General features: G+C 44.3%; 2 protein-coding genes and 1 pseudogene across 2 annotated transcripts; 2 read left to right on the top strand and 1 right to left on the bottom strand.

Annotated features, from left to right (window-relative positions):
- The first annotated feature begins 98623 nt into the window (after positions 1 to 98623).
- Positions 98624 to 148464, top strand: LOC141127726 (uncharacterized). The gene is made up of 13 exons (XM_073614474.1): positions 98624 to 98737; positions 113995 to 114138; positions 117890 to 118033; positions 118718 to 118861; positions 119523 to 119666; positions 124891 to 125034; positions 133561 to 133704; positions 136314 to 136457; positions 139164 to 139307; positions 143372 to 143515; positions 143928 to 144071; positions 147286 to 147429; positions 148274 to 148464. The coding sequence occupies exons 1-13, from the start codon at positions 98647 to 98649 to the stop codon at positions 148462 to 148464; spliced, it is 1866 nt and encodes a 621-aa protein (XP_073470575.1). The 5' UTR covers positions 98624 to 98646.
- Positions 148465 to 148636: 172 nt separating this feature from the next.
- Positions 148637 to 270751, top strand: LOC141127725 (uncharacterized). The gene is made up of 29 exons (XM_073614473.1): positions 148637 to 148658; positions 151181 to 151324; positions 154535 to 154678; positions 155523 to 155666; positions 157899 to 158042; positions 158463 to 158606; positions 174697 to 174840; positions 175809 to 175952; positions 178603 to 178746; positions 179121 to 179264; positions 181374 to 181517; positions 184033 to 184176; positions 192635 to 192778; positions 194194 to 194337; positions 209916 to 209920; positions 233906 to 234044; positions 236066 to 236209; positions 238008 to 238151; positions 240283 to 240426; positions 243483 to 243626; positions 248137 to 248280; positions 251361 to 251504; positions 257785 to 257931; positions 259147 to 259290; positions 259454 to 259600; positions 261619 to 261762; positions 263096 to 263242; positions 267403 to 267546; positions 270589 to 270751. Exons 1-29 carry the CDS (start codon positions 148637 to 148639, stop codon positions 270609 to 270611), a joined length of 3798 nt encoding a protein of 1265 aa, XP_073470574.1. The 3' UTR covers positions 270612 to 270751.
- On the bottom strand, positions 240445 to 241106 carry LOC141129871 (small ribosomal subunit protein eS8-like; annotated as a pseudogene).
- Positions 270752 to 288358: the final 17607 nt, after the last annotated feature.

Raw genomic sequence — 288358 nt, 5'->3', positions numbered from 1 at the left:
ATAAATAATAATAATAAAACGTTTTTATTATTATTATTTTTTATTATTATTAATTTGTTACATTCTATTTGTTTACATGCGGCATTCGTTATTTTGGATAATTTGTTACTTTGGATAAATTCATATTCATTACATTCACTAACACCCAAATTTGAAAAGAAATGACCTATAATTTAATAGTTAGTAATAGTTATTATTAGTTAGTACTTCAGATTTTCAGACAAAGACATGATGACGAAACGCACTAGAGTGTGACCACGTGGAACTTCTAGACTGACAACAGCTTGTGTCTCGTCCCGGGCATCACCGGGGACAGGGTATCCAGGAAGCGTACACAGGCTGATTGTGCAGCATTTTCAAAATTGGATCAATGCGAATTTTGGCTGTTTATCTTGTAAGCACATTTTTGTCTTGAGGAAGTTGGAAATAACATTTTATACAGGATTACGCTATGTACCTCGTCCCTTTCCTTTTATGTGATAAGTGGTTTGATGAGGATCCTTTCCTTTGAATGATAATTGATTTTTCAAGGATATTGGAGATACAAGGCTTTTACCATTTGTTTTTGTGATGAAGGAAAATTTCCTCATAGTTCTTCATAAGTGGCAAATACTTTTATGTGCAGCCTGTAAACAATATTAATGGTTATTTCAAAAATAATATTTTCAATTATTCTTCATAGATGAGGCTCAGTGCTCGGTGAGTCCAGCTAACAGAAAAGAGTGCGGATATCCAGGAATTAGCTCTGAAGAATGCCGTTCCAGAGGATGCTGCTTTGACCCATCCATTCCCGGGGTCAAATGGTGCTTCTTCTCCAATGACTACAGTAATAGGTTTTCCTAAGCCATAATTTCCATACATTTTTTTTATAATACACTCACAGGTGTGCGCAGGGGGCTTGCCAGGTGTTCCTGGGCCCTACGTGCAGTGCCAATTCCCCCAACTACCTGGGCTTCCCCCATGTTGGCCCCCCTGCCCCGCAGTGCTGCTGGCTTCCCTCCTCTCCCCCCAGCTGCTGGGGGGGATGCTTCAGGATGGAGAGTGGGGAAAGGGGCTAGTAAATATGTCATTGACTGGCCCCTTCCTTTTCTAAATGAACACACTCACTTACTGTGCTCATTAATAACTGTAGCATAGTAAACTGTGTTTACTATGCTTCCGTTTGGGAATGAACAGGAAGCTGCTCAGCACAGAGTACTCCTCATTTATTCACTGTCCCGTGCAGCTGCAGAGAAAGGCATGCGTGTTTGAGCTGTGGGGGTGCACACCCTAATGCAATAGGCTACGCACACCTATGTATAAACTATTTTTATAGCACCGACTGTTTCCGCGGCCCTTTACAATAGCAAACAGTGTAAGTACTTGAATTTGAATTGGTATTAGTCTCTTACAATCCCCTATGTAGCAGAGCTTAGACTGGGGGAGAAAGAAGCAACCCAAAGTGACAGTCATATATGCTACAGTGCTCATGTGCTAACAAGGAACATGCTGATGGTAGTAGTGTGCAGAGCAACAGAGAGATAGTTTCATTAGTCTGTTGCTTCTCCTTCTACTGTCCAGTCACAACGGGGCTGGACTGGACTGAAAGCGGACTTACTCTTTAAGAAATGTGTGGTTAGAAAAATGAGTTCCTCATAATCACTGAAAACATTTATGTGCAGCCGGTAATCATTATTAATTGCTATTTCAAAAATATTTTCAATTATTCTTCATAGATGAGGCTCAGTGCTCGGTGAGTCCAGCTAACAGAAAAGAGTGTGGATATGCAGGAATTAGTCCAGAACAATGCCATTCCAGAGGATGCTGCTTTGACCCATCCATTCCCAGAAGCAGATGGTGCTTCTTCCCCAACGACTACGGTAAGGGGTTTTTCTATTCTTATTGTCTAAAAGGGAGGGGCAAGTGGTACAAAAATACAATAACTGTGAAGGGATCAGTTAATGGAGAAACTATAATTCATCTTTGAGGCAGGATAGGATTGCCTGAAGAGGTGAGTTTTCAGAGATCACCTAAAGGTGGAGAAGGAGATAGCCGGAGAGATTGGGTTAAGGAGTTCCAGAGAAATGGAGAGAACTTGCAGAAATCCTGAGCACAGGAGTTGGTGATGAAGGAGCTAGAGAGCAGCGGTGAAAGGCCCCCTGGTCATGCCTGCACATTTCAACCCCTCCTCTATGAGGCTCCTCTACTTCCATCTCCAAGCAAGAAGATAGTCCTAAAGAAGGGCCTGTAATGTGAAGGTATGGTCAGGAGAACACTGAGCAGGTCAGACCAGCTGTAGCCCCCTGAATCTCGGCCTCATAGGTAGGGTTGCCATCTGTCCAGGATTCACCCGGACAGTCCGGGTTTTGATCATGTGTCCGGGCTTCAGTCTGCCTGAAACCCAGACATATTATTGAGACTAGGCTGTGGCTCCCCAAGTAACCGAGATAGTCACACCTAAATCTGTTGCCGTCTGGGAACTGTGGGTGGCTGTCTGGGGGCAGGTTGAGGATCACTGGAGGGCGGTGCGATGTCAGCAAGAGCAGTTTGGCCACTGTTCGCCACCAAACGCTATACGTGATGCATTACTACTTTCCTTGGGGCACTCAAAGGTGTCCCAGGTCTTTTATAATCCTATAGTGTTTACTACGGAAACAAAACAATTGCCCTACGCCGCTAAAGGGTTTGGCTTGAAGAAAAGGTGGCAACCCTACCCATAGGAGCCACTCAGAAGTATTATGAAAGCTGCATCATACGTTTCAGTAAATTCAGGGTGTCACATACACTTTCAGCCCTAATGTCACAATGCACTTACAGCATCATATGCTTCCTGAAGGATCATGTCTTCCTCTTTTCTTCTTCAGCCAGTGACATGGTCTGTTCCTGCCTGTTCTGACACATGACTTCATAGCATTTTGGAAAAGTAATGTAGCGAGGTCCCGAGCCCCCAGAGGCCTAAGGGTGACCTCCTTGGACAGGGACAGCTGACATCCTTCTGTGTAGAGTGGGTTACAAGGCATGGTGGGTGTAATGCAAGGTAGATTGATGGGCGCCAGACACTTCTTGAATGCAAAGAGACTAATGGTCTCCTGAACAGAACTGTGGGAGAGAGGGTTGGGGCCAGGATACCCTTAAGTAGATACAATGTTAATTGTCAGACCCCGAGACTTCTATAGGCAGACAACCATGCAGGGAAAGGCATCCAGCGAGACACCACGTCTGCATAAGTAGGACCGCTGTCTCCTATGGCAACAATCTTGTAACAGTTTCTAACAAAGGTTGCAACAAACTCCTTCACTTCTTCTATAATCTCTTACTGTAGAACCTCACTCACCCAAGCTCCCAGTCTTTCACTAGACTAACAGATCCACTCGCCACTGGATCCCCTGAGCTCTTCCAATCTTCTCACTCAGTATCTTCCTCAAGAGTCACCCCCGCTTCACTGCTGGGTCCCTAGCTTGGCACTCACAGATACTCCTCAAGCGTCACCCCGCTGGCCTGCTTGGTCCCTGACTTGGCACACAGTAATGCTCTGCAAGCGTCACCTCCACTGGCTGGGTCCCTGGCTTGGCACTTGCTGAAGTTTCCCGATTCTTCACCATCCCCGGCTGGTGAGAATACTGCTCCGGTACTTGCTTCAGCTACTCATGGTGATCCCTGGTAACAAGGTGGATGGTCCCTTAGTGGTGACAGCTTCCCCTCTACCTCCGACCACGACAGGTTCTCCGGCCGGCAGAACTGTTACTTCTGGCTGGACTGCAAGCCCACAGTCCCAACCCTGCGCTGCTCTCTTGCTTCTGGATAGACCCTCAGACAGCCTAGCATCCAGAAGTCCCTGGGATAGGCCTCAGGTCTCTGGCCTAGCAGCCTGGGGCAGCACAACACACGTCCACCCAGACAACAGTCCAGGTGGCAAAGAACCCCGATCACCTGACTCCATCCAAATAAATAGTCTCTCCCAGCAGGCCAAGGGACTCAAGAAAATCCCTGCCTATTGGCTGAGACACCCCATTAATTCCTAATCTGTCTTTTCTAATGTCACCAGATACCCGGCCACCTAGCGACAGAAGAGAAAGTGCAGCAATTCCAGAATTAGAACGAAGTCAATTGACCCCCTCGCAATTGGCCAAGGCAACTATCACTTGGCAGATAAATTTAATAGCAACCCTGCCTAAACATCAGGGTGCTACAGTAACATTAGTTCATGTTCCACCATTAGCTTCACAGGGAAGCTACTGTATTTCACCAAGCAGGAAGGGCCTTACAATTTGTGACTCCAAGCTGAGTCCATAGACAGGCCTAGTACCACAGCAGGCTCTAATATGGAGACCCAGCCACTAAGTGGGGAACATGAAGTAACAACTGTTCCCTCACTACCAAGGTCTCTGACACCTGCCACTGTCACTGCTCCTACTGTTAGCTGGCTGATCCTTCTTCTGTTCCTCCACTGCACTAAGTTACTCATTGGAGTTGATTTACTAAAGGCAAATAGAATGTGCACTTTGCAAAATGCAATTGCCCCAGAGCTTAGTAAATGAGGTAAGGCTTCACTTTGCAAAGAATACCCTATCACAGTGTTGGCGAACCTTGGCACCCCAGATGTTTTGGAACTACATTTCCATGATGCTCATGCACTCTGCAGTGTAGGTGAGCATCATGGGAAATGCAGTTCCAAAACATCTTCAGTGCCAAGTTTGGCCATCACTGCCCTATCACATGAAAGGAAAAAAAAACAGCATTATTGCTTGCACGTGATTGAATGATGGAAGTCAGCAGAGCTTCTGCTCATTTACTAAGCGCTGGAGCAACTGCACTTGCAGAGTACAACTGCACTTTGTAAGTGCACAGTCTATTTGCCCTTATTATAACCCCATAGCCTCAATGATTACCAGGTTACACTTTTTGCCAGACTTCTCAGTCTTTACAAGCTGGAAGGTTAACTGCGAACTTACTTTTGTTCTTAACCAGGGGGTTAAATACAACATCACTCCCAATTCCCAAGTCTTTGTGATACACCATCACTACCATCACTATATTTAATGATTCTCTCATCCCAGGAAACAAAGTAAACAACTTTAGTAATCATAAGTATCACATCACTGGCAAAGAGATTGAATTTGTGTTAATTGGTGCCAATCTTGAAACCTCAGATGAGAGTATTGGTTCTAATCTGCTCCGCAGGAGGCTCCATTAGTGGAATAAATATTAATGGAGACAGGGACATCCTTGTCTGGTTCTGTTGGTGATACTAAAGAGCTTGCATAACATTTCAGAAGCATTAATTTGTGCTGAAACAGACATATATAGGACCATAGGCATGCGCAAGGTGTGTGTCAAGTGTGCCTGGCCACACCCTAATAACTACATGCAGTGCTGATTCCCCCTACTGCCCGGGTGTCCCCTGTGTTGGCCCCCCTCCCTGCAGTGCTGCTGGCTTCCCTCCTCCCCCTCCCCCCCAGCTGCAGCGGGAGATGTTTCATGATGGAGAGTGGGAGAAGGGGCTAGTAAATATGTCATTTACCAGCGCCTTCCTTTTCTAAATGAACACACTCACTGTGCTCAATCATTACTGAAGCATAGTAAACTGTGTTTACTATGCTTCAGTTTGTAAATGAACAGGTAGCCACTAAGCACAGAGCACTTCCCATTCATTCACTGTCCAGTGCAGCTGAGGCTGCAGAGAAAGGCATGTGTTTTTGAGCTTTGCGGTGCACATCCTAATGCTGCGCACACCTATGTATAGGATGGAGATTGCTCTTGGAATTCATCCCTGGAATCCAGATCTGCAGAGCACTGCTTGAAGATAGGACCAATGTATTCTGTCAAATGCCTTCTCTGCATCTGAAGAGAGAAGCAGAGAAGGCAATCAAATGGTTTCTGCATGGTGGATTATGTTAATGAGCCATCTAGTGGCATCTAGTGGCATCCGACTTTTGCTTACCTTTTTTTAAAGCCAGGTTGGTCTTGGTGTATCAAGGTTGGTAGTATATCAACCAATCTGTTAGCTAGTAGTTTGGAGTAAATTTTCAAATCAATGTTTAGGATATTGGGCGTAAATTGTGTGGGGCTGTGGGTTCTTTCCTGGCTTCAATAAGGTTATGATAAGAGCTTTTAGCTACTCTTGAGGTCTTGAAGAAGAGGAGGCAGCGTCATTATATAGATGGCATAGGTGATTTGCAAGTATGGATTTAAATTGTTTATAGTATTCTCCTGTAAGACCATCCGGGCCTGGGGATTTGCCATTGGGAACGGCATCAATGTTATTACAGATTTCTTGTGAGGTGAAAGGAGTGTTTATGTTTATAAGTTGGATGGAGAGGAATTTTATGTGGTTTAAGGCTCAATGGGGGTAATTTACTAAAGGCAAATCCACTTTACACCACAAGTGCACTGCAAGAGTAAAGGGCTGAATACAAATGCACGCCACAATTTTCAGATATTTCTTTGTAAAAAAATAAAAAAAAAACATTTATAATTTTCCTTCCACTTCACATAAAATCCCAATAAAATACATTTACATTTTTGGCTGTAACATGACAAATTGTGGAAAATGTCAAGGGGTATGAACACTTTTTTTTTTCAAGGCACTGTACCTTTTATGTGCAATGCCGTGGCTTTGCTGGTTTTATTATTGGTTGCATAGGGGGTAGCTTGAATTGAACTTTGAATTTTCTCAAATGAAAAAGTAGGGCTCTAAGTTCCTGATGTAGGGCCAGGATTTTGGATTTAAGAAATGGGTTTGGAAAGAGTTTGTTTTGCTGTTCGGTTTCTCTTATAGATGACAAACGGAAGTCAAGATGCCACATCCTCTTTTTCTTTGCTTTTGAACCCAGTTGTATAAAGACATCTCTAATGAAGGCCCCTTGAACCGCCTTTAGGGCAAGGGAGACTTGACTGCTGGAAGCATGGCATCACTGTGGGTGTGAAACTAAAAGGGAAGTTAAATAGCTCCCTTAGGATTGGCTACAAAGACCTTAGGTGACTGGGTGGAGCCTGAACTCAAGGAAAAGGCTATGCTGAGGCACATTCAACTGCTCTGAGGACATTCAGCTGTCACAAGAGTTGCCCACCCTCCCGCTCGTTGTGATGTTTTGTCACAGCTTTATTGGCAGTTTTGACCTTGCCAGTAATTGATGTTGCTTTATGGGTTATGCCCTCAAATTAAATTCTGGGGTCAGTTTAATGCCTGTCTGGCACTGATGGTAAGGACAGGCCTCTTATGCCCTGTACTCGCGATCGGATTTTCCGACAACAAATGTTGGATATGAGCTTGTTGGCGGAAAGTGTATGCGCCATCGAACATTTGTTGCTGGACTTTCCGCCAACAAATGTTTGTTGTCGGACTTTCCGATCGTGTGTACACAAGTCCGTCGGACAAAAGTCCACGCAAGCTCGGAATCAAGTACGAGCCAGAGATATAACTAGCGTTCCCAATGGAGACATCACGTACGTTCGTAATTGTTGGCCAACATTTGTGTGACCGTGTGTATGCAAGACAAGTTGGAGCCAACAACCTTCGAACAAAAATCCACGGTTTTGTTGTCGGAAAGTCTGATTGTGTGTACGGGGCATTAGACTATATGAGTTGATGTTTATGGGTGCCCACGGTATACTATAACTGCCATGTTGTTTAGTCAATTCTGGGGTCAGTCTAGTGCCTGTCTGGCGCTGATGGGAAGGACAGGCCTCTTAGACTATGTGAGTTTACATTTATAGGTGCTCATGGTATACTGAGACTGGTATTGTTTGGTACATTTGGAAAGTTGCACTTTTGAAAGGTTCAATAAAGCTGTGCCCTATTTCCAACTTAATCAGCTTCCATGTCTTTTTTGGGGGGGCAAGGTATTGGTTTATTAGTTGGTCATAAATGAGCCTATGCTTCTCAGCAGTCAAGATTTTTTTTTTTTGAGTGTTCCACACTGTGTATGGGTCAGAGGCAGATCCCACATTGTGTCAAAAAAAATCCCCAAAGTGTGTTGCCAGTGCTTCAGCATAAGGTAGCGATTGCAGAAGTAGGGTATTGGCTCTTTAGAGGTATGTAGTATGAGTGAGAGGGGAAATCTGAGATTGTTATACTGATGGGCGCATGGTCTGACCAGGAAATAGTATGGATAGTTGAAGCACTGACTTTCTGGAGGAACCAGAAGTAAGAAATAGTCTATGAGAGAATATGAGCTGTGAGTTCACGTCACAGGCGTGCTGACATCTCCAGACAACATAGAGGTCGTGGTTGTGGAGAAAGGATCTCATGGAAGACTTGTGTCATTTAGTAGGGGATGTGGAATACAGCTGGTAGTCAGGCACAATATTAAAAGATGACCTTTTCAAAGCTTTTTTATTCTCCTTAAGATCTTGTTTAGGAATTTAGTCTGATAAGTATTGGAACTATAGATATTTGTTAAAGTATATTGAACGTTGTTTAGAGTGCATGCCAGAATGATATAGCAACCTTCTGGGTTCAATACACTATCATGAAGATGAAAAGTTTTTCATCGCCATTAGAACACACCTCTGTTTGGTTGGATCACTGGCTTTAAAAATATGGGGGGAAATGCTTGTGGGAGCAAGGTGGAGAGGTAACGTGTTGAAAATGGGTCTCCTGGACACATTAGATGTGAATGTTTGGCCGAATGTTTCAGGCCTTTTGTATTCAGAGAGAGTACTTTAATTTCCATAGCTGTAAAGTGTAGGTGCAAAGGTAAAGAAGAGCGTGAGGCACTTACGGTTAGCCAGGAAGGGAATATTGTCATCTGGAGGCTTAAAGGGACTGGTCACGCAGACAGGCATAACTTTTAGATGGATGGATATAGACAGGGAAAACAAGTGGCAAAAGAGTAGAAAACAAATAAAACGAAAACAGAGAGATAACATGTTAACAGTATATTCAACTGTTAGGAAATGTAGAGTTGCATGAGATTAACAATTGCAGCAGTTAGGTGCGATGTACAGTAAGGCTGCAAGGGATATCATAGGGGCAGTGAGTTTACTGAAATGGAGATTATTGGGCATGGGGCCAGAGCAGAATGTTGTTATATCTTAATTAAAGCTGTCAGAAACCATGAATCAGACCGGACAGAAGTACAGTTAAATCACACTTGTTTAATAAAAAAAGTAAATAGAACAAACGTAGTTAAAACATAGCCAAAGTTCGGTAACTGGAACGGATAGTCAGACAAGCCAGAAATTCAGGAATCCAGGAATCAGCGTAGAGGAACAGCAAGCAGGATCTGGAGCCAGAAGGAATGTCAGCCAAGCAAGTCTTTAACAGGAGCGCAGGAGAAAGATGTTGACCAAGGCGAAGGCAGAGATCTTCTGGGCTGGACGGCTTAAGTAAGCAAGACTGACAAGCAGGATATCATCAACAGGTGAGTTAGTGGCCAGTTCAGAGAAAGAAGGGCTGAGCCCAACCTTGACAAAAGTGTTTGTTACCCTAAAAAAAAAAAAAAAAAGGGTCCTGTTCCTTTAAAGTATGAATAACAGCACAGTGCTTGTGCTGTGTAATTTGGCCCCTTGCATCATATAAAAATACCAGGCTTATCCTGCCTGGTTATACCCACCCCCCTGTAAACTGACCATGTTTATCACGGCTGCTGAGCCCTGACACCATGGTCAGTTTTATGTGCCTCCGTTAATCCGCAGCTCTCCTTTGTCCTCCTCTCCCCTCCCTCCCTCCCTGCCTGTCAGCTGCGTAAGTGCCGCCCCTCCCCTCTTGCAGAAATAACTTGGTAATTTTCAGGCACTCACCTGTCTTCATTAATGCTAAGTGCCCTGTGTATGTGTTTTATTAAAAAAATGCCGTTCTATACTATATTACTATATTTCAGAGCGCAGCTTGACGCTCACGTGACCGCCCACCGCTCTCCTCCTCTCTTCCCCTCCAACCAACTAACATCAGTAGGAGATTTTCAACCCCGCCCACTGTAGCTGTCAGATTGAGAGAGGGAATGGCAGGCGGTCACGTGAGCACCGAGCTGCGCTAGAATATGAGGTATAGAACAGCATTTTTTTTTATAAAACACATACACAAGGCAGCATTAAGGAAAACAGGTGAGTGCCTGAAAATTACCAAGTGGGGCTACAATCACTTTAAGTTGGTAGTTTGAGGGAGGTCACCGTAGTTTTGACTTGCTTCATTTTTTACTTTTTTTGTTTGTTTTTTTTTGGAGACTTGCCATGGTGATGTCACTTTTCCTGGATCATGACAAGAGCTTGGCTCCTTTAGGGGTTCAAGAATTATGTCACAAGAATGCAGTAGTTTCAAACTGTAGGTGATAGATCAGGAAGCAAGGCAGAGAGCAATCCTTGTGCATATCTATGGAGATCAGTGAACTGTACAGTTTCTGGTACACCACACATTTTTACATTGTTTAGGTTAGATCGATCTGCTAGGTTCATTATCTTTGCTTTAAGCCATAAGCAATGCTCAATGCTATTCTCAAGTGCATCCACTAGATCATCGTAGTGGTGGCAAATTCCTCTAGACCCGTGCAATTTGTTTTGTTAGAAATTTAAATTCGGACAAAATGTTTGTTATTTGGAGATTCGGAAGTATCCAAATTTTTGAATACCAATAGTAACGAAAATGAATTTGAGTTTGAAAATGAATTTGAATTTGAATATGAATTTGAATTTCGAAAATGATTTTGAATTCAAAATGGAAACATATTGCAATAAATACAGTATGGGATAAAAGTGAAATAAGATGATCCTATTTAGGCTGCTTTATGGAATACAAAAGAATAGAAAATAAAAAACTTAAATTGAACAGAATAATAAATAGAATAGAATAGAAAATAAAAAAATAGAATAGAATAGAAAATAAAAAAATAGAACAGAATAGAAAATACAAGAAAATAATAGAATATAGTTACATAGTAGGTGAGGTTGAAAAAAGACACAAGTCCATCAAGTCCAACCTATGTGTGTGATTATGTGTCAATATTACATTACATATCCCTGTATGTTGCGGTCATTCAGGTGATTATCTAATAGTTTCTTGAACTATCAGTGCTCCCCGCTGAGACTATCGCCTGTGGAAGGGAATTCCACATCCTTGCCGCTCTTACAGTAAAGAACCCTCTACGTAGTTTAAGGTTAAACCTCTTTTCTTCTAATTGTAATGAGTGGCCACGAGTCTTATTAAACTCTCTTCTGCGAAAAAGTTTTATCCCTATTGTGGGGTCACCAGTACAGTATTTGTAAATTGAAATCATATCCCCTCTCAAGCGTCTCTTCTCCAGAGATAATAAGTTCAGCGCTCGCAACCTTTCCTCATAACTAAGATCCTCCAGACCCTTTATCAGCTTTGTTGCCCTTCTTTATACTCGCTCCATTTCCAGTACATCCCTCCTGAGGACTGGTGCCCAGAACTGGACAGCATACTCCAGGTGCGGCCGGACCAGAGTCTTGTAGAGCGGGAGAATTATCGTTTTATCTCTGCAGTTGATCCCCCTTTTAATGCATGCCAATATTCTGTTTGCTTTATTAGCAGCAGCTTGGCATTGCATGCCATTGCTGAGCCTATCATCTACTAGGACCCCCAGGTCCTTTTCCATCCTAGATTCCCCCAGAGGTTCTCCCCCCAGTGTATAGATTGCATTCATATTTTTGCCACCCAAATGCATTATTTTACATTTTTCTACATTGAACCTCATTTGCCATGTAGTTGCCCACCCCATTAATTTGTTCAGGTCTTTTTGCAAGATTTCCACATCCTGCGGAGAAGTTATTGCCCTGCTTAGCTTAGTATCATCTGCAAATACAGAGATTGAACTGTTTATCCCATCCTCCAGATCGTTTATGAGCAAATTAAATAGGATTGGTCCCAGCACAGAACCCTGGGGAACCCCACTACCCACCCCTGACCATTCTGAGTACTCCCCATTTATCACCACCCTCTGAACAGGCCCTTGTAGCCAGTTTTCAATATATCAGAATAGAAACGAATAGAATAGAAAAAAATTAAATAGATTATTATTGAATAGAGTATAATAAAATAGAATGACTAAAGCAGTCTTCCGAAATTCAAATTTTGAATATAATACAATGAAATAGACAGAATAAAGCTCTCTTCTGAAATTCTAATTTTAAAATTTGAATAGAATGGAATAAAATAGAAAGAATATAGCTGTCTTCTAAAATTAAAATACAATACAATAGGAAGAATATAGCCGTCTTCTGAAATTCGAATTTCAAATAGAATAGAATAAAATTGAAAAGATATAGGTGTCTTCCGAAATTTGAATTTCAAATTTTGAATGAAATAGAACAGAAAGAATTAAGCTGTCTTCTGAAATTCAAATTTCAAAATTTGAATTATGAATAGAATATAATAGAAAGAATATAGCCATCTTCTGAAATTAGAATTTTGAATAGAATATAATAAAATAGAAAGAATATACCGTAGCTGCCTTCTCAAATCTGAAAATAATGAATATATGAAAATAATCTAAATATAGAAAACGAATTCCGAAAACGAATCATTCTAACATAACAGATATGTCTAAACGAAATTATTAACTTAACTAATTAATCTGAAATTAAACGAAACACATTTTTCTATTGTGCACATCTCTAAATTCCTCTATGTAATTTTCAATATGATGCACCCTTTCTCCTATAAGTTGCACTGTACTTCTATAGTAAACTAATAAATGAGAGAAGCTAAACTGTTTCAAAACAGTGCCTGTATCTTTAATATTGTACCAATCTTCTATGTTCAACTGCTGTGCACACCTCAAATATGGCTACCACCAATGTGTTCACTCTAACAACTCACCAGAGGGACACTACCATCAGCCTTTTAATTTCTCATCCATAGATCTGATCCACTCCAGCCTCCAAAGAATCTCTCCCTGTTCGCATCAATACCTCAGTTCTTATTCAATGCTCCTGTGGAGATCCTTGGAGCATGAGGAAGCAGTAAAAAACTTTCATTGTGTAAAACCCTCTAATTTATTGTTAAAAGCATAAAATATTTCACTTACATTTCAATATGTCAAAACCGACCTTAAAAAGCACATAGACTTGTATATCACTTTAAGCCGAGTCGGCTCCAGCCGCAATACTCTGGCTGCAAGCTCAAACATGGGGGTGCCTGATGATGTCACGTCCAATAAGCCCCACCCAAGGTGTTTTGTCTGATTAATGTCTTCAAGGGACAGAGGGATGGATTGGTACATAAGTAAATGAACTGATATTTATTTCATATAAGGATTTATGCACATGATTTTTAATCAGTTGATGAAATAAAATTTTTTTTAGTTAGGTTTTTTTTTGTTAGGTATTTGATATGTTTATAGCTTATTATATACAGTATGTGGTAGTGCTGTCATATATTGTTTTTCTTTTCATATTCTCAAGTATATTTTTATACACTTTATTGATAGCAGCTGCACATTAACAGAGTGAGATAAGTAGTTCATATGGTGCAGATTTAATTATTTTATGGTTTTCTACCAAGTAAGCATCCTCCTACATGTGCTCTTGTGGATTTTACTGTATCTGAGTGAGAGTGGGATTGTTTAGGTCATGGCAAAGGGACCAAAAGAACACACTATATTGCCAAAAGTATTGGGATGCCTGCCTTTACACACATATGAACTCTAATGGCATCCCAGTCTTAGCCCGTAGAGTTTAATATTGAGTTGGTCCACCCTTTGCAGCTATAACAGCTTCAACTCTTCTGGGAAGGCTGTCTACAAGGTTTAGGAGTGTGTCTATGGGAATGTTTGACCATTCTTCCAGAAGCGCATTTGTGAGGTCAGGCACTGATGTTGGATGCAGTTTCTGTTCTAATTCACCCCAAAGGTGTTCTATTGGGTTGAGGTAAGGACTCTTTGCAGACCAGTTAAGTTCCTCCACCCTAAACTAGCTCATCCATGTCTTTATGGACCTTGCTTTGTGCACTGGTCCAAATCATTTGGTGGAGGGGGGATTATGGTGTGGGTTTTTTTTTCAGGGGTTGGGCTTGGTCCCTTAGTTCCAGTGAAGGGAATTCTTAAGATGTCAGCATACCAAGACATTTTGGACAATTTCATGCCCCCCAACTTTGTGGGAACAGTTTGAGGATGACCCCTTTCTGTTCCAACATGACTGGAACTAAAGGGCCCAAAACCTTTTCAGGCAGCTTGTAAATATTATTAAGCGCTATTTGAAAAATAATATTTTCAATTATTCTTCATAGATAAGGCTCAGTGCTTGGTGACTCCAGCTAACAGAATAGAGTGTGGATATCCAGGAATTAGTTCAGAAGAATGCCGTTCCAGAGGATGCTGCTTTGACCCATCCATTCCCGGGGTCAAATGGTGCTTCCGCACCAATGACTACAGTAAGGGTTATTCCTATGCTATCATTTCCTTTAATATTACTATTATACACAATTGATATAGTGCCAACAGTTTCCTCAGCTCTTTACAATTAAAAAAAAAAAAAAAAATGTAAGTGTCTAAATTCAACTTGGTATTAGCCTCTTATAATCCCATATGTAGCAGAGCTCAGACTGGAAGAGAAAGAAGCAACCCAAAGAGCCAGTTGTAACACTCCATCCATGGGAGTTGCTGGTTAAGACAGGTCCTCTTTTCTTTGCCTCGACCTCTTTAAAGACTTTAGACCCTCTGACGCAACTAGGTTGAGTGTACAGAGCATGCACTATCAGAAAATCACTGAAAGTAATACTTATTACCTAGTAGTAGTAGTATATCAAACAGAACAGACACTAAACCAGTTAGTAAAGGCAAACTTAATATATTGTCATCTGATACGGTTGGTAATGAAGTAAGCAGATATATGGACTAACAATGATAATAACACAATTTAACATACAGGGTGATTAGTGATAAGGACTAGGCATATGATGACACTTGGGGGGAGATTTACTAAAACTGGAAAGTACAAAATCTGGTGCAGCTATGCACTGAAACCAATCAGCCTCCAGATTGTATTGCCAAAGCTTAATTGAACAAGCTGAAATTAGAAGCTGATTGGCTACCATGGACAACTGCACCAGATTCTCCAGTGTTAAGCCCCATACACACGATCCGAATATCGGACGAATGATCGTCCGTTTTTGTTTGCATGCTAATCTCACATCGAATCTGATGAGTTTACTAAAGTCCCGAAAATTCCCGTACGACAGAATAAAAATTCGGAAGCGATGTCATGTGTTGCAATGCATTTGTATTGCATTTTCGAACGATAGCTGTACCGATTAAACGAAAATCATACGATCTGGCATCGTACGGAAAAAATTTCCGTGCATGTCCGATAGAATAATATCGGATGAACTGTCCTGATCGGCTCTCGAAAGCTCTGTACTAACGATCCGATTATCGTACGATCGTTTCGAATGCGGCATTTTACGTACGATTTTCGGATCGTGTGTACGGGGCATTAGTCAATCTCCCCCTGTGTGTCCAGATAAGCATAAACAGTAGCAAGGTCATCTAACGTGCAGCAGTGAGCAGTAATAAAGCTTCATTTACTGAACACTATACTACCAAAGATCATTAATGGTAACTATGCTAGGCCTAGAATGTCTAGATGTGCTCTGTCCATAGAAATGAAGGAAAGGGCAGAAGGGAATAAAGGGGACCTGCATGATGGTTTCATGGGAGGGGCAGTTCCTTCTGCTGTTCTTCTGTCAGCTACCATTGGGGCCCTTTAAGAAGCATTGGTGCACCTAACTACAATTTTACTAAGCCAGTATGCAGTATAGGTCTGGTACACATGCAGTAAAAGTGCGGTATAGGTGTGGTACAGGTGAGGCAAAGGTGAAATTTACACAAAGAATATGTAAACCTAACATTTCATATTCCTGATATGTGATAACGAGACAGAGAGGGAATCCAGCGCACTAAGAGAAAGCAGTCCCTGAGGTGACAAGCTACAGGAACATAGAAACAGTCAATGGGGGTGTAAAGTCCAGTTAGCTCAAATACTGGCAGCCGTTGCTGAGGAGCTAGAAGGAACTCTGCAAAGGAGGAGGAGAGAGAACAGTTAAGCAACTCACAGAAAAGAATAAGATTATGCTAATCAAACAATAGTAATAGTCCCCGCTGCAGCTGGCCGGTTGGCCGACACTCCTACTGGTGTCAGGCCTGATGAAGGAGCATGCATGCTCCGAACGCGAAACCATGCCCACTGCCAGCAATGCTGTAACGCCGACCTGATCTCCGCCAGACGAAGATTCCAGGGCTGTCATCCCAGGAGTGCTGAGGCTCCACAGTATTACTGAGGGCCCATCCGGTTTCCCACTGAGTAGGAGTGTCAGCCACCCAGCCACACAGGGATTATTACTATTGATGAGCATGATCTACTTCTTTTCTGTGAGTTGCTTACCTTTGTTCGCTATTAAAATACCTACCTGCTATACTATGGGCTTGTATAAAAAGTATCCTTTTTTCTTTGTATTGCTTTCTTTGTGTGAAATCCCTGGTGTTCTTGCCAGTCCCTCTGCTTTCCTAACATAACACATGTTCCTAACAGAACATAAAACTGACCACAAAGAACATCATGGTCAGTTTTATGTTCTCCAATTATCATATTTCTGCTGACATGCCCTCTCTGCACGGCCATTCAATGGGAAGACCAACACACTGCTGTTCCTCCTCCCTGAGTGTATGTGATCACTTATAAAAGGGGGGGGGGATTTATAATGTTTTTTAATACGTATACAGTATCTCAAAAAAGTGAGAACACCCCTCACATTTTTGTAAGTATTTTATTCTATATTTTCATGTGACAACACTGAAGAAATGACACTTTGCTACAATGTAAAGTAGTGAGTGTACAGCTTGTATAATGGTGTAAATTTGTTGTCCCCTCAAAATATCTCAATACACAGCCATTAATGTCTAAACCGCTGGCAACAAAAGTGAATTCACCTCTAATCTGGATGGGTTGTTTTACAAGTTCAGGGTTCACATATACTTAGTCCCTGCTATAAGTGTGAATAAAGAGAGCCCTTTTGCAAGTTCCTGTGGTGTGGCTGTGAACTCTCACTGTATGTTCCACAGGGTGCCTCTAGAGATTCCAGAGATTCAGCAGTGGGAAGTAGAGGGTATGAGGATGTTCTGTAGATGCGGTCACTACAATATGTGCTGTGCTGCTTTAGCTGTCTCTGCTGGTTCAGCCTCTAAGCAGTCTGGGCAGCATGCTACGGATTTGCTCTCCTTGGTTCCCTCGGCACCAAGAGGAGGCAGCCTTTAAAACCTATTCCACCACTCCTCCCCACCTCAGGGTGTTCTGGGAACTGTAGTTTAAAGGGTCCATGATTCTCATTCTATGACTGGTGCCCTGGACTTCATTTCCCATGATCCTCCGTGTTCTGCATAGGAGTCCATAGGCTTTCCTTATTTTAGTTCTCCCACTGCTGACTGGTGGGTTTGTGCAACAACATTTTCCATGTTTCTATAGTGCAGCACCTAGCTACACAGTCATATATGCTAAAGTGATCATGATGCTAACGTGCTGATAGGAGGATTGTGTAGAGTGACAGAGAGATAATCTCATCGGTCTGCTGCTTCTCCTTTTACTGTGCAGTCACTACGTGGTCCTGGAGGGGAGTTGTATGAATTGCAGAAATGAAAAATCAGGTTCTAGATATACTTGTGCATGTGGAAACACAAACCCTTTGTCAAGTAAAACAGCTCACATATAAGCATTTCATCTATATGTTTAACTGCGTGCTTGGACTTTTTCTTTTGGCTCACCCCTGACCTAAACAATCCTGCCCTACTTACCATGATCCAATAGCTTTGGCTTCCATTGTTTGCATTCAGTGATGAAATGCTCCTTTCCTTGGTCACGCTTACACAATTCAGCCTCACCTCTATGGCACTTGTCTACCTCTCCAAGAGAAGAGACAATTGCATAGAAGTCCAAGAGAACCCTGATCCCATCCCAGCTCTATCGATCCCCCGATCCCATCCCAGATGGTCCCGGTGAATCAGGGAGGGTTGGGAGGTATGGAGAAGTCTGTAAATATTCTAAATTGTTTTTCAAAAATATTTTTTTCAATTATTCTCATAGATAAGGCTCAGTGCTCGGTGAGTCCGGCAGGCAGAACAGACTGCGGATATCCAGGAATTAGTTCTGAAGAATGCCAATCCAGAGGATGCTGCTTTGACCCATCTATTCCCGGGGTCAAATGGTGCTTCTTCTCCAATGACTACAGTAAGGGTTTTTTCTCTGCTTACAATCTAAAAGGGAGGGGCAAGTGATACAAAGAGATAATGACTGTGGGGCGGATCAGTTGATGGAGAAAATAAAATTCAGATCTGAAGTAGGATACGCTTCCTAAAGAAGTGAGTTTTCAGAGATCACCTAAAGATGGAGTAGGAGATAGCCAAAGCGATTGGGGTAGGGAGTTCCAGAGGGATGGAGAGGCTTTGAAGAAATCCTGAACATAAGAGTAAGAGATAAGGGAGCTAGAGAGCAGAGGTGAAAGGCTTCCTGGTGGCGCCTGCACATTACAGCTCCACCGCTATGGATTAATCTAATTACGTCTTCCAGCAAAGCGATAGTCCCAGAGACCAGTGGTTCTCAACCCTGTCCTCAAGTACTCCCAACAGGCCATGTTTGGGGAATTTCTCTTAGATAAAATAGCTGTCCAAAATACCAAACCATTGACTCTAATTTAAAGCACATGTGCAAGATAAATGAAAACCTGCAAACATGGCCTGTTGGGGGTACTTGAGGACAGGGTTTAGAACACTGCCATAGACGACCAAGGGCATGTAATGTGCAGGCATGGCCAAGAGAGGGAGTCTTTCACTGCTGAATGTAAACAAACTCTGGAGTCTGCGTGTGAGCAGGTCAGGTCAGCTGTGGCTACATGAACCTCACCCCCTAGTGGCCACTCAAAAGTATTACAATAGCTGCTTCATACATTTCAGTAAATTCAGGTTGTCAAATACACTTTAAGGCCCAATGCCACAATGTACTTACTGCATCATGCCCTTGCCAAAGGACCATGTTTTCCTCTTCACTACTTCAGCCCATGACTTGGTCTGCTCCTACGTGTCCTGACACATGACTTCATAGCATTTTGAGAAAGGAACACTTTGTATATGCTTAACTCCACCAGCTTGACTCACATCTTTACAATTCACCACTTTATCATGTTCCACCATTAGCTGCACAGGGAAGGCACTGTATTTCATTTAGGAAGGCCATGCACTTTGTAACTCCAGTCCCTAGGCAGGCCTTGTACTGCAATGGACTCCAATATAGGGTTGCCACCTGTCCGGGATTCACCCGGACAGTACGGGTTTTGAAACATGTGTCCGGGTCTCTGGCCGCCTGAGACCCGGGCACATTATTCAGACCCGCCGGTGGCTCTGTGCGGCGTGCCTTGCCTACACAGGTGGACCTCTAATTAACTTCCCAGACGAATCATAGTAATGGAATGCCGCAGTTGTGCGGGGTATCTTTGTTCCCGCATGTCCCCGTGAGCTCCACTTTTCATGACAGACCCGACATCTCTCCCCGCTGTCCCCAGCTGCAGGACACAGACACTGTGCAGAGAGAGTGCTGTGGAGTGAACCCGCCCCTCCTCCTCCTGCTGCTGTGTTGTTTTCCTGTGTACACAGAGGAGGAGGAGGGGAGGAGAAGGCTCTCCATGCTGCCGACAACGCTGCCAGACTGAGATCATTTATCAACAAATCCACAGTGAGTCTTCCAGAGGATGGGGGGCATGAACAAGAGGGTGAGGGGGGAACTAGCCTACAGTTCACTTTGAGTAATGGGGGGGGGATATCCTCTAGGGGGCACTTTAACCTCCCTGGCGGTATGATTATTTCGGATTTTAGGTGCTGAAAGCGGTACAATTATTTTGCATGGAAATTTGGCGTTTTATATTGTAGGTCTGTAAATCTTAACAATAACACACTTAAATCTGTCCAAACCAGAGTCTAGTAGATATCCCGGGTATGATAAGGTTTGAAACACAAAAACATAAATTATAATATAATAAATAAAAATAAATAATTAAAAAAAATAGTAATAAAATAAATTTCCCCACAATTCACTATCGCTCAATTCTGCAAGTGTTCTAATTTACTATCGCTGTTTTCTAGTTGGTCTAAAGCCACTTTTGACGTAAAGGGACACTTTTTGGTTGCTATGGACAATCTCCAGTTTCCAGGTAGAAAGAACAGTGTATATCATGTAAAACTGCATGCAGGGCATGGGCCAGAGCACTGGGGACAAAAGGGATGTGAAATCATTTCATACAGTACTGTAATCTGTAAGATTACAGTACTGTATGTGTTATGATTTTGACAGTTTTTTGAATTTGCCGCCAGGCTCCGCCCCCGTGCGTCGCGCCGCTCGCAGGGAACGGAGCCTGGCACGGAGAGGCTTCGGAGGAGGACGGAGCCCTCGGACACTGCGGGGGACATCGCAGGATCCCGGGGACAAGGTAAGTAACGCTGCCCCAGGATCCTGCAATGCGATCCCGAGTGTGGCTCGGGGTTACCGTTAATGGTACTGAATTTTAACCCCGAGCCACACTCGGGAAAACCGCCAGGGAGGCTACTACCTGTGCTACAAGGGGGCTTGGATATGAAATCCAGACCCCTTAGCACATATCATCTCCCCCCAATATTAAAGAGATGTCTACCTTGGCACCCCACAAGAGATGTGAAAAATTGCTCCAGGTGCCCATACTAGAGCCCCCCTTCCAAGCAAGTTAGTGGAGCAAAGTGTGGATTCCAGGTAACAGGACAGGTTCACACTATGAAAACACAGGAACGCGCTGTGCGTTCTGTACGATTCATATGTGACCCGGTTGCAATTTCAGCCCAACTATGTCTGCAGTCTCTGATCATCTCCTGTACTATGTCTGCAGTCTCTGACCATCTTCTGTACTATGTCTGCAGCCTCTGATCATCTCCTGTACTATGTCTGCAGTCTCTGATCATCTCCTGTACTATGTCTGCAGTCTCTGACAATCTCCTGTACTATGTCTGCAGTCTCTGACCATCTCCTGTATCATGTATGCAGTCTCTGACCATCTCCTGTATTATGTCTGCAGTCTCTGATCATCTCCTGTACTTTGTCTGCAGTCTCTGACCATCTCCTGTACTATGTCTGCAGTCTCTGACCATCTCCTGTGCTATGTCTGCAGTCTCTGACCATCTCCTGTATCATGTCTGCAGTCTCTGACCATCTCCTGTATCATGTCTGCAGTCTCTGATCATCTCCTGTATCATGTCTGCAGTCTCTGATCATCTCCTGTACTTTGTCTGCAGTCTCTGACCATCTCCTGTACTATGTCTGCACTCTCTAACCATCTCCTGTGCTATGTCTGCAGTCTCTGACCATCTCCTGTATCATGTCTGCAGTCTCTGACCATCTCCTGTATCATGTATGCAGTTTCTTACCATCTCCTGTACTATATCTGCAGTTTCTTACCATCTCCTGTACTATGTCTGCAGTCTCTGACCATCTCCTGTATCATGTATGCAGTCTCTGACCATCTCCTGTATTATGTCTGCAGTCTCTGATCATCTCCTGTATCATGTCTGCAGTCTCTGATCATCTCCTGTACTATGTCTGCAGTCTCTGACCATCTCCTGTACTATGTCGGCAGTCTCTGACCATCTCCTGTATTATGTCTGCAGTCTCTGACCATCTCCTGTATCATGTATGCAGTCTCTGACCATCTCCTGTATTATGTCTGCAGTCTCTGATCATCTCCTGTATCATGTCTGCAGTCTCTGATCATCTCCTGTACTTTGTCTGCAGTCTCTGATCATCTCCTGTACTTTGTCTGCAGTCTTTGACCATCTCCTGTATCGTCTGCAGTCTCTAACTATCTCCTGTACTATCTCTGCAGTCTCTGACCATCTCCTGTACTATGTCGGCAGTCTCTGACCATCTCCTGTACTATGTCTGCAGTCTCTGACCATCTTTTGTACCATATCTGCAGTCTCTGATCATCTCCTGTATTATGTCTGCAGTCTCTGACCTTCTCCTTTATCATGTATGCAGTCTCTGACCATCTCCTGTATCATGTATGTAGTCTCTGACTATCTCCTGTATCATGTCTGCAGTCTCTGACCATCTCCTGTATCATGTCTGCAGTCTCTGACCATCTCCTGTACTATGTCTGCAGTCTCTGACCATCTCCTGTATCATGTCTGCAGTCTCTGACCATCCCCTGTATCATGTCTGCAGTTTCTTTCTCCTGTACTATATCTGCAGTTTCTTACCATCTCCTGTACTATGTCTGCAGTCTCTGACCATCTCCTGAATCATGTCTGCAGTCTCTGACCATCTCCTGTACTATGTCTGCAGTCTCTGACCATCTCCTGTACTATGTCTGCAGTCTCTGACCATCTCCTGTATCATGTATGCAGTCTCTGACCATCTCTTGTACTATGTATACACCCACTGTTCACTGCTGCGCGTGCCACATTACTACTCCCCTAGGGCACACAGAGTTGTCCCGGGTATTTTACCATCTTATAATGTATGCTACAAAAAAAATGCCAAGCCCCGCTGAAGTGTTCGGGTTTGGCTCGAAGAAAAGGTGGCAACCCTACTCCAATATGGAGACCCAGCCACTTAGTGGGGAACATAAAGTATCACCTGTCCCCTCACTACCAATGTCTCAGGCATCTGCCACCATCCCTGCTCCCATTATTAGCTGGCTGCTATTTCTCATGTCCCTCCAGTGCATTAAGTTACTAATAACCTCAAGTATTAACCAGGTTAAACTTGTCTGACATCTCAGTCTTTACAACCAGAGGGTTAAAAGTTAACTCCCTTTTATTCTTAACCTGGAGGGTTTAATATAACTTTACTCCCAGTTCCCAGTTTTTTGTGATACACCATAACTACACATCACTATATTTCATGGTTCTCCCTTTGCAGTAAATGACACAGACAACTTCTTCTTTACCAAAACTCCCTTAACTGGGTATGAATAAAGTACACGTGGGCTAGCACATCAGTGCATCTATTTCACATGAATGGCTGCATAAAACATAATATACCATGTAAGCAATGGTGCTGCTGATTTGTGGTGCTGTTCATACTAAAAAAGTTAGGAAGTTAGGAAACATAAAGTCCATTGCTGTGGCAGCCCTAGGTAAGGGGTCCCGTTGAAGGGGCATGCGGTTAGCGAAACAGATTACATAGTACACCGTCCTCCCTGCACAGCTCCCACACCTGTCATCCCTGGACTAGGTTGGTTCTCTTGTATACAATGCCTTGAAAAATATTCATGCCCCTTGACATTTTCCACATGTTGTCATGTTACAACCAAAAACGTAAATGTATTTTATTGGGATTTTATGTGATAGACCAACACAAAGTGGCACATAATTGTGAAGTGGAAGGAAAATGATAAATGGTTTTCAATATTATTTACAAATAAATAGCTGAAAAGTGTTGCGTGCATTTGTGCTCAGCCCCTTTACTCTGATACCCCTAACTAAAATCTAGTGGAACCAATTGCCTTCAGAAGTCACCTAAATTGAGTCCACCTGTGTGTAATTCAGTGGCGTCACTAGGGTTGGTGTCACCTGGTGCGGTAAAACATGGTGTCACCCCCCTCATGTCTAGGCTGCCCAGCACCCTGCATGTAGCGCACGGTCATGGGACGCACCCTAAACTGGCCCCTGTAAATTATAGTGTAGGGTGATATAGTGGCAGGTTAGGGTAGTATAGGGTGGTATAGTGGCAGGTTGGGGTGGTATAGGGCAGGTTGTGGTGGTCTATTGGAAGGTATGGGTGATATATTGGCAGATTGGGGTGGTAAAGGGCAGGTTGGAGTGGTAAAAGGCAAGTTGGGGTGGCACAGGGCAGGTTGGAGTGGTAAAAGGCAAGTTGGGGTGGTACAGGGCAGGTTGGGATGGCACAGGGCAGGTTGGAGTGGCATAGGGCAGGTTGGGGTGGCTCAGGGCAGGTTGGAGTGGCACAGGACAAGTTGGGGTGGTACAGGGCAGGTTAGGGTGGCACTGGGCAGGTTGGGGTGGTATAGGGCAGGTTGGGGTGGTACAAGGCAGGTTGGGGTGGTATAGGGCAGGTTGGGGTGGCACAGGGCAGGTTGAAGTGGTATAGGGCAGGTTGGGGTGGCACAGGGCAGGTTGGGGTGGTACAGGGCAGGTTGGGGTGGTATAGGGCAGATGGGGTGGCACAGGGCAGGTTGAAGTGGTATAGGGCAGGTTGGGGTGGCACAGGGCAGGTTGAAATGGCACAGGACAAGTTGGGGTGGTACAGGGCAGGTTAGGGTGGCACAGGGCAGGTTGGAGTGGTATAGGGCAGGTTGTGGTGGTATATTGGAAGGTTAGAGTGGTATATTGGCAGATTGGGGTGGTACAGGGCAGGTTGCGGTGGTACAGGGCAGGTTGGAGTGGTAAAAGGCAAGTTGGGGTGGTACAGGGCAGGTTGGAGTGGTATAGGGCAGGTTGGGGTGGCACAGGGCAGGTTGGGGTGGTACAGAGCAGGTTGAAGTGGTATAGGGCAGGTTGGAGTGGCATAGGGCAGGTTGGGGATCCTCAGGGCAGGTTGGAGTGGCACAGGACAAGTTGGGGTGGTACAGGGCAGGTTAGGGTGGCACAGGGCAGGTTAGGGTGGCACAGGGCAGGTTGGGGTGGTATAGGGCAGGTTGGGGTGGTACAAGGCAGGTTGGGGTGGTATAGGGGAGGTTGGAGTGGCACAGGACAAGTTGGGGTGGTACAGGGCAGGTTGGAGTGGTATAGGGCAGGTTGAAGTGGCACAGGGCAGGTTGGGGTGGTACAGGGCAGGTTGAAGTGGTATAGGGCAGGTTGGGGTGGCACAGGGCAGGTTGGGGTGGTACAGAACAGGTTGAAGTGGTATAGGGCAGGTTGGGGTGGTACAGAGCAGGTTGAAGTGGTATAGGGCAGATGGGGTGGCACAGGGCAGGTTGAAGTGGTATAGGGCAGGTTGGGGTGGCACAGGGCAGGTTGAAATGGCACAGGACAAGTTGGGGTAGTACAGGGCAGGTTAGGGTGGCACATGGCAGGTTGGAGTGCTATAGGGCAGGTTGGGGTGGCACAGGGCAGGTTGGGGTGGCACAGGGCATGTTGGGGTGGTATAGGGCAGGTGTGGGTAACACAGGTCAGGTTGGGGTGGTATAGAGCAGGTTTGGATGACTGGCGCAGGGCAGGTTGGGGTAGTATAGAGCAGGTTGGGGTGTCACAGGGCAGGTTAGGACTCTATGCAGTGAGAGTGTGCTGTACAGTAACTTACAGCATGCCTCATTCCTGCAGATGAACTTCGGGATCAGCCAGTGTGAAGAGGTCTGTGGGAGGAGTGGAGGGAGTGGAGAAGGCGGCGCGGCCACACCCCCAGCTCCGCCCACTATCTCCTTCAGCTGCGGGATCAGCCAGTGTGAAGGAGTCTGTGGGAGGAGTGGAGGAGGCGGCGCGGCCACACCCCCAGCTCCGCCCACCAACTTCGGCTGCCTCGGAGATATTGGAGATCTCCGAGTGACAGCTTAACCTGAAGGGGGAGTGTTATAGGCAGCTTCCCCGCACTGCTGGATGCCCTGCTCGCACCGCTCCGAGGCAATCTGTAGTAGTGTTTAGCGGCGGCCCCGGTGTCACCCCTCTGGTGGGTGTCACCCGGTGCGGGCCGCACCCCCATAGCAACGCCTCTGGTGTAATTTAATCTCAGTATAAAAAAATGGAAAGAGTATGGCACAACTGCAAACCTACCAAGACATGGCCGTCCACCTAAACTGACAGGCCGGGCAAGGAGAGCATTCATCAGAGAAGCAGCCAAGAGGCCCATGGTAACTCTGGAGGAGCTGCAGAGATCCACAGCTCAGGTGGGAGAATCTGTCCACAGGACAACTATTAGTCGTGCTCTCCACAAATCTGACCTTTATGGAAGAGTGGCAAGAAGAAAGACATTGTTGAAAGAAAGCCATAAGAAGTCCTGTTTGCAGTTTGTGAGAAGCCATGCGGAGGACACAGCAAACATGTGGAAGAAGGTGCTCTGGTCAGATGAGACCAAAATTGAACTTTTTGGCCTAAAAGCAAAACGCTATGTGTGACGAAAAACTAAAACTGCACATCACTCTGAACACACCACCCCCACCCTGAAACATGGTAGTGGCAGTATCATGCTGTGGGGAAGCTGGTCAGAATTGATGGGAAGATGGATGGAGCCAAATACAGGGCAATCCTAGAAGAAAACCTGTTAGAGTCTGCAAAAGACTTGAGACTGGGGCGGAGGTTCACCTTCTAGTAGGACAATGGCCCTAAACATACAGCCAGAGCTACAATGGAATGGTTTAAATCAAAGAATATTCATGTGTTAGAATGGCCCAGTCAAAGTCCAGACCTAAATCCAATTGAGAATCTGTGGCAAGGCTTGAAAATTGCTGTTCACAGACACTCTCCATCTAACCTGACAGAGCTTGGAGCTATTTTACAAAGAAGAATGGGAAAAAATGTCACTCTCTAGATTAGGGGTCCTCAAACTTTTTAAACAGGGGGCCAGTTTATGGTCCCTCAGCATAGGCGTGCGCACAGGGTGTGCTGGGTGTGCACAGGAACACCCTAATCACCCTGTGCAGCACAGATTCCCCCTACTGCCCTGGCTCCCCACTCCTTCCCTGTGCAGCACTTCTGGCTTCCCTCCTTTCCTCTCCTGCCAGCTGTTGCTGCGGAGATGTTTTAGGATGAGTGAGGGAAGGGGCCGGTAAATATGTATTTATCAGCCCCTTCCCTTTCTGAATGAAGATGGTGAGTGATGTGAGTAGTAGTGAGTAGTGTGTGTTTGAGCTTTGGGGTGCACACCCTAATGCAATTGGCTGCGCACACCTATGTCCCTCAGACTGTAGACTATAGTTTAAAAAAAATATGAACTAATTCCTAAATTCCTATGCACACATCTTTTTTTTGTAGTGCAAAAGAATAAAAGAATGAATAATAAATAATAATATATATAGGGGATGGACAGGGGGACAGAGGGATGGACAGGGGGACAGTGGGATGGACAGAGGGGTGGACAGGGGGACAGAGGGGTGGACAGGGGGACAGAGGGATGGACAGGGGGACAGAGGAATGGACAGGGGGACAGAGGGGTGGACAGGGGGACAGAGGGATGGACAGGGGGACAGAGGGATGGACAGGGGGACAGAGGAATGGACAGGGGGACAGAGGGGGGGACAGGGGGACAGAGGGGTGGACAGGGGGTGGACAGGGGGACAGTGGGGTGGGCAGAGGGACAGAGGGGGGGACAGGGGGACAGAGGGATGGACAGGGGGACAGTGGGATGGACAGGGGGACAGTGGGGTGGACAGGGGGACAGTGGGGTAGACAGGGGGACAGAGGGATGGACAGGGGGACAGTGGGGTGGACAGGGGGACAGTGGGGTGGACAGGGGGACAGAGGGATGGACAGGGGGACAGAGGGGGGGGGACAGTGGGACAGTGGGGTGGACAGGGGGACAGTGGGGTGGACAGGGGGACAGAGGGGGGGACAGTGTGGTGGACAGGGGGACAGTGGGGTGGACAGGGGGACAGTGGGGTGGACAGGGGGACAGTGGGATGGACAGTGGGGTGGACAGGGGGACAGAGGGGTGGACAGGGGGACAGTGGGGTGGACAGGGGGACAGTGGGGTGGACAGGGGGACAGTGGGGTGGACAGGGGGACAGTGGGGTGGACAGGGGGACAGAGGGGTGGACAGGGGGACAGTGGGGTGGACAGAGGGGGGGACAGGGGGACAGTGGGGTGGACAGAAGGACAGAGGGGTGGACAGGAGGACAGAGGGGTGGACAGGGGGACAGAGTGGTGGACAGGGGGACAGAGGGGTGGACAGGGGGACAGAGGGGTGGACAGGGGGACAGTGGGGTGGACAGGGGGACAGTGGGACAGTGGGGTGGACAGGGGGACAGAGGGGTGGACAGGGGGACAGAGGGGTGGACAGGGGGACAGTGGGGTGGACAGGGGGACAGAGGGGGGGACAGGGGGACAGAGGGGGGGGACAGTGGGACAGAGGGGGGGACAGTGGGGTGGACAGAGGGACAGAGGGGTGGACAGGGGGACAGTGGGGTGGACAGGGGGACAGTGGGATGGACAGGGGGACAGAGGGGTGGACAGGGGGACAGTGGGGGGGACAGAGGGGTGGACAGGGGGACAGTGGGGTGGACAGAGGGGGGGACAGTGGGGTGGACAGGAGGACAGAGGGGTGGACAGGAGGACAGAGGGGTGGACAGGGGGACAGAGGGGTGGACAGGGGGACAGAGGGGTGGACAGAGGGGTGGACAGGGGGACAGAGGGGTGGACAGGGGGACAGAGGGGTGGACAGGGGGACAGAGGGGAGGACAGGGGGACAGTGGGGTGGACAGGGGGACAGGGGGACAGAGGGGTGGACAGGGGGACAGAGGGGTGGACAGGGGGACAGTGGGGTGGACAGGGGGACAGAGGGGTGGACAGAGGGGGGACAGGGGGACAGTGGGGTGGACAGGGGGACAGAGGGGTGGACAGAGGGGGGGACAGGGGGACAGAGGGGTGGACAGGGGGACCGAGGAGTGGACAGAGGGGGGACAGAGGGGGGACAGGGGGACAGTGGGGTGGACAGGGGGACAGTGGGGTGGACAGGGGGACAGAGGGGTGGACAGGGGGACAGTGGGGTGGACAGGGGGACAGAGGGGTGGACAGAGGGGTGGACAGGGGGACAGAGGGGGGGACAGGGGGACAGAGGGGGGGACAGGGGGACAGTGGGGTGGACAGTGGGACAGTGGGGTGGACAGGGGACAGAGGGGTGTACAGGGGGACAGAGGGGTGGACAGGGGGACAGAGGGGTGGACAGAGGGGGGACAGGGGGACAGAGGGGGGACAGGGGGACAGTGGGGTGGACAGGGGGACAGTGGGGTGGACAGGGGGACAGAGGGGTGGACAGGGGGACAGTGGGGTGGACAGAGGGGGGACAGGGGGACAGGGGGGGCAGTGGGGTGGACAGGGGGACAGAGGGGTGGACAGGGGGACAGTGGGGTGGACAGAGGGGGGACAGGGGGACAGTGGGGTGGATAGGAGGACAGAGGGGTGGACAGGAGGACACAGGGGTGGACAGGGGGACAGAGGGGTGGACAGAGGGGTGGACAGGGGGACAGAGGGGTGGACGGGGGGACAGGGGGACAGAGGGGGGGACAGGGGGACAGTGGGGTGGACAGGGGGACAGTGGGACAGAGGGGTGGACAGGGGGACAGTGGGGTGGACAGGGGGACAGTGGGGTGGACAGGGGGACAGAGGGGTGGACAGGGGACAGAGGGGGGGACAGGGGGACAGAGGGGGGGGACAGTGGGGTGGACAGGGGGACAGTGGGGTGGACAGGGGGACAGAGGGGTGGACAGAGGGGGGACAGGGGGACAGAGGGGTGGACAGAGGGGGGGACAGGGGGACAGAGGGGTGGACAGAGGGGGGGGACAGGGGGACAGAGGGGTGGACAGGGGGGGACAGAGGGGGGACAGGGGGACAGTGGGGTGGACAGGGGGACAGAGGGGTGGACAGGGGGACAGTGGGGTGGACAGGGGGACAGAGGGGTGGACAGAGGGGTGGACAGGGGGACAGAGGGGTGGACAGGGGGACAGAGGGGGGGACAGGGGGACAGTGGGGTGGACAGGGGGACAGTGGGACAGTGGGGTGGACAGGGGGACAGAGGGGTGGACAGGGGGACAGAGGGGTGGACAGGGGGACAGAGGGGTGGACAGAGGGGGGACAGGGGGACAGAGGGGGGACAGGGGGACAGAGGGGTGGACAGGGGGACAGAGGGGTGGACAGGGGGACAGTGGGGTGGACAGGGGGACAGTGGGGTGGACAGGGGGACAGAGGGGGGGACAGGGGGACAGAGGGGGGGACAGTGGGGTGGACAGGGGGACAGAGGGGTGGACAGAGGGGGGACAGGAGGACAGTGGGGTGGACAGGGGGACAGAGGGGTGGACAGAGGGGGGACAGGGGGACAGAGGGGTGGACAGGGGGACAGAGGGGTGGACAGAGGGGGGGACAGGGGGACAGAGGGGTGGACGGGGGGGACAGAGGGGGGACAGGGGGACAGAGGGGTGGACAGGGGGACAGTGGGGTGGACAGGGGGACAGAGGGATGGACAGAGGGGTGGACAGGGGGACAGAGGGGTGGACAGTGGGACAGAGGGGGGGACAGGGGGACAGTGGGGTGGACAGGGGGACAGTGGGACAGTGGGGTGGACAGGGGGACAGGGGGACAGAGGGGTGGACAGGGGGACAGAGGGGTGGACAGTGGGGGGACAGGGGGACAGTGGGGTGGACAGGGGGACAGAGGGGTGGACAGTGGGGGGACAGGGGGACAGTGGGGTGGACAAGGGGACAGTGGGGGGGACAGGGGGACAGTGGGGTGGACAGGGGGACAGTGGGACAGTGGGGTAGACAGGGGGACAGAGGGGTGGACAGGGGGACAGAGGGATGGACAGAGGGGGGACAGGGGACAGAGGGGGGACAGGGGGACAGTGGGGGGACAGGGGGACAGTGGGGTGGACAGGGGGACAGAGGGGTGGACAGGGGGACAGAGGGGTGGACAGAGGGGGGGACAGGGGGACAGAGGGCTGGACAGGGGGACAGAGGGGTGGACAGAGGGGGGGACAGGGGGACAGAGGGGTGGACAGGGGGGGACAGAGGGGGGACAGGGGGACAGAGGGGTGGACAGGGGGACAGAGGGGTGGACAGGGGGACAGTGGGGTGGACAGGGGGACAGAGGGGTGGACAGGGGGACAGAGGGGTGGACAGGGGGACAGTGGGGTGGACAGGGGGACAGAGGGGTGGACAGAGGGGTGGACAGGGGGACAGAGGGGTGGACAGGGGGACAGAGGGGGGACAGTGGGGTGGACAGGGGGACAGTGGGAGGGTGGGGTGGACAGGGGGACAGTGGGAGGGTGGGGTGGATAGGGGGACAGGGGGACAGAGGGGTGGACAGGGGGACAGAGGGGTGGACAGAGGGGGCACAGGGGGACAGAGGGGGGACAGGGGGACAGTAAGGTGGACAGGGGGACAGAGGGGTGGACAGGGGGACAGTGGGGTGGACAGGGGGACAGAGGGGTGGACAGGGGGACAGTGGGGTGGACAGGGGGACAGAGGGGTGGACAGGGGGACAGTGGGGTGGACAGGGGGACAATGGGGTGGACAGGGGGACAGTGGGGTGGACAGGGGGACAGAGGGGTGGACAGGGGGACAGTGGGGTCCTCACTTGTTCGTAGGCTGTTGCTTGAAGCCTCCGCTCTGTCACTCTTCGCGCCTCCTGTCTCCGTGCGGGACTGTGCTGGGAACTACACTTCCCAGCATGCAGCGCGGCACACGGAGCCCTCCATTACTGGTGTGGGGGAGGCGGCTTGAGCGGAGCGGATATGCTCCCTGCCGAAGCCGAGCCGACCTGGCCCCGGCCCGAGCCTGGATTGTCGGGAATCCGGCCCTGGGTGGATTGGGCCGGATAAATGTCCTCGGCGGGCCGCATGTGGCCCGCGGGCCGTAGTTTAAGGACCCCTGCTCTAGATGTACAAAGCTGATAGAGACATCCCCAAAAAGAATTGCAGCTGTAATTGCAGCGAAAGGAGGTTCTACAAAGTATTGACTCAGGGGGGCTGAATACAAATGTACCCCACACTTTTCATATATTTATTTGTAAAAAAAAATTAAAACCATTTATCATTTTCCTTTCACTTCATAATTATGTGTCACTTTGTGTTGGTCTATCACATAAAATCCTAATAAAATACATTTATGTTTTTGGCTGTAACATGATAAATGTGGAATTTTTTAAGGGGTATGACTATTTTTTTAAGGCACTGTATATGCCCTACTAAACTGGAAGTGACACACATACAGGAGACACCATGTCACAAAACATATTAAGCCCTTACATGCACCAACCAGGTTTACAAAGATGCAGCTTAGCAGGAAAAACATTCTACCAAGCAGGCAGTCTTGTACAGTCTATTTAGAAAAAAGTGCCTCACAACATACATGCAGTGAACCTTAAATCAAACAATGAATACATGTTAAAAATATCCCAAAAGCATTTTACATATAGTAGTAATATACCATTAATATGCATATACACTTATTTCCACTACATGAAAAAACAAAAAATGCAATGTGCTATTGATGGGGGTTACACCACACCTGTAATGCTGCAATGTGTAACACTCAATCTCTAGACTCAAAATAATTATTATTTTAACTAGCATGTGCAAAATTCCAAACAACAAGGACAAAAATATATTGTTTATATTCACTGTGCAAGCAAGAGGGTTCCACCACCACTGCAATATTGTATATTTAACACACAGTCCATAAATTCAAAACAGTTATTTTGGTACTAATGCAGTTATTCCACGTCTATTCTTCGTGTCTCCAAATCAACCAATGTGGTCACTCCTCAGTGAATACCACCACAAATTACTCTCTGTGCTCACCTTATTGTTTTGAGGTGATATAGGTCAGCACGCACTGGTGCAGATTTGTTCAGCAGTTCAAGTGCGATTTTGACCCCTTTCACACTGGCTTTGCATGCTCTACAGCGCTAAAAATAGCGCCTGCAAAGAGCCGCTCCTGCCTCTTCAGTGTGAAAGCACCGAGAGCTTTCACACTGGAGCGGTGCGCTGGCAGGACGGTAAAAAAAGTCCTGCTAGCAGCATCTTAGGAGCGGTGAAGGAGCGGTGTGTATACCGCTCCTCCACCGCTGCTGCTCATTGAAATTAATGGGCACTAAGGCTATACCGCCGGCAAAGCGCTGCTGCAGCAGCGCTTTGCGGGTGGTTTTAACCCTTTTTCGTCCGCTAGCGGGGGTTAAAAGCGCCCCGCTAGCGGCCGAATACCTCTGCAAATACGACGGTAAAGCGCCACTAAAAATGGCGGTGCTTTAAGACCAACGCTGCCTCTGCCCCAGTGTGAAAGGGGCCTTAGGTGCAAATTTTTACTTAACCACTTGCCTACTGGGCACTTTTACACCCTTCCTAACCAGGCCAATTATTATCTTTCAGCACTGTCACATTTTGAATGACAATTGTACGGTTATGCAACACTGTACCCATATGAAATTTTTATCATTTTTTTCACAAAATGGAGCTTTCTTATGTGGTATTTTATCACCAGTGGGTTTTTTATTTTTTGCTAAACAAATGAAAAAGTGATTGAAAATTTCGAAAACAGGTGATATTTCTCCTTCACTGTTGTGCGCTGATGAGGCTGCACTGATGAACATGGATGGGTACTGATAGGTGTCACCGATGGGCCCTGATAGACAGTACTGATGGGCACTGGTAGCGGCCACTGATGGGCACTGATGGGCTCTGATAGGTGGCACTGAAGAGCACTGATAGGCAGCACTGATGGACACTGATAGGCAGCACTGATAGGTGACACTGATGGGCACTGATAGGCAGCATTGATGGACACTGATAGGCAGCACTGATAGGTGACACTGTTGGGCACTGATTGGCAGCACTAATGGGCACTGATTGGCAGCACTGGTGGGCACTGTTGGGGCCTACAGATGGGCAGTGATGGGCTCTGATAGGTGGCACTGATAGGTGAAACCAATGGGCACTGATAGGCGGCAGTAATGGGCACTGATAGGTGGCACTGATGGGCACTGATAGGCGGCACTGATGGGCACTGATAGGCAGCATTTATTGTCACTGATAGGCAGCACTGATAGGTGACACTAAATGGCACTGATTGACAGCACTGGTGGGCACTGCTGGGATTGCACTTATAATCAGGACACTGATAATCAGTGCCCTGTTGATCAGTGCTGATGACCTTTTATCACAAGCCGGTTATCGTCTTTCTTTTTCTCTCCTCATGCTAATCATGGAAGTGCTTACATCCGTGATCAGCTGTCATTGGACACAGCTGATCACATGGTAAAGGGCTGGTGTGATTGGCCCTTTACCCCAATCTGTGATTAGCTGAGTCCAAAGGCAGTCCGATCACAGGTGGACGTCCATGTACGCCCGTCCATTTACGCAAATTAAGCACGTGCTGCAACTATCTTTTGGCTATAGCGCGAACGATAAGGGATTAAATTGGCACCTGAACAGGACCTAAAATCGCACAGGACTCTTTTCAAAATAGACCGCAGCCTCCCCGGACATGTGTGAATCACATGTTATGCAAATTAGATGCGGTTCAAAACACATACAATTTGCATATATGTGAACTGAGCCTTACGCCTTACTAAAACCACTCCAGATATGTTTATCGCTTAAAAATAACCATAAATATGTATTAAAACTTATTAAAATACACTCACAATGTTGGTGTACTAATCCTCAGCAGTGCACTACCTTAAACATGAATTTTATATAGGTACATGTCCCCCTTAAGGGTAAGACCACAGCATCACCAGTCAGTGTGTATTCAAGCAGTTCCTTCCTGGTTCCGTGATGATGTCATTAAGCTCCGCCCTGACACATTTTCGGCACTATTAAAGGTTGTGCAGAGTTTTTTATTTTTGTATTTATATTCATTACCCTCCTACCTGTGCTCTTATGTATCTCATCTGAGTGAGGGTGGGATCGTTTAGGTCAGAGCAAAGGGGCAAAAAGAATAAGCGTACTTTGTCTAAAAGTCACACATTTGAAGAAAATTTCCTCATAGTTCTTCCTGATCTCCAAAAACGTCTATTGCAAACATTAACTGCTGTTTCAAAAATAATGTTTTGCATTTTTTCTTCAGATAGGGCTCAGTGCTCGGTGAGTCCGGCTGACAGAAAAGAGTGCGGATATCCAGGAATTAGTTCCAAAGAATGCCATTCCAGAGGATGTTGCTTTGACTCATCTATTACCGGCGTCAAATGGTGCTTCCACAAAAAGACCTACAGTAAGTGTTTTTTTCTAGGCAATCTTTCCTATTAACCTTATTGTAATACAGTATTTTCATAGTGCGAACAGTTTCCGCAGTTCTTACAGTAATTAGCAGTGTAAGTATCTAAATTTGACTTGGTATTAGGCTCTTACAATTCTCTATGTAGCAGAACTCAAAGAAGCAACCTAAAGAGCCAGTCATATATGCTAAAGTGATCATGTGCTAAGAAGGTACATGCTGGAGCGGAGCGGAGCGGATATGCCCGCCTGAAGCTCCGTTACCTGGAGGGAGAGAAACCATAATAACGGTGGGTATACACTACTAACCCGCAAGTATATCTTCTCTGCCTGTACCCACAGCATTCTGTCACATTAGGGCTTCATCCCCGTCAAATATTGATCTCCTATGAAGCCGAAAACCGGCAAATCAGCGCCGCCTCACACAGGAATTAAAATGGCGCTGAAGCCGCCCTCCTCAGGAACGTCACACTTGGCTGACAAAGTTCTAAAGGCAAATACACATTCTCAGGTCCTCTCAGGAAAAACAGATTTGTACCTTGAGAATTTTAAGGATACCTCACAAGATGAAATGTCTTCACTTGTCACATTAAAACAAATCGAAAATCAAAAATCATTAAAGCGTGCCTCTGACCATATTACGACTAGTCTCACTAAAGAGATTAAGGAAGCAGGTCAACGCATGTCTGAACTTGAATTTAGTGCCGGTTCACACAGGGGCGGCACGACTTGCAGGTCGCCTCAGCGAGGCGACCTGCAAACGACTTCCGAGGCGACTTGCAAAACGACTTCTGTATAGAAGTCTATGCAAGTCGCCCCCAAAGTAGTACAGGAACCTTTTTCTAAGTCGGAGCGACTTGCGTCGCTCCTATTAGAACGGTTCCGTAGCACAGAACGGGAGGCGACTTGTCAGGCGACTAGGTCGCCTGACAAGTCGCCCCTGTGTGAACCGGCCCTTAGAGTAGATGATATGGAAAACTATACCCTGAATTACTCGACAGAAATTGAAAACCTTAAAGAAGAAAATATAATATTGCAGACCAGATGAAAAGATTTTTTAAATCGTGCTAGGCGCTCCAATTTGCGCATTAGAGGGATTCCTGAATCTGTAACTGACTTACAAGCCACAATGATAGCACTTTTTCAGGAACTGCAACCATCTATCCCAGTGGAATGTCTGGAGATGGACAGGGTTCATAGAACTCTAACGCCAAAAAAACCTGACGGTCCACGCCGTGATATCATTGCTAAATTCCATTTCTACCATACAAAAGAACAACTACTGGCTGCAGCAAGAAACAATCTCTAATTTTTCAAGGGCATAATTTCCAACTATTTGCAGACTTGTCCGAACTAACTATCAACGAAAGACGGCTTTGAAACCACTACTTCAAATATTGCAATGTAATCTTATAACATACCAGTGGGGTTTTTCCTTCTCGGTACGTTTTACCTATCAAGGCTCCAAATATACATGTCGTACTGCAACTGATCTACAATCTACTCTTCAAGACTTACATTTGCTGAACTCAACTCAAGACCCAGGCGACACACGCCAAAGATCAGGATCGTGTTCCTCAGGCAAATCATCTACCCCATCAAGAAGCAACGAACAGCATAGCTCGCACAAAAGAAGTCATTTTCGATCCCCTGACCCAGTTCCGGATGATTCTATGGACTGAAGGTTGTTTTCCAATAAGGTTTCTTTACCCAGTGACTAGTCAAGTCTACTGGTTCCTTTTGTTTATTTCACAAGTGGCCTTGACGTGATCCTAACCTTACTAATGAACATTTGGCTATGTTGATAGGACTTTTGGCTCATATTTATATGACTCACTTTACCGACTTCATTAATGCTAAAGCTGTCATAAGGTTCAGTTTTTTCGTTATTCTTTTTTGAATATTCTTGCCTTCATAAGATATACTGACTATCTTAGTAATCTCAACACGTTGTGTAATGGACACCAATATGTTCCAGACTCACATGGTTGGCTGTATATGAATACTGGAGCCCCTTCCAGTACTCATATATAGCAGTTTTCTGACCTTTAATTCATACTTGGGCATTTTATGTTCTGGTTTCATAATTTATTTTGACACAGTTTTAACAGTTGGCTTTCCATATCCTCCAGGGATGTTCCCTGTGCTCCCTTCTTGCTACCCTCGGTTGCTCATTGAATCAGTGGGCAATTGACAGTAGCTAATGTACCCTTGGAGGGAGATTTTTTCTCCCCTCAACGGATCTGTTATGAGCCTATACATGTTATATTTAATATACATGACATTTAAAATCTACATTTTCTTTTGGGTCTTCTTCCTTTCTTATCTTTCTCTATCTCCCCCCTTCCAGGTGCAAATCTTTTCATATGCAGTTTTTGACTATGTGACACCTTACTTTATAACCTATTAATACCATGGCTCCTTTAAACATATTATCTCTGAATGTTCAGGGATTTAACATCCCGCAAAAATGCACTAAAGCCTTCTGTTCCTTTGCTTCAAGAAAAGCGCACATTTTGTGCCACTTCACAACATAATCTACCCCTAAAGTCTTCAGTAAGATATACTCTCAAGTATATACAGCCTCTACTTCGACTAAACAATGTGGTGTTCTTATTGCTTTTTGCACCCCATTCACATTAATGAAGGAGATTAAAGATCCTGAAGGCCGTTATCTAATTCTTACAGGTCATTTATTAGATACTGCTGTCAAAGTTGTATGATACTATGCCCCTAACAAACAAACTACTTCTTTCTTCTCACATCTGTTCCAAATGGTAGAATCACATAAAATAGGCACATTATTTTCAAACATTTTGGGCCTTGAAGTTAATGTTCAGAAATCAACGGCATTGAACATTTCATTGACTAAGAATAACGTAGCCTTCTGTATTTGGGTATCCAACTCACTGCCAATGCATCAGATTTATTTGCTGCTAATTATTCAGCCTTGTTGAAACTAACCACAAATTTCTTGTGAAAATGGTCAGCCATACCAATCTCTTGGTTCGGGAAAATTAATATAATAAAAATGACTATAATCCCTAAATTTTTTATATCTAGTTAGAGTCCTCCCTATACATGTTCCAGCTTACTTTCTAAGAATTTTACAGCAAAATGTAATACAATATACTTGGGACAAGATCAATCCAAGATTGCTAGAAAATCTTTGTACCTCCCTAAGGTACTGGAGGGCTTGGGATTTCCTAATTTTTCATTATATTATAGGGCTGCTCAATTGGCACAATTATCAAAATATGACTCTACTTTAGAGATTCCTCTATGGGTATTAATTGAAGCAATGGATTTTCACCCCCTTTCCAAAAATAATATCTTCTGGTTAAGACCAGTTGAATGTAAGACTTTAAAAAACCCAATCACTAAACACTCTCTATCTATCTGGGACAGACATAAAATCTCACATGGTCTACAGTCTACATGTAACCCGTTCCTTTCCTTTCACAAAAATCTGGCCTTTTATCGGGCATGGATATTCCCCCAGAACTTTTCGGGCCTGGTATAAGGCTGGTATTTGATGCCTATATAACATTACTTCAGCAACATCAATCTGTCCTTTCCGGAATTATGTGAATCCTTTGGTCTCCCCCAATCTGAAATATTTTGTTACCTCCAAATTAAAAAATGTTATACCCACTTTTTAAACAATAATGGTACCATAAACAATCTCTCTAAATTTGAAAAAATATGTTTGGAAAAACTGCACGCTAAAGGTCTCATTTCAACAATTTACTGTCAATTGCTCAATAAATCAGATACAAATATGCCATCATACAGTATGTTGCTAAGTGGTAAAAAGACCTTGATCGCTCTATTGATATTACAGAATGGTCTACTCTAATAACAAATCTTCTTCACCAAACATAATGGCTGTTGAAACATCATACAAGGTACTTACAGGATGGTACTTGGTTCCTGCTAGAATCACAAAATTTGCACCTGACCACCCAGGCCTCTGTTTTCGTTTTCGTGGCACATATATACATATATGGTGGAATTGTCCAATTGTACACAAATTCTGGGAAAACATTTTTTTACTTGCTTTACTTACTACATTAGATCCAACAACGGCCCTTTTAAATTTAGGGTCAGACTTTCTAACGCATAAACAATTCAAGCTATTTCTTCAACTATCGACAGCTGCAAAGCAGACCACAGTTAAGGCATGGAAATTGCCTGTATTGAACATAGCAGAGACCAAGAATAGAATGAATCATTCATTGATACATGCAAAGATGGGTGCTTTGGATACAGATAATTTAAAGAAGTTTGAAACTTTATGGAGACCATGGATTACACATTGCCTACCTAATAACTTTGACTGTCAAGTACTCTTGTCATGGTAACAGATGGTTCATCATGTGGTTACAACACTACCTTCTATAAATGACTTTGCCTCCGGAAACATGGTACCCCCTTACCCTTATACCCTTACTTCTTCTTCTTTTCTTTTCTCTTTTTTTTTTCTTAAATTCTTTTACATATGATATTCTTTATTAACAGATGATTCTGATTATATACAGATATCTCTAATATCATTAATATGATAGATAGATATATTTAATTCTAGGGTTTGCAGATATGACACTTTAAATATAATAGATTTATTAACATTACAATTGATTTCAGTAAATGTATATATAACATTTTAATATATTATTAATAAAGCAAATGAGAGCTTATAATTATTATTATACATATTATAATTGTTATTTTATGTTGATCTTTCAAATAATAAAAATCTTTGAGCAAGAAGAAGGAACATGCTGATAGGAGGAGTGTGCAGCATGACAGAGAGATAATCTCAATAGTCTACTGCTTCTCCTTTTTACTGTCCAGTCATTGGGGGAGGTTATTAAACTGCATCAGAGAAAAATCAGGTCCTCTGTCTTGCTAGACACATCTGTGTATGTGACAGAGATTTAAAAATATTGGGGTTGGATGTACAGAAATACAAACCCTTTGTCAAGTAAAACAGCTCACATGAATATATTTAATGTATATGTATAACTGTTTGCCTGGGCTTCAGCCTTCAAAAAGCCTCATGCCCCGTACACACGGTTGGACATTGATCGGACATTCCGACAACAAAATCCTAGGATTTTTTCCAACGGATGTTGGCTCAAACTTGTCTTGCATACACACGGTCACACAAAGTTGTCAGAAAATCCGATCATTCTGAACGCGGTGACTTAAAACATGTACGTCGGGACTATAAACAGGGCAGTAGCCAATAGCTTTCATCTCTTTATTTATTCTGAGCATGCGTGGCACTTTGTAGGTCGGATTTGTGTACACACGATCGGAATTTACGACAACGGATTTTGTTGTTGGAAAATTTTATATCCTGCTCTCAAACTTTGTGTGTCGGAAAATCCGATGAAAAATGTGTGATGGAGCCCACACACGGTCGGAATTTCCGACAACGAGGTCCTATCACACATTTTCCGTCGGAAAATCCGACCGTATGTACGGGGCATTAAAGTGTTTGTTAATCCAAAAAAAAAATTCAGATTCTGGTCACTTAAAGCAGATTACGTAGCACAGTGCTTGTGTAAAAAAACTCCCTGAACCTGCCACTTCCTGTATGCCCCTCTCTATACTGACCACGATAACTAAGGCTGCTCAGCCCTGACCACCGTGGTCAGAGTGTGTCTGTCCGTCAAACGTAGCTGATCCTCTCTGCTCTCCTCTCTTCCCCTCACCCCCTCCTTCCTGCCTGTCTGCTCCCTCTCTGTGTCTCCGTCTCTGCGTCGCCCCCCCCCCCCCCCCGCCGCTACTATTAAAAAAAAAAACCTGGTCACTGCCAGCCCCTCTATTAGAGGCTGGTATACAGTGGAGACGGAGAGTACTCAGACCACCTTAAATTTTTCACTCTTCGTTATATTGCAGCCATTTGCTAAAATCATTTAAGTTAATTTTTTTCCTCATTAATGTACACACAGCACCCCATATTGACAGAAAAACAGAGTAGATTTATTAAAAAAGAAAAACTGAAATATCACATGGTCCTAAGTATTCAGACTCTTTTCTCAGTATTTAGTAGAAGAACCCTTTTGATCTAATACAGCCATGAGTCTTTTTGGAAAAGATGCAACAAGTTTTTCACACCTGGATTTGGGGATCCTCTGCCATTCCTCTTTGCAGATTCTCTCCAGTTCTGTCAGGTTGGATGGTAAACATTGGTGGACAGCCATTTTTAGCTCTGCCAGAGATGCTCAATTGGGTTTAAGTCAGGGCTCTGACTGGGCCATTCAAGAACAGTCACGGAGTTGTTGTGAAGCCACTCCTTCGTTATTTTAGCTGTGTGCTTAGGGTCATTGTCTTGTTGGAAGGTAAACCTTTGGCCCAGTCTGAGGTCCTGAGCACTCTGGAGAAGGTTTTTGTCCAGGATATCCCTGTACTTGGCCACATTCCTCTTTCCCTCGATTACAACCAGTCGTCCTGTCCCTGCAGCTGAAAAACACCCCCACAGCATGATCCTGCCAGCACCATGCTTCACTGTTGGGACTGTATTGGACAGGTGATGAGCAGTGCCTGGTTTTCTCCACACATACCGCTTAGAATTAAGGCCCAAAAGTTCTACCTTGGTCTCATCAGACCAGAGAATCTTATTTCTCACCATCTTGGAGTCCTTATCCATGCGGGCTTTCATGTGTCTTGCACTGAGGAGAGGCTTCCGTTGGGCCACTCTGCCATAAAGCCCTGACTGGTGGAGGGCTGCAGTCATGGTTGGCTTTCTACAACTTTCTACCATCTCCCGACTGCATCTCTGGAGCTCAGCCACAATGATCTTTGGGTTCTTCTTTACCTCTCTCACCACGTCTCCTCTTCCCCGATAGCTCAGTTTGGCCGAACAGCCAGCTCTAGGAAGGGTTCTGGTCGTCCCAAACATCTTCCATTTAAGGATTATGGAGGCCACTATGCTCTTAGGAACCCTAAGTGCAGCAGAAAATTTTTCGTAACCTTGGCCAGATGTGTGCCTTGCCACAATTCTGTCTCTGAGCTCTTCAGGCAGTTCCTTTGACCTCATGATTCTCATTTGCTCTGACATGCACTGTGAGCTGTAAGGTCTTATATAGACAGGTGTGTGGCTTTCCTAATCAAGTCCAATCAGTACAATCAAACACAGCTGGACTCAAATGAAGGTGTAGAACCATCTCAAGGGTGATCAGAAGAAATGGACAGCACCTGAGTTAATATATGAGTGTCACAGCAAAGGGTCTGAATACTTAGGACCATGTGATATTTCAGTTTTTCTTTTTTAATAAATCTGCAAAAATGTCAACAATTCTGTGTTTTTCTGTCAATATGGGGTGCTGTGTGTACATTAATGAAAAAAAATGAACTTAAATGATTTTAGCAAATGGCTGCCTGCAATATAACAAAGAGTGAAAAATTTAAGGGGGTCTGAATACTTTCCGTCCCCACTGTACCACACTATGTAAGTCCTTTGTAAAAACGAGCATTATAAATTCCTATTTAGAGCTGTCTTCAGGCCGGTCATATGACTCGTGGCCGCTTTAAAGCTCCGATACATTGCTTCTGAGGGAGGTCACGTGATCTCCCTGGCTGATGTCAGAGGGAAATCTCGGCCCCTCCCACAGAAGCAATGTATCGGAGCTGTACATTCAGGTGAGTCATGTGACCGGCCTGAAGACAGCTCTAAATAGGTATTTATAACGCTCGTTTTTACAAAGGACTTACGTAGTGTGGTATACCAGCCTCTAATAGAGGGGCTGGCAGTGAATGAGATTTTGGACTTAACAAACACTTTAAGTACAACTATTCTTTTGGCTCTCCCCTGACCTAAACAATCCTACCCTACTAACTGTCATCCAACAGCTGAGACCTTTCATTGTTTGATTACATTCAATAATGAAAGGATTCCTTTCTTGGTGGCGCCTCCACAGTTCAGCCCCCTCTCTATGGTGCTTACCTACCTCCATCTCTCAGCCAGGAGTTGGTCAAATAGAAGTGCAAGGGCCTGTAATGTGCAGGCACAGCCAGGAGAGAGAGCCTTTCACCACTGAATGTAAACAAACTCTAGGGGCCACACTCACTGGATCTCATCTGAGTGAGGGTGGGATTGTTTAGGTGTGGGCATAGGAGCGAGTAGTGCACTCTGTCTGAAAGTGCAATTGCTCTTTAAATCATTTGGTTCGAAAAATGAGTTCCCCATAAGCGCCAAAAAAACATTTATGCACAGCCTGTAAACATTATCTTTTGCTATTTTAATTTATTTTTCAATTATTCATTTTAGATAAGGTTCAGTGCTCGGTGAGTCCGGCTGACAGAACAGACTGCGGATATCCAGGAATTAGTTCTGAAGAATGTCATTCCAGAGGATGCTGCTTTGACCCATCTATTCCCGGGGTCAAATGGTGCTTCTTCCCCAATGACTACAGTAAGGGTTTTTTCTCTGCTTACAATCTAAAAGGGAAGGGCAAGTGATACAAAGAGATAATAACTGTGAGGGGATGAGTTGATAGAGAAAGAAAAAATTCAGCTCTGATGCAAGATAGTCTTCCCTAAGAGGTGGGTTTTAAGAGACCACCTAAGGGTTCCAAAGGAAGAGAGAGGCTAAAGACATCCTGAGCCTCAGAGTAGGTGATGAGAGAGTTAGAAAGCAGTGGTGAAAGGCTCCCTGGTCGAGCCTGCAGATTACAGCTACACCTCTGGGGAGTCGGGACTTATCTATTTTATCTCCCATCAAAGAGATTTCCCATAGCCGTTTAAGGGCCTGTAATGTGCTGTCGTAGCCAGGAGAGGGTACCTTTCAATATTGAATGTAGACAAACTCTGGAATCTAGAGGCTCTCCCTAGGGGCCACTCGGGACTATTACGATAGGTGCTTCATACACTTCAATAAATTCAGGGTATCACATACACTTTTAAGCCTAATGCCACAATCCACTTACACCCTTCCCATAGAATTGTATAATCTTTAGTAGAGGTGGATAAGCTGTTCAGGACGAGCATTGGTTCGGCCTTGAAAAACGCCCATTCAGGTGTTCGCCGAGCACCCAAATTTGCGGGGCACTTGGCGGGATGTTCGCCCACCGAGCCCCCCACAATGCACTTCGTGCTGCACAGTGCATTCTGGGGCCTTGATTGGCTGAAGTAATGCACCTGACCGCTGGTCAAGGGCAAGGCTTTGCCCAATCAGGGCACAGAGCACTGTCAGAGCCCTGATTGGACAAAGTCATGTTGACTTTGCCCAATTATGGCTCACTGCTCATCGTCCCACCACACACTATAAAAATTTGACTCCCACAGGAACCTTTTGCTGTGTGTTGTTGGAGATAGATTTATCAGGGATAGTGTTAGTTGTAGTATGAGTATAGTGTAGTGTTAATGTAGTATCAGTGTTATGTGTTAGTGCAGTGTCAGTGTAGTGTGAGTATAGTGTAATGTTAGTGTGGTGTTATTGTAGTGTGTCAGTGTAGTGTCAGCGTAGTGTGAGTATAGTGTACTGTGTCAGTGTAGTGTAATGTCAGTATAGTGTAGTGTCAGTGTAGTGTGAGTATAGTGTACTGTGTCAGTGTAGTGTAATGTCAGTATAGTGTAGTGTCAGTGTAGTGTTAGTGTAGTGTGCCAGTGTAGTGTTAGTGGAGTGTTTAACATGTAGCAAGGTTTCTGGCCTTGTCCAGTCTAATGAGAACTTTCCCGGCCAAAGATAGCTGACATCCCTCTGTATGTGTTGGGTTGTGAGGCACAATGGGTACAAGGTGGACAAAGTTATTGGGCGCCAGACACTTCTTGGATGTCAAAGAGGTTTAATTTCTCTTAACAGTCCTTTTTATATTTTTGGGGGAAAGAGGGGTAGGGCCAGGACACCCTTAAGTGGTTGTAGATTTAATTGGCAGACTCCGAGACGTCAGTAGGAGGACAGTCGTGCAGGGAAAGGCCCCAGCAAGGTACCACATCTACACATGCAGGAATGCTGTCTCCTATGGCAACAGTCTTTAACAATTCCTAGCTCAAACAAAACATTTCCTTCAGCTTCACTACAACTGCATCTTATAGTTCTTGAACACTGAGCTCCCGGTCTCTCACTAGACCATCTGATTCACTGACTCTGAATGAGCTCCTCCAATCTTTGCGGTTGTTTCTCCCACAAGCGTCACCCACGCTTCCCTGCTGGGTCCCTAGCTTGGCACTCCAGATACTTCTCTAGCTTCATCCCTGCTGACCGGCTCGGTCCCTGGTTTAACTCACAAGGCTGCTCTGCCAGCGTCACCTCCGCTGTTTGGGTCCCTGACTTGATCACCGCCTGATGTTTCCCGATTCTCCACCCTGCCCGTTTGGTGAAAATGCTGCTCCAGTACTTGCTTCAGTTACTCACTGTGGTCCCTGGTAACAGGGTGGTTGGTCCCTTTGTGGCGACAGCTTCCCTTCTACCTCCAACCACTGACAGGTTCTCCAACTGGCAGAACCGTCACTTCTGGTTGGACTGCAAGTTGCAATCCCAACCCTGCGCTGCTCTCTTACTTTTGGATAGGCCCTCACACAGCCTAGCAGCCAGATGCCCCCGGGATAGGCCCAATCTCTGGCCTAGCAGCCCAGGGCACACGACACACGTCCACCCAGACAGCCGTCCAGGTGGCACAGAATATAGATCACCTGACTCCACCCAAAAATATAGGCTCTCCCAGCAGGCCAAGGGATTCAAGAAAACCCCTGCCTATTGGCTGAGATACCCCATATATGAGTTGTCCTTCTCATATCTAATACCACCTAGTGGTAGAAGAGAAAAATACATACAACCAGGCCAAGCTTAGGGATAAATCAATGAATCTCTAACAATTGACCAGGGCAGCTACTCCTGACAAGTAAATTTGTGAGGAGCACCCTTGACTAAACCCCAGGGTGCTACAAACAGCATAACATTTAGTGCTGTATGCAGTGCTTTTTTTGTCGATGCCTCCTCTTTTTTTTTAATCCCCTGACCTCCTTTTTTTTTTAATTGTCAGTTGCTGTTTGTCTTACTGCGACACTGGTGTTCTCCCCTTTTTTATTAATATATATTGATTTTTTTTTTATAGTTTTTCAATTTGTGTCAGCGGCAGTCCTCAGTTTATAGTGCACCAAACACCACATTTCATTCAATAAAGTGCATCCAATTACATATTTTCTATTATCTATTAAATTTGTGTAATACACCCCCCCCCCCATCATGTCTGGGAGGCCAAGAAAAAAGTACTGTGAGGGGGCCAGCAGACAAAGGTGGACATGGTCAGTCCTCAGGCAGGGCACGCTTGTCTCTTTTTATTGATGTTGGTCATACTATCCAGCCACAGCATGCAGAGGCATCCAAGCTAATACTAATGTGAAGTCCACCGCAGCCTATTCTCCCTCCTTGTCTACAGCTTTTCTTGCCATAGTCGCACCATCATTCACGGAGGAGTCAGCTGAATTATTTGAACACTTCCGTCACTTGCTTCTTGGGAATGCACAGCCATTACTTAATTCTGATGTTGGTTCTGAGGATGAGGAAGGGAGTAACATGAGCCTACAAAGAGGGGGGGACACTGATAAACAACAAATTGGCAGTCTTGTTCCCCTATGAACTTGGGCCTGAGTGTACTATAATTTGCTTTCTTCACATAAGGTTTGCTAACTGTGGTGCAAAACTTTATTATTTCCATCCAAAGTCTGCCAAAGAGCAGTGTTAATTTGATGAAAACATTTTTGTCAAAATTTTCGTCAGCAGCCTTTTTACAGTGACGAAAACTAAACGGAAAGTACACAACATTTTCGTCCATTTATGAAAACTATGATGAAAATCAATTCCACTTTCATTAACGAACGAAAACTAAACGAAAATTTGAGGCAGGGACATTTACCCTCTTGAAATTCTGGCTTCCATTGAGCTCCGCTTGCTTCCGCTCCCAGCAAGCAAGCGACTCGAGTCCGTAGCACGCTTTGCTTAGAAGCAGTTGGCAGTTAGCAGGATTGTATACTCCCTCGCCTCTCCGTATATACCCAATTGGTTGATTGGCCTTGTCATTCTCTGCTGCAGAAAAGTGCTTGACATTTTATCTCGGGGCCACTTGTGCATCACAGGTCTCCTAATGAGATTCCCACTCTCAACTCACAACGACGACCGTGCAGAGCAGAGAGCACTGTGAGTGTGTACGTTACAATTACAGGCCTCCCCTCAGACCACCGGCATCCAGAGTACTGTGTGTGCATTACAGGCCTCCTCTGACCACCGGCATCCAGAGCACTGTAAATTACAGGCCTCCCCTCAGACCTGAGACCACCATCCAGCACTGTGCAGCATTACAGGCCTCTGAGAGTCTGACCACTGTCCCAGAACACTGTTCATTACAGGCCTCTCAGACCACCGTCCAGAGAACTGTGCAGCATTACAGGCCTCCTCAGACCACTGTCCAGAGCACTGTGCAGCATTACAGGCCTCCTCAGACCACTGTCCAGAGCACTGTGCAGCATTACAGGCCTCCTCAGACCACTGTCCAGAGCACTGTGCAGCATTACAGGCCTCCTCAGAGCACTGTCCAGAGCACTGTGCAGCATTACAGGCCTCCTCAGACCATCCAGAGCAGCTAAATCTGTATCTCTGAGTTTGTTCATACCTTAATACCATAAATAATAATGATATTAGATTTTTTTTACTCCAGGAATATATAATGAGATTGGAAATTGTAGAGAAATGTTTAAATAATGCATTACAATTTAACCACTTCAGCCTGGGAAGATTTGGCTGCTGTATGACTGGGCCATTTTTTACGATTCGGCACTGCGCCACTTTAACTGACAATTGCGCGGTCGTGCGACACTGCACCCAAACAAAATTGACGTCCTTTTTTCCCACAAATAGAGCTTTCTTTTGGTGGTTTATGATCGCCTCTGCGGTTTTAATTTTTGCGCTGTAAACAAAAAAAGAGCGACAATTTTGAAAAAAACACAATATTTTGTACTTTTTGCTATAATAAATATCCCAATTTTTTTCTTTAAAAAGCTATTTTTTTCTCAGTTTAGACCGATATGTATTCTTCTACATATTTTTGTTAAAAAAAAAAAACGCAATAGGTGTTTGATTGGTTTGTGCAAAAGTTATAGTGTCTACAAAATAGGTGATAGATTTATAGCATTATTATTATTATTTTTTTACTAGTAATGGCGGCGATCTGCGATTTTTATCAGGACTGGGACATTATGGCAGACACATCGGACACTTTTGACACATTTTTGCGACCATTGGCATTTATACAGCGATCAGTGCTATAAAAATGCACTGATTACTGTAAAAATGTCACTGGCAGGGAAGGGGTTAACATTAGGGGGCAATCAAGGGGTTAACTGTGTTCCCTGTGTGTGTTTCTAACTGAAGAGGGAGGGGACTGACCTAGAGGAAATGACAGATCGTGGTTCCTAGTTGTCACGATCTGTCACGGCTGTCGTCACAGAACAGAACAGGGATTTGTGTTATTTACAAACACACTTCCGCGTTCTGCCTCTCGTGCCCGCGATCGCTCCTGGCCGGCGGTCATCATGCGCTTGCTATCCCTTGCTATAGCTACGACGGCTCACGGGATCGTGCCGACCTGCCGCAGTAAAATGACGGCGGCTGGTAGGCAAGCGGTTAACTATACCCATTAGATTTTATTCTACTAAAATGAGTTGTAGTTGACTATACGACTAAAACTAAAACAATTGCAGATGGCTAAAATTGGACTAAAACTAAAATGGCATTTTAGTCAAAAGACTATGACTAAAAATAAATTGAAATTTGCTGCCAAAATTAACACTGCTAAAGAGACAACAGAATGTATCCAAAAAATCTCTAAACTTGTTCCGAGTGCACTAAATTGTGGCCTCATCATACAGGCTGTATTTTTTTTCTTTATATTTGTCAGTTTTGCTGCAGTAAGTTCTATACACGATACAGATGGGCCACTTTACAGGCAGACTAAGGGGATCTCCCAGGCACTATATTTAAAGGAATTTTTCGTTTTTATTGTTTCACTTTAGGCATCATTAAAATCACTGCTCTTTCAAAAACAATATTTTTTGCATTGATACATGTCCCCCCAGGCATGGCTGGCCCAAGACATTGTGCTGTCTGGGTCCAAGAATGAAATGCTCCCCCCAACCAAAAAAAAGCTAAGCTCTGAAGAAGGGGGTACGCCCCCGAAACGCATCAGGGTTCACCCTTTGCTGTGTCTGCACCTTACTACTTAGTGTATCTGTATGGCTCATTGAGAGCTGTCACTCTGAGAGTATCCACTTAAAGGCTAGGTTCACACTGCTGCAGTGCGAATTTAGCGCGATTTTGATCCGATTGCGTTGCAAATTTGCATTGCGAATTCTTTGTGTGTTCTTGCGATTCTACTGCAAATTTTGCAATCTATGGAGCTGAATTCGCATTGCACACGGATCAAACTCGGACAGGACCCTTTTTTTACGCAGGTTAAATTCGCAACGCATTGATGTGAACAGCACTCATGGAAAACAATGTTATTAAAATGACTTGCGAATTTGAGCGATCGCAGCGGCTCAAATTCGCAATAAAATTTGCAGCAGTGTGAACCTAGCCTTAAAGTTAATTAAATGTCTCTGGTAATACACTAGGTGTGCGCGCCTTCCTTTTGTCTTGTTTCTCTAGTTTTTAACAGACAGGCTAGTGTAGTATACAGACGGGCTAGGGTAAATATAGAGAGAGGAGGGTGTAGTATACAGACAGGCTAGGGTATATACAGACATGCTAGTGTAGTATGCAGACTAACTATTTTAGTATGCAGATAGGCTAGGGTATATACAGACAGGCTAGGGTACATAAAGACAGGCTAGTGTAGTATGAAGACAAGCTAGTGTAGTATGCATACAGGATAGGGTATATACAGACAGGCTAGGGTGTATACAGAGAGGCTAGTGTATATACAAAGTGGCTAGGGTGTATACAAGAGGCTATTGTATATACACAGAGGCTAGGGTGTATACAGAGAGGCTAGTGTATATACAGAGAGGCTGGTGTATATACAGAGAGGCTAGGGTGTATACAGAGAAGCTAGGGTATATACCGAGAGGCTAGGGTGTATACAGGGAGGCTAGTGTATATAGAAAGAGGCTAGTGTATATATACAGAGAGGCTAGGGTGTATACAGAGAGGCTAGGGTGTATACAGAGAGGCTAGGGTATATACAGAGAGGCTAGGGTGTATATAGAAAGGCTAGGGAGTATATACAGAGAGGCTAGGGTGTATACAGAGAGGCTAGTGTATATACAGAAAGGCTAGGGTGTATACAGAGAGACTAGGGTATATACAGAGAGGCTAGGGTGTATACAGAGAGGCTAGTATATATACAGAGAGGCTAGGGTGTATACAGGGAGGCTAGGGTATATACAAACAGGTAAGGTATATACAGAGAGGCTAGGGTGTATACACAGAGGCTAGTGTATATACAGAGAGGCTATGGAGTATACAGAGAGGCTAGGGTGTATACAGAGAGGCTAAGGTATATACAGAGAGTCTAGGGTGCATACAGAGAGGCTAGTGTATGTACAGAGAGGCTAGGGTGTATAGAGAGAGGCTATGGTATATACAGAGAGGTTAATGTATATACAGAGAGGCTAGGGTGTATACAGAGAGGCTAGTGCATATACAGAGAGGCTAGTGCATATACAGAGAGACTAGTGTATATACAGAGAGGGCTAGGGTGTATACAGCGAGGCTAGGGTGTATACAGAGAGGCTAGGGTCTATACAGAGAGGCTAGTGTATATACAGAGAGGCTAGTGTATATACAGAGAGGCTAGGGTGTATACAGAGAGGCTAGTGCATATACAGAGAGGCTAGTGTATATATAGAGAGGGCTAGGGTGTATACAGAGAGGTTAGGGTGTATACAGAGAGGGCTAGGGTGTATACAGCGAGGCTAGGGTGTATACAGAAAGGCTAGGGTCTATACAGAGAGGCTAGTGTATATACAGAGAGGCTAGTGTATATACAGAGAGGCTAGGGTGTATACAGAGAGGCTAGTGCATATACAGAGAGGCTAGTGTATATATAGAGAGGGCTAGGGTGTATACAGAGAGGTTAGGGTGTATACAGGGAGGCTAGGGTGTATACAGAGAGGCTAGGGTCTATACAGAAAGGCTAGTGTATATACAGAGGGCCTATGGTATATACAGAGAGGCTAGTGTATATACAGAGAGGCTAGGGTGTATACAGGGAGGCTAGGGTATATACAAACAGGTAACGTATATACAGAGAGGCTAGGAAGTATACAGAGAGGCTAGTGTATATACAGAGAGGCAATGGAGTATACAGAGACGCTAGGGTGTATACAGAGAGGCTAAGATATATACAGAAAAGCTAGGGTGCATACAGAGAGGCTAGTATATGTACATAGAGGCTAGGGTGTATAGAGAGAGGCTATGGTATATACAGAGAGGCTAGTGTATATACAGAGAGGCTAGGGTGTATACAGAGAGGCTAGTGCATATACAGGGAGGCTAGTGTATATACAGAGAGGGCTAGGGTGTATACAGAGAGGCTAGGGTGTATACAGAGAGGCTAGGGTCTATACAGGGAGGCTCGTGTATATACAGAGAGGCTATGGTATATACAGAGAGGCTAGTGTATATACAGATAGGCTAGGGTATATACAGAGAGGCTAGTGCGTATACAGAGAGGCTAGTGCATATACAGAGAGGCTAGTGCATATACAGAGAGGCTAGGGTATACACAGAGAGGCTAGTGTATATACAGAGAGGCTAGGGTATATACAGAGAAGCTAGTGCGTATACAGAGAGTCTAGTGTGTATACAGAGAGGCTAGTGTGTATACAGAGAGGTTAGTGCATATACAGAGAGGCTAGGGTGTATACAGAGAGGCTAGTGTATATACAGAGAGGGCTAGGATGTATACAGAGCGGCTAGGGTATATACGGAGAGGCGAGGGAGTATACAGAGAGGCTAGGGTATATACAGAGAGGCTAGGGTGTATACATGGAGGATAATGTGTATACAGAGAGGCTAGTGTATATACAGAGAGGCTAGGGTGTACACAGAGAGGCTAGTGTATATACAGAGAGGTTAGGGAGTATACAGAGGGGCTAGGGTGTATACAGAGAGGCTAGTGTATATACAGAGAGGCTAGGGTGTCTACAGAGAGGCTATTGTTTATACAGAGAGGCTAGGGTATATACAGATAGGCTTGGGTGTATACAGAGATGCTAGTGTATATACAGAGAGGCAAAGGTATATACAGAGAGGTTAGGGAGTATATAGAGAGGCGAAAGTGTATACAGAGAGGGTAGAGTATATACAGAGAGACTAGGGTCTATACATGGAGGCTAGGGTGTATAGAGAGAGGCTAGTGTATATACAGAGAGGCTAGTGCATATACAGAGAGGCTAGTGCATATACAGAGAGGCTAGGGTGTATATAGAGAGGCTAGGGTGTATACAGGGAGGCTAGGGTGTATACAGAGAGGCTAGTGTGTATACAGGGAGGCTAGGGTGTATACAGAGAGGCTAGGGCATATACAAAGAGGTTAGGCAGTATACAGAGAGGCTAGGGTATATACAGAGAGGCTAGGGTGTATACACAGAGAGGCTAGGGTATATACACAGAGAGGCTAGTGTACATACAGAGAGGCTAGAGAGTATACAGAGAGGTTAGAGAGTATACAGAGAGGCTAGGGTGTATACAAGATGCTAGGGAGTGTACAGAGAGGCTAGGGTGTATACGGAAAGGCTAGGGGTATACAGAGAGGCTACTAGGGCAGCCCTCAAATTTTCCTCTCGCCTACTCGCATTTTACGAGTGGAAAAAGGAGGACTGGCGAGGAGCTGTCCTGCCTGGGAGCGGGGGCGAGCACCGCCGGTGAGCTTGGTTGATCGGGAGCCATTCTCCCAGTGAGCGGGATAGGACGCCAGCTTACATTACAATTGCCTCCGCTCTGCTCGCTGTCATACACAGCCCCACCTCCTCCTAACCCCGTGCCTGTGATCGACAGAATGGGGGTCCAATGCTGGGATGCATTCTGTCTATCACAGGCGTGGGGTCAGGAGGAGGCAGGGTTGTGTGTGACAGCGAGCAGAGCGGGGGCAATTGTAATGTAAGATGTTTTGGCATGCTATCCACTCTGTGATCCCACGGCTCTCCTTTTCCCCAGTCATGATCCGCCGCCCTCTCTCTCTTCCTCTGCCCCGGCAAGGCTGCAACGTTGGGCACAGTGAGGCTGCAATGGGGGGACAGTGAGGCTGCAATGGTGGACACAGTGAGGCTGCAATGTGGGCACAGTGAGGCTGCAATGTTGGGCACAGTGAGGCTGCAATGTTGGGCACAGTGAGGCTGCAATTGGGGCAGGGTGAGGCTGCAATGTTGGGCATGGTGAGGTTGCAATGGGGGCACGGTGAGGCTGTAATGGTGGGCACGATGAGGCTGCAATGGGGGCACAGTGAGGCTGCAATGGGGGCATAATGAGGCTGCAATGGGGGCACGGTGAGGCTGCAATGGGGGCACGGTGAGGCTGCATTGGTGGGCACGGTGAGGCTGCAATGGTGGGAAAAAAACAAGGAAAGGGGTGCCTCTGAGTATATATCATAAACAATTTATTATAAAAAAAAAATCCACTCACATGCAGAGAGGTTGAGGTGGGATCTCAGATACTCCGCTTTGCAGGGTTTAGATTCCAGAGTGAAGCGGACTCACTGTGACCTGTAGTCCCACCTCCTCAGCCCAGAGACGCATCCAAATTCAACTTTACTTCTTTCCATTGTGAGTGGATATTGTTTTTATAATAAATTGTTTATGATATATACTCAGAGGTGCCCCTTTCCTTGTTTTTCCTAGTTTTTATGGAACTTGCTTCTGATCTCCCTGGTGGCAGACCTGAAGGGCACTGGTGCTGAGGGGAACTTGTAAAGTTGTTGTTAATATATATTTTTGTAACTTAGTTCTACATAAAACATTTAAGTGTCATTTCATGAGATAATTTATGAGGGCGTGTTTAGGGGCAGAATTGGGGGTGGGGCAGGGTAGGGGTTGGGTGGGGCAACTGGTGGCGAGTAACCCTTGAGGACTGGCTAGAAGCTCAGGACTTAAAATTTTGAGCCCTGCCATGGTAGTTGATTTACATATATCCAGACTATATCCACAATGTCTTTAGGACCTGCCGATTTGACACCCCTATCTTAGTCTTTTCACCCTCTCTCTTTCTCTTTGTTCTCCTTGGTTCACCCCTGTCTACTTCTAACTAGGGATGAGCCGAACACCCCCCTGTTCAGTTCGTACCAGAACATGCGAACAGGCAAAACATTTGTTCAAACACGCGAACACTGTTAAAGTCTATGGGACTCGAACATGAATAATCAAAAGTGTTTGGTGACCTGTTTCACTTTAAGCATTATTAAAATCACTGCTCCCAAAAAAAATGGCCATTTTTAAAACTTTTTTTTGCATTGATCCATGTCCCCTGGGGCAGGACCCAGGTCCCCAAACACTTTTTATGACAATACCATGCATATAAGCCTTTAAAATTAGCACTTTTGATTTCTCCCATAGACTTTTAAAGGGTGTTCCGCGGCTTTCGAATTTCCCGCGAACACCCCAAATTGTTCGCTGTTCAGGGAACTGGCGAACAGCCGATGTTTGAGTCGAACATGAGTTTGACTCGAACTCGAAGCTCATCCCTACTTCTAACGAACTTGAAGCTCTCGTTACGCCAGTATTTTTTCTATACCTCAACATACCAACATTACCTGTTACTCCTTATAATTAATTTAACTTATTGGTTTTATTAACAATATTGTCCTTCTATTTCTTTTTTTGTACTTACTTACATGACAATTTATGGTTAAACCATACAAATTAAGTATGTATATGTAGCACTTACCCCCTCAGGAGCGGCTGGTATTTGAATGGGCTTACCGTTCCTTTACTGTTTCACCATATCCATCATAGGGGTCCCATTAAAGACTTCTTTCTCTGATTTTAGCTCCGACACACAGTCTCTTTTTCCAATGCTTTATTTAAGAAAGACACATGCAATAGAGGGATCTATATGCAATCCATAGCGTGAGTCCTATTTTTTACGGACTCACGCTATGAGATATATCTTTTTCTTGATGTACATGGATATTTAACACTGGGGATACCGTGACAGCATTGAAGGATATACTATAGTGGGCTGAGGACTTTTCTCCTGGATTCAACATCACTGGAGTCTACTTGCATGCCTTTTACCCCTGCAGGGGTTGGGCTGTCCGGTGAGTGAGAGCACGAGTGGGGGTGTGGTGGAAGACTGGGGACACCTGCCACACTAATTTCACAGTCTTTCCATCAGAGATACACATTCAAGAAGTCTTTCTACATATAGAGAAAAAAAAACATTTTTCCTGGGATAAAAAACATTCTTTCTGGGACATTAAAAATTTTTTTTAGGACATTGTTTTCACTTTGCAAAAAAACTCTTTCAGCACTTTTTGTTCATCACCTGATTTGTTATTTGGATTTTTTACGTATTTATGTTGGGGGCTTCACAATAATGGTTTAATAAGTATACCACCAGTTTTTTTATCTTGGAAATTTTATCTTGGAATGTTTATAGATTACAATTTTTGGGTACACATGTATATATATATAATTCCCAGCACATCGCACTTTCATTGCAGAACATTGGGTGGCGGAGCTCTTTTGCACTGAATGATAGCTCTTTATGAGCATATTGGATGCACTTTCATACAATTTTTTTATATGTGTTTTATATATGTTTTTTAGGAATCACATTTTATGCACATATAGTAGAACAGCGCCAATTCCCCTTTCTTAAGACATCTGTTGATTTGAATTTCACCTAGGTGAAATTACTGTATAGGGGGGCTGCAGTTCTCCTTTTTTCTTTTCTGTCCTAAGCGCGGAACTATTGTTATTTATTCATTTCTCTGTCACCTTAGGGTGTATACTTACAGTTCTGCTGCTATGGATATTTTTGGATATATGTTGAACCATAATATAGATCTTACAGGAATATTCAGCCAGGAACAGGTTAATAGCATGCAGGATATGAATGGTCTGTTCAAACAGCTTAGGCATATGCTTGAAAAACAACTTAGAGTATGGTGGGATATTGCCACCCTTGAAACATATATTGGGGAGAATATGACACCGAGAAGATTGAGGTGGGATTTGAATCCTAATGATAGTCTGAATGATGCCACCTTCATGGATGAATGATATTCATTCTTTTCTAAATGTGAGAAGGAGCTCCTTGGTAACATCATTAAAAGGAGACAATTAAAATTGAGAGGGATTGAGGTTAGCATTAGTGAGATTAAAGCACTATTGTTACCATATAGTAATCAAAACGACTACAAGGTCAAGGAGAGGGAGTTGCAAGAGATCATTAAGAAATATGACGCAGAGATTCAAGCTAAAAAACAAAAGAAATTTAAAAGGGATGTCCTGGATTACACCAATAAAAAGGTTTATAAGTGGCAGGTTGAGTTGGGAGAAGGAAATGAAGATTCGGATGAATTATCATTGGATGATAACCTTATGGAAGAGAACACAGAGGTGGACCTCCAGAATTCGAACATCACGCGTCATACCAGGTTCGAACATATAACTCCCAATAGGAGAGAAGAAATTCCCAGAACCCCCAATTTTCCATCAAGACATGTAGAGAATAGGAGGGATGAGTACTATGGACCGAGTTATGGAAGGTCTCCAAGTACCCCACGGTATAATGTACCCACGCGTAATAGGTTTTCCCCCCTCAGGGAAGGGAGACAACGCATACCCCAATGGGAATTCAATAATAGAAGAGAATACCCAGGTAAAAGGGATTTTCAACAGGGGAGACCTCGAGACAGGCCTCCTGGGAGATGGAATGCGAGGGTATAATACCATCCACCTGGATGGAGAGGGACATGGAGAGGACCTTACAGTCCTCAAATAAGAGGCCCACCGTTTGGTATGAACAGGATGCAGAGGATGAATGGATACCAAGATCATCCATCCCCACAACGTCCACGTATGAATTCGGTGAATGGAAGGAACAGGAACCTAGAGAGAGAGTCAGGATACCTGCACAGAGGCAGAGAAAGAAACAGACTAGAGGAAAACGAGGAGGGAAGCAGAAAAAGAAGAAGGGAGTATTAGGCCAGGGAATTTTTAATTTAAGCGGAGCAACCTTTACAGATGATGAAATGAGAATATTGGATCTTGGATTGAAATTTTCACCAGAGAAGAGCATCGATAAATTTGAAGTATATATCGATTTACAGAAATTCATTAGGAAATTAAAGATAAAGAAACACTATGCTTTGAAGAATGAAGTCACTACAACAACTGGAACTGATGGTTATGCTCACACCAAACTTAGGAATAATTCAATTTTTAATCCCAAAGTCCCGGGGATCAATGTATAGGTGCATTTAAACGAATGGTGGAAAATGACCTGTCCAAAATGGAGATGAAAAAATCTAAAAGTTCACATATCTGGAAAACGATTAAAGATATCGGCAAGAGGAAGGAGGTGGTAATAAGACCCGCCGATAAGGGAGGTGGACTGGTTATTTTGAAGAAGGAAGAATATGAAGAGGAGATGAAGAATCTGCTGGGGGTGGAAAATACTTATGAAAAATCGAAACGGAATCCCAAACCACAATAAATGAAGAGTTTAAAAAGATTGGTGAAAAAGGGTGGAGAGACAGGCATCTTGAATAAGAAGGAAGCCGATACTTGATTCCGGATTCTACTAGAACTCCTGTTATATACTACCTGCCCAAAATACACAAGCGATTGAACAAACCACCGGGGACCCATTATTAGTGGAGTGGATTCTTTGTTCTCAAGATTAGGAGAATATATTGATCAGTTTTTGAAACCACTAGTGGTGAATGGCAATTCTTACCTCAGGGACAGTACTCAACTCATTAATGAGTTGAAGAAAATCACGGGGGCTGACCATTGTTTATTGGCCACTATTGATGTTAACTTGCAGAAAATCTTGGACCAAATTTTTCAGGAATATCTTAGTAGTGAATTCCCTTTAGGTAGAACTGACTCTATTTCAAGAGATTTAGCAGCAACAGTAATGTGGGCATAAGTCCTTGCTAGCAGCAAATAGCTCTCCATGACACCACACACAGTGTCCCCTTTGGATTAAACTGACTCTAGTACAAGAGAGATGGCAACAACATACAGTTTCAAGGATCTCTCACACCAGCCTGTACTCACTAATATCTTTGGATAATTGGTTGCCCCCTTCCAATATCTTCCAAGCACTTTTCCCATGATACCAGACTAGATCTCCCCAAAAAAGTCCCTCAGTCAGCTTCAGCAAACTTTCAGTAGAATATGCCTCCAGCTACCCTAGTTGGGACCTTGATGAAATGCAGACACATGGCAGGCTTGCCCAGGGGGCAACAGCCCTCTAGGCTGCGATCTCCCTCTCAGCGACAAGACACCTCTGTTCCTAGTCTCATAGTATTTATACACACACCCAGCCACCATCTGGGCACCATGCCCCAGGGATTGACCAGGCCTGCATAAATATTCAGCTGCTGCTTACAATTTCCCACATTGACAGAAAAACACAGAATTGTTGACATTTTTGTAGATTTATTAAAAAAGAAAAACTGAAATATCACATGGTCCTAAGTATTCAGACCCTTTGCTCAGTATTTAGTAGAAGCACCCTTTTGATCTAATACAGCCATGAGTCTTTTTGGGAAAGATGCAACAAGTTTTTCACACCTGGATTTGGGCATCCTCTGCCATTCCTCAAGGCAGATCCTCTCCAGTTCTGTCAGGTTGGATGGTAAACATTGGTGGACAGCCATTTTTAGGTCTCTTCAGAGATTCTCAATTGGGTTTAAGTCAGGGCTCTGGTTGGGCCATTCAAGAACAGTCACGAAGTTGTTGTGAAGCCACTCCTTCGTTATTTTAGCTGTGTGCTTAGGGTCATTGTCTTGTTGGTATGGCTACGCAGTGTATGCCAGATCGCCATAGAGACCCATGTAATTTAGCACGGGCGTCTCTGCTGTTTTTATATTTTGCCGGCTTTTATATTTTGGATGTTTTTGTATGATGCCTAGTTGTCTGAGGCAATAAAATTCCCTTTTTTTATATACTACACTATTGGAGTTTCTTTTTTTCCCCTTCTTTATTCACGAGTTTAAAACGAGGGAGTATTTACATCAACGCGGAAGTGTCGGAATCATCTCCGGTCGTGTAGTGAGCTGTCATCTCCTGTCCCTGCAGAGGGCTAAATCTGTATGCTTCTAAGACCTTGCTATAAAAGAGGTCCAACGCGTCTGGTAAGGATACATCTATTATCAACCTTTGGATCCACTGGTGGTTGGAGGTCCCTTCACATCCCCTTATTCCTTTATACACACTAAGGAATGCAACTTATGAACTTTGGATATGCGTTTTTTTTGCGACTCATGACGCAATTTTAAACTCTTTCACTTATGACTTTGCACTTGGGTGGAATAACCTTGTTTTTTGCACACAAGTTTTCTATATTTATCTGTATGGAATGGCTAATATTAGTATTTGATTTACATGTCGCTATTTGCTGTGTCGCATAGTGACTTTTTATTCACTTACACCTAAAAAATTAACTTTGATGGTGTTTATTCATTTATTCATCTATTTATGACAATCACACAGGAATATAGATTTAAGTATCTAATGCAAGCGCACAAATTTTTTTTTTAAACCTTCGGCCCAGTCTGAGGTCCTGAGCACTCTGGAGAAGGTTTTTGTCCAGGATATCACTGTACTTGGCCGCATTCATCTTTCCCTTGATTGCAACCAGTCGTCCTGTCCCTGCAGCTGAAAAACACCCCCACAGCATGATGCTGCCACCACCATGCTTCACTGTTGGGACTGTACTGGACAGGTGATGAGCAGTGCCTGGTTTTCTCCACACATACCGCTTAGAATTAAGGCCAAAAAGTTCTATCTTGGTCTCATCGGACCAGAGAATCTTATTTTTCACCATCTTGGATGGTGTCTTGCACTGAGGAGAGGCTTCCGTTGGGCCACTCTGCCATAAAGCCCCAACTGGTGGAGGGCTGCAGTGATGGTTGACTTTCTACAACTTTCTCCCACCTCCCGAATGCATCTCTGGAGCTCAGCCACAGTGATCTTTGGGTTCTTCTTTACCTCTCTCACCAAGGCTCTTCTCCCCCTTATAGCTCAGTTTGGCCGGACAGCCAGCTCTAGGAAGGGTTCTGGTCGTCTCAAGCGTCTTACATTTAAGGATTATGGAGGCCACTGTGCTCTTAGGACCCTTATGTGCAGCAGAAATTTTTTGGTAACCTTGGCCAGATCTGTGCCTTGCCACAATTCTGTCTCTGAGCTCTTAAGGCAGTTCCTTTGACCTCATGATTCTCATTTGCTCTGACATGCACTGTGAGCTGTAAGGTCTTATATAGACAGGTGTGTGGCTTTCCTAATCAGGTTCAATCAGTATAACCAAACACAGCTCAACTCAAATGAAGGCGTAGAACCATCTCAAGGATGATCAGAAGAAATGGACAGCACCTGAGTTAAATATATGAGTGTCACAGCAAAGGGTCTGAATACTTAGGACCATGTGATATTTCAGTTTTTCTTTTTTAATAAATCTGCAAAAATGTCAACAATTCTGTGTTTTTCTGTCAATATGGGGTGCTGTGTGTACAATAATGAGGAAAAAAATGAACTTAAATGATTTTAGCAAATGGCTGCAATATAACAAAGAGTGAAAAATTTAAGGGGGTCTGAATACTTTCCGTCCCCACTGTATACTGTACCATAGTTTGTGGAATACACTGATTTAGGTTATTTTTACCAAAGAAATGTAGCAGTATACATTTTAGCCTAAATTTATGAAGAAAGATTATTTGAAAAATTTTATAACAGAAACAAAGAAAAAAGTGATTTTTCCAAAAAATGTAAAGCTTTTTTTGTTTATTTAACAAAAAATAAAAACCCAGCGGTGATTAAATAAACCCAAAAGAAAGCTCTCTCTGTCTCAAATTAATGATACAAAATTCATTCGGCCACATTGTTGCATGACTGAGTAATTGTCATTCAAAGTGTAACAGTGTTGAAAGCTTAAAATTGGCCTGGGCAATAAGGGGGTGAAAGTGTCCAGTACTGAGGTGGTTAAAGATTTGTATATCGTGATCAAATCCCCTTTTAAATGCCTCTTCTTCACGGAGAATGCGTTTAACTTTTGTGATTGCTCCTCTTAACTGAAGTCCTCCACACCTCTTATTACCTTTGTTCCCCTTGATACATATTTTGAAGAATACCGTAACTGGACTGTATATAATCCTATTACATTAGCAGGTGATTGAGTTTCACATAGGAAGAGTGGAGCTTTTCTTGTTTGGAATGGAACCTCGGATTACGAGCATAATCCGTTCCAGGAGAATGCTTGTAATCCAAAGTACTCGCATATCAAAGTGAGTTTTCCCATTGAAGTCAATGGAAATTAAAATAATTTGTTTCACATTGACTTCAATGGGATGCAATACCGCATGCGGCCAGAGGCGGGGGGCACCAGAGAGCCTCGGAAACGGCCGAAAAGGCCCGAGCACACTTCGGCTGACCTCGGCAAACCTCGGAAAGACTCCGTTCACAAGCCTTTCTGAGGTTTGCCGAGGTCAGCCGAACTGTCCTCGGGCCTTTCCGTGCATTTCCAAACGCTGACGATCAGCGCTGTTCGGCTCCGGCGCCCCCCACCTCAGGCCAAAAGGGGTACTGCTAACAGCTTTTGGCCTGAATCCTGCTCGTTTTGCGACACAACACTCGCAAACCGAGTAAGAATTTTTAGAAATGCAGTGCTCGTTTTGTGAAACGCTCATTAACCGCGTTACTCGCAAACCGAGGTTCCACTGTATTTAAATACTTACATACCTTATTTATCAGCGTATAACATGCGCCAGTGTATAACACGCACCCTAAGTTTAGGAGGGAATTTTAAGGAAAAAAACTTTTAGGAGGGAAGTTTAAGGAAAAAAACCTACATTTAAATGCCCATCAATGCAGCCTTATCAGTGTCCATCTGCAGCCTTGTCAGTGCAGCCTTGCCCCAGTGCAGCCTTGCCCCAGTGTCCATTGCAGCCTTGTCAGTGCAGCCTTGCCCCAGTGCAGCTTTGCGCCAGTGCCCATTGCAGACTTGCCACAGTGCAGCCTTGCTCCAGTGTCCATTGCAGCCTTGTCAGTGCAGCCTTGCCCCAGTGCAGCCTTGCCCCCAGTGTCCATTGCAGCCTTGTCATTACAGCCTTGGACAGATTTAAATATGTCGCCACCGAGATCGCAGGGACTCGGCGGAGCGGAGCGAGCGCCCCCGAGATCACAGGGACTGGGCGGAGCCGAGATACACACAGTCAAGTGTACTCGGCTCTTCTCGGCTCCGCTCACAGTCACACCCAGTCCCGCCCTATGATGGACATAACACAGGTCCAATGGCGAGACTGGGCGTGACTGTGAGCTGAGCCGAGAAGAGCCGAGTACACTCAGCTATGTGTATCTCAGCAGCGATCGCTCCGCTCCACTCCACTCACAATCAGAGGGGGATCGGTGTATAACACGCACCCACGCTTTTCCCCTGATTTTAAGGGGAAAAAAGTGCAAGTCATACGCCGATAACTACGGTCATTCTTCCAATTGTGGTTTCACTTCTTTGAACCAGCCTAATATGATTGTGGCGGTTCTCCATATGAGAGAAGAAACTGCGGATACCCCGGAATAAGTGCTTCAGACTGTGCCAAGAGAGGATGTTGCTTCGATTCCAGTGTACGGGGGGTGAACTTCCACAGAGAACTTGAACATTAGGACATAACCTGAATCTGCCACAAAGAATAATATCATAAGGTACTGTATATTTGCCATTATTACTAAAACACTCTGGAATGTTCCTTCATTTCCTTCAATAGAAAGTGAAGTTGGTTTTTAAAGAAAACTGGCACCAAGAGAAACTTATAGTAGGGATCTCCGCACTTTCTAAACAAAGGATCCATTTATAGTCCTTCAGTCTTTAAGGAAGCCGGACTGTGGCCAGTGGGATTAGAAAATACCTCAAGCTTAGTGGTCAGTGGGAGTAAAAAAATTACTGTGGTCATTAGGAGGAAGAACAGTAAGCCATCATTAATAATAGTGGGAGGAATAGTGCTCCATCATGGTAATTAGTAGGAGGAATAGTGCTGCTGTTGAACAGTAGAAGGAATGGTGCCCAATCATTGGAATTATTGGGAGGAATAGTGCTCCATCGTCAGTATCAGTGGTAGGAGTTGTGCCCAGTCATTGGTATTAGTGGGAGGATTAGTTCCCCATCATTGGTATCAGTGGGAGGATTAGCACCCCATCATTGGTATCAGTGGGAGAGGAATAGTGCTGTTGTTAATAACAGTAGGAGGAATAGTGCCCAATCATTTGAATTAGTGGGAGGACTAGTGCTCCATCATTGATATTAGTGGAAGGACTAGTACCCCACCATTGGTACCAGTGGGAGGAATAGTGCCCCACCATTGGTATTAGTGGGAGGAATAGTGCTGTTATTAAAAGTAGGAGGAATGTTGTCCAATCATTGGAATTAGTGGTGGGAGGAATACTGCTCCATCGCCAGTATCAGTGGTAAGAATAGTGCCCAGTAATTTTTATCAGTGGGAGGAATAATGCCCTTTCATTGGTATTAGTACCCCAAGGGCCTGAGAAAGGTAAGCAAAAGGCTATATCCAGCCTGCAGGCCACAGTTTGGAGCCCACTGAATTAGGGCAGGCAAGGAGAGAAGCAGGACCTTATAGACTATGTACATCCCTGACTAGGGATGCAGGACTCTGGATGACCCATGTAAGGCAGCCTTTTTCAACCAGGGTGCCTTCAGGTTTCTTTAGGGGTGGCTTGGCAAAAATGGCTAAAAATTGCCCAAAAATGATATACTAGCAAGCAAGTCAATGAAGCCTGCCTTTTACCTTTTACACCATGGGTTATCATTGTGCACCATTACAACCTTTAGCCACTGGCATCCTAACAACCAATGATTGGTTTATAAGGAGGACATTGGGTACCTGCACAGCATCCCTGTTTGCCCCTCCCCTGCCCCCCTCCATTAGCACTGGGTTCACATTAGCTAGCTGAATGAAAGGGAGAAACTGATGGAGAAGAGCAACATTGGAATACTAGTCAGTAGCAGTGTGCAAATATATATTTGCACATTTGGGTGTCCTATGTACGTGGGTGTTTATGCATTATGTAAAACTTTGTTTGTATTTTTTTTACATTTTTGAATGGAGTGTCTCGAAATTGTGCAGAATTGTGAAGGGTGCCTTGACTGAAAAGAAGGTTGAAAAACACTGCTGTAAGGGATTTCCTCCTCTCCTCAACTATATGCTAACCTACTACCCAGGGTGCCCCACTGGTGGCAGAGGCAGGGTTGGCGTTAACATCATGTACTTCATGTGCTGCCTATTCTGGCATCCTACCTATGGGCAGCTCTAGTGGCTCCTACAGCACCAATACCAATGATTAGTAAGCACTTCTGTGTGAAACGCGTCCACTGAGCACCTTTTTTGGATTGATGTTTGTCATGTTCGCTTGATTTTATGGACTTTCAATAAATTCTTTTGATTTTACTTCTGGATGTGGCGCCATTCTTCTTTGTTTCCATTGGATTTCCCTGGCTGCGGACCAGGCAGGCACCCGGATCTCTTCAGCAGCTCATTAGATCCTCACAGGTGGCTTTGAGCGGTGTATTCCCAGCTCTTTCTCTCATCCTATGGCACCAACACTGCCTGTTAATCCAACTGGTCCCAGGATTAACCCATTCCAGTCCAGAAAGAAGAATTACATTGGGTCTAAATGTTTATACCCTACGGAGAAATGAGCGTAGCCACAAAGAGACAGGAAGAGTCTAATATTCCCAGGATTACCAGTTGAAAATAAAGACAAAAATGCATGAAACCAGAAAACGAATGTAGCCACTACATCTAAGGTTGGCTAGGCTGCAATATATTAAGTCTTTATTTTTGGGTTTAGCTACGCTTTAAGGCCAGAACTCCTGATCTAATTATTCCAGGCCAGTGAATTAATAATGAAGCCATCAGATCAGTGAATTAGCTTTTTCAGCTTATTTGAGGGTAATTTCCTGCTTAGTAATGTGACATTGATTTCCTTTTATTTTTTATGTGGAAACCGCCTTTAAAACACACCAAGGTATCATCAAAAATGCTTTTTTGTTTCTTGTCTCAGATAAGGGTCACTGCGCTGTGAATCCGGCCAATAGAACCGACTGTGGATATTCAGGAATTCGTGCGGGCGAGTGCTTTTCCAAAGGATTGTTTATATTCAGAAAGTATAATGCGCTAATATTAACCTCCCAATATAACACGGTGTAACCTCCTAATTGTTAATCAGTGAATCGTGTGCAAAATAAGCAAATGGAGCCTATTATAAATAACATAACATCCTTCACATAACAAAATCCTATAATTAAATAACAATGTGATGATAAATTAATGAACACATTAAAAAAAAAAGAAAGATGAGATATATTAATGTGATGAACCAACATACACAAATATCTCAATAGGACAGCATACCGCTGTGAAGAAATGTAACGTCTTTGGTGATTGATGAATTTAGAAAGGTTTCAATGAGTAACCCCAGTGATTAAATGGCTTGCTCATATATTCAGCTGCTCATTAGCATGGACTGGCTACTGGCTTTCAAAGAACTTCCGCAGTATGAAACAACAAAAAAAGAGAGACCATTGCGCAGATATTATATTAAATATTCCCTATAGGCTAAGGGTAAACTTCACTCACACTTTCCAGCAGAATGAATCGCATGTAGTAAGGTCAGTTGCATACAGCTAACAGCTGGGATCTCCTCACACGCCAACAGTGCACACACAGCCCTGCTCGTCACTGGCTCCTCCCGACCCTTCACAGCGGTATGCTGTCCTATTGAGATATTTGTGTACTGTGGTTCATCACATTAATCTTTATTTCTTCTTTTTTTTTTTTTTTTATGTGTTCATTAATTTATCATCGCATTGTTATTTAATTATAGGATTTTGTTATGGTGAAGGATGTTATGTTATTTATAATAGGCTCCATTTGCTTATTTTGCACATGATTCACTGATGATTCACTGATTAACCATTGGGAGGTTACACTGTGTTATATTGGGAGGTTAATATTATTGCATTATACATTCTGAATAGGGATGAGCTTCGAGTTCGAGTCGAACCCATGTTCGACTTGAACATCGCCTGTTCGACTGTTCGTCAAATTGCGAACGATATGGGCCATTCGCGCCAAATTTGAATGGCACGTCACAGCCCATAATTCACTGCGGCATCGCAGTGCATTGCTGGCTGATGATTGGCCAAGCATGCACCATGACCCGCATGCTTGGCCAATCACAGCACCGTGTGTACAGAGAGCTGTAATTGGCCAAAGCTAGGGTGGCTTTGTCCAATTATGGCTCAGGGGGTTTAGTACACGCCCCATAACTATATAAGGCCGCCTACGTGGCGGCCATGTATAGTGTGTTGTGGCGGCAGAGAGAGATAGATAGACAGAGAGACAGTGTCATTTGATTTAAGTTAGATAGAGTAGGCAGGTCAAGTCAGTTAGCTGCACTCACAGTGTATTGTGTATATATATATGCTTCCCAGGTGTTGTATATATAACACTGTATTCAGTTTAGCTAGATCCATTCCTGTTATTCTCTTCCTAATATACTGACAGGCAGGCAGGTGTTTTTACAGTATTTACAGTTAGTGTACCGTGTACCCTGCACATATGCACCTACAGTATAGCTACCTGAAGATAAGTGCTTGTGTGCTTCTTCTGATCCTATTAATAGCACAGGCAGGCTCTTGAAGTATTTACAGTTAGAGTACTGTGTACCCTGCACATATGCACCTACAGTATAGCTACCTGAAGATAAGTGCTTGTGTGCTTCTTCTGATCATATTAATAGCACAGGCAGGCTCTTGAAGTATTTACAGTTAGTGTACTGTGTACCCTGCACAGTTGCACCTACAGTATAGCTACCTGAAGACAAGTGCTTGTGTTCTTCTTCTGATCCTATTAATAGCACTGGCAGGCTCTTGAAGTATTTACAGTTAGTGTACTGTGTACCCTGCACAGTTGCACCTACAGCTACCTGAAGACAAGTGCTTGTCTGCTTCTTCTGATCCTATTAATAGCACACACAGGCTCTTGAAGTATTTACAGTTAGTGTACTGTGTACCCTGCACAGTTGCACCTACAGTATAGCTACCTGAAGACAAGCGCTGTTGTGCTTCTTCTGATCCTATTAATACCACAGGCAGGCATTCTGCTAGCTGCTGTATAACCAGTATATATATACATCCCAGTTTTGTGCAGCTACATCTCACTGCAGTGCAGGCCATTAGTATGTTTGGAAGGCCAACAAGGAGAGGCAGATAGTCATAAGCCAATAAAAGAGGGCAAGCAGGCTCTGTGTCTAGAGGCAACAGTGCTGGTCGTGGACACGGTGCATCCACATCAGCACGTGGCCGTGGGACACGCTTGTCCTTTTTTTCGACAGCTGGCCGCGTTGAGCCGCAACATGCGGAAGACTTGGTAGAGTGGATGACCAAGCCGTCCTCATCCTCCTCATCCTCTCTCATCCAGGCTCAGGGTACGTTGTCTGGCAAAGCAGCTGCCAATGCGGCCTCTTCCCTCGGCTCAATGGCATCAGTCACTCCTTCCCTAGCCCCACCATGTCCTCCTGAGGAGTCCCCTGAACTGTTTGACCACAGTGTTGGGTACATGCTCCAGTAGGATGCCCAGCGTTTTGAAGGCTCCGACGATGGTACTTAGCTAGTTGAAGGCTGTAACATGAGCCCAGACAGAGGGGGTGCCCAAGAAGGACAGCAATCTGGCAGTCATGTTCCCCCTGCTGCAGCATACTGCCAGCTTTGCTCCATTGATGAGGAGGGAGGGGATCATGAGGTCACTGACTCCACGTGGGTGCCTGATAGGAGAGAGGAGGAGGAGGAGGCACATCACCAACAAGGCAGGATGCCTTCCAGGGGCCAGCTTAAGGGCAGCACACCGACTGCATCACACTGCAGAGCTCCGCATGTGCAGGGCGCTGCTGTCTCTGCACGTTATTCCAAATGTTCTTTGGTGTGGGCCTTTTTTGAGACTAGTGCATCAGATCACACCGCTGCTATTTGCAAGATATGTCTCAAGCGTATTTCGCGTGGCCAAAACATCACCCGCTTGGGCACCACATGCTTGACCAGACATATGTTGACCTACCATGCAGTTTGTTGGCAAGCGTACCGAAAAGACCCACACCAAAGAACAAAGAGGACCTCTCCTTGCTCCTCATCAGCTGGGATCTCCAACCCCACTATACTTTCAGTCCTCTCTGAGACCTGCACTGAGAGGAATGAAGGTGTAGAATTAGGTGTGTCACAGCCAAGGACTTGCGGGCAATCTGCCATTGGTACACCAACTTCAGATTGTACCAGGCAAATTTCCCTGCCCCAGCTGCTGCACCGCTGAAATAAGTTCCAGCCATCCACATGCCCAGCGGTTGAATGCTAGCTTTGCTAAATTGCTAGCACTTCAACTGCTTCCTTTTCAGTTGGTAGACTCTGCCCCCTTCCGTGAGTTTGTGGAATGTGCAGTTCCTCAGTGGCAGGTTCCCAAACGCCACTTTTACTCACGGAAGGCGATTCCGGCTCTCTACCAGCATGTGGAAGGCAATGTCTTGGCCTCGCTGGACAGGGCGGTCAGCGGTAAGGTGCATATTACTGCTGACTCATGGTCCAGCAGGCATGAACAGGGACATTACCTGTACCTTTCACGGTGCATTGGGTGACTCTTCTGGCAGCTGGGAAGGATGCAGGACAAGGTGCAGTAGTTTTGGAGGTTGTTCTGCCACCACGCCTCCAAAATGCTACAACTGGTGATTCTGACACACCTCTCTCCTCCACCCACTCCTCTTCTTCCTCCATGGCCTCTTCCTGTGCTTTGTCCTCGGAACCAGCGATGCTCCGTAGGCGTTAAAGGGGCTACAGTACGCAGGCCAAAAGATGCCATGCGGTGCTTGAGCTGGTGTGCTTGGGAGACAGGAGCCACACTGGGGTAGAGATTCTGTCAGCTCTGCAGGGGCAGGCTCAGAGGTGGTTGACGCCATGCCAGCTTCAACCAGGAATGGTGGTTTGCAACAATGGCACCAACCTCATCTCCGCCCTCCGACAGGGACAACTGACCCATGTGCCCTGTTTGGCTCACGTCCTTAACTTGGTGGTGCAGTGGTTCTTGGGCAGGTACCCGGGTTTACAGGATGTCCTGAGGCAGGCCAGGAAAGTCTGTGTGCATTTCCGCCGGTCATATAATGCCAGTGCTCGGCTGGCTGACCTCCAAAAAGACTTTAACCTGCCCAAGAACCGCCTAATCTGTGACATACCCACCAGGTAGAACTCAAGGTTGGCCATGCTGCAGCGGCTGCACACGCAGCAGAGGGCCATCAATGAGTACCTGTGCGACTATGGCACCAAGACAGGGTCAGGGGAGCTTGTTTTTTTTCCCCACGCCAATGGGCCATGATCAGGGATGCATGCACTGTCCTGTCACCATTTGAGGAGGCCACGAGAATAGTGAGCAGTGACAGTGCATGCATCAGTGACACTGTCCCCCTTGTCCACCTGTTGGAGCACAGGCTGCGTGGAATAATGGACAGGGCACTTGAGGCAGAATAGAGGCAGGAAGAGGAGGACTTCCTTACCTCTCAAGGCCCCCTTTATCCAGACAGTGTTCCTGCATGCCCGCCGATCACACAGGAAGAGGACGAGGAGGAGGAGGAGGATTGTGTCAGCATGGAGGTGGAGCCTGGCACTCAGCATCAGCAGCAATCTTCAAGGGATCATTTACAGTCCCAAGAAACCCATGGACTTGTACGTGGCTGGGAGGAGGTGGCTGCGGATCATGTCGTCCTTAGTGACCCAGAGGACTCTGGACCAAATGCCTCAGCAAACCTAAGCTGCATGGCCTTCCTGATCCTGCAAAGCCTGCAGAAGGATCCTCCTATTCGTAGTATCAAGGAGAGGGATCGTTACTGGCTGGTAACCCTTCTTGATCCACGTTACAAGGGTAAGGTTGCAAACATTATCTTGCCGTCGCAGAGGGAGCAGAGGATGAAACATCTTCGGGAGGCCTTGCAGAAAGGTCTGTGTAAGGCGTTACAGGAGACTGGGAGGTTACAAACTCCTTTTCCTGGACAACGTGTTGCTGAGGCTTCGGTCAGTCAAAGAAGGAGCGGTGGAGAAGGTGGCCGTCTGACCGATGCATTCAGACAATTTTTTAGTCCGCAGCCCCAAGGTATAATCGGTTCCAGCAACCACTGCCAGCGTCCGTTTTACATGCTGCAGGAATACCTAAGGGCAAGATCTGACTTGGACACCTTTCCCACTGAAAATCCTCTGGGTTACTGGGTCTTAGGATGGATCACTGGCCAGAGCTTGCACAGTATGCAATTGAGCTACTGGCCTGTCCTGCATCCAGCGTTCTTTCGGAACGCACATTTAGTGCTGCTGAAGGCTTTGTAACCGATCACAGGGTGCGCCTGTCCACTGACTCGGTCGATCGACTGACCTTCATAAAAATGAATCAGTCTTGGATCACCATCAGCTACCAAGCACCTGATGCTGATGTAACCGAATATTTTTTTTTGAAATGTCAGATCCCTTCAAGACTGCCTATGCTGATGCTGAGTGACTATCCTGTTATGCTGAGTGACTATCCTCTTATGCTGAGTGACTATCCTCTTCCTCCTCAATAATCATGCTGATAGTTTGTAAGAATATTTTTGGTTCTGGGCGCCGCCACCAGTGGCTAAGGCCCAATTTTTCAGCCCCTGTTTAACAGGGGCGTGTAATTACATTTTTGATGCAATATTTTGCAAGGAGGATTCGTTGCTGCGCTCAACTAGAGAATTTGTGAGGGGTTGCAGTGTTGTGGCACCAGCACCAGTGCCTAAGGCCCAATTTTTCAGCCCCTGGTTAACAGGGGCGTGTAATTACAATTTTTGATGCAATACTTAGCAGCAGGGCTCATTCCTGTGCACCAACTAGAATATCTGTGAGGGGTTGCAGTGTTGTGGCACCAGCACCAGTGCCTAAGGCCCAATTTTTCAGCCCCTGTTTAACAGGGGCGTGTAATTACAATTTTTGATGCAATACTTTGCAGCAGGGCTTGTTCCTGCGCTCCAAGTAGAGTGTCTGTGAGGGGTTGCAGTGTTGTGGCACCAGTGCCTAAGGCCCAATTTTTCTGTCCCTGTTCAACAGGGACATGTAATTACAATTCTTGATCTAATATTTCACAGCAGGGCCCGTTCCAGCGCCCACCAAGAGTAACTGTGAGGGCTTACAGTGTTTGGCAACACCAACACCTAAGGCCCCAGTTTTTGCAGAGTATATAGGGCAGGCCCCTACTTTCAAACATCCAACTTACAAACGACTCCTACTTGCAAACAGAAGGAGACAACAGGAAGTGAGATGAAATCTACCCCTAGGAAGGGAAATTCTCTCCTGTAGGAGTTAATATGGGGAAAACGTGTCTCCTTTCCACTGATGCTTTATCAACAATCCTTGTTTCACCAAATTGTCAAAAAACATTTGTCATTGGGACAGAAAGTGAGGTGAAATCTTCTGAAGAGGTGCACAGACAGCAAAACAAATGTCACAGGGGTGATAACCCTTCCCTATGTTTTCCAAAAAGCTTAAAATAGATTTTTTTGGCTGGAGCTACACTTTAACCACTTGCCAACCGCCTCACGCAGATATACTGTGGCAGAATGGCACGGGCAGGCAGAATCACGTACCTGTACGTGATCTGCCTCCCGCGGGCGGGGGGTCCGATCGGACCCCCCCCCGGGGCCCGAGGCGGTCGGCGTCTGTCCCCCGGCGATCAGAGGTGAGGGGGAGGCCATTCATTCGTGCCCCCCCTCACGATCGCTCCCAGCCAATAAGATCATTCCCCTGCCTCTGTATAGTACACAGAGGCAGAGGAAATGATGTCATCTCTCCTCGGCTTGGTATTTTCCGTTCCGGCGCCGAGGAGAGAAGACTGCAATGTGAGTGCACCAACACAACACATCACAGTAGAACATGCCAGGCATACTTTTCACCCCCCTTTACCCCCCCATCCCCCCCCGATCACCCCCCAATCACCCCCCCCCTGTCACACTGACACCAAGCAGTTTTTTTTTTTTCTGATTACTGCATTGGTGTCAGTTTGTGACAGTTAGTGTGGTAGGGCAGTTAGTGTTAGCCCCCTTTAGGTCTAGGGTACCCCCTAACCCCCCCTAATAAGGTTTTAACCCCTTGATCACCCCCCGTTGCCAGTGTCGCTAAGCGATCATTTTTCTGATCGCTGTATTAGTGTCACTGGTGACGCTAGTTAGGGAGGTAAATATTTAGGTTTGCCGTCAGCGTTTTATAGCGACAGGGACCCCCATATACTACCTAATAAATGTTTTAACCCCCTGATTGCCCCCTAGTTAACCCTTTCACCACTGATCACCATATAACCGTTACGGGTGATGCTGGTTAGTTCATTTATTTTTTATAGTGTCAGGGCACCCGCCGTTTATTACCTAATAAAGGTTTAGCCCCCTGATCGCCCGGCGGTGATATGCGTTGCCCCAGGCAGCGTCAGGTTAGCGCCAGTACCGCTAACACCCACGCACGCACCGTACACCTCCCTTAGTGGTATAGTATCTGAACGGATCAATATCCGATCAGATCTATACTAGCGTCCCCAGCAGTTTAGGGATCCCAAAAAAGCAGTGTTAGCGGGATCAGCCCAGATACCTGCTAGCACCTGCGTTTTGCCCCTCCGCCCGGCCCAGCCCAGCCCACCCAAGTGCAGTATCGATCGATCACTGTCACTTATAAAACACTAAACACATAACTGCAGCATTCGCAGAGTCAGGCCTGATCCCTGCGATCGCTAACAGTTTTTTTGGTAACATTTTGGAGAACTGGCAAGCACCAGTGGCCTAGTACACCCCGGTCGTAGTCAAACCAGCACTGCAGTAACACTTGGTGACATGGCGAGTCCCATAAGTGCAGTTCAAGCTGGTGAGGTGGCAAGCACAAGTAGTGTCCCGCTGCCACCAAGAAGAAGACAAACACAGGCCCGTCGTGCCCATAGTGCCCTTCCTGCTGCATTCGCCAATCCTAATTGGGAACCCACCACTTCTGCAGCACCCGTACTTCCCCCATTCACATCCCTAACCAAATGCAGTCGGCTGCATGAGAGGCATTTTCTTTATGTCCTCCCGAGTACCCCTACCCAACGAACCTCCCCAAAAAAGATGTCGTGTCTGCAGCAAGCGCGGATATAGGCGTGACACCCGCTATTATTGTCTCTCCTGTCCTGACAATCCTGGTCTTTGCATTGGTGAATGTTTTGAACGCTACCATTCACTAGTTGAGTATTAGCGTAGGGTACAGCATTGCACAGACTAAGCACACTTTCACAGGGTCTCCCAAGATGCCATCGCATTTTGAGAGACCCGAACCTGGAACCGGTTACAGTTTTAAAAGTTAGTTACAAAAAAAGTGTAAAAAACAAAAAAAAACAAAAAAATATATAAAATAAAAAAAAAATAGTTGTCCTTTTATTGTTCTCTCTCTTTCTATTCTCTCTCTATTGTTCTGCTCTTTTTTACTGTATTCTATTCTGCAATGTTTTATTGTTGTTATGTTTTATCATGTTTGCTTTTCAGGTATGCAATTTTTTATACTTTACTGTTTACTGTGCTTTATTGTTAACCATTTTTTTGTCTTCAGGTACGCCATTCACGACTTTGAGTGGTTATACCAGAATCATGCCTGCAGGTTTAGGTATCATCTTGGTATCATTCTTTTCAGCCAGCGGTCGGCTTTCATGTAAAAGCAATCCTAGTGGCTAATTAGCCTCTAGACTGCTTTTACAAGCAGTGGGAGGGAATGCCCCCCACCGTCTTCCGTGTTTTTCTCTGGCTCTCCTGTCTCAACAGGGAACCTGAGAATGCAGCCGGTGATTCAGCCAGCTGACCATAGAGCTGATCAGAGACCAGAGTGGCTCCAAACATCTCTATGGCCTAAGAAACCGGAAGCTACAAGCATTTCATGACTTAGATTTCTCCGGATGTAAACAGCGCCATTGGGAAATTGGGAAAGCATTTTATCACACCGATCTTGGTGTGGTCAGATGCTTTGAGAGCAGAGGAGAGATCTAGGGTCTAATAGATCCCAATTTTTTCAAAAAAGAGTACCTGTCACTACCTATTGCTATCATAGGGGATATTTACATTCCCTGAGATAACAATAAAAATGATTAAAAAAAATAAAAATGAAAGGAACAGTTTAAAAATAAGATAAAAAAAGCAAAAAAATAATAAAGAAAAAAAAAAAGCACCCCTGTCCCCCCCTGCTCTCACGCTAAGGCGAACGCAAGCGTCGGTCTGGCATCAAATGTAAACAGCAATTGCACCATGCATGTGAGGTATCACTGCAAAGGTCAGATCGAGGGCAATAATTTTAGCAGTAGGCCTCCTCTGTAAATCTAAAGTGGTAACCTGTAAAGGCTTTTAAAGGCTTTTAAAAATGTATTTATTTTGTTGCCACTGCACGTTTGTGCGCAATTTTAAAGCATGTCATGTTTGGTATCCATGTACTCGGCCTAAGATCATCTTTTTTATTTCATCAAACATTTGGGCAATATAGTGTGTTTTAGTGAATTAAAATTTTAAAAAGTGTGTTTTTTCCCCCAAAAATGTGTTTGAAAAATCGCTGCGCAAATACTGTGTGAGAAAAAAATGAAACACCCACCAATTTAATCTGTAGGGCATTTGCTTTAAAAAAATATATAATGTTTGGGGGTTCAAAATAATTTTCTTACAAAAAAAAGAATTTTTTCATGTAAACAAAAAGTGTCAGAAAGGGCTTTGTCTTCAAGTGGTTAGAAGAGTGGGTGATGTGTGACATAAGCTTCTAAATGTTGTGCATAAAATGCCAGGACAGTTCAAAACCCCCCCAAATGACCCCATTTTGGAAAGTAGACACCCCAAGCTATTTGCTGAGAGGCATGTCGAGTCCATGGAATATTTTATATTGTGACACAAGTTGCGGGAAAGAGACACATTTTTTTTTTTTTTCACAAAGTTGTCACTAAATGATATATTGCTCAAACATGCCATGGGAATATGTGAAATTACACCACAAAATACATTCTGTTGCTTCTCCTGAGTATGGGGATACCACATGTGTGAGACTTTTTGGGAGCCTAGCTGCGTACGGGACCCCGAAAACCAAGCACCGCCTTCAGGCTTTCTAAGGGCGTAAATTTTTGATTTCACTCTTCACTGCCTATCACAGTTTCGGAGGCCATGGAAAGCCCAGGTGGCACAAAACCCCCCCAAATGACCCCATTTTGGAAAGTAGACACCCAAAGCTATTTGCTGAGAGGTATAGTGAGTATTTTGCAGACCTCACTTTTTGTCACAAAGTTTTGAAAATTGAAAAAAGAAAAAAAAAAAGTTTTTTCTTGTCTTTCTTTATTTTCAAAAACAAATGAGAGCTGCAAAATACACACCATGCCTCTCAGCAAATAGCTTGGGGTGTCTACTTTCCAAAACTTTGTGCAAAAAAAATAAAAAATTGTCACTTTCCCGCAACTTGTGTCAAAATATAAAATATAAAAAATATAAAATATAAAAAATATAAAATATTCCATGGACTCAACATGCCTCTCAGCAAATAGCTTGGGGTGTCTACTTTCCAACATGGGGTCATTTGGGGGGGTTTTGTGCCATCTGGGCATTTTATGGCCTTCAAAACTGTGATGGGTAGTGAAGAGTGAAATCAAAAATTTACGCCCTTAGAAATCCTGAAGGCAGTGATTGGTTTTCGGGGCCCCGTACGCGGCTAGGCTCCCAAAAAGTCCCACACATGTGGTATCCCCGTACTCAGGAGAAGCAGCTGAATGTATTTTGGGGTGTAATTCCACATATGCCCATGGCTTGTGTGAGCAATAAATCATTTAGTGACAACTTTTTGTAATTTTTTTTTTTTTTTGTCATTATTCAATCACTTGGGACAAAAAAAAATGAATATTCAATGGGCTCAGCATGCCTCTCAGCAATTTCCTTGGGGTGTCTACTTTCCAAAATGGGGTCATTTGGGGGGGGTTTTGTACTGCCCTGCCATTTTAGCACCTCAAGAAATGACATAGGCAGTCATAAACTAAAAGCTGTGTAAATTCCAGAAAATGTACCCTAGCATGTAGACGCTATAACTTTTGCGCAAACCAATAAATATATGCTTATTGACATTTTTTTCCGAAGACATGTGGCCGAATACATTTTGGCCTAAATGTATGACTAAAATTGAGTTTATTGGATTTTTTTTATAACAAAAAGTAGAAAATATCATTTTTTTTCAAAATTTTCTGTCTTTTTCCGTTTATAGCGCAAAAAATAAAAACCGCAGAGGTGATCAAATACCATCAAAAGAAAGCTTTATTTGTGGGAAGAAAAGGACGCAAATTTTGTTTGGGTACAGCATTGCATGACCGCGCAATTAGCAGTTAAAGTGACGCAGTGCCAAATTGTAAAAAGTGCTCTGGTCAGGAAGGGGGTAAATCCTTCCGGGCTGAAGTGGTTAAAAATGTACCAGTTCAAAATTACAAACAGATTCTACTTAACAACAAACCTATAGTCCCTGTCTTGTTTGCACTGCCTGTATACTGCTGTTCAGAGTATATAGGGCCTGGGGGCCCCACGCCTTTCCTTTTTTTAATTTGGGTGCAGGGTTCCCCTTAATATCCATACAAGACCCAAAGGGCCTGGTAATGGACTGGGGGGTACCCATGCCGTTTGTGTCACCGATTTTCATCCATATTGCCAGGACCCGACATTACATTAAAGCCGCAAGCAGTTTAAAATGACTTTTATTCCTTTAAAAATGTCATTTTGTGCAGTGACTGTTCTAAACACGGGAAACACGCACCACTTTACAGGCATACTATAGACACCCCCCAGGTACGATATTTAAAGGAATATTTCACTTTTTTTTTCACTTTAAGCATCATTAAAATCACTGCTCCCGAAAAAACGGCCGTTTTTAACCACTTAAGGACCAGCCTCGTTTTGGATTTTAGGTGTTTACATGTTTAAAACAGGTTTTTCTGCTAGAAAATTACTTAGAACCCCCAAACATTATATATTGTTTTTCTTCTAACACCCTAGAGAATACAATGGCAGTCATTGCAATACTTTTTTTTGCACCGTGTTTGCGCAGCGGTCTTATAAGCGCACTTTTTTTGGAAAAAATTCACTTTTTTGAATAAAAAAATAAAACAACAGTAAAGTTATCCCAATTTTTTTTTATATTGTGAAATATAATGTTACGCCAAGTAAATTGATACCCAACATGTCATGCTTGAAAATTGCGCCCGCTCGTGGAATGGCGTCAAACTTTTACCCTCAAAAATCTCCATAGGCGACGTTTAAAAAATTCTACAGGTTGCATATTTTGCGCTACAGAGGAGGTCTAGGGCTAGAATTATTGCTCTCGCTCTACCGGTCGCGGCGATACCTCACATGTGTGGTTTGACCACCGTTTTCATATGCGGGCGCTACTCGCGTATGCGTTCGCTTCTGCGCGCGAGCTCGTCGGGACAGGGGGGTTTTAAAAAATTTTTTTTTTATTTTTATTATTTATTTTACAATATTTTATTTATTTTTACACTGTTTAAAAAAAAAAAAAAAAATTGTGTCACTTTTATTCCTATTACAAGGAATGTAAAAAAGCATGGCAGGACCTCTTAAATATGAGATCTGGGGTCAAAAAGACCTCAGATCTCATATTTACACTAAAATGCAATAAAAAAAAAAAAAAAAGTCATTTAGAAAAATGACATTTGAAAAAATATGCCTTTAAGAGGCGTGGACGGAAGTGACGTTTTGACGTCGCTTCCGCCCAGCAGTGTCATGGAGACGAGTGAGCGCCATCTTGGCCTCACTCGTCCCCAGACACACCACGGCACAGGACGCGATCGCCTCCGCCGCTACCGACGGCTCCGGTAAGCGGCGGAGGGCACCGGATCGCGGCGGGAGGGGGGGGCCCCTCTCCCGCCACCGATAAAAGTGATCTCGCGGCGAATCCGCCGCAGGGACCACTTTTATCAGAAAGCCGGCCGCCGCACGAAAACGGGGATACCGGGGTTATGGCAGCTAGCTGCTGCCATAACCCCGATATCCCCGTTCAAACTTAGGACGTACATAGTCGTGCGGCGGTCGGGAAGTGGTTAAAACTTTTTTTTGCATTGATACATGTCCCCTGGGGCAGGACCCGGGTCCCCAAACCCTTTTTAGACAATACCATGCAAATTAGCCTTTAAAATTAGCACTTTTGATTTTGAATGTTTGAGCCCCACAGACTTCAATGGGGTTCTAAAGTTTGCGCAAATTTTCGGTCCGTTCGCAGGTTCTGGTGTGAACCGAACCGGGGGGGGTGTTCGGCTCATCCCTAATTCTGAATATAAACACTTTTTTGTGTGATATCAGTTCACATACACAATAATTGCAGCCATATTATTTGGTCATCTTCTAGTATTTGCCACTTATTTAATTATTTACTAGTTCATATCAGCGCTTCAGTACACTTTTTATTTTTCCAAAGGATGCTGCTTTAACTCAACTATTCCCGAGGTTAAATGGTGCTTCTTCCCAAAACAATACAGTAAGTTATTGCATCACATAGCCGATAAAAATCCTCTAGACTGAGGGCCTATTTACTTCTTTGTGGTGCATTAATGCTCCTTATGTCACATATCCTTTGGTGCAGACAAGACAGAGAAAATGAATCACCGCTCAGGTAGACCTGCTTCCAGGTGTGTATGAGTAAATCCTTCAGAGGAGGGGTGTCCCAGGTGCTGGCTAAATGCAAATTGAAGCAAGGTTTGAAACAGGAAAATCTGGATGCCGCACACCGGATAAAGTTGAAAAATCTTCTTTATTGTAAAACTTGGATCATCAAAAATACAGGACAATCAGGCAGATAGTACAGACACAGCTGACGCGTTTCGCACTCTAATTCGAGCGCTTACTCATAGCTATGAGTAAGCGCTCGAATTAGAGTGCGAAACGCGTCAGCTGTGTCTGTACTATCTGCCTGATTGTCCTGTATTTTTGATGATCCAAGTTTTACAATAAAGAAGATTTTTCAACTTTATCCGGTGTGCGGCATCCAGATTTTCCTGTTTCAAACCTTCCTTATGTCACATGTTAACATGTGTTGCGTTAAGGCAACCCATCCCGCAAAGAGGTATAGATTTACCTGTGTGATGGTATTCAGGCTTAATCTTCCCTTTTACGCATGTATACATACCAAGAAGTGTCAGATCTAGGTATACATACCTAGATCTGACAGTTGTGGGCTTCATTGTTTTTTTACCTCTATAGGTGAAAGGCTCTGTCTCCTGGTCACATTTGCACATTACAGCCTCATAGATCTCTTATGTATCTTGTCTACCTCCAGCTTCCAGCCAGGGGAAGGTGTCATTGATGCCTAGGAGGTTGTAATGTGCAGGCACAGCCAGCAGAGGCTCAATACTGTGTGTATACAAACAATGGAGCCAGTATCCTTCAAATCTCCATAACTATACATCTGTGAAGGGTGGGATTGTATAGGTCAGGACAAAGGGACAAAAAGAGTAAGCTCACCTTGTCTGAATGCGTACTTATTCTTTAAGTCACACATATGAAGTGTAATTTCCTAATAGTTCCTCATTAGTGTCAAAAACTTTTATGTGCAGCCTGTAAAATTACAGTACCTGACAGCGAGAATGTGTTCCAGCGCGATCCCATCGCGCTGGTTCTCGGCGACAGGGTACTGTACATCTCACGCTGGCTCGCTCATCGGGAAAGGAAAACTGTGTTTTTTCCTTTCGTGATGAGCGGCAGCATTGCTGACAGCTGTTTGGTATGAATCATGAGGGGGAACGCCGTGCCAAATTTTAAATAAAAAAAGTCATGGGTTCCCCTCCAGGGGCATAACAGGCCCTTGGGTTTGGTATGGATTTTAAGGGGAACCCCCTACGCTGAAAAAAAGGGGGCTCCCGTATTCCGATAAGCCCCCCGCCCACAGACCCTGACAACCAACGGCCAGGGTTGTCGGGAAGAGGCCCTTGTCCTCATCAACATGGGGACAAGGTGCTTTGGAGTGGGGAGGCCGAGGGCGACCCCCTGCCCAAAAGCGCCCACCCCCATGTTGAGGGCATGAGGCCTGGTATGGTTCAGGAGGGGGGGGCTCCCTCCTCCCCACCCCCTTTCCTGACGGGCCGGGCTGCGTGCTCGGATAAGGGTCTGGTATGGATTGTGGGGGGCCCCCACGCCGTTTTTTCAGCGTAGGGGGTTCCCCTTAATATCCATACCAGACCTAAGGGCCTGGTATGCCCCTGGAGGGGAATCCATGCTGGTTTTTTATTTAAAATTTGGCGCTGCGTTCCCTCTCATGATTCATACCAGACACCTGTCAGCAATGCTTGCTGCTCATCGCGAAAGGAAAAAACACAGTTTTCCTTTCCCGATGAGCGAGCCAGCTCGGTGCTGGCTCCCGCAACGGGGCTCGCAGGTGTCAAATCTCGCCGATAACAGAAGCGATGTTAAGATAAAATATCGCGGTCACCTACTGTATTAATTGCTATTTTAAAAATTATATTTTCAATCCTTCTTCATAGAGAAGGCTCAGTGTTCCGTGAGTCCAGCTGACAGAATAGAGTGTGGATATCCAGGAATTAGTTCTGAAGAATGCCGTTCCAGAGGATGTTGCTTTGACCCATCCATTCCCGGGGTCAAATGGTGCTTCCACACCAACGACTACAGTAAGGGTTATTCCTATACTATAACTTCCATTAATATTATTGTAATACACCTTTTTTAAAGTGCCAACAATATCCACAGTGCTTTACAATAACAAAGAGTGTAAGTACCTGAATTTGACTTGGTATTAGCCTCTATATATTTAACTATTTGCCTGGGCTTCAGCCTTCAGGAATAAGTGCACTTATGCTTTTGACTCTCTCCTGACCTAAATGATCCTACCCTACTTACCATGACCCAATAGCTGTGGCCTCCAACGTCTGTTTTAATTTAAGGGTGAAAGGCTCCCTTTCTTGGTCATGTCTGCACAATTCAGCACTACCTCTATGGAGCTTGTCTAGCTCCGTCTCCCAGCCAGGAGACAGCCCTATAGAATTCCAATAGCTTGTAATGTGCAGGCGCAGCCAGTGAGGGGGCCTTTCATTGCTGGATGTAAACAAACACTGGTGTCCACGCTCACTGGATCTCATCTGAGTGAGGGTGGGATTGTTTAGGTCAGGTCAAAGGGGCAAAAAGTGCACTTACTCTTTAGGTAACAGAAACAAAGAAAAAAGTGTTTTTTTCCAAAAAATGTCAAGCTTTTTTGTTTATTTAACAAAAAAATTTTAAAAACCCAGCGGTGAATAAATAAACCCAAAACAAAGCTCTCTCTGTCTCAAATTAATGATACAAAATTCATTTGGCCACATTGTTGCATGATTGAATAATTGTCATTCAAATTGTAACAGTGTTGAAAGCTTAAAATTGGCCTGGGCAATAAGGGGGTGAAAGTGTCCAGTACTGAGGTGGTTAAAGATTTGTATATCGTGATCAAATCCCCTTTTAAGTGCCTCTTCTTCAGGGAGAATGCGTTTAATTTTTGTGATTGCTCCTCTTAACTGAAGTCCTCCACACCTCTTATTACCTTTGTTGCCCTTGATACATATTTTGAAGAATACAGTAACTGGACTGTATATCATCCTACTACGTTAGCAGGTGATTGAGTTTCACATAGGAAGAGTGGAGCTTTTCTTGTTTGGAATGTTTAGTATTTATATACTTACATAATTCTTCCAATTGTGATTTAATTTCTTTGAACCAGCCCAGAATGATTGTGGCGGTTCTCCATATGAGAGAAGAAACTGCGGATACCCCGGAATAAGTGCTTCAGACTGTGCCAAGAGAGGATGCTGCTTCGATTCCAGTGTACGGGGGGTGAACTGGTGCTTCTATAGTAACTCTGAAAGTAAGTACTTCCACAGAGAACTTGAACATTAGGACATAACCTGAATGAATCTGCCACAAAGAATAATATCATAAGGTACTGTATATTTGCCATTATTGCTAAAACACTCTGGAATGTTCCTTCATTTCCTTCAATAGAAAGTGGAGTTGGTTTTTAAAGAAAACTGGCACTGAGAGAAACTTAGAGTAGGGATTTCCGCACTTTCTAAATAAAGGACCAGTTTATAGTCCTTCAGTCTTTAAGGAAGCCGGACTGTGGCCAGTGGGATTAGAAAATGCCTCAAGCTTAGTGGTCAATGGGAGTAAAAAAATTACTGTGGTCATTAGGAGGAAGAACAGTAAGCCATCATTAATAATAGTGGGAGGATCATGATTGTGAGTAGGAGGAATAGTGTTGCTGTTGAACAGTAGAAGGAATGGTGCCCAATCATTGGAATTATTGGGAGGAATAGTGCTCCATCGTCAGTATCAGTGGTAGGAGTAGTGACCAGTCATTGGTATTAGTGGGAGGATTAGTGCCCCGTCATTGGTATCAGTGGGAGAGGAATAGGGCTGTTGTTAATAACAGTAGGAGGAATAGTGCCCAATCATTTGAATTAGTGGGAGGAATAGTGCTCCATCATTGATATTAGTGGAAGGACTAGAACCCCATCATTGGTACCAGTGGGAGGAATAGTGCCCCACCATTGGTATTAGTGGGAGGAATAGTGCTGTTGTTAAAAGTAGGAGGAATATTGTCCAATCATTGGAATTAGTGGTGGGAGGAATACTGCTCCATCGCCAGTATCAGTGGTAAGAATAGTGCCCAGTAATTTTTATTAGTGGGAGGAATAGTACCCCTTCCTCAGTATCAGTGGGAGGAGTAATGCCCTTTCATTGGTATTAGTGGTAGGAATAGTGCCCGGCCATTGGTATTAGTGGGAGGAATAGTGCCCCATCATCAGTATCAGTGGGAGGAATAGTACCCCAAGGGCCTGAGAAAGGCAAGCAAAAGGCAATATCTGGCCTGCAGGCCACAGTTTGGAGCCCACTGAATTAGGGCAGGCAAGGAGAGGGGCAGGACCTTATAGACTATGTACATGCTCTTCAAGATTGGTGTCTCCCAAAAACCATCACCGAGTTACACTCATTCTTAGGTCTGGTAGAATATTATTGGCGGTTTATCCCAAAGTTCGCCCAGATAGCTGCCCCGCTTACCCAGCTGTTGTGCGGCACAGTACCCAGCAGAATTTCAGACCCTCACCCAGACCCAGTGGCACATATCCCAAAAGCAGGCCTTTAAGATGCTTAAGCAGAGACTGACTTCTGCGCCACTACTGGCTTACACAGACTACACCCAGCCCTTCCAGGTGTACACAGACAGAAGCCTCCAGGGATTAGGGGCTGTTCTTACCCAAGTGCAGAATGGACAAGCGTTTTTGCCAGCAGCAGCCTACGGCCTCCTGAAAGAAACTCCCATAGCTACAGTTCTTTCAAGCCCAAGTTGCCTGCCCTGGTTTTGGGCATCACTGAAAAGTTCACAGAATACCTCATGGGGGCCAACATTGAAGTCTTTACGGACAACAATCCACTTGAAGAGCCTATACTTTACCTGGGTCAGAGGACATGCCTCCAGCTTTGACCACATGCCCCAAGTGCTGTATCTTCTATCTCACAAGGTAACACTTGCTGGGCTTGAATTTTAGTCGGTATTGTGCAAAAAAGGAGAACAGCTGGTCCAGATGTTTCAAATGTTCCTCAAATGTCTTGGAGAAAGTGGTACGGGAAGGTGCTGGGGGCATTACTGAGGCCGAAGGGCATGTGATTAAATGCAAACAGTCCCAGTGTAATAGAGACGGTCTTCTGCCTGTTTTGGTCTCCAATGGCCAGGTCCCAGGTGGAGAAGAACTTGGCTTGCACATCAGCACAATGGGAGGGGCCCAGGGGCTGCCACTTTCCTGATTCACCTCACCTCCTAGCATATTCCAAATTAGTTCCTTGACCTCTTGGCACAATGCTGGTGGAATGAGGAGGTACCGCTCCCGTATGGGTGGGGTGTCCCACATATGAATCGGGTGGTCGATGGTTTCAGTCAACCCATAGGACTGGTGGTGAACACCAACAAGTGCTTCTCTAATAGCTAATGGAATAGTCTCTGCTGAGGTAAAGAAAAGTCTTTGAAGGTAATATCCAGCTGTTTCAATAGGGTCCTGTATTGAGTCTCATTAAAAGAAGCCATAGCTGCCTGCAAGGGGGTGCATTATGCTTCCACCCCTGGCTGGGCCTTGGAGATGCAGTGGCGAGATACAGTATATAAGTCTGCCAAGGCGGTGTGCCTGGGCAGTGAGATGGAAGTTGACGTATGCCAACGCTAGCATACCCCCACACTCCTCTATGACCCCCCACCCGGGCCAGCAAGGTGTTTTTTCACTATCTGCGCCGAAAGGCTGGACTCTGAATATTTGACCTGATATTCACCTACAGGCCACCGTAGCTCTGCTCCACTGGTGATGTACCTCTTATACCCCTCCGGGTAAATTGACAGCCAACGAATATGGATCACCATCCTGGCATCCCTCCGGTCTCTACAACTAGCGCTATGGACAATTGCAGCAGCGTACAGCGGCAGTGAAAGTTTGTCCTAATTCTGGAGCCATGGCACAACAGGGGTAAAAACGCCCATATTGGGACTAACATCTTTCCTCTCCTCCTTCTTCATGTGTACACTCGCAGCTGCTACAGAGATTGACCAACATAACTCTTGCTGAGTTACTATTTCCTCCTCGAGCTTAACACGGTCCACAGTGTTCTCTACAGCTTTCTACACTGTTTAAAGGAGTGTTCTTCAGAACTGGTGAACTTCACCGCTAAAACTCGGAGACCGGAGATAAAATCATTAGCACCATTAGCCAAGATGGCAATAACGGACATTTAGCCGAGCTACAGCTTACTTACAGCAGCCAACACAGATGGATTTTTGCCCAACCCAAGACAAAAACCCAGACAGCCTTGGCTGTCAGCCAAGCCTGCAAAAAATTTAACTACACTAACACAACTTGAAAAGACGTAAGGGTGGAGGCATGGAGGCAACTGCTGTCATTTGCCTAAACACGCCGACACCCCATGGATTGAGAGTTGGGACTATCTTGGCATTAGTTAATGACGTAAGTGTAGAAAGAGAGATATGTAAAAAATATATAAACTTTAATAATTACCAACATTACAAAAAAATAATACATATATGAAATATACTAAAACCAGTTACATACACCACACTTGACATAAACATTGATGGAAATAACCGTAAAGTTTCTTGTACAGAGGGGTATGTAGAATTGTTTCCTCAACCGGTTTCGCGGTTAGAACCGCTTCTTCAGGAGGGATAGGTCTAAGATGTAATAAGTTTTTTTTTAGTTTAAACACGGTTAAAAATTATACAGCAAAAAAGAATAATAGGCACAATACAAAAATAATAATAATAGAAAACTGGCTCACCAACTCAGACGCATTCAATAGGAGAGCGGGACCCCATACAAATCCCCCCACGGCGGACATGGGGGATTGTGGACAGGTTCTGGTTAAGTAAGTAATAACCAAATTGTGAATACAATTTGAACAAAAAGAAATGGGGGGAGTGCACACCCGGATGAAATGATAGGAAATGGAAAAATAAAAGGGTGGTGAAGAGTAAGAAAAGGGAAGGGAAAAGAAAGAGGGGGGGTGGGGATGGGGGGGGAGATGAGAGGAGAGAAGAGAGGGGGGAGAGAGGGGGGAGGGGGGGGAAAGGGAAGGAAGGAAAGGATCAAGGGGGGGGAAATGAGTGGGGGGAAGGGGAGAGGGAGGAGGGGAGGGAAGGGAAAGAAAGAAAAAGGGGGGGGGAGAAGGAGGGGGGAGAAAAAAGGGGGGGCGGGAAAGAAGAGGAAAAGGGAAAGACGGAGGAAGGAAAAAGGGGGGAAAGGGGAGTAAGAGGGGAACGAGGATGGGAAAAGGGGGGGGGGAAGAAAGGAGGGGAATGAAGGGAAGAGGAGCGGGAGGGGGAGGGGGGAAAGGAGGGGGGGAATGACAATGGGGGGAAAAGGGAACAAGGGGAAGGGGAAGATAAGGGGGAAGGAAAGGAATATCAAGATCATCCAAATTGTCCAGTGATAAAATTATAATAATATAATAATGTAGAAACAAGCACGGATGTGAGCACTCACCACATAAATAGCCAATCAGTAATAATGCAGTAATAATGCATGGGCAGTCTGTATCAAGAAGTCTTATAACATTGATAGACCATTAGGAGGTAATCCCCAAAGAGGCAGAAACTTAATAGTCAGTTAAAACCTCCAATGGCAAACAAGTCTGTAATAAATAAAGGATAAAGGATCAACTCTCACAAGGTCGGTAGTTGATGGAAGTAAGGGAACATGGAAAATGCAAAAAAGAGGATGCCAAGAACTGATAGCACATAATTAGAAAAACCCTATGTGCACACAGACCGAAAGGAAAAGGTGTAGATCCCAGCAAACTTGATGGAGATAGGTGGAAGACATAAACGGATGGCCATCTAACTTACTGACCTGTGAGAGGAAAGAGCAGTCCAGCAGAGTGTCCGAACAGGCTCGCTGAGCGGTCCCAAATGGGGCCGCTAGATGAGCTCCCCAACCCGGAAGTCAGAAGCACGGCGCCGTGAGCGGCATCTGACGTAGCCGGGTCTGTTTACCCGCACTGTGCAGGTGCACGGAACCGTGCTACTGCGCAAGCGGGCGCTGCCGTCAAAAGGATCAAAGAGATCCAAGACTGAGCAGTGCAAGCAGGACAAGCCTGCCAGGGTAAAGACATGTCCGCCGGGGAAAGAAAAAAGGGGAAGCCACTGATTCCAGAACTGCTGAGGGAGAGAGAGCAAGTTTTCTGAACAGCAAAAATGTACAGAGTAATGGAAACATGAATATGAGCACAATAACTACATAGTATTGGTATATACATTTCTGGGAGTCATAACACCAGAACTGTCACCTGTCTTCCCTTACAAAAAGGATCATACATAAAGAAGAAACAGCCTATGGATGATATGTAGACTTGTAGCAAAACCAAAATATCAAGAGGGGGGATTAGTGTTGGGGAGGGGGAAGGGGAAGGGGACCAGGAAAAAAAAAAAAGGGGGGGATGGGGAAAAGGAAGGGGAAGGGAAGGGGAAGGGAAGGGGAGGAAAAGAAAGGGGGGGAGTATGGATTGCGATGTCACAAAAAAGGTTTATAGGAAATTGTTTCATTGAGGTCAGGGGGATGTGTGGCGTTAAGCCGTTCTATCCATAAGGCTTCCCTCTGAAGGACCGTATGGTCCCAGTCACCGCCCCTGGGGTTGGGCTGCACCACCTTGAGGACAACAAATTGAACAACAGAATTATCAAATCTATGGTATAAGCTGATGTGTCTACCGATTGTTGTCAATTTTCGGTTCTCTGAGTAATAAAGATGATCACCAATTCTCTGTCTTAATTCGCGGATAGTCTTCCCAACATAAAAGGCTTTACAGATGCATAGCATCAAATAAACCACGCCTCTGGTGCTGCAGTCTGCAAAGGTTTGTAGGATAAAAAGCTCCCCATTGGGTGGGAGGAACTGTTTCACCTCACAAACCCAGGGACAGTGGGGGCAATCCCCACATCTAAATGTACCTTTGGGTCCTCTGCTGCAAGATTTTTCCAAAGTATAGTGGCTAGAGGTCAGTTGGTCCCGCAGGGAGCAAGCCCTGCGGAACACCACCTCCAGGGCAGAGCGTACATATTTACCCAGGATATGATGTTCAGCCAAAAGGTGCCAGTTGTTAGATAGAATGTTACAAAGTATATTGTGGTGTGCTGAATATGTACTAATGAACCTGACAGGGTCATGAGAAGAGGGATGTTTTCTACGATTAAATAATAGGGCATTACGAGAGTGTGACAAGGCCCTATTGAAAGCCTTTCTAAGGTTGGTCGAAGAGTATCCTCGCAACAAAAGACGTTCGCGTAGTGCCTTGGCTTGGGTCCTGAAGTCGCTTTCCAGTGTACAGTTTCTGCGTAAACACAGATATTGTGCGTAGAGTATACTACGCACTAACGAACTCGGATGAGCGCTAGTGGCGTAGAGTAGAGTATTGCCGGCCGTAGGTTTGCGGTATAGGTCCGTGCCAAGGGTACCATCTGGATGTTTGATGATATTGAGACCTAAGAATGAGATCTGAGCGAAGTCAATTTTAAAGGTGAATTTAAGATTAAGGTTGTTGTCATCTAACTCATGGAGAAACTTCAGGAGTTTGTCTTTCGTTCCCGTCCATACTAAGAGTAGGTTGTCAATGAAACGAAACCATAGTAATATGTCATTTAAAAATTCTGTGTATCTGTCGTCCGAGTGGATAAGTCTTTCCCAACGCCCCAGATAAAGATTTGCATATGATGGAGCGCAGGATATCCCCATGGCCACTCCTTGTATTTGTAGAAACAATTGGTTATTAAAGATGAAATAATTTTTAGTTAAAAAAAAATATAATAATGCAAGGACAAAATAATTAAGGGGCCAAGTGGTCGTATCCTGTACCAAGAGAAAGGAATCAGCCATCCGTACGCCCTGCTCATGGGGGATACTGGAATAAAGTGCCTCAATATCAACAGCCACAAGCAGGGCATCAGGAGGCATCTGGATTCCCTCAAGGCGCTGCAACAAATCAGTAGTGTCCCTAATATAGGACAGGAGGCTGCGTACATGCGGCATCAAAAACGCATCGACAAATTTACTGGCGTTGTCAGTTAAAGAACCTATCTCCGAAACAATGGGCCTTCCTGGGGGGTTACAAACATTCTTGTGAGTCTTGGGGAGGGAATAAAAGGTGGGGACACAGGGAAATTTGGGAATCAGGAACTCCAGCGTGTCTTTGTCAATGAGGCCCGATAAGAAGGCCTCAGTGCAAAGACTCTGGAGTTCCTGTGCGAAGGACGATACATGGGATTGGGTAATGGGTTGATACCAGTTATGGTTATTGAGAATGGCTAGGCGCATAGATTGGTATTGGTTGTGTGTCATGAGGACGATATTGCCGCCTTTGTCAGATTGTTTAATGACGACGTTGGGGCGTCTCTGTAGGGATCTAAGTGCTGCGATTTGACTAGGGCTAAGGTTGGAAGAGAAGTCATGCCATTGTTGTTTTTTAATGTCTCTTATAGTGGCTTGAAGAAAGGCCCAAATGTCTGGACAGGTGTTGAGCTCAGGGAATCTACGTGACTGTAATCAAAAAGGTTTGGGTTGTAATCTTTGGTTGGAAAGGTTAGTGTGGCCAAAAATATTGGGTGAAGGTGCAAGACGAGAGGGAGACTCAGCAGGGAGCCCTCCCCGAGAGGGACCTAAAGAGGATCGAACAGACGAGGAGGGGTCCGGATCTCCGGTGTCCCCCTCATCATACAGGAGCATGAGATCACGGAGCGCCTGAAACTCCTTCATAGTGAAGTGTCTGGTACGCTCCGCGAGCTCATGCTCCAAAGTACGATTAGTGCGATCCGTGTCGAAGATGAAACGGTACGTGAGATTGGGTGCAGACAAATAAAGATCTTTAATAGTCTCAGTGACTTTAAGGGCGTCAAGGGGGCAAAAGCCCAAACCCAATTGTAGTGGTGAAGTTTCCTCATTAGTCAATGTGTAAGAAGTAAGGTTTATGATGTTGAGGTTGGTGTCACCTGAGGAGTGTTTTGTGGGGGTTGTGTGGGTTTGAGAACATAAGTGTCTAGATTGCTCTGCTGCTTCTTCAGATCTAAAAAAAATAGGTCCTCATTAATCTTGGTATACTTGTTTGTCATCAGAGTTGAGCTGAGAACTTTTGGAATGGTACCATGTAGTGTGGTGTGGCCCACAGCCCCTATCCAACGGGGTAGTGGTATCAGTAGCAGTTTGTGTAGGGGGGGCACGTGCAGATTTAGGGCCTTCTTATCCTTTTTGGGATTAGTTGGTGGAGTGCCTCCACCAAAGCGTAGTCTTTTTCGCGAGGTATTGCTAGCTGGCGTAGCGTTAGACCGTACATTACTCTGAAGGGAAAGAGTAGACAATAGAGATGAACCAGAATCTGAATCCTTTCCCATCCTCGTTCCCCTCTTCCACCCCTTCCCCCCCCTTTTTCCTTCCTCCGCCCTCCCCTTTTCCTCTTCTTTCCCGCCCCCCCTTTTTTTCTCCCCCCTCCTTCTTTCCCCCCCCCTTTTTCTTTCTTTCCCTTCCCTCCCCTCCCCCCTCTCCCCCCCACTCATTTCCCCCCCCTTGATCCTTTCCTTCCTTCCCTTTCCCCCCCTCTCCCCCCTCTCTCCCCCCTCTCTTCTCCCCTCTCATCTCAATTCTACATACCCCTCTGTACAAGAAACTTTACGGTTATTTCCATCAATGTTTATGTCAAGTGTGGTGTATGTAACTGATTTTAGTATATTTCATATATGTATTATTTTTTGTAATGTTGGTAATTATTAAAGTTTATATATTTTTTACATATCTCTCTTTCTACTCTTACGTCATTAACTAATGCCGAGATAGCCCCAATTCTCAATCCATGGGGTGTCGGCGTGTTTAGGCAAATGACAGCAGTTGCCTCCACCCCTCCACCCTCACGTCTTTTCAAGTTTATCTAACCGGGATGATGGCATTGATTTTCGATCATTACATTCACTGATCTACCCGAAGCTATACTCTCTTTTCATGCTACACTAATGCCACGTACACACGGTCGGACTTTTCGTCTACAAAAGGCCGACGGACTAAAGCCGGCTGACAATCCGATCATGTGTGGGCTTCCCCGGACTTTCAGCGGACTTTTCCAGCCCCAAATCTGACGGACTATAGATTTGAAACATGCTTCAAATCTTTACGTCGTAACTACGCTGGACCCAGAAATCCACTCGTCTGTATGCTAGTCCGACGGACAAAAACCCACGCCAGGGCAGCTATTGGCTACTGGCTATCAACTTCCTTATTTTAGTCCGGTGTACGTCATCACGTACGAATCCATCGGACTTTTGTGTGATCGTATGTAGGCAAGTCCGTTCGTTAGAAAGTCTGCCGCAAGTCCGCCAAAAGTCCGTCGAAAGTCTGTCGGACGGGCTGTCGGACTTTTGTAGCCGAAAAGTCCGACCGTGTGTACGCGGCATAACACAAAAATAAACTATCTACACTTCTAGCACTAGAGGGTGCTACATTAGTGTCCCTGGTTGCTCGTTTGCATTTCTTGCTGCATTCCTTGTAAATCTGGAATGCCAAGGGTGTCTCTTCTACTTTGTACTTTTCAAAAGCCTGTTTTTTCTCTTTTTATTTTTTACACTAAAATTTAACCACATAGGGTTTAATTTTGTACGTTTATGTTTGTTACCCAATTGAATACAATGACGAGTGCACTTGTTTAAATGATCTCTAAAACTCCCACTTGCCTTGTGTGCTCTATGTTGCAAATATTTGGTCTCATTCAGTGTTGTTCAGTAAGCATCTTAACTTATTGAAGTTAGATTTTTTTGAAATTTTGAGTTCTTGGTATAACAACTTGCATCTCTTTCCTGTAACTTACAGTATGGCAAATGTGATTACACCATGATCACTATTGCCAAAGTTTTCTCTAACTTGCACATCTTTAATAAGTTCCATGTTGTTTGAAATTATTACATCCAACAGAACCTTATTCCAGATTCCTTTTGTTCCATGAAATTGGCCTGCAATATGTTGACACTTAACAGTTTGAGGCATTTGTTCTCAATCAGGATTCCATGGAACCCTAAGGCTTCTCCAGATGTTGCTGGAGGTTCCTTGATCTGTGATTAATTGATCTTCCATCTGATTGTGCCTTCATAGTTTCAGGTCCATTGACACTTGACAGAGACACCAATTAACTTTTTCAGCTAACGGTAAGGATGGCATTCTGGCCAGCACTGTTAAAAGTAAGTCTCTCCATCGACCAACAGTGTAAGCTGCATTTTCCTTATGACCCCTGATGGACTAATCTTAGCAGGGGTTCCCTGACACCTGAAAATTATTTCAAGGCTTGTAGTAAAAAAAAAGGTTATGAAAGGCTTGTTTGGGATATCAGCCCCTTCTTACCACCTTTGTTTACCTCTGTTTGGTTGTTCCCTCCTAAAAGGGATCACTATATAGTAGTCATCTGGCCCACAACTGCATCAATGCTGTGGCTTCCTCCTCCTTTTGTTTGTAAGCGGTGCTTGAAGATTGCAGAATCCCACAGAAAAACAGTCAGACGGAGGAGCGCGTAAGATTAGACCTCTGCACACCAGCATTAGTTAATAAGTGGTACAGTAGCGGGGAGAGTTACAAGGGGAAAAGTGAAGAAATCTTTGGGGTCAGACATGGAAATGATTCCACAAGGTTTGTTCCTAAAAAATGTAGCAGAGAAGGGGTACTTGGGGACATACCTTGCTTTTACCACACAACCCCATAAACTTCATTACCCTGATTGAAACCACATTATCTCATGAAAGACTCTCCCTAGGATAGATCAGTGCCTGAGTGCAACAGAAAAAACTGTTGTCAATATAAACATGATATTCCTATCAGGAGTGAGTGTGTAATGCTCCTGCTCCTCATTCCAGCTTCCTGGTTTTGGCTGTGGCACTCTCCTTGCCTGTCTGTCCACCTGCAACAGAGCCATCCTAATAGCATCATGGGCCCCTGGGCAAAGTAATGCTATGGGGCCCTTACAAGCCTGCCCCAATTTATGCACCTACTCTCAAGAATTAAAGTACAATATTTTCTACTTTGCAGCGTTTCACTTACTACTGTCCCCTGCCACCAGATTTAGCATGTCACTTGCCAACGGTTCCTTGTCACTAGATTCGGTGTGTCACTTACCACCCATCCCCTACCACCAGATTCAGGGTGTCACTTGCCACCCATAGCCTGGCTCTTTCTCCCTCCCCTTCAGCTGGGCATGCTGGAGGCTGCAGTTTCCCTGTTAGACACAGCTGCTTTCACCACTGCTGACAGAAGGAGGGAGGATAGGCAGAAAATAGAGCCCTCCTCTGACAGGAGCGGCTCAAGGGGGGGGGGTGGGGGTGGCAGCACAGTTTCTACTCCTCGGACATGCTCGCCATCGGCGCTCCTATTATTTCCCTGCCGACGGGGAGAGCAAACAGGAGGGGGATATGTCACACTTGAGCTTCGGCGCCCCCCCTGCCTTAGCTTGCAGTGCCTGGGCACAGTGCACCCCGTGCACCCACCCAGGATTGGCCCTGCCTGGCTGGCGATGTTTTATTACAGACCCAGTCACTCAGGGAGGCTCAGGAGATGTGGTAACAGCCCAGCTGGCAGGCGGAACCAAAGATGCCGCTGCCATCCCATCCATACTCCGCCATACTCAGCCATCCACATTTATGGCTCAAACATGCTCATCCATCCCCATCCACGGCTCATCCATCCCCATTCATGCTCATCCATGCCACATCAGTTTTCATCCTTGCCACTACATTGCCTCAAAAAAGTGTAATAGGTAATCAAATTAGATTTGAGAAATGTATGCCCCTAGAACACCTGATGCTACTTCCTGCATGTTAGGCCTCTGTATGTGGACAGGCTGTAGAAAAGTTTCCCACATGTGGTATCATCATACTCAGGAGGAGTAGGAGAATCTATTTTGTGGTGTAATTTTTGGTATGTACATGCTATTTGTTAGAAATATTGTATAAATGGACAACTTTGTGTAAAATAAAAAGTGGTTTTCATTTTCTTTCCACATTTTCCAAAAACTTGTAGAAAAAAATGACATGTTCAAAAGACTCATTATGCCTCATAGATTATATGTTGGGGTGTTTTCTTTCCAAAATGGGGTAATTTTTGGGGCATTTACATTGTCCTGGTGCTCCAGGGCCTTCAAAAGTGCAAGAGATAGTCAGGAAATTAGAAGTGTAATGTATGCTCCTAGAACACCTGAAGGTGCTCCCTGCATGTTGGACCTCTCTATGTGGCCATGCTGTATAAAATTCTCACACATGTGGTATCACTTTACTCAGGAGGAGTAGCAGAATGTATGTCGGTGTGTAATTTGTGGTATGCATATGCTGTGTGTGAGAAATAACCTGACTAATTTGCAAAATGTTATAACAGAAACTAAGAAAAATGCAATTTTTTACAGAATTTTCAGTCTTTTTTCTTTTGTAGCGCAAAAAAATAAAAACCCAGCAGTGATTAAATACCACCAAAAGAAAGCTCTATTTGTGTGAAAAAAGGACAAACATTTAATATGGGTTCAGTGTTGATTGACTGAGTAATTATCATTCAAAATGTGAGAGCACCGAAAGCTGAAAATTGGTCTGGTTGGAAGGGGGTTTAAGTGCCCAGTGGTCAAGTGGTTAAGCCAGCCAAGTCTGCAGTCTAATGCTTATGATATTGCATTTGTTGCACATGCTCCAAGCTCCCTGTTTGTCTGCCCTGTTCTGCTAGATTGGATTCCCTCATTGATAATCTCAGACTGGATATTGACTACTCTCTGAACTCTGCCTGGCTTTTGACTACGTATTGACCCTGACTATTCTGAACCTTTCCTGCCTTGTACCTGGACTATCTTTGAACCACTCAGCCTGTCTGCCAACCACAAGTATCTGTTTGCTTTGCTCAGTTTGTGCCTGCCTCAGCGTAATGACCAGGCACTATATCATTGTGTATAAATTCTGGGGGCAACTGAGTACCGGTAGGCCTGCTTGCCTTATCGGAAAGGGGGCTGCTATAAGTGAAGAACACAGAATTTAGCTAGAGTGTCTGACCACCTGCATATGGGGTAAGCATGACAATTGTCTTAGGAACTGGATACGACCTGATTGCTGGTTCTATGATAACTTGTATATCATTTGTGGCTGGAGATTCAATATCATATACGCAATAGTTCTTACTATGCTCTTTCTATAGCATATTCTGATAATAAATCTGGCAAACTTATTTTGGAGAACTTCTAAAGCAAAGTCCTTTGTGTACATGCTTACAGGTTTTTGTGTACACACAATTCAATCACAATTACTAAACTGGCGTCAGTTACATTCATTATTAATGGCTTCCTGTATGCTATTAGTGACAAATTGTGACACATTCAATGACATTGTCATATTCAATACATGTGACCTGGAACATGCAATGCCCAGCCGCAAGAGACATTGATTGATCTGGTAAATGGATTTAAAGAGGGGTCATACAAACTACAAGATATTGACTCGCTGGTACCGGACACCTGCTGCTTTGTCGTGGATCTATCCCCCCATCCCTGACCATTGTTGAAGAGGCTGTGGCCACTGTGGAACACTGTTACACTTGTGGTGGGAGTGTCCGGCGGTAAGGCCCTTTTGGGAGGATATTAAAACTCAGCTAAAGGAAATATTGGGCTTGGATAGATGCTTGCTCCCCGTTTATTGGAAGCGCACATGTTCCAAGTCAAGAGGAGTGGATATGGAAGGTGCAGGAGATTAAGGAAGCCGAAGAGTGGGTGTCAACTTGTAAGGGCACTAAGGAACGGTTTAAATGTATATGGGCATTGTGGTCATAACTCACCTCTGATCCAGGGCATGCCTCGTCTAGCCGGGAGGAGGCATTATTGGAGCTAGCTGAACCATCCCTCATCGCACACACCCGACACTGCACTTGACCTGATTAGACATTTTACATAACCTCAGGCGGAACATTATTTCTTTAGTACTTCCCATTTGCAGCTACGATCATTGGTGTGAGCATCCATCAACATTTTTCTAACGGAGACACAGTTACGTGCCCTTGGGAGAGGGTTCAACCCCTTCTCTCTACTGTTCTTTTTTCCTTTTCTTTTTGTTCGAATATGTTATTGTTCTGACTAGGTCTGTCACAATTACGATCAATGGCGGCATTTATCGGTTATACCATCATAAGACATATCCTCTCTAGCCACAATCCCTCCTTCCCTTTCTGGTTCTAGGGAGGGGACTTATTTCTGTGTTCTGTCCTGCGTTAGCCCGCCTTAGGGTGGGACCTCTGGTTGTGGGAGGACTGATGGGGGCCTGTTAGGTTCCCCTCTTTCGCCAGAGGCCTGCGGGATAGACGCACGCTGGTCCTGTCCCTGTGGACAGGACGATTACTAATGGAATGTTTTAATGCTCATTTGACACTGCCTATGCTTGCCTGGGTCAAAATATGTGTTAGTCTTTTGATGTTCTTCTTAGTAAGAAAAGTTTGACATGTACTGATATGGTGTATGCCACATGATGGCGCTCACGACAGTTTTCTGTACCTTATATGTTTTTCTTTTATATTTCAAAAATGTTCGGAACAATTATTGTCATGTGTATCTTTTTTACTCTGCTAAAAATAAAGATTGCATAAAGAGGGGTCATAGTCATATTCATAGTTGGTAAGGTTGAATAAAGACACCAGTCTATCCAGTTTATGTGTGTTAATAGCCTGCTGACCTTGCTTGCTGCAGCTTGGCATTGCAGGCTATTGCTGAGCCTATCATCCACTAGGACCTCCAGATCCCTTTTCATTTACATTCAGGCTTTTTGCATTTTTTTAGCACGTGGTTTTAGCACTATGTGTGTAAAAAATGCCCAGAGCAATCTGAACATTAAAATAATGCGCATAGTGTGTATTGTGAGTCCAGCTTGAAAGAAGGGGAGCCTTGCCTTGACTTCAAGGATAGGGGGAACGGGAATTGTAAAGGTCCTAATAGTGACTAAGGTCACTAGGCTCCTCCCTTCATTCTACTGACGTCTCTCTTAGATACAGATACAAAGCCATCCCTGAAAGGAGACTTAATGCAGTGTAGTAAGCAGGGCTACCGTTGGAAATCATGGAGTCTTGTACATCCTACCTGACAGGGCTCCCCCAGTGTCTTCTCCTGGACCCCCTACTACCCCGCTCTTTGTACCCTTTGCATTTCCCTTTACACTTTGATCTGAAACCCCTGCATCTCCTACTACCCCAACACTCTGCACCCGCTTCACCCCAACACTCCAACATTCTTCACCCTGTGCATCACTTGCACTCTGCACCCTAATACTCCAATATTCTGCACCCCCAGCTTATAATATCTGGGCTGCTCCCATATCTGGGATTTGTGGGGAAAGCCTCACCTTGAGGAAGTTCACCTGCCAGTCCTCTTCTAAAGCGGTTATCTTGGTGCCAAGTTAAGAGAGGAGGGACCAGGGGATGGAAGGATAGAGGCCTCTGAGCCTTTTTCGTACCCGTTCATAGGCTGAGGACCTCTGTGGTACTGATCTGCTCCCTTTGCTAAGAGAGATAGACCACTCATAGAGAGAGTGCCGACAAGAACTCCTTCTGTGAGAGGCTATCCCATCTGTCACATGTACACACTTATGACAGGCTGCATGTGAAACCTTTGTTACCCATGGTAACCATTTGTGTCTTCACACTGTATTAACTCCTGTACTGCTGTCTTCATAACCCAACGTGCTTAACTGACCAAATGGTTTACTATGGGTGCCGGTTACTTATATTACATCCATAGAATACCTTCAGACCAGGCAAGGACAAAGTTTCATAAACTGTACTAGAAATTTGCAGAATCCAGAACAAAGTGCACAGAATTTTCCTAACGTCCCTAATCCCTAACTCAGGCTTTGTAGCTACCCCATTACCTGCATAGGATAGTGTCCATTAGTGGGAGATTTCCAGAACTGGTGTCTTTGGGTGAATTATAAGTCTTAGAGGTCCTGTACTCTGTACAAGGCTCTTTATCCATGGGTACTCCGAACTTGGCAGCAGACTAGATGGACAGACTCTGGTAAGAGCAGTATATATCACACTTTGCGCTCCCTCCAGATCGGACCCCTGCCCCATATTTATACAGCACAGGACCAGTGGGTTAGACCCAAAAAAGCCCGCCGAGAAAGACTCGGGAAACATTAACTCTTAACCCTTACCGCCTGGGGCAGTGTTAAACTCCACCTGCTTACAAGTCTAAAAAATCTCCATCCCTATCCTGAATGTTTATTCCAGGACAGTGACTCACAGGGGTGGATTTACTAAAGGCAAAAAGAATGTGCACATATCAAGTGTGTTTGCTCCAGAGCTTAGTAAATGAAGGGAAGCTCTGCTGACTTCCATCATCTAATCATGTGCATGCAAAAATGCTGCTTCCTTAATTTTCCTTGCATGTGATTGGGTATTCTTTGCAAAGTGAAGTTTCGACTCATTTACTAAGCTCTGGAGCAACTGCACTTATAGAGTGCAAAGTCTATTTGCCTTTAGTAAATACACCCCAATAGGTCATCAGGGTGACCATCCTACAGCCTACACCTCTAGAAAAAAGCCAACAATGGCAGCACTCATATTTTTAGATTTACAAGTCCACTTCGGAATATCAAACAAATTCCACTATTTTCAACATTAGTAGTTGTCAAACAGGTATATGATCCTTATCTAAAGGTATTGATGAATGATTAAGGTGTACCTTACTTTACTCTATATATGTCTTTATTCAGGAATTATATGCCTCCGTGCATTTCTGAAATAGCTTGCAAATACACTGTACAATACACACCACAGGAACGCCTATCCATTCTGTGGCAGGATTTATAGCAACAAAGAAAAAGTCCAGTCCTTTAAAGGAAAAATTGCCTGGTTTGTTTATGCCTTGAATAATGACCCTATGCATTGTCTGCAAACACTATATATATATCTATAACCGGGAAAGACAGTTACAGGGTGTCCACTCACAAGACAAGATAGAAATACCATCATGACACCCAAGCTATGGCTTCTTCTGGTGACTGGCACACTTCTAGGACTTCAGAGCTTGGCCACTGGAAATGGCAGGAAGGAGGACCCCTGTAAGTAATTTCAACTCACAACTAATACAAATGTACAGAAATGAGGCTGACTAGAGTTTGAGGGTCATGTCACATGTAGGCAAAATTACCAACCCTGGCCCCAACATTGCAGAACCTTGCTTGGACTGAAATCCCGTTTGCTATGTTAAAGCTAAAACATTTTTTTGTTTTTAATCGCATAGCTCCCAACTGTCCCTCATTTGAGACCAAATCCTTCTGTCCCAGGTGAAGATTCAGTTGTCCTTCTTTTTGGTCTGATGTGTATATCTCTATACAAAATGTACTATTTCACTACCAAAAGTTTTATGCTGCTCTAAACTTTCTATCCAATCCCTTTATTTCTGCATCGGTTATTTTGATAAGTCAATTGAAAGGAAGTCAAAAAATTTTTTGTGTGGTTTAGCCCAGTGGTCCCCAAACTGCTGCCCTTTGCTTGCCTTTATCTGGCCCTTGGGTCACTGTAACTCCTACTGCTACAAGGCAATATTCCTCCCACTGACATCAATGATGGGGCACTATTCCTTTCACTTATACCGATGATGTGTCCCCTTTCCTCTCACTATCACCAATGATGGCACACTATTTCTCCCTCTAATCCCCATGATGGGGTTCTATTCCTCCCACTTAATCCAACGAGGGGGCACTATTCCTTCCGCTGCTACTAATGATGGGGCACTATTCCTCCCACTGATATCAATGATGGGGTACTATTCCTCCCACTGATACCAATGATGGGGCACTATTCCTCCCACTGATACCAATGATGAGCTCTTGTTCCTCCTACTATAACCAATGATGGAGCACTATTCCTCCCACTGACACCAATGATGGAGCACTATTCCCCCCACTAATACCAATGATGGGGCGCTATTCCTCACTATTCCTCCTTGGGTCACTAGACCTCCTACTGCTACAAGGCAATATTCCTCCCACTGACATCAATGATGGGGTACTATTCCTTTCACTGATACCGATGATGGGTCCCCTTTCCTCTTACTATTACCAATGATGGTGCACTATTTCTCCCTCTAATACCCATGATGGGGTATTATTCCTCCCACCTAATCCAATGAGGGGGCGCTATTCCTTCCACTACTACCAATGATGGGGCACTATTCCTCCCACTGATACCAGTGATGGGGCACTATTCCTCACTATTCCTCCTTGGGTCACTAGAACTCCTACTGTTACAAGGCACTATTCCTCCTACTGACACCAATAATGGGGCACTATTCCTTTCACTGATACTGATGATGCGTCCCCTTTCCCCTCACTATCACCAATGATGGAGCACTATTTCTTCCTCTAATACCCATGATGGGGTACTATTTCTCCCACTAAATCCAATGAGGGGGCACTATTCCTTCCACTGCTACTAATGATGGGGCACTATTCCTCCCACTGATACCAATGATGAGCTTTTGTTCCTCCTATTATAACCAATGATGGGGCACAATTCCTCACTATTCCTCCTTGGGTCACTAGAACTCCCACTGCTACAAGGCACTATTCCTTCCACTGATACCAATGATGGGGCACTATTCCTTTCACTGATACTGATGATGGGTCCCCTTTCCTCTCACTATCACCAATGATGGTGCACTATTTCTCCCTCTAAGACCCATGATGGGGTACTATTTCTCCTACTGAATCCAATGAGGGGGTCACTATTCCTTCCACTACTACCAATGATGGGGCACTATTCCTCTCACTGCTACCAATGATGGGGCACTATTCCTCCTACTGATACCAATGATGAGCTCTTGTTCCTCCTACTAATACCAATGATGGGGCACTATTCCTCACTATTCCTCCTTGGGTCATTAGAACTCCTACTGCTACAAGGCACTATTCCTCCCACTGACACCAATGATGGGACACCATTCCTTTCACTGACACCAATGATGGGACACTATTCCTTTCACTGATAATGATGCTGGGGCACTATTCCTCTCACTATAACCAATGATGGTGCACTATGCCTCCCACTAATACCAATGATGGGACACTATTTCTCTCACTAATACTAATGATGGGGCACTATTCCTCCTATTAATACCAATGACGGGGCACTATTCCTACCACTAATACCAATGATGGGGCACAATTTCTCCCACTAATGCCAATGATGGGGCACTATTTCTCCTTCCACTGACCACAGACACTACCTAGTCTGAGACATTGTTTAATCGCACTGACACTGAGACATTTTCTACTCCCTCTGACCACAGTCCACCCCCCATAAAGTTTGAAGGATCGTAAACTGGCCTTTTGTTTACAAAGTTTGGAGACCTCTGATTTAGCCAATCATTTTCTTCATATTATATCTTTGTAGTTTGTATAGGATCATGTGGGTCATTGCAGGGACTTACCTACATACTGGGTGTTAAAAGGTGTCCCTTTTTATCATTTCAAAAAGTTAAGAGGTATTTAGTTGGGGCATGGAATAGTTAAAACCTCAGTTTTTTTTTCCCTGTGACATCAGGGATATATCCTCTCCTATCTCAGAGACACATAATGAATAGGCGATTGCACAAGAGTCAGTATTTCTTCTTATAGAGTTGTCACCAGAGACAAAGTGTTCCCATGAAATAATTTCCCCTTACCTCTTGTTCCTTCGTCATATCATAATGTTGGATTTCCTATAAATTCTGTATCGGATACAATGGTCAAGGGTTTTGGCTATATCTACACTTTAAAGTGTATCTAAAGCCAAAAGTTAAAGTTTCATTTTGGATAGTGTAGTGAGCGTTTGGAACCCCTGCCAGGTTTTTTATTGATATCTGCAATTCCAAACTCTCACGATTTGTCCTGGTAAATGCTATGAAAGAGAAACCAAAATTTTGAGCTACTACCAGAACAGGAATAGAGGGGAAATTTTCCAGATGGGACAAGTACCCTACTGATATCTTTCTAATGCCCCGTATACACGGTCGGATTTTCCAATGGAAAATGTTCGATGGGAGCTTGTTGGAAATTCCGACCGTGTGTGGGCGCCATCAGATATTTTCCATTGGAATTTCCGTCACACAAAATTTGAGATCTGGATCTCAAATTTTCCAACAACAAAATCCGATGTCGTAAATTCAAAATCTTGTGTACACAATTCCAATGCACAAAGTTCCACGCATGCTCGGAATCAAGCAGAAGAGCCGCACTGGCTATTGAACTTCATTTTTCTCGGCTCGTCGTACGTGTTGTACGTCACCGCGTTCTTGACGTTCGGAATTTCCGACAAGATTTGTGTGACCGTGTGTATGCAAGACACGTTTGAGCCAACATCCGTCTGAAAAAATCCATGGATTTTGTTGTTGGAATGTCCAATCATGTGTAAGGGGCATAAGAGGTCACTTCTCTTATTTTGAAGAGATTTTTCTTTTTTTGTGTGTCTACAGAGTAATGCCCTGTACACACGATCGGACATTGATCGGACATTCTGACAACAAAATCCGGGGCAGTAGCCAATAACTTTCGTCTCTTAATTTATTCTGAGCATGCGTGGCACTTTGTGCGTCGGATTTGTGTACACACGATCGGAATTTCCCACAACGGATTTTGCTGTCGGAAAATTTTATAGCAAGCTCTCAAACTTTGTCTTTCGGAAATTCCGATGGAAAATGTGTGATGGAGCCCACACACGGTCGAATTTCCGACAACAAGGTCCTATCACACATTTTCCGTCAGAAAATCCGACCATGTGTACATGGCATAGGAAGTGAAGGGAAATCTCCTCAATAGGGCACGGATGGGAAAAAAAAAACCCTGACAGGGTTTTCACTATCCCCAATGCCCTCGAAATTGAAAAGTTGTACTTTAAAGCAGAATTACAGGTTTAAAATGTATCTATTGTCAAAATGTAAAAACACATATTCACTTCCACAATAAAATTTTTTGCAGTCTACTTCTATTAATCTGAACAATCTAGAAGTTTGTAAACATGTAAGCAGGTTGCCTATAGTATATTAGTTAGGCAGTTATTGGCTGGCCCAGGCTGGGTAAGGGGGTAATGTGTTGCACCTCTGTTCCCTGGCTTTTTGGACCCAGCCTATCTGCCCAGTGATATAAATAAGGGGGAAGAACGGGTTCCAGAGTTTCGGCCCACTCAGGAAGGTGCCGCGACTGCCGCTTCCAAAAAGGGGTCCTTTGAGGGGTATTTGTACTGGCATTTTAGAGCCTCGAGAAATTACATAATTAGTCAGTACTTCAGGACTAGGGATGAGCTTCGTGTTCGAGTCGAACCCATGTTCGACTCGAACATCGTCTGTTCGCCCGTTCGCCGAATTGCGAACGATATGGGCCGTTCGCGCCAAATTCGTGTGGCGCGTCACGGCCCATAATTCACTGCGGCATCGCAGTGCATTGCTGGCTGATGATTGGCCAAGCATGCACTATGACCCTCATGCTTGGCCAATCACAGCACCGCCTGAACAGAGAGCCGTAATTGGCCAAAGCCAAGGAGGCTTTGGCCAATTATGGCTCAGGGGATTTAGTACACGCCCCACACTATATAAGGCCGCCTGCACGGTGGCCCTGTGTAGTGTGTGTTCCGGCGTTCATTGAGAGAGAGAGACACACACATTGACATTTGATTTGAGTTAGATAGATTAGGCAGAACAGTCAGTCAGTTAGCTGCACTTACAGTGTATTGTGTATATATATGCATCCCAGGTGTTGCATATATATATATATACACTGTATTCAGTTTAGCTAGATCCATTCTTGTTATCTTCCTACTGACAGGCAGGCTTGTCTTGTTACAGTATTTACAGCTACCTGAAGAAAATTACTGGTGTTCTTTTGATCCTATTAGTACCACAGTCAGGCAGCTAGACTATTTACAGTTAGTGCAGTGCGTCCTGCTCACAGTGTTCAGCTAGATCCGTTCCTGTTATCTTCTTACTGACAGGCAGGCTTGTCTTGTTACAGTATATACAGCTACCTGAAGAAAATTGCTGGTGTTCTTTTGATCCTATTAGTACCACAGTCAGGCAGCTAGACTATTTACAGTTAGTGCAGTGCGTCCTGCTCACAGTGTTCAGCTAGATCCGTTCCTGTTATCTTCTTACTGACAGGCAGGCTTGTCTTGTTACAGTATATACAGCAACCTGAAGAAAATTGCTGGTGTTCTTTTGATCCTATTAGTACCACAGTCAGGCAGCTAGACTATTTACAGTTAGTGCAGTGCGTCCTGCTCACCGTGTTCAGCTAAACCTACAAGTTAGTGGGGTGCGTCCTGCTCACAGTGTTCAGCTAAACCTACAAGTTAGTGTGGTGCATCCACCTTACAGTGTTCAGCTAAACCTACAAGTTAGTGGGGTGCGTCCTGCTCACAGTGTTCAGCTAAATCTACAAGTTAGTGTGGTGCGTCCACCTTACAGTGTTCAGCTAAACCTACAAGTTAGTGCGGTGCGTCCTGCTCACAGTGTTCAGCTAAACCTACAAGTTAGTGTGGTGCGTCCACCTCACAGTGTTCAGCTAAACCTACAAGTTAGTGGGGTGCGTCCTGCTCAGAGTGTTCAGCTAAACCTACAAGTTAGTGCAGTGCGTCCTGCTCACAGTGTTCAGCTAGATCCGTTCCTGTTATCTTCTTACTGACAGGCAGGCTTGTCTTGTTACAGTATATACAGCTACCTGAAGAAAATTGCTGGTGTTCTTTTGATCCTATTAGTACCACAGTCAGGCAGCTAGACTATTTACAGTTAGTGCAGTGCGTCCTGCTCACAGTGTTCAGCTAAACCTACAAGTTAGTGGGGTGCGTCCTGCTCACAGTGTTTAGCTAAACCTACAAGTTAGTGGGGTGCGTCCTGCTCACAGTGTTCAGCTAGATCCGTTCCTGTTATCTTCTTACTGACAGGCAGGCTTGTCTTGTTACAGTATATACAGCTACCTGAAGAAAATTACTGGTGTTTTTTTGATCCTATTAGTACCACAGTCAGGCAGCTAGACTATTTACAGTTAGTGCAGTGCGTCCTGCTCACAGTGTTCAGCTAAACCTACAAGTTAGTGGGGTGCGTCCACCTCACAGTGTTCAGCTAAACCTACAAGTTAGTGGGGTGCGTCCTGCTCAGAGTGTTCAGCTAAACCTACAAGTTAGTGGGGTGCATCCTGCTCACAGTGTTCAGCTAGATCCGTTCCTGTTATCTTCTTACTGACAGGCAGGCTTGTCTTGTTACAGTATATACAGCTACCTGAAGAAAATTACTGGTTTTTTTTGATCCTATTAGTACCACAGTCAGGCAGCTAGACTATTTACAGTTAGTGCAGTGCGTCCTGCTCACCGTGTTCAGCTAAACCTACAAGTTAGTGGGGTGCGTCCTGCTCACAGTGTTCAGCTAAACCTACAAGTTAGTGTGGTGCATCCACCTTACAGTGTTCAGCTAAACCTACAAGTTAGTGGGGTGCGTCCTGCTCACAGTGTTCAGCTAAACCTACAAGTTAGTGTGGTGCGTCCACCTTACAGTGTTCAGCTAAACCTACAAGTTAGTGGGGTGCGTCCTGCTCACAGGGTTCAGCTAAACCTACAAGTTAGTGGGGTGCGTCCTGTTCACAGTGTTCAGCTAAACCTGCAAGTTAGTGGGGTGCGTCCTGTTCACGGTGTTCAGCTAAACCTACAAGTTAGTGGGGTGCGTCCACCTCACAGTGTTCAGCTAAAGCTACCTGTAGAAGGTTGGTGGTGTTCTCATACTACAGGCAGGCAGTTGATTTTGCTAGCTGCAGTATCAGTACATATATATATATCCCAGCTTAGTGCAGCTACAGGCCATTAGTATGTCTGGAAGGCCAAGAAGGAGAGGTAGACAGTCACAAGCCAATAAGAGAGGGCAAGCAGGCTCTGTGTCTAGTGCTGGTCGTGGAGACGGTGCATGCTCATCAGCACGTGGCCGTGGGACACGCTTGGCCTTTTTTTCGGCAGCTGGCCGTGTTGAGCCGCAACATGCGGAAGACTTGGTCGAGTGGATGACCAAGCCGTCCTCATCCTCCTCATCCTCTCTCACCCATGCCCAGGGTACTTTGTCTGGCAAAGCAGCGGCCTCTTCCCTTGGCTCAATGTCATCAGTGACTCCTTCCCTAGCCCCACCATGTCCTCCTGAGGAGTCCCTCGAACTGTTTGACCACAGTGTTGGGTACATGCTCCAGGAGGATGCCCAGCGTTTGGAAGGCTCTGATGATGATACTGAGCTCGATGAAGGCAGTAACATGAGCACGGACAGAGGGGGTGCCCAAGAAGGACAGCAATCTGGCAGTCATGCTCCCGCTGCTGCAGCATACTGCCAGGTTTGCTCCAGTGATGAGGAGGGAGGGGATGATGAGGTCACTGACTCAACGTGGGTGCCTGATAGGAGAGAGGAGGAGGAGGAGGAGGAGGAGGAGGAGGTGGCACATCATAAGGGCAGCACATTGACTGCATCACACCCCAAAGCTCCACATGTGCAGGGCACTGCAGTCTCTGCGCGTTATTCAAAAAGTTCTTTGGTGTGGGCTTTTTTTGAGACGAGTGCATCAGATCGCACCGCTGCTATTTGCAACATATGTCTCAAGCGTATCTCGCGTGGCCAAAACATCTCCCGCTTGGGTACCACATGCTTGACCAGACATATGTTGACCTGCCATGCAGTTCTAAGGCAAGCGTATCTAAAAGACCCACACCAAAGAACAAAGAGGACCTCTCCTTGCTCCTCATCAGCTGAGATTTCCAACCCCACTATACCTTCAGTCCTCTCTGAGACCTGCACTGAGAGGAATGAAGGTGTAGAATTAGGTGTGTCACAGCCAAGTACTTGTGGGCAATCTGCTTTTGGTACACCGACGTCAGATTGTACCAGGCAAATTTCCCTGCCCCAGCTGCTGCACCGCCGAAAGAAGTTTGCTCCCAGCCATCCACATGCCCAGCGGTTGAATGCTAGCTTGGAAAAATTGCTAGCACTTCAACTGCTGCCTTTTCAGTTGGTAGACTCTGCCCCCTTCCGTGAGTTGGTGGAATGTGCGGTTCCTCAGTGGCAGGTACCCAAACGCCACTTTTTCTCACGGAAGGCGATTCCGGCTCTCTACCGGCATGTGGAAGGCAATGTCCATGCCTCGCTGGACAGGGCGGTCAGCAGTAAGGTGCATATTACCATTGACTCATGGTCCAGCAGGCATGGACAGGGACGTTACCTAAGTTTTACGGCGCATTGGGTGACTCTGCTGGCAGCTGGGAAGGATGCAGGACAAGGTGCAGTAGTGTTGGAGGTTGTTCCGCCACCACGCCTCCAAAATGCTAATGATTGTGACACACCTCTCTCCTCCACCCCCTCCTCTTCTTCTTCCTCCATGGCCTCTTCCTGTGCTTTGTCCTTGGAACCAGCGGTGCTCCGTAGCCGTTCAAGGGGCTACGCAAGTACGCAGGCCAAAAGATGCCATGCGGTACTTGAGCTGGTGTGCTTGGGGGACAGGAGCCACACTGGGGCAGAGGTTCTGTCAGCTCTGCAGGGGCAGGTTCAGAGGTGGTTGACGCCACGCCAACTTAAGGCAGGAATGGTGGTTTGCGACAATGGCACCAACCTCCTCTCTGCCCTCCGACAGGGACAAATGACCCATGTGCCCTATTTGACTCACGTCCTTAACTTGGTGGTGCAGCGGTTCTTGGGCAGGTACCCGGGCTTACAGGATGTCCTGAGGCAGGCCAGGAAAGTCTGTGTGCATTTCCGCCGGTCATATAATGCCAGTGCTCGGCTGACGGACCTCCAAAAGGAGTTTAACCTGCCCAAGAACCGCCTAATCTGTGACATGCCCACCAGGTGGAACTCAACGTTGGCCATGCTGCAGTGGCTGCACACGCAGCAGAGGGCCATCAATGAGTACCTGTGCGACTATGGCACCAGGACAGGATCAGGGGAGCTTGGTTTTTTCCCCACGCCAGTGGGCCATGATCAGGGATGCATGCACTGTCCTGTCACCATTTGAGGAGGCCACGAGGATGGTGAGCAGTGACAGTGCATGCATCAGTGACACTGTCCCCCTTGTCCACCTGTTGGAGCACACGCTGCGTGGAATAATGGACAGGGCACTTGAGGCAGAACAGAGGCAGGAAGAGGAGGACTTCCTTAGCTCTCAAGGCCCCCTTTATCCAGACAGTGTTCCTGCGTGCCCGCCGATCACACAGGAAGAGGACGAGGAGGAGGAGGAGGAGGAGGAGGAAGATTGTGTCAGTATGGAGGTGGAGCCTGGTACTCAGCATCAGCAGCAGTCTTTAAGGGATCAGTCCCAAGAAACACATGGACTTGTACGTGGCTGGGAGGAGGTGGCTGCGGACCATGTCATCCTTAGTGACCCAGAGGACTCCGGACCGAATGCCTCAGCAAACCTACGCTGCATGGCCTCCCTGATCCTGCAAAGCCTGCGTAAGGATCCTCGTATTCGTGGTATCAAGGAGAAGGACCAATACTGGCTGGCAACCCTCCTTGATCCACGTTACAAGGGTAAGGTTGCGGACCTTATCTTGCCATCGCAGAGGGAGCAGAGGATGAAACATCTTCGGGAGGCCTTGCAGAAAAGTCTGTGCAATGCGTTCCCAGAGACTGGGAGGTTACAAACTCCTGTTTCTGGACAACGTGTTGCTGAGGCTTCGGTTAGTCAAAGAAGGAGCGGTGGAGAAGGTGGCCCTCTGACCGATGCGTTCAGACAATTTTTTGGTCCGCAGCCCCAAGGTATCATCGGTTCCAGCAACCATCGCCAGCGCCTGTTTTACATGGTGCAGGAATACCTAGGGGCAAGATCAGACTTGGACACCTTTCCCACCGAAAATCCTCTGGGTTACTGGGTCTTGAGGATGGACCACTGGCCAGAGCTTGCACAGTATGCAATTGAGCTACTGGCCTGTCCTGCATCCAGCGTTCTTTCGGAACGCACATTCAGTGCTGCTGGAGGCGTGGTAACCGATCACAGGGTGCGTCTGTCCACCGACTCGGTCGATCGACTGACCTTCATAAAAATGAATCAGTCTTGGATCACCACCAGCTACCAAGCACCTGATGCTGATGTAACCGAATAATTTTTTTTGAAATCTCAGATCCCTTCAAAGACTGCCTATGCTGATGCTGAGTGACTATCCCTGAGTAATTATCCTCTTCCTCCTCAATCATCACGCTGATAGCTTGTAAGAACATTTTTGGTTCTGGGCGCCACCACCAGTGCCTAAGGCACAATTTTTCTGCCCGTTTCTCAGGGGCGTGTAATTACAATTTTTGATGCAATACTTTGCAGCAGGGCTCGTTCCTGCGTTCCAACTAGAGTGTCTGTGAGGGGTTGCAGTGTTGTGGCACCAGCACCAGTGCCTAAGGCCCAATTTTTCTGCCCCTGTTTAACAGGGGCGTGTAATTACAATTTTTGATGCAATACTTTGCAGCAGGGCTCGTTCCTGCGTTCCAACTAAAGTGTCTGTGAGGGGTTGCAGTGTTGTGGCACCAGCACCAGTGCCTAAGGCCCAATTTTTCTGCCCCTGTTTAACAGGGGCGTGTAATTACAATTTTTGATGCAATACTTTGCAGCAGGGCTCGTTCCTGCGTTCCAACTAAAGTGTCTGTGAGGGGTTGCAGTGTTGTGGCACCAGCACCACCACCACCACAGGCCCAATTTTTCTGCCCCTGTTCAACAGGGGCATGTAATTACAATTCTTGATCTAATATTTCACAGCAGGGCCCATTTCTGCACCCACCAAGAGCGAGTGAGGACTTACAGCGTTGTGGCACCAGCACCACCACCACCAAAGGCCCAGTTTTTCTGCCCCTGTTCAACAGGAGCATGTAATTACTTAAAAATGACTCCTACTTGCAAACGGAAGGAGACAACAGGAAGTGAGATGAAATCTACCCCTAGGAAGGGAAATTCTCTCCTGTAAGAGTTAATATGGGAAAAACATTTCTCCTTTCCACTGATGCTTTCCAATCCTTGTTCCACAAAAAACCCCAAATTCTCAAAAAACATTTGTCATTGGGACAAAAAGTGAGGTGAAATCTTCTAAAGAGTAGGAAAGACAGCAAAACAAATGTCACAGGGGTGATAACCCTTCCCTATGTTTTCCAAAAAGCTTAAAAAAGATATTTTGGCTGGAGCTAAACACGTTAAAAATGTACCCGTTCAAAATGACAAACAGATTCTACTTAACAACAAACCTACAGTCCCTGTCTTGTTTGCACTGCCTGTATACTGCTGTTCAGAGTATATAGGGCCTGGTGGCCCCACACCTTTCCTTATTTTAATTCGGGTGCGGGGTTCCCCTTAATATCCATACAAGACCCAAAGGGCCTGGTAATGGACTGGGGGGTACCATCTGTCTCACTGATTTTCATCCATATTGCCAGGACCCGACATTACATTAAACCCCCAAGCAGTTTTAAATGAGATTTTTTCCTTTAAAAATGACATTTGGTGCAGGGACTGTTCTAAACATGGGAAACGCGCGCCACTTTACAGGCATACTATAGACACCCCCCAGGTACGATATTTAAAGGAATATTTCACTTTTTTTTTTTTTACTTTAAGCATCATTAAAATCACTGCTCCCGAAAAAACGTCCGTTTTTAAAAGTTTTTTTTGCATTGATACATGTCCCCTGGGGTAGGACCCGGGTCCCCAAACCCTTTTTAGGACAATACCATGCAAATTAGCCTTTAAAATTAGCACTTTTGATTTCGAACGTTCGAGTCCCATAGACGTCAATGGGGTTCTAACGTTCGTGCGAACTTTCGGTCCGTTCGCAGGTTCTGGTGCGAACCGAACCGGGGGGGTGTTCGGCTCATCCCTATTCAGGACTATCACTGACAATTCCCCATTCATGTTAAAATCAACTTTTTAAATCATTTTAGCAATTGCAATTAGAATTTTTTTTAGACAAAATGTCTATCAGTATCTTCAAATCAGACATGCCTTTCAGGTCCAAAATAGCTCCCTCAGCATCTCAATTGCAGATACTCCGTTATTTGGTAAAATTGTTGGGATTTGTGATTCCAAGGGCCTTGTTTCAGAGATTTTTATGTGCAACTTATATCTACATTTTTATTGAGACATACTTCTCCATGTAAACAGAAATGGGAACAAGAGTTCATATACCTGATGACGTATGGGGCCAGGTTTTGCAAAGGATCCCTCTTGTTTCTCCTTCCCCCTCATATCAGCTAATGCAAGTGTTTATTATCCATCAGGTATATCAGACTGAGCATTTTCTTTGTAGTATAGGTCGATGGCAAGATTCTTGCTGTAACAGATGTGGTCAACCGCAGGGAGACCTGATTCACCTGATGTGGCGCTGTCCAGGGGTTGTAAACCCTCCCATTCTATGCATTGAGATGAAAAACCTATTGTAGTGCACCAGCCCCCCATTTTACTCACCTGAGCCCGTTCGTTGCTACGCCAGAGTTGCGCACACCTTCTTCGGCCGGTGTCTCGGCTCTTGATTGGACAGATTGATAGCAGCGCAGCCATTGGCTCCCTCTGCTGTCAATCAAATCCAATGATGCGGGCGCCGGGGGCGGTGCCGAGTCCTGCTGTCTGTGTCTATGAACACAGAAGCAGGACACGGGAGCGCGCCTGCACGGGTGGTCACTCGATGCGGGGAGGAGCCAGCAGTGCCGCAGAGGGACCCCAGAAGAGGGGGATCGGGGCCACTCTGTGCAAAACCAACTGCACAGAGAACGTAAGTATAACATGTTTGTTATTTTAAAAGAAAAAAAAAAGGGAACCTTTAGTGTCTCTTTAAACAATACTGGACATAAGTTATCCAAGTTATTAATAGTGTAACAGGTCTTTCTCTTACTACAGATCTACTGACATGTATTTTGGGGCATTTTGACTCTTCTCTTTTGGATGAGGGGTTTCTAGAGTACTCTTTATTAACCGAAGAATGATTATTGTTAAATGAGTTTCAGAATCTCTCCCTACAATATCTGATTGGGTCCAAGATTTGAATAAGAGTATTGCATATGATAAGCAAATATATTTTCTACGCTTGTCTAAATATGACCGTATTTGGAAATGCTGGTTTGATTTTTTTTCATTTAAAAACCCTGTAACTGATATGTACTAGTAGTTTGTCCTTAATTATTTTTTATGGATCTGTGCTGTGGTTAGATGAGGTGGGTTTTTTTTAATTTATTATTTAGGTTGTGCCTTTTTTGTTATTTGTATACAGTAAAACCTTGGATTGCGAGCATAATTTGTTCCTGAAACATGCTTGTAATCCAAAGCACTTGTATATCAAAGCAAATTTCCCCATAAGAAATAATGCAAACTCAGATGATTTGTTCCACAACCATTTATTCATAAGTCCTTCAGTTTATAGTCCATATAAAATTATTATAGCAATGTGATAGGTTGTGTAACCATAAAAGGTCCATCCACAAACAGAAGCCTCCACAAGAAGTTTAGAAGCAAAATCCAGCAGGAGCTCTAAAGTATAAAAGAGAAGCGAGTCGCCTCTAAAGCCACGTACACACGGAAGGACTTTCCAACGGACTTTCAACGGACTTTTGACGGACTTTCCACTGACTTTTTAATGAACGGACTTGCCTACACACAATCACACCAAAGTCCGACGGATTCGTACGTGATGACGTACACTGGACCAAAATAAAGAAGTTCATAGCCAGTAGCCAATAGCTGCCCTAGCGTTGGTTTTTGTCCGTCAAACTAGCATACAAACGAGTGGATTTCTGGGTCCGGCGGAGTTACGACGTAAAGATTTGAAGCATGTTCCGAATCTAAAGTCCGTCAGATTTTCGACTGGAAAAGTCCGCTGAAGGTCTGATGAAGCCCACACACGATCAGATTGTCCGCCGGACTCGGTCCGTCGGACCAGTCCAGTCGAAAAGTCCGACCGTGTGTACGCTGCATAAGTGTAGCAATATGCTACTAAATGTTGTACCTTCATGAAATGTAACCATATTGCTACACTTAGAGGCTCCTCTCTTCTCTTTTATACTCAGTTGTGACACGACGCTACTTGTATATCAAGGCATCGTTTGCATATCAAGTCAAAATTTATTTTAAAAATTTGGCTTGTCTTGCAAAACGCTCTCAAACCAAGGTTTTACTGTACATCTTTAATTTGTACGAAAAAAAATATTTTTTTTTAATAAATACAATCTGATTAGGTACATCAGTACTGATCGATTTTCAAATATATATACTGTACCATAGTTTGTGGAATACACTGATTTAGGTTATTTTTACCAAAGAAATGTAGCAGTATACATTTTAGCCTAAATTTATGAAGAAAGATTATTTATTTGCAAAATTTTATAACAGAAACAAAGAAAAAAGTGTTTTTTCCAAAAAATGTCAAGCTTTTTTTGTTTATTTAACAAAAAATAAAAAACCCAGCGGTGATTAAATAAACCCAAAAGAAAGCTCTATCTGTCTCAAATTAATGATCCAAAATTCATTCGGCCACACTGTTGCATGACTGAGTAATTGTCATTCAAAGTGTAATGCCCCGTACACACGATCGGACATTGATCGGACATTCCGACAACAAAATCCTAGGATATTTTCAGACAGATGTTGGCTCAAACTTGTCTTGCATACACACGGTCACACAAAGTTGTCGGAAAATCCGATCATTCTGAACGCGGTGACGTAAAACACGTACGTCGGGACTATAAACGGGGCAGTGGCCAATAGCTTTCATCTCTTTATTTATTCTGAGCATGTGTGGCACTTTGTCCATCGGATTTGTGTACACACGATCGGAAATTCCAACAATAGATTTTGTCGTCGGAAAATTTTATATCCTGCTCTCAAACTTTGTGTGTCGGAAAATCCGATGGAAAAAGTCAGATGGAGCCCACACACGGTCGGAATTTCCGACAAAACGCTCCGATCGCACATGTTCTGTCGGAAAATCCGACCGTGTGTAAGGGGCATTACAGTGTTGAAAGCTTAAAATTGGCCTGAGCAATAAGGGGGTGAAAGTGTCCAGTACTGAGGTGGGTAAAGATTTGTATATCGTGATCAAATCCCCTTTTAAGTGCCTCTTCTTCAGGGAGAATGGGTTTAATTTTTGTGATTGCTCCTCTTAACTGAAGTCCTCCACACCTCTTATTACCTTTGTTTGCCCTTGATACATATTTTGAAGAATACCGTAACTGGACTGTATATCATCCTACTACGTTAGCAGGTGATTGAGTTTCACATAGGAAGAGTGGAGCTTTTCTTGTTTGGAATGTTTATTATTTATATACTTACATAATTCTTCCAATTGTGATTTCACCTCTTTGAACCAGCCCGGAATGATTGTGGCGGTTCTCCATATGAGAGAAGAAACTGCGGATATCCCGGAATAAGTGCTTCAGACTGTGCCAAGAGAGGATGCTGCTTCGATTCCAGTGTACGGGGGGTGAACTGGTGCTTCTATAGTAACTCTGAAAGTAAGTACTTCCACAGAGGACATAACCTGAATCTGCCACAAAGAATAATATCATAAGGTACTGTATATTTGCCATTATTGCTAAAACACTCTGGAATGTTCCTTCATTTCCTTCAATAGAAAGTGGAGTTGGTTTTTAAAGAAATCTGGCACCAAGAGAAACTTATGCCGTGTACACACGACCGGACTTTCCGGCAGAAAAGGTCTAACGGAATCATTCTGTCAGACATTACGATCTAGTGTTGGCTTCATCAGACCTTCTCTTTCGAAAATTCTGACGGACCTAGAAATAGAACATGTTTCAAATCTTTCCGATGGACTCCTATCGAGAAAATCGTTCGTCTGTATGCTAGTTCGAAGGACCAAAAACGACTCAAGGGCCGCTATTGGCTACTGGCTATTGAACTTCCCTTTTCTAGTCCCGTCGTACGTCATCACGTTCTAAACGATCAGACTTTGGCGTGATCGTGTGTAGGCAAGTCCGTTTCAGCGGAACTCCGTTGGAAAGACTGTCAGAGTCTACTCTGACGAAAGTCCGCTCGTGTGTACGCGGCATTAGAGTAGGGATCTCCGCACTTTCTAAACAAAGGACCAGTTTATAGTTCTTCAGTCTTTAAGGAAGCCGGATTGTGGCCAGTGGGATTAGAAAATGCCTCAAGCTTAGTGGTGAGTGGGAGTAAAAAAATTACTGTGATCATTAGGAGGAAGAACAGTAAGCCATCATTAGTAATAGTGGGAGGAATAGTGCCCCGTCATGGTTATTAGTAGGAGGAATATTGCTGCTGTTGAACAGTAGAAAGAATGGTGCCCAATCATTGAAATTATTGGTAGGAATAGTGCTCCATCATCAGTATCAGTGGTAGGAGTAGTGCCCAGTCATTGGTATTAGTGGGAGGATTAGTGCCCCATCATTGGTATCAGTGGGAGAGGAATAGTGCTGTTGTTAATAACAGTAGGAGGAATAGTGCCCAATCATTTGAATTAGTGGGAGGAATAGTACTCCATCATTGATATTAGTGGAAGGACTAGTACCCCATCATTGGTATCAGTGGGAGGAATAGTGCCCCACCATTGGTATTAGTGGGAGGAATAGCGCTGTTGTTAAAAGTAAGAGGTGTGACAGACCTAACCGGGAGAGAGACTTTTGGAGGTGACTGAATGCTAGCCTCTTGCCAATCGATCGTGGGCCCTGGCATTTGGGGGAACGGTGCTCTTTGTGAGCTGTATGCCTGGGGACCCTTGAGATGGTATTACTGTGGATTCAGGTCCTGGTCCCCCAGGACACACAGACTCTGGGGACCCTGGATTTGCCATATTAGGAATAGTGGCTGATTCATAATGCTGGGACAAATACTGTTAGGAGATGCTGATGTCAATTCCAGCCACCTGTCTGTCTGTTGCCTGCTAGAATGTGTATTGTAAATAAGTCTAGTATGGGATCTAAGAGTCATTAGATCCCCATTGTTGTTTGTGTTAATTAACTCTGCTATTGTGTGAAGAAGAGTCTGTGTTGATTTGTGATAATGTTAATTGTGTTTTCTGAGCTACAAGAGGGCCAGTCTGGCCTAAAGGTCATGTCTGAGTCATCTAGGCTGTCTAAAGGGATTAGTTAATTAGCCCATGTTAATTAGGTTTCTGGTCACAGGTGTATGTTCAGAGTAATATGAGCAGGAGGTATACACCTCCTCTTTTACTGTATAAAAGAGCCTGTATTGCTTTCAATAAAGGAGATTCCTGGTTGAACTTACATACAGCCTGCCTGGTGTTTGTTCTGAGCTACACAACTGGATTAGAACGGCACATAGCTGTAGTTCTAGTCCCGGAGCATCGGACGACCAAACCATCAGATGTTGCGATCTGCAATCTGATTCTATAGCTGCAGAGGAGTGTCGGGAGAGTGGAACCGAGCGAGCAGGGGCTCGTTACAGGAGGAATATTGTCCAATCATTGGAATTAGTGGTGGGAGGAATACTGCTCCATCGCCAGTATCAGTGGTAAGAATAGTGCCCAGTAATTTTTATCAGTGGGAGGAATAGTACCCCATCGTCAGTATCAGTGGAAGGAATAATGCCCTTTCATTGGTATTAGTGGCAGGAATAGTGCCCGGCCATTGGTATTAGTGGGAGGAATAGTGCCCTTTCATTGGTATTAGTGGTAGGAATAGTGCCCCATCATCAGTATCAGTGGAACGAATAGTACCCCAAGGGCCTGAGAAAAGCAAGCAAAAGGCAATATCCAGCCTGCAGGCCACAGTTTGGAGCTCACTGAATTAGGGCAGGCAAGAAGAGGAGCAGGACCTTATAGACTATGTACATCCCTGACTAGGGATGCAGGACTCTGGATGACCCCTGTGAGGCAGCCTTTTTCAACCAGGGTGCCTTCAGGTTTCTTTAGGGGTGGCTTGGCAAAAATGGCTAAAAATTGCCCAAAAATGATATGCTAGTAAGCAAGTCAATGAAGCCTGCCTTTTACCTTTTACACCAAGCCATGTGTTTTAATTGTGCACCATTGCAACCTCTAGCCAGCAGCATCCTAACAACCAATGATATCATTGGTTGATAAGGAGGACATCAGGTGCCTACACAGCATCCTTGTTTGCCCCTCCCCTGCCCCCCTCCATTAGCACTGGGTTCACATTAGCTAGCTGAATGAGAGGGAGAAAATGATGGAGAAGAGCAACATTGGAATACTAGTCAGTAGCAGTGTGCAAATATATATTTGCACATTTGGGTGTCCTATGTACATGGGTATTTATGCATTATGTAAAACAATTTGTTTAGTTTTTTTTTTTAATTTTTGAATGGAGTGTCTCGAAATTGTGCAGAATTGTGAAGGGTGCCTTGACTGAAAAAAAGGTTGAAAAACACTGCTGTAAGGGATTGCCTCCTCTCCTCAACGATATTCTAACCTACTACCCAGGGTGCCCCACTGGTGGCAGAGACAGGGTTGGAGTTAACATCATGTACTTCATGTGCTGCCTATTCTGGCCCATGGGCAGCTCTAGTGGCTCCTACAGCACCAAGACCAATGATGAGTAAGCACGTCTGTGTGAAACGCGTCCACTGAGCATCTTTTTTGGATTGATGTTTTTCATGTTCGCTTGATTTTATGGACTTTCAAAAAATTCTTTTGATTTTACTTCCGGATGTGCCGCCATTCTTCTTTGTTTCCATTGGATTTCCCTGGCTGGCAGGCAGGCACCCGGATCTCTTCAGCCCCTCATCAGATCCTCACAGGTGGCTTTGAGCGGTGTATTCCCAGCTCTTTCTCACATCCTACGGCACCAACACTGCCTGTTAATCCAACTGGTCCCGGGATGAACCCATTCCAGTCCAGAAAGAGGGGTTACATTGGGCACATAAATGTCTATACCCTACGGAGAAATGAGCGTAGCCACAAAGAGACAGGAAGAGTCTAATATTCCCAGGATTAACAGTTGAAAATAAAGACAAAAATGCATGAAACCAGAAAACGAATGTAGCCACTACATCTAAGGATGGATAGGCTGCAATATATTAAGTCTTCATTTTTGGGTTTAGCTACGCTTTAAGGCCAGAACTCCTGATCTAATTATTCAAGGCCAGTGAATTAATAATGAAGCCATCAGATCAGTGAATTAGCTTTTTCAGCTTATTTGAGGGTAGTTTCCTGCTTAGTAATGTGACATAGATTTCCTTTTATTTTTAATGTGGAAACCTCCTTTAAAACACACCAAGGTATCATCAAAAATGCTTTTTTGTTTCTTGTCTCAGATAAGGGTCAGTGCGCTGTGAATCCGGCCGACAGAACCGACTGCGGATATCCAGGAATTAGTGCGGGCGAGTGCTTTTCCAAAGGATGCTGCTTTAACTCAACTATTCCAGAGGTTAAATGGTGCTTCTTCCCAAAACAATACAGTAAGTTATTGCATCACATAGCCAATACAAATCCTCTAGACTGAGAGTCTATTTACTTCTTTGTGGTGCATTAATGCTCCTTATGTCACATGTTAACATGTGTTGCGTTAAGGCAACCCATCCTGCAAAGAGGTATAGATTTACCTGTGTGATGGTATTCAGGCTTAATCTTCCCTTTTACGCATGTATACATACCTAGAAGTGTCAGATCTAGGTATACATACCTAGATTTGACAGTTGTGGGCTTCATTGTTTTTTTACCTCTATAGGTGAAAGGCTCTGTCTCCTGGTCACATTTGCACATTACAGTCTCATGGATCTCTTATGTATCTTGTCTACCTCCAGCTTCCAGCCAGGGGAAGGTCTCATTGATGCCTAGGAGGTTGTAATGTGCAGGCACAGCCAGGAGAGGGAGCTGTTCAATACTGAGTGTAAACAAACAATGGAGTCAGTATCCTTCAAATCTCCATAACTATACATCTGTGAAGGGTGGGATTGTATAGGTCAGGACAAAGGAACAAAAAGAGTAAGCTCACCTTGTCTGAATGCGCACTTATTCTTTAAGTCACACATATCAAGTGAAATTTCCTAATAGTTCCTCATAAGTGTCAAAAACTTTTAAGTGCAGCCTGTAAAATTATTAATTGCTATTTTAAAAATTATATTTTCAATCCTTCTTCATAGATAAGGCTCAGTGTTCTGTGAGTCCAGCTGACAGAATAGAGTGTGGATATTCAGGAATTAGTTCTGAAGAATGCCGTTCCAGAGGATGCTGCTTTGACCCATCCATTCCCGGGGTCAAATGGTGCTTCCACACCGACGACTACAGTAAGGGTTATTCCTATACTATAACTTCCATTAATATTATTATAATACACTTTTTTTTTAAAGTGCCAACAATATCCACAGTGCTTTACAATAACAAACAGTGTAAGTACCTGAATTTGACTTGGTATTAGCCTCTATATATTTAACTATTTGCCTGGGCTTCAGCCTTCAAGAATAAATGCACTTATGCTTTTGACTCTCCCCTGACCTAAAGGATCCTACCCTACTTACCATGACCCAAGCTGTGGCCTCCAACGTTTGTTTTAATTCAAGGGTGAAAGGGTCCCTTTCTTGGTCATGCCTGCACAATTCAGCACTACCTCTATGGAGCTTGTCTAGCTCCGTCTCCCAGCCAGGAGACAGCCCTATAGAATTCCAATAGCTTGTAATGTGCAGGCGCAGCCAGTGAGGGGGCCTTTCATTGCTGGATGTAAACAAACTCTGGTGTCCACGCTCACCGAATCTCATCTGAGTGAGGGTGGGATTGTTTAGGTCAGGTCAAAGGGGCAAAAAGTGCACTTTGTCTGAAAGTGCACTTACTCTTTAGGTCATATGTGGTTAGAAAAATGAGTTCCTCATTAGCGCTGAAAATTTTTATGTGCAGCCTGTAAACATTATTAATTGCTATTTCAAAAATAATATTTTCAATTTTTATTCATAGATAAGGTTCAGTGCTCAGTGAGTCCTGCTGACCGAACAGACTGCGGATATTCAGGCATTAGTTCCGAAGAATGCCGTTCCAGAGGATGCTGCTTTGACCCATCTATTCCCGAGGTTAAATGGTGCTTTTTCTCCAACAGCTACAGTAAGGGTTATTCCTACGGTACACTTACATTCTAAAAGGGAAGGGAAAGTGATACAAAGAGACAATAACTGTGATTTATTTTTGATGTAGAAAATAAAACTCAGATCTGAAGCAGGATAGGCTTTCCTAAAGAGGTGAATTTTCAGAGATCGCCTAAAGGTAGAGTAGGAGATAGCCGGAAAGTTCCAGAGGAAGAGAGAGGCCTTGAAGAAGTCCTAAGCAAAGGAGTAGGTGGTGAGGGAGCTAGAGAGCAGAAGTAAAAGGCACACCTGCACATTATAGTTCCATCTCTATGGGGATCATCTACTTCTGTCTCTCTGCAAGGAGAGGGTCCCATAGAAGTTCAAGGGCCTTTAATGTTCAGACACAGCCAGGGGAGAGAGCCATTCACCCCTTAATGTAAACAAACTCTAGAGTCTGCGTGTGAGCAGCTCAGGCAAGCTATGGCCCCCTGAGCGTTGCCCCCTTGGGGCCACACAGGAGTATTACGATAGTTACTTCATACACTTCAGTAAACTTGAGGTGTCATATACACTTTCAGCCCTAATGCCACAATGCACTTGCAGCATCAAACCCTCCCCGAAGAGATGTGTCTTCCGCTTCACTACTTTGGCCGGTCTGTTCCTACTTGTCCACATGACTTTGTAGCATTTTAAGAAAGTAACACTTAACTCCACCACCTTGACTCACATGTTTACAATTTACCATTTTATCATGTTCCACCATTAGCTACATAGGGAAGCCACTGTATTTCACTCAGAAGGCCTTGCACTTTGTGACTTCATGCTCGGTCCCTAAGTAGGTAGGTGCATCGTGATGTGTGAAAATCACACAAATCAGTCCAAATTTGGATTTGCTTTGGGCAGCCATAGGGTTGAATGATATGCTCCCAGAGGAACTTGCGGTGGTAACAGCTGTTTGGTCTTTGGTAGGCACCACCACCACAAATTTAGTGAAGTGGTTGTTGAAGACCAGTGCATACTGATACCCAGAAGGTGTGCTGGAAATTAGGAGAAAGTCCATGGTAACCAACTCAAACGGCTCAGAGGTGGAGATGATCATGGGTGTTACCTTATCTGAGGAAGCCTTGTGGATGTTACAGCTTTCACATTCCTGGCATGCTTTGTGTACCATGTGACAAATGGGGGCAAAAGAAGTACCTTTGTATCAGTGACTCAGGCAAATCTACGCCGAAGTGGCCACCCATGGCTTGGAATACTTGACAGATTTTTAGGATATGCGACTGGGGGACCACAAGGTGAAGAATAGAAGAATGAAGAATGGAGTACATCTCATAACTCCAGCCAATCCCATTGTTTTAGGATTGCCCGAGCAACAGGGGACAACTTTTGGCATTCCCGAGAGGTAGGCCTGTACTTCTATGAGAGGTAGGACTGCACTTAGATAAAATCTGGATCCTTTTGTTTGATCAGTGCCCATTCCTCCCGCCCGTAGAGCTTTGCTACCTTGGCCCGTGGGTCAGGATCTCGCTCAATGACACACAAGGCAGCAGGAACAGGAAGAACAGCAGCAACCTCTATGTAATCCATGTTAGGGTCCACATTCTCTCCTGGGTGCTCCACCAGGAAACAGGATAAGGCGTCGGCAAGCCCGTTGAGCTTCCCTGGCTGGTAATGTATCTTAAGTTTAAACCACTCCAGGCGGGCTGTCCACCTCTGCTCCAAGGCCCCCAATTTCACAGTCTCCATGTAGGCCAGTGGGTTGTCGTCCGTAAAGACCTCAATGTTGGCCCCCATGAGGTATTCAAACTTTTCAGTGATGACCAAAACCAGGGCAGGCAACCCGGGCTTGAAAGAACTGTAGCTATGGGAGTTTCTTTTAGGAGGCCCTAAGCTGCTGCTTGCAAAAACACTTGTCCATCCTGCACTTGGGCAAGAAGAGCCCCTAATTACTGGAGACTTCTGTCTGTGTACACCTGGAAGGGCTGGGTGTAGTCTGCGTAAGTCAGTCTCTGCTTAAGCATCTCAAAGGCTTGCTGTTGCGATTCGTGCCATTGGGTCTGGGTGAAGGTCTGAAATTCTGCTGGGTACTATGCCGCATAACAGCAGGGTAATTAGGGCAGCTATCTGGGCGAACTTTGGAATAAACTGCCAATAATATTCTACCAGACCTAAGAAGGAGTGTAACTCGGTGATGGATTTTGGGAAACACCAATCTTGCACAGCCTATACTTTACCTGGGTCTGGGGACATGCCTCCAGCTTCGACTACATGCCCCAAGTGCTGTATCTTCTATCTCACAAGGTAACACTTGCTGGGCTTGAGTTTTAGTCTGTATTGTGCAAAAAAGGAGAACACCTGGTCCAGATGTTTCAAATATTCCTCAAATGTATTGGAGAAAATGGCGCTGGAAGGTGCTGGGGGCATTACTGAGGCCAAAGGGCATGTGATTAAATGCAAACAGTCCCAGGGGTGTAATAGAGACGGTTTTGCCTGTCTTGGTCTCCAATGGCCAGGTCCCAGGTGGAGAAGAACTTGGCTTGTCCAAGTACCATAAAGGATTCCTCAACCCGAGGGAGGGGCTAGGCGTCCCTGTGGGTGCATGGTTTGAGTTTGCGATAGTCCACACAGAACCGCAGACTGCCGTCTTTCTTGCACACCAGCACAATAGGAAGGGCCCAGGGGCTGACATTTTCCTGGATTACCTCACCTCATAGCATATTGCAAATTAGTTCCTTGACTGCTTGGCACAATGCTGGTGGAATGTGGAGGTACCGCTCCCGTATGGGTGGTGTATATGAATCGGGTGGTCGATGGTTTCATTCAACCATAGTCCCCAGGACTGTTGGTGAACACCAACAAGTGTTTCTCTAATAACTGATGGAATAGTCTCTGCTGAGGTAAAGAAAAGTCTTTAAAGGTAATATCCAGCTGCTTCAATGGGGTCTTGTGTTGAGTCTCATTACAAGAAGCCATAGCTGCCTGCAAGGGGGTGCAGTATGCTTCCACCTCTGGCTTGGCCTTGGAGATGCAGTGGCGAGGTACAGTATATAGGTCTGCCAAGGCAGCGTGCCTGGGCAGTGAGATGGAAGTTGTCCCTAAGTTTAAAAGCTGTACTAACACTCTTCCATGGTGAACCTTAGATAGTGTTTGAAACACCAACCATTTCCCAGGCATCACAGGGGCTACCATAACAGTAGCTCCTTGTAACTTCCTGTAAGCCCCCACTGGGATGTACCAGATCACCTCTTCTGAGGGTGTCAAGATTAACTTTAGATTTGGGGTTGTGCAAATCGCCCCTACTTGCTCCAGCTGTCTCTTGGTTGCTATGCGTTGGGCCTCGCAAGCTGGAAGTACTCTGAGCCATACTGCTTGCATGCCGTAGCCAAGGGTCAAGACTATTTCAACACGCTCTACCACCTGGTCCTCGATTTAGTCCTGTAGCTAGGTAATGCCTTCGCCAGTAGGGGTAGATTATTGGCCGCTCAGAGATACAGCCAACAGGAGTCCAGCTGTTTCTGGGCTCCAAACCTTTGTACATAGAAGTCATATTCCATGACAGTGACCTCTGACCCAGTGTCAATCAAACATGGGACCTCTTGCCTGTACACTAGGGTGGAGACAACTGGGCTTAGAACAACCACTCATTCAGCCTTGTTGGGACTTGGAGTTGTCTGTTTCGGGGGTTGTCCCTCTGCCCCGGGAGACAATAGTATAATGACGGCCTGGATGGGTTCCTAAATCCAGAATGCCCACAGTTCTTGGATAGGTGTCCATAACGACCACACCCCCAGCAATTTTGGTCCTCCACCGGATCCCTGCACAATGGATTCTTCTTAGAGGTGGCTACCTCCTGCTACAAGACAGCCACATCCTGAGCCAGTTTAGTCAGGGCTGTTTGCATGGCAGACAGGGGTGAAGGTGCCAGGGCCTCCTCTTCGAGATATGCCAGTTTAAATTTCTTGACCACTGCCATTGTTGTGTCCACTTCCTCTTGTTCTTGTGCACCTGCATCCACCACCACATTGTGGAAGGAAGTGGTAGGTTGCTCCTTATCTTTCTCCTGCAGGGCCCTCCGAACTGGACCTGCCTTCAGACCACCAATGAATTGGTCCCTTAGTTTTTTGGTCTGAATCAGCGATGTTAGCGCAGCCGCGGACATCCTTTTTTCTAGGCACCTCTAGAGGTTTGGCATGACCAGCTCATAGTGAGGCTCTCATCCTCTTGCTGTTTCCTTAGGAAGAACATTTGCCACAGCAGTAGCTTCTCCCTGAACAGGACCTCCAAATATGACACAATCTGTTCTAGAGTAGCCGTTCCTTCTCTCGCAGTGCTTTCACCACATTGTCCTTTAAGGCTTTAATAGCCAGCTCCGCCACCAGCTGGGCCAGGACCTGTTACAGGCTTGAGGCATTTTCCAGTCTCTCCTTCTTCTCTGCCAGAGGAATGTTAGCGCCATGGAACTTTGGTATTAGGGCTAATGTTGAGCCTAGCGGAGCCATGCCGAAGCCCCGTCCTCCTTCCACGCCCGCTGTAAAGGACATATTCTACCGACTGTCGCAAAGTGTAAATGGAGTTCAGTGTTGTGCGATAGCAATAATTCACACGGTCAGGTGCAATAATAAACTTGTATGGAAGTAATGCAGTAACAGTTCACAGCAAACCTGGTGGAAAGACTGCCCAACCGGGTGGACTCACAGTTTCAGAAACGTGAACAGAGTGGGTTCCTGCCGGAATGACAGCATCTGCAGAGGGGGGCAGAATGCGGCCTGGCCATCTCATGCCCAATTGGGAAGATGTCCCGAAGAGATGAGACGCTTTCTCTCCTTGTCAGGAACCTTTCTCAACTTCTAGTTCTGTCCCTAACAGATGGGGTTCCTTTCCCTGGATTACCCACTAGCACAAAGAGCCTAACTAGGGAGCCAGGGCCTAAAATAGGCTCTGCCTGCCCCAAGATGGCTGCCAGAGTAACGTGGGGCAACAGCATCCAACCGGATTGTTTCCCCAGTGACCCAGAAAGGCCATAAAGAAAACCAGATTCCTCCTGAATTTCTCTCCAGCTGCAGAATGAGGGTGAGATCATTTAGGTCAGGTCAAAGGGGCAAAAAAAATAGGTGCAATTTGTCTAAAAGTGCGCTTATTCTTTAAGTTACACATTTGAAGAACAATATCTCATAGTTTTTCATAAGCTCCAAAACTTTTATGTGTATCCTGTAAACATTATTAATTGCTATTTCAAAAATATTTTCAATTATTCTTCATAGATAAGGCTCAGTGCTCGGTAAGTCCGACTGACAGAACAGACTGCGGATATCCAGGAATTAGTTCCAAGGAATGCCTTTCCAGAGGATGCTGCTTCAACTCATCTATTCCTGGGGTCAAATGGTGCTTCCACAAAAAGATTTGCAGTACGGGTTATTCCTATTCTATCATTTTCATTAATATTACACTAATATACTATACTATATATTATATTAATATACACTATTTTATTTTTATTTATTTCAGGTACTTATATAGCGCCGTCAATTTACGCAGCGCTTTACATATACATTGTACATTCACATCAGTCCCTACCATCAAGGAGCTTACAATCTAAGGTCCCTAACTCACATTCATACATACTAGGGACAATTTAGACAGGATCCAATTAACCTACCAGCATGTCTTTGGAGTGTGGGAGGAAACCAGAATACCCGGAGGAAACCCACGCAGGCACAGGGAGAACATGCAAACTCCAGGCAGGTAGTGTCGTGGTTGGGATTCGAAACAGCAACCCTTCTTACTGCTAGGCGAGAGTGCTACCACCACACCACTGTGCCGCCCATATAATGCTTTGATCCATGTTAAAAAGTGGGGTCCAAAACCCCATTTTTGTAATGAATATTGCATATATTGCCAGGATACTGTGTCAAATGCCCTCTTAATATTTCATAGTGCCAACAATTTCCACAGCTCTTTACAATAAATACAGTCCTCTACGTAGCAGAACTGGGAGAGAAAGAAGCAACCCAAAGAGGCAGTCATACATAGGGATGAGCTTCGTGTTCGAGTCGAACCCATGTTCGACTCGAACATCGGCTGTTCGATCGTTCGCCGAATTGCGAACGATATGTGCCGTTCGCGCCAAATTCGTGTGGCGCGTCACGGCCCATAATTCACTGCGGCATTGCAGTGCATTGCTTGCTGATGATTGGCCAAGCATGCACTATGACCCGGATGCTTGGCCAATCACAGCGCCGCCTTAACAGAGAGCCATAATTGGCCAAAGCCAAGGAGGCTTTGGCCAATTATGGCTCAGGGGATTTAGTACACGCCCCACACTATATAAGGCCGCCTGCACGGCGGCCCTGTGCAGTGTGTTCCGGTGTGCTTAGAGAGAGAGAGAGACAGTGTCATTTCATTTGAGTTAGCTAGATTAGGCAGGACAGTCAGTCAGTTAGCTGCACTTAAAGTGTATTGTGTATATATATGCATCCCAGGTGTTGCATATATATATATATATATATATATATATATATATATATATATATATATACACTGTATTCAGTTTAGCTAGATCCGTTCCTGTTATCTTCTAGACTATTTACATTTAGTGCAGTGCGTCCTGCTCACAGTGTTCAGCTAGATCCGTTCCTGTTATATTCCTACTGACAGGCAGGCTTGTCTTGTTACAGTATTTTGAAGAAAATTACTGGTGTTCTTTTGATCCTATTAGTACCACAGTCAGGCAGCTAGACTATTTACATTTAGTGCAGTGCGTCCTGCTCACAGTGTTCAGCTAGATCCGTTCCTGTTATCTTCTTACTGACAGGCAGGCTTGTCTTGTTACAGTATTTTAAAGAAAATTACTGGTGTTCTTTTGATCCTATTAGTACCACAGTCAGGCAGCTAGACTATTTACAGTTAGTGCAGTGCGTCCTGCCCACAGTGTTCTGCTAAACCTACAAGTAAGTGGGGTGCGTCCTGCTCACAGTGTTCAGCTAAACCTACAAGTTAGTGGGGTGCGTCCACCTCACAGTGTTCAGCTAAACCTACAAGCTAGTGGGGTGCGTCCTGCTCACAGTGTTCAACTAGATCCGTTTCTGTTATCTTCTTACTAACAGGCAGGCTTGTCTTGTTACAGTAAATACAGCTACCTGAAGAAAATTGCTGGTGTTCTTTTGATCCTATTAGTACCACAGTCAGGCAGCTAGACTATTTACAGTTAGTGCAGTGCGTCCTGCTCACAGTGTTCTGCTAAACCTACAAGTTAGTGGGGTGCGTCCTGCTCACAGTGTTCAGCTAAACCTACAAGTTAGTGGGGTGCGTCCACCTCACAGTGTTCAGCTAAACCTACAAGCTAGTGGGGTGCGTCCTGCTCACAGTGTTCAGCTAGATCCGTTTCTGTTATCTTCTTACTGACAGGCAGGCTTGTCTTGTTACAGTATTTTAAAGAAAATTGCTGGTGTTCTTTTGATCCTATTAGTACCACAGTCAGGCAGCTAGACTATTTACAGTTAGTGCAGTGCGTCCTGCTCACAGTGTTCTGCTAAACCTACAAGTTAGTGGGGTGCGCCCTGCTCACAGTGTTCAGCTAAACCTACAAGTTAGTGGGGTGCGTCCACCTCACAGTGTTCAGCTAAAGCTACCTGTAGAAGGTTGGTGGTGTTCTCATACTACAGGCAGGCAGTTGATTTTGCTAGCTGCAGTATCAGTACATATATATATATATATATATATATATATATATATATATATATATATATATCCCAGCTTAGTGCAGCTACAGGCCATTAGTATGTCTGGAAGGCCAAGAAGGAGAGGCAGACAGTCACAAGCCAATAAGAGAGGGCAAGCAGGCTCTGTGTCTAGTGCTGGTCGTGGAGACGGTGCATCCTCATCAGCACGTGGCCATGGGACACGCTTGGCCTTTTTTTCGGCAGCTGGCCATGTTGAGCCGCAACATGCGGAAGACTTGGTCGAGTGGATGACCAAGCCGTCCTCATCCTCCTCATCCTCTCTCACCCATGCCCAGGGTACTTTGTCTGGCAAAGCAGCGGCCTCTTCCCTTGGCTCAATGTCATCAGTGACTCCTTCCCTAGCCCCACCATGTCCTCCTGAGGAGTCCCTCGAACTGTTTGACCACAGTGTTGGGTACATGCTCCAGGAGGATGCCCAGCGTTTGGAAGGCTCTGATGATGATACTGAGCTCGATGAAGGCAGTAACACGAGCACGGACAGAGGGGGTGCCCAAGAAGGACAGCAATCTGGCAGTCATGCTCCCCCTGCTGCAGCATACTGCCAGGTTTGCTCCAGTGATGAGGAGGGAGGGGATGATGAGGTCACTGACTCAACGTGGGTGCCTGATAGGAGAGAGGAGGAGGAGGAGGAGGAGGAGGAGGAGGCGGCACATCACCAACGAGGCAGGATGCCCTCCAGGGGCCAGCCTAAGGGCAGCACATTGACTGCATCACACCCCAAAGCTCCACATGTGCAGGGCGCTGCAGTCTCTGCGCGTTATTCAAAAAGTTCTTTGGTGTGGGCCTTTTTTGAGACGAGTGCATCAGATCGCACCGCTGCTATTTGCAACATATGTCTCAAGCGTATCTCGCGTGGCCAAAACATCTCCCGCTTGGGTACCACATGCTTGACCAGACATATGTTGACCTGCCATGCAGTTCGTTGGCAAGCGTATCTAAAAGACCCACACCAAAGAACAAAGAGGACCTCTGCTTGCTCCTCATCAGCTGAGATTTCCAACCCCACTAGATCTTCAGTCCTCTCTGAGACCTGCACTGAGAGGAATGAAGGTGTAGAATTAGGTGTGTCACAGCCACGTACTTGTGGGCAATCTGATTTTGGTACACCGACGTCAGATTGTACCAGGCAAATTTCCCTGCCCCAGCTGCTGCACCGCCGAAAGAAGTTTTTCTCCCAGCCATCCACATGCCCAACGGTTGAATGCTAGCTTGGCAAAATTGCTAGCACTTCAACTGCTGCCTTTTCAGTTGGTAGACTCTGCCCCCTTCCATGAGTTTGTGGAATGTGCGGTTCCTCAGTGGCAGGTACCCAAACGCCACTTTTTCTCACGGAAGGCAATTCCGGCTCTCTACCAGCATGTGGAAGGCAATGTCCATGCCTCGCTGGACAGGGCGGTCAGCGGTAAGGTGCATATTACCGCTGACTCATGGTCCAGCAGGCATGGACAGGGACGTTACCTAAGTTTCACGGCGCATTGGGTGACTCTGCTGGCAGCTGGGAAGGATGCAGGACAAGGTGCAGTAGTGTTGGAGGTTGTTCCGCCACCACGCCTCCAAAATGCTAATGAATGTGACACATCTCTCTCCTCCACCCCCTCCTCTTCTTCTTCCTCCATGGCCTCTTCCTCGGAACCAGCGGTGCTCCATAGTCGTTCAAGGGGCTACGCAAGTACACAGGCCAAAAGATGCCATGCGGTGCTTGAGCTGGTGTGCTTGGGGGACAGGAGCCACACTGGGGCAGAGGTTCTGTCAGCTCTGCAGGGGCAGGTTCAGAGGTGGTTGACGCCACGCCAACTTAAGGCAGGAATGGTGGTTTGCGACAATGGCACCAACCTCCTCTCTGCCCTCCGACAGGGACAAATGACCCATGTGCCCTGTTTGGCTCACGTCCTTAACTTGGTGGTGCAGTGGTTCTTGGGCAGGTACCCGGGCTTACAGGATGTCCTGAGGCAGGCCAGGAAAGTCTGTGTGCATTTCCGCCGGTCATATAATGCCAGTGCTCGGCTGACGGACCTCCAAAAGGAGTTTAACCTGCCCAAGAACCGCCTAATCTGTGACATGCCCACCAGGTGGAGCTCAACGTTGGCCATGCTGCAGCGGCTGCACACGCAGCAGAGGGCCATCAATGAGTACCTGTGCGACTATGGCACCAGGACAGGGTCAGGGGAGCTTGTTTTTTTTTCCCCACGCCAGTGGGCCATGATCAGGGATGCATGCACTGTCCTGTCACCATTTGAGGAGGCCACGAGGATGGTGAGCAGTGACAGTGCATGCATCAGTGACACTGTCCCCCTTGTCCACCTGTTGGAGCACACGCTGCGTGGAATAATGGACAGGGCACTTGAGGCAGAACAGAGGCAGGAAGAGGAGGACTTCCTTAGCTCTCAAGGCCCCCTTTATCCAGACAGTGTTCCTGCGTGCCCGCCGATCACACAGGAAGAGGACGAGGAGGAAGAGGAGGAGGAGGAAGATTGTGTCAGTATGGAGGTGGAGCCTGGCACTCAGCATTAGCAGCAGTCTTTAAGGGATCAGTCCCAAGAAACACATGGACTTGTACGTGGCTGGGAGGAGGTGGCTGCGGACCATGTCGTCCTTAGTGACCCAGAGGACTCCGGACCGAATGCCTCAGCAAACCTACGCTGCATGGCCTCCCTGATCCTGCAAAGCCTGCGTAAGGATCCTCGTATTCGTGGTATCAAGGAGAAGGACCAATACTGGCTGGCAACCCTCCTTGATCCACGTTACAAGGGTAAGGTTGTGGACCTTATCTTGCCATCGCAGAGGGAGCAGAGGATGAAACATCTTCGGGAGGCCTTGCAGAAAGGTCTGTGCAACGCGTTCCCAGAGACTGGGAGGTTACAAACTCCTGTTTCTGGACAACGTGTTGCTGAGGCTTCGGTTAGTCAAAGAAGGAGCGGTGGAGAAGGTGGCCGTCTGACCGATGCGTTCAGACAATTTTTTGGTCCGCAGCCCCAAGGTATGATCGGTTCCAGCAACCATCGCCAGCGTCTGTTTTACATGGTGCAGGAATACCTAGGGGCAAGATCAGACTTGGACACCTTTCCCACCGAAAATCCTCTGGGTTACTGGGTCTTGAGGATGGATCACTGGCCAGAGCTTGCACAGTATGCAATTGAGCTACTGGCCTGTCCTGCATCCAGCGTTCTTTCGGAACGCACATTCAGTGCTGCTGGAGGCGTGGTAACCGATCACAGGGTGCGTCTGTCCACTGACTCGGTCGATCGACTGACCTTCATAAAAATGAATGAGTCTTGGATCACCACCAGCTACCAAGCACCTGATGCTGATGTAACCGAATAATTTTTTTTGAAATCTCAGATCCCTTCAAAGACTGCCAATGCTGATGCTGAGTGACTATCCCTGAGTAATTATCCTCTTCCTCCTCAATCATCACGCTGATAGCTTGTAAGAACATTTTTGGTTCTGGGTGCCACCACCAGTGCCTAAGGCACAATTTTTCAGCCCCTGTTTAACAGGGGCGTGTAATTACGATTTTTGATGTAATACTTTGCAGCAGGGCTCGTTCCTGCATTCCAACTAGAGTGTCTGTGAGGGGTTGCAGTGTTGTGGCACCAGCACCAGTGCCTAAGGCCCAATTTTTCAGCCCTTGTTTAACAGGGGCGTGTAATTACAATTTTTGATGCAATACTTTGCAGCAGGGCTCGTTCCTGCATTCCAACTAGAGTGTCTGTGAGGGGTTGCAGTGTTGTGGCACCAGCACCAGTGCCTAAGGCCTAATTTTTCAGCTCCTGTTCAACAGGGGCATGTAATTACAATTCTTGATCTAATATTTCACAGCAGAGCCCTGTGAGGGCTTACAGTGTTGTGGCCACAGCAACACCTAAGGCCCAAATTTCTGCTGAGTATATAGGGCAGGACCCTACTTTCAAACAACTAACTTACAAACGACTCCTACTTGCAAACGGAAGGAGACAACAGGAAGTGAAATCTACCCCTAGGAAGGGAAATTCTCTCCTGTAAGAGTTAATATGGGAAAAACATTTCTCCTTTCCACTGATGCTTTCCAATCCATTGGGACAAAAAGTGAGGTGAAATCTTCTGAAGAGGAGGAAAGACAGCAAAACAAATGTCACAGGGGTGATAACCCTTCCCTATGTTTTCCAAAAAGCTTAAAAAAGATTTTTTGGCTGGAGCTAAACACGTTAAAAATGTACCCGTTCAAAATTACAAAGAGATTCTACTTAACAACAAACCTACAGCCTGTATACTGCTGTTCAGAGTATATAGGGCCTGGTGGCCCCACACCTTTCCTTATTTTAATTTGGGTGCGGGGTTCCCCTTAATATCCATACAAGACCCAAAGGGCCTGGTAATGGACTGGGGGGTACCCATGCCGTTTGTCTCACTGATTTTCATCCATATTGCCAGGACCCGACATTACATTAAACCCGCAAGCAGTTTTAAATTAGATTTTTTCCTTTAAAAATGACATTTGGTGCAGGGACTGTTCTAAACACGGGAAACACGCGTCACTTTACAGGCATACTATAGACACCCCCCAGGTACGATATTTAAAGGAATATTTCACTTTTTTTTTTTACTTTAAGCATCATTAAAATCACTGCTCCCGAAAAAACGGCCGTTTTTAAAAGTTTTTTTTGCATTGATACATGTCCCCTGGGGTAGGACCCGGGTCCCCAAACCCTTTTTAGGACAATACCATGCAAATTAGCCTTTAAAATGAGCACTTTTGATTTCGAACGTTCGAGTCCCATAGACGTCAATGGGGTTCTAACGTTCGTGCGAACTTTCGGTCCGTTCGCAGGTTCTGGTGCGAACCGAACCGGGGGGTGTTCGGCTCATCCCTAGTCATACAGTGATCATGTGCTATATGAATGAGGGTCGGATTGCTTAGGGCCAAAAAGTGCACTCTTTCCATAAAGGTAAAGTCGGCAACCAGGTGAGGGTCAATACAATGTCTTTTGATTTCATCCAAGAAGTACACATGCTCCAAACAGAGCCAAGATTAATGAGTTTCAGCCTAACAAGGCTGTTCTCATAGTTCATAGTTGAGCTATGAGTAAGGCCTTGATAGGCTGAAACGCGTTAGTGTTGGCACTGTTTGGGACTTGTGTACTCCTTGGACAAAATAAAGAGACATCTTATTCATCCTCACCTGGTTGCTGACTTTACCTACATGGAAGGACTCTTGTGTTGCAGGGTGGAGACCGGAAGTCAGGCACAGTGAGTGGAAATAGAGAGCTCTTGTTGGCCCGGATTGCATGATTGGGTTGTAGTGCCATTATCTTGTGTTTAAAACGTACACTCTGTCTGAAAGTGCAATTCCTCTTTAAAGCGGCAGTAAACTGCATCCAAATAAAAAGGAAATCAGGTCCTGGGCAGTTTAAGTCAGGCCTCAAATTTTCCACTCGCATACTTGCATTTTGCAAGTGGAAAATGGCTGTTGGCGAGCATGGGGCTGCCTCAGAGCAGGGATGGGGAGGGGGGAGGGCGAGCACCGCCGGCACGTTCTCCCAGCCTGGGGAAGAGAGAGGAGAGGAAGAGGCGGGCTGTCTGGATCAGCAGAGAGTGGGATTGCCCGCTGTAATAGCTTTCATTAGAATTACCTGTGTTCCGCGCCTTTGATAGACAGAACACCGGTCCAATGCAGGACATGTGGCATCATCAAAGGTGTCAAGCCAAGAGGTGGGGCTATGTGATGGTGACCCCCGGGAACACGGGAAATTTAAATGAAAGCTATTACAGCAGGCAATCCTGCTCTCTGCTGATCCGGACGGCTCACCTCTTCCTCTGCACAGGTGAGGCTGCATTGGGCACAGGTCACGCTACATTGGGCACAGGTGAGGCTGCACTGATGGGCACAGGTGAGGCTGCACTGATGGGCACAGGTGGAGCTGCACTGATGGGCATGGGTATACCATTCCTTCAGAGTGCATACGCCGGTGACGTTGCCGCCTGCATCTAAGGTAAATACAGTATCTCCTAAATGGTGAGATATTTACAGTACCTATAGGTAAGCCTTATTATAGGCTACCCTATAGGTAAAAATCATACATGAGAGTTTACTCCCACTTTAAGTCGTTTGGTTACAGTAATGAGTTCCTCATAGCACCGAAAACTTTTAAGTGAAACATGTAAACAAATATAAATTGTTATTTCAAAAATAATATTTTCAATTATTCTTCATAGATAAAGCTCAGTGCTCGGTGAGTCCAGCTGACAGAACAGACTGTGGATATCCAGGAATTAGTTCCCAAGAATGCCAATCCAGAGGATGCTGCTTTGACCCATCTATTCCCGGGGTCAAATGGTGCTTCTTCCCCAACAATTACAGTAAGGGGTATTCCTATACATGCAACCTAAAATGGAAGGGCAAGTGATAGAAAGAGATACCTATGGGGGGATCAGTTGGAGAAAATAAAATTTAGCTCTGAGATAGGATAGTCTTCCCTAAAGAGGTGAGTTTTCAGAGATCATTTAAAGGTAGAGCAATAGATAGAGACTGGTGTAGGGAGTTTCAGAAGAAGAGAAAGTCCTGAGCATAAAAATAGGTGATGAGGGAGCTAGAGAGCAGGGGTGAAAGGCTTTTTGGTTGAGCCTGCACATTACAGCTCCACCTTTATGGGGCTAATCTACTTTCATCTCCCACCAAGGAGATGGTCCCATAGACACCCAAGGGCCTATAATGTGCATGTGCAGCCAGGAGAGGGAGTTTTTTACCAAATTCTGGAGTCCGTGTGTGAGAAGTTCAGGCCAGCTGTAGCCTGTAGACAAGTGCAGTCTAACTTCTCCACCGCAGGTGTTTTGCAGCTGGAGAGGAAGTCAAGAGGAACATGGTTCCTTTATTGTTTCCTGGAATCACAGGGCCAGGAATAGACTCTGTTTGATCCAACATGGACGCCAGAGTCACATGGGCTATCCGGTTGGCGGTTGCCACCCCATGTGACTCTGGTATCCATTTTGGATCTAGCAGAGTCTATTCCTGGCCCTGGCTTACAGGCTTGGTGTGCTTTGTGTAAGTGGGTAGCGTAGGGAAAGGAATCCCAACTTTTAGGGACAGAACTAGCGGTAGGGAGAGGTTCCTGGCGAGGATGGAATGCGTAGGGTTTATAACTTTTGTGGACATTTTCCCAATTGGGCATGAGGCAGCCAGGCTGCATTCAGCCCTCTTTACAGGAGCTGTCAGTTTGGCTGATATCTGCTCTTATCACATTGTTGGGAACCGTGAGTGTACCCAGTTGGGCAGTCTTCCCTCTTGGTTTTTTTGTGAATTGTTGTTGCAATATTTTAATACAAGTTCTTTATTTGCACTTGACTGTGTGAATTATTGCCGCCACACGATGCTGCACCACACATAAAAGCCCCCTGAACCTCGCCCCCTAGGGGCCACTCTGGAGTATGACGACAGCTGCTTCAAACACTTCAGTAAATTTGGGGTGTCACTTGCACTTTCAGCTCTAATGCCACAATTCACTTACAGCATCACACCCTTCCTGAAGGACCGTGTCTTCCACTTCACTACTTCAGCTGATGATATGGTGTGTTCCTACTTGTCCCGACACATGACTTCATAGCATTTTGAGAAAGTAACACTTAGTATATACTTAATTCCACCCCCTTGCCATACATCTTTACAATTTACCATGTCATCATGTTCCACCATTAACTGCACAGGGAAGCCACTGTATTTCACGCAGCAAGGCCTTGCACTTTGTGGCTTAGTCCAGAGGCAGGCCTTGTACCGCAGGGGGCTCCAATATGGAGACCATAGCTCCCAACTGTCCCTGATTTCGAGGGACTGTCCCTGATTTGGAACAATGTCCCTCTGTCCCTCATTCCTCCTCATGTGTCTCTCATTTTGGCCTGATCTATATAGTTGTATAAAAAATGCACTATTTATCTTTCAAAAAGTGTTTCCCAGTGCTAAACTTTTCATCCAGTTTCTAAATTGCTGCATTTGTAAATACCAAAAGCCAATATAAAGGAATAGTAGTGGCAAAAAGCACTTGTGAGTTTAACCAATCATTTTTGTTTTTTACAATTCTCCTTTAAGGGGGGCGTGGTAGGACGTGTGTCCTATGCCTACATACTTTTGCTAATATGTGTCCCTCATTCCCATTTCAGAAAGTTGGGGGTATGGGAGACCCATTCACTAAGTGGAAACCATGAAGTATCACCCTACTAAATGGGAAGTGACACACATACAGGGGAAACCATTTCACAAAACATATTAACCTCCTACTTGCACACACTTATGCCCTGTACACACAATCAGACATTCCGACAACAAAATCCATCGGAATGTTTTCCAACGGATGTTGGCTCAAACTTGTCTTGCATACACATGGTCGCACAAAGTTGGTCGGAAATTCCGAACGTCAAGAACGCGGTGACGTACAACACGTACGACGACCCGAGAAAAATGAAGTTCAATATCCAGTGCTGCTCTTCTGCTTGATTCCGAGCATGCGTGGCACTTTGTGTGTCGGAATTGTCTACACACGATCGGAATTCACGCGATCGGATTTTGTTGTTAGAAAATTTTATAGACAGCTCTCAAACTTTGTGTGTCGGAAATTCCGATGGAGCCCACACACGGTCGGAATTTCCGACAACAAGCTCTGATCGCACATTTTCCGTCGGAAAGTCCGACCGTGTGTACAGGGCATAAGACTTAAAGGTAAACTTACAAAAATGCAGCTTAACAGCAAAAACATTCTACCAAGTAAGCACCTCTTTACATGCGCTCTCATGGATCTCATCTGAGGGAGGGTGGGATAGTTTAGGTCTGGGCAAAGAGGCTAAAAGTGTATTTATTCTTTAAGTCACACATTTGGAGGAAAATTTCCTCATAGTTCCTCATCAGCGCCAACAACATGTGCATCTTGTAAAAATTATTAATTGCTATTTCACAAATAATATCTTTCAATTTTTCTTCATAGATAAGGCTCAGTGCTCGGTGAGTCCCGCTGACAGAATAGAGTGCGGATATCCAGGAATTAGTTCCAAGGAATGCCATGACAGAGGATGCTGCTTTGACCCATCTATTCCCGGGGTCAAACGGTGCTTCCGCTCAAACAACTACAGTAAGGGTTTTTCCTATGCTATCATTTCCATTAATATTATTATAATACACTATTTTTTATAGTGCCAACAGTTTCTTCAGCTCTTTACAATAAAAACAGTGTAAGTTCATGAAATCGACTTAGTATTAGCCTCTTACAATCCCCTATGTAGCAGAGATCAGAATGGGAGAGGAAGAAGCAACCCAAAAAGCCAGTCATATATGCTAAAGTGGCCATGTGCTAACGAGGAACATGCTGATAGGAGGAGTGTGTAGAGCAGTGGTTCTCAACTCCTGTCCTCAGGGCCCACTAACAGGCCAGGTTTGCAAGATAACTGAAATACATCACAGGTGATATAATTTGCTGCTCAGTGATTGCAATATTTCTGGTCTGCACCTCCCCAAGGTAATAAATAAAACCTGGCCTGTTAGTGGGTCCTGAGGACTGGAGTTGAGAACCACTGGTGTAGAGTGACAGAGAGATCATCTCATCAGTCTGCTGCTTCTCCTTCTACTGTCCAGTCACTGGGGGTTACAGAAATGCAGCAGAGACAAATTACGTCCTTTGTCCTGCTAGATACAGCTGTGCATGGGGAAAAGCTGTGTACTGTAGATCTTGGGACTGAAATGACAGAAATACAAACCTTTTGGCAAGTAAAATAGCGTATTTAACTGGCTGGGCTTCAGACTTTGAGAAAAAGTGCACGTATTTTGACTCTCCCCTGACGTAAAGGATCCTACCCTACTTACTATGACCCAATAGCCACAACATACAGTGGGGCAAAAAAGTATTTAGTCAGCCACCAATTGTGCAAGTTCTCCCACTTAAAAAAATGAGAGAGGCCTGTAATTGTCATCATGGGTATACCTCAACTATGAGAGACAAAATGTGGAAACAAATCCAGACAATCACATTGTCTGATTTTTTAAAGAATTTATTTGCAAATTATGGTGGAAAATAAGTATTTGGTCACCTACAAACAAGCAAGATTTCTGGCTCATTACCTGTATTAATGGCACCTGTTTGAACTTGTTATCAGTATAAAAGACACCTGTCCACAACCTCAAACAGTCACACTCCAAACTCCACTATGGTGAAGACCAAAGAGCTGTCGAAGGACACCAGAAACAAAATTGTAGACCTGCACCAGGCTGGGAAGACTGAATCTGCAATAGGCAAGCCGCTTGGTGTGAAGAAATCAACTGTGGGAGCAATAATTAGAAAATGGAAGACATACAAAACCACTGATAATCTCCCTCGATCTGGGGCTCCACACAAGATCTCACCCCATGGGGTCAAAATGATCACAAGAACGGTGAGCAAAAACCCCAGAATCACATGGGGGACCTAGTGAATGACCTGCAGAGAGCTGGGACCAACGTAAAAAAGGCTACCATCAGTAACACACTACGCCGCCAGGGACTCAGATCCTGCAGTGCCAGACGTGTCCCCCTGCGTAAGCCAGTACATGTCCAGGCCCGCCTGAAGTTTGAGAGAGAGGATTTGGATGATCCAGAAGAGGATTGGGAGAATGTCATATGGTCAGATGAAACCAAAGTAGAACTGTTTGGTAGAAACACAACTCGTCGTGTTTGGAGGAGAGAGAATGCTGAGTTGCAACCAAAGAACACCATACCTACTGTGAAGCATGGGGGTGGCAACATCATGCTTTGGGGCTGTTTCTCTGCAAAGGGAACAGGACGACTGATCCGTGTACATGAAAGAATGAATGGGGCCATGTATCGTAAGATTTTGAAAACCTCCTCCCATCAGCAAGGGCATTGAAGATGAAATGTGGCTGGGTCTTTCAGCATGACAATGATCCCAAACCCACTGCCCGGGCAACGAAGGAGTGGCTTCGTAAGAAGCATTTCAAGGTCCTGGAGTGGCCTAGCCAGTCTCTAGATCTCAACCCCATAGAAAACCTTTGGTGGGAGTTGAAAGTCTGTGTTGCCCAGCGACAGCCCCAAAAACATCACTGCTCTAGAGGAGATCTGCATGGAGGACTGGGCCAACATACCCGCAACAGTGTGTGACAACCTTGTGAAGACTTACAGAAAACGTTTGACCTCTGTCATTACCAACAAAGGATATATAACAAAGTATTAAGATGAACTTTTGTTATTGACAAAATACTTATTTTCCACCATAATTTGCAAATAAATTCTTTCAAAAATCAGATGTGATTGTCTGGATTTGTTTCCACATTTTGTCTCTTATAGTTGAGGTATACCTATGATGACAATTACAGGCCTCTCTCATCTTTTTAAGTGGGAGAACTTGCACAATTGGTGGCTGACTAAATACTTTTTTGCCCCACTGTACATTGTTTGTTTACATTCAACAGTGCAAGGCTCCCTTCCTTGGTCGAGCCTGCACAATTCAGCACTACCTCTATGGAGCTTGTTTACGTCCATCTCCCAGCCAGGGGACGGTTCCATAGAAGTCCAAGAGCTTGTAATGTGCAAGTGCGGCCAGAACAGGGAGGCCTTTCATCCCTGAATGTAAACCATCTCTGGTGTCCATGTTCATTGGATCAAATCTGAGGGTGGGATTGTTTTGGTCTGGTCAAGGGGGAAAAAAAATGCACGTTGTCTGAAAGTTGCTCTTACTATTTAAGTCGTGTGGTTAGAAAAATGAATTCCTCATAAGTGCCGAAAACTTTAATATGCAGCCTGTAAACATTATTGCTATTTCAAAAGTAATATTTTACATTTTTCTTCATAGATAAGGTTCAATGCTTGGTGAGTCCAGCTGACAGAATAGACTGTGGATATGCAGGAATTAGCTCCGAAGAATGCCGTTCCAGAGGATGCTGCTTTGACCAATCTATTCCCGGGGTCAAATGGTGCTTCTTCTCCCAAAACTACAGTAAGGATTATTCCTATACTTACAATCTAAAAGGGAAGGGCAAGTAATACAAAGAAACAAAAACTGTGGGGGGATCAGTTGATGTACAAGATTCAGCTTCCCTAATCGAGGTGAGTTTTCAGAGATCACCTAAAGTTGGAGTAGGAGCTAGCCGGAGAGATCAGGGTAGGAAGTTCCAGAGGAAGAAAGAGGTCTTGAAGAAGTACTGAGGATAGGAGTCGTTGATGAGGGACAGCAGAGGTGAAAGGTTTCCTGGTCACGCCTGCACATTACAGCTCCACCTTGATTGGGCTAATCTACTTCCATCTCCCAGCAAGGAGATGTTTCCGAAGAAGTCCAAGGGCCTGTAATGTGCAAATGCAGTCAGGGGAGGAAGCCATTCACCACATAAACTTTCAGCCTTAATGCTACAATGAACTTAGAGCATCAAACCCTTCCAGAAGGACCTCTTCACTACTTCAGCTGGTGACATGGTCTATTCCTACCTGTCTGTGCACATGACTTTGTAGCATTTTGAGAAAATAACACTACTTAACTCCACAACCTTGACTGACATCTTTATAATTTACCATTTCATCATGTTCCACCATTAGCTGCACAGGGAAGGCACTGTATTTCACTCAGCAAGGTCTTGCACTTTGTGACTCCAGGCTTGGTCCGTAGGCAGGCCTTGTACCGCAGTGGGCTCCAATATGGAGACCCAGACCCGTTATAAAGTGAGGAACATAAAGTATCAACTGTTCCCTCACTACCAAGGCCTCTGTCATCTGCCACCATCACCGCTCCCACTGTTAGCTGCTCCTCCTTCTGTCCTTCCAGTGCACTAAATTACTCATAACCTCAAGGATTAACCAGGTTACACTTGATGCCAGACATCTCAGTCTGTACAACGCTTAAACGTAAACTCACGTTTCTTCTTAACCCGGAGGGTTAAAGATACAGTGACTTCACCCAGAGTTCCTAGTTCTTTGTGATACACAATAGCTACACATCACTATATTTCATGATAGCAGTTGCCACACAGCCAGGCACAAAGTCACATTCACTGCTTTGGTTTAATGAACACTCTATGGGTATGCTTTTCTGATGCTTTACTGTATTGTAGATGTAGCACTGGTAGATTTTCAATCTACCGCTTATAGGTAAATTTAAATGGGTTACCTGTTTCATACATAGTCAGATTTAGCCTCTGTTCCAGTTTGGCTGTGTTGCATGTAGTTTCACACTGTGTCTGTGGGTGTCTTTGTCGCAATGGGTCGGTGTTGGAAAGGCAACACGTTAAAGCGTATGAGTGCTCTTCTGTCCCAGAGATAACTCGGTGGAGGTGGTCCTCCGAGTTGCATTCTGGGAGAGGGTATTTATGGGACAGACGCCATGTTTTAGGGTTCTTTTCGTTCCACATGCTGGCCCTCCTGGCCGACAGGTATGTGTTAGGAGTACTACCGCGTGGTCCTCCGACTGGGAGGACCAAGTTGCTGCAGCATGTGGGTGGGTCCAGAAGCCTGTCTGGGGCCTACCACAGCGGCGAGGGAATGGTCCTGTGCTGTCTGTCCTACGGGAAGAAGCTGGACAACTGAGAAGATCCCAGGGGAGGATCCATCATGGAAGGATCATGCAGAATGCTGGTCTTGAGAGGGGCCTGGTGACTCAGTTGGAGGACGCATCCTAAAGTTAACCTACCACATAGTACTGCTGGGTCGGCTTAAAGGTTCTAGTGCTGTGTTTGCTATCCATCGTAATCCATTACATCCTGTGGCAGAGGATCGTACAGGCTTCTATTCCATTCAAGTCTGTGGCAGAGACTTTTGTTCGTGCTGCGTACTGGCTGCTAGGTTAGTGAGAGAAACCTATCCGGGCGGGCAAAGATTCAACTCTAAAAGGAAAGTACATTCATCTACAAGATTCCAAATCCTAATACTACACTAAGAAAAGGTATTTGAACTTCCCTGCAACTCTTCTTCTACCTCTTTCCTGCTACTTCCTTCAGTTACTCTTTATTAAAGCATTGGAGAAGATACTCAAGTGTCCGGTGCCTACATTGTCTTGTATTAAGCTCAACGGGACCCTAGACCCGGTTTTGGTGAAATTGAGGCAACAAAGGTGACGGTAACAGCCCGCTATAAACCAGTAGCTCCACCGTGAGTTATTGCTACATAGAACTTGAACGTGGATAGGTTCAAGGTAACTGTGGGACACTCCAATAACTTTTATTGTGAACTTGAGGACACTAAACTATCTCTTAGTAAGGAGAGCAAGGGTCCTTGCTTGCAGAAAATGTTGGACAGAATTTTCCAGGAATATCTTAGTAGTGAATTCCCTTTTGGTAGAACTGACTCAATTTCAAGAGATTTACCAGCAGTAATGTGAGCATAAGTCCTTGCTAGCAGCAAATAGTGGACTTAGCTCTCCATGACACTACACACAGTGTCCCCTTTGGATGAAACTGACTCTAGTAAAAGAGAGATGGCAACAACATACAGCTTCAAGGATCTCTCACACCAGCCTGTACTCATTAATGTCTTTGGATAATTGGTTGCCTCCTTCCAATATCTTCTAGGCACTTTTCCCACGATACCAGACTAGATCTCCACAAAAAAAGTCCCTCAGTTAGCTTCAGCAAACTTATAGTAGAATAGGCCCCCAGCTACCCTAGCTGGGACCTCGATAAAAGGCAGACACATGGCAGGCTTGCCCAGGGGGCAACAGCCCTTTAGGCTGTGATCTCCCACTCAGGTACAAGACACCTCTGTTCCAAGTCTCATAGTATTTATACACACACCCAGCCACCATCTGGGCACTATGCCCCAGGGATTGACCAGGCCTGCATAAATATTTAACTGCTGCTTACACTTTCCCAGCCCACTATCTTCCAGAACCTTTCCTAACGGGCAGGGGGAAAAAGTCAACCCTGCTGCCAGTAAAACACAGAACAGACCAAAACAATCTGTCAGGGTACCAATACCAATAGCAGGAGATCTCTAGGACCCAGCACCTGTCAGCGAACCAGAATGGCTCTAGGATCCAGCACCTCCACTAGCACATCACATGGACCTTTATGAGGAAGTCAGCCCTTGGCTGAAGTGCTGTTTGATCTCAGCTGTTACCGATGTTCCTGTGTTTGCTGTTTCCTGTGATCCTTGATTACCGACCCGGCTTGTTCCAGACCTGTCACCTGCCTGCCTCCTGACCTTGACCTCGGCTTGTTAAACGGATCTCCTCGGCTTGATACCTATCTTGACCTCAGCTCCCACCTAACCTCGTCTCCTCTGCTATCCACCTGGCACCAAACCTTGGCTTGTACCGACTACCTTCTGTCTCAGTGACCCTGGTTACCTGCTACATCTCACAGGTGCCACCTTCCTGCAGCAGCCCCGCAGCACATTAGCGGTGTTCCTGAGCCTTTTCTGCAAGCAATTGTGCAGGCGATCTGGGCGACTTTGGGCCTGACTCCTACTGTCTCACCTCCAGGGGTGTCTGGAACTGAGCTGCAAGGGAAGCCCTCTGTCAATTGGCCTCCAGCACTTTGGTACCTGATAAATCACATCTACATTGATTACAGTAAGCCAGAGCTAAATTTACCTAACTTAGAATCTGGTATGGTGCTGAACACTAGTGCCGCGTACACACGATAGGACATTCCGACAACAAAATCCTAGATTTATTTCCAACGGATGTTGGCTCAAACTTGTCTTGCATACACACGGTCACACAAATGACGAGCCGAGAAAAATGAAGTTCAATAGCGAGTGCGGCTCTTCTGCTTGATTCCGAGCATGCGTGGAATTTTGTGCGTCGGAATTGTGTACACACGATCGGAATTTCCGACAACGGATTTTGTTGTTGGAAAATTTGAGATCCAGCTCACAAATTTTTGTTATCGGAAATTCCGACAGCAAATGTCCGATGGAGCATACACACGGTCGGAATTTCCGACAACAAGCTCACATCGAACATTTGGAGGAAAATTTCCTCATAGTTCCTCATAAAAGTCAAAAACTTCTGTGTGCAGCCTGTAAACATTATTAATTGCTATTTAAAAAAAATATATTTTCAATTCTTCATAGATAAAGCTCAGTGCTCGGTGAGTCCGGCTGACAGAAAAGAATGCGGATATCCAGGAATTAGTTCCAAAGAATGCCTTTCCAGAGGATGCTGCTTTGACTCATCTATTCCCGGGGTCAAATGGTGCTTCCACAGAAAGATCTGCAGTAAGGCTTTTTCCTAAGCTATAATTTCCATTATTATTATTATTATTATAATACAGTACTTTTATAGTGCCAACAATTTCTGATACTCTCTACAATAAAAACAGGGTAAGTACCTGAATTCAACTTGATATTAGCCTCTCACAGTCCCTTATAGAGCTCAGACTGGCAGAGAAAGAAGCAACCCAAAGAGCCAGTCATATATGCTACAGAAATCATGTGCTATATGAGTGAGGGTGGGATTGTTTAGGTCAAGTCAAAGGGCCAAAAAGTGCACTCTGTCTGAAAGTGCAATTCCTCTTTAAGTCGTTTGGTTAAAAAATGAGGAGTTCTTCATAAGCGCTGTAAACTATTATGTGCAGCCTGTAAGCATTATTGTTATTTCAAAAATAATATTTTCAGTTATTCTTTATAGATACGGCTCAGTGCTCAGTGAGTCCAGCTGACAGAACAGACTGCGGATATCCAGGAATTAGTTCCGAAGAATGCCAATCCAGAGGATGTTGCTTCAACTCATCTATTCCTGGGGTCAAATGGTGCTTCTTCCCCAACAACTACAGTAAGGGTTATGTCTATGCTTACAAGCTAAAAGGGAAGGGCAAGTGATACAAAGAGATAATAACTGTGGGGGGATCAGTTGATGGAGAAAATACAATTCAACTCTGAGGCAGGATAGGCTGCACTAATAAGGTGAGTTTTCAGAGATCATCTAAAGAGGGTGTAGGAGATAGCTGGAGAGGTTGGGAGTTCCAAAGGAAGAGAGATGCCTTGAAGAAGTCCTGAACATAGGAATAAGTGGTGAGGTAGCTAGAGAGCAGCGGTGAAAGGCTTCCTGGTTGTGTCTGCACAGCTCCACCTCTATGGGGCTCATCTACTTCCATCTCTCAGTAAGGAGACGGTCCCATAGAAGTCCAAGGGCCTGTAATATGTAGGCACAACCAGGAGAGGAAGCCGTTCACCACTGAATGTAAAAAACACTGCAGGCTGTGTGTGAGCAGGTCAGGCCAGCTGTTGCCCTATGAACCTTGCCACTTAGGGGCTGCTCGGGAGTATTACGATAATTGCTTCATACACTTTAATAAATTCAGGGTGTATTATCCTCTGTCAGCTCTAAGGCCACAATGCGCTTACAGCATCACACCCTTCCCCAAGGACCATGCCTTCCTCTTCACTACTTCAGCTGGTGACATGGTCTTTTCCTGCCTGTACCGACATATGCATTTACAGCATTTTGAGAAAGTTACGCTTAGTATATATTTAACTCCACCAGCTTGACTCACTTTACAATTTACCATTCTATCATGTTCCACCATTAGCTGCACATTAGCTGCACAGGGAAGACACTCTATTTCACTCAGCAAGGCCTTGCACTTTGTGACTCTAGACTCAGTCCCGAGACAGGCCTAGTACCGCAGCGGGCTCCAACATGGGGACCCATTCACTAAGTGGGGCACATGTAGTATCACCTGTTCCCTCACTACCAAGGCCTCTGTTGCCTGCCACCATCACGGCTCTCACTGTTAGCCGGCTGCTCCTCCTTCTGTCCTTCCAGCGCACTAAGTTACACATAACTTCAAGGATGAAAAAGGTTACAGGTGTTGTCAGACATCTCAATCTTTACCACCCGGAGTGTTAAATGTGAACTCACTTTTCTTCTTAACCTGGAGGGCTAAATATAACTTCAGTGCCAGTTCCCAGTTCTTTGTGATACACCATGACTACACTTCACTATATTTCATGATTTTCTCTTCCCAGGAAACTTCCCAGGAAAACTTCTTCTTTAACTAGTTGCCACCCGCCCACCGTCAAATGACAGCGGGGTGGTGCGGCTCTCGTTCTGGGGCGCCGTCACATGACGGCGTCCCAGAACGGCCGCTCTCACGCGCCCACGGGGCTGCGTAGCGTGGTGATCACTGCCGCGCCGTGTTGCTAGGACATGGTGCGACCCGATCTCAGTAAAGAGCCGTGTCCGTGGCTCTTTAATCATGTGATCGGCTGTGTCCAATCACAGCCGGTCACATGTAAACACGGAGATGCCGGTAATCGGCGCTCCTCGCCTCACACTGACAGAGTGTGTGGCGAGGAGAGCCGATCAGCGGCATCTCCTCACAGGAGACATCTACACATGTAATCAGGGCACTGATGATCAGTGCCCTGATTACAATGGCACCACAAATCAGTGCCAGCGATGAGTGCCCACCAGTACCAGGAATCATTGCCCACTACTGCCAGCAATCAGTGCCCATCACTGTCATCAGTGCCCACCACTGTCATCAGTGCCCTGATTACAAAAGTGCCACAAATCAGTGCCAGCGATGAGTGGCCACCAGTGCCAGCAATCATTGCCCACCACTGCCAGTAAACAGTGCCCAACACCGCCCACAAGTGCCACCAATCAGTGCCAATTAGTGATGCCAGTCCATGCTGGCTATCAGTCCTGCCTATCAGTGCTGCCCATCAATGCCCATCACTGCTGTCCATCAATGCCCATCAGTGCCACCCATCTATGCCCATCAGTACCGCCTATCTGTTCCGCCTATCAGTGCCCACCAGTGCCACCTTTCAGTGCCCACCGGTGCTGCATATCAATGCCAATTAGTGCCCATCGGTGCCACCTAAGAGTACCCATCAGTACCACTTATCAGTGCTCATCAGTGCCACATATCAGTGCCACCTATCAGTGCCCATAAGTGCGGAATATTAGTGCCTCCTTATCAGTGCCACCCAACCAGTGCTCATAAGTGCCACCTAATCAATGCCCACCAGTTCAGCCTATCAGTGCCGCCTCATCAGTGCACATCAGTGAAGAAGAAAAATTACTGGATTACAAAATTTACTGACAGAAACTAAATAAAAAAAATGTTTTCACATTTTTTTTTTAAGTAAAGAATAAAAAACCCAGCAGTGATTAAATACCACCAAAAGAAAGCTCTATTTGTGTGAAGAAAATGATAAAAATTTCATCTGGGTACAGTGTAGCATGACCGCACAATTGCCATTCAAAATGCAACAGCGCTAAAAGCTGAAAAATGTCCTGGGCAGGAAGGGGGTGTAAGTGCCCTGTAGGCAAGTGGTTAACAAAACTCTGTTTACTGAATATGAATAAAGTATATTTGAGGTAGCACATCAGTACATGTACTTCACATGCATGTCTGAATAAAACGTAATACACCCGAAGGGCTGTGCATATTTTTAGCTGTGCGTTTGGCTGTACTGTTGCATAATGGTGCTGCTGATTTGTGGTGATGTTCATACCAGAATAGTTAGGGAGTTAGGAAGGATAAAGTCCATTGCTGTGGCTGCTCTAGGTAACGGGTCCTGTTGGAGGGGCATGGGGACAGTGAAACAGATTACATAGTACACCGTCCTCTCTGCACAGCTCCCACTATGGATGGCCCCAGACTGGGTTCCCCTGTATTTATTCCCTACTAAAAGGGAAGTGATATACATACAGGGAAAGCCATGTCACAAAATATATCAACCCCCTACATGCACCAGCCAAGACTTAAAGGTAAACTTACAAAAATGCAGCTTAACAGCAAAAACATTCTACCAAGTAAGCACCTCTTTACATGCGCTCTCATGGATCTCATCTGAGGGAGGGTGGGATAGTTTAGGTCTGGGCAAAGAGGCTAAAAGTGTATTTATTCTTTAAGTCACACATTTGGAGAAAAATTTCCTCATGGTTCCTCACCAGGGCCAACAATCTGTGCACCCTGTAAAAATTATTAATTACTATTTCAAAAATAATATTTTTCAATTATTCTTCATAGATAAAGCTCAGTGCTCGGTGAGTCCAGCTGATAGAATAGAGTGCGGATATCCAGGAATTAGTTCTGAGGAATGCCATGACAGAGGATGCTGCTTTGACCCATCTATTCCCGGGGTCAAATGGTGCTTCCGCTCAAACGACTGCAGTAAGGGTTTTTCCTATGCTATAATTTCCATTAATATTATTATAATACGCTATTTTTATAGTGACAACAGTTTCTTCAGCTCTCTATAATAAACACAGTGTAAGTACATGAAATGAGCTTGGTATTAGCCTCTTACAATCCCCTATGTAGCAAAGCTCAGACTGGGAGAGAAAGAAGCAACCCAGAGAGCCAATCATATATGCTAAAGTGGTCATGTGCTAACGAGGAACATGTTGATAGAAGGAGTGTGCAGAGTGACAGAAAGATAATCTCATCACTCTGCTGCTTCTCCTTCTACTGTCCATTCACTGGGGGGAGGGGGTTACTGAAATGCGTCAGAGAAAAATCAGGTCCTCCTTATTGCTACATACAGCAGTGCATGGGGCAGAGCTGTGTACATTTTGGGACTGGATGGACAGAAATACAAACCCTTTGTCAAGTAAAATAGTTTATTTAACTGCCTGGGCTTCAGACTTCAAGAATAAGTGCACGTGTATTCTTATGACTCTCCCCTGACCTAAAGGATCCTACCCTACTTACCGCGACCCAATAGCTGCGACCTCCATTGTTTGTTTACATTCAACAGTGAAAGGAAGAGGGAGCCTATTCATCGCTTAATGTAAACCAATTTGTCCATGCTTATTGGATCTAATCTGAGTAAGGGTGGGATTGTTTAGGTCCGGTCAAGGGGGCAAAAAGTGTACTTTGTCTGAAAGTGTACTTACTATTTAAGTCATGTGGTTCAAAAAATGAGTTCCTCATAGCCCCAAACAACTTTAATGTGCAGCCTGTAAACATTGTTAATTGCTATTTCAAAAATAATATCTTCAATTTTTCTTCATAGATAAGGTTCAGTGCTTGGTGAGTCCAGCTGACAGAACAGACTGCGGATATCCAGGAATTAGTTCTGAAGAATGCCGTTCCAGAGGATGCTGCTTTGACCCATCTATTCCCGGGGTCAAATGGTGCTTCTTCTCCAAAACCTACAGTAAGAGTTATTCATATACTTACAATCTAAAACAGAAGAGCAAGTAATACAGTTGATGTAGAAAATAAAATTCAGCTCTGAGGCAGGATAGGCTTGCCTAAAGAGGTGAGTTTTCAAAGATCACCTAAAGTTGGAGTAGGAGATAGCTGGAGAGATTGGAGTAGGAAGTTCCAGTAGAACAGAGAGGCCTTGAAGAAGTCCTGAGCATAGGGGTTGGTGATGAGAGAACTGGACAGCAACGGTGAAAGGTTTCCTGGTCAAGCCTGCACATTACAGCTCACCTTCAATGGGGCTAATCAACTTCCATCTCCCAGCAAGGAGATGTTCCCATAGAAGTCCAAAGGCCTATAATGTGCAGATACAGCCAGGGGAGGAAGGCATTCACCTTTCAGCCTTAATGCCATAATGCACTTACAGCATCAAACCCTTCCTGAAGGACTGTGTCTTCCTCTTCACTACTTCAGCTGGTGACATGGTCTGTTCCTACCTGTCTGTGCACATGACTTTGTAGCATTTTGAGAAAGCAACACTTAGGAAATAATTAACTCCACCACCTTCACTCACATCTTTACAATTTATCATGTTATTATGTTCCACCATTAGCTGCACAGGGAAGGCACTGTATTTCACACAGCAAGGCCATCCACTTTGTGACTCCAGGCTTGGTCCCTAGGCAAGCCTTGTAGCCCAGTGGGCTCCAATTTGGAAACCCAGTTATTAAGTGAGGAACATAAAGTATCAACTGTTCCCTCACTACCAGGTTACACTTGTTGCCAGACATCTCAGTCTTTACAACCCTTAAATGTGAACTCGCAATTCTTCTAAACCCAGAGGGTTAAAGAGACAGTAACTTCACTCCCAGTTTTTTGTGATACACTATAACTACACTTCACTACATTTTATGATAGTAGTTGCCCCACAGCCAGACACAAAGTCACATTCACTCCTTTGTCAGTCTAGAGGTATGCTTGTCTGATGTTTTATTGTAGAACCTGAACTTGGATAGGTTCAGGGTAACTGTGGGACACTCCAATAACTTTGATTGTGAACTTGAGGACACTAAACTATCTCTTAGTAAGATGAGCAAGGGTCCTTGCTTGCAGCAAATGCTTTGACTGAGCCTTCCATGACACCACACACAGTGTCCCCTTTGGATCAAACTGACTCTAGTACAAGAGGGATGGCAAAAGCATACAGTCTCAAGGATCTCTCACACCAGCCTGTACTCACTAAGGTCTTTGGATAATTGGTTGCCTCCTTCCAATACCTCTTAGACTAGATCCCCAGGCGAAAATTCCCTCAGTCAGCTTCAGCAAACTTTCAGTAGAATAGGCCACCAGCTAGCCTAGCTGGGACCTCGATGAAACGCAGACAAATGGCAGGCTTGCCTAGGGAGCAGACAGACCTCCCCCCCCCCAGCTGTGATCTCCTCCGCGGGAACAGGATGATTGAGTATTTATACACACATCCAACCACCATTTGGGCACTTCTCCACAAGGATTGACCAGGCCTGCATAAATATCCAGCTGCTGCTTACACTCTCCCAGCACACTATCTTCCAGAACCTTTCCAGACAGATAGGGGGAAACAGTCAACCCTGCAGCCAGTGAAACACAGAACAGACCAAAACAATCACATCCACACTGATTTCAGTGAGCGAGAACTAAATTTACTTAACCTAGAACCTATCTCAGAGGGTGCTACACACTTATGTCGTGTACACACGAGCTGACTTTGGACGGACTGAACTCCGAAGGACTTTTCGACGGAGTTCCGACGGAACGGACTTGCCTACACATGATCACACCAAAGTGATGACGTATGACCAGACTAGAATAAGGAAGTTCATAGCCAGTAGCCAATAGCTGCCCTTGCGTCGTTTTTCATCCGTCGGACTAGCATACAGACGAACGGATTTTTCAATAGGACTCAAGTCCGTCGGAAAGATTTGAAACATGTTCTATTTCTAAAGTCCATCTGATTTTTCGACAGCAAAGGTCCAATGAAGCCCACACACGATCGAATTGTCCGGCGGATTCGTTCCGTCGGACCTTTGCTTTGCTGTTGAAAAGTCCGGTCGTGTGTACACGGCAATATTGTTTAGGTCACACATTTGGAGGAAAATGTCCTCATAGTTCCTCATAAAAGCCAAAAACTTCTATGTGCAGCCTGTAAACATTATTTATTGCTATTTCAATAAAAAAATGTTTCAATTCTTCATAGATAAGGCTCAGTGCTCGGTTATTCCGGCTGACAGAAAAGAATGCGGATATCCAGGAATTAGTTCCAAAGAATGCCTTTCCAGAGGATGCTGCTTTGACTCATCTATTCCCGGGGTCAAATGGTGCTTCCACAAAAAGATCTGCAGTAAGAGTTTTTCCTATGGTGTAATTTCCATTATTATTATTATTATTATTATTATTATACACTACTTTTATAGTGGCAACAATTTCTGCAGATCTCTACAATAAAAACAAGGTAAGTACACAGTCCCTTATGTAGCAGAGCTCAGACTGGCAGAGAAAGAAGCATTCCAAAGAGCCAGTCATATATGCTACAGAGATCATGTGCTATATGAGTGAGGGTGGGATTGTTTAGGTCAAATCAAAAGGCCAAAAAGTGCACTCTGTCTGAAAGTGCAATTCCTCTTTAAGTCGTTTGGTTAAAAAATTAGGAGTTCTTCATAAGCGCTGAAAACTATTATGTGCAGCCTGTAAGAATTATTGTTATTTCAAAAATAATATTTTCAGTTATTCTTTGTAGATACGGCTCAGTGCTCGGTGAGTCCAGCTGACAGAACAGACTGCGGATATCCAGGAATTAGTTCCGAAGAATGCCAATCCAGAGGATGTTGCTTCAACTCATCTATTCCTGGGGTCAAATGGTGCTTCTTCCCCAACAACTACAGTAAGGGTTATGTCTATGCTTACAAGCTAAAAGGGAAGGGCAAGTGATACAAAGAGATAATAACTGTGGGGGGATCAGTTGATGGAGAAAATACAATTCAGCTCTGAGGCAGGATAGGCTGCACTAATAAGGTGAGTTTTCAAAGATCATCTAAAGATGGAGTAGGAGATAGCTGGAGAGGTTGGAAGTTCCAAAGGAAGAGAGATGCCTTAAAGTCCTGAACATTCGAATAAGTGATGAGGGAGCTAGAGAGCAGCGGTGAAAGGCTTCCTGGTTGTGTCTGCACAGCTCCACCTCTATGGGGCTCATCTACTGTCAACCCCCAGTAAGGAGATGGTCCCAAAGAAGTCCAAGGGCCTGTAATATGTAGGCACAGCCAGGAGAGGAAGCCATTCACCACTGCATGTAAACAAACTCTGCAGGCTGTGTGTGAGCAGGTCAGGCCATCTGTAGCCCCATGATCCTTACCCCCTAGAGGCCGCTAGGTAGTATCACGATAATTGCATTATACTCTTCAATAAATTTGGTGTGTCTTTTCCACTGTCAGCCCTAAGGCCACAATGCACTTACAGCATCACACCCTTCCCCAAGGACCATGCCTTCCTATTCACTACTTCAGCTGGTGACACGGTCTGTTCCTGCCTGTCCCGACACATGACTTCATAGCATTTTCAGAAAGTAATTCTTAGTATATACTTAACTCCACTAGCTTGGCTGACTTCTTAACAATTTACCATTCTACCATGTTCCACCTTTAGCTGCACAGGAAAGGCACTCTATTTCACTCAGTCTTGCACTTTGTGACTCTAGACTCGGTCCCGAGACAGGCCTAATACCACAGCGGGCTCCAACATGGAGACCCATTCACTAAGTGGGGCACATGTAGTATCACCTGTTCCCTCACTACCAAGGCCTCTGTTTTCTGCCACCATCACGGCTCTCACTGTTAGCTGGCTGCTCCTCCTTCTGTCCTTCCAGCACACTAAGTTACACATAACTTCAAGGATGAAAAAGGTTACAGGGGTTGCCAGACATCTCAGTCTTTACCACCCGGAGTGTTAAATGTGAACTCACTTTTTTTCTTAACCTGGAGGGCTAAATATAACTTCAGTGCCAGTTCCCAGTTCTTTGTGATACACCATGACTACACTTCACTATATTTCATGATTTTCTCCTCCCAGGAAATGACAAGACAACTTCTTCTTTAACTAGTTGCCACCCGCCCACCGTCAAATGACAGCGGGGTGGTGCGGCTCACGTTTTGGGGCGCCGTCATATGACGGCGTCCCAGAACGGCCACTCTCGCGCGCCCACGGGGGTGCGCAGCGTGGGGATCGCTGCCGCGTCGTGTTGCTAGGACATGGTGCGACCCGATCTCAGTAAAGAGCCGTGTCCGCGGCTCTTTAACCATGTGATCGGCTGTGTCCAATCACAGCCGGTCACATGTAAACACAGAGATGCCGGTAATCGGCACTCCTCGCCTCACACTGACAGAGTGTGTGGCGAGGAGAGCCGATCAGCTGCATCTTCTCACAGGAGACATCTACACATGTAATCAGGGCACTGATGATCAGTGCCCTGATTACAATAGCACCACAAATCAGTGCCAGCGATGAGTGCCCACCAGTGCCAGGAATCATTGCCCACTACTGCCAGCAATCAGTGCCCATCACTTTCATCAGTGCCCACCACTGTCATCAGTGCCCTGATTACAAAAGCGCCACAAATCAGTGCCAGCGATGAGTGCCCACCAGTGCCAGCAATCATTGTCCACCACTGCCAGCAATCAGTGCCCACCACTGCCCACAAGTGCCACCAATCAGTGCCAATTAGTGATGCCAGTCCATGTTGGCTATCAGTCCTGCCTATCAGTGCTGCCCATCAATGCCCATCACTGCTGTCCATCAATGCCCATCAGTGCCACCCATCAATGCCCATCAGTACCGCCTATCCATGCTGCCTATCAGTGCCCACCAGTGCCGCCTTTCAGTGCCCACTGGTGCTGCCTATCAGAGCCAATTAGTGCCCATCGGTGCCACCTAAGAGTACCCATCAGTACCGCCTATCAGTGCTCATCAGTGCCACATATCAGTGCCACCTATCAGTGCCCATAAGTGCGGAATATTAGTGCCTCCTTATCAGTGCCACCTAACCAGTGCTCATAAGTGCCACCTAATCAATGCCCACCAGTTCAGCCTATCAGTGCCAATCAGTGCCGCCTCATCAGTGCACATCAATGAAGGAGAAAAATTACTTAATTACAAAATTTACTGACAGAAACTAAGTAAAAAAAAATTTTTTCACATTTTTTTTTTCAGTAAAAAATAAAAAAACCCAGCAGTGATTAAATACCACCAAAAGAAAGCTCTATTTGTGTGAAGAAAATGATAAAAATTTCATCTGGGTACAGTGTAGCATGACCGAGCAATTGTCATTCAAAACGCGACAGCGCTAAAAGCTGAAAAATTGCCTGTGCAGGAAGGGGGTGTAAGTGCCCTGTAGGCAAGTGGTTAACAAAAAAACTGTTTACTGAATATGAATAAAGTATATTTGAGGTAGCACATCAGTACATCTACTTCACATGCATGTCTGTATAAAACGTAATACACCCGAAGGGCTGTGCATATTTTTAGCTGTGCGTTTGGCTGTACTGTTGCATAGTGGTGCTGCTGATTTGTGGTGATGTTCATACCAGAATAGTTAGGGAGTTAGGAAGGATATAGTCCATTGCTGTGGCTGCTCTAGGTAACGGGTCCTGTTGGAGGGGCATGGGGACAGTGAAACAGATTACATCGTACACCGTCCTCTCTGCACAGCTCCCACTATGGATGGCCCCAGACTGGGTTCCCCTGTATTTATGCCCTACTAAAAGGGAAGTGATATACATACAGGGGAAGCCATGTTACAAAATATATCAACCCCCTACATGCACAAGCCAAGACTTAAAGGTAAACTTACAAAAATGCAACTTAACAGCAAAAACATTCTACCAAGTAAGCACCTCATTACATGCGCTCTCATGGATCTAATCTGAGGGAGGGTGGGATAGTTTAGGTCTGGGCAAAGAGGCTAAAAGTGTATTTATTCTTTAAGTCACACATTTGGAGAAAAATGTCCTCATAGTTCCTCATCAGGGCCAACAATCTGTGCACCCTGTAAAAATTATTAATTACTATTTCAAAAATAATATTTTTCAATTATTCTTCATAGATGAGGCTCAGTGCTCGGTGAGTCCGGCTGATAGAATAGAGTGCGGATATCCAGGAATTAGTTCTGAGGAATGCCATGACAGAGGATGCTGCTTTGACCCATCTATTCCCGGGGTCAAATGGTGCTTCCGCTCAAACGACTACAGTAAGGGTTTTTCCTGTGCTATCATTTCCATTAATATTATTATAATACACTATTTTTATAGTGACAACAGTTTCTTCAGCTCTCTATAATAAACACAGTGTAAGTACATGAAATTAGCTTGGTATTAGCCTCTTACAATCCCCTATGTAGTAAAGCTCAGACTGGGAGAGAAAGAAGCAACCCAGAGAGCCAATCATATATGCTAAAGTGGTCATGTGCTAACGAGGAACATGTTGATAGAAGAAGTGTGCAGAGTAACAGAAAGATAATCTCATCAGTCTGCTGCTTCTCCTTCTACTGTCCATTCACTGGGGGGAGGGGGTTACTGAAATGCGGGCAGAGAAAAATCAGGTCCTCCTTATTGCTACATACAGCAGTGCATGGGGCAGAGCTGTGTAAATTTTGGGACTGGATGGACAGAAATACAAACCCTTTGTCAAGTAAAATAGTTTATTTAACTGCCTGGGCTTCAGACTTCAAGAATAAGTGCACGTATTCTTATGACTCTCCCCTGACCTAAAGGATCCTACCCTACTTACCGCGACCCAATAGCTGCGACCTCCATTGTTTGTTTACATTCAACAGTGAAAGGAAGAGGGAGCCTATTCATCGCTTAATGTAAACCAATTTGTCCATGCTTATTGGATCTAATCTGAGTAAGGGTGGGATTGTTTAGGTCCGGTCAAGGGGGCAAAAAGTGTACTTTGTCTGAAAGTGTACTTACTATTTAAGTCATGTGGTTCAAAAAAATGAGTTCCTCATAGCCCCAAACAACTTTAATGTGCAGCCTGTAAACATTGTTAATTGCTATTTCAAAAATAATATCTTCAATTTTTCTTCATAGATAAGGTTCAGTGCTCGGTGAGTCCAGCTGACAGAACAGACTGCGGATATCCAGGAATTAGTTCTGAAGAATGCCGTTCCAGAGGATGCTGCTTTGACCCATCTATTCCCGGGGTCAAATGGTGCTTCTTCTCCAAAACCTACAGTAAGAGTTATTCATATACTTACAATCTAAAACAGAAGAGCAAGTAATACAGTTGATGTAGAAAATAAAATTCAGCTCTGAGGCAGGATAGGCTTGCCTAAAGAGGTGAGTTTTCAAAGATCATCTAAAGTTGGAGTAGGAGATAGCTGGAGAGATTGGGATAGGAAGTTCCAGTAGAACAGAGAGGCCATGAAGAAGTCCTGAGCATAGGGGTTGGTGATGAGAGAACTGGACAGCAACGGTGAAAGGTTTCCTGGTCAAGCCTGCACATTACAGCTCCCCTTCGATGGGGCTAATCAACTTCCATCTCCCAGCAAGGAGATGTTCCCATAGAAGTCCAAGGGCCTATAATGTGCAGATACAGCCAGGGGAGGAAGCCATTCACCTTTCAGCCTTAATGCCACAATGCGCTTACAGCATCAAACCCTTCCTGAAGGACTGTGTCTTCCATTTCACTACTTCAGCTGGTGACATGGTCTGTTCCTACCTGTCTGTGCACATGACTTTGTAGCATTTTGAGAAAGCAACACTTAGGAAATACTTAACTCCACCACCTTGACTCACATCTTTACAATGTATCATGTTATTATGTTCCACCATTAGCTGCACAGGAAAGGCACTGTATTTCACACAGCAAGGCCATCCACTTTGTGACTCCAGGCTTGGTCCCTAGGCAAGCCTTGTAGCCCAGTGGGCTCCAATTTGGAAACCCAGTTATTAAGTGAGGAACATAAAGTATCAACTGTTCCCTCACTACCAGGTTACACTTGTTGCCAGACATCTCAGTCTTTACAACCCTTAAATGTGAACTCGCAATTCTTCTAAACCCAGAGGGTTAAAGAGACAGTAACTTCACTCCCAGTTTTTTGTGATACACTATAACTACACTTCACTACATTTTATGATAGTAGTTGCCCCACAGCCAGACACAAAGTCACATTCACTCCTTTGTCAGTCTAGAGGTATGCTTGTCTGATGCTTTATTGTAGAACCTGAACTTGGATAGGTTCAGGGTAACTGTGGGACACTCCAATAACTTTGATTGTGAACTTTAGGACACTAAACTATCTCTTAGTAAGATGAGCAAGGGTCCTTGCTTGCAGCAAATGCTTTGACTGAGCCTTCCATGACACCACACACAGTGTCCCCTTTGGATCAAACTGACCCTAGTACAAGAGGGATGGCAAAAGCATACAGTCTCAAGGATCTCTCACACCAGCCTGTACTCACTAAGGTCTTTGAATAATTGGTTGCCTCCTTCCAATACCCCTTAGACTAGATCCCCAGGCGAAAATTCCCTCAGTCAGCTTCAGCAAACTTTCAGTAGAATAGGCCACCAGCTAGCCTAGCTGGGACCTCGATGAAACGCAGACAAATGGCAGGCTTGCCTAGGGAGCAGACAGACCCCCCCCCCCAGCTGTGATCTCCTCCGCGGGAACAGGATGATTGAGTATTTATACACACATCCAACCACCATTTGGGCACTTCTCCACAAGGATTGACCAGGCCTGCATAAATATCCAGCTGCTGCTTACACTCTCCCAGCACACTATCTTCCAGAACCTTTCCAGACAGATAGGGGGAAACAGTCAACCCTGCAGCCAGTGAAACACAGAACAGACCAAAACAATCACATCCACACTGATTTCAGTGAGCGAGAACTAAATTTACTTAACCTAGAACCTATCTCAGAGGGTGCTACACACTTATGCCGTGTACACACGAGCTGACTTTCGACGGACTGAACTCCGAAGGACTTTTCGACGGAGTTCCGACGGAACGGACTTGCCTACACATGATCACACCAAAGTCCGACTGATTCGACTGTGATGACGTATGACCAGACTAGAATAAGGAAGTTCATAGCCAGTAGCCAATAGCTGCCCTTGTGTCGTTTTTCGTCCGTCGGACTAGCATACAGACGAACAGATTTTTCGATAGGACTTGAGTCCGTCGGAAAGATTTGAAACATGTTCTATTTCTAAAGTCCGTCTGATTTTTTGACAGCAAAGGTCCAATGATGCCCACACACGATCGAATTGTCCGGCGGATTCATTCCGTCGGACCTTTGCTGTCGAAAAGTCCAGTCGTGTGTACACGGCATTATTGTTTAGGTCACTCAATTGGAGGAAAATGTCCTCATAGTTCCTCATAAAAGCCAAAAACTTCTATGTGCAGCCTGTAAACATTATTTATTGCTATTTCAATAAAAAATGTTTCAATTCTTCATAGATAAGGCTCAGTGCTCGGTTATTCCGGCTGACAGAAAAGAATGTGGATATCCAGGAATTAGTTCCAAAGAATGCCTTTCCAGAGGATGCTGCTTTGACTCATCTATTCCCGGGGTCAAATGGTGCTTCCACAAAAAGATCTGCAGTAAGGCTTTTTCTTATGCTGTAATTTCTATTATTATTATTATTATTATTATTATACACTACTTTTATAGTGTCAACAGTTTCTGCAGCTCTCTACAATAAGAACAAGGTAAGTACCTGAATTCAACTTGATATTAGCCTCTCACTGTACCTTATGTACCAGAGCTCAGACTGGCAGAGAAAGAAGCATTCCAAAGAGCCAGTCATATATGCTACAGAGATCATGTGCTATATGAGTGAGGGTGGGATTGTTTAGGTCAAATCAAAAGGCCAAAAAGTGCACTCTGTCTGAAAGTGCAATTCCTCTTTAAGTCGTTTGGTTAAAAAATGAGGAGTTCTTCATAAGCGCTGAAAACTATTATGTGCAGCCTGTAAGCATTATTGTTATTTCAAAAATAATATTTTCAGTTATTCTTTGTAGATACGGCTCAATGCTCGGTGAGTCCAGCTGACAGAACAGACTGTGGATATCCAGGAATTAGTTCCGAAGAATGCCAATCCAGAGGATGTTGCTTCAACTCATCTATTCCCGGGGTCAAATGGTGCTTCTTCCCCAACAACTACAGTAAGGGTTATTTCTATGCTTACAAGCTAAAAGGGAAGGGCAAGTGATACAAAGATAAAAACTGTGGGGGGTCAGTTGATGGAGAAAATACAATTCAGCTCTGAGGCAGGATAGGCTGCACTAATAAGGTGAGTTTTTTAAAGGTCATCTAAAGATGGAGTAGGAGATAGCTGGAGAGGTTGGAAGTTCCAAAGGAAGAGAGATGCCTTGAAGTCCTGAACATTGGAATAAGTGATGAGGGAGCTAGAGAGCAGCGGTGAAAGGCTTCCTGGTTGTGTCTGCACAGCTCCATCTCCATGGGGCTCATCTACTGCCATCCCCCAGTAAGGAGATGGTCCCAAAGAAGTCCAAGGGCCTGTAATATGTAGGCACAGCCAGGAGAGGAAGCCATTCACCACTGAATGTAAACAAACTCTGCATGCTGTGTGTGAGCAGGTCAGGCCAGCTGTAGCCCCATGATCCTTACCCCCTAGAGGCCACTAGGTAGTATCACGATAATTGCATTATACTCTTCAATAAATTTGGTGTGTCTTTTTCACTGTCAGCCCTAAGGCCACAATGCACTTACAGCATCACACCCTTCCCCAAGGACCATGCCTTCCTCTTCACTACTTCAGCTGGTGACACGGTCTGTTCCTGCCTGTCCCGACATATGACTTTATAGCATTTTGAGAAAGTAATTCTTAGTATATACTTAACTCCACCAGCTTGGCTCACATCTTAACAATTTACCATTCTATCATGTTCCACCTTTAGCTGCACAGGAAAGACACTCTATTTCACTCAGTCTTGCACTTTGTGACTCTAGACTCGGTCCCGAGACAGGCCTAATACCACAGCGGGCTCCAACATGGAGACCCAGCCACTAAGTGGGGAACATGAAGTATCACCTATTCCCTCACTACTAAGGCCTCTGTTGCCTGCCACCATCACCACACTCACTGTTAGCTGGCTGCTTCTCCTTTTGTCCTTCCAGCGCACTAACTTACACATAACCTCAAGGATGAACCAGGTTACAGTTGTTGCCAGACATCTCAGTCTTTACAAGCTGGAGTGTTAAACATGAACTCACTTTTCATCTAAATCTGGAGGGCTTAATATAACTTCACTTCCAGTTCTTAGCTCTTTAAGATACATAATAACTACCATCACTATCTTTCATGATTTTCTCTTCCCAGGAAATGGTACAGACAACTTCTTCTTTAACAAAACTCTGTTTACTGAATATGAATGAAGTATATGTGAGGCAGCACATCAGTACATCTACTTTACATGCATGTCTGCATAAAATGTAATACACCCTAAGGGCTGTGCATATTTTTGGCTGTGCGTTTGGCTGTGCTGTTGCATAATGGTGCTGCTGATTTGAGGTGCTGTTCATACCAGAAAAGTTTGGAAGGATAAAGTCCATTGCTGTGGCAGCCCCAGTGTCAGGTCACCTGAGGCCAGGCGACAGGTGCACACCGATGGGGTCAAGAGTGCACCGCTAAGGTAGTGGACCCTACGACTGACTGCTGCGGATGGAGCTCTAGGTGGTTCAGGAAGCAGGTCCACTGGAGCACCAACATGAATCACACTGAGAGCTATGGCATGAAATTCCCCAGGGCACGGAGTCTAAGAGCCAGCAGGTATATAACCCACAAGAAATAGCGAACACCTTTTCAGGGTACTCCTATATAATATAAAAAAAGACAAAGAAACTCCCCAACCCCTACCAACTGAAATTATAACATTTTTAAACAAAGTCCAATTACCCTCTGTGGACCCCAACACTTTAAAAAACCTCAATGATCCAATCTCTGTTGAAGAGACAAGAAATTTCATTCACTCATTGCCCCTGAACAAGGCCCCAGGAGCAAATGGATTATCAAGCGAGTACTATAAAGCCTTTAGCGATATTCTAGCAACATATCTAACAAACCTCTTTAATCAAGTAGTAAAAAATAAGACCTTTGCAAAAGAAATGCTAGAAGATATTATTATCACAATTCCAAAACCTGGTAAAGAGCCTTCCTCCTCCAAAAATGATAGACCCATATCACAATTGAACTCAGATTTAAAGATATACCCTAAGATACTGGTCAACCGTCTTCTTGATGTGACACCATACCTTATAGAGACAGATCAAGTGGGATTTGTTAAAGGCTGACAAGGACCAGATGGCACTGGGCATATGATTAATCGAATCAATTATGTTGAGCATAGTCGAGTCCCTTCTCTGCTTTTAAGCCTAGACACAGAGAAGGCATTCAATAGAGTTCACTAGGTGTACCTTTCATAAAGATTTTTAAGATTTGGGATTTCTGGGTTTATACACAAAGCCATAATGTCATTATACACAATGCCCTCAGCCAGAGTGTTAACTTCTGGCAATATTTCCAAAAGCTTTAATTTATCGAACGGCACAAGAAAAGGTTGTCCGCTTTCTCCTGCAATATTTTCTTTAGCTATTGAGCCTCTGGCAGTAGCTGACAAAATGAACACAAATTGGGTCTATTCGCGGATGACATAATTTTAACTTTGACAAATCCAGAAAAGTCTCTGCCTGAGGTTCAACAACCTTTAGATAACTTTGGATGCATCTCCTATTAAACTATTAATACCCATAAATGTTTTGCCTTACCAATGAACATCTCACCAAAAATGCTCAACCTCCTACGCTTCAACCACAAGTATAACTTGGACGAGCCATCTATCTCATACCTAAGAGTCCAACTTTCCTACCCAACCTCCAAACTATTTGAAGTTAGCTATCCCAAACTCCTAACCCAAATTCAAGATGATCCCCAAATAAATACAAAGAACTCAATTATCTTTGATTGGAAGAATGGCAGTATTCAAAATGCTTATCTTGCCAAAGATCCTGTATTATTTCCGTGAGCTCCCCATCCCAGTACCCTCTACATTTTAAAAACAAATAAACTCCAAACTAAACAATCTGATATGGCAGGGCAAGAATCGCAATATTAACCACAATTAAAAAGAAAGGAGGCATGAATCTACCAGACATGCATCAATACTACATTGTTTCACTTCTAGACCAGATGAGATACTGGTTTGTCCCAAATAATGACAAAATTTGGCTGAATATTGAAAAAGAAGTAACCAAAGATTATGATTTAGCTTCCTTGTCAGTTGCTTATACTTTACTTCCTAAAGTAACAATACCTCCTTACATAACTATCAAATCCACACTAGCTGTGTGGAAATACATGTTAAACAAAACTCGACATACAGAGGACACAACACAAGTAAGTGTCCCTTTTAAGAGTAATAGATTACTGTAAAGCTTGTCTCAATGTCAACCCCTTTATAACACAAGGATTTAACTGCTATTCTACATTACATGATAAAAATAAGATTATAGTAACAAACAAAACCAATAAGATTGAACGATTAAAACACTTCAATCCTAATGGTAAATTAGTTCTTCCTGCAAAAATCTGGCAATTTCTTTTGTCAAAGAACAGGTTAAATACTAAAGGTATATCCTTTTTTTATAATTTTATGTCCTCATTTCCTATAAATGAAAAAAACATTAACATGGTCAAATGGGGAAAATAATTAAACCAAACCTTCTGTTGGAGGTCATGGCAAACAGCCATCAAAATAAATTACTCCACAACATCTTGCATTGAACACTGGGAAAACTTTTAAAAAATATTAAATCGCTGGTACTTGACACCTTACAAACCCTCCAAATATACCCATCTTCCTCACCCATTTGTTGGAGATGTGACCACCAATTGGGTACACTGTATCATACATTTTGGAATTGCAAAAATCTTTCCAGCTTCTGGAACACAATTTCATACTGTACTTTTATTGCATCCCTTACAGGTAACCTAATACTGCTCACCCCTGCAACAACCCTATTGGGAATTAATCTTGACATCTATCCTCTTATCTTTAGAACTGTTGTTGCCAATGTCTTAATAGCAGCTAGGCTTACCATAGCCAAGCTTTGGAAATCCAACACTGCTCCCAATCTTACTGATGTAATTTTGAGACTTAATACACAGGCTCATTATGAATTGATGTTAGCTCACAAGAATTTCAACACCAGCAAATTCAAAAATATCTGGTAAGTCTGGCTGTTACACCCCAGAGCATCAACATTTCTTAAAGATTTCAACAAGCATTGAAATATTCTCTTTACTTGAAGAATCAAGAACGTAGCTCCCACTCCCTACCTTCTGGTTCCCCTCCCCACTATACTATAAGGAACAATTCCTATTGACAGTATGGTCCCATTGGGGTTAATAGGGCCTTATTGTTCCAACAGTGAGTACATATGTCAATATTATTCTATTACACTAATCTGAATGTAGGTCTTAATGCTTAAATATTATGTTCATATATTTTTTTGTTCCTATATCTAACTGAATATGTACCAAAAGTACTTGTTACATATATATATATATATATATATATATATATATATATATATATATATATATATATGATACTTTAATAAAAATTTTAAGTTTAAAAAAAAATACGACTAAAACTAAAATGGCATTTTAGTAAAAAGACTAAAATATGACTAAAATTAAAATGGCATTTTAGAATAGAAGTCGCAGAAATAATGTCAGAGTGATAGGCCTGCCAGCAGTGCTGGGACAAGGTAATTTAGCACCAAGGGCGAAGACACCAAACTGCGCCCCCCTCCACACACACACACACAAGATGTATGAGCATCATGTGTTAGCAAATCCCCCCCTCCAAAAAAAATAAAAAATTGAGCACTAATCGGCATACTTAGCCCCAAACACAAATAATACCCCCTATCATCCTCACTAGCATAAATTCTCCCCCCCATCCCCATTTCTAACAGCCCCAATATTTCCTATCCTAGCACAAATCCCGCCCTCCCATCACCTCTTCTAGCACAACCCCCCCCCCCAAATCCCCCTCCCAGCACAAATCTCCCCCATCTCCATGGCACAAATCCTCTCTCCTGGAACAAACAGAACAAATCCCCCCTCCTGGCAAAAATCCTCATCCTCCCAGCACATATCCCCCCCACCTAGCACAAATCCTCATCCTCCCAGCACATATCCCCCCACCTAGCACAAATCCTTATCCTTCCAGCACATATCCCCCTATCTAGCACAAATTCTCATCCTCCCAGCACAAATCTTACCCCTGTCACCCCCCAAAATCCCCCTCCTAGCACATTTAATAAAAAATTAAAATAACATTGAAAAGGCCAAATGGCCGCTTACATTTGTAGGTGCCCACCCGGCACTGGGGCTGCTCGTTTGTCAGGGTAAGATTGGTGTCAGAGACCCATCACATCGCATCATAGACGGCGTGCGTTCCACCCGGCACGAGAGACAACCAGATAGTCCGGATGTGGGTAGGCAAACATGTGACCACGTACCGCTCCAACGTACGTTTCGTTATGAACGTCTTCAGGAAAGCACGCTTCCCCGAAGACGTTCATAACGAAACGTACGTTGGAGCGGTACGTGGTCAAGTGTTCGCCTACCCATATCCGGACTATCTGGTTGTCTCTCGTGCCGGGTGGAACGCTCGCCGTCTATGATGCGATGTGATGGGTCTCTGACACCAATCTTACCCTGACAAACGAGCAGCCCCAGTGCCGGGTGGGCACCTACAAATGTAAGCGGCCATTTGGCCTTTTCAATGTTATTTTAATTTTTTATTAAATGGTTTTACGCTATGGAGACTTTGTTTGTTTTCCATATATCCTTTTCTTGAACGATTGGGACCGGAGGGGTCCATGCCTAAAGCATCATCCAGTTGTCCAGCCGTCCATGTGAGCAGGCACAATCCTGCATAAGCGCTAGTGACTCTCTTTTTAAGTAAAGGGGTCATTGGTGTCTGGTAAGCAGATATCTATTACTTCAAGGTGTATTCTCTTCTTTTCTTTGGTGACGGAACTCTTTATATCAGTGGCAAGAACTTGGCACATATTGGAAGATATCACTTCATTTTAGAATGTATTCACTGCATTGGGAAAATTTATCACCAGCACTGATATCAACGCATTGTCTTTTGTAGGCCATGTACTAACTTTATTGCTATTAATTTACTTTATTTTATTTTATTTTGTATCAATTATGGTATTTAATTAAGTGTTCTTTGTGCACTTTATACTATTATATTCTAGTCTCTAGCGCCCCCTATCTATTTATTTACTTAATTTTGATCATTTATGTTCAAATTGGGGAGCAGCTTGCTATATGGGTATTCCTATTAGACTACATTTTTCACTGGTAGCAATTTTCTTTATGATTTACTCATTGTTTTTTAAAAAATATTGAAACCACTGGCGCTGAGGTAATTGTTTTTCACTGTAGCCTGATGAAACACAAGGTCGTACATGTATTCGTACATGTACCCGGCCCACTTGCGGGTGACAGCATTTGGCGGAACTTTGTTCTTCAACTCTCCGGTTGATGCAGCACAGTGGTTGGAAGAAAACAAGAAGGACTTATAGCCCTGTAGAATTTAGAGAACATGGAGCTGCTACTGTATTGACTTGATTTTGTGTTGAGGGTGGGGGGGTGGGTGTTTTTTTATTTATTTTTTCTAAAGAGAAGGGGAATGAAATTCCTTTTCTTTTTTTTTTTTTTTTTGTTATATGCATGAATCTGCGCATGTGTATGCGTACATTATGCGGATCATGGTCCTGTGGGGGGAGGGAGTGAGGGGAAACATCTTTTGGGTTTTCTCCTCTTCCCCCCCACCCCTCTTTTTTTTCTTCTTTTTTCCTTTTTTTTTTCTTTTATTACATATTTGTTTACCCCCCCTTTTTTTTGTTGTTGTTGTTTTTGCCTTCGATCATCACTAGAATATTATAATAATATCACACTAATATAAATGGTTCACTTGAATACAAGGAGTGGAGGCAAGGAGATGCACCTCAATTTGAATGTTTAGTAGTACACAAGAATGAGAGCGAAGGAGCAAATGTGGCTCCCATATTGGTTACACTTTGCACTAAAAATGTTAAGATTATTGGTTTGGAATGTGAGTTGGGGAAGGTATGGAATGGTCACGGGTGAACCCCCTAGGGGAAGCCCAGTTGGGCAGGGGCGGGGAGGCATGGGAGGGAGGTGGTGGGAGAGGGGGATAGGGGTAGGCTGGGCAGGGTGGGTAGGGTAGGAGACAAAGGTTACACACCACAAACATTAACAATGAGACACAAATAGAGAAAAGGATGGGTTACGAGAAGTGGGAAAAACACATAGATTGGAGTAAGTACTTATAGTGGAGGGGAGAGAATTGGATCACCAGATGAATTAACTTGTTATTTGCTTATTTACCTTTTTATTTCTTTATTTCATTCCTACTCTTGTATTATCTTCATATGTTCCTATGCAAGGCAAGACGTTTAGTATAACCTCTTGAAATGTCCGAGGTTTAGGGGATCCAATAAAGAGAACTACGGTTCTGTCTGCACTCAAGGAAAGTGGGCCTGATCTGCTTTGCCTGCAGGAGACGCACTTGACTAATGACATGATTCCACATCTTTGTAGTCAGAAATTTCAAACCCAATATCATTCTGTTCACTACTCATATTCAAGGGGGGTGAGCATAATGATCGGAAGAGGAATGGTGTTCTCCTGCAGGGAGAGCTGTATCGATACACAGGGTCGATACATTTTCTTGTTCTGCTCGATAGAGAATAAATTATACGTGTTGGCAAACATCTATATTCCACCCCCATTTAAATGTGTGGTTCTACGAGAATTGATGGAATTTATATTGGACAAAGTCGGAGTCCCAGTAATAGTGGTGGGGGACTTTAATAAAGTTCTGGACAAGGGTTTAGATAGATTCCCGACTTTCAAGCTCTTACTTTACTCTGCCTAGAATTGACATGGCCTTAGCTAATAGTGAAGCACTAGTGTTGATTAGGAATATAGAGTATGGTCCAAGAGGAGTCTCCGACCATTCCCCACTTGCGCTGACAATAGACTGCAAAAAAGCTTATTGGGTAAACCTGCGTTTATATCTCCACATACCTTAAAACTGAACATTGCATGACTGCAAAAAAGCTTATTGGGTAAACCTGCGTTTATATCTCCACATACCTTAAAACTGAACATTGCATGACTGCAAAAAAGCTTATTGGGTAAACCTGCGTTTATATCTCCACATACCTTAAAACTGAACATTGCATGACTGCAAAAAAGCTTATTGGGTAAACCTGCGTTTATATCTCCACATACCTTAAAACTGAACATTGCATGACTGCAAAAAAGCTTATTGGGTAAACCTGCGTTTATATCTCCACATACCTTAAAACTGAACATTGCATGACTGCAAAAAAGCTTATTGGGTAAACCTGCGTTTATATCTCCACATACCTTAAAACTGAACATTGCATGACTGCAAAAAAGCTTATTGGGTAAATCTGTTTGTCACCACTGTTTCAACTCCATCTGTAGCCATGCTCACATTATTTCAATGTTTATTTAGCCATTAAGTCTTACCTAAATTATGGGTTGCCTTATCTTTACAATTTTGGCCTTTTAGTCCCCTCGCAGTTTGATTGTGGTGTGAAAGTTATGCCCTGCTAGCTGTGTTGCTAATATGCCCTCCTAATTGATTAATTGCCAGATTCAACCCACACCCAACACACAGTATAAAAACAAGGCCTTCCTTACGGGGGAACACATACAGGGGGCTGCACATACAGGGGGTTCTTCCAAAGAAGTGGCGTTCTTAAAATAAGTGGCACTTCCGCTCTTGCACTTCAGCGATTTGCACAAAGCAAACTATAAAAGACTGCAGGTGACCCCATTTCCTAATTTAATCATCTTCCTCTCTGAAACATGCACTCTTTACCTCTCCTCCTTTTCACAATTGCTGCCTCTCTCCTCAAACTCTCTTTTCTACATCCCTCTGCTCCACCCCACAACCTGTACATATCACCCTCACTTCTCCCCTCCCCCTATTACTGCACTCATCACCTCTTTCTAACTCTAAGCCCACTTGCTAACATACCCCCCAGGATACTGAAGCATGTCCCCTCATACAAATCATATTCTCATATTACCTCCCTCACTCTTCTGCTTCTCCTAATCGCTGGAGATATTTCCCCAAACCCTGGGCCCACTTTATTTAACTGTGCCCAACACACCCATCACCATCACCCTACACCCTCTGGCAGTAGTCGCAATCTACACAATCTAGTCTCCATTCCTCTTCTTGCCAACACCAGCCTCACTCTCTCCTGCGCCCTCTGGAACGCCCGCTCTGTCTGCAACAAACTCACTGCTGTTCATGACCTCTTTGTCACTAATTCCTTTAATCTACTTGCTCTCACAGAAACCTGGCTCCACGAATATGACACCCCTTCTCCTGCTTCCCTCTCCCAGGGTGGCCTTCACTGGACTCACTCCCCTAGGCCTAATGGACGCAAGGGAGGTGGAGTGGGATTCCTCCTATCCCCCCAGAGCACCTTCCAGGTTATTCACCCTCCTCCCTCTTTTTCACTCTCATCATTCGAAGCCCACTGTATACGTCTATTCTCTCCTACTTCCCTAAGAATTGCTGTGATCTACCGGCCCCCTGGACCATTATCGACTTTCCTTGATGAGTTTTCTGCCTGGCTACCCTACTTTCTCTCTTCGGAAATTCCCACAATCCTTCTCGGTGATTTCAACATCCCTGCTAATACAAACATTCCTGCTACTTCTAAACTTCTTAGTCTAACCTCTTCATTTGACCTGAAGCAATGGGTACAGGCTTCTACTCACTCTGATGGCAACACCCTTGACCTTGTATTCTCTTACCTATGCACTCCATGCAACTTCTCAAACAATCCTTTTCCTCTCTCCGACCACCACCTTATTAGTTTCTCTCTCCCCCTGTCTTCCACCACCTTTCCCTCCAATCGCCTAACCGTCACCCGTAGAAACTTTCGCAACTTCAACTCCTCTCTCCTCTACTCTGCTACCGACCACCTCTATGACAAAATCTCCCCCCTGTCCTGCCCCAACCAAGCCATATCCATCTACAATAAATCTCTGTCCTCCACCCTGGACAAGCTCGCTCCCCTTACTACACGCAGAATCAGGCCTCGACCCCTACAACCCTGGCAAACAGATGACACTAAAATTCTCAAAAAACGTAGTCGCGCTCTTGAGCGTCTGTGGCACAAGACTAAGTCTCTCAAAGACTTCAACCAATACAAATCTGCCCTCCAAAAATACTATTCTTTCCTCCACACTGCCAAGCAAACCTATTTTACAACTCTTATTAATACCTTCTCATCCAATCCCCGTAAACTCTTCTCTACCTTCAACTCTCTACTTTGTCCTCCACCGCCTCCCCCCACTGATTTACTCACTGCCCAGGAAATCGCTAATCACTTCAAAAACAAGATTGATACAATCCGTGATGAAATCTCCACTCTACAGGTATCTCCCCCAGCTAAGACCCCATGTCAACAGATACAACTGACACTACCTCTATTCAAATCTACTACTCCAGACGAAGTTGCTAAACTCCTTTCTATCGCCCACCTAACTACCTGTCCCCTGGACCCTGTTCCCTCTCAAATGCTACGGTCACCCTCTGACCCCATCCTACACTCTCTAACCCACATCTTCAATCTCTCCCTCACCTCTGGCGTCTTCCCCGATGCTCTAAAACATGCACTGGTCACTCCCATACTCAAAAAACCATCCTTGGACCCTACCAATCTTAACAACCTACGCCCTATCTCCTTGCTCCCCTTTTCCTCTAAACTCCTTGAACGCCTGGTTTACAACCAACTGAGTGACCACCTCATTAAAAACAACCTTCTTGATCCCCTTCAATCTGGATTTCGCCCTCAACACTCCACAGAAACTGCTCTTTTAAAACTCACAAATGACCTACTAACTGCAAAAACCAACGGACACTATTCTGTACTCCTACTTCTGGATCTTTCAGCTGCCTTTGACACGGTTGACCACCCCCTCCTCCTCAAAAAACTTCACTCCATCGGTCTCCGTGACTGTGCTCTTCAGTGGCTCTCATCCTACCTATCCCAACGCACCTTCAGTGTCACTTACAATTCTACTTCCTCCACTCCTCTTCCCTTCTCTGTCGGGGTCCCCCAAGGTTCTGTTCTTGGACCTCTTTTATTTTCAATCTACACCTCTTCCCTGGGTCAGCTGATAGCCTCTCATGGCTTTCAATATCATTTCTATGCTGATGACACACAAATCTATCTCTCCACCCCTCAACTCACTCCATCAGTCTCCTCACGCATCACTAACTTACTAACCGACATATCTGTATGGATGTCACACCACTTCCTCAAACTCAACTTGTCCAAAACCGAGCTTATAATATTTCCTCCCCCACGTGCCTCTTCCCCTGACTTCTCTGTGAAGAGCAATGGCAAAACCATCCACCCGTCCCCACATGTCAGGGTGCTAGGTGTTATCCTAGATTCTGAACTCTCCTTTCAGCCCCACATCCAATCACTTTCCAAAGCTTGCCGCCTCAACCTCCGCAACATCTCTAAACTACGTCCCTTTCTAACCAGTGAAACTACAAAGCTCCTGATTCACTCCCTGGTTATCTCTCGCCTCGACTACTGCAACTCCCTCCTCATTGGCTTACCTTTAAATAGACTATCCCCCCTTCAGTCCATCATGAATGCTGCTGCCAGACTCATCCACCTTACAAACCGATCAGTGTCTGCTACCCCTCTCTGCCAATCCCTCAATTGGCTGCCACTCGCCCAACGAATTAAATTCAAAATACTAACAATAAGTTACAAAGCCATCCACAACTGTGCCCCCAGCTACATCACTAACCTAGTCTCAAAATACCAACCTAAACACCTTCTCCGTTCCTCCCAAGATCTCCTGCTCTCTAGCTCCCTCATCACCTCCTCCCATATCCGCCTCCAGGACTTCTCCCGAGCCTCGCCCATCCTCTGGAATTCCCTACCCCAATCTGTCAGACTGTCTCCAAATTTATCCACTTTTAGGCGATCCCTGAAGACTTTCCTCTTCAGAGAAGCCTATCCTGCCTCCATCTAACAACTGCATTATTTTCTCCATTAGCTCATCCCCCACAGCTATTACCCTTTTGTATAACTTGACCCTCCCTCCTAGATTGTAAGCTCTAACGAGCAGGGCCCTCTGATTCCTCCTGTATTGAATTGTATTGTACTTGTACTGTCTGCCCTAATGTTGTTGTAAAGCGCTGCGTAAACTGTCGGCGCTATATAAATCCTGTATAATAATAATAATAATAATAATAATAAACGCGGGGGGTAAGGCCCACCCGAGAGAATGGAAAATTGATCCTTGCTGGTTGGAACTGATTGTTAACTCTGGAGAAGTGGTGACTAGGTTAAATGAATTTATACAAATAAATACAGGTACGGCACCAGCCGGAGTGGTCTGGGACTTCTTGAAGGCCTACCTTAGAGGTCTCCTGATTCAACAGGTGGCAAGAGTGAAGGGGAAATCTAGGAAGTGGGAAAGGGATGCTAGGAATGAGGCGACTCTGGCAGAGAGGCGATATGTTGAGGACCCAACCCCAGACAGACAGAGGGAATGGCTAGATAAGCAACAAGCTTATAAAATGACCACTATAAGAAAGACAGAGAACAGACGAATATTTCAGAGACAGTGCTAATTTGGAGAAGGGGAGAGAGTTGGTGGTATGTTGTCTCTATTGATTAGATCTAATACCCCCCCTCTACTGTCAGCGGTTAGGACCCCAAGTGGAGAGATTTCCACCAATGCATCTGAGATAATACATATATTTACTGAATATTATAGCTCCCTGTACAAGTCCAATAGGGGAATTGGGAGGGAAAAAATGGACGACTTTCTTCAGAAAATAACAATCCCGACCTTGACAGAAAGGGACAAAATGATCATGGATGCACCAGTGACCTTGGATGAAGTGTGGCGAGCAGTGGCTGGGATGCCAAATCAAAAGTCGCCAGGTCCCGACGGGCTCCTAATAGAAATATACAAACGATATGGAGAGGTATTGCTCCCGGAGTTGCTGAAGACTTTCGAATGGGTATTAACCAGTGGGAGGCTGCCCACCTCAATGTCAGAAGCCACTATCGTAATACACAAGTAGGGGAAAGACCAACTGGAAGCCTCCTCCTATCGCCCAATCTCATTATTATGTTCGGATGTAAAAATTCTGGCCAGAATACTAGCAACCCGCTTAAATGGATGTATTCAAAATCTTATACATCCTGACCAGTCAGGTTTCATTCCAAGCAGGTCAACTAGCATTAACATTAGAAGAGTCCACTTAAATATGCAGATTCCAACAGACAATGGCGGCTCTAGGGCCATATTGACCTTAGATGTAGCCAAGGCCTTCGATAGCCTGGAATGGGACTATCTATGGAGAGTGCTAGAGAGATTCGGGTTTGGCCCCTCCTTTATTAAGTGGGTGAAAATACTCTATACTGAACCAAGAGAAAAAATAAAAGTTAACAACGAATACTCTGATTTGTTCCAGTTGGAGAGAGGGACGAGACAGGGCTGCCCCCTGTCCCCCTTATTATTTGCTCTGGCGATGGAATCGCTAGCAATCATGACCAGATCAATGATGGGCATACAGGGTTTTTGGAGGCGGACAGAAGAGGATAGGATAGCACTGTTTGCAGATGATGTCCTGTTCTTCCTCGGAGATGTTCAAACTTCGCTAAGAGCAGTGATACAATGGTTGGACAGTTTTCTGGGCTGGTTGTCAACTGGAACAAATCGGCCTTGTTACCGGTTGACCCACTTGGCAACCAGACACTGTGGGATACTCCAAACCTAAAAGTAGTTGCAAAGCTGAAATATTTGGGGGTTTGGATTACTAGCGATATAAATCTATATCTTAATGACAACTTAGTCCCACTATTACTTAAATGAAAGCAAAAAGGAGATATTTGACATCGACTCCCATTGTCTGTAGCAGGACGATGTAATCTAATAAAGGTGATATGGTTACCTCAGATATTATATCTTTTCCAAAACTCCCCAATTTGGATAGGCCAAAAGTGGTTTAAAAGAATAGAATCCCTGTTTAGGGATCTAATTTGGAAAAAGGGCGAGTCTAGAATCAGCTTGCAAACTATGCAGTTACCGACCAAAGAAGGGGGGTATGGCGGTTCCACACCCAAGATCATATTTTCTGGCATCTCAGCTTCAGCAGCTAGCGGGTTGTGGAGCCCTTGGAAGGGGAAATTCCAGAGGTAGGATGACGATAATGGGGGCACCGCATAACACATTAATAGAGGTATTAGAGGCAGATTCATTTATCCATAGATGCCCGACGATAAAATTAATTGGCAAGGTATGGCAGACAACAAAAGTATTGCTGGGGTACAGAGGGATATCAGAATATGCTCCTCTGTGGAACAATAGAAATTTAGCGGAACTAAGAGATATAGAGAGGCCTGTGGAATGGGAAAGACAGGGCATTAACTGACTAAGCCAGCTATTGGAGGGCAATGTTATGAAAACATTCTTAAATTTAAAACAAGAATTTAATATACCAAACAACTCATTCTATAAATACCTTCAAATCAGACACGCTATCCAGACGCAGTTCAGGTTGCAGACAAGCGAATGGACCCAGATTCCCACTCTTGCAAAAATAATGAATCTGGACACATCCAAAGGACTAATCTCTGAACTATATGTCAGACTGGAAGCTAGAACACTAAATCGAGCAGGACCTTCCAAGAATAGAGAGGGATGGGAGAGAGATATGGGGGTAATGACCACAGAGGAATGAGATAGGATCTTGAAACGAGGAACACTGGTCTCAGTTTCCTCCTCACAGAAGGTATCTCACCTGTTCCTAATACATAGAGTATATCATACCCCGAAAAAGGCAAAACGACCAGTGCCCCATATGTAGGGCAACAGGGGACCTTATCCACATGGTATGGAAATGCCCAAAGCTATTTAGATACTGGGTAGAGATTGTAGATAGGATAAATAATACCTTTAAGACTGCAATGGAACCGACGGCCAAGACCTGCTTATTGGGGGACGTGGAGGGGGGTAGGGTCTCGAAGGACACCATTGAAGTAGTGTTGAGATGCCTATTTCAGGAGAAAACTAATCGCACAGCAATGACAAGCACACAAACCCCCGACTGTAGAGAACTGGGTTGAAACTATCAACTCAATAGTTGAGAATTAGAGAGTGATATATATTAGGCAAGGTAATTATAGTAAGTTTGAGAGAATGTGGAGACCCTGGCTGGATAAGATGGGGTATCCCCTATAGGGGGAAAATGGTGAACGCATATAGATCCTCCCTGCCCTCCTCCCCCCCCCCCCTTTTCTTTTTTTATTTAAAGAGAGAGAAAAGGGAAAGACATTTTTTTTTAATTTTTTTTATTTATTTTTTTGTCCTTTTCTCTCTCGTTAGTTAAGGATTGCGTGATGTGTGGGTAGGAGGGTTGGGTGCGGGTTGGCAGGGAGGGAGTGGGTAGATAAAGCAGTGACAGTGCTATGCATTGTAAGACATTACACAATATTTTATAACAGTGTATTTTTTAATCTTTCTTTCTTATTTGTGTAATAATAACGCAACAAACAAATAAAGAAAAAGTATTATAATTAAAAATACGACTAAAACTAAAATGGCATTTTAGCCAAAAGACTATAACTAATACTAAATCGAAATTTGATGTCAAAATTAACACTGCTGCCAGCCAAGCCTTCAAAAATGTACCCGTACTAGATAAAAAAAAATTACATTTCTAGTTCTAGAGGGTTGTACATAAGCCCTACTAAACGGGAAGTGACATACAAACAGGGGTAGCCATGTAACAAAACATATTAACCGCCTACATGCACCAACCAAGACTTAAAGGTAAACTTACAAAAATGTAGCTTAGCATCAACAACATTCTACCAAGTAAGCACCTCTTTACATGCGCTCTCGTGGATCTCGTCTGAGGGAGGGTGGGATAGTTTAGGTCTGGGCAAAAAGGCTAAAAGTGTATTTATTTTTAAGGCACACATTTCCAGGAAAATGTCCTCATAGTTGATCATCAGCTCCAACAACATATGCAGCCTGTAAAAATGATTTCAAAAATAATATTTTTCAATTATTCTTCATAGATGAGGCTCAGTGCTCGGTGAGTCCGGCTGATAGAATAGAGTGTGGATATCCAGGAATTAGTTCTGAAGAATGCCGTTCCAGAGGATGCTGCTTTGACCCATCTATTCCTGGGGTTAAATGGTGCTTCCGCTCCAACGACTACAGTAAGGGTTTTTCCTATGCTATTATTTCAATTAATATTCTTATAATACGCTATTTTTATAGTGCCAACAGTTTCTGCAGCCCTTTACAATAACAAATAGTGTAAGTACCCGAATTCCACTTGATATTAGCTTCTCACAGTCCCTTATGTAGCAAAGCTCAGACTGGCAGAGAAAGAAGCAACCCAAAGAGCCAGTCATATATGCTAAAGTGGTCATGTGCTAACAAGGAACATGCTGATAGGAGGAGTGTGCAGAGTGACAAAGATAATATCATCAGTCCGATGCTTCTCCTTCTACTGTCCAGTCACTGGGGGAGGGGGTTACTGAACCACAGCAGAGAAAAATCAGGTCCTCCTTCTTGCTAGATACATCTGTGCATGGGGCAGAGCTTTGTAGATCTTGGGACTGGATGGACAGAAATACAAATCCTTTGTCAAATAAAATTGTTTATTTAACTGCCTGGGCTTCAGAATTCAAAAATAAGTGCGCTTATTCTTTTGAATCTCCCTTAACCTAAAGGATCCTACCCTACTTACCAAGACCCAGTAGCTGCAACCTCCATTGTTTGTTTACATTCAACAATGAAAGGCTCCCTTTCTTGGTCGCGCCTGCACAATTCAGCACTACCTCTATGGACCTCGTCTATGTCCATCTCCCAGCCAGGAGACGGTTCCATAGAAGTCCAAGAGCTTGTAATGTGCAGGTACCGCCAGAAGAGGGAGCCTGTCATTGCTGAATGTAAACCAACTCTGGTGTCCATGCTCATTGGATCTAAACTTAGTAAGGGTGGGATTGTTTAGGTCCGGTCAAGGGGGAAAAAGGTGCACTTTGTCTGAAAGTGTACTTACTAATTAGGTCGTGTGGGTCGAAAAGTTAGTTCCTCATAAGCCCCAAACAACTTTAATGTGCAGCCTGTAAACATTATTTATTGGTATTTCAAAAATATTATCTTCAATTTTTCTTCATAGATAAGGTTCAGTGCTCGGTGAGTCCAGCTGACAGAACAGACTGCGGATATGCAGGAATTAGTTCTGAAGAATGCCATTCTAGAGGATGCTGCTTTGACCCATCTATTCCTGGGGTCAAATGGTGCTTCTTCTCCAAAACCTACAGTAAGAGTTATTCCTATACAGTACTTACAATTTAAAACAAAAGAGCAAGTAATACAGTTGATGTAGAAAATAAAATTCAGCTCTGAGGCAGGATAGGCTTCCCTAAAGAGGTGAGTTTTCAGGTATCACCTAAAGTTGGAGTAGGAAATAGACAGAGAGATTGGGGTAGGAAGTTCCAGTAGAAGAGAGAGGCCTTGAAGAAGTCCTGAGCATAGGAGTTGGTGATGAGAGAACTGAACAGCAACGGTGAAAGGTTTCCTGGTCCACATTACAGCTCCACCTCGATGGGGTAATCTACTTCCATCTCCCAGCAAGGAGATGTTCCCATAGAAGTCAAAGTGCCTATAATGTACAGATGCAGCCAGGGGAGGAAGCCATTTACCACGTAAACTTTCAGCCTTCATGACACAATGCACATACAGCATCAAACCCTGCCCGAAGGACTGTGTCTTCCTCTTCACTACTTCAGCTGGGGACATGGTCTGTTCCTGCCTGTCTGTGCACATGGCTTTGTAGCATTTTGAGAAAGTAACACTTAGTAAATACTTAAAGTGGGGTTCCACCCAAAAAAACAAAAATAGCTGAAAAATTCTAAAAAAAAAAACCAAAAAAACATTTGGATATTTTTTTTTTTTCACTTACCTCTAAATGCCTGTTGCTAGGTGGTCCCTCGTAGTCTGCCTCTTCCTTTGCCTGGGCTGGTGACATCACTTCCCCCTTGGCACAGGAAGGGCTCGGCTCTGCTCCCTCCCTCCTGTCAATCATCTGGGACCCATTACAGGTCCCAGGTGATTGAGCGGCCAATCACGGCGCGCGGCACCGCTCGCGCATGCGCAGTGGGTGCCAGGCTGTGAAGCCACAGCCCGGCGCCCACAGTTGAAATGCCGGTGCCAACCAGTAGAGGGGGGGGACAAGCGGGGCTTCGATCCCCCGCATCGCTGGACCCAGGGACAGGTAAGTGTCCAATTAAAAGTCAGCAGCTGCAGTATTTGTAGCTGCTGACTTTTAATTTTTTTTTTTTTTAATGGAGCCCCTGGGTGGAACTCCTCTTTTAACTCCACCACCTTGACTCACATCTTTATAATTTACCATTTTATCATGTTCCACCATTAGCTCCACATGGAAGGCACTGTATTTCACTCAGCAAGGCCTTGAACTTTGAGACTCTAGGCTTGGTCCTTAGGCAGGCCTTGTACCGCAGTGGGCTTCAATATGGAGACCCAGTTATTAAGTTAGGAACATGAAGTATCACCTGTTCCCTCACTACCAAGGCCTCTGTCATCCGCCACCATCACGGCTCCCACTGTTAGCTGCTCCTCCTTCTGTCCTTCCAGTGCACTAAATTACTCATAACCTCAAGAATTAACCAGGTTACACTTGTTGCCAGACATCTCAGTCTTTACAATGCTTAAACGCGAACTCACATTTCTTCTTAATCTGGCGGGTTAAAGATACAGTGACTTCACTCCCAGTTCCTGGTTCTTTGTGATACACAATAGCTACACATCACTATAGTTCATGATAATAGTTGCCCCACAGCCCAGCACAAGGTCACATTCACTCCTTTGGCTCAATGAATAGTCTAGAGCAGGGATATGCAATTAGCAGACCTCCAGCTGTTGCAGAACTACAATTCCCATGAGGCATAGCAAGACTCTGACAGCCACAAGCATGACACCCAGAGGCAGAGGCATGGTGGGACTTTTAGTTTTGCAGCAGCTGGAGGTCCGCTAATTGCATATCCCCGGTCTAGAGGTATGCTTTTCTGATGCTTTATTGTAGAGCTTGGACAGGTTCAGGGTACTGTGGGATACTCCTATAACTTTTATTGTGAACTTGAGGACACTAAACTATCTCATAGTAAGGTGAGCAAGGGTCCTTTCTTGCAGCAAATGTTGGACCAAATTTTTCAGGAATATTTTAGTAGTGAATTCCCTTTAGGTAGAACTGACTCTATTTTAAAATAATTAGCAGCAGCAGTAATGTGAGCATATGTCCTTGCTAGCAGCAAATAGTGGACTGAGCTCTCCATGACACCACACACAGTGTCCCCTTTGGATAAAATTGACTCTAGTACAAGTAGGATGGCAATAGCATACAGTCTCAATGATTTCTCACACCAGCCTGTACTCACTAATGTCGTTGGATAATTGGTTGCCTCCTTCCAATATCTTCCAGACACCTTTCCCATGATGCCAGACTAGATCCCCAGAAGAAAAGTACCTCAGTCAGTTTCAGCAAACTTTCAGTAGAATAGGCCCCCAGCTAGCCTAGCTGGTACCTAGGTGGTCGATGAAATGCAGACACACGGTAGGCTTGTCCAGGGGGCAAAAAGCCCCCGCAGGCTGTGATCTCCCTCAGCTGCTGCTTACACTTTTCCCAGCCCACTATCTTTCAGAACCTTTCCAGACAAACGAGGGGGGGGGGGGGGGAGCAGTCAACCATGCAGCCAGACCAAAACAATCACATCTACACTGATTACAGTGAGCCAGAACTAAATTGACCTAACGCAGAACCATCTCGGAGGGTCCTACACACTTTTTCTTTAAGTCACACATTTGGAGGAAAATTTCCTCATAGTTCCTCATTAAAGCCTGTAAACATTATTAACTGCTATTTCAAAAATAATATTTTCAATTATTCTCCATAGATAAGGCTCAGTGCTCGGTTAGTCCGACTGACAGAAAAGAATGCGGATATCCAGGAATTAGTTCCAAAGAATGCCAATCCAGAGGATGCTGCTTTGACTCATCTATTCCCGGGGTCAAATGGTGCTTCCACAGAAAGATCTGCAGTAAGGCTTTTTCCTATGCTATAATTTCCATTAATATTAGTATAAAACTACTTTTATAGTGCCAACAGTTTCTGCAGCTCTAAAAACAGTGTAAGTACCTGAATTGGACTTGATATTTGCCTCTCATAGTTCCTTATGTAGCAGAGCTCAGATTGGCAGAAAAGAAGCAACCCAAAGAGCCAGTCATATATTCTACAGAGATCATGTGCTATATGAGTGAGGGTGGGATTGTTTAGGTAAAAGTGAAAGGCAATTCCTCTTTAAATCATTTGGTTAAAAAATGAGGAGTTCTTCATAAGCTCTGAAAACTATTATGTGCAGCCTGTAAGCATTATTGTTATTTCAAAAATAATATTTTCAGTTATTCTTCATAGATGAGGCTCAGTGCTCGGTGAGTCCGGCTGACAGAACAGACTGTGGATATCCAGGAATTAGTTCAGAAGAATGCCAATCCAGAGGATGTTGCTTCAACTCATCTATTCCTGGGGTCAAATGGTGCTTCTTCCCCAACAACTACAGTAAGGGTTATTTCTATGCTTACAAGCTAAAAGGGAAGGGTACGTGATGCAAAGAGATAATAACTGTGGGGGGATCAGTTAATGGAGAAAATAAAATTCAGCTCTAAAAAAGAATAGGCTTCCCTAAAGAGATGAGTTTTCAGGAATCATCTAAAGATGGGGTAGGAGATGGAGAGATTGGTGTAGGGAGTTCCAAAGGAAGAGAGATGCCTTGAAGAAGTCCTCAAATTTGATTATTCCTTTTTATTGGATATGTTTTTATAGTAGTAGGTAGAAAAATATTGTTTTTTTCAAAGATTTGGGTCTTTTTTTTGTTTATATCGCAAAAAATAAAAAACCCAGTGGTGATCAAATGCCACCAAAAGAAAGCTCTATTTGTGTGAAAAAAAGATAAAAATGCCATTTGGGTACAGTGTTGCATGACCATGCAATTACCAGTTAAAGTAGCACAGTGCTGAATAGCACAAAATGGCCTGGTCGTGAAAGGGAGTAAAATCTTCCGGAGTTCAAGTGGTTAACAAAACTGTGCTTACTTAATATGAATAAAGTAAACTTGAGGTAGCATATCAGTACATCTACTTCACATGCATGGCTGCAAAAAACATAATACATCCTATTGGCTGAGCATATTTTTGGCTGTGCTGTTGCAAAGTGGTGCTGCTGATTTGTGGTGCTATTCATACAGGAAAAGTTAGGAAGCATAAAGTCCATTGTTGTGGCTGCTCCAGGTAATGGGTCCCATTGGATGGACATGGGGACTGCAAAACAGATTATATAATACACCGGTCCTCTCTGCACAGCTCCCACACTGGAGGCCCAGGACTAGGTTGGTCCCCTGTATATATGCCCTACTAAACAGGAAATGACATACATACAGGGGAAACCATGCCACAAAAATATTATCCCCCTACATGCACCAATCAAGGTACACTTACAAAGATGCAACTTAGAAGTAAAAACATTCTACCAAGTAGGCACCTACAGTACCTTTGTGCCTTCTCAAGGATCTCATTTGAGTGAGGGTGGGATAGTTTAGGTCAGGGCAACAAGGCATAAAGAATAATCGCAATGTATCTAAAAGTGCATTTATTCTTTAAGTTCAACATGGAGGAAAATGTCCTCATAGTTCTTCATAAGTGCCAAAAACATTTATGTGCAGCCTGTAAACATTTTTTATTTATTTATTCGTATCTTTTTATTAGAATTTTTCATAAACTTATATATCACCCATGCAGGGATAACCTTGTACAGACCGCCAAAGTGCCGCATGGCCATCAACAAAAAATAGGATACAAAACAACTCAAAGTGTGTGTGGATGGCCCATCCCAATTCTTAAATGTAGTTTAAACCGTAAAAACACCCCAGTAGGCCGACCCGGCCTTGCTCACCCTCCCACAGTATTAAGACTGCTGAGCAAAACAAGAAAACAGTAATTTAACCCTTAATACACACGATTGCTGAAGAGTCAACTTTAAGCCAATTACCCCAGACTTTGTCAAACTTCTTTAGGCAACCGTTATTATAGTAGGTGTCCTTATAGAGAGGAATGGCCTAGTTGACCAGTTTCATCCAGGTTGAAACTGTTGGAGGAGTAGGTTTTTTCCAAGTCAGCGTTATTGCCTTCCTTGGGTAAAATAGAAGGTGTCCTAGCATTGTCCGTTCCGCCACTGTAGGGGCCAATTCTTCAACCAAGCCCAGTAAGCAAACACGTAAGGAGGGAGAAAGGTTCCAGCTAGAGACCCTTTGTATGACATTAACCACTGCCTCTCAGTGTTCTGCGATGATTGGGTAGGACCAAAAAATGTCAATGAAGTCTCCTCTAGAGTGAGAGCATCTCCAGCAATCAGGTGGTGTGTTTGGAACCATTTTATGCACTCTGTATGGTGTATAGTAAGCTTGGTGTACTACTTTAAATTGAATAAGACAGTCCCTAAGTGAGACAAGTTGCTTAAATGAGAAGTGCCATATATCTGACAAACCATCCCCATCAAGATCCAGAATGTCTACTAGCCATTTATTCCAAAGAGCTGACAACTCCCTGAGTGTAACTAAGCACAGGTGACTGTAGAGGACCACTGCAAACATTATTAATTGCTATATCTTCATAGATACGGCTCAGTGTTCCGTGAGTCCGGGTGACAGAAAAGAGTGCGGATATCCAGGAATTAGTTCAGAAGAATGCTATTCCAGAGGATGCTGCTTTGACCCATCTATTCCTGGGGTCAAATGGTGCTTCCACAAAAAGATCTACAGTAAGGGTTTTTCCTACGATATAATTTTCATTAATATTATTATAGTACACGATTTTTTAGTGGCAACAATTTCCACAGCTCTTTACAATAAAAAAAACTGTGTAAGTACCTGAATTCGACTTGGTATTAGCCTCTTACAATGTTCTATGTAGGAAAACTCTGGGACTGGTAAAGAAAGAAGCAACCCAACTAGCTGTATATGCTAAATTGATCATGTGCTAACAAGAGGCATGCTAATAGGAGGAGTGTGCAGAGTGATAGAGAGATATACGTCTGCTTCTCCATTTAATGTCTAGTCACTGGGGGGACAGCAGAAGAGAAAAATCAGGTCTTTTGTTTTGCTAGATAACAGCTGTGCTTGCAGCAGAGCAGTAAAAATATTGGGACTGGATGAACATAAATACAAACCCGTTGTCAAGTAGAACAACTCACATGAAAATATATCATCTATATGTTTAACTGTTTGCCTGGGCTTCAGCCTTCAAGTAAGTGCACATATTCTTTCACAAATTCTTTCACTCACAAACATTCACAGTACAGAGCATGTAAACAGCATCGCTGCCTGACAGCAGCATGCACGATGACGTCACAAATTGGCTCTGCCCTACATGTTTTGTGGCAACATACGTCTTCAGGGGACAGGAAGCCATACCTGACGTCTCTCAATATTTAATTACATACACACACACATACGCACACACGCACACACACAATGCGGTGCACCATGGTAATGGACAGCAAAAAACACCAATTTAAATGCTGAACCCAAAAAGCGATCATGTCATATTAATCTAAACTTAAACTAAGCTAAAATTGACAAATTACAAATTAAAAATGGAATATATTCTACAAAAAAATTATTTCTTAATTAAAAGTTGTTTAAATTATATAAATCCAAACTATACCCACTTAATCTATGGCTCCATCTAGTAAGCAAATACTATATATGCTCATATACTGCCCATATCAATACACCACAACATGATCATATTCCTAGACATAGTACCAAAGCTAAAAATAACGAGATTAAAAAATATAATGAGATACAAATCAAAGCAGATAACTAATAAAAAATAAAAAAAATATCACAATAGAGAATATTGTCAACTTTTTTTATGAAACAGTTGAGATCCCACGTTACAATCAAACCATGTGGAGTGAAGGATCTCAACTGGGAGACCTCCCTAATAATGTTACTACCCCTCCAATGGAATGTATGTACCTATGTCCATAACTTTCAATCCAAAGGGGTCCCTATTATGACACTGTAAAAAATGCCTACAGCGACTATGTCCCTTCAAACCTTTCTGGAAATTCCCAAGGTGTTCTCCAACTCTCACCTGCAGTGCCCGTGAGGTCCTGCCCACATACTGCAGTCCACACGGGCACTCCAGGACATATACCACCCTCTTGGTAGAAAAGGTTATAAAGATTTTGACATGTTATAAAGATATTAATTTTATAAATCTTCTGAGTAACCTGGAAAGTAAAACTTCCAGTCTGTGTATTGTTAGATCCTACTGAATTACATACCTTGTCGCCCGTTGCTACGATTGTTTTTCTAAATAAAATGTGCCCCCAAACCATACATAACTGTGTTCCATTACAAACTCCAACTCCAATAGTTCTAAAATAAAGGATTTTTGTTTCTTTGAAATCAATTTATCTGTTCTCAAAAAATGTTCTACTGCCAGATATCCCTTATGCAGCGTACACACGGTCGGACTTTTCGACCGGACTTGTCCGACGGACGCCGACGGACCAAATCCGGCGGACAATCCTATCGTGTGTGGGCTTCACCGGACCTTCAGCGGACTTTTCCAGTCGCAAATCTGATGGACTTTAGATTTGGAACATGCTTCAAATCTTTACGTCGTAACTCCGCCGGACCCAGAAATCCGCTTGTCTGTATGCTAGTCCGATGGACAAAAACCGACACTAGGGCATGTCATGGTGTACGTCTGGTGTACGTCATCACATACTAATCCGTCGGACTTTGGTGTGATCGTGTGTAGGCAAGTCCGTTCGTTAAAAAGTCCGTCGGAAGTCCATCAAAAGTCTGTCGAAAGTCCACTGGAAAGTCTGTCGGACCAGTCCAGTCGAAAAGTCTGACCGTGTGTACGTGGCATTAGAATATGGAAGTGTAGAGCAATGCCACATCAGCAGTAACCAATAGGCTTTCATCCTAACATTTCAATTCCTTTAGTTCCCTGATTACCTGAGTAGAAACCTTTAAAAAGGCTGGTGTTCCATATACAAAAGTTTGAAGATAATGATCAATGTATTTCCCTACCCTAGAAGTAACAGAATTAAGGCCTGGGTGGTCGCTCTGCATTTTTGGGAGGTAATGCATAATTGGTATTTTAAAAGTGCAATCTGTTTGAAAGTGCAATTCTTCTTTAAGTCGTATAGTTAGGAAAATTAGTTCCTCATAAGCGCCAAAAATATTTATGCGCAGCCTGTAAGCATTATTAATTGCTATTTCAAAAATAATATTTTCAATTATATTTCATAGTTAACGCCCAGTGCTCGGTGAGTCCGGCTGACAGAACAGACTGCGGATATGCAGGAATTAGTTCCAAAGAATGCAATTCCAGAGGATGCTGCTTTGACCCATCTATTCCTGGCGTCAAATGGTGCTTTTTCCCCAACAGCTACAGTAAGGGTTATTTTTCTGCTTACAATCTTACAGGAAGGGGCAAGTAATACAAAGAGATAATTACTGTGGGGGGATCAGTTGAAGGAGAACTGATGGGTGGCCCTCCCCATAACAGTGTCCACTGCCCCTTCACATCACCACCCCCCCCCCCCATACACACACACACACACACAGAGGAGGTAGCTGCCTCCCCCCCCCGGTAGCATCTGACCTGTGCACACATGAGACCGAGAGGTAGCACAGTTCTGTACAGAGGGCGGGAACAGGAGCTGGCTATGTGACTTTTCATATTAACAAGCTTATGATTGGTTGCTTAGAACCTAGCAACCAATCACCTGCGGGTTATCTAGAAAAGGTCATTTGGTCAGCTCCCCCCCCCCCGCCCTCCTTCCTGAGCTGTGCTGCCCCTCGCTCTCTACTGTTTACTGATGATGGAAGGGAGAGAGAGAGAGGGACCAAATGCGCAGTGGAGGAGGCTGAGGGCAGAGAGAGGACCAGCAGACCTGTTCCTGGTCTACTTGTCACCTACCAGCGGTTGAAAGTTAGCCAGCGATGGACGGGTTGCCGACCCTCAATCTAAAGCAATATGTTAGGCCTTTCCTTCAGCCTAGATCTGTTAACGAGTCAACCCTCTTCAACTGTTACTTTGCTATAGCAGGCCCATCACGCCTGCTGCTGACTTCTTCATTAGACAGCAGCCAGTGAAGCCAACTACAGATTTCTATCTTTCTCTATCTGCCCTCCTGGCTGCCCAATACTTCAAACTCTAAACTGTCAATTACCATTTTGAGCTGGCTTGTCTTTGCCTGGCTGCACTAAGGAGCCTTCTTATTTGCCAGGCCTTACATTATGTCTCTGAGGATTGTCACCCTTTTGAGCCATCTACACCTTTCTGCACGCCAATATTTAAAGGACCCCAACATTTCTGGTGGGAACTCAACACAAGATTGTCCAAGTCACTATGTTCTTCTGAGAGCACTACTGGGTGGGTTGCTGATCTTGAGCTTTCAAGCCCTAAGCCTAGCTTTTTGGTCAGAGAGCCCTCAAATTATTTAGCCTGTCTCATCCTTCTTTTAGAATTCTTCTTGGTCACTTGAGGTAAAAACCTCTCATTTGGAGAACTACTGTTTTACGCTCGTAATACTTCAGTAGTATAGGTTGAGTTTGGCCCTAAGAGGTACCTCTGTCTATTGCATTGTATTTGGTTTGTAATGCTTATTTCTCTTGATACTGAAGTACCAATCTGTGCTGTTATATTACAGGACTAGGGTAGCTCAGAGATCACCACCCAAAACTCCTACATGACCCTCTAAAACTCCACCCCCTTAACTCCAATAAAACTCTTAACACAAGGTGGAGTTAAATGGCTGTCAGGCCTTTTATTAAACAAAATAACAATAAATAGCACTAACGTTACAACAAAGTATACATGCCCCCAGCCACAAAACACAGCCTTGGGGACATTAACACTTGCCCACAGACCATACAGGTCTACCACTACTTGGTCCCTATTATTTGACCACACCTAACCAGAGGACACAATACCAATCGATGGTTCCCCACTTTTAACCCACCAAGAGATTTTTAACCCCATCCAAGGGGTTAAAATTACCTACATACCTCCTGCCTACATACCCCATACCAGGGAGGGAGGAAGGGACGTTCATCTGATGGCTTCCAAACTCTGACTGTCCCACCCCTTCCTGCAGTCTACTCTCCTACGCTCCTCCCCATCACCCCATTTCCTCAACCAATCACGTAAATAAACCTCACACCTCTCCCTTCAAACACGTTAACTCTGTGGTGTCTGGTTCCCCTTCCACCCTGTCATGCCAGCCCTACACTTGATTGGTTCCTCTTAGCTCCAGGCCCTCCTATCCTGGTCTACCAATAAAGCCTGGAAGAAGGGTGCCACTGAATATGTATCAAATTAAATTTATTATTAAAAACAATAGCCACTCACATGTAAAACTGAAGTGTAGATCTCAGGTACATCTCATAACACAAGAAGGAGCGGAGGACTACAAGTGGCAACAAGTCCGGATGCACTGACATCACCTCTCATAGGCTGAAGATGAGCTGCACTAAGCCAATGTTGTAGTCCATAGACACACCAAGTACAGGAGAGCAGGGGAGCCGTCTAGGGTGGTGTGGGTTTCAGGAAAGGAAGGTGAGGGCGTCCAAGCTGGTACTTCCGTGTGTAGCGGTGTATCCCAAAGTCTCGTCCGGCGTCCGTGATGGAAGTAAAGCACGGCCGTGTGATCAGAGCCAGAACGAGGCTTGGATCGCAAACACAGTGGCGCCGAGCTGTGACGTCACTCCTGTGCGACGCGTTTCCGAGATAGCTCGCTATCGATGGAGGAGATAGCGGCACTCCTTTATCAAGCATAGGGGAGTGATACTAGACTGAGATGTTATATAGTCCATCAGGGGGTGGGGCCAGGATGAAAAGCATTAAATACACATTGGTAAAAAATCAAATGAAAAACCAAACGGACATAGAATAAAATAAAAATAAAATTAAAAAACACAGATAACATGGTTCTATGAAGCAGTAGATATTACAAAGACTAATCATAAGGATAAAGGGAAAAAAAGCAGGTATTACTGCGTGCATAATTGAATGAAACCAAAGGAAGCATTGGCCCTGGGGGTGAATATATGTGGTATCAAATGGGAGATGTTGGATGAGAAGGCTCATATGAAGTATATAATTATTTTAAGTGAAAACTTATTTTAAAAAGTATATTACGGTTATGGAAAAAACGTCCCTAGCTAGGGAGTAAATGAATGTGGGTGGTAATATAATGGAATAATCTAAAAAATAATAATAAATAAATAAATAAAAAAAAAAAAATAGAAGGGGAGTATAATATATTATATATATATTAATTAAATCTGAACTCCAGAGGTACTTGGACTATAAAGGTAAATGTTTAATAGGCATGTTAAATAAAAGGGCTAATATGGAATATACCTATATTTTATAGTAAGAGGTTCCTGTTAAACTAGAATATCCATATATAGAGAATAGGTAGATATTAGTAGTGGTTTAATAATAATAATAAAACCACACATGATATTAATATCTAGAGGTAGCATAATCTAAAGGACAGAATATAAATATATTATCCAAAGGTAAAATAAAATAAAATAAATATATGTGTGTGAGCACACACCTATATGGAGATAATGTATGAGAAAATATCTGATCTGTAAAAAACTTTTCATCGTTAAAACCTAAATCTGTTTTTTCCCTGCTCAGTCCAAAGGGCCCTACGTTGAGAGTTTCTACAGGGTCGTCAATGCCGACTTTGTGAAACTCTGTCAGTCTTCCTCCACCATCCCTGCTCATGTTCACAATCTCACTGTCGCAGAAACAAAAGCATTAGATACTCTGATTCATGCTACTGATATTGTGATTAAATCAGCGGACAAAGGAGGGGGTATAGTCGTCCAAAACAGGGACGACTATATCGCGGAGGCATATAGACTTCTTTGAGATAAGACCACGTATACTAAATTGTCCAAAGACCCTACCAACGAATTTGCCCTCGAAGCCAGTCGTGTGGTTCAATCTGCTCTTACTAGTGGAGTCATTACCAAAATGGAAGCTCAGTTTTTTTCTAAAAAACTTTTACCAGGTACCTTATTTCTACCATTTGCCAAAGGTCCATAAAAACTCTACATCCCCTCCTGGCAGGCCCATTGTGGCTGCTATGGACAGTGTAACCACCGGTCTTAGCCAATACATCGATTTGTATCTACAGCCCATAGTTCAGCAACTACCATCTTTCATTAGAGATGGCCTGCATCTGTTGGAGCTTCTGGCACCTTATAGGTGGGAATCTACTTATACGTGGCTTTCTCTGGATGTCACGTCCTTATACACCTCAATCCCACACCAATTTGGCCTTCAAGCACTGACATTTTTTCTAGCTCAAGATCCTATGCTAAATGCTAGGCAGGCTATGTTTATTTTGGAGGCCACTGATTTCTGTTTGTGTCACAATTATTTTGATTTTAATGGCGATTTCTTCTTACAGCTGCAGGGGACCGCCATGGGAGCTAATTTTGCTCCTTCATACGCAAATTTGGCCATGGGCTATTGGGAGAAGAATCACATCTGGTACAACAATCCCTATTCAGCCAACATTGTATTTTTTGGGCGATACATCGACGATATTATCGTGATTTGGGATGGCCCTGTTGATTTAATTACTTTATTTGTTGAACATTGTAATCGTAATCCATACGGACTGGCTTTTACCCATGTTTTTGACTCCAATAATCTGATCTTTTTGGACTTAGAACTAAGCCATAAAGATGGAAGTATTATTGCCCGAAATTATACCAAACCAATGGCTGGCAATTCTTACTTGCATTTACATAGCTGCCATTATCCCAAGTGGATTAAAAATATACTGAAAGGGCAGTTCTGTCGCCTTAGACAGAACTGCACCCGCGATATTGATTACGCTGCATCTAGCATTTCTTTAAAGAAGAAATTTGCAGATAAATTATATCCTAATGATTTGGTAGATGAAGCATTTACCTTCTACTCTAAAGGCAAACCTGTGAGACATAAAAAAAGCTAAATTGACCACTCCACGCGATTCATCACCACCTTCCTTTTTCAATATAGGAAAATGGAAAAAATAATGAGCAAACATTGGGATATCCTATTACAGGACCCTCTTTTGAATACCATTCTTCCTACTAAACCCAGAGTCACATATCACAAAGCCCCAAATTTAAAGAACAAAATCGCTCCTAGCAAACTACCTATCTCATCATCCAGTCAGTCTACAGATCATCCTTTTACTTTAATACCTTTAATTGGCATGTTTCAATGCAAAAAGGTGCTGTGTAAAACTTGTCCCTATATTACACATGGACAGAAATCCTTTTTTTGTAAGGGCAAAACTTATCAGCTGGACCAATTTTATAATTGCTCCTCTAATTTTGTGGTGTATGCCCTCACCTGCCCCTGCGGTCTTATCTATGTGGGCCGAACCATCTGCTCTCTGAGACAGCGATTCGGACAACACCGCCGACTTATAGAGGGGGGGAAGGACATGCATAGTGTCCCGCGACATTATGCAGAATTTCATAAAAAATCCACCACTGGCCTCCGTGTGTGGGTTATTGAACAAATTCCCGAATGTTTCACTGCAGCAGAACGTTTCAAAAAGCTTTGTGCCAGGGAGACTTTTTGGATCTATACTCTCGATGTTCTTTCGCCTGGTGGCCTCAACAAGAGTATAGAAATCTCTACTTTTTTATAAAAGTTTTTTACAGATCAGATATTTTCTCATACATTATCTCCATATAGATGTGTGTGTGCTCACACACATATATTTATTTTATTTTATTTTACCTTTGGATAATATATTTATATTCTGTCCTTTAGATTATGCTACCTCTAGATATTAATATCGTGTGTGGTTTTATTATTATTATTAAACCACTACTAATATCTACCTATTCTCTATATATTGATATTCTAGTTTAACAGGAACATCTTACTATAAAATATAGGTATATTCCATATGAGCCCTTTTATTTAACATGCCTATTAAACATTTACCTTTATAGTCCAAGTACCTCTGGAGTTCAGATTTAATTAATATATATAATATATTATACTCCCCTTGTAAATTTTTTTTTTTTATTTATTATTATTATTTTTTAGATTATTCCATTATATTACCACCCACATTAATTTACTCCCTAGCTAGGGACGTTTTTTCCATAACCGTAATATACTTTTTAAAATAAATTTTCACTTAAAATAATTATATACTTCATATGAGCCTTCTCATCCAACATCTCCCATTTGATACCACATATATTCACCCCCAGGGCCAATGCTTCCTTTGGTTTCATTCAATTATGCACGCAGTAATACCTGCTTTTTTTCCCTTTATCCTTATGATTAGTCTTTGTAAGATCTACTGCTTCATAGAACCATGTTATCTGTGTTTTTTAATTTTATTTTTATTTTATTCTATGTCTATTTGGTTTTTCATTTGATTTTTTACCAATGTGTATTTAATGCTTTTCATCCTGGCCCCATCCCCTGATGGACTATATAACATCTCAGTCTAGTATCACTTCCCTATGCTTGATAAAGGAGTGCCGCTATCTCCTCCATCGATAGCGAGCTATCTCGGAAACGCGTCGCACAGGAGTGACGTCACAGCTCGGGGCCACTGTGTTTGCGATCCAAGCCTCGTTCTGGCTCTGATCACACGGCCGTGCTTTACTTCCATCACGGACGCCGGACGAGACTTTGGGATACACCGCTACACACGGAAGTACCAGCTTGGACGCCCTCACCTTCCTTTCCTGGAACCCACACCACCCTAGACGGCTCCCCTGCTCTCCTGTACTTGGTGTGTTTATGGACTACAACATTGGCTCAGTGCAGCTCATCTTCAGCCTATGAGAGGTGATGTCAGTGCATCCGGACTTGTTGCCACTTGTAGTCCTCCGCTTCTTCTTGTGTTATGAGATGTACCTGAGATCTACACTTCAGTTTTACATGTGAGTGGCTATTGTTTTTAATAATAAATTTAATTTGATACATATTCAGTGGCGCCCTTCTTCCTTGTTTTTCTCTAGCACATTGGACCTGGCTTTTTGGTTCTTTCTGGCGGCTGCCTTGAATGACTTTTTACTCCACCCATATATATGCCATATATATGTTTGTATGGATCCTGCCCCTGTGTGCATAGGCAATGGTATATAAGGTATTTTGTATTGCGCCTTCTTTTACTTGTCTTACCAATAAAGCCTGCTTATTTCTTTAAACAGAGAGTGTGTGCAGTCTTTGCACGCCCACTGGGATTTCCAGGTAAGGTATTCTGCTGGTGTTAGCTGGGGTGAGGCCTCACCCAGGGCTAGAGAGACACAAAATTACCAGCGGCTCCTACTGGGGTAGTGCTAAAGTTGTTTAAGCTGTTTAATGTTAATAGAACCACAGCTTCATTCGATTTGGTGTTGTCTACTCATTGTCAAGGGTGTGTCAGAGAGGTTTCAGCGGTAACATTGGGAGTCCCTGCTCCAAATTATACTCAGAGGGTTGTTTTTTTCAGTGAGTCTTTCAGGAGTGTGCTACATACACATCACTATATTTCATGATTCTCTCTTCCCGGTAAATGAAACAGATAACTTCTTTAACAAAACTCTGTTCACTGAATATGAATAAAGTATACTTGAGGTAGCACATCAGTACATGTACTTCATTTTCATGGTTGCATAGAACATAATACACCCTATTGGCTGTGCATATTTTGGCTGTACTGTTGCATAGTGGTGCTACTAATTTGTGGTGCTGTTCATACCTGAAAAGTTAGAAAGTTAGGAAGCATAAAGTCCATTGCTGTGGCTGCTCCAAGTAAGGGGTCCCGTTGGAGGGGCGTGCGGATGGCAAAACATATTACATAGTACACTGTTCCTCTCTGCACAGCTCCCACACCAAACGGCCCTGAAAAAGGTTGGTTTCCCTGTACATATGCCCTACTAAATGGGAAGTGTAGCAGTACCCCGTAGGGGCTGCTGGTAAATTGTGGTCCATCTCTCACCCTGCACAGCCAGGCACACAAATTCCCAGATATCCAACAGCCAAGAAATAGTCCTTTTACTTGTTTTTTGTTGTTTTTATTGAGGGGATTTACCTTGAATGGGGATAGGGTACTTATGTGATGCCCAGTTGATTGCAGATAAGAAATTAGGGACTGAAACTATATACACCACCGGTATATACACATTTTTCCCCCTCTACCCCAGCACAAACTTGCTTGTAGAACTACAACTTCCAGGACCAGCTAGCACTGAATTGCAGGCCTGACACTGGCTCAGTCAGGCCCAATGCAAAAATGCCCTTTTGCAGGCAGGGACCGCGGGCCCCTATGGTGTAGCAAAAATGGTAGTCCCTAGTGCCAGCTGTCCCACGTGGCTACTGATCCCAGTACCACCTCTTCAGGCCCTGCCAGCCCTCCTGGCTGCAGCTGCCTCTTTCCACTGCCCTTGCCACCACAGTCCTTCTTACTGGCTCTGCATAGATCCCAGACTGCTTGCTCCCAGTCCCCTCAGGCGTGCCTCCCAGTCCTTCTGACTGTGTGACACTCACCAGCCCTCTTGGCTGCACCTTTTTGTTCCTCCTGGAGACTTGTCTGGTAGTGTTCTCTGGCAGTGTTCTCCGGCTGTCCTCTCCTTGTTCTTGTGCCTCCTGTCCAGGACACCTTTGTTAGTTGTAGGGTGGGATCATTTAGGTCAGGGCAAAGGGACAAAAAGAATAAGCGTACTTTGTCTTAAAGCACACTTACTCTTTAAGTCACACTTTTGGAGGAAAATTTCCTCATGGTTCCATAGTGCCAAAAACTTTTATGTGCAGCCTGTAAACATTATTAATTGCTATTTCAAATGTAATATTTTCAATTATTCTTCATAGATACGGCTCAGTGCTCGGTGATTCCGGCTGACAGAACAGACTGCGGATATCCAGGAATTAGTTCAGAAGAATGCCTTTCCAGAGGATGCTGCTTCAACTCATCTATTCCCGGGGTCAAATGGTGCTTCTACAAAAAGACTTACAGTAAGAGTTTTTTCCATGCTATCATTTCAACAAGTGTAAGTACCTGAATTCGACTTGGTATTAGCTTCCTACAATCCCTTTTGTAGTGGAGCTCAGACTGGGGGAGAAAGAAGCATTTGGGCTGTCAGTTACAAAGCTGCAGGGCTTGTGAATAAACTACAAGTGCGCTCACCTGTACCCTCACAGTTTATTCAGAACTACAATCCATCAGCTGCAGTGGATAATGATAGTTGTAGTCTATCCATTCAGAGGAAACTGTGAATGAATGATGTGGGCATGTGGGCAGAGTCGCGGTTTTTGATTTGTGACTGCTGGTGTGGGGAGAGGATCCCCCACCCGTGTTCACAAGGAGGTGGGAATTGGGGTGTGCAGAAGCTGGAACATGTTAAAAGTTCTACCCTAAATACAGGTGGATCTTTTTCTGAAAGGGGAACTTATTCTTTAAGTAGGGCTTTTTTTCTCAAAGAATAGGTACAAGAGCTCACCCTCCCTGGCCAACTCCCCACCCCTAACCACACCCCCAATCCCGCATTCCTCAAAGGAGAGAAGAACAGCAGCACCAAATAATGGGTGTGGTCAAGGATTAGAACTGTATATCCCACAAGGTGCAAGGTTCAAGCATGTGTAATACACAGAGTACAGGATTTAGGAGTGCATAACACACAGGGCACAGGGCTCGGGAGTGTGTATTGTGCAGTGCTGAGGAGTTCCTATCACACGGTGCAGAAAAAAATCAGCACAAGGGACAGTACTTATGTTCAATGAAAAGTGTCCTGCTGGTTGTTGTTTTGGTGAAAATTTGAAGTCCTTTGCCCCCAGCTCTATTAACCCCTGTATGTACACTGTACGTATTGTAATCCTGCCCTCTACCCCTGCATACTGTGCTATACATTAGATAATTGTGACCCCTGCTTTTTTATACTAGGCTGAGAAATATATACTCCTGTCCTCTGCGCTCTGTCAGTCATTTGTGCTGTACATTACATACTCCTGACTGCTGAACTCTGTATGCTGTGATGTACTTTGCATGCTCCTGACGGTTGCACTCCCCACATACAGAGTGGTAAGGATTATGCAACATATAGCCCCCTGTACAGAGTGCAGTGGTCAGGATTATGTAACATAGAGCCCAGCATACAGAGTGCAGGGCTCAGGAATATGTACCATAATTGCCATTGTACAGCGTGCAGCATTCAGAAGTATTCACTGTAAGAGGTACAGTATGTAACATATAGCACAGCATGCAGAGTATAGCGGTTATGAGCAGGTAATGTACAAGATATATTACAAAATCCTCACTTTAAGAAATTTGGTTAGAAAGGTGCGTTTCTCAGAAGCGCCAACAGTTTTTATGTGCAGCCTGTAAACATTATTAATTGCTATTTAAAAAAAATATTTGTAATTATTCGTCATAGATCAGGCTCAGTGCTCGGTGACTCCGGCTGACAGAACAGACTGTGGATATTCAGGAATTAGTTCCAAAGAATGCCTTTCCAGAGGATGCTGCTTTGACCCATCTATTCCTGGGGTCAAATGGTGCTTCTTCCCCAACAGCTACAGTAAGGGTTATTTTTCTACTTGAAATCTAAAAGGAAGGGGCAAATTATACAAAGTGATAACAACTATGAAGGGATAAATTGAAGGAAAAAATATAATTCAGGCAGGATAGACTACCATAAAGAGGTGAGTTTTTCAAAGATCACTTAAAGGTGTAGGAAATAGCCTGAGACATTGTAGTAGGGAATTCCAGAGGAAGGGAGAGGCCTTGAAGAAGTCCTGAGCATGGGTGTAGGTAATAAGGGAACTAGGGAGCAGTGGTGAAATGCTCCCTGTTTACGCCATTACAACCCCACCTCTATGGGGCACATCTACTTCTTTCTTCCAGCATGGAGATGGTGCAAAAGAAGTCCAAGGGTCTGTAATGTACAGGCACAGGGAGGAGAGGGAGCCCTTCATCACTGAATGCTTGTAAACAAATTCTGGAGTCTGTGTGTGAGCAAGTCAGGCCAACTGTGGCCCCCTGAACCTTGCCCCCTAGGAGCTGCTTGGGAGTATTACGATAGCTGCTTCATACTCTACAGTAAATTTGGGGTGCCACATACACTTTCAATGCCACAATGAACTTACAGCATCACACCCTTCCCGAAGGATCTTGTTTTCCTCTTCACTTCTTTAGCTGGTGACACGGTTTCTACCTCTCCCGAAACATGACTTACGTAACATATCTTGACTCACATCTTTACAATTTACCACTTTATCATGTTCCACCATTAGTTGCACAGGAAAGCCACTGTATTTCACTCAGCAAGGCCTTGCACTTTGTGGCTCTAGGCTTGATCTCTAGGCAGGCCTGGTACTACAGCGGGCTCCAATATGGAGACCCAGCCACTAAGCAGGGAACATAAAGTAAGACCTGTCCCCTCACTACCAAGGTCTCTGTAACCTGCCACCATCACTGCTCTCACTGTTAATTAGCTGCTCCTCCATCTACCCTCCAACAAGTTATCGATAACCTCAAGGATGAACCAGGGTACACTTGTTGCCAGACACATCAGTCCCATTTAACCCAGAGAGTTAAATGTGAACTCACTTTTCTTCTTAACTCAGAGGGTTAAATATAACTTCACTTCCAGTTCCTAGTTCTTTGTCATACACCCTAACTACATGTAGCAGCTGAAGGAGCATTGTGCAGTACGCTCCTGTGCTGCTCCCCTCCTCTCACCCTCCTGGCAGGGTAGCGGCTAGAGCAGCCCCACTGTAAACAGCAGAATGGGCCAGACTGTACTCTGTGTTATTCACCCCACCCCCTTTGCCCTGCTGCTTCTACAGAGAGGGGCAGAATGCACAGCTGTGGGCTCTGTGTGATCTCCTTGCTCGCCACCCGCTTCTCCCTCTCCCTCCTGGGAAGTGGTGGAGGCGCCAATCCAGAGAGACTTGGTGGGGCATGAAGTCCCAGGGACTGTTCTGCCCATTGAAACAATGGGGCTTTGAACTACAGCCCCAGTGGGCCCTGCTAGGAAAGGGAGGAGAGAGCAGGAGTGGAGAGTTCAGTGCAGCCCGGGCAGAGAGAGTGAAAGAACCATGCTGTGGGTCCCCATCCCAAGAGAGAGAGAGAGAGAAACTGCGACTGTCACTGGAGGCCAAACCCTGCAGAGCTGTGACCTGAGTGCAGACAGGTGCCAGGATACAGACCCTGTTGTACTGCCTGCTGGAGTTGCCACAGGTAACCCAGAGTGAGGTGACACCTAGCCAGAGGGTCTACTGCTGTTGTGTCGCAGGATCTGGAGAGAGGGCCTTGCGGCCATTACTTGCTACCACCACTGGAGACTAAGCCATTAGGAACTACCTGACCAGCTGCCTCATATTACTGCCTACAGGTCTTGTTGATTGCCTTAAAATGCACCAACAGTTACTGAGCCCCAACATTTAGCCGGCTAAAGGGTCAGCACTAAAGTCAGCCCCTTAACAGATACTACCCAGAGACCCTCTGTCCCTTTACTTAATTAAGAGGTACCTCTAAGGAGACAATACACCATACTCCAGCCAATCCCCTTAGAGGGCACTCTAAATCAAAGTAGAAGTAGTATGGCTCATACTGCATTTAAAGTTTATTTTCATTGTTTATTTCTGATTTGCTAATATCAGTATTGATTTCAGTTAGTGGTGTAGAAGCCGATCTTAGTCACTTTGGCATAGTTATTACTCTGTCTAGCAGACTGGGTCCAAATTTAACTGCTATGTGCTTATTTACTGTATGTTCTACCGCCATTTATACAAAATGTATCTCTAAACCATTGTGTGTCTATTTTCTGGTAGTATACAAAAACATATTTGGGGGGCACACCCTAAAATGCGGTTAAATTCAAGATGGTGCTGCTATAAGACCAACAAACAGTACAAAACATATTACAGCGCACACATTCAAGAATGACATTTCCTGCAAGGCTAGTTAAAAACACCTGAACATGTTCAAAAAATACGGGGGTTTGGTCACACTATATGGTCATATAGTGCTAAGCCTACTTACTGCGACAAAGTACCCAGAATTAGTGGGTCCTACCCAGGGGCGTTACTAGGTCTACAAAAGATCTGGGGCTACAGCTCATAGCAGCGTACTAAAGAAAGTCATACGTTTGGGCGGGCATACACATGTATATACAGTAATATATGTGTGTGTGATTGTATATATCCCCAGAGAGCCCCCCACTTGCATCAGGGTCCCCAGAGAGCACCCCCTTACATCAGGGTCCCCGGAGAGCCCCCCCTTATATCAGGGTACCAGGAGAGCCCCCCCTTACATCAGGGTCCCCAGAGAGCCTCCTCTTTACATCAGAGTCCCCTGAGAGCCTCCCCCTTGCATCAGGGTCCCCAGAGAGCCCCCCCTTACATCAGGGTCCCCAGAGAGCCTCCTCCTTACATTAGAGTCCCCAGAGAGCCTCCCCCTTGCATCAGGGTCCCCAGAGAGCCCCCCCCTTACATCAGGGTCCCCAGAGAGCCTCCCCCTTGCATCAGGGTCCCCAGAGAGCCCCCCACCTACATCATTGTTCCCAGAGAGCCCCCCTTACATTAAGGTCCCTAGATAGCCCCCCCCCTTAAATCAGAGTCCCCAGAGAGTCTCCCCCTTAAAATCAGGGTCCCCAGAGAGCCTTCCCTCCCCTTAGGGACCCCTGCAGAGACTCAGGGTTATGGGCCCCAGATTCGGGGCTATAGCCCCAAAAGCCACCCCCTAGCGACGCCACTGGTCCTACCCTAGTAATAGAATTGAAGATCCTTTGTCTCAACCATGGGAGCTGAACTTCTCTATGTGGGGGAACTGAAGGGGATTCCTCCTATGCACTGGTGGCCACTAAAAAAGAGGTAATGAAGAGGGGGAGGGGTGCTCCAGCCCAAAAAAACCTGGTCAGGGTCTATTACAATATACAAAAACATATTTGGGGGGCACCCCCTAAAATGCGTTTAAATTCAAGATGGTGCTGCTATAAGACCAACAAACAGTACAAAACATATTACAGCGCACACATTGAAGAATGACATTTCCTGCAAGGCTAGTTATGTCATTCTTGTATGTGTGCGCTGTAATATGTTTTGTACTGTTTGTTGGTCTTATAGCAGCACCATCTTGAATTTAAACGCATTTTAGGTTGTGTCCCCCAAATATGTTTTTGTAATAGACCCATGACCACATGTTCAGGTGTTTTTAAACCGCTTCAGCCCCGGAAGGTTTTTACCCCCTTCCTGACCAGAGCGTTTTTTGCGATTCGGCACTGCGTCGCTTTAACTGACAAAAGTCGTGCGACGTGGTTCCCAAACAAAATTGACGTCCTTTTTTTCCCACAAATAGAGCTTTCTTTTGGTGGTATTTGATTATTTTTTGCGCTATAAACAAAATAAGAGCGACAATTTTGAAAAAAACGCATTATTTTTTACATTTTGCTATAATAAATATCCCCCAAAAATATATAAAAAAACATTTTTTTTTCCACAGTTTAGGCCTATCGTATTCTTCTACATATTTTTGTTAAAAAAAAATCGCAATAAGTGTTTATTGATTGGTTTGCGCAAAAGTTATAGCGTTTATAAAATAGGGGATAGTTTTATGGCATTTCTATTAATAATTTTTTTTTTACTAGTAATGGTGGCGATCAGCGATTTTTATTGTGACTGCGATGTTATGGCAGACATGCCGGACATTTTTGACACATTTTTGGGACCATTGTCATTTATACAGCGATCAGTGCGATTAAAAATGCACTGATTACTGTGTAAATGACACTGGCAGTCAAGGGGTTAACCACTAGGGGGCGGGGAGGGGTTAAGTATGTCCTAGGGGAGTGATTTCTAACTGTAGGGGGATGGGCTAGCAGTGTCATTACTCTGATCACAGCTCCCGATGACAGGGAGCGGTGATCAGTGACACTTGTCACTAGGCAGAACGGGGAGATGCTGTTTACATCAGCATCTCCCCGTTCGCCCTCTCCGTGAGGCGATCGAGTCCGCGGGACCCGCGACCCGACTCACAGAGCTCCTGGCCGGCACGCAATGGCACGGCGGGGAATTCAAATGGATCTACCTTTAAGTCTATTTGCCCAGCCGTGCCATTCCGCCGACGTACATCGGCATGCGCCGGTCGGGAACCGGTTAACTAGCCTTGCAGGAAATGTCATTCTTGAATGTTTGCGCTGTAATATGTTTTGTACTATTTTCTAGTAGTATCCCACAGCCAGGTTAAAGGTATTTATAATTGTGTCGTTACGCAGTGACTTCTTTTTAACCGGTTCCTGACCGGCTTACGCAGATAGATACACTGCGGCAGAATGACTCTCCTTAGTGAAATCCCGTATATATACGGCTTTGCCCAGGAGAGCCACCAGTGGGTGCGCGAGTGCTGCCGGAGGCACGTGCGTTTTCCCGCCGCACAGCGGGAGACCTGATCGCGAGGGGGGCGCGATCGCCACCGGCCACATGCAATCGCATGCACGAGAGCCAGCACGGGGATTTGTGTGTGTAAACACACAAATCCCTGTGCTGTCAGAAGAGAGGAGACAGATCGTGAGTTCCTACAAAGCAGGAGCAACAATCTGTCATCTCTCCTAGTTAGTCCCATCCCCACACAGTTAGAACACAGTGAGGGAACACACAGTTAACCCCTTGATCGCCCCTAGTGTTAACCCCTTCCCTGCCAGTGACATTTATACTGTAATCAGTGCGCATTTATAGCACTGACCGCTCTATAAATGTCAATGGTCCCAGAAAATGTGTCAAAAGTGTCTGATCTGTCCGCCGCAATGTCGCAATACCTCTAAAAAGCGCAGATCACCGCCATTACTAGTAATAAATAAAAACACTATAAGAAATGCCATCAATCTTATGTAAACAAGGCAGATCGCTGTTCTGTCAGAGGGGAAGATGAAGATCTTGTGTTTCTGCTAAGCAGGAACACAGATCTCTGTCTTCCCACAGTCAAAGCACCCCCCCCCCCCCCCCCCCCACACACACACACACACACACACACACACACAGTTAGCAAGCACTCAAACACATTTAACCCTTTGACCGCCCCTGATGTTAACCCCTTCCCTGCCAGTGTCATTAGTATAGTGACAGTGCATATGTTTAGCACTGATCACTGTTTTGTTGTCACTGGTCCCCAAAAAGTGTCTCTTAGTGTCAGATTTGTCTGCCGCAATGTTGCAGTCCCGCTTAAAATCGCTGATCGCCGCCATTACTAGTAAAAAAAAAAAACAATACAACTTTTGCGCAAACCAATCAATATACGCTTGTTGGGATTTTTTTTACCAAAAACATGTAGCAGAATACATATTGGCCTAAATTGATGAAGAAATTAGATTTTTTACATTTTTTTATTGGATATGTTTTATAGCAGAAAGTAAAAAATATTTGTTTTTTCAAAATTGTCGGTCTTTTTTGGTTTATAGTGCAAAAAATAAAAACCACAGAGGTGATCAAATACCACCAAAAAAAAGCTCTATTTGTGGGGAAAAAGGACATAAATTTTATTTGGCTACAACATCGCACGACCTTGCTGTATCGCAAAAAATGGCCTGGTCAAGAGACACAGCTATTCACTGGAGATCAGTCAGAAACTGAAATAGGCAGCTTAAAGAGGAACTGCAGTCTGCTCACATGATTTGAAATAAAAACATCTTTGCCATTCTGAAGCTTCCCTCCAACGACTTTGCATATTATTTTACATATACTGTGATTCTGTACTTGCCAAATATGCTACAGAAATCTCCCTGCACTGCGTCTGGCTGCAGCCATTTTAACTGTGGGCAGCTGAAGCTGCTGCCTGTTCACTTCCTGGATTTACACAGACACACCTCCAGCTCTGCAGCTCTCATTGGCCCTCTTATGATTCATCACCCCTCCCTTCCTGGCAAACTCTCACGAGAGTGAGAGAGAGAGAGAAAGCTGTGCATGATGTCATAAGCCTAGGCTTTTTTCCAGACAAGAAACAGAATGTGGGCTGTATAAGGTATTTACTGGCAGAAAAAAAAATGTTTTACTATCCATTATTAAAACAACAAGGGGAGAAGATTTAATAGATGGAAAGATGAAAAAATTACTGAAGTTCTCCTTTAACCCACTGGTTCTAACTAATGTTCAGTTCACAGCTGTGTCTCTCAATGAATGTAATAAAAAAGTTATGGCTATACATACTTTACTAACCCTGTAATAGTAACTTGTAAAATCAGCTGCTCACCTCTACTTCTTTGACTTTATTGCAGGACGCCAGCTTGATGAAGCTTGAAAGCCCATGAAGTTTGTTTGTATTTGGAATTAATGATCTCCCCTACTAATTTGTTAATATGTATGCAGTATGGATTCTTTTTTATTTTTTTATTTTATGTTATCTATGTACTTACTCAAGCAATACTTTAGTAGATACGTTTTGCACATTGTAATCAGTGTTGTCTTGTTATGTTGCTATAGTCAAACTTTGGTTGGCTTAGTAAGGACTCTGTTGATTATAGTTGATTATAGTTATAGCTTAATGTATATGTCAAATCCAAAATAAATTACATTTAGTTTCCAAAAGCACTGTGTATCGTAAATGATTGGTTTTTTAAAAAACAAATAGTCTTTTCACCAATTTTTCATTATTTTTGTGCCTCGGCATTTCTGACCTCTTGCAGCCTCTTCCTGTCTTTACACATTTCATTATTAGCTGCATGGCATTTCTCAGGGCTAGTTTCATGATGGTGACAACAGTGGGCCATGCCTGATTAGTGTTAAATGGCGACTCACAGGGGCGGACTGATTATGCATACTGTCCCTGGTTTTACTGAGGCTGGCAACCCTGATGGGGCCCCCTAGTGGCCCAGGGCCCTCGGGCAGTACCCGAGTGACTCAATGGTCAGTCCGCCCTGTCCAGCAGAAGCCCCTCTGTAGCACCTGCAAGTTGTTAAACCAGTTCCCACACTGAGTTGTATTGTAAGATTTTCAGTGAAGCCTGAGACCCTAATAACCATCACTGCATTGTTCAGGTTTGACCCCCATGTCATCCCTTGGGCCGTGGTGGGAATCGTGCCTAAACATTTACAAGAGGGTCTCTTTTATTTTCATTGGTTCCAGGTCTAGTCTATAGGGGGTCCCACTGAATAACTGAGGCCAGGGAAATATGGGGGACCAGGTTACTAGGCGCATGTACACACAAGAACCTTCCTTATAAACCATCAAGCAGTTAGACCTTCCACCGCTAGACCACCACTTATTTCCGACCAGAAGCACTCGTACCATCAATACTACCTCCGTATTAGCTGTATAACTTCTTAAAAAAAGGTTACATGACCATTCCAGCACTAATGGCAGTAGTCTAAACCAGTGTTTCTCAACCTTTTTCAGTCAAGGCACCCTTTAAAAATGATGGACAATCTTGAGTCACCCTTTAAAAATTATAGACAGTTTTGAGGCACCCCATTCTAAAATGTAAAAACTATTCCAATAGTTTACATAAAGGGAGTCCCGGAGTGTAAGGAGAGAAAGGGATAAGCGCAGGGATGGCATGATAGTGTGGACTTCACAGTCATGCTTGCTGAAAAGAAAAAGTTGTCCCCTTTAAGAAAAGGGAAGGGGCCGGAGCTGGGAGGTGCTCGGGTGCAGGAAGTACAGGGAGGAATGGGGAGTTACGTCACTCATGAGCGGCGGAGCTGAAGATTCCCACCCATCCACCCCACCCTGGGGTTCTCAGATACCTTCCGGTTACGAGGGGTTAACCAGGAAGGGGTAAAAGGTAGGTCACTGTGAAGGTTGAGTACTGTCTCTGAGTCTGGGGGCTGGCGACTGGAGGCCTAAAGTTTAAAAGAAGTTGGTTGCAGTGACCAGTGGTGTGTTGTTTCCCTCGAAGACCCCAAAAGGTACATAAAAGTTGGTAACGGTTATTTAAAATGTTATTTATTAATTTTACAATAATTGTTAATAAAAGGCTGTCAAGGTCATTTACTCTTACTCTTACTCTTGTCACGTCATTTGTGGGGAGATTTGGAGGGGTTAGAGTTATGGGTGTTTCAAGGGACTGGGGGTTAGGTCCTTCAATGTCATGCAGTAACATCCACACAAGTAGGGCCCCCAACGTTAGAGGTGATTTATTCTTCCAAAGCAAATACACTTTTGCAAACTGGTACTAACTCTTTATACAGAGTTCCAATGTTTTTCTTCTCCCTCAGTTTTTCTCCATCACTCAGCTAATGCAATTCCAACACTGATATAGGCGGGCAGGGGAGGGTCAAACAAATTATGCCAATGGTTGTTAGGATGCCAGCAGCTAGAAGGTTGTAATGGTGCACAATGAAAACCTGTGGCTTTGTGTAACTAAAAGGTAGGCTTGATCCACACGCCAGTTTGTATACAATTTTTGGGCATTTGCCAAGGCACCCCTGAAGAAACCTCAAGGCACCCTTGTTGAAAAAGGCTGGTCTAAACCTTGACCATACAACTGTGTGAAGAATCTCCCCAAATTAAATTTAGCCTATTAGTGCTTATAATCCCCAGTGAACATATCACAGAGGCCAACTGCATTTTGCATAATTTAACACTAAATGTATTGGTTGAAATAGATGGACTTGGGTCTTTTTCAACCTGATTATTGATGTAACTATGTAATAAACAGACAATGGTTATCATATTCCTTGTTTCAAAAATATGGTAAAGAACAGCATGTGTATTAGAGTTTTGTATTACTTGTCCCATAGTCGGTTGTTACAGGAGAGGTGCTGCAGTACCCATAAAACTGTTTTGGTCACATACTGCCATAGTTCTCCATTTTATCCCCATGTAAAGCTGGATACACACTATACAATTTTCTTTAGATTTTTTCCTTTAGATTTACCAAATCGCAGGGCGCCCCCCTCCCCCAAAGCACCCACCCCCCATGTTGAGGGCATGCGGCCTAGTATGGCTCAGGAGTGGGGGGGGGGGGCGCTCACTTGTCCTCACCCCCTTTCCTGACCGGCCGGACTGCGTGCTCGGATAAGGGTCTGGTATGGATTTTGGGGGGACCCCCACGCCGTTTTTCCATACCAGACCTAAGGGCCTGGCATGCCCCCAGAGGGGAATTCCCTCTCGCGCTCACCGCAATAGGAAAATGTGTTTTTCCTATTGCAGCCAGCGCGAGATGTACAGTACCCTGTCGCCGAGAACCAGCGCGATGGGTTCGCGCTGGAAACATTCTCGCGGTCGCGTACTGTAGTTTGTACAAAAGTCCGATGCTTTTGTGTACACACGATCAGACTTTGCTCCATCGGACTTTTGTTGCCGGAAAGTTTGTCCGTTCGCACAGCCAACAAAAGTCCGATGGAAACAGAAAAAGTTTGTCCGATGGAGCGTACACACGGTCGGATGTTGCTCCAAAACAGCTAATTTGCATGTTTGTTGTCAAAAAGTCAGATCGTGTGTACGTGCCTTTAAATGCATGCTGGTTGTCACTTATAATTATACATGTGTGATTCGTTTTATTACAAATCGAAAATTCAAACAAAATTTTCTTTATTCAGAGATTCAGAAGTATCCGAATCTCCAAATCACAACAATAACGAATTTCAACGGATCCAAAATAAATTTTAACAAAATCAACAAATTAATTTGTATTCATTGGTTTCATTCATTTGCAACCTCAGAGGGTTTTGTAATTTCAATATTATGGATCATACACTGTTCTGTTATAACTGGCCAAAGCCAAAGTCGCAAAACATCAAAGTCCCAAGCAAAGCCTCATCGAAATCATAAGCAAGTCGCAAAGCCATCCAAGTCCCATCAAAGTTGCAAGTAAGTCACAAGCAAGTTGCATCGAATTCACAAGCACGTCGCAATGCACAGTTGCACTGGAAACATAACGAATGAATATGAATCTTCCAAAATAACTTCAGAAAACACCAATCTATTCAGAACAATGAATATACAGAACAAATCTGAATATACAAAACAAATTCCAAGAACGCATCATTCTAACATAACAAATATGACAAAACCATATGATTTATTTAATGAATGAATCCAAAAAGAAACAAAACACATTTTTTCATCATGCACATCTCTACTTTTGATACCTTTATCACACATTCTGTCTAGAGTCCCTTACCATCCCCTCAAATACCTTACATACTATTGATATTTGGCTAACTGGTCTGTAATTTCCTGGTATACATCTCGATGCTTTTTCATAAAATGGTACCATATTTGTTCTACACCAATCACTTGGTTTCCAAATATTAAGGTGTCTTGATAAATTAGAAGTAGCCATAGTTCCATAAAGACTCATAGGTTTATGCCACCTGGATCTGGTGATATGTTTACATTATTTTTCTCTAGTGTCTTTTGTACCTGGTCAACCACAGAGGTACCTTCGGTGAAACATCAGTCATATAACTGTTAAGACTACCAAACCCTTCTTTTTCATCTGTAAAGACTGAAGAGAAAGAATTGTTCAATACGTTTGATTTTACCTGTCATTTCTGACCAGCTTGTCGTGTTCATCCATTATGGGGCCCATCTGTTCTTTCATTTGGGTAATTTTACTTGCTTTGGCAATGTTTTTCCGATATTATATTTTAGCCACTCTGATTATTCCCTTGCATTTTTTCTTGCAATCCTTGTAAATCTGGAAAGCCCAAAGTGTCCCTTCTACTTTGTACATTTTTTCAGGCCTGTTTTTTTCTCATGTATTTGTTTCTTTTACACTAGAATTTAACCACATAGGTTTTATTTTTGTCTTTTTTTTATGCTAGTTACCCAGTGGAATACAATGAATAATGCACTTGTTTAATTTATATTTAACCGCTTCCCGACCTGCCGCTGCAGTTATACTGCGGCAGAATGGCACGGGCAGGCGAATCGCCGTTATGTTATGTCGGGCGTGCCACCGCCTAGATGGCATGTGCGCGCCCCCCTCGGCGGCCGCAATGATTGGATTAGTTCCAGAACCGATCAATCCCCCGGCCCAGGCCAATGAAATCTGGCCTGGACCTGGTGATTGCTCCTGGCGAATGAGATCCTTCCCCTGTCTGTGTAACTGTAAACACTAACAGGGGAAGTGATGTCATCTCTCCTCGTGTCGGTCTTTTCCGTTCCAGACCGAGGAGAGAGAGCATCTCAGCGTAAGTGCACAACACTACACTGACACCAGGTCACGTAGGCACACATTTCACCCCCCGATCACCCCTCGATCGCCCACCCCCCAGTTAACCCCTTAACCCCCTGTCACTGTGTCACCCAGTGCAGCATTCAGATTTTTTTTTGATTGCTGGTGTCATTAGTGACACTAATCAGTGTTAGGGTAATTAGTCTAATGCCCTGTACACACGGTCGGACATTGATTGGACATTCCGACAACAAAAACCATAATTTTTTTCCGACGGATGTTGGTTCAAACTTGTCTTGCATACACACAGTCACACAAAGTTGTCGGAAATTCTGATCGTTCCTAACGCGGTGACGTAAAACACGTACACGGGGACTATAAACGGGGCAATAGCCAATAACTTTCGTCTCTTAATTTATTCTGAGCATGCGTGGCACTTTGTCCGTCGGATTTGTCTACACGCGATCGGAATTTAAAGGCTCGGATTTTGTTGTCTGAAAATTTTATAGCCTGCTCTCAAATTTTGTATGTCGGAAATTCTGATGGAAAAAGTCCTGTGGAGCAATACACACACGGTCGGAATTTTCGACAACAAGCTCCAATCGCACATATTCTGTTGGAAACTCCGACCGCATGTACAGGGCATTAGGCTCAGATAGGTCTAGGGACCCTCCCTAACCCCCCTAATAAAGGTTTAACCCCTTGATCACCCCCTGTCACCAGTGATCACTGTATAAGTGTCACGGGTGACGCAGGTTAGCTAGATTTTTTTTATAGTGTCAGGGCACCCGCCGTAATTTACCCAATAGAGGTTTAACCCCCTGATCACCTGGCGGGTGATCAAAGTTAGGTTTTAGTGTCAGATAGGGTCTGCCCCAGGCAGCGTAACATTAGTGCCAGTAGAACTAACACCCACGCACGCACCATACACCTCCCTTAGTAGTATAGTGTCTGAACAGATCAATATCTGATCTGATCAGAACTATATTAGCGTCCCCATCAGTTTAGGGTTCCCAAAAACGCAGTGTTAGCGGGATCAGACCAGATACCTGCTAGCACCTGCGTTTAGCCCCTCCGCCCAGTCCAACCCGCCGAAGTGCAGTATTAATCGATCAGTGTCACTTACAAAAACACATAACTGCAGTGTTCGCAGAGTCAGGCCTGATCCCTGCGAACGCAAACAGTTTTTTGGTAGCGTTTGAATCAGTCGCTGACAGTCAGGTGCTTTTTTTCTTGTGAGACTCACTACTGTACCAGTAAAATTAGAGACCAAAATGTCAAATCGAAGGTACAGTAGTGAAGAGGCCTACACATTTCTGAGCATGACAGATAGTGAAGAGGAAGTCACTCATCTGTCAGATTCAGGCTCAGAATACGAACCAGTAGACAGCAGCGGCACCCTGACAGATAGCTCTGACGACGGAGTTGTGGTCCCTGCCAAGGTCAGGCGTACCAGACCCCGAACTTCTTCTGCTGTCGTTGAGGTGCAAGAACCACAGGTCCCTCGTATGGAGCAGAGAGACAGTACTAGCACCGCTATTCCTTCTGGTGAACTGGCAAGCACCAGCGGCCTAGTACACCCTGGTCGCAGATCCAGCACTGCAGTATCCCGTGGTGACGTGGAGAGTCCCATAAGTGCAGTTCAGGCTGGCGAGGTGGCAAGCATGAGTAGTGTCCCGCTGCCACCAAGAAGACAAAGACAGGCCCGTCGAGCCCATAGTGCTCTTCCTGCTGCATTCGCCAATCCTAATTGGGAACCCACCACTTCTGCAGCGCCCGTACTTCCCCCATTCACTGGCCAACCCGGAATTCAGGTGGAAACACTTTAAATTTATTTACTGTTTTTCACTGAAGATCTCTATAGATCTATTGTGGACCAAAGCAATTTATATGCTGGTCAATTCATCGCCGCTAATCCCCAGCTGACCCTTGCCAGAGATTGGAGACCTATTACGGTCTCCGAATTTAAAGTGGAGTTCCACCCACTTTTACAACTCTTCAGCATCCCTCACTAAACTGTGCACTGTAAACGAATTGGATATTTAAAAAAAAAAAATTCTCAGCACTTACTGTATATCTGCTGTATTCATTTTTCACTTCCTCCTCCCTGGCCGCGGCCCATCGCATCATTTCCTGTTTGCAATGCCTTCTTGGAAGGGGCGGCAACTTCCTCAGACACTGCCGTTGCTATGGAAACCTGACCTGAAACCTATTACACTGCTTGTGCTGCACTGAGCATGTGCGAGATCTGCAAGGATGAGATCCAGGAAGAAATACAGTCTGGCTTCAGATGCCCAGACTTAAGATGGCCACGGCCTACTGTAAGTTTATAAAATAACACACTACTGCTATAAACTAACAAAACAGACCTTAGTTTACAGACTAACTTTACTATAATACATTAAGCTTGTGTATTATAGGGGTATTTTTATTTAAAAAGTATAATTTCGGCCGGAACACCACTTTAAGACCTTCCTGGGCCTATCCCTCCTCATGGGCGTAACTAAAAAAGAGTGAGTTGCGGTCATATTGGTCCACTGACCCAATTCACCATACGCCCGTGTTCTCTGCCTCCATGACCAGGACACGATGCAAGCAGATCTTGCGGTTCATGCATTTCAACGATAATAAACTCTGTCGTCCTGAATTTGATCAGTTCTACGAAATTCGGCCCCTCGTAAACCACTTCAACCAACCTTTTGCAGCCTTGTTTACTCCCCATCAAGTTGTCTGCGTTGATGAGTCCCTGATTAAGTTTTCTGGCCGCTTGTCATTCAAACAGTATCTTCCCAGCAAGCGAGCCAGATACGGGGTCAAGATGTATAAGCTCTGTGACAGGTCCACAGGCTATACATATAGTTTTATGGTTTACAAGGGAAGAGATAGTTACGTAGAGCCGGAGAACTGCCCTGACTACATAGGGAGCGCTGGCAAGATTGTGTGGGACTTGGTGTCACCCTTATTCGGAAAGGGGTACCACTTGTTTGTGGACAATTATTACACAAGCATGCCACTTTTTAGTCACTTGTTTGATCATCAAATTGGCGCATGTGGCAACGTGTGATCTAATCGCCGGGGGCCTACCCCAGCGGCTTGTAGATTCCCGTCTTAGGCTGGGGGAGAGAGCCTGCTTGAGATGTAATAATTTGCTCGCTGTGAAGTGGAAGGATAATAAGAATTTTTCCATTCTGTCCTCCCTTCACACAGACACTACTGTCCAAATTCCTACGGCAACTGGTGTTGTGCAGAAACCCCTCTGTGTCCATGAATATAACCTTTATATGGGAGGGGTGGACCTCAACGACCAGTTGTTGGCACCGTACCTTATTGCCCGTAAGGCCAGACAAAAAAGTGTCTGTTTATTTATTTCAATTGGCTTTGCTGAATGCTTTTGTGCTATACAAAGCTTCTGGACAAACTGGATCCTTCCTTAAATTCCAGGAAGAGATCATCAGAGCCCAGACGCTGCTTTTGAGAGACCCTAATCTGCAACGTTCAGTTTACAGTTTTTTTACAGTTTTTATAAAAGTGAAAAAAAAGTGAAAAAAAAAAACACACAAAAACACAAAAAAATAAAAAATAAAAAATCCAAAAATAGTTGTGGTTGTATTTTTCTTCTCTCTCTCTCTCTATTGTTCTCTCACTTATGTTCGCTCTCTACTGTCCGCTCTACTGTTCACGCACTATTGTTCTATATCTATCGTTCTCTCTCTGTTTAATTTTTACTATGTTTTATTGTATTTGCTTTGTAGGTATGGTATGTTATACTATACTGTAATGCTTGTTTTATTGTTAACCATCATTTGCTTAGCAGGTACGCCATTCAGCTGCAGCACTGGTTTATTTATCTTGACAGCAACAGCATTTGCTTCCACGATACATAAAGCCAAGACTCCAGCGCTGTCGGAGGTGATTTCACCACCACAGTTAAAAAAAAGAGCATATATGCCGAAGCACATATGCCCCCATACTTAGGCATATATTTTTTTAGGCACAGATTACAATGTTTTATTTTTACTAAGTTTTGTAATTGTTTTGCAGGTATGGTAAGTCTTACTGTTATACTGTAATGTTACTTTGTTTTATTGTAGTCCATCATTTGCTTAGCAGGTACACCATTCAGCTGCAGCACGGGTTTATTTATCTTGACAGCAACATCGTTTGCTCCCACGTTACGTAAAGCCGTGACTCCAGCGCTGTCGGAGGTGATTTCACCACCACAGTTAAAAAAAAATGGTGCATGTATGCCCATCATTAGAAGTGGGTGGATGAAGGGCGGTATTCTAATGGTGGGCATACCCACCGATCAATCTCTCTTTTTCGTTCAGCCCACAGGCTGCATGAAAAAAAGAGCATTACAATGTATGCCCAACAAGGACCAGCAATGTACTAGTATGTTGCTGGACTTTGAGTGGTTATACCAGAATGATGCCTGCAGGTTTAGGTATCATCTTGGTATCATTCTTTTTAGCCAGCGGTCGGCTTTCATGTAAAAGCAATCCTAGTGGCTAATTAGCCTCTAAACTGCTTTTATAAGCAGTGGGAGGGAACATCCCCCCCACCATCTTCCATGGTTTTCTCGGGCTCTCCTGTCCCAACAGGGAACCCGAGAATGCAGCCGGTGGTTCCGACAGATGACCATAGAGCTTACCAGAGACCAGAACAGCTCCAATCATCTCTATGGCCTAAGAAACCGGAAGCTATGAGCATTTCATGACTTAGGTTTCGCCAGATATAAACAGCGCCATTGGGAAATTGGCAAAGCATTTTATCACACCAGTCTTGGTGTGGTCAGATGCTTTGAGGGCAGAGGAGAGATCTAGGGTCTAATAGACCCCAATTTTTTCAAAAAAGAGTACCTGTCACTACCTATTGCTGTCATAGGGGATATTTACATTCCCTGAGATAACAATAAAAATTATCAAAAAAAAATGAAAGGAACAGTTAAAAAAAAAAAAGAAAAGCACCCGTCACCCCAAAACACAAACGTCTGTCTTGTGTCATATGTAAACAGCAATTGCACCATGCATGTGAGATATCACCGCGAAGGTCAGAACGAGGGCAGTAATTTTAGCTGTAGACCTCCTCTGTAAATCTAAAATAGTAGCCTGTAAAGGCTTTTAAATGCTTTTAAAAATGTATGTAGGTTGTCGCCGGTGCACGTTTGTGCGCAATTTTAAAGCATGTCGTGTTTGGTATCCACGTACTCGGCATAAGATCATCTTTTTTATTTCATCAAACATTTCAGCATTGTAGTGTGTTTTAGTGCATTCAAATTTTAAAAAAATTGCGTTTGAAAAATCGCTGCGCAAATACTGTGTGAAAAAAAAATTGCAACACCCACCATTTTAATCTGTAGAACCTATATAATGTTTGGGGGGTTCAAAGTAATTTTCCTGCAAAAAAAAAAATTTTTTTTATGTAAACAAAAAGTGTCAGAAAGGGCTTTGTCTTGTTAGAAGAGTGGGTGATGTGTGACATAAGCTTCAAAATGTTGTGCATAAAATGCCAGGACAGTTCAACCCCCCCCCCCCCAAATGAACCCTTTTTGGAAAGTAGACACCCCACGCTACTTGCTGATAGGCATGTCAAGTCCATAGAATATTTTATATTTTGTTACAAGTTTCAGGAAAATTACACATTTTTTTGCACAAAGTTGTCACTTAATGATATATTGTTAAAACATGGCATGGTTATATGTGGAAGTACACCCCAAAATGCCAAGATAGCACAACCCCCCCCCAAATGACCCCATTTTGGAAAGTAGACACCCCAAGCTATTTAATGAGAGACATGTTGAATCCATGGAATATTTTATATTTTGCCACAAGTTGCGGGAAAATGACATTTTTTTTTTTTTTTGCACAAAGTTGTCACTAAATGATCTATTGCTCAAACATGCCATGGGAATATGTGAAATTACACCCCAAAATACATTCTGCTGCTTCTCCTGAGTACGGGGATACCACATGTGTGAGGACCCCAAAAACCAATCACTGCCTTTAGGCTTTCTAAAGGCGTAAAATGGTGATTTCACTTCCTCACTACCTACAGTATCACAGTTTTGGAAGCCATGAAATGTCAAGATAGCACAACACCCCCCCCCCCCCCACCCCCAAATGACCCCATTTTGGAAGGAAGACACTTCAAGCTTTTTGCTGAGAGGCATGTTGTGTCCATGGAATATTTGATATTTTGCCAAGTTTCTGGAAAATTACATTTTTTTTTTTTTAACACAAAGTTGTCACTAAATGATATATTGTTCAAACATGGCATGGTCATATGTGGAATTACACCCCAAAATACATTCTGCTGCTTCTCCTGTGTACGGGGATACCATATGTGTGGGACTTTTTGTGAGCCTAGCCACGTACAGGAACCCAAAAACCAAGCACCGCCTTCAGTCTTTCTAAAGGCGTAAAATTGTGATTTTACTCCTCACTACCCATCACAGTTACGGAGGCCCTAAAGGTATTTGCTAAGAGGCATGGTGAGTATTTTTCAGATCTCATTTATTTTAGAAAATGAAGAAAGAAAAGAAAAATGTATTTTTTTTTCTTTTTTCAATTCTCAAAACTTTGTGACAAAAAGTGAGATCTGAAAAATACTCAACATGCCTCTCAGCAGATAGTTTTGGGTGTCTACTTTCTAAAATTGGGTCATTTTGGGGGGGGTGCTATCTGTGCATTTCTTGGCCTCCAAAACTGTGATAGGCAGTGAAGAGTGAAATCAAAAATGTACGCCCTTAGAAAGCCTGAAGGCGGTTATTGGTTTTCGGGGTCCTGTACGCGGTTAGACTGCCAAAAAGTTCCACACATGTGCTATCCCCGTACTCAGGAGAAGCAGCAGAATGAATTTTGGGGTGTAATTCCACATATAACCATGCCATGTTTGAACAATATATCATTTGGTGACAATGTTGTGTAAAAAAAAAAATAAATACATTTTCACGAAACTTGTGGCAAAATAAAAATATTCCATGGACTCAACATGCCTATCAGCAAATAGCTTGGGGTGTCTACTTTCCAAAATGGGGTCATTTGGGGGGTTTACTACCTGGGATAGGTAGTAAAGAAGTGAAATCACCATTTTACACCCTTAGAAAGCCTGAAGGCAGTGATTGGTTTTCGGAGTCCTGTACACGGCTAGGCTCCCAAAAAGTGTCACACATGTGGTATCCCCGTACTCGGGAGAAGCAGTAGAATGTATTTTGGAGTGTAATTTCACATGTGCCCATGGCATGTTTCAGCAATATATCATTTAGTGACAACTTTGTGCAAAAAAATAAATAAAAGATATTTTAATTTTGGCAAAATATAAATATTCCATGGACTCAACAAACCTATCAGCAAATAGCTTGGGGTGTCTACTTTCCAAAATGGGGTCTTTTGGGAGGGGGGGTTGTGCTATCTTTGCATTTTTTTGGCCTTCAAAACTGTGATAATTAGTGAGGAGTGAAATCAAAATTTTACACTCTTATGCTGCGTACACACGAGCGGACTTTCCGACCGGACTGGTCCGACGGACCGTGTCTGGCGGACAATTTGACTGTGTGTGGGCTTTATCGGACCTGCAGCAGACTTTTTCGGTCGAAAATCTGACGGACTTTAGATTTGGAACATGTTTCCAATCTTTCCGACGGACTCGAGTCCGGTCGTCTGTATGCTAGTCCGACGGACGAAAACCGACGCTAGGGCAGCTATTGGCTACTGGCTATCAACTTCCTTATTTTAGTCCGGTGTACGTCATCACGTACGAATCCGTCGGACTTTGGTGTGATCATGTGTAGGCAAGTCCGTTTGTTCAGAATGTCCTTCGGACGTCCGCCGAAAGTCCGTCAGATAGACCGTCGGATCAGTTCGGTCGAAAAGTCTGCGGCATTAGAAATCCTGAAGGCGGTGATTGGTTTTCAGGGACCTGTACGCGGCTAGGCTCCCAAAACGTCTCACACATGAGGTATCCCCATACTCATATTATTTTGGGGTGTTATTCCACATATAACCATGGTGTAATTTTTATTTTTTTATTTATTTTTTGTCATTTTTCAATCACTTGTGACAAAAAAATAAAATATTCAATGGACTCAACATGCCTATCAGCAAATAGCTTGGGGTGTCTACTTTCCAAAATGGGGTCATTCGGGGGGGGGGGGTTGTACTGCCCTGCCATTTTAGCACCTCAAGAAATAAGACAGGTAGTCATAAACTAAAAGCTGCGTAAATTCCAGAAAATGTACGTTAGTTTGTAGACGCTATAACTTTTGCGCAAACCAATAAATATACACTTATCCACATTCTAATCACTGCAAAACTGGTTATAGCCAGACACTGGAGAAGTACTTATTCTCCTAACCCCTCAGAAGTTTTTGCACAGGTCAACCTCAACTACCAGTATGAAAGACTTATAGCTATAAGAAAAACCTCTTGCGCAACTTTTGACAACTATTGGAAATGTTGGAAAGAATGGTATAGGCGGTAATCCTTATAAGTGGTTAAGTTTTCTCTCTTCGTTCCTAAATCCCTTTTTTTTTTTCTTTTTACTTTATTTATGTTCTCCTCCTCTCTTCTCTTGCCTTTCTTGTTTTTCTTACCTTTTCCAGTCCCCTCTCTCTTTCTTCCCCTTGCCCCTCTCTTTCTTCCCTATATATCCTCTTTAAAACAGAGGTTCTTTAACTCAAAACTAAAAGAAAATCGTCCCTACCATACCCTGTTATGTACACCTTAGGTACTGTTGATTTATGCTGTTCAGTGTAAGTGCTGCCCAGTCTCTCCAAGCACAGTTTAATCCCAATTGGGGTGCTGGAGGAGAAGGGGCAGGGTTTGGCAATATTCTTATACTTCCAGGTATAACACATATAATTCATTCTGTTTGTCTTTCTCCGCTGTGTACATAACATAACATATCAATGATTGTTCAATGTACTTTATTTTCAAAAAACTTGAATAAAAATTATTGAAGAAAAAATATATATATATACGCATATCGACTTTTTTTTACAAAAGACATGTGGCGGAATATATTTTGGCCTAATTGTATGACTAAAATTGAGTTTATTACATTTTTTGTATAACAAAAAGTAGAAAATATCTTTTTTTTTCAAAATTTTCAGTCTTTTTCCATTTATATCGCAAAAAATAAAAATCGCAGAGGCAATCAAATACCTTCAAAAGAAAGCTCTATTTGTGGGAAAAAAAGGACGCAAATTTCTTTTGAGTACAGCATTGCATGACTGCGCAATTACCAGTTAAAACAGCACAGTGCCAAATTGTTAAAAGTGCTCTGGTCATTGAGCAGCCAAATCTTCCGGGGCTGAACTGGTTAAAATACTCCCACTTGTGTGCTCTTTGTTTCAAATATTTGGTCTTATTGAGTGTTGTTCAGTAAGTATCTCAACTTATTGAAGTTAGCTTTTTTTGAAATGTAGAGTTTTTGTCATAGCAATTTGCTTCTCTTTTCTTGTAACTTATTGTGACGGGAGTCACTTTTGCTTGTAGAGCCCAGCTTACCTTAGAGAGGTTGGGAAAGTCCTTGTCCAGCTCCCCCCAGCCCCTCTTATATGTAAGATACCCTGTGTCTATTAGGAGCACAAGGTGACCGAGAACCCCAGTTGAGTCTGTCCTAACCAGACTCCCAGTACAACTAGGGATGAGCCCAATGTTCGAGTCGAACGTAAGTTCGACTCGAACATCGGGTGTTTGCCTGTTCGCCGAACAGCGAACAATATGAGGTGTTTGTGGCAAATTCGAAAGCCGCCGCAACAACGTTAAAGTCTATGGGACACTAACATGAAAAATCAAAAGTGCTAATTTTAAAGGCTTATATGCAAATTATTGTCAAAAAAAGTGTTTGGAGATCTGGGTCCTGCCCCAGGGGACATGTATCAATGCAAATTTTTTTTAAAAAAACGGCCGTTTGTTTAGGAGCAGTGATTTTTTTTAATGCTTAAAGTGAAACAATAAAAATGAAATATTCCTTTAAATATCGTGCCTGAGGGGTGTCTATAGTTTGCCTTTAAAGTGGCACATTTTAGAACAGTACCACAGCAAAATGACATTTCTAAAGGAAAAAATGTAATTAAAAACTAATCGCGGCTATAACGAATTGTCGGGTCTCATCAATATAGATGAAACTCATTGAAAAAAAGAGCATGGGTTCCCCCCCCAGTCCATTACCAGGAACAATAATAAAAGTAGCAGCGCTGATATTCCTGAGTGAACAGATAGTATTAAATAGTAAAATTAACCTTATTTTTTGTCAAGAAAAATAATATATAGCACAAAACTTAAAAATGTGAACCAATATTCACCAATACAGCTCTAACACAGCAAATAATAGTCCATATAAAGTGTTGTGAGGAGACCTAGGCTCGGATACCAGTCTTCAAGATAAATACATAGGATAAAAAATTCTTCCACCGCACCACCGTGATAGCTCAGATGAAATGCGCGCTTACCATAAAGCAAGCACAAGAAAGCTTGCGACCTTAACCCGGTCGGGGCCTTTATCTGGATGGACTGGTAGGGAACGACACTCCACTTCCTATAGCCAGAGGGGATGATAATTATCGCTACTCCACAAAGCCACAAGGAATCGGTCACACCATGGAGGGAGGTAAGTATAACTCCAAGTTAAAGGATGGTTCCCATTCAGAGGTTCCCCGGGAAAAGAAAGGGAGACACCATAGCTTAATCCTGGTACTTACTGTACATTACAGCAGTCTATTCCAGTGTAGAACATAGTTTGAAGATCCTACTGTACACAGCTCTCTGTAGTACGCAGCGCTCTGAAGCTGCCGTCGTGTGTAGAGCAGCGATCAGGAAACAGCCTAGTTCTGGGTGGAAGGCAGGGGTCTGGGGTCTTTGGGTCTGGTATGAATATTAAGGGGAACCCCAACCAAAATGTAAAAAAAAAAATTGCATGGGGTCCTCCTAAAATCCATACCACGCCCTTCAGGTCTGGAATGGAAATTAAGGGGAACACTGCACCAAATTAAAAAAAAATGGAGTAGGGGTCCCCCCAAAATTCATACCAGACCAGGTCTGGTATGGATTTTAAGGGGAACCCTGCACCAGAATTTTTAAAAAATGGCATAGGGGTCCCCCCAAAATTCATGCCAGACCCTTATCTGAGCACACAACCTGCCAGGCCGCAGGAAAAGAGGGGGGGGATGAGAGAGCTCCCCCCCTCCTGAACCGTACCAGGCCACATGCCCCCAACATGGGGAGGGTGCTTTGGGGTCTGACCCCAAAGCACCTTGTTCCCATGTTGATGGGGACGAGGGCCTCATCCCCACAACCCTTGCCCGGTGGTTGTGGGGGTATGCGGGCGGGGGGGCTTATCGGAATCTGGAAGACCCCTTTAACAAGGGGACCCCCAGATCCCGGCCTCCCCCTGTGTGAATTGATAACGGGGAACAATGTACCCCTAGCATTTCACAAAAAAAGTGTCAAAAATGGTAAAAAAGACAAGAGATGGCTTGGATCAAGTCCTTTATTAAAAAATAAAAAAATAAAAATGTCCCTCGATGTAAGTTCACGCCGCTCGACGGACCCCAAAAAAAAAAAGCCGCAACTGATCGGCCTCCATGGGAGGCTCCTGCCAAGTGGCACGTCTTCGCTGTGACAGTTCTTATATAACTGAGGTTAGGGCCACCCGGTGACGTAAATGGGTGACCCCGCCCCCCTCTGACGCCACAGGAGCTTCCTCGTGGCCCCCCGTGGGGTCAGAGGGGGATGGGGACACCAGTTTACGTCACGGGGTGGCCCCGCCCTCAGTTATATAAGAGCTTTGGGAGAGGAATGTTGTCCCATTCTTGCCTGATATTAGATTCTAACGGTCCTGGGTCTTCTTTGCCATTTCAAATGCACCAAATATTTTCAATTAGTGAAAGGTCTGGACTGTAGGCAGCTGGTTAAGAAACTGGACTCTTCTACTATGAAGCCATTCTGCATAGATGCATCACGTGTTTTAGCATTGTCCTGTTGAAATATGCAAGGCCTTCCCTGAAATAAATGTTATTTGGATAGGAGCATATGCTGCTCTAAACGCTGGAAATATATTTCAGCATTGATGGCGCCTTTCCAGATGTGCAAGCTGCCCATTCCATAAGCACTAATGCACCCTCATACCATCTGAAATTCAGGTTTTTCAACTGAGCACTGATAACAAGCCGGAAGGTCCCTCTCCTCTTTATTCTGGAGGACGCAGTGCCCATGGTTGCCAAAAAATGTCAAAGTGGAACTGTTTTCCACTTTGCAACAGACCATTTTAAATGAGCTTTGGACAAGAGAAGACTTTGCATGATGGAGCTTTAACTTGCATTTTTGGATGGCAACTGTGCTCACAGACAGTGATTTTTGGAAATATTCCTGAGCCGATGCAGTGATGTCCATCAAAGAATCATGCCTGTTTTAGTGCAGTGCCGTGCAGTGCAGTGATATTTTTTAAAGTCTTTGCAATTTTACATTGAGGAATATTATTTGACAATCTTTAGACGTGGCTTTTCACAGATTGGTAAAAATCCGCTCATCCTTATGTAGCCAGGTGCTGGCTAACTCTTTATTTCATCTATTTACATTAAAGCCTCAAAAAGGATACACTTTGCACATGCTATTTTCTGTTGCTCATCGCCATTGCATGGCAATCCTTCTGAGCCATTGTTGAGCTAGCTGAAGACACTGAACATCTACATCACAAGGACCTCTCCACAGTTCTCTTTTCCCCCCATTTAACAGACTCTGTGCACAATAACTGCACACTCTGCTCAGAGGTTAAGTATTGCATTTCTTGTAACTTGTTGTTTTATAACTGTGCACAAAGTTTGTTGGGCCTGTGGCATCAGGATTTGAAGGAAGCAGTCTGACATAAAAGGTCATTCTTTTCCCTTTCATACCTGGGGTTATAGGTTCTTTCAAGACCTAATGGTTACTATTTTTTGACTTATTGTGATTTTCTTTGCATTGCAAACCCTTTGTATATTTACCAAGAGTAATAGTTTAACACTGAAAGATATCTGCAAGTTATTCTTGTTTTTATCTGCTTCAAGAATTTTAAAGTGATTTTAAACCCCACCCCGTGGAGAGAGGGTGAGCGTGTCTCCGCCAAGTGAATGAAGGGGCTCAGGTAAGTAAAACGGGGGGCTAGGGGGCCGGTCACTGCCAGATGTTTTTTTTAGGATGCATTAAGGTGAAAAAACAGGAGGGTTTACAACCGCTTTAAGTAAAATTCTTGTTTACTTTGTACGGTATAGTGTCTGTGTAATTGCATTATCACTTTAAAATATGTCCGAACCTAGAGTGTCAGAAGTGTCGGGAGGCTTGCAAGGGCAGGGCAACCTTTGGGATCAGTCATCTTCCAGTGGTCCTCACAGGAGTGGCACTACACTTACTTCTGAGACAGCCTGACTCCTTAAGATGCTCTTTTTATACCCAATCATGTTACTGACATCTTGCCTATTATGCCGCGTACACATGATCGGAAATTTGGCCAGCAAAAGACCGATGAGAGCTTTTGGACGGAAAATGCAACCGTGTGTATGCTCCATTGGACTTTTGCTAACCGAATAGATTGAGAGCATGTTCTCAATTTTTCCGACGGAAATTCCGTTCGTTTACAGAGTAGGTGCCGCCGATATTGTGTCAATCTCTCCGCTGTTAGCGGTGAGATTGACACCTGCGAGCCCCGTCGCGGGAGCCAGCACCGAGCTCTGTCATTCCTCCTGCTCGCCGCCCCCAATTGACTCCTATGGATGTGGGGGCGGCGAGCGCGAGAAGCACAGCCTCGCAGTGGTGATTTCCAGCGCAGTCCCATCGCGCTGGAAACACAATATCGGCGGCAGGTACTGTATGCAATTTCGACGTGCAAAAAACCACGCATGCTCAAAATCAAGTACGAGACGGAGCCGCTCAGTCTGGTAAAACGACCGTTCGTAATGGAGATGGCACATTCGTCACACTGCAAATTTTTAAATCTTTCAATGCAGCACATACTCTTCTTCTTTATAACGCTAGAAGAATTAAGTTGTTTTGCTGCTCATATTCACACAGAGTTCTCACAAACTGATTTCTTTATTATTTCTCATGATTTCCTGAATAATCTTTTTTGTTTTTGAAGCCAGATCTCCCTAATAATGTTTAGAATTAATTTTTATAGTCATTTTTTTTTTAATCAAGATCTCCTGTTGTTTTTTTTTTTTTTTTTTAATTATTTTATAGTGATCTCCAATTTTGTTTTGTTTTTTGTATGTCACGTTTCCACAACACCATTATTATCTTGTATTTGTAAATCTCAAGGAGGTTGGTTGGTGTCCCTTGTTAATTTTACCTTGTATTTTTTAAATGTACCTGCCTACTCACAAACAAACTGTCCTTTTTGAAGTAAAACACATAGGCAACTATTTCTGAAAACAAAATGTCCATTTATTCTGGGTCATAACAAAATAAAGAGGAAGGCAACGCTGGAGAAACTGGTAAAATTTGCGAAGCATTTGTACCTCAGGGCAGACTTCAATAATTTTACAGTCAAAATTGGTGGCCTGAGGAGTCCTTATAATAGTGAGCACAATCCGGTCCAGGACTACAAGAGATGAGGAACAGCAGCAGATGACATATCTGACCCCAGGCTGTGGTCATCCAACAGCCTGCATCTTTTGCCAGACCAGGCCATCACTCTCTGGTCTTTCAGGCTGTGGCTGTGGTGTTGGAGGTGTGGCAGGAGGTGGAGGAGGAGGACCTGGAGGAGAAGGACCATGGTTCAACTCACAAATGTGGCTTTGACTTTTGAGTTGGCCCCTCAACCCCTTATTTAGGGCTTGTAATATTACTTCCTCACATAAGAGGCGTTGGCCCTCCTCAATTTCCAGCATTTTGCAGGCTGTAATGTGCGCAAAGTCCTCTTGAACACTGTGGAGGGTTCTGAGGGCCGCAGTAGCCTACAGAAATAGGTCAATTGCTGCCTCCTTCACATTACTCCTCTTCCTGCCACTTTTTGGTGGAAGGCGGAGGGGAGGGACCTGCGATTATGGCAGGCTACTGGGCGACTTTCTGCGGCCTGGCTGAGGCTTTCCTGTGTATGAAAAAGGGACATCGTTTGAGTTTTTGGTTCATCAATCACACACAATTTTCATCTCATGACTGTTGCAAATTTAATGTTAATAAATAGAAAAGACTATCATTCTGACCCCAGCATTTTTCATTCTTGTCCCAATCATTTGTGGCCACTACTGTCTATTGATATGTAAAACACATTGTGAAATCAGAAATTAGTGATCAAAATTAGCATATATTTAACATCATCAATTTGACAACCAGAAATATTTTGAAGAATGCTATACCTGGCTCAAGCTGGGCTCCTCCACATGTTGTTGCCTGGAAGGCCCAGGTTGGACATCAGAAGCCTCAGCTGGGGGGGAAGGAAGTGTGGAAGGAAGACTGGAGAGTGCTGGCCTGGGTTCATTCTGGCCTGGCAGAAAATGCAGTCTGTCATAGTACCACAGCCTGGGTACATAAATGTCATCTGCTGCAGCACCTGATCTCAGGGAATCCTGTACCTTCTTGAGCTCCCTATTATAAGTGCTCCTCATGCCACCAATTAGGGCCTTCAAATAGGGAATGTCTGCTGTGGGGATCACCGGCTTCACAAATTCCAGCAATTGATCCAGCGCTGCCTTCCTCTTTGGTTTATTGTTATAAAAGGGGTGGTTTACCTGCCACAGGCAGGGCAGCTCCCTGTACATATCAATGAATATGGGCATAAAGTCCTCGTCATTGAATAGATCAATTTTCTCTGCAAGACACAACACAAGACAAACCCTAATGTCAGGCTAAACTCTCCTAATCTTGACCCAATATAGGCCTCAATCTATAAGCAGTATAGGCCACTGATGCACCAACTTAAAATCGTACCTTCGTTATAACGATCTGCGCTTCCGCTACACCTTCCTCCGCTCACAGAACGTACATACGACACACGCGTGTTACGCTTTATATACACTGTGCATGCGTGAAACTCCGCCCGCGTCGCCCGCCCCTGACGTTCTTTCTAGAATATTCCCCGCCCCGTCTCTTTCGTCGCAGTGGGAGAGGAACATGGCGGAGACACAGCAGGTGCTTAATAGCAGTAACGAGGAGGAAAGCCCGGAGCAAGAAACGTCCTGATCCAGGAGGAGATTTAAGGCCTCAAATATGTCCTTTGAAGAGATGGTGGAGATGGTGGACATATTGAAGAGGGCCGACTATGACGGGAAGTATGGACCGTACCTAAACCCAAATGTGAGAAAGGCCAAGATCATGACTAAAGTTGTGAAGAAGAAGGTTTAAGAAAGTGCTTCTAAAAAGTAAGTAGTTTTAGTGTGTTCCTATTTTTATTATCACTTGCATTCTGCTCCATGTGCTTTTCTTTACTGTTGTACAGTTTAAAATGACTACTTTCATGTTCGTGGGCACAGTAATCGGTCGTAGTAAACATTGTTCGTTTGCCAACTAAATACGATGTTTTTTCCAGATACAGGGTTAACTACCTTTGGTCATGATAATTTGTATAAAAAGAAGTTTAGGACATTGTTGTCTAGATGTCTTTGAAACTAGAATGAATTGCAAACTTGATTCAGTGGAATGTAAGGAGAGGACACTCAGCAGCTGTTTACACATCTGGACTCTTGAGCACTAGTGTGGGACACCAGAAAACATTTTTTAGGGTGACCCACACAGGTGCTACAGTGAATACTTGGGGTGTCTCCATGTGTGAAACTTGTCCAAAAAAGGTAAGTATTCCAGCATGGTTAAGGGTATTAATCATGTCTTCAACTTGGAGCTCTGCCCAAACAGACAATTGTACACTGCTTCCAAGCAATGTTTCACGTTCATATTTCTGTCCACAAATATCTGTGTTCTAAGTATACCTTTTGTTTCATTCTCATAGGGAAGAAAAGACTCGCTCCGTCGGAGGACACCAGCAACACCACACCTCATGAAGAAGGGGAGCAGAGTATTGTGGTACCTCAGGACATGGAGGAAGGAGAGGTGGAAGAAGTGCTCGAATTTGGTCAGGTCAGGTCAGTGTCCGACACCACAGATTCAGGTAATAGATGTATGCCTGCATATTTTTAATACATGGTGTGTATTTTTATTTTAGGTGATGTTCAGGTTGTAGTACCAAAATCGAGTCATTTCACCATTGACAGTGCTTATCCAGGAAATCATGTTTTGTAGTCATGATTTGGACCTTATCAAGGAAAAAACCAAGGAGATTGAACAAAGACTGAAGAACATGATTGATGTACTAGGGAAAATCTAAATCCTAATCCTTTTTTCTATTTTTTTTTTCTAAAAAATGTATCTAAAGTTTTGATGCAGTTTAAAAGCCAAATTTGGAAGATGCACAGAGTGTGTCAACAGGTGCTATCTGCCATCAAGGGATTTCAATGTACACGTTTTGCGGGTGCAACCCCTTCCTCCCAACTCTAGTAGGTGAGAGGAAGGGGTTGCACCCCCAAAACACGTCCATTGATCTCCCATGATGGGAGATAGCACATGTTGACATTAGGTATGGGATCAGAAAGGAAATCCCCATTTTGACTCACAGTTTGTGTGCATCTTCTAAATTTGGCTTTTACAGGGGTGACTTCACCCCATCTGATGAAGGCAAGATCAAGACCTTTTTCACACTATAAAATGTGTGATATTGCCTTCTTTTTTGCAATGTTGAACTTTGCAAGTTTCATAGTTGTGTATGTTATGTTTGGAAACATGCCTGTTTCTGTATTTTTTCAAAAATTTCAAGGTAAAACTTGGAAAAAAATAGATGTGTTTTTTTTTACCGCCAAATGTTTTATAAAACGCACATGTGAATGTGCACGGAGTAAAAGGCTTTCTACTCAACAATGTGTGGCTTCTTCTTTTGTTTAATGCTCAAAAACACTTTTTGTAGTAAGTTGGTTTTTACAGTGACAATGGGTGTTATTTAACCACTTGACCACTGGGCACTTAAACCCCCTTCCTAACCAGACCAATTTTCAGCTTTCGGTGCTCTCACACTTTGAATGACAATTACTCAGTCATACAACACTTTAGCCCTATGAAATTTTTGTCCTTTTTTTCACACAAATAGAGCCTTCTTTTGGTGGTATTTAATCACCGTTGGGTTTTTTATTTTTTGCGCTATAAAAGAAAAAAGACTGAAAATTTGGTAAAAAAATGAATTTTTCTTTGTTTCTGTTATAAAATTTAGCAAATTAGTAATTTTTCTTCGTAAATTTTGGCCAAAATTTATACTGCTACATATCTTTGGTAAAAATAAGTACAACTTGGTGTATATTATTTGGTCTTTGTGAATGTTAGAGAGTCCAAAAGCTATGGTGCCAATATCTGAAAATTGATCACACCTGAAGTACTGACGGCCTATCTAATTTCTTGAGACCCTAACATGCCAGAAAAGTACAAATACCTCCCAAATGACCCCTACTTGGAAAGAAGACATTCCAAGGTATTTAGAAAGATGCATGATGAGTTTTTTTGAAATTGTCATCTTTTCCCACAATTCTTTGCAAAATCAAGATTTTTTTTTTTCTTTTTTTTTTTTTCACAAAATTGTCATATTAGAAGGTTATTTCTCACACACCGCATATGCATACCACAAATTACACCCCAAAACACATTCTGCTATTACTCCCGAGTACGGCGATACCACATGTGTGAGACTTTTACACAGCATGGCCACATACAGAGGCCCAACATGCACGGAGCACCTCCAGGCGTTCTGGAGCACCCAGGCCAATTCTTATATTTCTCTCCTACATGTAAAAATAATAATTTATTTGCTAGAAAATTACATAGAACCCCAAAACATTATATATATATTTTTTTTTAAGCAAAGACCCTAGAGAATACAATGGCGGTTGTTGCATCTTTTTATCTCGCACGGTATTTGCGCAGCAATTTTTAGAACGCGTATTTTTGGGAAAAAAAACAGTTTTGTGCTTTAAAAAAAACAAAACAGTAAAGTTAGCCCAATGTTTTTGCATAATGTGAAAGATGAAGTTACGCCAAGTAAATAGATACCTAACATGTCACACTTCAAAATTGCACACTCTCGTGGAATGGTGCCAAACGTCACTACTTAAAAGTCTCCATAGGTGACGCTTTAAAATTTTTTACTGGTTACATGTTTTGAGTTACAGAGGAGGTCTAGGGCCAAAATTATTGCTCTCGCTCCAACGTTCGCAGTGATACCTCACATGTGTGGTTTGAACACCGTTTTCATATGTGGGCGGGACTTACGTATGTGTTCGCTTCTGCATGCGAGCACACGGAAATGGGCGCTTTAAAATTTTTTTTTTTTTTTTTTATTGTTTATTTTACTTTATTTATTTTAGTTTGACACTTTTTCCCCCCCAAAAAAATTTTTGATCACTTTTATTTCTAAACAAGGAATGTAAACATCCCATGTAATAGGAATATGGCATGACAGGTCCTCTTTACAGTGAGATATGGGGTCAGTAAGACCCCACATCTCACCTCTAGGCTGTGCCTGAAATAAAAAAAAAAAAAAAACGATCTTGGCTTCGATCGTAGCGGTGAGTCGGTAGAAGCACCGGAGGGTGGCAGGAAGGGGGGGCGTCCCCTCTCGCCTCCCATAAGAACGATCAAGCAGTGGAACAGCCGCTATGTTTATTCTTATGGTGTAGGAAATCGCCGGCTAAAAAAGCTGATATCTGAATGATGTCTGTAGCTGCACCCATCATTCAGATATCCCCGCTCAAAGTCAAGGACGTCATATGACTGTGGGCGGGAACTGGTTAAAAATTGCGGAGTATTGCGGAGTAGTGCAGGGTATATTGCGGGGTATATTGCAGAGTATTGCGGGGTATATTGCAGAGTATTGCTGGGTATATTGCAGAGTATTGCTGGGTATATTGCAGAGTAGTGCCGGGTATATTGCAGAGTATTGCGGAGTAGTGCAGGGTATATTGCAGGGTATATTGCTGGGTATATTGCAGAGTAGTGCCGGGTATATTGCAGAGTAGTGCCGGGTATATTGCAGAGTATTGCTGTGTATATTGCAGAGTAGTGCAGGGTATATTGCTGGGTATATTGCAGAGTAGTGCCGGGTATATTGCAGAGTAGTGCCGGGTATATTGCAGAGTAGTGCCGGGTATATTGCAGAGTATTGCGGGGTATTATGCAGAGTATTGCGGGGTATTATGCAGAGTATTGCAGGGTATTATGCAGAGTATTGCGGGGTATTATGCAGAGTATTGCAGGGTATTATGCAGAGTATTGCGGGGTATTATGCAGAGTATTGCAGGGTATTATGCAGAGTATTGCAGGGTATTATGCAGAGTATTGCGGGGTATTATGCAGAGTATTGCAGGGTATTATGCAGAGTATTGCGGGGTATTATGCAGAGTATTGCAGGGTATTATGCAGGGATGGCTGAGCATGGAGGGATGGATGGATGTGACTACAATTGTCACTGAGCACCGCTGTGGGCACTACACATGCAGCACACAGCGGTGCTGCCATCCGATCCCTCCCCCTCTGCCCTCGCACTGTACCGATCGGTACACAGAGGGGAGGGAGGAACCGGCGTCATGACATGACGCCGGTCTGTTGACATGTGATCGCTCCGTCATTTGACGGAGCGATCACATGGTAAACGGCCGCGATCAGCGGCCGTTTACCGTGATCCGTGATGCGCCAGGTCCTCAGGACCCGGCGGTCACGGAAGTTCTCGGGTGCGCGCCCCAGGGGGCGCGCGAGAACAGTATTCTGGGAGGACGTCCATGGACGTCCACCCAGAACTAGCCGACCGCGCTGTTGCCGTCTTTCGGCTATGGCCCGGTCGGCAAGTGGTTAAATAATGTGAAAACCACTTGGCACTACAAGTGCACTGGGAGAACCTAGGAGACAGATAAAACAAACACAAGCAGTAAATCCAAATCAAGATTTTATCATATCAATTTTTTGTTTATTTAAAAAATATTTACAAATTAGCTGGCATAACAATGGTCCCCCTACCCGTAAAATATTCCACATATTTTTCATGCACTTCACAGGCGCTTTGGGGGGGCAAGCCAGGACGGACAGCTTCCAGGGCCGTCAGTGTTGGTTCCTGAAGTCCAGCCTCAGGCCCAACTGAGGCTATATAATTTGGAGCATTTCTTTTTAAAAAGATTTGCAGGATGCAGCAGCATAAAACAATGTGGTTCAGTTTGTACTCCGCCAGGCTGATTGCCGTTAGAAATAGGTGGAACCGGCTGGCCATTATCTCAAAGGTATTCCCCACGACTCTTCGGGCTCTGGCCAGATGGTAATTAAAAACCCTCTTCTCCGGGGTGAGGGTCCTCTGGGGGAATGGCCTCATCACGTGATTGGCCAGACCAAATGCTTCATCAGCAATAAAAACAAATGGAAGTCCTTCGACATTCTCTTCCGCAGGTGCCAATCCCAATCTACCGCTCTGGAGACGTCCATAGAACTCGGTCTGGGCAAAGACTCCACCATCCGACATCTGGCCATTCTTCCCCACTTTCACATAGAGAAACTCGTATGTCGTCAACACCACCGCCATCAACACGATACTATGAAACCCCTTATAGTTAAAATAGTATGACCCCGAATGGGGTGGTGGAATGATGTGGACGTGCTTCCCATCTATTGCCCCTCCGCATTTGGGAAAGTCCCAGCGATGGGCAAAGAGGGAGGCCACAGTTTGCCATTAATGTGGCGTTGAAGGAAACTGTGGAGTCCAAACAGAAAGAAAATATTAGTAATTTTGCACATAAACATTGCAAGCAGATTAGACACAAACATTCTTGGCCAACATCAGTATAACATTGATTTGAATGCGTATTTATAGACAAAAAAATAAGGTCCCACTTATCAGATTCCTCACCCCCTCTGATTGCCCATTGTCAAAATTTTAGGGGGGGAGGGTTCTAAATGAGTTTGTGAGCCCAAAAAAAGCCTCTGACACTCTGCCTGAATTTAAGGACAACAATAACATTTGTACACATTATAGGGGGTGTTTAGGGTAAAGCAGTACAATGAAGCTGACAAAATACATTGTTTAAGTGACTAGGCGTGTGTATGGGCCCAGGATAGCATGCTGGGGAGGTTAGCGAAGGCAAATATGCATGTAGTCCAAAAAAGGAGCATTAAAAGATTCAAGCATGCATGAGGACAAAGGGGACATTCACAGCATATTACAATCAGGGTAATTATGGAATGATGAAAGAAATACAAAACATTAGCATACATACATATAATGTGATGTTAAAGGATAAAACTTACCCTAATATAGTCCTTCTGCAGGACCTGAATGATGGCAGAACAGGTCTCTGGAATAATGATCCCCAGAGCCTGGGGGAAGATGCCTGTAGAGAACTTGAGGTCCTGCAGACTTCTCCCCGTCGCCAAGTACTGCAAGGTAGCGACTAGCCTCTGCTCGGGAGTGATGGCTTGCCGCATGCAGATGTCCTGCCTGCTAATATAAGGGGTGAGCAAAGCCAACAAATGGTGAAAAATGGGGTCCGTCATCCGGATAAAATTCCTGAAATCATCATGGTTATTCTCCTGGATCTCACGCAGCAGAGGCATATGAGAGAATTGGTCAGTAACCAATTATTGGTCCATGAACTCCTCCCCACCCTGTTCATGGACTGGGCTTGTGTCAAAGTAAGGACCCCAACACCAAGCCCCCACAAAGCATGAAATCTACGATGAGTACGTAACCGCAACATGGCTTCGAAACGGTCGGCTGGTCAGAATGAACTAAGCGAACGCACTGAAGAACAGCAAGGCCTGTGAACAGCGAGCTGAAAATCAGAAACGAGTGGACAAGAACGCACTGGAAAACAAATACGAACTGACTACAAGCACTGAAAAACAGATATAAACACACAAGCACAAACTGAACAGCAGTAAACCATTTAGAAATAAGGAGGGAGGGAGACAACAGGAAGTGAGAGGAAATCTACCCGTAGGAAGGGAAATTCACTCCTGTGACAGTTATTATGGGAAATGGGTACCTCCACTGAAGCTTTATCACCAAGGCTTGTTTCCATGACAACCCAAAATTTTCAGAATCCAATTGTCATTGGGACAGAAAGTGAGGTGAAATCTTCTGAACAGGGGCACAGACAGCAAAACAAATGTTACAGGGGTGTTAACCCTTCCCTATGCTATCCAAAAAGCTTAAAAATATTTTTTTGGGCTGGAGCTACATTTAAAAAAATGTACCTGTTCCGACTTACTAACAGATTCAACTTAAGAACAAACCTACAGACCCTATCTTGTTTTTAAACCGGGGACCGCCTGTACGCGGCATTAGTTTAATTAGTTGCAATATGTTTTTAAACCTCGTCCTTGTTAGTACCACTTGCTTTGCCAGATTTTTGTTGCCCATGTACCAAATTTTGAGATGTGTTGCTGCCACAAATTTCAAAATTACCTTATTATTCCTAAAATGGTCAATTTTCTCAGTTTAAACATTTGATATGTTTTCTATTTTCTATTGTAAATAAAATATGGGGTTATGAGATTTGCAAATGACTGCATTCTGTTTTTATGTAGATTTTACACAGTGTCACAACTTTTTTGGAATTGGGTTGTATATCACTTGTGGCTACAGATTTCATATAATGTCGTTTTTTTTCTATACTCTTTCTACAGTATATTCTAATAATAAATCTGGCAAACTTACGTTAGGGAACTTTTAAGCAAAGCTCTCGTGCAACAAGCTCCTTTATGTACAAGTGATTTAATCACAAAGACTTTCCATAACTGACGCCAGTTACATATTAATAGCTTCATGTATGCTATCGGTGACAAATTGTGACATATTTAATCACATTGTCATCTTCAGTGTACATGACCTCAATTATGCAACACCCAACCACAGGAAGCATTGATTGATGTGATTAAATGGATTTAAAGAGGGGTCATAGTTGGTAGGATTGAAAAAAAAACACCAGTCCATTCAGTTCAACCTGAGTGTGTGGCTACTATTTTCCAAATCCCTGTACAGTGTGTTCACTAAGAAACTTTTAAAAGAGGAAGATTATGGGACTTTAACCACTTGCCGCCCACCATATAGCAAAATGACGTCGGCAACGTGGCTGCGATGTCCTGACCGGACGTCATATGATGTGGTCAGGATAACAAGCCACGCCTGGGAGGCGCGTATCGCGGTGATCGTTGTTGCGGCGTGTCAGTCTGACACACCGCAACTCCGATCTAGGTAAAGACTCTCTGAGGAAGACTCTTTACCACACGATCAGCTGTGTCCAATCACAGCTGATCATATGTAAGTAGGAAGAGCTGTTTATCGGCTTTTCCTCACTCGCATCTGACAGACGCGAGTAGAGGAGAGCCGATCGGTTGCTCTTCTGACAGGGGGTCTGATTGTTTATCGGTGCAGATCCCCCTCGGATGCCCACCCAGGACCATCTGGGATGCCACCAGGACCACCAGGGATGGCATCCCTGGTGGCCATGGGTGGCAATGTGTGCCCACACATGATGCCAATGTGTGCCCACACATGGTGCCAATCAGTGCCCACCAGCAATACATGCCACTGCCTCCTAATCAGCGATGCCAATCACTGCCATCTATCAGTGTCAATGAGTGCCACTCATCAGTGTCCATCAGTGTCCATCAGAAAGCTCTATTTGTGGAAGGAAAATGATAACAATTTGTTTGGGTACAGCGTAGCATGACCACGCAATTGTCATTTAAACACCGACAGCACTGAAAGTTGAAAATTGGCCTGGGCAGTTAAGGGGAAAGTGCCCGGTATTGAGGTGGTTAAATGAAGCAGTGACCTAGTACAGTCACATGCCTCCATCACTGTCTATATGAAAAAAGAAGAGGGGGTGGGACTTTAATTGAAGCACGCAGTTGTATATAAAAAGTCAGAATGTAATGTATATTAATGTACGTCAAAGTAAAAGTGTTAATACATAGTTATAACAATAATAATAATAAGTATCCCAATACAATTCATATATATATATATATATATATATATATATATATATATATATATATATATATATATATACATATACAGTGCCTTGAAAAAGTATTCACACCCCTTGACATTTTCCACATTTTGGCATGTTACAACCAAAAAAGTAAATGTATTTTATTGGGATTTTATGTGATAGACCAACACAAAATGGCACATAATTGTAAAGTGGAAGGAAAATGATTTAAATTTTTTATTTTACAAATAAATATCTGACAAGTATGGTATGCATTTGTATACACCCCCCTTTCCCCTTTACTCTGATACCCCTAACTAAAATATAGTGGGACCAATTGCCTTCAGAAGTCACCTAATTAGTAAATAGAGTCCACCTTTGTGTAATTTAATCTCAGTATAAATACAGCTGTTCTGTGAAGCCCCCAGAGGTTTGTTAGAAAACCTTAGTGAACAAACAGCATCATGATGGCCAAGGAACACACCAGAGAGGTCAGGGATAAAATTGTGGAGAAATTTAAAGCAGGGTTAGGTATAAAAAAAATCCCAAGATTTGACCAGCTCACAGAGCTCTGTTCAATCCATCATCCAAAAATGGAAAGAGTATGGCACAACTGCAACCCTACCAAGACAAGGCCGTCCACCTAAACTGACAGGCCAAGCAAGGAGAGCATTAATCAGAGAAGCATCCAAGTGGCCCATGGTAACTCTGGAGGAGCTGCAGAGATCCACAGCTCAGGTGGGAGAATCTCTCCACAGGACAACTATTAGTCGTGTTCTCCACAAATCTGGCCTTTATGGAAGAGTGACAAGAAGAAAGTCATTGTTGAAAAAAAGCCATAAGAAGTCCCATTTGCATTTTGCGAGAAGCCATGTGGGGGACACAGCAAACATGTAGAAGAAGGTGCTCTGGTCAGATGATACCAAAATTGAATGTTTTGGCCTAAAAGCAAAATGTTATGTGTGGCGGAAAACTAACACTGCACATCACCCTGAACACACCATCCCCACCGTGAAACATGGTGGTGGCAGCATCAAGTTGTAGCAATGCTTTTCTTTAGCAGCGACAGGGAAGCTGGTCAGACTTGATGGGAAGATGGATGAAGCCAAATACAGGGCAATCTTAGAAGAAAACCTGTTAGAGTCAGCAAAAGACTTGAGACTGGGGTGGAGGTTCACCTTCCAGCAGGACAACAACCTTTAACATACAGCCAGAGCTACAATGGAATGGTTTAGATCAAAGCATATTCATGTGTTAGAATGGCCCAGTCAAAGTGCAGACCTGAATCCAATTGAGAATCTGTGGCTTGAAAATTGCTGTTCACAGACGCTCTCCATCCAAACTGACAGAGCTTTAGCTATTTTGCAAAGAAGAATGGGCAAAAAATTCACCCTCTAGATGTGCAAAGCTGGTAGAGACATCCCCAAAAAGACTTGTAGCTGTAATTGCAGAGAAAGGAGGTTCTACAAAGTATTGACTCAGGGAGGCTGAATACAAATGCACTCCACACTTTGAACATATTTATTTGTAAAAAAAAATTAAACAACCATTTATCATTTTCCTTCCACTTCAAAATTATGTGCCACTTTGTGTTGGTCTATCACATAAAATCCCAATAAAATACATTCACGTTTTTGTTTTAATATGACAAAATGTGGAAAATTTCAAGGGCTATGAATATTTATTTAAGGCACTGCACATACTGTATAAAACATGATAACACATAACAATTGAAAGGAGTTGTGGCTAAACAATCTATTGAACTCTATTTCATATCAGAAATGATTTAGTAAAAATAGCATGTAGGATATTAAAAACACATGATTCATGCAATGAGAGATTGCATATAAATCTGATAAACACATGATGGATTTAAACGCGGCATATGAAAAGTCTTGATGCGTTTCGTGGATTGATCCATTCTTCAGGAGCAGGCTTGTGGTGTATATCTGTAATTAAATGTATGGATTGCTATATAATCAAAGAGAAAAGAAAAAGCAAAAAAGATGGTCTGGGGGGCAGGGGGGTCTCTAGGTTACTTACAAAACAGCTGTGTGTTGCAAGAATGCCCAATCATGTGCAAGGAAAATAAAAAATTAAAAAAAATCAATTTTTGCTTGCACTTGATTGGATGATGAAAGTCAGCAGAGTTTCATTTACTAAGCTCTGGAGCAACAGCTCTAGCAGAGTGCAACTGCACATTGCAAAGTGCACAGTCTTTTTGCCATTAGTAAATCAACCTCTATATGTGGCCCTATTTGAGGCCCTCTTTAGCTCATAAGTTGACAATCACTGATCTACCATCTCAATTTGAATAGAGTTACAGTATAGATTTATTAAAGATTATTTTTTTAGTTAAAGGAAGTATGAATATATAGAGGTTTGTTTTAGCGTCCCCGAATCTTACATACCAGCAATCATTGTTTATTGATTGATGTTGTAGAATAAGAAAAATATGGATAGAAGATAAGGAAAGTCTCCCTCCGGGACAAGACCAAGATCCAGCTTTAATACCATTTCTTTTTTTTAAACTGAAAAGTTATAGAAAAATTCTGGTCCTGGCCTCACTATCTAGCAAATGAGCAGAAACAAAGTAAATAGAGTCTGAAAAGTCCCCATTCCTACCCTACATGTTTGTTCTAGGTCAGTGACTCACAAGGTCATCAGGGTGACCATCTTGAAGCCTACACCTCTAGAAACATGTCAAGAAATGCATCACTCAGATTTCTAGGTTTACGGATCCACCCCAGAGTGTCAAACAAATTGCATTATTTTCAGCAATAGTAGTTGTCAAACAGTTACATAATCTATTGATGACTGATTAGGGTGTACCTACCTTTACATGTTTTTATATAATAGGAATTATTTGCTGAAATATACCTCCGCGCATTTCTGTTATAGCTTGCAAATACACTTTACAATACACACTATAGAAACCCTATCTGTCTTGTGTCAGGATTGTAGATTGAGTTGGAAAAATTTGTTTGTGAAATATTTTCTGCTTGGGTGATGACCCCACACATTGTCTGCAAACACTATATATATATAGCCAGTTGTAGTCTGTTCTCTCACTAGACCAGATAGATCCACCATCATGGCACCCAAGCTATGGCTCCTTCTGGTGACTGGCACACTTCTAGGACTTCAGAGCTTGGCCACTGAAATTGGCAGCGGTGAGCAAGAACTCTGTAAGTAATTTCAACTCACAACTTATAAAACCGTACAGAAATGAGGCTAACTAGAATCTCACATGGAGGCAGAATGACCAACAATACTGAATTTTTCTCAGTTTCAGGGTCTTGGCAATCTTCTTATAGCCTTGACCATCTTTATGTAGAGCAACAATTCTTTTTTTCAGATCCTCAGGGAGTTCTTTGCCATGAGGTGCCATGTTGAACTTCCAGTGACCAGTATGCGAGAGTGAGAGCGATAACACCAAATTTAACACACCTGCTTCCCATTCACACCTGAGACCTTGTAACACTAATGAGTCACATGACACCGGGGAGGGAAAATGGCTAATTGGGCCCGGTTTGGACATTTTCACTTAGGGGTGTACTCACTTTTGTTGCCAGCGGTTTAGACATTAATGGCTATGCGTTGAGTTTTTTTGAAGGGACAGCAAATTTACACTGTTATACAAGCTGTACACTCACTACTTTACATTGTAGTAAGGTATAATTTCTTCAGTATTGTCACATGAAAAGATATAATAAAATATTTACAAAAATGTGAGGGTGTACTCACTTTTGTGAGATACTGTATATAATTGGGGCATTGAATATGACTACTATTTTTTATTTTTTTTTTAACATACCTTTTGCCTGGTGTCACTGGCACCAATACATTATTAGTCACTGACCTGAAATAGGTATTCAGATGTCCAGAAAAATTCAGTAGTCTTTAGGCTAGTAAAAAGCCTTTACCGGCATAACTGTTCCAGATTAGGGACTAAGGGCGTGTTCACACTTGCTTTGGTCTCTGAAGAATAATCTGCATTTGGATTACTCTTCAAAGAACATTGGACAGACAGTGAGGAGACCTCCCCACCACCTGCTTTAACCCCTTGAACCCCACACTAGCATGCTGCAACTATGTGAAAGCTCATACATTATTGGCACTATTGAGCTTCTTATGTTTAAGTAATGCAGTATATGCATTGTGCATATTGAAGAGGACTGGGAACACTGCCAACCATTTAATTTCTGTAGGACTGGTAAATCTATTGGCAATCCATGTTTATGTAGAGGAAGATCAGTATTTCCATCAAACAGGAATATCACCAGCTGTGGTGGGTATAAGGAGTCCATTATAAAACACAGACTGACCTCTGCTTTCCTTTGAAATCATAGGCTTTGGTGAGCCATATCTACAGTGGAAGTCAAGGTGTTATAGCTTTCAAATGAACTTCATAGGGGATTTTTCAGTATAGTGCTTCATAGTTTAGATTAAGATTAAAATATTAAAGGTTGAATAAAGACATCGGTCCTTACAGTTCAACCTGTATATATGTGTATGCTTATGTCACTACTATATTCCATATATCTGTGCATTGGAGTTGATTTACTAAAACTGAATAATGCAAAATCTGGTGCAACTGTGCATGGTAGCCAATCAGCTTCTAACGTCAGCTTGCTTTGACAAAAAAAAAAACTGGAAGCTGATTGTTTCAATGCAGAGCTGCACCAGATTTGGCACCTTCCATTTTTAGTAAATCAACCCTATTGAGTTTGCTTTTAAAAGTTTTTTTTAAATTTATCTACACTCCCCGCTAACACCACCAACTGTGTAAGCGTTCCACATCCTTACTGCTCTAATGGTAAAGACCTCTTTACACAATTTAAGATTGAACCACTTCTCATCCAACGTCATTGGGTGGCTTCTTTTAGAGACCTTAGGTTAAATAGTTCCTCGTGATGATACAGTTCCCATTTTAAAAAAGATTTGTATTTTGCGATCAGTTCCCCTTCTAACCACCTCCTCTTCAGGGAGAATACATTTAATTTTTATAGTCACTTCTCATAACTGAGGTCCTCCAGGCCTTATTAGCTTTGTTGCCTTTAATACGTGTTTTGCAGAATATTGTAACTAGACTAATTTATCTTAATGAGCTGCACATAGGAAGTGTGGATCTTTACTTGTTTGACACGTTTAGTATTAAAAAAAAAAACATAATTTTTCCAATTGTGGTTTTATCTATACGAACCAGTACTGGATGATTGTGGCGGTTCTCCAAAAGAGAGAAGAAACTGCGGATATCCCGGAATAAGCTCTTCAGACTGTGCCAAGAGAGGATGCTGCTTCGATTCCAGTGTACAGGGGGTGAACTGGTGCTTCTATAGTAACTCTGAAAGTAAGTAGTATCACAGAAAGCTGTAGAGAAAACATAACCTGAATCTGTCACAAAGAATAATATTATGAGCTATATTTGCCATTATTGCTAAAACACTCTTGGATGTTCCTTCAATAGAAAGTAGAGCTGGTTTCTTAAAGAAAACCGGCACTGAGAGAAACTTAGAGCAAGGGCCTCCAAACTTTCTAAGCAAAGGGCTGGTTGAAGTTTTTTTAGACTATGGGGTGCTGGTCTGTTGCCAGTGGGAATAGAAAATGCCTTAGGCTTGGTGGTCAGTGGGAGTAAAAATAATTACTGTGATCAGTATATTGAGGAATAGTGCCCAATTGTTGTTATCACTGGGAGGAATAGTGCCAAATCATTGGTATTAGTGGGAGGAATAGCACCCCATTGTTGGTGTAAGTGGGAGGAATAGTGCCCATCATTGATATCAGTGGGAGGAATAGTGCCCATCATTGATATCAGTGGGAGGAATAGTGCCCCATTGTTGGTGTCAGTAGGAGGAATAGTGCCCATCATAGGTATTAGTGGGAGAAATAGTGTCCCATGGTTGGTGTCAGTGGGAGAAATAGTGCCCATCACTGGTATTATTGGGAGTCAGAGTGTCCTCTTGTTGATATTTGTGGATTGGGTGACCCCTGGCAAATCATCATTCGACTCCTGAGGGTGTCCCAACCCCCAGGTTGAGAACCGCTGCTCTAGACTAAGGGCCTACTTACTTCTCTGTGGTGCATTTCGTCACAGGTTAACATGTTGTGTCAAGGCAGCCCATTCTAAAAGGAGGCATAGATTTACCTATGTTATAGTAGTCAGGCTACACCTTCCAATCCACATACACTATATTGCCAAAAGTATTGGGACAGCTGCCTTTACACTCACATGAAATTTGATGGCATCCCAGTCTTAGTACGTAGGGTTCAATATTGAGTTGGCCCACCCTTTGCAGCTATAACAGCTTCAACTCTTCTGGGAAGGCTGTCTGCAGGGTTTAGGAGTGTGTCTATGGGAATGTTTGACCATTCTTCCAAGTTGGGAGCATGAAATTTTCCAAAATGTCTTGGTATGCTGACAGCTTAAGAGTTTCCTTCACTGCAACTAAGGGACCAAGCCGAACCCCTGAAAAACAACCCCACACTATAATCCCTCTTCACCAAATGATTTAGACCAGTGCGCAAAGCAAGGTCCATAAAGACATGGATGAGTGAGTTTGGGGTGGAGGAACTTGACTGACCTGCATAGAGTCCTAACCTTAACCCGAAAGAACACCTTTGGCTTTGAATTAGAGCAAAGGCTTCAAGCCAGGTCTTCTCGTATAACATCAGTGCCTGACCTCACAAATGCACTTCTGGAAAAATGGTCAAACATCCCCATAGACACACTCCTAAACATTTTCCAGAAGAGTTGAAGCTGTTATAGCTGCAAAGGGTGGGCCAACTCAATATTGAACCCTATGGACTAAGACTGGGATGCCATTAAAGTTAATGTACATGTAAAGGCAGGCATCCCAATACTTTCGGCAATATAGTGTATGTATAATAACGTAGTCCTATATCCTACAGATGTGGCCTCTATTGTTTGTTTACATTCAGAGGTGAAAGACTCCCTCTCCTGGTCAATTTTGCACAGTAAAGCCCAAAAGATTTCTATAGGGCTTATCTTCCTCCAACTCCCAGCCATGGGAAGGTCCCATTGAAGCCTATGAAATTGTAATGTTTTCATGTGCAGACATTATTAATTAACATTTGTTAACATTAATAATTGCCTTTTCATATATAATATTGTCAATTATTCTTCATAGATAAAGCTCAGTGCTCGGTGAGTCCGGCTGACAGAATAGACTGTGGATATCCAGGAATTAGCTCAGAAGAATGCCATTCCAAAGGATGCTGCTTCAACTCATCTATTCCCGGGGTTAAATGGTGCTTCTACTCCGATGACTACAGTAAGGGTTTTTCCTATGCTATAATTTCCATTAATATTATTATTATACAGGTTTTTTATAGTGACAATAGTTTCTACAGCACTTTACAAAAACATATGCCCCGTACACACGATCGGATTTTCAGGCGGAAAATGTGTGATAGGACCTTGTTGTCGGAAATTCCGACCGTGTGTAGGCTCCATAACACATTTTCCATCGGATTTTCCGACACACAAAGTTTGAGAGCAGGCTATAAAATTTTCCAACAACAAAATCCATTGTCGGAAATTCCGATCGTGTGTACACAAATCCGACGCACAAAGTGCCACGCATGCTCAGAATAAATAAAGAGATGAAAGCTATTGGCTACTGCCCCGTTTATAGTCCCGACGTATGTGTTTGACGTCACCGCGTTCAGAATGATCGGATTTTCCAACAACTTTGTGTGACCGTGTGTATGCAAGACAAGTTTGAGCCAACATCCGTCGGAAAAAATCCTAGGATTTTGTTGTCGGAATGTCCGATCAATGTCCGACCGTGTGTACGGGGCATAAGGGTCTCAATTCAGCTTGATATTAGCCTCTTACAACCCCCAATGTAGCAGAGCTCAGACTGGGAGAGAAAAGAAGCTATCCAAAGAGCCATTTATATATGCTACAGTGATCATGTGCTAACAAAGAACGTGCTGATAGGAGGAGTGTGTAGTGTGAGGGAGAGATAATCTTATCAGTCTGCTGCTTCTCCTTTTATTGTCCAGTCACTAGGGTGGTGGAGGGGGGGTCATCTACAACAGAGAAATATCAGGTCCTCTTTCCTGTTAGATACAGCTTTACATGTGGCAGAGCTGTGTAAATCTTGGAACTGAAAGGACAGAAACACAAACCTTCTGTCAGGTACAATAGCTCACATGTAAGTATTTCATCTATATGGACTTTTTCCATTCACACACAGAGCATAGCTTGGCCCCACCTTGTCATTGGCTCACTGGCTGTGATTGACAGCAACAGAAACCAATGGCTCCCGCTGCTGTGTGAGCCAATAAGAAGGGAGAGATCTGTGAGAGCAGCTGCCCTTATGCACATCGCTGGATCGAACGAAATGGGACTCAAGTAAGTATAAGGGGGTGTTGGGGGGGGGAGCTGCACCCAGAAGGTTTTTTTTTTTTCTTAAAGTCATTTTAAACGATTGCCTTGTAAAACAACCCATTTGATTTAAAATAGAAATGAAAGGCAAAACATTTTTGCATAGATACAAAAAACGTAATAAATACCTTTTTTTCCCTTTCTTATAAGTGATCACATTCCCTCTGTTCTCAACTACATAAGAGCTTGGTGGGAAGGAGAAGCAGCAGCACACTGAGCTTTCCGGTGAATGCCTGTGCAGCGGTGGGGGAGGATAAGTCTGATCTTTGGAGGAAAGTACACTGATTTCCCAGCATAGCTAGAGAACTGACCACAGTATCCTCTTTTGTGTGGTCAGTTTTTAAAAGGAAAGCAGAGGGACTGGCAGGAACACCAGGGATTTCACATAAAGAAAGCAATACAAAGAGAACAGGATACTTTCTCATACACATATCAGGAATATGAAGTGTTGGGGTAATAAATGATTTAATGCATAGAATGCATTAAGGTAAAAAAATGTCTGCCTTTAGAACCACATTAACAGTTTGCCTAGTCTTAAAGAATCAGTGTACTTGTTCTATTGGCTCTCCCCTGACCTAAACAATTCTACCCTATTTACCAAGATCCAATATCTGCGACCTCAACTGATTGTTTACATTCTGCAGTGAAAGGCTCCCTTTCTTGGTCGCGCCTGCATATTACTGCCCCATCCCTATGGGGATCATCTAACTCCGACTCCTAGGCAGGAAATGGTCCCATATATGTCCAAGGGCCCGTAATGTGCAGGTGCGGCCAAGTGAGGGAGCCTTTCACCCCTGAGTGTAAACAAACTCTGGTGTCCTCGCTCATTGGACCTCATCTGAGTGAGGGTGGGATTTCTTAGGTCAGGTCAAAGGGGCAAAAATGGCATTTTGTCTGAAAGTGCACTTACTCTTTAGGTCACGTTCCTCATAGGCGACAACAACATTTATGTGCAGCTTGTTAACAATGATTGCTATTTCGAAAACAATATTTTCATTTTTTCCTCATAGATAAGGCTCAGTGCTCGGTAAATCCAGCTAACAGAATAGACTGTGGATATCCAGGAATTAGTTCAGAAGAATGCCATTCCAGAGGATGCTGCTTCAACTCATCTATTCCCGAGGTCAAATGGTGCTTCTTCACCAATGGCTACAGTAAGGGTTTTCCCTATTCTATAATTTCCATTTTTTTTCGTTTAAATAAAGTTTTTTTAATTGGATGCTGGGGGGGGGGGGGGGGTGTGGTTTGGCCTTCTTGGCTTTGATCTTCCTCAGGTAGAATGCCAACTCTTTGCCTTCCAGGAGGTATCCATCTGCCCAGCCACACTGACCCGGCCTAGGGGTGGTGTAGGCAAGCAGTTTGCCCTGTTGAAACCCAGCAGAGGGCTGATCTTTGCTGTCTTTTTGCGCTCATCATATTTTTTCTGGGTTTTCTTGGATCTTTTCCTGTTGAGGATTTCTTCTTCTTCGGGAGTCAGATTGGCCCCTTTCTTGCACCTGAGCGGTGCTCCTTGTACCACTGTCTGTAGAGGTTACTGTCGATCAGGACGATGGAATTCTTCACCAGAGTCTTGGTTCTGACCAGCTCATTGTTCGATGCATTGTACACAACATTGATGATTCTCGTCTTTCGGGTGCAGCACTCAGATCCCCAAGAGAAGTTTCCAGCGTGCAACCTCAGAACGCGGTACTTCTTATTCCCTCCCCGGACTCTCACGGTATGGATACGGCGTGGGCCGATCTTGGTGTTGGGGGCCCAGCTCATACTTTCTCTTTGTGTGGTACGGCTTCCTTTTGCTTCTGGTCTTGTGCCAGTTAACCCTTCACATACCCATGTCTAAGGCACTGGCTGGAAAGAGGTAATTTCCATTTTTATTATTTTAATACACTATTTTTATAGTGCCAATAGTTTCTGCAGTGCTGCACAATAACAACCAGTGTTAGTACCTGAATTCGACTTGGCATTAGCCTCTTACAATCACTTATGTAGCAGAGCTTAGACTGGAAGAGAAAGAAGCATCCTAAACAGCCATTCATATATGCTACAGTGGTCCTGGGCTAACCAAGAACGTGCTGATAGGAGGAGTGTGTAGAGTGATAGAGAGATAATCTCATCAGTCTGCTGCTTCTCCTTTTACTGTCCAGTCGCTAGAAGGGGGGGGGCAGGGGTACAGCTGGCCCACCTGCTCACACTCACATGAAAGTATTTCATCTATATGTTTAACTGTTTGCCTAACAGCACCATAGATACGTGTGTTAATACTAAATGGTCTAATGGACAGCTGCTGCTCCAATTATTGATAATATCAATAAAACCATGTAAAGTATAGTGTAAGTAGTGCGGGTCCACACACCAACCAAATCTCCTCTGTGCAAATATATAGGTACATACAGTTGTGCTCATCAATTTACATACCTTGACAGAATTTCTTGGCCATTTTTCAGAGAATATGAACGATAACACAAAAACTTTTCTTTCACTCATGGTTAGTGTTTGGCTGAAGCCATTTATTATCAATCAACTGTGTTTACTCTTTTTAAATAATAGTGACAACAGAAACTACTCAAATGACCTTGATCAAAAGTTTACATACCCTGGTGATTTTGGCCTGATAACATGCACACAAGTTGACACAAAGGGGTTTGAATGGCTATTAAAGGTAACCATCCTCACCTGTGATCTGTTTGTTTGTAATTAGTGTGTGTGTATAAACGGTAAATGAGTTTGTGGACTCCTGACAGACCATTGCATCTTTCATCCAGTGCTGCACTGATGTTTCTGGATTCTGAGTCATGAGGAAAGCAAAAGAATTGTCAAAGGATCTGCGGGAAAAGGTAGTTGAACTGTATAAAACAGGAAAGGGGTATAAAAAGATATCCAAGGAATTGAGAATGCAAATCAGCAGTGTTCAAACTCTAATCAAGAAGTGGAAAATGAGGGGTTCTGTTGAAACCAAACCACGGTCAGGTAAACTAACTAAGATTTAAGCCACAACTGCCAGGAAAATTGTTTGTGATGCAAAGAAAAACCCACAAATAACTTCAGGTGAAATACAGGACTCTCTGAAAACATGTGGTGTGGCTGTTTCAAGATGCACAATAAGGAGGCACTTGAAGAAAGATGGGCTGCATGGTCGAGTCGCTAGAAGAAAGCCATTACTACGCAAATGCCTCAAACCTTCTGGCACAAAGTCATTTGGAGTGATGAGACCAAAACTGAGCTTTTTGGCCACAACCATAAACGCTTCATTTGGAGAGGAGTCAACAAGACCTATGATGAAAGGTACACCATTCCTACCGTGAAACACGGAGGTGGATCGGAGGTGGATGATGTTTTGGGGATGTGTGAGTTACAAAGGCACAGGACATTTGGTCAAAATTGATGGCAAGATGAATGCAGTATGTTATCAAAAAATACTGGAGGGATATTTGCATTTATCAGCCAGGAAGCTGCACATGGGACGTACTTAGGACATTCCAACATGACAATGATCCAAAACACAAGGCCAAGTTGACCTCTTGTCATTGGATACAGCAGAAAAAAGTCAAGGTTCTGGAGTGGCCATCTCAGTCTCCTGACCTCAATATCATTGAGCCACTCTGGGGAGATCTCAAATGTGCAGTTCATGCAAAACAGTCCAAGAATTTACAGGAACTGGAGGCTTTTTGCCAAGAGGAATGGGCAGCTTTACCATCTGAGAAGATAAAGAGCCTCATCCACAAATACCACAAAAGACTTCAAGCTGTCATTGATGTTAAAGGGGGCAATACACAGTATTAAGAACTGGGGTATGTACACTTTTAATCAGGGTCATTTGGGTAGTTTCTGTTGTGATTGGGAGTTAAAAAGAGTAAACACAGTTGATTGATAATAAATGGCTTCAGCCAAACACCAACAATGAGCGAAAGAAAAGTTTTCGTGTTATCATTCATATTCTCTGAAAAATGGCCAAGAAATCATAAATTCTGCCAGGGTATGTAAACTTATGAGCACAACTGTATATACAGTATGTGATTTAACAATGCAAAAGAGTGTAAACATGAATCAAAAAAAAATATTAATGCATTAATTTATACTTTCTATAAACAATACCTAATTAGATGAATTTATATGTGTGCAAAATACACAAAAAAGTGCAAATGCAACAAAATGTGCAAAGCAAGCATGAAATGTGCATTTCAAACATAATATTTTCAAATACTCTTCATAGATCAGGCCCAGTGCTCGGTGAGTCCAGCTGAGAGAAGAGATTGCGGATATCCAGGAATTAGTTCCGAAGAATGCCATTCCAGAGGATGCTGCTTTAACTCATCTATTCCCGAGGTCAAATGGTGCTTCTTCACCAATGGCTACAGTAAGAGTTTTTCCTATGCTATTGTAGCGCTATTCTTTTCACTCTCTGCGGCTACTGAGGTATGATGGTGCCACCTGTATAGTATTTAGGAGCAGAGTCTTTATAATCTATGTGATCAGGACAGGATCTCTAACAAGCGCAGTGCCTCCACTCAATTGGGCCGTGTGGGAAGCAAGTGAAATCCCAATTGAGAAATGTATGATCCACATAGACAGTAGTCCACACAGCATTGTATTTGAAAGTCCATGTATTAAAGAAATAACATTCAGTGAACCATCCAACATAAGGTATTTTCCAAACAGGAACATAAAATCTTTACCAGTCTCTATTTATGTCTCGGTGAGGGGAAGCTGCAGCAACTTACACTGTGCTCTCTCAGCAGAAATCCACTGTTCACTCTCTGCCACATGTGCTCTCTCCTGCCCCGCACTTACATAGTTGCCAACATTGTAAAAAAAAATTTCGGGACACTTTTTTGGCTGTAGGCGGAGTCAGCCTATAATTAGGGGCGGGGCATGCGTCAGTAGCCGCGGCATAGAAAACATTTAAAATGCGGCGCGCGAAGCGCAAAAGAATGGGCGTGGTTTAGTGAAATAGTGGGCGTGGCTTACATGGGCGTGGCTAAAATGGGGTGTGGTTAGAGTCTGAGATGAATGAGGGATGCAGAGGGAAAGGGGGAAAGGGGGTAGAGGGAGAGGGATGGAGGGACAGCAGACCCAGATCCTACACCACAATAGCAATGTGTATTCCAGAGTTTAACCATCAGCAAATAAAGATACTCCAAACACCTGGTGTTGGCGCTTCAATCATCCCGGCACCATGGTTGTTATGGTGTTGTCAGGATGATTGAAGCGCATTATTTCTATTATTACATTGTAATATAAAATGAAATCATTCAACTCACCATAATGCAGAATCAGTGGAACCACTGAGCGTGTCACCTGCTACGTCGCCTGCCACCAGATGCCATAAGGTTCCCCCAGCAATTCCCCCAAATCAATCAACTCACCATAATGCAGAATCAGTGGGACCACTGAGCGTGTCACCTGCTACGCCGCCTGCCACCAGATGCCATCAGGTTCCCCCAGCAGAGTCTGTCCTTACATCAGGTGCCCCCAGCAGAGTCTGTCCTTGCATCAGGTGCCCCAGCAGAGTGCCTCCTTCCATCAGGAATTCTCAGTACAGTACCTCTTACGTCAGGTGTCCCCAGCGGAGTGTTGGCTGCAGATGGAGTGTTGGCTACAGTCTAGCTACATCTCCTCAAGAGTGGTGACAAGGGGAGAGAGGTGTGTGGGTGGAGGCATGGTGACTTGGGGTGTTACAGGCTGACTTGGGGAAGGGTGGAGACAGGGTGGTGATTTGGGGGTGCAGGCATGATGGTGACCTGGGGGGTGCAGGCATGGTGGTGACTAGGCCGGAGGGGGTGCAGGCATGGTGGTGACTAGGCCAGAGGGGGTGCAGGCATGGGGAGAGGGGGATGCAGGCATGGTGTTGTCATGGGGGGAGGCGGTTGCAGGCATGGTGGTGATATGCTGGGAGGGGGTGCAGGTATAGTGGCGATATGGGGGGAACAGGTATGGTGATGACATGGGGGAGGGGGGGCAGGTATGGTGGTGATATGGGGCAGGGGGCCAGGGCTGGACTGGGACAAAAATGTGGCCCTGGACTTCATCCAGACAGGCCCAGGGCACAACACATCAGGGTATGGTACATCAGGCCACATCAGGACATCGGGGCACATCAGGGCACGGGGCACCGGGCCACAAGGCACATCAGGTCACGGGGCACATCAGGGCATAGGAGATCGGGGCACAGCACATCAGGGCATATAGCACATCAGGGTACGGGGCACATAGCACATCAGGGCACATCAGGGCATATAGCACATCAGGGCACGGGGCACATCAGGGCACATAGCACATCAGGGCACATTATGGCACATCAGGGCACATGGCACATTATGGGGCACATCAGGGCACATAGCACATAAGGGCATGGGGCACATCAGGGCACATAGCACATCAAGGCACGGGGCACATCAGGGCACGGGGCACATCGGGGCACATGGCACATTATGGGGCACTTTAGGGCACATAGCACATCAGGGCACGGGGCACATTAGGGCACATGGCACATTATGGGGCACATCAGGGCACATGGCACATCAGGGCACGGGGCACATCAGGGCACGGGGCACATCAGGGCACATTATGGAAAAATCAGGGCACATGGCACATTATGGGGCACATCAGGGCACATGGCACATTATGGGGCACATAGCACATCAGGGCACGGGGCACATCAGGGCACATGGCACATCAGGGCACGGGGCACATCAGGGCACATTATGGAAAAATTAGGGCACATGGCACATTATGGGGCACATCAGGGCACATTATGGCACATCAGGGCACATGGCACATTATGGGGCACATCAGGGCACATGGCACATTAGGGCACGGGGCACATCAGGGCACATGGCACATCAGGGCACGGGGCACATCAGGGCACATAGCACATCAGGGCACGGGCACATAAGGGCACATAGCACATCAGGGCACATAGCACATCAGGGCACATTATGGAAAAATAATGGCACATTATGGGGCACATCAGAGCACATGGCACATCAGGGCACATGGCACATTATGGGGCACATCAGGGCACGGGGCACATCAGGGCACATAGCACATCAGGGCACGGGGCAGGTCAGGGCACATAGCACAACAGGGCACATGGCACATCAGGGCACGGAGCACGTCAGGGCACATAGCACATTATGGGGCACATCAGGGCACATTATGGGGAACATAGCACATCAGGGCATGGGGCACGTCAGGGCACATAGCACATCAGGGCACATTATGGCACATTATGGGGCTCATTGGGGCACATAACACATTGCACATGGCACATTAGGGCACATTAGGGCATGGGGCATCTCAGGGGGCACATTATAGGGCACATCACCAACTAGCCAGTATGCAGAGTAGCGCAGGAAGCGTGTCTGTAGTAAGTTCTCTCTCTCATGTCACACTCACGAGCGGCTGCTCCCCGGTGGCCCCACCCTCTCTTCTCGTCTATCCCAGATGACGAGACACTGTCACACACGGGGCAGAGCGGAGGGAGGTTTTCTTTGTGTCCAGTGGAGAGGGGGGAGGGGTCGCCAATCCCTGTAGCCAATAGGCTTCAGTGTACAATAGAATTTTCTATTTGTACACTGAAGAGAGAAGCCAATTGGCTGCCCCTCTCCCTTGCACTGAACACAAGGGGAAACAACTCATTGACTGAATCGTGGAGGCGACGGCGGCCATTTTTGTGGAGCCGTTGCCGTTTTTTGAGAAAAACACTCACGATTTTCTCTGGACAAACCCAAAAGTTCGGGAAAACACTCGGGACAAGATTAAATCGGGACGAGGGTCTCAAAATCGGCATTGTCCCGGGAAAATCGGGACTGTTGGCAACTATGCACTTACCCAAGAACCCTTGCCATACCTCTGCTCTTCTTCACCTTTTCTGTGGTGAGAGAGAGCATAGCAGCCATATTGGAAAAGGGCAAAACAAACACTGCATAACAGGAGTATACACTTGGAAAATGGGCAAAGAAAGTATCACATCACTACAGTATCATTTCCATGTTTATTATTATAATGCACAATTTTTATAGTGCCAATAGTTTCTGTAGTGCTGCACAATAACAACCAGTGTTAGTACCTGAATTTGACTTGGTATTCGCCTCTTACAATCCTTTATGTAGCAGAACAGGGAGAGAAAGAAGCATCCTAAACAGCCAGTCATATACGCCACAGTGCTCATGTGCTAACAAGGAACATGCTGAAAGAAGGAATGTTTAGAGTGACAGAGAGATAATCTCATCAGTCTGCTGCTTCTCCTCTTACTGTCCAGTCACTAGAAATGGGGGGGAGGGGGGGGTTGTTGGGGAAGAAAGGGGCCAGACCTGCTCACACTCACATGAAAGTATTTCATCTATATGTTTAACTGTTTGCCTGGACTTCAGCTTTCAAGAATTAGTGCACTTATTTTTTTTGGTTCTCTCCTGACCTAAACAATTCTACACTACTTGCCATAGTCCAATAGCTATGGACTCCATTGTTTACATTTAACGGTGAAAGGCTCCCATTCTTGGTTGAGCCTACACATTACAGCCCCACCTCTATGGAATTTTCTACCTCCATCTCCAAGCTAGGAGACTGTCCCATAAAAGTCTAAGGGTCCATAATGCGCTGGCAGGGCCAGGAGAGGGAGCCTTTCATTGCTGAATGTAAACAAACGCTGGTGTCTACACTCATTAGATCTTATCTCAGTGAGGGTGAGATTGTTTAGGTCAGGGAAAAAGTGCACTATGTCTGAAGGTGCACTTACTTTTTGAGTTATGTGTGGTTAGAAACATTAGCTCTTCATAAGCACTTGACAACTTTTACAGTATGTGCAGCCTGTAAACATTATTGATTGCTATTTCGAAAATAATATTTTTAATCATTCTTAATAGATAAGGCTCAGTGCTCAGTGAGTCCGGCTGACAGAACAGACTGCGGATATCCAGGAATTAGTTCTGAAGAATGCCATTCCAGAGGATGCTGTTTTGACCCATCTATTCCCGAGGTCAAATGGTGCTTCTTCCCCAAAGACTACAGTAAGGGTTATTTTTCTGCTTACAATCTAAAAACAAAGGACAGTTGATACAAAGGGATATTAACTGTGGGGGGATAAATTTGTCAATTCAGCTCTGAGGCAGGATAGGCTTCCCTTAAAGGAGAAGACCAGCCTGGGCTCGTTTGGCTGGGCTTCTCGTATGGGTCACAGAAGTGCAGATTTGTTTTGCACTCTTGTGACCCATTTTCAGCAGAGAATGGTCTGAAGTCTGCTCTCTGCTGAAGTCACACAGATCAGTCAAGGCTCCGTGTCATCCCGACTCTGGGAGTCTGGATCCACCAGGTGCCTGGACTGTTGGCTGTCTCAGCGAGTCACTGAGACAGTGGCTCCCCATCCTTCCACAGCTCAGCACGCCAGTGAGCATGGAGGAGCAGAGCAGGAGAGCTGCTGATTGACAATCAGCAGCTCTTTGCTCGGGGAGCCGTGGGAACCGAGCCATCGGTGGTGTTCGATGGCTCAGTTCTGGCTGCAGAGACGCCGGGGGACAGATGCAGCATCAAACCGATGCTTCATCCACCTAGGTAAGTATAATGGGGGAAAAAACAAACAAACATATACTTCTCCTTAAAGAGGTGAGTTTTCAGAGATCGCCTTGTTGTGGGTTAATTAAAGCGGGATTCCGTCTTAAAAAAGAAAAAAATGTAAAAGTCAGCAGCTACTAACAATGTAGCTGCTGACTTTAAATAAGTACTTACCTGTCCTGGGTGCCCGCGATGTCGGCCGACTCGTCCCTCGGCTCTCGGGTCCCGGCACCGCCATCCTAAGTAAGGGAAACAGGCAGTGGAACCTTGCTTCTTCACTGCCAGTTTCCTACTGCGCATGCACGAGCAGCGCGGCGCTCCTTTCTGTGAATGGCCCCGTGGTGTTCTGGGAACACACACAGTTCCCAGAAGACAATGGGGCTGCTCAATGAGGAGCAGAACACACCGTGGAAGAGGAAGAGGCAGATTAGGAAGACTGCCTAGCAACAAGGGTTTAGGTAAGTTTAAAAAAAAATTTTTTCAAATGTTTTTTTTTTAGGATTTTTGGTGATTTTTTTTCTTCAGGGTGGAACTCCCCTTTAAAGCTTCTCCTATAAGCAAATAATTCCATGCGCTAATAAGCACAATCATAGCTCTCTTGTATAATGCCGGGAAAGCACGCTTGTTTATCTCCAGGTAACACAGACAGATGCTGGTATCACCTTGAGCTTAGCAAAATCCTCCCTAGCTGCTTTTATTTATACTGTAAACATGAATAACAAAAGAAGGTGGTGGCTTCAGAATCAGCCAATCAGACTTGTATTCTTTCAAAAGAACCAGTCACACACATGTATATATTCAAATAGAATTCCAGTAGTGACATGTGCAGATGGTCGTGTGCAGAGCCATGCGGTCAGCTTCCTGTGAGACACAAAGTGTCTCCCAATTTGAACACTACTTACATGGCTCTGAACACGATCGGGTGCACATTTCCACTGCTATCAATGACGCGACCTGTACTCTATCATGGCTCAGTGGGCCATGATTTTTATATGGTTATGCTATTGTGCCCATGTACGCAGATCTGTTTGCTAGGAGCGTTAATGCAATCGCCATGAGGTGGACAGTCTCTTGGTGAGGCATAAACGATTATCCCTAAAAGAGCAAACAGATCTGCTGTGTTCACGGGAAGGTCCACCAAGGTCTGTATATGCGAATACACTTGCATGAGCAAAACTGACAATGGGGAACATCTGACAACATAAATTAATAAAAATTTCCACAACAGCCTAACTAGTGGAGTAGTAGATAGCCGGAGAGTTTGGTTAGGGACTTCCAGAGGAAGGGAGAGGCCTTGAATTTGTCCATAGGAGTAGGTGATGAAGGAGCTAGGGAGCAGCAGGGAAAGGCTCCCTAGTTATGCCTGCACATTACAACCCCACCTCTATGGGGCTAATTCTACTTTCGTGCCCCAGCAAGGAGGTGTTCCCAAGATTCCAAGGGTCTGTAATGTGCAGGTGCAGCCAGGAGAGGGAGCCTTTCCCAACTGAATGTAAACAAACTCTGGAGTCTACATGTGAGCAGCTCAGGCCAGCTGTAGCCCCCTGAACTTCGCCCCCTAGGAGCCACTCGGCAGTATTAAGATAACTGTTTCATGCACTTCAGTAAATTTGAGATGTCACATACATTTTTAGCCCTAATGCCACAATGCACTTACAGCATCACTCCCTTCCTGAAGAACCATATCTTTCTCTTCACTTCTTCAGCCAGTGACATGGTCTGTTCCTACCTGTCCTGACACATGACTTCATAACATTTTGAAAAAGTAACACTTAGTATATACTAAACTCCCCCAGCTTGGCTCACACCTTGACAATTTACCACTTTATCATGTTCCACCATTAGCTGCACAGGGAAGCCACTGTGCATATTTTTGGCTGTGCATTTGGCTGTGCTTTTGCATAGGGGAGCTACTGATTTGTGGTGCTGTCCATACCTAAAGAGTTAGGAAGGATAAAGTCCATTGGTATGGCTGTCCTTGGTAACGGGTGCCGTTGGAGGGGCATGCAGATAGTGAAACAGATTACATAGTACACTGTCCTCTCAGCCCAGCTCCCACACCGGAAGGCCCCAGATTAGGTTAGCTCCCTATTATGTTATGCCTACACACATACAGGAGAAACCATGTCACAAAACATATTGTACCCCTACGTGCACCAACCAAGACTTAAAGGTGCACTTACAAAGATGCCACTTAGCAGGAAAAGCATTATACCAATTAGGCACCAGCCTCCATGCACTCTCATGAATCTCATCTGAGTGAGGGTGGGATCATTTAGGTCAGGGCAAAGGGGCAAAAAGAATAAGCGCACATTGCCTAAAAGAGAACTTATTCTTTAAGTTACACATTTGGAAAATTTCCCCATAGTTCGTCATAAGTGCCAAAAAACATCAGGGCAGGTCAAAGGAGCAAAAAGTGCACTTTGTCTGTGTGGTAAGAAAAATGAGTTCTTCACAAGCACCTAAAAACTTTTATGTGCAGCCTGTAAACATTATTTATTGCTATTTCAAAAATAATATCTTCAATTATTCTTCATAGATAAGGCTCAGTGCTCGGTGAATCCGGCTGACAGAACAGACTGTGGATATCCAGGAATTAGTTCAGAAGAATGCCATTCCAGAGGATGCTGCTTCAACTCATCCATTCCCGAGGTCAAATGGTGCTTCTACCCCAATGGCTACAGTAAGGGTCTTTGCTGTGCTATCATTTACATTAATATTATTTATTTGCAGGGTTTATTTAGCGCCAACCGTTTCCGCAGCACTTTACAATATAAAGGCAGATGGTACAGTTACATTACAATACAAGACAAGAGGGTTAGGTGGGATCTGGTTGTGAGATCTTACAACCTAAAAGGGAGAACAAGTGATACAAAAAGGTAATAACTGTGGGGGAATGAGTGATGGAGAAAGTATAATTAAATGTTGAGGCAGGACAGGCTTCCCTGAAAAGGTGAATTTTCAGAGATCGCCTAAAGATGTACATAATAGGAGATAGCCAAAGCCAGAATTGGGAAATTCCCGAGGATAGCAGAGGCTCTGAAGAAGTCCTGGGGATGAGCATGGGAGGGAGGCAATGAGGAAGCTAGAGAGCAGGTGATCTTGGGAGGGGTGAAGAGGACCATTAAGCTGACCATATACAGTTAGATTTTGTATTAGATCCCTTCCATGGTTGCACAACATTCCTACTGCAGCAATTGTACTCTGACAATCAGCACCAGCCATAACACCCAAAACGGCTGACAATTTTCTATTGGTTATTTTAGTTCTTCTGTTGAAGGGTGGCAAGCGGGAGGGTGGTGATAGGGCCACCCCAAACAGGGTCAAGCGGGAGAGTGAGTTTCTCGCTCATGTTTTTCACTGTGATAAATTAATGCTGGTCATTAACTTCACTCCAACATGATGGGGTCGGGGCTGTTGCTTGCCACTTTCCAACATTTTTCTAACCTTTCCCATGTCTTACCCACTTGTCTCTCATAAACAAGATGTAAAACATCTGCCAAAAGCCCTAATCTCTTTCTTTGCCTCTGAAGTCTTGCTTAACTGTTCAGTATCCTGACACCCACATACACTTTGTTAATTAAAAAAAAAAAAGTAATTTTATAATTATTATATTTTTTATAAGGAAAGTCTGGGGCCCCCTCTAGCAGGGAGGCCTGGGGCAATTGCCCCTTTTGCCCCCCTTATAAATCTGACACTGACAATACCTCCTAATAGTGAATGTCAGTGGAAAGAATCCCTTCTCTGTCACTGCTCAAGGAACCCTTAGCACCCTCTGAGGTACCCTAAAGTTCCAAGAAACCCTAGTTGAGAATGGTTGGAAAAGTATTCAAACTGGTCTTCAGGTCTTAAAAAGAAGACATGTTTTGAGGTTGTCTTTTCATAAAAGCAGCTTCGAGAATGTATGACTGAACTTGTTATCTAGATGGTCTTTTGAGGACATCTACAAAATATGTACTATAGGTGAACCTGTGCACTAGAATTTTGGAACTAAGCTTGTCTACCTATAGTGCCTTATAGTGTCACTTCTTAACTGCTCCCATGATCTAATGTATGTAGATTGATGCTTTCAAATAAAATATTTAGGCCACCTTCCCAGTTTGTAGGTGGGGTGCAGTGTGGTGTGGAGATAATAATTCACATAGGCAGGTGCAATGGAACTTGTATTGAAATAATTCAACAACAGTTCACAAGTAAATGTGATACTAGAGGCCAGAGAATTCTTTACAAGCACTACCTCCCCTAAATATATTCAAAAAGTACCAAGAAACAAAAAATTGATTTTTTTGCAGCTCAAAACTCCCAATCAAATTAATATTACACATTTCATAATTTTATTTAACAAGCATGGTTAAAAAAGACAATAATATTTAAAACTAAAGCACAAAAGAATCATGCGATCACAATACAAAAGTTGGTTGCCTCAACATGTTTCACCACAATCTTGGCTTCTTCTGGATCTTTTGTAGGTCTTTAATACAATGTCACTAAAATAAACTACAAATTTTAATAAAACCAAATAAAATAGGAGAAAAAGGAGAGTAGGAAAGAAAGAAGACATTGGTACACACACAAAGACCCCAAAGGATCTATCGCATTTACAATTGACAAAATATAATGATATACAGATTGTTTGATGGACTTGCTCTCACCCCAAAAGTGATCAAGGTTCCAAATGGTCCTCAGGGCCCACCAAGAGGTCCAATGAGGTGTCAGTGTGCCATATAAAGAGGAACAATAGCCTTACGTTCACACCTGCAAAGGCGTATGGTAGAGTAAACTTGGTACACCACTCTTATTATCCATTAAGCCAATCATTCTGACCGTACTATAGTTCAACTTTAACCTACCCTGTTGTGATGGAAAGTCAAGGAATTTACAGGTTGATAATTATATCACTCCCAAAACGTATACTTCATATACTTATGGTAAGCTTCAGGGGGACTGTGCCATCTAAAAAACATGATTCAACACATAGTTTTCTTATAAAACTACGATTTTTCTAGATAGATATAACAATGATTTTGGCAAGTTCCTCTTACCCAAACACTTCCTTCCCTGAAGATAACCGGATTCCTTTCCTTAGTATCAATATGATACCATTAATCCAGGGAAGATCAAAGATTGATTAATCTATCCCAAGGGAGTATCCCCTATAAAGGAATAATAGATTAATGTCAAAGAGCATAGATTAGTTCAACAATAAGCTGGAATCAGGTTGCCACACCCCTACACAGAAACAACTTACTTTTCTCCTTGGATAAAAAATCCTGCAGGTATCATACAGGGCGATCGGCCACTGCAGCATCAACTCCACCCGGAGGGTCTTATATATAAACTTAATCTCAAGGGTGTCTGACGTTACCGCCGTGATACAAGCGCTCATTGGCTTGTCCCAAATCAACACAGCTGTCTCCCATCAAGACAGAGACAAGGAAACACTTGCGGCAGCGTTCCACGCATGCATGAACCCGCCGCGGCCATTTTAGAAACTCCGTTTTCCCTGACTCTATTAGTTACTCCCCTTCGTTCGTGGCTACGTTCCACGCATGTGCAAACCCTCTGTGGCCATCTTTGATACTCCTTTTGCCCTTACTTCGGTTCCAGCACATGATCCATCTCCCGGGACCACATTGCAACATAGCCTAGTGAATGAACCCACACAGCACCATTGTAAAGAGTAGGGAAAGGAGCTGAAGGGAAGCCATAGTGAGAATACCCACCAAGACTTACTCCCTCCCCTAAACAAAACATCCCACAGAGGTCAAAACAGCCCTTTGATGGCAGCAGCATGGGAATTCATTTGTAAATACACTAGACAACCCGCACTTGAACCAGAATCCATTTTTAAAGGGGCAAGACTGTCGTAAGGGAAAAAAAAAATTATATATATATATATATAAAACAGCATCAAAACTGGATATAAGCCAAGGATGGGTATCAAAACTCTGGCGGAAAGACAAAATGCCAAAGAGGAAGAACATGGGGAGAGACACTAAGGACGCCACCCGAAAACAAGGCCACATGCTTAAAGTGGGGTCCCCAGCATCCGAGATGGCACCCCAGGCAAGACTTACTCCCTCCCCTAAACAAAACATCCCACACAGGTCAAAACAACCCTTTGATGGCAGCAGCATGGGAATTAACTTGTATATACACTAGACAACCCGCACTTGAACCAGAATACATTTTTAAAGGGGCAAGACCGTCGTAAGGGAAAAAAAAAATGATATATATATATATATATATATATATATATATATATATATATATAAAACAGCATCAAAAATGGATATAAGAAAGGATGGGTATCAAAACTCAGGCAGAAAGACTAAATGCCAAAGAGGAAGAACATGGGGAGAGAGGGAGAGACACTAAGGACGCCACCCGAAAAGGCCACATGCTTAAAGTGGGGTCCCCAGCATCCGAGATGGCACCCCATGCAATCATATAACCACCTATTTCTCGGGACATGGGCTATAAAGGGACACCAAGGATCCAGACCAAGTCAGGAGTCAGAGTAACACCATCAGAAGAACTTCATAAAAATAATATAGTAAATTTGTAAATTTGTACATTAGAAATGCAGATTAACCATTGCCTAAAACCCCTTAATTCATAAGTATAAAAGTAATGGGTGGAAAAGGAGATAGAAAACCAAAGCACTTTAGGATGACAAAATCATCCCGCGGTCATGGTTAGATCTATAGAAATGGCTTAAAACAACACATCATTTAACTCTGGATGTTTAATAGCGGACAGATTGAAAATCCATTTTGTTTCTCGCTGTAGAAACAATTTGTACATCACCCCCTTTCTCATTTAGGGGGATATATTCCAAGGCAAAAATCCTCATCTTTGTAGCATCAAATTGGTTGTAAGGCCCCATGTGGAAACTGATAGGACTCTCAAACTTCTTTGCATTTACCATCCAACGTGATCCCTAATTCTATGGAAAAATGGCCTCTTGGTCTTTCCAAAGTAGAACATACCACATTGGCATTCCATTTAGTACACGATTCCTAGCAATTGGCAATTAGCCAAGAAGTGAGGTCTATACATTCTGCCATTGGGCAACAAAATTTCCTGTGCCTCCCAAATATATTGGCAGAAGTTACATTTTCCACATTTGGAAGTACCACCAACTTTGGAAAATCCTTTCTTCCTAGAAGGTACATGATGACTATGGAATAATTTATCTCTTAAGGATTCCGATCTCCTAAATGTAATTTCTGTGTATTCCTTTATATGTTTGGCAACCAATTCATCCGCCCTCAAAAGGTACCAGAACTTGCTTATTATTTTTCGAACCTGACTTTGCTGCCCAGAATAACGTGTAATCAATTTTACATTACTATCCTCTGTCTTCAACCTTGATCCATGTATTAGGGAGTTTCTATCTTGTCTGTTGGCCCGCTGATAGGCTCTCTTTAGTAGATTCTTACTGTACCCTCTCTTTTTAAGACGTTGTTGTAATGCTTTAGACTCCCTCACAAAATCTTCCTGTTTAGAGCAATTACATTTTAGGCACAGATATTGACTATATGGTATACTTGATACCAAAGGTGCCGGGTGGGAACTATTTGCATTAATAGTGTTACCTGATGGTGGTTTTCTGTAGAGGGTGGAGCCCAAACTCCCATCCTCGTTCTTGTAAATCTTGATATCCAAGAAATTCACAGTCTTTTAATGGAAGGTAGAAGTAAAATTAAGATTATAATCGTTCATTTTTAAGGCTTTCAAGAAGCACATCAAACCTTCCAAAGACCCCAACCAAATAAAGAAAACATAATCAATATTGAGGAATATACCTTCCACACATGTATATTGCTCAGATGCTCCTGCAAATCCTCTCTTGAGAATAGGTCACGCTCCCACCCCCCAGTTACAGGTTGGCATATACCTGTGTGGAAGAGATTTATTGATGATGTTTTCTTTATTTGGTTGGGGTCTTTGGAGGGTTTGATATGCTTCTTGGAAGCCTTAAAAATTAATGATTATAATGACCGCATGATTCTTTCATGCTCTAGTTTTAAATATTATTGCCTTTTTTAACCATGCTTATTTAAATAAAATTATGAAATTTGTAATATTAATTTGATTTGATTTTTTTGCACCTCAAAACACCCAATTTTTGTTTCTTGGTACTTTTTGAGTTCACAACAAGCCCAGCAGGACAGCCACTCAGCCGGGCTTACTCACAGTTCTGTAGCGTGACAGGAGTAGAGTCCAGTGGGAATGACAGCGTCTATTTAGAGGGGGCCGAATGTGGCCTGGCTGTCCGGTCCCAATCGATAATCTGCCCAAAGAGATTAGGCCCTATGCTTAACATCCTCGTCAAGAATCTTTTCCTAGCACTGCTACTGTCCCTCACAGATGGGGTACCTGTCCCTATTCTGTCCACTCATCAAAGCGTCCAAAACCCGGGAGCCAGGGCCCTAAATAGGCTCTGCCTGACCCAAGATGGCTGCTTGGGTAACATGGGGTCGGCAGCATCAAATAGGATAGCTTCCCCAGTGACCCAGCAAACCACAGAGGAACTTTGTTCCTCCTGGCTTCCTCCCCAACAACAGTGCCACTGTGACTGAGCGCCATCTGCTCTGGGGAAAATAGATTGCATCTGCCTACAAGTTGACCAGTGGGTTATGGTGTAATACCGTATGGCCTACCAACACACCACAACATACAAAATAGGACATGCACCAAAAAAAAAAAAAAAATAGATGTTTCTTTTCATTGTGATGCATTGCAAGTAACGTACCTGCATTGGGGTGTGATTGCATGGTGTATTGAAGTGCCATTTAAAGTGAATGGCAACTGAAAGCAATACATCATGTTTTAACATACAAAAAACAGCTAGAAAACCACCCACTAAAAGCCATATCAAATAACCAATATTTACAACATAGTAATGTAGCCATATATGTACTATATGTACTGTACTTTCATTTTTATTTTCACAGAGACAAAACAGGATTGTGGTGGGTCTCCAAACCAAAGAAGGAACTGTGGCTACCCAGGAATCAGTGCTTCCGAATGCGCCAGGAGAGACTGCTGTTTTGATTCCAGCATCCCTGGCGTGAATTGGTGCTTCTACTCTCAGGCACTGGGTACAGTACAGTGCTGATATAAAGGAGTGCAGGTTGTGAATGTGATGTACTTGAGGGATCCCTGTTATAGTTCCTCTAGACACCACAAAATGAGTGGTGGGAAGTGTAATTTAGGCAGTGACTGGAATAGAAGTCCTTTAAGGTGGCATCCTGCTTTAGTTTGCTTGGCAACCTTGCCGTGGCTAGCATTAGTGTTCCTAGGTGGTTATTTAAAAAGGATTTGTGGGAAGCATGGGGCATGCTAGAGTTAGTGTGTGCAACCTTCAGCCTGTTTAGGTGACCAGTTCAGGTGACCAGTTCTTGTTATTTAAGGCCCATCTATTAGGAACAATGCAGTCAGGAGCCATTTTAACATGAGCTCCCCCATCGAGGGGAAGTATATGGACTAGGCAGATTGCATTTCTCCCAAGGATCATATTCTACCCACTGCTAATGACGTGAATCTCATCAGTCTCCTCATCTCTGTGCTTTAAGACCTGCCATACTCTTGTACAGGTAGGGTGCCACCATAGCATTGTATGGTCAATTATAACATTATTATTCTAAAGTTAAGTAAACCTCCTTCCTAAGGAGCCTAGTGTGGTGTTTTGTACCAACAGGGGACTACTCTTGAGTATGGCCTACTTGGGACTTGACTTCACAGCTAGAACAGGCTAAGTGTGGAGGTCAGGCCAGGTTGGTTCTCTCCCATGGTGTCTCAGAAAGTGAATATGTGGAGGGTTCCTCTTGGCAACCTCGGGAATCCTGGTGGGCCCCATGCAAGCAAATCACAGTGAGATTTTTGTGTCGCTCAAGCGAGAACAAAAAGTGTTAATGGATACTACATCTGGTTCTGTTACACTAAACTGCTTGATGTGCAAAGCAAGGGTGTCCTAGCAGGCCACTAACACTTTACAAAGAAATAGTAAGCAGAGCAGGTTTTCCCACCATGTATGTCTGCTGCAGCTTGACTAGCTAATGATTGTGCTGCTGCTGTTGGCAGCTAATGTTTTCCTATTGATTTGGTATTGCGTTTAGTTGTTTGCTGTTGCTCTGCTGGAGGACTTCCTCTAACACCATTCCTGACTGTTGCTGGCTGTTGACTTTGGCAACACAGAGAGTCTACGATAGCTTGATAACCCATACCTACTGTATCTCTGCACTTCTACCCTTCTGTCCCATTCCTCTCTTCCTAATAGTAAAAATATGTTCTTACTTCTACTTTGTCTGCTACAGATAAAGCTCAGTGCTCGGTGAGTCCAGCCGACAGAACAGACTGTGGATATCCAGGAATTACTGACAAGGAATGCTATTCTAGGGGATGCTGCTTCAACTCAAGTCTTCCCGGGGTTAAATGGTGCTTCTATCCAAATGGCCAAAGTAAGATGCAATATTAAACAAAAACGTGTAATAATTTCTTTAAAATGAGAAACCATAATTTACTGTACATGTCTAGAACCGTGAGAACACTTATACCTTATAACAGATCTTTGCAGTTGGCTGCCCAGCTATTACCAACTATGTTTATTTTGTTTGCCCTTAGAAAAAGCAGAGGAGTGTGGTGGCTCACCCTATCAGAGGAGGAACTGTGGGTATCCTGGGATTAGCGCCGCTCAATGCGCCAGCAGGAACTGCTGCTTTGATTCCAGCATCCCTGGTGTGAACTGGTGCTTCTTCTCTCAAGCAGAAGGTACAGTGCAATGCCACTTGCTGTACATGATCATGGCAAAGTTGTCTTAACAGCTCACTAACTGTAAGCAGAGCAGGTTTGACCACCATGTACTGCACATCTGCTACGAATAGACAGCAAGGCTCACCGATCATTGAGTGAATGGTAATGGTGTTTGCGCTGTGAGGGGAAAAGAAAAGAGAGGGGTGTAGACCAAAAGTGTACTAGTAATATATTAAGGAAATAATAATAATAAATAGCATATGGAATAAATGTACATCCAATAGGAAATAGTGACTTGTGCAGTAAAAAAATATGAAAATATGTAAACCAGACCAGAGTGAGCACTTATAAACATATAAATGGTGAAAGTCCATGGGCTGGTGAAGAAATATATACAGTAGTATATGAATCTAGATAAGATAAAAAAAGTCCAGAGCAAACAGTATATAACAAAAAGGACACTTCCACCACCAAAGGGACGCGTGTAACAGATGCAACCACCGATCATTGAGCTGCTTGTGAGCAAGGTACAGCGTGGTGTGGTGGGCAGTAAACACACCAAGTCCAAGTCAGTCAACCAAGTTTTTTGTAGAAAAGGTACAAAAACAGCTTATTCAGGCCTAGTGGGTAGACACACCCAGCTGAAGCCACTCAAGACAGTGTCAGTGGTCCAAGGACTTGAAGATGCCAACAGCTTCATCAATGAGGAGTTGAATGCGGCCTACCTGGCCCACTCCCAAAGGGCAGGCCTCCTGAAGAGAGGTAGATGTAGTCCCTGCACTGTCCCTACTCCACTGGAACCTTTCCCTACCTCACTGACAGACGGGGATCCTGTCCCTACATTAGCCACTCGCATAAAGTGCACCAAACCCAGGAGCCAGAGTCTTAAATAGACTCTGTCTGACCCAAGATGGCCACTAGGGTCACATCGAACAAATATCTCCCTGTGACCGCAGGAAGTCACAGAGGAACCAAGTTCCTCACTATTTCCTTTCCCTTCTGCATTGCCGCTTCGGTCTAGCGCTATCTGCAGTGGGGAGTATACACTGTACCTGCCTCCATGCTGACTGCCTGCCTGTTTGAGGATTTTCCCTAACCCCATTCTTAAGATTTCAACGCACTCTTCCCAATGCACACATTCCTGTGAAAGCGGCTATATGTCTAAGTGGGTGCTGAAGCAACCACTGGCTGGAACCATAGGCAATCAGAATGAGGAATGTTACCAGCACATCTTGGGGTTGATTTATTAAAGGCAAATAGACTGTGCACTTTGCAAAGTGCAGTTGCACTTTGCAAGTGCAGTTGCTCTAGAGCTTAGTAAACAAGGTAAAGCTTCACTTTGCAAAGAGTACCTAATCACATGCACGGAAAATAAACTGCATTTTTGCTTGCATATGATTGGATGATAGAAGTCAGCAGAGCTTCTGCTCATTTACTAAGCTCTGGAGCAACTGTACTTGCACAAAGTGCACAGTCTATTTGCCTTTAGTAAATCAACCCCCATGGGTCTCCAAAAAATGGGTCCAAAGCTTTATTCAGTTATCACCTCAATACAGCAAACCACAATGTTTTGGAGCTTCGCAGGACCCCTTTATCGGCATGTGATGTCACGTGCCCGATGAAGGGGTCCTGCGAGGCTCCGAAACATTGCTGTTTGCTGTAACGATGTGATAGCTGAATAGAGCTTTGGACCCATTTTATGGAGACCCATGGTGTGCTGGTGACATTCCTCGTTCTAACCTCATTCCTGACTGCTGTTGACTGCTGACTTTATCGACACAGAGGGTCTACCAAAGTCCATGACAGCTTGATAGCCCATACCTATCTCAGAATTTCTTCTCTTTTGTCAAATTCCCTGGTTCCCAATAGGCTAAAAATCTGTTCCCACTTCTACTGTATCAGCTACAGATAAGACTCAATGCTACCTGAGCTGAAAGGATAGCCCATACATATCTCTGCACTTCTACCATTCTGTCCCATTTCTCCCTTCTCAATAGTCTAATAATCTGTTCTTACTTCCACTTTGTCTGCTACAGATAAGGCTCAGTGCTCGGTGAGTCCAGCTGACAGAACAGACTGTGGATATCCAGGAATTACTGAAAGGCAGTGCTATTCTAGTGGATGCTGCTTTAACTCATCTCTTCGTGGGGTTAAATGGTGCTTCAATCCAAAAGGCCAAGGTAAGATGCAATAATAAACATCATCTTATAATAATTTTTCTAACTTGATAAATCATAATATACAGTACATGGCTAGGCTGGAAACATAAGAACACTTATGCCGCGTACACACGATCGGATTTTCCGACGGGAAATGTTGGATGTGAGGTTGTTGGCGGTAAGTCCGACCGTGTGTACGCTCCATCGGACAATTGTTGTCGGACTTTCCGCCAACAAATGTTGGCTAGCATGTTCTCAAATTTTCCGCCAACAAATGTCTGTTGTCGGATTTTCCGATCGTGTGTACACAAGTCCGTCGGACAACAGTCCAAAGTACAAACACGCATGCTCGGAATCAGAAGCAGTCAGTCTTGTAAACTAGCGATCATAATGGAGAATTAACATTCGTGAAGTGGCAAATTATGAAATCTCCAAATGCAATACATTCTCTTCTTCTTTAATGGGATAATAATGAAGCTGCTTTGCTGGTGATACTGATGGTGTTTTTGCAAACAAATTTTCAAAGGCTTTTTTTTTCTAGTGATATCAAGAATAATATTATGTTTTTTTTGTTTTTTATTTGTACAAGTTACCACAACACCATTATCCCGTAGTTTTTAAGAACAAAGATACAACTATGTTGGTGTCCCTTGTCAATTTTACATTGTATTTTTTTTAAAATGTAACTGCCTACTCCCAAACTGTCATTTGAAGTAAAACACATAGCCAAGTATTATTCTACACAATTTTTTTATTGTGCATTGAAAAAAAAATAAAAAAAATTGACATACTGCCAATGTCTGCCAATAGAAAATAACCAAAAAGTGCATTCTATGCATCCAAAAATATAGAAAATGTACCAAATCAAATCATTATTATTCAAACAAAAAAATAATGTCAAAGCAATAACTCCAAGGCCAATATTAAATAACACGTTATCTTCTCCGATTCCGCAACATGTCTGATTGACGAAAGGCCATTCAGAAATGAACTGAAAAGCACGAAATCAAAAGCCATAAATGAAAAACGCGAAAAGAAAAGCGTGAATTAACACTCACCAAACTTCTACTAACATGAAATTAGCAGAAGGAGCTCAAAGGGTGGCGCTAAAGAGCTGAAAAACCACGTAGTACGTCTAGTACATCACTATGTTTGTAATTGTTGGCCAACATTTGTGTGACTGTGTGTATGCAAGACAAGTTTGAGCCAACACGATCGGACAAAATTCCACGGTTTTGTTGTCGGAAAGTCCGATCGTGTGTAAGAGGCTTTAGCCCTTATAACAAATGTTTTCATTGTTAAAGCTTTCAGTGGCCCAGCTATTACCATGTTTGTGTATTTTGTTTGCCTTTAGATCGAGCCCTTATATGTGGCGGCTCTCCCTATCTAAGGAGGAACTGTGGATATCCTGGGATCAGTGCCTCACAGTGTGCCAGTAGGAACTGCTGCTTTGATTCCAGCATCCCTGGGGTGAATTGGTGCTTTTACTCTCTGACACAAGGTACACTTCAGTGCAGTTCAGTGCCATTCAATTTATGTAATCATGGAAAAATCATCTTAACAATTTGTGAAAGAGCAGTAAGCAGAACAGATTTAACCGTCATGCATGTCTGCTGTGGCTAGACTAGCAATTATTGCACTACTGCTGCTGACAGCTTAAAGGAGAATTCCATGTTTGCAAATATTAATATATGCACCAGTATTGCCAAAATGTGTATTTATTATTTTATTGCAGGCATCACTAAATGGCGGACCGCGGTCTGGATCCCGACCAAGCCACTGTCCCATCCAGACCCGGGCCGCTTTTTTAAAAGCCACTTTTTTCCCCAGCCTTGGCCACTATCATTCTCTGCATGTCGGGAGGCAGGATGCCGGGTGCGGGAGGCACAGCTCTGCATTGGGGGGCAGGTAATAAGCTGAGTGCTGGTAATACGCTGACTTCGGGAGGCACAGCTCTGCAATGGATGGGAGCGAGAGCTGCCGGCTGTTAACTTTTCATATTAACCAGCGAGTGATTGGTGGCTAGGATGTAGGGCAGTACTAGCAAGCAATCACTTGCTGGTTAATATGAAAAGTTAACAGCCGACAGCTCTCGCTCCCATCCAATGCAGAGCTGTGCCTCCCAAAGTCAGCTTATTACAAGCCCCCCCCCCCCCCAATGCAGAGCTGTGCCTCCTGCACCTGGCATATTACTATCCTGCCTTCTGCCCTCCACTCAACCTAAGGTAGAAAAATGAAGGGGGGGGGGGGTGATGTGAGAGGAGACAGTGCTGGAAGGGGGGAGGCTGGCTGAACTTCCAGAGGGCAAAGCACACTACTGTGGGGGGGGGGGGTTTATGGCAGGCTGTGATTTGAGAGAGGGTAGTGCTGTAGGGTACTAAAGAGGGCCGAGCACACTAGTGGGGGATTTGTTATGTAAGGGCGATGTAAAAGGGGATGCAGGTGATGTGAAGAGGGCAGATCACACTACTGTGGGGGGGGGGGGATTTGTGATGTGAGGGGACAGTGCTGTGGGGGAAGTGATGTGAAGGGGCAGTCCTGTGTGTGTGTGGGGGGGGGGTTGATATGAAGGGGGCCAATGATGTGGGGGGGTGGTGTTCAGGGGGCATTGATGTGAAGAGGGGCAGTACTGTGGGGGGGGGTGATGTGAAGGGGGTGGGGGCAGGTGATGTGAAGGGGGGCAGATGATGTGAAGGGGGCAGAGCACACTACTGCTTGGGGGGGAGGATTTGTGATGTGAGGGTGGGTGGGTGATGTGAAGGGGGCAGCGCTGTGGTGTGTGTGTGGGTGTGTGTGTGTGGGGGGGTTGATGTTAAGGGGGCAGCGGTCAGTACTGTGGGGGGTGATGATTTGAAAGGGTAGTGAGGACACTTATGTGAATGAAGGGGGTGTGCTATGTAGGGGATTGAGTACACTAATGTGAAGAAGGTGGGGGTGATGTGAAGGGGGCCCGAGAACACTACTTTGAAGGGAAAACTGTGAAGTGGGACTTTGATGTGCGAAGGACTGAGGACACTGATGTGTCTGGTCTGATGTCTGGTTAGTTCCAAGGCCAATGCCATTTGAAAGAGCTAGCTGCATGACACCAATGATCTTTTTAGCTGTCTTTAAGGGTTAAATTTTTACCCCGACCACCAATGTAAGGGGCATTTTCCCCATTGACCCACTAGTTTAAAAAGGGCTGCTCTAGAAGTTCCTTGAGCTGTGTTCTTCACCTATAGCAGCCCCCTTTCCCATAAGGCAAGTGGGCCTACATTAGACATGTGCAATTCAGTTTGGTCCGAATACAAATTTGGACAAATTTTTGGTTATTCAGAGATTTGAATGTATCTGAATCTCACATATAGTAATGAATAGCAACACATTTTTTCGTTTATTAGTTTTCTAACGAATTCCAACTTTTCAGGACGATTAGAATTTGGATTGGTCGAAAAACGGTTGATCAATCGACTCAAATTCTGTGTGAAGAAATAGCTGGTTGTTAAAGTGATTGTAAAGCTTTGATTATTTAAAAAAACAAAAAACAAACATGTCATACTTACCTCCACTGTGCAGCTCGTTTTGCACAGAGTGGCCCCAAACACCATCTTCTGGGGTCCCTTGGCGGCTCTCGCGGCTCCTCCCCACATCAGATCACCCCCTAGGAGAATGCAGGATACCTAGCCGCCAAATGTATGACTCGGCCCCGCCCCCTGGCGCCCGCGTCATTGCATTTGATTGACAGCAGCTGGAGCCAATGGCTACACTGCTATCAATCTATCCAATCAAGAGCCGAGAGCCGAGACAGCGCGTCCCCTCCTCGTGATGTTTCAGGGCTCAGCTAAGTAAAATAGGGGGGGACTGTCACTGCCAGGTGTTTTTTCACTTTAGGTGACCGGCGAAGGTGAAAAAACATAAGGGTTTAGAACAACTTTAAGCAGGCCTTAACAACCATGAGTCCTCATCTGTCAGCTGGCTTCCCCAATGACAGATGAATGTTAAGATAAAGAATGCCGGCAATTGCCCTGCAATAGAAAAATGTTTTTAAAAAACGGCATAGGTTCCCCCCCAGTCCATACCAGGCCGGGGCCTGGTATGGATTTTAAGGGGAACCCCATGCCAATTTTTTTTTTTTTAAACGGCATGGGGTCCCCCCCAAAATTCATACTAGACCCACATGCCCTCAACATGGGGGGGGGTGCTTTGAGGCAGAGGGCCCCCAGATCTCGCTCCCCCCCCCTATGTGAATGGGTATCAGGTACATCGTACCCCTACCCATTCACAAAAAAAGTGTCAAAAAGTAAAAACCACAAGAAACAGTTTTTGACAAGTCCTTTATTAAAAACAAAAATTGATGTACTGTATGCATCGTTAATCACGATGCCCGCCGGACCCAAAAAATAAAAAAAAAGTAAAAAAAACGCTCCGCCTCATGGGAGGCTACCCGCCGTCTGCCCACTCTTTGCTTTGATAGTTCTTATATAGACAAAGGGCGGGGCCACCTGGCTATGTCAACCGGTGGCATCGCTCCTTCTAACGTCACGTCACATCGATCCGAATTCTAATCATTCTGAAGAGTTGGAATTTGTTAGAAAACAAATAACTTAAACTAATTTTAACTATAACATTTTTTGAAAATGAAACTAAACTAAACCAATTCTGAAACCAAACAAAATGAATTCCATAACAAAATGAAATTGGTAACATAACGAATCTATCCGAAACTAAGCAAATTTTCCCGTTCGGCGCATGTATAGCCTACATGTACTCAGTTGCCTCCAGGACTTATACACAATGCTATGGTGCCTGGCCACCATTTGTTTCGCGAACTGAGAAAGCAAACAGGTACTTGAGGTTGGCACACAGGCAGAGTGGTTCAATGCAGCCCAGATACGTAGTCAAAAGGCAAGCAGAGTTCAGAGAATAGTCAGATATCCAATCCAAGGTCGTCAACAAGGGAATCCAAACAGCAGAACAGGACAGACAAACAGGCAGCTTGAGCACATGTAACCAGCGCTATCACAAGCATGAGGCTGCAGGCTTGGCTGACTTAAATCAGGTTTGATCTCCACCCAGAGAGTGGACAAATCAATCACTTTGCAAGTGGACAGACAGACACAGCGAAAACCAGAATGCTGGTATCAGGCCAGCTGCTGTCAAAGAACATGAGCATTTTTAGTACACGCTCCTGACGTTCCTATTGACTGCCAACACTCCCAATTTATAAGTTTTAGTAAGGGTTCCCCCATGACTTTAAAATTATTTTATGGGTTTCTCTGGGTTAAACAGGTTGGGAAAGGCACGTTTGTATTATAAAAGCTTGGTATATGACTCTATTAAAGGTTATGGGAGCTGGGTCATTGGTAAAGAGATTTTCGTTGGATGGATTGTAAACAATAGAAGAGCCATAGTCTAGAACCAGGGTAAGTATGCAGCTGTGAAGGGTAAGGAGGTTAGTGTAGTTTAGCTTAGATGTGGATGGTTTAGCAATAGTCTATATAATATAGTTGGTCATGAGCTTTAAAATGCATATAAATGTGGTGAGAATGGGCCTAACAACTTATATTGTATTTGATTGTCCATGCATTTTGTCTATGTTGTGAAGTGCACAGTTTATGGATATATAGGCATTAAAAAAAGGCTCTGTCTGATCTATTGCCTATATTATAATTTATCTACCAGATAACGCTGAATGCTCAGTGGCTCCCAGTCAGAGGCAAGACTGTGGCTACCCAGGGATCAGTGTGACCACATGCCATTCCAAAGGCTGCTGCTTCGACTCCAGCAGTCCTAATGCCCCATGGTGCTTCACCCCACAGATTAAAGGTAACCTCCGCACCCCTTGAGATATTAATACTTGTAATTTTTTTTTTTTAATGAAATATTGCCAGTTTGAATGCATTTCCCTTGTTCACATAGCAGTAACAGGTAAAACTAGTGTACTAGACTTTATTATAGCAATGCTAACATGCTAAAATGTTTCGGCCGGAGTCTTTCTCATGCTATGAGGAGGGCTCCGGCCGAAACATGTTAGCACTTTAGATGTCGCACTGCTGTTAGTGCTCAATAAAGATTTAAGAAGAAGCAATCGAGTTTCCGGCATTTCTTACTATTTTGATGTTTATAGGACACAACAAGCCTGAGCACCGTTATTCAGCTCATCATTCTACAATCATGCGGTAGAGCTTGGGTGATTTTTTGTCTACATTACTAGACTTCATGTCTGTCAGTTATTTCTTTGTTGGTTGTGGAGTCAAGTGTAACAGAACCAGAGTTGCAGGGGATTAAAAAGGTAGTAAACCGCAGCTGGCTTAAAAAAAAAAAAAAAAAAACACCTGTAAGACAATGGCATGATGTGCTAGTATGCATCACATACTAGCACATTATGAAATACTTACCTTACAACGAAGCCCTCCAGTGCCGCACTGTCAAGAGGGCTAACATCTTCCCGTGGTCTTTCTTCCGGGTTCACACTCTACTCTATAATAAGGCTACAGGTAAGCCTTATTGTAGGCTTACCTGTAGAAAGAAAACACAAAGCGGGCTTTACTACCTTTTTTAAAACTGAACTCCGGAAATTAGATAAAACACAGGATATAATTTATCCTTGCAATGCACCTATCCCTGCACTGCAAAGGTTAACTTGTTTAGTCTAGGGGTGCAGGGATAAGGTTTTTTACTTACCCTACCCCTGGTCTGGTGGCTCTCTTCTACCTGAACAGGTTAGTGAGGGACTGTTTGGTCCAGCTTATAAAGTCTGTGCAATGTACAATCCTACCTCTTCCCAACTGTTTTTGTTTTCAAATGCCGATACTTTAAACATCTACAAAAAGGTTTCCTCTAGTGGAACTTTTTACTTTAAATATCAGTTTGCTATTCTGTTCCAAAGTGCTATAGTGACCTCTTATGGAGAGTTTAGATAATACAGCAATTCAACTGTAACCATAGTCTCCTATAGTACTGAAATAGACATCGAGGCTGCAATTACTGAGCTCCCCTTCTGAAAATGCTACTTGTCTGACTGTTGATTCAGGCTGAAGATCAGGTCAGCAAAAGTAAACAGAAAAAACAGATAGGCCCCATAGCAGATGGAGTTGGTCAAGTATGGCAGGGAAAAGGCAGCTGTATTGAATCATTTATTTTCAGTATTTACAGGTAAAAAAATTGTAGTAGTCGTAACAGTAGTCATAACAGTAGTACTAAGGTGGAGCTACCCCCGAAGTGGCTGCTGAGATTAGACTTATTAGGTTATTAACCCAAAACAGTGCAAAGCAGCCAGGCACCCAACATCAGTCCATCCATTCTGGCTCAAAAATCAGTCTAGGGATTTTTCTTTTTTGGAAGTTTATTTTCTAGTAGAACTTGGGAGGGGAGATCTGGGGTGATGTGGGATACTCCAAACGAGAAGTAGCAATGGCAGACGACATCCTTCTCTAAGCAGTAGTAGCACTAACATAGGCACACCTAAATATTCCACGGCTCAAGGCTGGTGACCATAAAGCAGAATAACATTAGGGTGGGTTTGAGTAGGATATGGTTCATGACTGGGGACAACGAACTAGCTTTAGTGCAGATAAAGAGGCTCTACTCACAAGATCCTGGCAAAAATACAGTCCAGAGATGCATGTGCCTCCAACAAGGTAGTCCAGTCTCCAGCCCAGAGGGGGGGGGGGGGGGATTCTTCCTTCCTCTCAGCCTGCAGGACCATCCCCACAGGGGGGAAAAAAAATCTCCTTAGGGCTGCAGACTTTTTAACAGCATCTTCAACCACCATCTGGATACAACTACCCAGTGATTGGACAGGTTCTGCTAAATATTCTAGCTGCTTATTTGAATTCTCCTTTCCTAAGCTCTAGAAGCTTCTAGAGGCAGGGAGAAGCAAACTCCTAGCCCGTGAAGCCTTGAACAGACCAAACTACACAATCCCTGCTCCTGTGGATACAACAGAGGCCCAAAAATGAAATTTACTTAACAACCTAACTGGGGTGGTGTTTTACTAATGGCATTTCAATGAAGGCACGTCTGCTGCAGACAGAAGGCCAGGTACAAAAGAGACTAGACAAACTTAATGTGAAAAAATTACCAGGACAAGATGCCTTCCACCCGTGAGTCCTTAGGGAACTTAGCTCAGTTATAGCCAAGCTGCTATTTTTACTCATTGGAAGGGCACTAATTGATTGGCATAGATCAAATTTGGTACCAAGTTACAAAAAAGGATCAAGATGTACAGTATACCAGGAAACTAGAGTAGAGAGTGAACAAGAGAAATGGGGAATATAAAGTCCCAGGAGAGATCCTTCTGAGTTTAGTATTTGGGTTTCGTATTGAGTTGTATAAAAAGTAATATGGAACCATTACTCATATTGGTAGAGTTGCAAGACACCCATTTTGGCGAAGGTCAAGAAACTAGATTGTCAGGCCTGCAGAGAATATATCTGTTTCCATGCTGATATAGGTCACACTTGATGCTTGTCTGGTTTACTTTTTGGATGATCCTGTGCTGGGAAGGTGGTCGGATTTCAAAAAGGATAAGTGTGAGAAAACAAGCCCCAAAAATAATCATTGATCACATAAGGTGTTTGCATGGAAGAGAATACTTGAGGGAATCCTTTACATCATGGATTGGTCTTTATTGGACATAGAATGCATATATATACCGACAAGTACTTAATGTAAAAGATTCTCTTAAGTATTCTCTTCCATACGGGTGACCCTAGAAATAGGCAGCTTAACCAACTGGCTCTGATTGATCTTCAATTGACAGTTGCGTCTCTCAATAAGGGTAAGAAAACTTTGCTAAACCTGTAATAGTAAATTGTAAAATGAAGAATCAAAGCTACTCACCTCTACTTCTTTGACATTTTGCAGGAGGCAAGAGTGGCACAGCTTGAAAACCCATGAAGTTTGTGTCTGGAGTTAACGATCTTCGCAATTGATTTTTTAATACTTATGAAGAATGGATTTTATTTATTTTACGTGATATATTTACTTATTCAAATAATACTTCAATAAATAAATTTTGGGCATCGTATTCAGTGTTTTCTTATGTTGACATAGTCAGACATTGGTTGGTAAGAAGGACTCTTCATTTTCTTGATTATAAGTATCTGATGTAAGATCATATTTCAATATGGCTATGCAAGTACACAGACTCCACGTTCTGCAAACAGACAGAGCAAAGAATAATGGCTTAGGCAAATATGCTTTTATTATTAAACTCTCAAACTTGGCACACACAAACAAGAAGATGATGCATACAGAATTTCAGTAAAATTAATAGTAGCAACTGGTAACATGGGTAGAACCTATGACCAGAGGTAAGGAAACGGGAAGGAGAATTACCTTCTTTATGTCAGACTACTCCCTTTAACTCCTGAAGCCACAAGCCCAAACAAACTCTGAAACACAAGAGTATCCAAACAGATTACACAAAATATAACATTTAGTCTCTGAGAAGAGTTCTCCTTTAATATGGGCAGGTATTGTAAACAACGTCCCTTAAGTGTGTGTGTGTGTGTGGGGCGGGGGGGATGGTGAAGTCCTGATGATGTAGATGTCCAATGTCTTCAGCTAGCTTAACAAGGGCCTAGAGGAGATTTCTGTGTAATGGCACCAAATACTGCAAATAGCATGTGCAAAGTGTCTCCTTGTTGAAAATGTAGTGCACAGAAGTGGAATAAAGGTGTCTGCATGCAGTGTCACTTTAGGGTGCATATAGGGTGGGCCTTTGCTCACCAATCCTGAAAATACCAGGCTCGAGGGAATAGGAAGTCCTAAGATAGGCCCCTGTACAATCTGTCACCAGAGAAAGGCGCCTGTCTGCACACCTTTCGACGCTGGAGTTCAGCAGGATCTGCATACAGGATGCTGAGGGTGACCCCCTATGGTCACTCGGCCGACAGGAAGTTGGTGTTTTTTTTTACCTTAATGCATCCTATGCTGGCAGTGACCGGCCCCCCAGCCCCCCATTTTAGTTACCCGAGCCCCTTCATTCACTTGTCGGAGGTGCGCTGTCCCTCTCTGCATGGAGTCCCGGCTCTTGATTGGATAGATTGATAGCAGTGCAGCCATTGGCTCCCGCTGCTGTCAATCAAATCCAATGACGCGGACGCCGGGGGCGGCATAGTGTCTATGGATGCAAATTCTGGACTCGGGAGCACGCCCGCAAAGTAACCCCCCCAGGAGAGCACTTTTCCTAGGGGGTTATCTGATAAGAGGAGGAGCCGCGAGAGCCACCGAGGGACCCCAGAAGTTGATGATCTGGGCCACTCTGTGCAAAGCGAGCTGCACAGTGGAGGTAAGTATCACATGTTTGATATTAAAAAAAAAAAAAAACTGAAGCTTTACAATCATTTTAATCAGTCTCTTTACAGGCCAAGGCAATTGTCGTGGCCCACCCAGTGGTGTCAGAAGGCGAGTCAAGGTCACCCCCTCCTCAATGAACAGTAGTGGAGTCTGGCATTGAATTATGTCTTTGTATAGTGGGTATTAGTTCATCTGAGTTTTCTCCTAGGACATCATAAGTTCGTCTCTTGGGAGGGTTTATGTTCTGTCTCAGTTGAATAGACGAAAAATCTTCAGACACAGAGGTGGGGTCTACCTCCAGATTTCCATCAGGAATGGAACTGGTGGGTTCCAAAGAGGGATCCGTGGAGTCTGACTCAAGGAAGGGAAGATCTGCAACTTCAGTATCAGTGTGTGGATAAGGTTGGCCTCCATGAGGTTTCACATCTGGTAACAGAATTTCAGCTTCAGAGGGAACAGTCTAATCCAGGTTGTAGTAGATCTTCATAATTGAAACTGATAAGATCTCCAACACCTCCTTGGGTGGACGGGCTAATGTTCTCGATCTTAACTTCATCAACCCTTTCAGGTAGGGACAGAATCTCCACTCCTGGACTTAAAGAGCTCTTTCTCTCACTTCTTCAGCTGTATGAGGCCCAGAGTTGGTTTCTTGTGTTAAGGGCCATAACCAATCATAACCATCTTCGCTGTCTTCATCTTCTACTATTGGAAGTGGACTCGGACCCTGCCGGCGCAGCTGGGTTCTGAGGTGTAACGATTCATTATTCAAGATAGTCAGTATCTGAGGCACTCGGACTGCATTGGAAAGTGGAAGCAGATGGTTTTGATGCCCCATTTTCAAAGAGCCTCTTTTTCCTCCAGGTCAGATTTGATACACCGCTAACCCAGGAAGTTGCCAACGATCTGATAACTTCCCAGGCACCCCTAAGTTCCTCAGCAACACACAATCTGCTGGCTCAAGATCTTGCACTTTCATTTTCAAGTTGAAATTCCTTTTGATACTTTGCTTTTGAATAGTAGTATTTTCTACTGCCTTCTCATAAGCCTGTTTTAGGTTCTTACGTAGTCTATCTACATATCCTTTATAGGAGGCAAGGGAGTTGTGCTCAATGGATGTTCCAAAGGCTCAAGATCAGCTGGAAGTCAGGCCTCTCTTCCAAACATTAATCTGTAGAGGGAGTATCCAGTGGCATCATTTGTGTATGCATAAACAATGTGATTGCCCCAGTGCTGCTTATTCTTGGAAGGTAAAGTTCCTAGCATTTTCAGTAGAGTACAGTTGGACCTCTGAGGGTGAGGGTCTCTCTGTGGGTAATATTCAAAGGTCCTGGATTTCTTTATGCCTAGTAGCTGACATAGCTGGTGTACAAGTTTGATATTGATCAGGAATAGGGATGAGCCGAACACCCCCCAGTTCGGTTCGCATCGAGAACATGCAAACGGACCGAAAGTTTGCGTGAACATTCGAACACCATTAAAGTCTATGGGACTCGAACGTGAGAAATCAAAATTGCTCATTTTAAAGGCTAATATACAAGTTATTGTCCTAAGAAGGGTTTGGGGACCCGGGTTCTGCCCCAGGGGACATGTATGAATGCAAAAGAAAATTTTAAAAACGGACGTTTTTTCGGGAGCAGTGATTTTAATGATGCTTAAAGTGAAAAAATAAAAGTGAAATATTCCTTTAAATATCATACCTGGGGGGGTGTCTATAGTATGCCTGTAAAGTGGTGCATGTTTCCCGTGTTTAGAACAGTCCCTGCACAAAATGACATTTCTAAAGGAATGAAAATTATTGAAAACTGCTTGCGGCTGTAATGTAATGTCGGGTCCCGGCAATATGGATGAAAATTATTGAGAAAAACGGCATGGGTAACCCCCCAGCCCATTATTAGGCCCTTTGTGTCTTGTATGGATATTAAGGGGAACCCCGCACCCAAATTTTAAAAAAGAAAAGGCGTGGGGCCCCCAGACCCTATATACTCTGAACAGCAGTATACAGGCGGTCCAAACAAGACAGGGACTGTAGGTTTGTTCTTAAGTTGAATCTGTTTGTAATTTGGAACAGGTACATTTTTTAAGTGTAGCTCCAGCCAAAAAATCTATTTTTAAACTTTTTGGATAACATAGGGAAGGGTTATCATCACCCCTGTAACATTTGTTTTGCTGTCTGTACCCCTGTTCAGAAGATTTCACCTCACTTTCTGTCCCAATGACAATTGGATTTTGAAAATTTGGGGTTTTTAGGAAAACAAGGATTGGTGATAATAAAGCATCAGTGGAGACACCTTTTTCCCATATTAACTCTTACAGGAGAGAATTTCCCTTCCTAGGGGTAGATTTCCTCTCACTTCCTGTTGTCTCCCCCGTTTGTAAGTAGGAGTCGTTTGTAAGTCGGATGTTTGAAAGTAGGGGACCGCCTGTATATACTATACGGCCTGCCCTATATACTCTGCAGAAATTTGGGCCTTAGGTGGTGGTACCAGAACACTGTAAGCCCTCACAGTTACTCTTGGTGAGTGCTGGAACGGGCCCTGCTGTGAAATATTATATCAAGAATTGTAATTACATGCCCCTGCTGAACAGGGTCAGAAAAATTGGGCCTTTGGAGGTGGTGTGGCGGAGTTGCCACAGCACTGTAAGACCACAGTTACTCTTGGTGGGCACTGGAACGGGCCCTGCTGTGAAATATTATATCAAGAATTGTAATTATATGCCCCTGTTGAACAGGGTCAGACAAATTGGCCCTTTGGTGGTGGTGTGGTGGTGTTGCCACAACACTGTAAGCCCTCACAGATACTCTTGGTGGGTGCTGGAACGTGCCCTGCTGTGAAATATTATATCAAGAATAGTAATTACGTGCCCCTGTTGAACAGGGTCAGACAAATTGGGCCTTTGGTGGTGGTGGTGTTGCCACAACACTGTAAGCCCTCACAGTTACTCTTGGTGGGAGCTGGAACGGGCCCTGCTGTGAAATATTATATCAAGAATTGTAATTACATGCCCCTGTTGAACAGAGCCAGAAAAATTGGGCCTTTGGTGGTGGTGTGGTGGTGTTGTCACAACACTGTAAGCCCTCACATTTACTCTTGGTGGGCGCAGGAATGGGCCCTGCTGTGAAATATTAGATCAAAAATTGTAATTACACGCCCCTGTTAAACAGGGGCAGAAAAATTGGGCTTTAGGCACTGGTGCTGGTGCCACAACACTGCAACCCCTCACATATACTCTAGCTGAGCGAAGGAACGAGCCCGGCTGCAAAATATTACAGCAAACATTGTAATTACACGCCCCTGTTAAACAGGGGCAGAAAAATTGGGTTTTAAGCACTGGTGGTGGTGCCCAGAACCAAAAATGTTCTTAGAAGCTATCAACATGAACATTGATGTGGAATAGGATAGTCACTCAGCATCAGCAGAGGCAGTCTTCAAGGGATCTCACATTCATAAAAAAATGAATCGGCTACATCAGCATCAGGTGCTTGGTAGCTGGTGATCCAAGACTGATTCATTTTTATGAAGGTGAGCCAATCAACCGAGTCTGTGGACAGGCGCACTCCGTGATCGGCTACAAAGCCTCCAGCAGCACCAAATGTGCGTTCAAATAGAACGCTGGATGCAGGACAGGCCAGTAGCTCAATTGCATACTGTGCAAGCTCTGGCCAGTGATCCATCCTCAAGACCCAGTAACCCAGTGGATTTTTGGTTGGAAAGGTCTCCAAGTCTGATCTTGCCCCAAGGTATTCCTGCACCATGTAAATCAGATGCTGGCGATGGTTGCTGGAACCGATCAGACCTTGGGGCTGCGAACTAAAAAATTGTCTGAACGCATTGGTCAGACGGACACTTTCTCCACCGCTGCTTCTGTGACTGACCGAAGCCTCAGCAACACGTTGTCCAGGAGGACCAGGAAATTGCAACCTCCCAGGCTCTGGAAACGCATTGCACAAACCTTTCTGCAAGGCCTCCCGAAGATGTTTCATCCTCTGCTCCCTCTGCGAAGGCTGGATAAGTTCCGCAACCTTACCCTTGTAACGTGGATCAAGAAGGGATGCCAGCCAGTACTGATCCCTCTCCTTGATACCACGAATCTGAGGGTCCTTTCGCAGGCTTTGCAGGATCAGGGAGGCCATGCAGCATAGGTTTACTGAGGCATTCAGTACGGAGTCCTCTGGGTCATTAAGGACGACATGATCCGCAGCCACCTCCTCCCAGCCACTTACAAGTCCATGGGTTTCTGGGGACTGAAAACGGTCCCTTGAAGACTGCTGTTGATGCTGAGTGTCAGGCTCCACCTCCATGCTGACACAATCCTCTTCCTCCTCCTCTTCCTGTGTGATAGGCGGGCCTGCAGGAATACTGTCAGAATAAAGGGGGCCTTGAGAGGTAAGGAAGTCCTTCTCTTCCTCCCTCTGTTCTGCCTCAAGTGCCCTGTCCATTATTCCATGCAGCGTGTGCTCCAACAGAAAGACAAGAGGGACAGTATCACTGATGCATGCACTGTCACCGCTCACCATCCTCGTGGCCTCCTCAAATGGTGACAGGACAGTGCATGCATCCTTGATCATTAGTAAAAAAAGCCAAGCTCCCCTGACCCTGTCCTGCCATACTCGCACAGGTACTCATTGATGGCCCTCTGCTGCGTGTGCAGCCACTGCAGCATTACCAACGTTCCACCTGGTGGGCATGTCAAAGATGAGGCGGTTCTTGGGCAGGTTAAATTCCTTTTGAAGGTCTGCCAGCCGAGCACTGGCATTATATGACCGGCGGAAATGCCCACAGACTTTCCTGGCCTGCCTCAGGAGATCCTGTAAGCCCGGGTACCTGCACAAGGACCGCTGCACCACCAAATTAAGGATGTGAGCCAAACAGGGAACGGCTGCTGTTTTGGCCACGCTTGATACGCTTCAGACATATGTTGCAAACAGCAACGGTGCGATCTGCTGCACACGTCTCAAAAAAGGCTCGCACCAAAGAACCAAAGAAATATGCGCAGTGTCAGCAGCACCCTGCACATGCGGAGCTCTGTCGTGTGATGTAGTCGGTTAGCTGTCCTTAAGCTGGCCCCTGGAGGGCATCCTCCCTCGTTGGAGATGTGCCTCCTCCTCCTCCTCTCTTCTAACAGGCACCCACGTAGAGTCAGTGACCTCATCATCCCCTCCCTCCTCGCCACTGGAGCACACCTGGCAGTATGCTGCAGCTGGGGGAACATGACTGCCAGTTTCTTGTCCTTCTTGGGCACCCCCTATCTCTGGGCTCACGTTACTGCCTCCATCCTCAACCTGGGTACCATCATCGGAGCCTTCAAAATGCTGTGCATCCTCCTGCAGCATGTACCCGACACTGTGGTCGAACAGTTCGGGGGACTCCTCAGGACATGTTGGTGGGGCTAGGGAAGGAGTGACTGATGTCATTGAGCCGATGGATTAGGCCACTTTGGCAGCTGGATTGGCAGCCAAACTTCTCTTAGCCTGGGTGACAAAGGATGAGGTGGATGAGGACAGCTTTGTGATTCACTCTTCTGCATGTTGTGGCTCAACACGGCCAGCTGTCGATAAAAAGGACAAGCGCGCCCCACGGCCATGTGCTGAGGATGCACCGTGTCCACTACCAGCACTGTTGGCTGTACACACAGAGCCTGCTTGCCCTCTTTTAGTGGCCTGTGAGCATCTGCCTTTCCCTGGTGGCCTTCCAGACATGCTGTAAAATTGGATTAGCAAAACACCGCCTGAAGCTTACTAGAAAAATTACATCAGGAATGGCCTGTAGTCAGGTATAGGCTTGGCTAGACTAGAATGCAGTGGATATATATGTAGGAGACTGTATATATATCTTTATGCACTGCAAATCACTGAATCACCTGCCTGGCCTGCCTGCCTGAAACTGTCTTTGAATACGTACACCGGGAATGGCTTATAGTCAGGTATAGGCTTGGCTAGACTAGAATGCAGTGGATATATATGTAGGAGACAGTATATATATTTTATGCACTGCAGATTATAGAATCACCTGCCTGCCTGCCTGCCTGAAAATGTATTTGAAAATGTACACCAGGAATGGCCTGCAGTCAGATATAGGCTTGGCTAGACTGGAATGCAGTGGATATATTTATGTTGGAGACTGTATATATATATTTAATGCACTGCAGATCACTGAATCACTTGCCTACCTGCCTGAAAGTGTATTTGAAAACGTACACCAGCAATGGCCTGCAGTCAGATATAGGCTTGGCTAGACTGGAATTCAGTGGATATATATATATGTAGGAGACTGTATATATATTTTATGCACTGCAGATCACTGAATCACCTGCCTGCCTGCCTGCCTGAAATTGTATTTGAAAACGTACACCAGGAACTACCTGCAGATCACTGAATCACTTGCCTGCCTGCCTGCCTGCCTGCCTGCCTGCCTGAAAGTGTATTTGAAAACGTACACCAGCAATGGCCTGCAGTCAGATATAGGCTTGGCTAGACTAGAATGCAGCAGATATGTATATGTAGGAGACTGTATATATATTTTATGCACTGCAGATCACTGAATCACCTGCCTGAAAGTGTATTTGAAAACATACACCAGGAACTACCTGCAGTCAGATATAGGCTTGGCTAGACTAGAATGCAGTGGATATATATATATGTTGGAGACTGTATATATATTTAATGCACTGCAGATCACTAAATCACTTGCCTGCCTGCCTGCCTGAAAGTGTATTTGAAAATGTACACCAGGAACTACCTGCAGTCAGATATAGGCTTGGCTAGACTAGAATGCAGTGGATATATATATGTTGGAGACTGTATATATATTTAATGCACTGCAGATCACTGAATCACTTTCCTGCCTGCCTTCCTGAAAGTGTATTTTAAAGCGTACACCAGCAATGGCCTGCAGTCAGATATAGGCTTGTCTAGACTGGAATGCAGTAGATATGTATATGTTGGAGACTGTATATATATTTTATGCACTGCAGATCACTGAATAACCTTCCTGCCTGAAAGTGTATTTGAATACGTACACCAGGAACGGTCTGCAGTGAGATCTAGCTAAACCGAATACAGTGTATATATATATATACAAATCTGGGATGTATATAAATATATATATATATATATATATATATATATATATATATATATATATATATATATATATATATATATATATATACTAAATACACTGCAGCTAACTGAATAAACTACCTGCCTGAAGTATATTAGAAACAGTAAACCAGGAACGGTCTGCAGTGAGATCTAATCTAAACTGTATGTAGTGGATATATATATATATATATATATATATATATATATATATATATATATATATATACCAGTCTGACTGTATATATATATTAAATACACTGCAGCTAACTGAATCAACTGCCTGCCTGAAGTATATTGCAAACAGTACAGCAGGAACGGTCTGCAGTGAGATCTAGCTAAACTGTATGCAGTGGATATATATATATATATATATATATATATATATATATGCCAGTCTGACTGTATATATATATTAAATATATATTAAATATATACATATATATATATATATATATAGATATATATATATATATGTATATATATATATATGTATATATATATATATGTGTATATATATATATATATATATATATATATATATATATATATATATAAATGTTAGGTAATTTGAACAGGGTAAAATCCCCAATCCTCACTAAATTTAATAGGTACGATGCCCGGCGGGTGTGGAGAGGCGACTCTTTGTACATCTTGCTGCATGGATGCGTTCCTTGATCATCCGATCGAGGGCGAATACTGCTGTGCAAAATGTAAGCACATTGTTTCCCTGGAAGCCCAGGTTCTGAATCTGGGGAAGCAACTGTCAGCACTGAGAAGTCCCTCCATACTAAAGGAGATCCAGGAATGTACATGGCAGGTGCCGGCAAGGGCCAGCACAGAGGCGGGTGGAGACAAAGAGGTACAGGTACTAGCAAATAGTAGATGGGTGACAGTCAGGAAGGGTAGAGGGGGAAGTGCCAGGGAGGCCGATCCAGGACTGGAGCATCCCAATAAGTACGATCCATTGAGTGACATTGGTGAAACCGGTCAGGGACCAGCACTGCTGGAGCTGAGGGACTCTCCTAGCTGCCGGGGGAAGAACTCCTCCAGTGAGAGTGGGGGGGCAGCTAAGGTAAAGGAAAGACAGATTCTGGTGGTAGGGGACTCAATTCTTAGAAGGACAGAGAGGGCAATCTGTAACCAAGACCTGAAGCGCCGAAAAGTATGTTGTCTACCGGGCGCTTAGGTTCGGCACATCACGGATCTTGTGGACAGATTACTGGGAGGGGTGGGGAAGACCCGGCTGTCATGGTGCACGTTGGCACCAATGACAAAGTCAGAGGCAGATGGAGTGTCCTAAAGAACGATTTTAGGGACTTAGGAGCTAAATTGAGGAAAAGGACCTCCAAGGTAGTATTCTCAGGAATACTACCGGTACATCAAGCCACACCAGAAAGGCAGAGGGAGATTAGGGAAGTAAACAAGTGGCTGAAGAGCTGGTGTAGTAAGGAGGGGTTTGGGTTCCTGGAGGACTGGGCCGACTTCTCAGTCGATAACCGGTACTATAGAAGAGACGGACTGCACCTAAATGAGGAGGGTGCAGATCTGCTGGGAATGAAGATGGCCAAAAGGTTAGAGGGGTTTTTAAACTAGGCAATGGGGGGGAGGGTCCAGAGGTAGAGATAGCCAGCGCGGATGATATTCCAGAGGGTAGTATTGGGGGCATTAGTGGTAGGTTAACCAAAGCACAAAAACACAAGGTAAGTATAGTAGCAAGTCCTAGTTGCAATCTCGAAACACTCAATACGAGGACAATATGCGACCGGTCTAATCTATGTGGCATGTTCACCAATGCCAGGAGCATGGCGGACAAGATGGGTGAACTAGAGATACTGTTGTACGAGGAGGATTTGGATTTTGTGGGAATTTCAGAAACCTGGTTCAACAGCTCTCATGATTGGCTGGCAAACATTGAAGCGTATACCCTATACCGCAAGGATAGAGAGGGTAAAAAAGGGGGAGGGGTATGCCTATATATCAAGAATAATGTACAAGTAAATGTGAGAGATGACATCGCTGAGGGAGCTAGGGAGGAGGTGGAATCCTTATGGGTAGAGCTCCAAAGGGATGAAGCTAAGGGGAAAATAATACTGGGAATATGCTATAGGCCCCCTAACCTGAGGGAGGAAGTGGAGACAGATCTCCTATCATAATTTGGATTAGCAGCAAGGATGGGAAGTGTTATCCTAATGGGGAATTTTAATTATCCAGACATAGACTGGGCGGAGGGAACCACGCATTCTTTTAAGGCTCGCCAGTTCCTTAATGTCTTGCAGGACAATTTTATGGGTCAGATGGTAGACGCACCAACTAGAAATAAAACATTACTGGATCTACTGATTACCAACAATACAGACCTGATCACGGATGTGGAAATACGGGGCAATTTAGGTAACAGCGATCACAGGTCAATTAGTTTCAGTATAAATCACACAAATAGGGAACATAAAGGGAATACAAAGACACTGAATTTCAAAAGAGCCAACTTCCCTAAACTACAAACCTTGCTAAAAGGCATAGATTGGGATAAAATATTAGGAACAAAGAATACAGAGGAGAGATGGGTTTGCTTTAAGAGCATATTAAATAAGGGCACTAGCCAATGTATCCCATTGGGTAATAAATTTAAAAGAGCGAACAAAAGTCCTGGATGGCTTAACTCCAATGTAAAAATGCATATAAAAGCAAAGGAGAAGGCCTTCAAAAAATACAAGGTTGAGGGATCATCCTCAGAATTCAGACTTTATAAAGAATGCAACAAGAAATGTAAGGGTGCAATTAGGACGGCTAAGATCGAACATGAAAGACACATAGCGGAGGAGAGCAAAAAAAAATCCCAAGAAATTCTTCAAGTATGTAAACAGTAAAAAAGGGGGGACAGACCATATTGGCCCTATAAAGAATGAGGAAGGACATCTGGTTACAAAGGATGGGGAGATGGCGAAGGTATTGAATTTATTCTTCTCCTCAGTCTTCACAAGTGAATCGGGGGCTTCAGTAACCAAAACTGCAGTGTTTATCCTCATGACACAACACAGGAAGCACCTCCATGGTTAACAGAGGACAGAATTAAAATTAGACTTGAGAAACTTAACATTAATAAATCACCGGGACCAGATGGCTTGCATCCGAGGGTACATAAGGAACTCAGTCAAGTGATTGCCAGACCGTTGTTCCTAATTTTTACAGACAGTCTACTGACTGGAATGGTACCAGCTGATTGGAGAAAAGCCAATATAGCACCAATATTTAAAAAGGGCCCAAAATACATCCCTGGGAATTACAGACTAGTTAGCCTAACATAACAATAGTATGTAAACTCTTGGAGGGGATGATAAGGGACTATATACAAGATTTTAGTAATAAGAACAGTATCATTAGCAGTAATCAGCATGGATTCATGAAGAATCGTTCTTTTTTTTTTTTTAATTCTTTATTTTTCATGGGTTTCACCATACAATTCATTGCACTCATATAGTGCCAGCTTAATACGTCTTAAGTAAATCTATTCATCTACACATCATATGTTACCTTTAATTGACACTTTCATTCCTTGTGAATTCCCTTTTTCTACTACTAACCCATTGCTCCCAAAAAAAAAAAAAAAATCCCCTTTTACCCCCTCCCTATCCCGGAGTAATAATAAAAAAAAAAAAAAAAAAGAAAAATGAAGAACTCCTCACGACCCCTCCCTCTCCCCTCCCCTCCATCTCTCCCCACTTCAGTCCCTTCTCTCCCTATAGTCCAAATATGGGGCCCATGTTGTCCGGTACCTCTCATCTTGGTCTTTCATTGTCAAAGTAAGATTTTCCATTTGTTGTATTTCTGCAATTCTGGCCGACCATTGTGCCCTAGTTGGAGAGCTGTCTTTTTTCCACAGAGCAGGGATACATACCCTAGCTGCTGTTAAAAGGTGTCTCAGCAGCGAGTTTTTAAATTTTTCCGCTGATAACAGGAAATCTAGCAGTAAAAAAGTTGCCGGATTATTTCACAAGGAGAATCCTGTTATTGTTTTAGTAGTTTCTGCGACCATTTCCCAGAACTCTCTTATTCTCGTACATTCCCAGAAAATATGTAGAATTGTCCCTTCTTCTTCGTGACATCTCCAACATACCTCTGACACCTGGGGGTAAATCCGATGTAGCACATTCGGCGTCCTATACCATCTGGTAAGGATTTTATATCCCCCCTCCTGATATCTGCTTGCTACTGATGCCTTTTGATTAAATACTAAGATCCTATTCTTCTGTTCTTGGGAGAATGATGTTGCTAAGTCTCTCTCCCACGCTTGTAGGAAAGTTAGTTCCTGAGGCGATTCTATTCCCGTCAATACAGTATAGAAATAGGACAACGGATTTCTCATTGTTTCTCCCTTCAAACACATCTCCTCAAACCGGGTCAATGCTCTTACTTCTGTATACATATTAGATTTTGATTTAATAAACGCTTCTAGCTGCATCACTCTAAAAAAATCTAATTCAGGTGCTATTTCTCTTTCAATTTCTCTTTTTAATAATAAACGATTGTCCCTTGAAAAATGTATGATCCTGCTGAAACCTCTACGTCGTATTGCTCTGAACTTGGGGTCTGTCATTCCTGGCTGAAATGATGGTGTCCCCAGAACCGGGAGCATTGGACTAGGATTTGTCGAGATTGCCGTTTTTTTGAAAATCTTTTTGATCATCCGCGGAGTTACGCTTATTGTTGGGTGTTTCCTCAGTTCAGGTGGCAACTCAGTTTCTGGTATCCATACTAATCCTTCCAATGGGATATCTGTTGCTACCTGTTCTGTTTGTATCCAGGGTTTCTTATTTCTAAGTCCACACCATTCCATCACTCTGGTTAAATGCGAAGCCTCTTGGTATCTTATTGGATCTGGAAGCCCTATCCCTCCTTTTCCTTTAGGTAGTGATATTATAGTTCTACGTACTCTTGCTGGTTTCCCAGCCCAGATAAATTTCAGAAATCTTGATCTAAGATCTCTTAAAAAGCTTGGAGGAATTTTAATTGGCAAGGTCTGTATTAAATACAGAAGTCTTGGCATCACATTCATCTTAATAATATTTGTTCTCCCGAACCATGTAAAAATCTCTTTATCCCATCTCGACAAATCCAGTTTGATCTGTTTAACCATTGGTATGTAATTAAGCTCAAATAATTCCTTCAGATTTTTTGATATTTTCGCCCCTAAATAGCTTATATACGAATTGAAGAAGTTACAAAGAAAATTAAATCGTCCGCATACGCCGCAAGTTTCTGTTCTTCTTCCTTTATTTTTATCCCCTTAATATTCACATTAGCCCGTATTTTCCTTAGGAAAGGTTCTATTGTCAAAATAAAAATCAGTGGTGAAAGAGGGCACCCCTGTCGTGTTCCAATTTGAATAAGGAAGGACTCAGAGATTCTATCATCTATCTTTACTCTAGCGCTTGGTGTAGAATATAAATTAGAAATCCATCTCATAATCCCCTCCCTTAAGCCTATATGTTGTAGTACCGCCTTTAAAAAAATCCAGTCTACCCTGTCAAAGGCTTTTTCCGCGTCCGCAGAGATTATCACCTTTGGTTTTTGCTGCCTTTGTGCAAGGTGGATCGTGTTCACCACCCTCTGTGTATTCTCTCTTCCTTCCCTCTCCGGGGTAAATCCCGCCTGGTCTGGATGGATTAGACCCGGGATTTAATCTAGCAGTCTCGTGGCTAAAATCTTTGTAAATACTTTTAAATCCACATTCAGCAGTGAAATAGGTCGGTAACTAGAGCATTGGGAGGGATCTTTCCCCTCTTTCGGAATCACTGTTATATGTGCTAGTAATGTTTCTATTGGGATCTGCATCCCATCTCGTAGTGAATTATAAGCTGCTACAAATCTCAGGGCTAATTCCTCTGCATATTTTCTGTAATACGACAGGGTGTACCCATCTGGGCCAGGGGCTTTGCCCACATTCAATGATTTTAACGCCGCTATAAATTCCTCTGTTGAAATTGGGGCATCGAGATCCCTGGCTGCTTCTTCTGTTAGCTTTGGCATTTCTGTCTCTTCAATATATTCCCTCGCCACTTCCCACTTTTTTTGAACGTTTATTGGGTTAGATTTCTTTTCTAACTGATATAAATTCTCATAGTAGTCCTTGAACGTCTGTGCGATTTTCTGTGGAGAGTTAACCAATTCATCCCTCAATGTTTTAATCTGTGTAATATGGTTTCGTGTGGGGGTTTCTCTAAGAGCATTTGTCAACAATCTTCCTGGTTTATTCCCAAATTGGTAAAAAGTTCTTCTTCCCCTAATTAATTTGGATTTAGCTTTTTCTATTAACTGTAAATTGAGTTTTTCGCGTAGGCCAGCAAGTTCCGGTTCTATTGTTTGAGCCTGTAATTTTTTGTGTATTACTTCTAATTCCCTGATCCGTTTAGGCAACGAGTCAATTTGTTCATTTAGTTTCCGTTTCCTATGTGTCCGCAAGGAAATAAACATACCTCTCATAAAGCATTTGTGTGTCTCCCATATACAGAATGGTGATGTTTCCCCTGTTTCATTTGTTATAAAAAAAGATTCCAATTCTTGCTTTAATTTCCCCTCATATTCACTGTCCTTGAGGAGGGTTTCGTTAATCTTCCAAAACCATTCTTTACGCTCTTCCTCCCCTATTTCTAGCGTGCACTCTATCGGAGCATGATCTGATAGAGTAAATGACCCAATCGAGGCTTTTACTAGGGACGTAATTATATTTTGAGAGACAAAAATATAGTCAATTCTGGAATAGGTCTTATACTTCGCCGAAAAAAATGTATAATCCCTGCCTTGTGCATGAACCACTCTCCAACTATCTATCAATTGTAATTCTTGTAAAAAAATTTTCACTTTCCTTAATTTGACATATGAAAGGTGAGAAGATCCTTTGGATGTATCTTTCAGTGGGTCTAAGGCCATATTAAGGTCGCCCCCCAATACTAAGATTCCTTCCTTATGTTGTTGTAAATATGTCTCCAGGGAGTTTACTTGATCCTCATTTGGTAAGTATAAATTTACCAGTGTGATTTTCTGAAGACCCAAAGTCCCCTTTACTATAAGGAGACGACCCCCTTCATCCGTGATCACGCCTAATTGCTTCCATGGCGCTTTTTTAGCTATTAAAATAGATACCCCACAGGATTTTGAAGTCTGCGATGTACTATGATATATTTTCGGGAAATCATGGTTTTTACGCCATGGAATTTTTTCCCTTTTAAAATGTGTTTCCTGGAGAAAAATAATTTGGGATTTAAATCTCTTTAATTCTGCAAAATGATGAAGAATCGTTCTTGCCAAACCAATCTATTAACCTTCTATGAGGAGGTGAGTTGCCATCTAGATAAAGGAAGGCCTGTAGACGTGGTGTATCTGGATTTTGCAAAAGCATTTGACACAGTTCCCCATAAACGTTTACTGTACAAAATAAGGTCTGTTGGCATGGACCATAGGGTGAGTACATGGATTGAAAACTGGCTACAAGGGCGAGTTCAGAGGGTGGTGATAAATGGGGAGTACTCGGAATGGTCAGGGGTGGGTAGTGGGGTTCCCCAGGGTTCTGTGCTGGGACCAATCCTATTTAATTTGTTCATAAACGACCTGGAGGATGGGATAAATAGTTCAATCTCTGTATTTGCAGACGATACTAAGCTAAGCAGGGCAATAACTTCTCCGCAGGACGTGGAAACCTTGCAAAAAGATCTGAACTACATGGCAAATGAGGTTCAATGTAGAAAAATGTAAAATAATGCATTTGGGTGGCAAAAATATGAATGCAATCTATACACTAGGGGGAGAACCTCTGGGAGAATCTAGGATGGAAAAGGACCTGGGGGTCCTAGTAGATGATAGGCTCAGCAATGGCATGCAATGCCAAGCTGCTGCTAACAAAGCAAACAGAATATTGGCATGCATTAAAAAGGGGATCAACTCCAGAGATAAAACGATAATTCTCCCACTCTACAAGACTCTGGTTCGGTCGCACCTGGAGTATGCTGTCCAGTTCTGGGCACCAGTCCTCAGGAAGGATGTACTGGAAATGGAGCGAGTGCAAAGAAGGGCAATAAAGCTAATAAAGGGTCTGGAGGATCTTAGTTATGAGGAAAGGTTGCGAGCACTGAACTTATTCTCTCTGGAGAAGAGACGCTTGAGAGGGGATATGATTTCAATATACAAATACCATACTGGTGACCCTACAATAGAAATAAAACTTTTTCGCAGAAGAGAGTTTAACAAGACTCGCGGCCACTCATTAAAATTAGGAGAAAAGAGGTTTAACCTTAAACTACGTAGAGGGTTCTTTACTGTAAGAGCGGCAAGGATGTGGAATTCCCTTCCACAGGCGGTGGTCTCAGCGGGGAGCATTGATAGCTTCAAGAAACTATTAGATAAGCACCTGAATGACCGCAACATACAGGGATATATAATGTAATACTGACACATAATCACACACATAGGTTGGACTTGATGGACTTGTGTCTTTTTTCAACCTCACCTACTATGTAACTATGTAATACACTGCAGCTAACTGAATCAACTGCCTGCCTGAAGTATATTAGAAACAGTACAGCAGGAATGGTCTGCAGTGAGATCTAGCTAAACTGGATACAGTGTGTGTGTATATATATATATATATATATATATATACAAAGCCGGGATGTATATATATATATACTAAACAGGGGCGTAACTACCACCATAGCGACCCATGCGGGCGCTATGGGGCCCGCAGCTGAGTGGGGCCCAGTGAGAATAAGAGTACCGCTGGCACAGTCTCCCAGCCAGGGGAAGAGAGAGGAAAGGAAGAGGTGAGCTGTCCGTATCAGCAGAGAGCTGAATTGCCCGATGTAAGAGCTTTCATTAGAACTTCCAGTGTTCCCGGGGCTCACGTCACATAGCTCCACCTTTTGGCCCGGTGCCTTTGATAGACATAACGCCGATCCAATGCGGGACATGTGACATCATCAAAGGCGTCGGGCCAAGAGGTGGGGCTATGTGACGATGAGCCCCGGGAAGACAGGAAATTCAAATGAAAGCTATTACAGCGAGCAATCCCGCTCTCTGCTGATTCGGGTGGCTTGCCTCTTCCTCTGCATAGGTGGGGTTGTATGGGGCACAGGCAGACCAGGCTGTATTGGGCACAGGTCACGCTGTATGGGGCACAGGTCACGCTGTATGGGGCACAGGTCACGCTGTATTGGGCACAGGTCACGCTGCATTGGGCAC

Source organism: Aquarana catesbeiana, linkage group LG02 (genome assembly GCF_042186555.1).
Source record: "Aquarana catesbeiana isolate 2022-GZ linkage group LG02, ASM4218655v1, whole genome shotgun sequence".
Classification (NCBI taxonomy): domain Eukaryota; kingdom Metazoa; phylum Chordata; class Amphibia; order Anura; family Ranidae; genus Aquarana; species Aquarana catesbeiana.
Note: the sequence above shows the minus strand (reverse complement) of the source record. Positions and strands in the feature narration are given on the sequence as shown.

Excerpts from the sequence above, each read along its gene's own strand:
- LOC141127726 (XM_073614474.1), top strand. The coding sequence starts at position 98,647 with ATGACACCCAAGCTATGGCTTCTTCTGGTGACTGGCACACTTCTAGGA. Across the intron at positions 98,738-113,994 it reads TGGCAGGAAGGAGGACCCCT|CCCGGAATGATTGTGGCGGT; the intron begins GTAAGTAATTTC and ends TCTTTGAACCAG. Across the intron at positions 143,516-143,927 it reads CTTCCACAGAAAGATCTGCA|ATACGGCTCAGTGCTCAGTG; the intron begins GTAAGGCTTTTT and ends TATTCTTTATAG.
- LOC141127725 (XM_073614473.1), top strand. The coding sequence starts at position 148,637 with ATGAGAGAACTGGACAGCAACG. Across the intron at positions 175,953-178,602 it reads CTTCTTCTCCAAAACCTACA|ATAAGGCTCAGTGCTCGGTT; the intron begins GTAAGAGTTATT and ends TATTCTCCATAG. Across the intron at positions 178,747-179,120 it reads CTTCCACAGAAAGATCTGCA|ATGAGGCTCAGTGCTCGGTG; the intron begins GTAAGGCTTTTT and ends TATTCTTCATAG.